The following is a 288,358-nucleotide window of genomic DNA, read 5'->3' as shown; positions in this document are numbered from 1 at the left end:
TGGCCACAAACTTGTCACTTCTGGGCACCTGTGCCTGGTGGCATGGGGCCAGACAACTTGGGAAAAAGGCACTGCTCCATCCTGACAGATGGGGATTAATGTCCCCCAGGCTCAACATGTCCTGGCCCTATATTCCATGAATTAAATATTTGGGACAAGATTCTCTGATGGGGTGGTCTTAGCTCTAGTCCACAGTGAGATTTGCTGCTTCTTTTAGGAGATTGTGCTGTCACTAATCTGGTCCTATACTAGTTTTCAAAAAAAACTGTGTTTTTTGGAGAAGTCTGACTGCCTTGCAAGTTGGTAGCGCAAGGCAGTAGGGCAGCAAAGCGGCCAGGGAGGTCTTACATATATTTTGGGACCCAGGGGAGGAAGTTCTCCAGCTGATGGGAGAGGAACTTCTTGGAGGTCACAGCACCCAGGGTGCTCAGGGCATGCCCCTGTTTGCTGATGCCAGCTCTGAAGTGGGGAATTAGGACAGGCCACCCAGTCAATACCAGGCCAAGTGACAGACAGGCAGAGTATGAGCCAGAGGTACAGCTTTTGTAGAGAAAGGATCAGTAGCTGGACACACGTTCATATTTCTTTACAACTTTGATATAGTCTTCTGTTAGAGCAAGATCAGGTGTGCAAAGACTCATCGTCAAGGCTGTAGAAAGGTGTGCAAGGTTTATTAAGTGATAAAAAAAATCAATACAGTCAGGAATAGGACAAATGGAAATTAGAGCGAATTGGTTCATCTGCTAGAGTATAGTGCAAAGCATAAATGAAAGTGCTAAAATACCAGTGCACATCAGATATTAGCTAACCATACGGCACTTGTTATGATTCTAAAATATTCTTGGTACATGAGCTCTACTTGTTTTAGAGAAAGATTCTTTTTTAAAAAAATGTTTGCTTTATTTTAGCTCGGCTACTTTTCTGACATGGCATTTGCAGTCATCTTTCAATCTTTTGCCATCAAGAAACATTTGGCTTAAAATATGGATTTTAGGGACCTTGGAAATCATGCTGCTGACCACTAGTAGTAGTACATCTGGATTTTAATAAAGTAAACATTAGCAATGGACTGGTAACTGCTAAACTTGGCACATTCTAACTATAGAGGTCACAGAGTAGAAATGAAATTGTTTCCTTTTGAAGGAACCTGGATATTGGATATTTTCTCAAGATATATTATCTGTCAGCAGCTTACAAACGTTTCATGAGAACTGGGCTATATAAAACACTGTGTGTCATCTTAGAAAATTCATACAGAGCCACTACTGAGTTCCTACATAGAACATGGCATTTAGAAGCTGCTCAATTTTTAGGTAAATAACGGATGGATAATGTTGCTCAGGGTACACAAAAAACCCTCAAGTTTCCTGCAAAATCCACTCTGAAATCCAGGCTACCATTTTCCATTTTGGCTGGCCTTCTCCTCCAGGCCCAGCATGTTTCTTTTGCTTCTGCTATGCACCTGAGTGCAATGTTCAAAAATCAAAGCAGTTCTTGTAGTTTTGTAGCATTTCTGCTCATTCAGCTTACTCTTTATAATATTTCTGTCACAGCAGGAAATAACAATAACATCACTCTCAAGTAGTCTGTTCTTAGTAGACTTGTAGCACAGTTTTCACTTTAACAGCTCAGTCCTACAGGAGCAAAATCAAATGGTTTTTTTTTACAATGTTTGTGTCTGTAGTATGAGATTCTAGGTCTTAGGATGGAGTTACAGCTAATGAAAATCTAATACAGACTCCTACTTATCACTGTCATGTGTATATAATTATCAAAATTCGAAAGAGTTAAAGATTTAAATGGCTGCAGGAATCAGGAGAAATGTTAGTTATTGCATCTTTTTTCTCTTGCATAAAGAGGAGAGAGACACATTTCTTCTGACCTAGCTCGTCAATCATTTGAAAGTCTCCAGGAAAAGAAAAAGGTTAGTATTGCCTTCTCTGTATATGCTTAAAGTTTGATAGCATTGTACCTGTTCCTTTACACTGCAAAGGCAGAAATAAAATTAATTTGTGCCCACCTTTGAAAACATTAAAAACCAAATTATAATTCTGTTAATACATCAAGAAGAAAGAAAGAAATATTCTTTCACAAGCTGCAAACTTTGAAATTTTGACCCCAGCCCTAGCAGGTTTCTCAAGATGCAAGCATAACACAGGATTTTTTGAGAGAGAAATTTTGATTATCCTTGACTGCAAGTCTACATTATGTTCTTCTTTTGACATAAATGGGTACTGCAGGAGTCCTTTCATGAAATAATACAGCATTTCTCTCAAGAAATGAGATGAAAATCTGGGCCAGTCTGTCAAAATAACAGTTATTTGAGCACTCAGCATGTCATAGTTATAACTTGATTTCTCAGTCAGAGCTGCTACTACAGTTATGTTCTGAGTAGTGGAAAATATTCTTGCATCTCGCAAGCTGGCTCAACAAATTACTGCCAAATGCCAACTCTGCTGTCCTTTGATCAAAATAAGTGAAAATGGTCTGTGACCCAAAGTGATCCATTCAGATTTCCTCCCTTCCTATGTCCCAGTCCTCTCTGGTGAGCTGGAGCTTTGGCACTTCCTAGAGCTGCCCTGCCCTCTGCACCATTGCTTCTAGCTGGCTTGGCTGCTCTGCCCCCCTGGCTGGCAGCAGGCTTTGCCCACAGCTTCCCAGTCCTGGGCAGCTGGAGCCAGGAGTTATTGATGCCTCTTTGATGAATGGGCAAGGTGTGAGATGTGGCAGCAAACAGCCTCAACATTAGGAGTTCAGCAGAGCAGCGGGGGAACGGAGCACCATTGCCATTTGCTTTTATCAAACTATCTTGATAGATCATGAATGCACAGGAGGGTTCCCTGGCCTGAATGCAGGCTGAAAGGGAAGAGGGGAATCCCACTGGGGCAGGTATTTTCTGTGCTCTGACCTGCTGTTCTAACCAGGAGCGCAAATGTTGCTATCAGTGCTGTGTGTGCTGATGCTTTCTGCTGCAGAGATCACTCTAGAAGCACTTCACAATCGTGTTTGGGGATCATTCACCATTTCATAGATATTCTACAAACAGCTTTTTCTCCAGCAAAACTACCACCTGCACCTGCTCCAGTGCACAAAGGCTCACCAGTACCCTTCCAGTTTGACACAGACAAGCTCAGCAGGTGCCACGGGCCACAGTGTCCAACCTGTGGTTCCAGAACCCCTCTGGAGTCATACACTGGTCACACAGCTCAGGTGCTGTGACCATAACGTGTGGCTTGTGGAAAGGCTCTGCTCTCCCAGGAGCAGCACAGTCTCCTGTGCAATTCAGAGCAGAGGAGACATGGCAGAGGACGAGGCTGGAGGGGCTTCCGAAGCAGGTCCGGGCATTGCCATCTCTCAGTGCTGTTGGACCCCAGGAAACCACTGTCACAGCTCACCTGCAAGCAGCCTTCACAGCCTTCTTCCCTTCACTTTTCCAGCACATGGTGTGTTGCATGACAGTGTGATTTTGGAAGTTGATTTATGATCAGAAAACTAGGTCTCTCCTGCCTATGTTTGAAAAAATTATGATTTTGTTGGAAAAGGAATTATATTATTTGCCACTGTGCTGAAGGTTAGTGTTTTGCTGGTTCAGACTTGCTTCCTTAGAGGAGGTTTTGATGCAAGTTAGCTTTAGGAAACTAAAAATTACTGTACTTTTTACACTACTATTAAACATTTGAGGCTTACTTAGCACTGAAGAATGGTTGTTATTAACACAATTCTGGATATGCTATAAATAATGGCTATGGGAATTGGTTTCAAACTGATGTTTGAAATTGTTATTTGAAAACTTGTTATATTATTAAAGAATATTTTTATGAATTTCTAAGTCTCTGTATATTAACCCCATCAGCCCAATCAGCTAAAGCAAAATATTTCCAAACTAAGAAAATTTAGGTCTTAATTTCTACTAGTTACGCTTTTTCTCCTTCTTTTAAGGATATGAAATTTTATTAAATCTCACACAATATTGAAACATTGATGTTGAAATGAAAAAAGTTAAGAAATTTATTCATCGAATTCCCAAAAGCCATGTTTTTTCATCCTTTCTTTTCTAGGGCATGTGTTTATCACAAACAGATCATTTAGATAGATACTAAAAAAAGTATAAGTAGAAAATACTTTCTATGCAGTTAAAATAGTGTTATAGCAACCTTAATACCGCTATTTTGTTAATTTCTTTGGTATTTAGATTTCATTTAATGTTGAAGGTTTTTTTCATTTCATTAGAAAATCCAGAGTTTTGCAAGGAGGTAATTCCTGAATGTGTGAGTATGCATGTGTGTTTCAGGCTGTCAAGTGTCCCTGAAATGTTCCTAAACAATTTTGCTGATCAAGTAGGTTCTGCACTGTATCTTCCTAATTGGAAGAAGGTCTCTCTAGAAAAAAAAATATTTTTTTTTTCTCATTCCATACCTACTGATCAGAGTTTATTTCCTCTAAAGCACTACTTCAGATCTTCCTTTAAGAAAAACATGGTATGTGAGCTCTCCTGTGTGATGCTGCTGAGAGGCTGAGCATGCTGACCTGCTTGTTTGAAAACAAGGAGAGCTGGTGAGAAGGTCTTTGTGTGACAGCTGAAATCCTGGAGTTATTAATCTGTTTTAAAGGATAGTTTTGGTCCATGTATGATATTTTGTGTCAGACCCCACATCTCAAGCAGTAATACCTCAGTTATGCCTACAGGGACAAATGCTGAAGTATTCAAACTTTTTGGAGGGTGGATGCCACTACCTTGCTTCAGGACTAAGGGATGGAAAATGATTGCAGGTTAAACTAATTAGTACAATACTGTCCCATGAATATTTATTGGCTCTTGAGACATAGAAGATATATATCAATAAACCTGGAGCAATGTATACTATTAGTTAAAGAGCAAATTCTACTCCATGTTTTTCCTGCCCAAGAGATCCAGGTCTATTTTATTACCTGGAAATGAGGTGCCTCAAAAGACAAAGAGCAGACTGAAATGTTCGTGAATTTCATTTATAACTTCAAAATCCATTTTGTATCTGTCTGGTCAATATATATATATATATATATATATATATATATATATGAGAAAATATTTGATTTAATTTTATTTTCAACATTTTTATTATTTCTGAAATGCAGCTAAGTACAAAAGTGGCCTTGTGATCCTTAGCTGATAAAGAAAAAGCTGCTTCTGAGCCTGTAAAACTGGCATTCAGAATTCAAGCTTCGCTTGATTATCTTTTTCCCCTTTCAGGTGCATCTAATATGTCTTAAACTGTGTCACTGTGGGGTTTTTGTAAAGCTGAGGATAATTAAGAGGCACATAAAACTGTGATATTGGTGTAAACCTCAGAAACCTGAAGGGTAGCAAATGGTTCATCAGCTGCATTGTCAGGAATTGCAATTTTCAGAGGATTGTGAATCAATTTAAGACATGGATGGGTAAGATGTTTTTCAAGACAAATAATAGGGTTTAAAAGCAAACACACTAAAAGACCTAACCTGCATATCAATGCTTTCATTGCTGAAGAGATTACTGCACTTTTTTTAGTCTCAAGTTGAAACAGTCACCTGAGTGTAAAAGGGGACACACACACACAAAACCCACCAAAAATACACACCAAAAAACCAAAACAAACAAATAAAAACAACAGACAAAAAAATACCCACATAAAAAAATCATGAAAACAAAGTTGAAATAGAAAAATAAATAGTTAAGGTTCACTGTTATAATTGAGTGAGGCATAAGGCAGAAATGCTGGAAATACAGGAGAAAAAAACTCACTCTGTTTTTCCTTGACAATATACCTTTAATATAAACTAAAACTATCTCAGTTCTTTATTGAGTGTTTTCTAAAGTGCTTCTCTGAAGCTATAACAAATTCTAATAAATTATAGTATAACCTAAGGACTGCAGAGTCTACTGTAAAAAGAGTATATTTCTGTTACTAATTCTGTGCTCAGATCAGGTTGTTCAAAGCCCCAGGTCAAATAGGCTTTGAGAAACCTGATCCTGGTGAAAGATACCCCAATGTGTGGCAGGGGGATTGGAGAACACGTTTAAAGGTTTCTTGTAACCCAGACCATTCTGTGATTCTACTCTCAATATTGCTTTATTGATTCTGCTGGAGGTATTTGAATCACTGTTCTGTGAATATGTGAAAACCTGGACTGGAGACAGGTAAATGTACAAGATCTCTTTACCACTTTCCCTTGCACAAGGTCAAATATTCATCAGTACCTGAATAGAGCCTGTGACAATTCCAAATTACAGCTTTTCAAAGCACTGGGAAATATTTTCCCACTACACAACCACTACATTGATTATTAAATGGAATAAATTTGTATAATGTGTGGACATAAACACAAAATAGGCTGAAACTGAGTTCTTTCATTTTATGCTTTTTTTAAGCAGCGTTCGCCTCAGCTGGTGGATAGTAGGACTTAAAAAAAAACCCATATCCCAACAGTCCCCTGAACCATGGGCATAGTGTTGGTTTCTGTTATGTTCTGTGCAAACTCGCTGTCCTCAGACGAGAAGAGGAACAGTTTTGTCGATCAGTCTTTCCATAACTGGATGCACTGGTCACAGTGTTGGTGGCAGACACAGAGGGGGTTTGGATGAAGGATGTAAAAGGTCTACCCTTCCTTTCTTTCTCATCCCTTTTTTGTTTAATATATATATATGTGTATTTTAAAATCTCTGGGTTCTGTATCTGAAAAAGCTTGTTCCTCATTTCAGTGGCTTTGGAGGAAGCCTTGTTGGTGCAGTAGCAAGCACTGGTCACTCCTGTGAGGGACACAGCTTTAATTAGCCAAAAACCCTCTTGGTTGCATGTTCAGTAGGCAGAGCAAATTTCTGTGTTCCTAGGAGTTAAACCTTATGACTGTGGCTGTCTGAATATATAAAAGAAGACATTTGGCAATTTTAGTGGAATCATAAACTATGTATATTACATTGATAACACTAATTGTTACTTGAGGGATTTATTAGCCAGAGTAGTTACTTTTCTTGAGTATGCAGGATTCAAAACTCACTGACAATTTCTTCTTGCACATAAACCTCAGGGGTTATGAAATCTTATTAATTGGGAAAGTTTAAGACACAGTTAAGCCATGAACATAACGAAGATGTTTCTAGTAATACACTCTTGGGATACAGATCTGTGCATTTCAACGAGCTGAAAACTTTCTCCAGCAATTTCTGTTCCATGAGCAATTACTATTTAATTCATGCCACTGAGCTTCCTCAATCAACAAATACAAGTGTTATGAGATCATGGGACAAATGAGTATATTAAAGATCAAGAGAAGATAGAAAATTCTCAAATTACTCTGAATTTGAGAGAGAAGGACAGTGGGAAAGCTATTCCATATGTCAGGACTTATGACATGCATCATTTTTCCAGCAGCTTAATGATTTAGCTAGATCATTAAGATTTCCAGCATTCAAGTGAGCAGCCATCAGCGTGCAGGTGTGATATTCTGCTGTTTTGCAGTACAGACTGTCATTCCCAGGTACAGCAATGCTGGCAGCCTTATTGTCATTTAAATGCAGTCGTGGGCTCCTCTCCGTTTGTGACCAGTGGGGCCCCCGCAAGGTCCCGGGGAGATGCTGCGTGTCTCGGCAGGTCTGCTGCTGGCATCCTTCACACTGGGATTATTTTAGAGTGACTGCAATGAATGTGTTATTTACCATTTGTTAACACATGGGGATTTGTAACTCTGACAACTGAGAAAAATACACTCATTTATATGATGATTACTCTTGTTTTCTCCAATGGAATCTGAAAACACACTCTCTTATCTTTACATTCTCTCTCATGCCTGTATGGTCCAAAAACTGGCAACAATTGCAGTGATAATTGTATGATGCTTTCTTTGGCAGCAAGGAAAACATTTCACTAGTATTTTCTGTTACAGTAAATTCCAGATGTGAAAATAATGATAATAAATATTCTTTTAGCAACATAGAAAAAAGCAGAATTGTAGCAAAATAAACTTTCTTTTTTTTATAACTTTGATCAGAAAAATTATTTCACACCTGTTTCTAGCTTGAGTGGGTAGGTTAATTTATTGCAATTAAAAACCACTGGGAAACTAAGAGTATAATATAGTGGTATAGTACATTGAGCTACTCTAGAGAGCTGGCGCAGTGTCAGGCAACCAAAAGTCCCAGAATTCAAGGTTCATGATTAACAATAATAAATGTCTGATAACAATTATTTTTTTATTAAAATTGGAGTTTTCACAACAGAGAGGATGCAAATAATTTAAGAAATTAAAATTAAATTATAAAAACTGAACTGATATGTAAATCAATATTGCATATTTGATTTTATATTTCAATCATTGTGTTTCATATCCCAAGGAGCCACTTTGTAATTATATCATTCATACAACTTTTTTTAATAGGTCTTTGAATTATTTCCTTGGTTTATTTGGTTAGGTGTGGATCTGGTGATTCCTGTACATGCCTTCACCCTCCTGAGGCCTGGCCTCAGGAAAAGGGGAAGATCCAGCCCTGACCCACATGGAAAGAGTGGCCACAGGCCAGTGTTGGGGATGTGGGAGGCCATGTACCTACCACAATAGACAGGCAACAATTGCAAAACTGAGGATCTCCATCCCAGTAGCCCTACAACAGGTTTGCTCCTAGACTTTAGTGTGCCTTTTTGAGGGAACAATCTGTAGTGTTCTTGCAAGATGGGCTGGGGCACTTAACAGAACACACTACAGTGATGCTACTGAATATCTGCATGGAGTTGAAAGTGCCACTTTTGAGCTGCTAATCACTAAATGGCTTGGGCTAAGATTTCACTATAAAAGCTTTCCTTTCTACATGGTAGCATAACAATTATGATCACTGTAGATTTTTAAGATAGTTCCTCTGATAACAAGGGATAAAAAAGGCTTAATGTGAGTTCCATGGTAGAGTTTGCTTTATTTTCCTTTGGTCCATGAGAGCTTTAATTTGCTGACTCTTATCTCATGCTGAAAGATTCCTCTTTTCTGTGGGCTCTGGGGATAGGGGGGAGGATGACAGTTCTGAGGGAGTCGCCTGCAGGCATCATTTCTCAGAAGTTCCCGTGGTTGCAGTTTCACCTGTTGTTTCAATGCCTAGCACCAGGAGTTAAAAGAAGCCCATTCCTCTTTGAAGGTGAAAGAAGTCTTGTCTCATGCTTCTTGCAGGTTTTTATTTTGCTTCTGTCTTCAATATGCAGAACAGAAGCCTCTGTGCATGCTGGAGTCCCCTGGCACAATTTTGTGCCTGGCAAAGTCTTGCAGGCTTTCTGTTTGATGACTTCCACTGTAAAATCATGAATCTCTGCAGCCCTCAGGATGGCTGCTCTGTCATGCTGGCAGGATTGTCTTCTGCTGCAGTCTCCATGGGTTTCACTAGTTCTGCTGATTGTCAGACACTTTTAAGATATGCCCTTGGTGCTTTGTTGAGAGGCACCTGCACATCAGCTGAATCAGCTTGAAGTCATTAAGCCAGAGAAAGATATCCTTGATCCTTCCCCAATAAGTCTCCAGCCCCCAGCAGACAGTTTCTCTTTTTGACTGGTGTTGAACTTCTTGGGTTACTTACATTAGCCCCTGATCACAGATTTTTTGGCCTGTGAAAAGTTAATTTTGTTTGTGAAAGTAGAAGAAAACTATGGCTTAGTTCTGCCCCTTTTTTACCTGTGAGTGGCCGGCCCTTTGTGTGCAAGGCTTCTCAGGGAAAGTGTGACTCTGGCTATTCTAAAAAGGCTTTAGGGGCCTTTACTGGCCAGAAGAAGACTCACTCCTTCCCCAGCTTCTCATCTCACAAGACGGAAGACCTTTTAGCTATCTCCTGTGACATCAGTCACATTTCTTCTTTCTTAATATTTTTAGGGCTTTCTTTCCATTAAAAATTTTATTCTTGACTCCATGTGGTCCCTTTCCAGGGTTTTGACTTGCTCACATTCAGTATTTGTACTGGATTTCACATTTCCAAAGTGCCTTGAAGCAAATGAACTCACCACATAGATTTTACTGACATTTTTCACAATTGTTAGTGACAGACCTGAGAGTGTGGTATAAGAATTCAGTCTGATGTGTTGATGTTGTTCTTTAAGATAAGCACAAGCATCATAAACTACTGCAGCTGTTTTGGAGGCATTGATGAAAAAAAAATGAAGCCTTTACTCTGATCCTATTAGAAATGTTTCAAAAGCTGTTCGATGCTGCCAGTCCTCTGTTCCCAAGAAGAGATTTCCAGCAGTGCAATATGTGTCTTTTCCTGCATTTTCTGTGTATAAAACCCATCTAGTTTTTTGCTTTCCCTGTATACCACCTGTATCAAACTGCTGTATTGACCAAGGGTGAGTGTCTCACACTGAACTTCATATAATAATTTCAGGAGGTTGGCTGTTTCTTTTCCTTGGTGTGGCTTGGACTTCCTAGTGGTTTAAAGCAATGATTGTTGTTGTTAGTATTTAATTCATCATGAACTAAATCTACAGGTGCAATCACCCCTTTGACCACGTCTAATTAAGAAATTATACCATATTTGGTCTTATTATATCTGGTACTAGACATTGTCATCAGACACCATTCCAGTGCATGACTCCCTTTACCCTGACAGTGGTTTTCTCAAGACTACCCTGAATAATTCATTTTTCTGATTACTTCTGGAGGAACCATAAGCATCAAGACCTGATCTTTTCATTCTTGTTTGCAGCTAGCTCTGATGGCTATCACCCTGCCCCTCTCCACTCTTCTCCTCTGGAACCCCAACAGCTGTTTGGCCACTGTGTTGTTTTGCAGAGTTCAGACAGTTGACTGTGACTAATTTTTCAGCCACTGTGCTATCACATTACATCATTAAATGTCTACCAATTATTTTTTTAAGCAATTTTCTGTGGGTATAATATTAGAAGAGGAGAAAGGAGTCATTCTCTTCAAATTACTGCTAACCACCTGTGAAGGGAAAATTCACTAATGCACTTGGAGATAAGGGTAAATCTGAGACTTTGTGAAGTAATACCTGCTTCTTGCCAATGCAGAGGGGGTCAGCAGCTCAGGTAACCCTGGCACAGAAAGTAGCTTTTTGTACAGTTGTTTTTTGGTCTTCTTTTAGACAACATAACATTTGTGCAAGGTAGAGTCTGAAAGCAGGCACTGAACCCATAAATAGGATCTTTGCAGCAGTGTTCAGTGGGTGGGTAATTTAAGCAGAAGACAACAAGCACAGCTGATGAGGTTTGTTTGCTTCATATGGCCGTGTTTCTGTGGGGCTGGGAAGCACAACTGCTTATGCTCTGTAGCTGTTCATGTGCCCTCACCTTGTCATGTGAGTTTGACTTCATGCACGCTGATTTTTCTGATAAGAAGTCCTGACATTTTTGCACTTTGTTTGTTACAACCGCCACATCTTTGTTTCATTGTGCTTGGCAGCTTTCACAAATACATTTAGCCATCTGTGGTTGTAGACCAAATACATGCCTTTTCTTCACGTGTTATCGTCAACATTGCTGTGACTAATCTTTAGCACTGGTTCCTGCAGCATTTTAAATAAACAAATGAGAGTAGTTGTAGCTTGCAGCTATCAAAATTCTTTCATGGTTTGTTTAATAAGAAGTGATATGTTTTTACAGATTTGAAGAATGGAAAGAGGAGTACTGGAAAACCCCTGTTAGATGAATGGGTTGTACAGATCTCCGCTGTGATCTGTTGCAAAATTAACACAGGCAGTTGGTAATGGCTTTCATTGCCATGGCAGAACAAGAGATGCATCTTTAATAAACTGTTTGTTAAATGATGTAGTCTAAACCTATGCTTATGTTAATTCATTGTGCTCAGGGAAAATCACTCAGTTCGGTTGAAAGAATGTTCTGGGTCTGAGAAAATGGAACCGATTTGGAAATTGTTTGTAGTTAATGATGTTTGCTGATTCAACTTGGGCATCATTACAGGCAAATTCCTCCTAATTGGCATTTATTTAGGGAAGAGTTCAGAAAGTGTTTTAATCTGAGGAGGTACTTTTGGCCTTATTTCTATATTTAAAATCTTTACCTATTTTGGAGTCTAATATATTTCTTAAAAATACACAGACACAGGTATTTACTTACAGACACAAATATGGAGCAGAATATATGGAATACATGTATCAAGATAAAAATACTATAATATTTAAGTCATTCTCTGCTTTAAAACCTCACATGACCAAAATTTTTTGTTCTCATTGAAGTGACTTCAAGTCCAAAAATTAGGAGAATGCCATGAAATAATGTTTTTATTACCTTTCAAAGAATATACGTATTCATGTTTAAGAGGACCATTATTGAAAATTATTAATATTTAAATAGAATTTAAAAAAAAAAAGTTAGCTTAGAATAATCTATTTTAGAATATGCATTTTCCCCATTTATACTTAAATGAGCCAGAAATGTGAATCCCTGAAATGTGCAATCACTTCCAGACAGAGCTTCCTAACAACCTTTCCTGCCCATGTAATCCACCCAAGCTACACACAGTTTTAATGTTCATTCTTTATGATAAAAATATATTCAATTCTTTTTTTTTTCCAAGTTGCTCAGACAAGGTGAATACACTGATCCAGAGACAAAACACCAATGTAAAGTGAGAAATAAGATCAAGGTAGGACAATCAAACCAGTAGCTTTGTAGAGTGACTACATTTGTACAAAGCCCCTGACTTCCAAGGTCAGAATGACCTAAGTGAACTACCTTTTTTAACAATTTACATCAAAAGCAAGGAAGACAGCATGCAGAGGTGTTTTCTGGGGATGTCTCATATAGCCACCATATGTCACAGTCACAGCAGTGACAGGGAAAGACAGAGACATTGCTTTAGGCCACAGGAGAGACGGGGCTTTCCTGGCATGCAAAAAAAAAAAAGGGATCGTGTGAAAATCTACATATGTTTTGTAGCCCAAAAAGAAATAATACTGTGGGACTTTTAAAACACAGATTGCACACTTTTCCAACAGTGAAATATGACCTGCAGACTCTACACAACAGTGAGTGCAATTTGGTTTCCATCAAAGTGAATAGCAGGCATATCCAATGGCCACAAACATGGTTTGGATGTAAGAGGCTTGTTTCTGAATTAGGTTTGTATGTATTGGCTGACATTTAGGAACTGATGTCCAACAGGCTGTCAGCTCTGGAGCCTGCTCTCTGCACGGCAGCTGAAACAGAAGCAGAGTTTCATCCCAGTAGCCCATACCAAGGGGTGCTGAACACCGGTGCCTGCTGCCAACACACTGACACCATGTAAAATGGTAAGATGGAGCTGTGGGTCAGTTACAGTGTCAGAGCTAATAGTGTCTACTGGGAAAGAAGCTTTCTGAGGAACACAGGGCAAATAATTTAAGTACTTCTTCCTCTTGCATTGTCTTCTAGTTTTAAGAATCCAGTGGTTGCACACACCAGCAGTAGGAAAGGTTAAATGCTGACTCAGTGCTACAATGACTGTAGGATTCATGTGGTTTGAATTAAACCCAGTCTATGATGCACACCTGCACACCTGGTTATATACCTAACATACTGAACCACTAGAGTATATTCAGTATAGGTAAGCTACATTTCCAGCCATCCAGAAGCAAAGCTGAAAAAGTTCCTCATTACATAGCCACACCAGGTGCTTCATTAATCATTCTGGCCAGCTCTTAAGGAGAGAAGCTGAGAAGCACTGTCTCTACCTTATGAAATCTAACCTGGACCAAGGAGAGCTGCTCTCAGTGCAGTCCTTGGGGGATCCTGTGCCAGAGAGGATCTTCAAATTGTGAGAGGGAATTGCAGGAATAGGATGTACCCTGAAAAATTTTCTTCTAAATTCTTAGCAACTTTGCCAGCACTCACTCAAATAATCTGATTGTATTCAGGTGCACAATCTTTCTTTTGGACTGTTTTAAGGGATATGAGAATTTTTTTTGGAGTTGGCCTCCATGGGGTGTTTAACTGCCAAAAGCTAAAGGCTGTATTTGCAAGTGGATTTGTGAAGGCACATATACTTTGAAATAGATTTGGAATTGTAATTTGATGGCCTGATAATTTTAATGCTTTTTATGGTTAATATCTGGACTAAACTTAATTTTGCATTTTGGGTTCTAAATATTAAGAGTCTGCTTTAGAGAACAACGCCTACTGTTTTCAGTTTTTCACATTTACTCAGCTTCCTAAAATTTGACCTCTTTCATTTGGAAGCCTGTCACTTGGCTCTCAACTTTTCAGTGTCAGTCTGCATTTCATTACCATATTAAAAAAAATCTTTTCATCAGGTCTTCCACTGAGATCTAATGCTTTTTCACTAAACTCATAGGCAGATTTTGAACTATTATTTTAAATCTAGGCATGCTTATAGCTGCTGTCTACTTTTCATCTGTCTAGAAGAAAATAAAAATCAACATTTCCAAATTTTTGCATAGGGTGATAGCAGATCCTGTAGAGGTTTGAAAATCATTGTAGACTATTGATTTTCTCTCAACAGAAAAGTAGTATGTTAGCAAGCACCATTCAGCATTGCAAAGTAATGCAAATTACTTTGCAAATGGATGCACAACAAGCTTTTTAATTCTTCTCCTTGGCACAGACAATGCATTTTTCCAGTGTGCAAGGTCTGAGGAACAAACCTTGTTACCTGCCATCTTTCCTAAGAAAGAGATGTAACTCCACACCATGTGCAACACTAATTCTCCTGCTGAGGGGGGAGGTTAAACACCATTCTCTGCCTTCTTACAGTAAGAATATGAAGTTCTTTTGAAAGCTCCTTGAATGTTGCTCTTTCAGCATACCAGACCTCAGTCCCTGTGGGGCTTCCCTGCTAAAGTATCCTGTGGTGTTTTTATTCAGATATTCCTCCATAGCCATGAGGTAGAGGCACTCTGCAGAATCACCCCTTTTCTTTCCTCAGCTTTATGTTCCTTCAGACAGCCCCAATGCAGACATATTTTTCATGTCACAATTATGAAAATGTTTTGCAGAATGTTCTATTTTCTTTAATGAGTGAAAAAGAATTTGATTTCCCCTTCATCAAGCAATGTATGTGCTGCTTTAAATCTCAGTTTGATAGATCTCTGAATGGCATGAGTAATTAACAATCCCTTATAGGAGCTTTGTAATAACCAGTAACATCAAAGGGTAGGAATAAACCAGAAAATAAACCAATAATTAAACCAATATGTCTTTTAAACATAAGTGGATTAAAAGCTCCTTTGAAAATAAGCATGTGCACTAGCCAACATCTGAATGATGGACTTTGTCCAAGAAACTCATATGATGCTGAACAGAAGATGCAACAAATGTCCATCACACAATGGGATTAGTCTTGGTGGTTTATGCGATAAGAAACACAAATTCTGCCTGGCAAACATTCAGTAGCAAAATGCCCCTGAGGTTTGAAACCATGCTGGTCAGGCGTGCATATCAGTCAGTAGTGCAGATCAGCAAGAGCAGGTCTGCAGAGCAGAACAGTTGCTGAGAAAGACCTGACATCCTTATTATGCATTTTTCATGATTTTATTTGAACTTGTCCAGTGTGGTAAATCTCTGCTGCTGTTGGGAATATTGTGGATGCACTGCTGGAGGGTATCTTCCAGTTGTTTTATCCAGTTTGTGTACTTGGACACTGCTGTGTGAAGCAAAGTTGAGGCAGCAGAGTCTACAACTAGGTTCAATTCAAATCTTCTCTCTCCATCTGAGCTAAAGCAAGAATGCAGATGTGCTCTTCAGTGAGAAAGAAGGTCAGGGAAAAGTGCCCTTAAATACTTGCTGCTCTTGGGATGCCTTACTGTGCTTCTCACTTTCTCATTTTGGGTTTTGAGCTGCAGCCTTGGTTACACCTGTGTTGCTTGTGTCATGTCAGGGGGAAATACAAGGTTTTTTATTAGATGCTATCATGACTGGGCTCAAGGTAAATCAAATTCTACTGGCACTTGGCTGAAACACAGGGATTTCCACAGTGCCAGCCCCAGGTAAAGGGTGCAGGACTGTGCCCTGGGCAGAGGCATGGCCAGTCACCACTGCACTGCACAGGGGCTGGCTAAGACAGGCTGCAGGCGCATCATCTACAGACACAGTGAATTTGCAGTCATTTCCTAGGATAGAGCTGAAAGCCTGTCAGCAAGTATCATATAAGTATCAGCAGTCAGTAAAAATCAGAAACAATGTGGCAGGATTTTTTTTTATATATATCTATACTTGAATCTGATAGTGCAAACTTTGTGGTTTTTAGAAAGGATATTATGGTATTAATATTCCAAAGCTGATATTGTATCTAGAAGTAAAACTATGTGTGTTATAAAAGACTTGAATAACTGGATAAATATTGTTAAGTGCTGCTTCGAGAATGAAATGCAGAGCTAGAGTACACCCACACATAAATAAAAATGCTGTCTGCTGGGAGTTCTTTATTGTGTTTAGCAGAGAGCTATAAATGTACATTTGAATAGGGACTTGTATCACTGTCTCATGTTTAGATCTTTGAATGTACAGAAATCAGAGCCTCACAAGTTCAGTTTGCTCTTGGATACTTAAATACATTCAAATAATTTTCCTATGGTCTTGTTCAAAAAATGAAATTGAAAATTTTCAGCTAGCTTTCTAGGGACAGTCCACAAAGATTATGGAGTTTTGGGTCCAGGAATTACCGTAGCCATGATTTCAAAATAAAAACAACAGCTACTTTACTTGGCTCCACACATGGAACACAGTTGCAGCCAAAGGTGTTATTTTGGTGTGTTTTGTTAGAAGAGATCTAGATAAATTCAGAGCAAAACTTTGCCCATAAATGAGCCATTTCAAGACAGGCTTGGCATGAAGCCTAGCCAGCTTGCAGTTGTGAGTCACGTATTACGGAGGTAGTCAAAGAGATTCTGTTTCTTTGTGAGCCAAATGTGCTTTCCAATCATTCCTGCAACAACTCTAGCGCTTGTAGGCTTTGAGAAGTAATTTTAGGATGGTCCCAAGGAGTCTAGTTGAAAATAAATCTGTCTGAAAACAATAAATGAGATTGTTTTGTTATGTTTTCCACTGTGGTTTGTTTTCTCCTCCATCAGTGAAAATTTACAGACAGTTCATGCAGTGTATTGTCTACAAGTCATTTCGCAGTTTGGTGCTTGGTTTTTCTGTTTGCTGCTTCTCTGGCTTTGATATTTATTTTATGAAAGTCCACATAATTTAAATATCAAGCACAACAAAACAACTGTTTAAAGTGTAGATTTTTCCCTCATTGTCTTCATTCAAAGTATGGCCAAATATTAAGATGAGTTTGCAGATCTAATTTTTATTCCTTCAGTTCAAAGTCTAAACTTTCTTAAAATGTACATGCTTACACTGACATTTGTCTTACAAAGTTTGCTTTTGATCAGCCAGTGCTAATATACAGACTGTGACACAGCTTATCAGAATTTTATTCAACAACTAGAATTGGCAGTTTAGGAGAAAAAGAGAGGGATTTATACTTTGTGAAAGTATCTATGCTGTAATATTGTATTGTGCATTTCATAGAGTAGGAATAGCTGGAGAAAAAGAATGAAGAAAAATATTCACAATTGCTTGAGACTGTAGCAAATCAAGGTGTATCACCTCTAAAATAAAAATGCCCTAGTATAAATCTGTTCAGTTTTAGCTCTATTTGTGGTTGTGTGTGGTTTTCTGGCAGAAACCTCAATTGTTCAGCCCTAGTTTTGGTGATCCCATATATATGGGGTCAGTGTAAGGGAAAACATAGCTGATAACCAGGCATTTAAGGGTACTTTGAATTATTAGAAAGTATTAGGAAACAAAATGTTTTATAAAGTATGAAATCATGAATGTTTGTCACAGAAAATGATTTATACTAAATTAAACTTTTCTAAGCCTTTCAGATTAAAACAAGTGTAAATTCATTCCTAATACTTGCTTTAAACTCTCTCAAAACTCAAAAGTGTATGACACAGCTGGTGGGGAAAAAAAGGCAATTCTTGCTGAATTTTTAAAACTGAGTATGAAAATTTATTAAACTGATTGGAAGCCATGACAGGAAAGTGGTTTGGGAACCAAATGTCATTTCAATCATTGTGGCAGCTCAGGAGAGGAGGCTCTGTGCTCTGATAGCATGGTGATGAGCCAAGGCTGGTTTTGGCATGCTCGTGGGTGCAGGGCAGAAACCTATACCAAGTGCTCAGAGAAGATTTTTGGCAGTCTTGGCAGGTCCTAGAAGATGTTGCAAATGACAAGGAGCAAAAATGCTCCCTGGGAAGTCAGAGGAGGGAGGAGTATGCAGTCAGTGCCTTTGGTAACATGAAGTGAGGAACATTTAGAGCTCTCTTGCATTTCTTATTGACTGCTCTGTGTTGTGTTAGTCTTGAGAATAAGATTTCCTGGTGTCCCTGTGAGTCCAGGAGAGGGGGGGGATGCAGAACACCTACGTGTACCATTCCCAGGAACCGGCTCAGCCTCTCCTGAGCACCTCCTGGTGGGCTCCAGCCCAACTGCAGTGCATGTTGCTTTGTCCTCCATTCTCTGACCCCTCAGAGATAAGCAGTTCATCAACCTTGCTGATTTTTTGTTCTGGGTTAGCTGCAAGTTCTTTTGGTGAATACAGACTCATGTACATGTGCATGTTTTCCTGCATGTGAAAAAATGGCTGAGAATGAGCTAAACTTTCTTGTATTGATCTGCAATTTCCATGGTCTGAAGTGTGTTCTGTTGGCAGATCCTATCTGGTCCCTATCCCTGTCCCTTTGGAGGGCTGGGCAAAAAACTGAGCTGGGCATCAAGAGATCAGTGGGGAAAAAGGAGCCCTCCATGAGGATCCTGCCAAAGTCCCTGCTGCTGAGCAGATGGCTCTTGTGTTTCATCCCAGCTGGAGTTTTTTCCATTCTCATGGCTCCATTTTTATATAGAAGAAACTGTAATAATAAGGCCTTGAGTTTGTAAAGGCACAGGTTACCATTACATGTAGAAGAGAGGGGTTTTTCTGCTGTGCCTGAGTGTGGTTCTGCTGCATGGTGATAGTCCTGCTCTGCGCTACATCTGATCTGGGGAAGGTGTGGGGTATTGTGCACACAGTAGGAGATGCAGGTGAATGAATGCAGTTGGCAATCAGGTATCTCTTCTGTTCTTCTCTAATCTTTCAGGTGGAGATAGGCCTCTTTTGCTAGACGCAGAAACAGGGAAACCAAAAAACCACAGGATCCAAGAGCAAAACTCCTTTTGCCACACCAAGGAAAGCATCTCTGTGGTATCAGCAGGGTGAATTTCACTTCAGATCGCATTACACAGGGATTGCACTGAATGCAATCAGAAACACACAGAATTCTGTGTGGCCTTGTCAGCTGAGGTGGCTCCACAGGGTCCCGTGGTGCCTGGCAGATGCTGAGGCCCCGTGAGGATTAGGGCTGCCTGCTGAGGTGTGCGGTGTCAGCAGCAGCTGAGCAGCATCTGTCCCCGTTAGGGTACCTGGATCTTTCCATCCCTGAATTGCCAGCCAAAGCCTCAAGCAGAGATGCCTTTCTAGAAAGGCAATCAAGCCTGCGTGTGCACAAGGGTAATGTTCTCTCCCTGACCTTTTCAAGCTCCCAGGAGAGATGAAAAGAATTGAATCCCTGCCAGGGGAAGGGTTTAAATTGACATGACAATTCTGGGATTAAGCAGCTGTCTGCCAGTGCTTTTGGTAACCTAAACTGCATCTTCTTCCTTAATTTTCCTGTCCTGGGTCCTTTAGGATTGCTGTTAAGAAAAAGTTTAAATTAGCTTTGTTTCCATCCTTTATAAAATGTGCTGTTTTTTCAATGCTTGCACTCATCTAAATGGATGAAATCAATCTTGCTGTACAGCTAGGACAACTCCAAAAGAGAGAGAGGGGGAAGGAGTGATTTCTGTGTCTCCTGAGGCAATGTCCTTTGCTGAGACAGCCAGTGAGAGGTGCCACTGCTGGGGAGGAAGATCTCTGCAGAAGGGCTGGGGCACAGCCAGACTCCTGCAAGGAAACTCAGTGCCCGAGCCAGAGCCACGGCTCACGCTCATGTTGTGCCTTGTCCTCCTTGTGTCTAGTGCTGATTTAGCAAGGAAGAGAAGCCCACGTGAATGATGAGCACATGCTGTGTACTGCTTGCAAGTTTTACTGCGCTTGATACAGAATTAGATCTGTCTCCTTGCTGAACTCTGATTTGCATGTCAGATTGCAGGCTTTATTTCCTTCTTTATTTCAATAGTACAGATGCCATAAAGAAGTCTGGTTTAAAATAAAGTGGTTTATTTCCTTTCTTCTGCTTAAGAAATGGTAAGAATCTAGGAACAAGTATGGATTTTCTTTTTTGATGTTTTTATATTAATGCTTTTATTTTTTACTTATGTGTTGATTGTTTTTCAAGTTATAAGTGTGCAATGCAGTCGATCAACCTTTTCTGAATCGCTTTTACATTTTCCATTGATAAACAAAAAACCCCAGAAGGAGACAACATGGTGTGGTAGCATGTGCAACAGCCATTTTCCAGCAGAGATCTATCACCAGTGCCTTGGTTTCTCCCGCTATTAAAGAACAGGTGACTGTAATTCTTACGAATGTCTGAAAACCTCAAAGTGGTAGAGGCAGCAGCTGTAGTAATGGCAGATGGTATGTGGTTTGTCAACACAAGTAACTTGGATACTGAAGCCTTTGCACGTGTTGCCTGGGAAACCTACGTACAGCAGAACGGGTTTGTAAAACCCACTGTGCTGACAGAGCATACCTCTGTATATGAGGGAAAAATCTGGTTTCCTACCAGCCCTCAGCCAAGGTAAGAAGGTAACTGGGACACCAGGCCACATCATGATGAGCAGAGTCACAACCCTATGCAAGCTTGTGTTTCTAGTGTGCAGCTTGGACTGTGGACAGTCACTTTTATTACAGGCTATCGCTTATGGATTTTTTTTCTTCACGAATGCTTAATGCAACACATAATTAGACATGGCAGGTGAATGCCAGGTCTGGAATTAAGACCTGAGCTTTACTGACATTCATTTTAACTCTCTTACTACCAGGCACTGGGAAGGTTTAGAAGTGCTCTTGGAGCAAGCAGCTGAGCTCCTTGCCTGGCACAGGGAGCAGCTGCCCTGCTGGGAGCCCATGTGCTGTGCTGAGCTATGAGGCAGGGCTGGGGTTGTCACTGCCAAAAACTGGCCCCTGACACAGCATTAGTAGTCAGGGCAAGGTCTTGATCTTCTGCTGTTGAAAATGAAGTTGTAATTTTAATGTTTCCTTTATTTATTTTTTTTCCTTTGGTCAAACAATCAATCTGTTGCTGTAGGGGAGAAATAGGAAAGAGTAGGTAAGAGTGGAATGGGATTACTCCTTGGGGAATAATGCTGATATACTTGGTTCTCTATTTCTCTAATCTCTGAATATGCGAAGATGTAAAGAATATCATTAGGAAAAAACCCCAATAAATGCTAAAAGTAGCTTGAAATATTAAGCTCTATTTTTATATCTCCGTACCTCTAACAAGTACTCCCACTCACTCCAGTAAAGTGAAGGCCACAGAGAGCTACCTCTCTGATTGCCCACCACAGGCTTCTGTTTCCATCTGAAAATGTTCTGTGCCATCACTCATCCATATGTAATCAAGCTTATCATGGGATAAAAAGGTGTTTCATTGTATTTAAATGCACAAACACTTTTCAAAGAAGTGTAGTTTGAGTGGTGAGTTCTCTTGGTAAATGCATGAGCTGTATTGATTATCAGTCCAGATATTTTTTAAAGTTACACTCTTTTTCTTTTCTTAAAAAATATTTTAGAATAGCAGGGCTTTCAAAGCTTTTTTCAAAACAGTATTTCTAACTGATTTTGTTTGGCCAGTGAGCTCTAATCAATTATTAACAGTACTTCCAGTGGGATGCATATTTGGACATGAGTCTTTAACTCGTCAAAGATGAAAGAACCAGGGAAAGTCATTCTGACAAATTACTATTCCCTGAAAGTAGTGCTTTGTTAATAAAAAACACGCCTTAAATTTAAAGCTGACTTGGAATAGCATGTCTCAGGTCACGACAATATATCATCAAGGTTTCAAGAGTGCTGAAACGTATTATCAAAAAAAACTGAAATAGTGTTACAATGTTTTGAGGAGCTCAAAATGTCCCATTCTTCTTGCAATTCTGCTTGGAAATATTTTCTGAAAGTGGGACTTGTCACAGGAAGGAAATTTCAGACCTTGTTTATCTCTAAACTCAAGCCATCCTACATACACAGAATGGTCCATAATTGGATTTATTAGCTATGTAAAATGCTGTGTCTTCTAGGTGGGCCTTCTGCAGTTGCTTCCTCTAAAGGAACAGTACATTTTCAAGTTGCTTTGTTACTGTGTCAGTTTCATTCTAATTATAACTGGTCAGATTCAGATACCTTAATGGCTTTGCAGCTACTAAATTTAATCAGACCTGATCATGCTGAGACCATGGTCACAGACTAAGCAGCCAACCCTGCTTCTATGCACTGTGGTCAGAGGACATGAGGTTGTTTAAATCAGGGGAATTACCCGAAGAGCAGATATGATCCACTATTTTTACAAAGAGGCACACAAACTCAGGAGGTAAATGTAGAGGTATACAGGCTGGTAGCTGTTATAATTTAGGAGTCACAGTTGTTTAAAATTGTAGGTTTTCCATGGTACACCTCAGCTGTCGCTACAACTATTATTATTATCATTATAATTATTTTACTAAACCAGGCAGTATTTTAGGCTGACAAAAGATTTCCAAGTCTTTGTTTTCTCATTGCACCTGTATGGTGCCCTCTGCACCTGCTGAGTTGAAATCCTGCTTTAAAATCTGCCATAGTAGGAAACAAAGTCTTTGACAGGAAGAAAAGTGCCTTGGAGAGAAAGGGTGACAGCCCATCTTGAGATCTAAATGAACTGACACTTGCTCAAACCTTGAGGACCACGTTAATCAAAACCCAACCAATCAGACCCGGTAGGGCAGGGTCAGCTGTGGAGAAGAGGCCTGGGCATTGTACTGGTAGCTACAGCTCTGAACCCACTCTGGAATGGGAACAGTGCAATCACAGTAGGCCAGCTAACCGCAGGTTCCAAGGATGCTGCCTGTGAAGGATGTCCCTGTTCCCTGGGCCCCTCTGCTTCCCACCAGGTCTGGCATCTCTGCCCAACCCCTGTGCTGGGGCTGTTCTTCATCACTTAACCCCAGGAACAAAGCTTTCATCAGCTGATCAGGGATAATCTTGGCAACGTTTAAAAGGGTGACCTGCAAGTTGACTCATCACTGACATCATAGCTCATGACCACGTAGCTCTTAATAAGATGCCCATTGGAACTCTTAATTTTAAGGCACTTCAAGAGAAGAGCTTAAAATATGTACATTGCTAATGAAGGGCTGAATCCCTAATTAATGTTGTTACGTTGATGTGTTTGTCCTTCATTTCCACCCATTTGTCTCTGAACCTTGGCTGCTTACTGGAAAGCTTCAGATTTATTCTAGTGCAAATAATAGACTAAAGTACTATAAATCTTTGTCTAATCTGTTTCCTGATTGAGGAATTCTATTTAGTTTTATAGAAATAACAGCTGACACCTTCAGTTTCAAAAGCAGTTATGTGTAAGTGTGAAAATCACTCCCTCTCCCCCACCCCATTGACATAAGTTCCTTTACAAAACCGTTATGTTTGGATAAAGCTCTGTTTACATTTTTTACAAGTGGTTTCCCTTCTTATATTTTGAAAGAAGAAAATAATTCAGATTCTTTTTAGTATTTAACTGCAGGAAATGTTTTTATATGCAAAATATTAATATTTTTTTTACAAAAAAGACAACCTCATAATTATTGTACAATGAAGATAGCAAGCAAAAAGGAATAATTGAACTGAAAAGCTTTATTTTGAAGTTGAAGAAAGAATTATGTTTTATAATCTTGGATCACAGAAGAACAATTTTATATGATTACAAAATGGTTGGTGTGAAAACCACCAACTGAGGAGACAGCCAATATCACCAACAAGCTGTACTGGAATAAGTTTTTGAGGAGGTGAAGAGTCATTAACAGCCACTTGTGAGCAAATATAACTTAAGGGAGAGACTGCTCATCCAAAAACTTCTACCATCCCCTGAAGACTCTGTGAGGTGACCAGGATGGTGAGCGGATCTGGAGGAATGCAGACCAAAATAGAAGTTTATACCATATCTTTTACCACATCTAAAACTTTAAAAAAAGGATGTTGGATTATGCCATCCTTTCTTTTTCTAATATAGAAAAATCTGTGTCTTTTAAGAGGCTTTTTTTTTAAGTGACTAGCCTTTCGCTCTTCCCTTAAGCACATTGTAGTTAAAGTAATTTCTATAAATAATGGAACTGCAGGTATTGATTACTTTTAAGTTGCAGCAGTTTTGCATAATATGATACTGGCAGCTAAGTTATGATAAAATTGCATGTTATATTCTAGCTGAGTTGACAGTGGCCTGACTTATCCCCAGTGCCAGCATGGCCAGCAGGTACTGCTGCCACCCACCGGGAAACCTTGCTTGGCCCTTCCAGCAGGTCTTTAGAGGCAGCGTTTGACTTGATACCAAGCAGAACTCCTTTTAAAATTAGGTTTGAAAAGATGTCCCTGAGTCTATAGGACATCTTTGTGCAGCTTGCTAAAATGCATAGAGTTAGGGCTGACTACATATATAAGAAAAAGATGTACACTCCTGACAATGAGAGGCAGCATTTATTTTTTTTTCCTGAAGGAGCCTTCTTCCACCAGCTTATCCTTCAGTAACACTCAAAATTATTTTTAGGTTGCAATTTGTACCTCTGGTGGAGAGTGTCAGATAATGTTCTAAACTTGAGCACTGGTCTGACCCACAAGGTATCCTTGAAAGCATTTTTTCCATGTAAATGAAAAAATAGCCTCTTCTTTTCCAGAGTTCTAATGGAATTAATCCATTGCCACAGGGATTTGTTAGGCTGTTAATTAGCTTCTTACAAGTATTGCGATCCATTTACATTTCTGATTGTGACACTTCCTTGTATGCCTTCTGAACTTCTATAATTTTATAATTGCTTGGCTAAACATTTAGGACTGAGAGCCCCACCACATGTTCATTATACATCCAAATTTTTCCTTCTCCTAATTTTGAGACACAAGCACATCAAGGATACAAGACAAGGCTGTATATATAGAACATCTTCCTTCCAAATATGCCAAGGGTGAACGATCCAATAAGGAGAAGAAATGGTCTAGGGTGCTTTAATTATGCTTTACCAAAAACAAAACTCCCAAAACATAGAGTAAATGTATAAGAAGAAATACAAGCATATGCCAATGCAGACATTGCTGCACAAGGACCTCTGAAATTACAAATCTGAGAACACAATCCTGGAAACATCTCTGCTTACAGTAAAAGAGAGGAAATATTAATACTGTAAGAAATATGTCAAAGTGATTCAGTGATTAGTTGTGTTTCTTAGCACAAAGCAATTAGCTCTAAATTCTTCATGTAAACAGTTAAACTCTTGCATATTCTCTGCTGGCAAAACTAACTTTTAAGACCAACATGAAAATGGTAATTACGCTGACATTTGAGCACAATTTTCCCGTCTTCACAGACTTCCATCACAGCCTTTGCTGCTTTATTAAAAGGTTGAAGAAATAAAAGGACTGTTGTCAGCAGTGAGAGAAAAAAAAAAAAAAAAGAGAAAACCCCAATATGATACTTCAAGCAGAAACATGCAATGCAATGCAAGTGCTCCTATCCATCATATCCATTCAGATCTCATGGCATATTCTGTCACCACTGGCAATCAGGGTCTTGATTACACCATTAAAATGTCATCTGTCTTCTCTGTTAGTGAAAAGTGGAAAAAAAATATTAGCTATTTGTGCCATCAAATTGGACACACTCTGTATTTTGCACACACCCTGAATAAACCTTTTAAGTAAATTCAGTTGATGTTCACTTCTGGATGCAGGAACTGTGAATTTGCATTCTTGCACTTGTTATTTTCCAAGTAACTTTTAATCAGGAGAATGATTAAGATCAGTTTTCCTACCACAATTTGAAACCACTCTTTCTATAAGGTTTTAAGTACTCTGCACCTTTGGAAAGGTATTCAAACAGTTTTTTCAGAAGTTGTGTTTAGAGACAATAACTATCTAAATCATCATTTGACTGGGTGCAGTTAGAAAAATCATTGTCATTAATAAATACCAGTTACTGAGTTGACAGAAGTACTGTGAGGTGTTTGGTGCTGTCCTGTTTTCAGCTAGGATGGAGTTAATTTTCTTCCTAGTAGGTGGCACAGTGTGTTTTGGATTTAGTATGAAACTGATGTTGATGACACCATGATGTTTTGGTTGTTGCTAAGTAGTACCTTTTTTTTATTTCTCCTCCCCATCCCGGGAGGGAGTGAGTGAGTGCCTGCCTGCTACTGAGTTGCTGGCTGGGGTTAAACATGGTAAGTGTTTTTCATGTACTTGGTGTAATTTAGTGTAAATACAGTACTTCACAATCTACTAATGGAAAAATAAGATAGCTGAATTTTGGGGAAAAGATGGGCTCATTGTGAAGTGACCTTCTTTTTAAGCGCAGCATATTCAAGATACCAAAACAACAGCTGAACTGGTTATTGCATATTAACATATGCACAGGAACAGGTTTCACTTGAATACAAGCACTGATGCTGTAGATCTGTACCAGTGACAATCAGATGACTGTAACTAATAGCAGTGCTCCATGGATTTAGTGCTAGGACTCGTGTCTGTGTACTCTTAGGGCTGCTCCCAAGCTAACTGTGATGAAGATGTACTCAGAGGCTCCTGGGGTCAGGTTACTTGTAGCAAATCTTTCACCTTCATGTTGGGAGGAGGACATAATTCTGTAGTGATTATTGGGTTAGGATTTTGTAGTGGTAATTGAACTGCCTGTATCTTTATCTTTAGGTTATGAATGGGAACATCAATGACATTCCTTTCTACAGGTCTAGCTGTAGTATGTGAGATCAATCCAGAATTTCTTGCTGAGGTCTTAGTGGTATTCTTCATGTCCTAATGGGGAGAGATTGCACCCTTGATGGTTGTGCCACTGTCACAGATATGCACTCTTTGCAAGGTATTATTGACCTGATCTAGGTTAGACTCTGTATCACCTCCAATTGCAATTTAAGCTCTATTGGTTTCTGACTTTATGCCATTTTTATGTTAGGCTATTGCTATATATTGGGTTTTAAATAATCCTTTTAAAAATAGATTCATATTGAACTGTCTTTACCAAGCCTCCACCATCGAGTCTGTTTTTAACATGAAACACCTATGCATTGATGCCAGTGATGGTGCTGACTTTTAGGTCTTTCAAGGAAGATTGGTAACCCTTCTTATGTTCTGTTAAGCATTTTAAATGTTTGATTAAATGGATGCTGATAACCAGAACAAGACACATGCAGCACAGCCTGCCAGTAATTCAGCAAGACCACTGGGTTATTTGAAGAAATCAATATCTCAATTTATATGACCGAAGATGTTGAGAAAAGGGTGAGGTGCCACTGAATACTTGCACAATTGAATAGCAATAGAAATACTAAAACAAAACCAAGACATGAACAAACTAATCTCAAGAATCTTAATACCATGTCCAACTATCACAACTTAGTCTGTTGACATTGCCTTTATTGACCTATTTAATATTACATTATTTAAAGACCCCTCTGTGGCAACATGCAACATACTTGTGCATTTGACTATTACTGGAGTAAGTTGCTGTCCTTAGTCAGAAGACAGGTATGTTCAAAGATGTGGAAGAGAGATCAAATTATTTTAGGAGATTTCCAATAAAATATTTTCATTAATTCAAATTCAGCACAACACCACATGACTAACCCTCACCTCACATCTTATATTGCCCTGCTACAAACACGCACAAAAAGGCCTTGATGTGCAGACCAGCTGCAACTCTTGCTGAAATCAGTGGAAGCTGTGGTGGTTTGGCACCACTCAGATACATAATCATCCACAGCACTGAGAAAATAATGTTCAGTGGAGAAACTGTAAATTAGAAAAAATCTACAGGTTCTTGTCATCGATGCAGTTAATGATCCCTTAGTCTAAATACAGTACAGTAAATAAAGAATTGCTCTGCAACTGAGATAAGAGATGGAGTTTAAATTCATGTTACTTTGGCCAAAAGACTGAATTCAGTGTAACTATTAACCAGTGATTTGCTAAATACAGATTCAAATGCATTATTTTAATGTAAAAGTCCAGTGTATGTTTTTAACAGCATTCAAACACAGTTCTTAAGTTTTCCTCTGAGAATTCAAAGGTCCTGCAGTTCAAACTTACATTGAAAAAAAGGTTCAACTTGGGCTATCACATATAGGTTCAAATCTATTCGGTCCAATTCAGTTTGCTCTGAGTGGATATAAAGAGCAAACCAAGTCACAATAATTGCATAATGTAAAACATCTTAATCATTGCTGTGGCTTATTTACTTCGTGGCAGCAGCTGTTTTATACCCATGTATACCAGTTAAAACCTGTATGTCAATTTATCACTTTCTAAAGCACTATTTAAACAAACTGATCTGGCCTGAGAAACACCACAGTATTTATCAGCCTTCAACTCAGGCTGTTAATGAAAGACAACTCTGTTTCTTTTTAAAATACAGAAATTGAACTGCTGTTCATCAAACAAAGGGAAAGACAAGCTTCTTCCCCCATCGTGGAGGACAGTACTGATAACCCTTAGACTGGCATTTAAGGGGTGAGATTGTTTCCACATCACATTTTGCTCATTGTTCTGTTTTTCATGGTAATTCCTCCTGCTTGCAGCTGGGTCTCATGCTGTGCTGTGCTCACCACTGTGCAAACGCACATACCAGTGCTGTTTTCCAGGGCTCGCTCCCTCCACACATCCCAAATCCTGAGCCCAAGGTCACAGTCCTGAGCCTCTGGATAGGATAAATATTGCACTTAAATATATCCAGAAGCTCCTACCCTAGAGAGCTCTGGGGTCCAAACCAGTTCTTCGGGACTGGCATTATTTCAGATCTTTTATTGGGGAAAAAAACTGAAGGAAGTAAATGAACTGGCCTTCTTTGACTGAAAAAAAAAATAATGCTGAAGATAAGAAAGAAGTTTATCATCTAATTATGAATATTATTGCTATCATTTTATTTCCATGTGTTATTAAACAGCTGTCAGGTTTCCTGTGTTTGGCTACACTGTGAATAGTGTCTTGCTTTTTGCAGACGTGCTGCTTGCAGAGCTATGCTGTTCTCAGGTTAGAACTGAAACTCTGCCACTGACAGGAGCTTCAGGATGTATTTATTATTAATACAGAGAATCCAGTAATGTTGCGTGCTTGCTGAATTAAAGGCAAAATCAAAGGCACTTTACCTGTCAAGACCTTAGTTCAGAGTTCTCAGTTTATCCTGCAGAGGATGACAATGTGTCATTGATTTCTGAAATGGAGCAGGCAGCTACCTTCATTACCAGTCTGGCAACTTCATAGCTGTGCTCAGTGGCAAATCTAGTGCTGGTTCAAACCCCATCTGCTGCTTCCCATGGTAGGGATGTTGTTTTACACTGTCCCATCACTGAACACTAGCCAGGAAAATATATCCATCTTTTCAACCACCTCCACTTTAAGTGTCTATAAAACACCAGGGGAGGTATCCTCTTCTTCAAGGGCCAAGAGATGGAGTACCTGGCCCACTGAGGAGGTGGGAGAGTCTCAAAGCTGCTGGAAACACCTAGCATCAACATCAGCAAAAAGGCCCAAGCACTCAAGCTGGCACATCTCCTACGGTAGGATTGGCACCTCAGCTGGACTCCCTCAGCCAAGTGCATTAGCTCCTGTCCTGCAACTCTGCATTCCCTTGCCCTGAACCTCTGCAAGGTAACCTGTGTCCAACGCCAGTGTTCTGAATATAGGCAGTGTTGTGTTCAAATGGCCTGCATCCATCCTTCATCCTTATGTCAAGCACTTTCTGTCAGCTGCTTCAAGGCTTCAGAAATGCTCACGGGAAATGCTGGACAAAGGGATGGTTTGGGTTGAACACGTTGCAGCTGGTGCTGATGGAATGGTTGGACGACTATAGCTGGTGCACATCCTGTGTCAGACCTGAGCTTGAATCCAGACCCACGTGTGACCTTATACGTGAAATTTTCTCCCCAGTTCCCATTATTATCTTCCACTTTATTTACTAGCTTCAGTCAGGATTTGCAGAAGGACTTTTGAGGGAAGGCTTTCTTTCAACTCTTCATGCATAATCTTCTGCATTTTTCTTCATTCTATCTATGCTTATGTTATAGAACATCACAGAAGAATGGGTAATTAATAACATAATTAATTTATTGCTATTTGAATGTTTTCTGAGTAATTCACAAACCTGGATGACTACCAACAGCAGGCAAATATTTAGAACTCTTAACCAGCATCTAAAAGCATCAGAAAAAAAAGTCTGCATTTACAAAACTTTTGGTCCATCTGTGTGATGCAATAAACATCGCTGACTTCAGTCAGGAAGGGCACGAAGGCCTGCTCCTCAGGAGGAAATGTTATGTGTTTAGGAGGTGTTCTCTGGGCCTTCCTCTGATTACTCCTGTTGTGGGGTGGAATTCTATTCTAAATATGCTTCTGAGGAGCTGCATGTGATGCTCAGCAAAGGCCCTCCCTGCACCACTGCCAGCAGGAGGCAAAGAAGGGAATGTATTAACACCTCAGTCTTCCTCTTCAAGGGTATCTGAAGGGCTGGAAAAAAATGAAGCAAGGTGTGGATGTTCACCATCTGGAGATCAGGCTCCAGGCTTGCAGAAGGGCCTGGATTTCTTCCTTGACTTTTTTTTTTGTATGGTTTGGGCATGGCTGAATCAAAGTGGAGCAATGTCAGGAATGTGGGAAATTTGGAAATGAACTGCTGAGCCTGGAAGAAGCAAGCCAAGAGCTGTCAAAAAGTAGGGAAAGCCTGCCTGGACTGTCTCCAAAGAGATTTGAGACTAAGAGGACCAAAGCCATCTCAGTACGTCGCTGGAATGAACTTGCAGCATGGCAGCGTGCCCAGGTTAGAGATGGAATCAGGACTCTGTAACAATCCATCTGCAATAAATGGAATATTTAGTCTAATGCGAGAACATGATGTGTCCTTCTCCAGAAGGAATCATTGTCCTTCACCCAGAGATCTTTGCTGCATTGTGGCTGATGTAAATGCTCCAAGCAGGGGTTTCCCATGGAGCAGTACAGGCAAATGCCATAAGGCTGGTCCCAGTTGCAGCTTTTCTGCGAGAAAGACATTTATAGGTGATAGCAGATGTTTTTGCTTGTCTTATTTCCTCTGAAACTAATAAAATTATTATGTCTTGTTTGGTGATTTTTGTAGCAAACATTTTCTGTTACCTCTACATTTAATTTTGCCCACAAGAACAAGGTCTTTTTTCATCCTTTAACAAGAGCAAGGAAGGAGAAAATACCCCTCTGCCTCCTTAGCTTTTCTCTCATCTTGATCACTCAAGCCTTTGTTATCTCACCAGACAACTGTTACCTGCTCTAGTACCACTCAGGCTCACAGGTTGTAGAGGACAGCACAGCCTCCTGGGGAAGCCAACAATCCAAGTTTTGGCTATTGGTTGGATAGAAAATCACCTACCTGGGTCTGTGTGCTAGACCTCGGCAGGGTACAGTCAATGGAGAAGCAGCCTATTTGAAATCCTATTTCATTTTGCTTATGGTAAACAAATGAGCCATTCAAAGAGAATGTGATATTAGGAAATTATCCTCTGCTGCATGCCTTCAAATAAATCTGAAACAGCACTGATAAAATCAGGAAATCTTTTTTGCTGTTTCAAAACAAGTTACTGTATTTTACTTTGTCCTCTAGGTGATGTGAAATTTCAGTCATACGACATTGCTTGGAATCTAATATTTGGCTCTTTCACATCACTCATTACCTCACTGAATCCCACATGCCAGTTTTTTTAAAAGGTTTGCTTTTAAGCCTTCCAAGGACAAATATCTCTTTAGCAACATTTAATGACCCAAAATATCCCAGAGAGAAAGAACACTTGCTGTGCTGTGCTGGCTCCAGTAGCGGCACTGCTTCCCACAGGATGTTAACCCCAGCAGTTTACAGTGGGTGAGACGGGGACAAGTTTTCATAAATTCCTCTTTCTGCAGTTGTGACTTTGTGACTTGCATTGTCTTTCCCTTTTGTTTTTGTTCCTCGGGTGGCTGCAGCCTTTGTTACCCAAGTATAGTGCAGGGATTTGGGATTATTCTGAGATTTGGCCAGGAGGTCTGAGTAGACATATCCCAAGGGACAAATGCTGATTGACCAGCCCCACTGGAACCCCAGACTCAGCCAGCTAAAGCCAGTGGCCTGTCAGTGGAATACTTAAGGAAAGCCCTCAAAAGCCTGGGAAGGAGAGAGACAGTGGTAGGAAGAGGAGCTGTAGACAGAGGTACAGTGCCTTTGTCCTCTCCTGCCATACAGGGGACCTACCTGGCAAGGCTGAGTGTTCTTCAAGGACAGGTAGTGGAGAGGTGATACAGAATGTAATGTGGAAAAGCAAGTGATGACTGAAGAATCAGGAATAGCTGCTTGGGATAGGAACATCAGCTCTCTGCTCCCCATTCACAGTGGTGCGATCTTTCCAGACTCCAGTTTTTACAAGGCAGGACCAGGCTGGGGAATGCAAACCCAAATACCAGATGATCTAAGTCAGTATTTAGACATAAAAATACTTAGAAATGTCGTAGAGAGGGTTGGAGGGGGGATTTCTTTATTCATTTTTCAATTTTTAAGTCCGATCCTAGGCAAACATCAGCACACCAAACTAAAATGCTGCTTTTTCTGTATCTATCAAAATGTTTTTCAGATGTAGGCAAGTATTCTTTACCTTTCTTCGGAGATTGCAGCACAGTCAGCTGAAAATGCAGTTAGTCAAAATGACCCAGCAGGCAGCAAAATGTAGCACAGAACATAGCTGGGCAGTTTCTCAGCTGAGATATCTGGGAAAGTCCTCTGAAATACAGCAAAAGAGCAAATGACATTGAAATAGCATGTTCAGCAGCATTCAGTTTAAATTTAACCTTCTAAAAGATGTATTGAAATCGCCAGTTTGGAATCTGGCTCACCTAATTTTACACTGAAACGCTTGTCCTGTACTCAGTGCTGGGAATAGGTTTGCTGCTGAGACTGTCTCTGCCACTTCTCCATCCACTTTATTGGCCTGTGTTCAAATTTTATTTCTTTAGTTAAATTTTATGGTTAAACATTATGTATGGGCACACCTCATTTGATCAGTTATAGCCATGGAGTTTAGCCAATTTATGGCAAAAGAGCCCACTCCTGCCACAGAAGGGATGGGATTCACTGAATTAATATAAATTCCTTGAGGCAGTAGCTGCATTTGAGCAGCACTAAGGGGAACCAATCCTGTTATAGTATGATAGTTCAGAATACTACAAGTTTTGCACTTTTCAGCATGGTAAAATCCATATATGATGCATTTTAAGGTGAATGGAATCTCTTTCTTTGGTGGAGAGATGATAGAAATTATTGATGTATCTGCCTAATGTGCTGTTCTCTTGGCAGACAGCCTGGTCTTCAGAGGATAACTGAGAGCTTTCATATGCTGTTAGTGTTTTTTGCAAGGGTTCTCAAATCACATACAAACAGACCAGCTCTTGCTCTGCAAGATATATGTAATGGCATTGATCTCAGAGGATGGTGCTCACACCCAGCCAGGAGAGAACTGGGCCCACATTTTTTAAACTCACTGCATAGTGAGGTAAGATCCTGTTCCAGGAGATGTATTCCACTGGCATGGAGTGCCTGCAGGGTGCCAGGACTGGCTGCTCCAGAAGGTGCCTTTCTCTCTCAGATATATAAGTTTCTGTGCATATTCTTTAAATACAAAGTAAACATTCTTACACACTTCTCAAGTGATGAATTTCTGCTACTAAAGTTGCACCCATGTAAGGCAATGAGGACTATGCAGACACTATTTTCAAACCATGCTCTGTGCTCTCCAGCCAAGCAAAAGCTTTAGACTCCTCTCTCTGCATCTTTTTTCTGCCAGGTTTTACAAGGATATATAAAGTGTCAGTAGCATGCCAAAAGCTAGCAACTGTTTCACGTCGATGTGGCTATTGAATGCACTCTAGAGGAGCAAGACTATCAAAATAAATCCTGAAAGAACAAAAGCCACAGGGTGGACAAACTTCCAGATATTTTTACTTGTACTCAGGTCATCAAAGGAAATTCTGACTGCCTACAAAGAAGGCAGCCCTTCTTTGGGTCTTGCAAACGGGAAAGGCATTAAAAGTGAGCTCATTCAATCTCAGTCAATAACATGATGAGTTTGCAAGTACGCTCTTCTCCGTGTGTGCATTTGTGTTCCGGTATATTTTGGGAAGATGCCTGTGTCTTTCCTTTTTTTGCCTTCATATGTGATCAGAGTATGTAGATAATGACTGCTGACTCTTGACTGCATCAGCTCCTGTAGCCACATCTTCATTATATCTGCATACTATATTTGGACATGTTTTCATTTGTAATAGTATGGATGTTTTTTCTTCCATGGTCTCTTGCAGCCCATCTATCTCCCTAACCATCCTCCTTCCTAATGTTGGGGTTTGCAGTGTTTGTTGTAGCTCCTGCTTGGTGCAACACATGGTTCTTCTGTGGAAACTTGGTTTGCATCCTTCCATTTTAACATAAATTCTTGCAGCTCGGTTTTTTCAATTCAGTCAGTGGTCATATGCTCACAATTTGCTGGACTAAAAGACATCCATTCTCACTGTAGCTAATGCTACTTGTGATGAGTTGAGATGGTATGATTGCCACTTTTCTCTGGCAAACCTTATATTTCTGAAAAATTCCCCACATTATTATCCACTTCTTCTCTGTCATTAATCACAGTGTTCTTCTATTTCATGTGATCAGCCCACAATGCATTTGGGAATCCATGACAGTACTTTCTTTCTCTTCATTTTGAGAAGCATGATTTGTGTAAACTTCAAGAGTATCCATGACATTACTGAAAGCTCCCTTGTACAGCTGGAATTTATGGATTCTTGCCTTCTTGCCCTATCCATCTTCAGATGTTTCCCATGGGTGTAGATAATGAAGCTCTCTTTATGATATACACAGGTCCACTGGCTGTCCATATCAGACTGGCCATGTGATGGAGGTGGAGCACATGCTCTGGAAAGGGCACCTTACTGCTGAGTCAGGTTTGCCACACAGGAATCACTTCACCTTTCTCCATTGTTTCCCTGATGCTTCTTTTCCCATCTTATTTTCCAAGTATTTTCTGTGGGTTTTTTTGCTTTTAAGTTATGCCTGTAATCATAGCATATTGACTGTTCATATACCAAGCCTAATACACCCTTTCAACTTTTGCTGATACCCTTCTTTATTTTTTCCTTTCTCTTTTTCCTTCCTGCCTGCCTTCCTGCCTGCCTTTTTTCTCTTTTTCCCCTAGTTACAATACTCCTTGACTGAGTCACTGTGTCCTAGTGCTGAATCTAAGAAAACTGAAGTGGTCAGTGAGTCCTCCCTAGAAGGACAGGATTCCATTAAGCACTCCAGTCTGGCTGAAGTTCCTACATGCAATATTGGTAATATTTTTTACCTTTTTTAAGAACTCTTGAAACCAGCACAGTCCTCTCCAATATTTATTTTCTCCCTACTTATGCAGGCTTTGAAGGCTACTGCCTATGCTTTTACATTTTAACTTGAAAACCACAGAAAAAATAAAATAAAATGCTCAAGGCATTCTAGATTTAGATGAGTTCAAGTCAGCACTACAAAATAACTCTTGGATGCTGTGCTTCATCCCACTATCACTGATTTTGTATTAGAAGTTCTCTTGAGGAGGGCACAAATTTTGTTTGAAGACCACATGCAGATAAGAAAACAAGCCAGATAAGGGCTGTGGCAGGTGTTCTTGTTTGGTTTGGCTTCTCCCTGGTAGAAATCAATATTTCTTTAACAGATTTTTTGCCTTTCAGTGCTGCTTTTTTCCTCATCTCATCTGCAGCATCTCATCCCCAGCCACTTCAGTACCTGTACCATCTTATTGAGGCTTTGATTCAGCTCACACTGCTGGCAGCAGATGTTGGGAGCATGGCCTTGACTGCTGCCTTTTTAGTGCTGAGATTTTTGCACTGTAAGTGCCAAAGCCTTCAATGGAGGGAAAGCAAAGCAGCTAAGATGTAACAAGCAGTTATATGAAGGTGAAACATTGAAGAACTTTCACCTTAAACTTGGCCCTAGTTCAGTGTGTTCCAGGAGAGCAGTGCTTTTCAGGTTGTTTTGACATCTTTTGTCTTCAACTGAAAAGACGTCACATAAACTGTCCCAGTAAAATTATGCATCTTTTACTGCTGTATTGCCATTATTCTTTTATATATTACTTATGCTGTTGTCTGCTTTTTTCCTGCTTATCCCATGAAAGGAAAAAATAAATCTACCTTTTATTAAGATTTTTACTGGCTTATTAATATTCTTGCTTCTATTCTGCTTGGCCTTCCTCCTTTACAGACAACAAACCCTCCACCTCAATTCCCAATAAACTAGTTCATTAACTGGTGTCATATATTCCTGTCACCTTTCATGGCAGCTAATCTCAGTTTGGAGGTTTAATCCCATGTGTGGGTTTAGTGTGAGATGCTTTGAGAGTTGTTTTAAAGTTGTTTGAGGAATTCAGTGCATCATTTTCTCGACAGGCTCCAGTGCCATCTCTGAGCTCAGCAAGACTGAGCTATCATGAACAGCCATTCTTCATTTTCTTTGGGGGGAGGGAACTCAGAAAATCCTTAATCTGCAAATTATAGTTAATGTTCTAGCATAGGAAGTTAAGTTAAATGATAGTTAATATCTCGTGTACACATTAAATTTTAAGGGATATATTCTCCCTTCATTTCATGTGTGATTACTCCTCCTTGACATTAATTGGAATTCTGTGTAAAGTCTGAAGAAAGACCATCAGTGGTAATGTAAATTGAAACAAGCCTCTGATATGACACAGCTTTTAAAGAAAGAGTCATTCAAGTAACACAGCTGCAGTATACAACTGTTCTGTGTCAGTAAAAACTGAAGGATACTCTGGACTGTTAATAATTCTGAAGAAGGATGGTATAATCTACTGCTGCTGCATCAAGGTGTTAAATAAATATTATGAGGTAATGCTTTTCTGTAGCAAATATTTGAAATTGGCTACATAAAATGAACTGAGCTCACCACAGTGAACCGAGAAGGGATAGCTTTAGTGTAGTTTACAGCACCTATAAAAAGTGACTGGAAAATTGATAAGAAATATGTTAGTTTCCTGACTTGTACATTTTAGTCAGCTGAGCTGGAGACAAATCACAAGAACAGCAAGGTCTGCCTGCTTCCTTATGCAACTGGGGGAAAAAAAAAAATCCCTTTTTCTGTTGACAGACAGCTCGTTGCTCTGGCGCTGCAGTCGAGCTGGAAAAGGCAGGGAGGGGATACGGGAGCACAGCTCTGTCCTTGCCACGGCCGGGGGCTCCCTGACCGCCGCTGCTCCTCAGCCAGCACAGCCCCGCTGCGGCTCCTGCCCGTGGGGCTGCACAGCCACGGCACAGAATGAAACCTCCCTCACGGTAAGGCTTTCCCAGAACTGTCTTTAGGGGGGAAAAAATTTATATTGCATTCTACTCTCTCCATCCAAGTCCTTCCTTTACAATGATGCCTATAGCAGTAATTGTCTTTAAGGAGTTTTCCTGAGTGGGATCACTGCCCGGATTTTACCATGCAGCCACACCAGCTGTGATAGGAGCACCAGAGGGAAGAGCATGGAGGATGCTCTTTTAAGAAGGGCACGGGGGATGCATAAGTTCACATTACTGTTGTCAGAAATACTCATTTTTTCCAGCTTTGATAAACTTTGCTCCTTGAAAGCACTCCTTCCAAACTCTGCTTCTCTAGGACCTCGAGTGCCAGTGGTCCTGTTACAAAGTGTGTTAAAGCAGTGCAAAGACAGCCATAGACACCCTCAAAGCACCTGGCACTTGTGCTATGCTCCTTTGTTCTATTTAAGTTTAATTATCTTAGTGATAAGTCTTCTCTTTCCTTCTACCTCATGAAATGCACCCATAGAAGTTAACTCCAGTTTATTAAAGACACACATACGCAGACCAGGATTTATTTGGACTAAACATTTATTTCATTTTTAAATGGAGTTAATTGCTAATTATCTTGATCTAATTAATGGTAGTAAATGCAAATTTGTGCCCTCACAAAAAATTTATTTCAGGAAACAAACAGTTCTTTCTAGTCTCTGCTTGTTCTAGGACCAGCCAAGATGAGGCACAGGCATTTATGTCTCAAAAGAAAAGACTGCAAAGGGGATAGATTTGCTTTTGTCATCATGTGTTTCATGTTAAATGACAACCAATTAAATAAATGTAAAAGACAACCAAAGCATCTGGCCTAGGCATGGGTTTTGCTGAAAGATTAGAAGCATGTTTGAAACAGAATATTTGCACATGCTGGAAAGCCTCAGTCAAATATCAGTGTGAGGAGACGGTGGGACAGGAGGGAGCGTCTGTGGTGTGCTGTACTTTGAAGTGTTTACTGCAATCAGATTGGGACTTATTTTGACTATGACAGCAGTTTTTTGTTGTACAGAAGTAAGAAATTGAGTATTTTCAGGGTTCATTTAAAAAAAAAAGAAAAAAGCAAATCTAGTTCTGCTATTAGAATATAGCGTGGTTTGAGGTTTTTACAGTACAATTTAATCAGATTGCTGTAGCATTAAATCCTCAGTTCATATCAAGGCTGTGATGAAGAGCTATGTTTTCCAGTCTAGAATAAGCAGACTATATTTTTAGTTGTTGTGGAATAGCAGTGAGGAGCAGAAGCAGAGCAGAGTAAATGTTTCTGCTGTTTTGCAGGTGAGCATGACTAATAAACCCATAAGCGAAGATATTTATTTTCATTTTCAAATGCTAATGATTTCTGATAGACCAAGTTAACTCTCTTAATGATATGAAAATGTGGGGAGGAGAAAGGAAGGGGTTCTTTGCAGCAGGACTATGAGGATCAGCCACGGTACTGCTGATGTGAAGATCAGAGGAAATAAATCTGGGGCAGGTAAAGAGAATCCCTGGTGAAAAAGAGAAACAATCTGTATTGCTCTGTGGACTCTGAAGATAAGAGTCTCCAGGGAAAAAATGGGGGAATATTTTCTGGGGTTTTGTCTGAATTGAGAGGAGTATATCTATGACTTCCCTTTCCCCCTCCAAAATGGCATCTTATTTCCACTCATTTGTTTCCTCCTTAGCTGTACTTTAAAAATGCTGTGAGTAGCCTCATATCTTAAATTATATCACTGAATTGATCAAATTGACCGCACTGATTCCACAGGAATATTGAAGTTTCTGAAAAAAAGCACAACAACCTTTGTGAAGGGCAGTATGTGCATATTATGTGTTAAATTACAAACCCTCAGCACATGAACCTTAGAGGAAAATTATGTGTTTAAGCCCTGGAATGTCCCCTGGAGAGGCAGAGAGAACATCACTGCCTGGGCATGTGCCAAGCCCTCCAAAACCCAGCCCAGGCACTGCAGGCTGAAAGTGAGAGCAGGGTACTGAAAGCCAGTTAAGATGTAAACCCACACCTATTCCAAAAGCTAGAATTTGGAGAAGTCTTACACTGAATACAACTTAGTCTATGAAAAAGAACTGCTGGAGTCACTGATTTTTCATCACAAAAGCCTCAAAAGGTACCAGCGCATTGCTGAAGTTTAATATGTTGACATTTGATGTGAAAGCAAATATATATCCTCTTTCACAAATGTGGTAATTTATGCAGTGCTTAAAAGACTGTAGGCTAGGGAATAGCACTTTAAATGAAGGGGGAACCTTTACACCTGTTGCACTAGAACTTAATTCTTTCTGAGAATACTCTTTATTAAAACATACGTTTATTTTTAAAGAGCTTACACTGAAAAAAATCCTTTTGACAACCCTATTGTTCAGCTTTCACTGAATAACTCAGAATATGTCTCTCTGAGGGTTCATATGCTTGTGCTTTGTCTTGGAATACATTGCTGTTTTGTCAGCACCCTAATATCCATGAAAAACCCTCAGTATGTGAAGCTGCAAGAGTACAAATTGTGTATTTTCAAATACTTGCTGAAGCTCAGGTCCTTGCTTTGGGCTTCCTGCGGCATTATTCTCTTCTGATTATCATTCCTGCTGGTTTTGCATGCTGCCTCTGCATTTTAAGCCTAGTGAAAATGATGTAACATTGTGCATTGTTCCTTTCTTAGCCAGTATAAAGACTTGGGCAAGTACAAAAGTACTTGCTGTGATTTTTAATTTTTTTTCTGAGTGTATTTCTGGCAGATTGGGAGTGCAAAGAAGCTTGGCTTTGGCAGGCTTTTCAGGTGAAATGTAGCTACATCTGAATTTGGATTCCCCCAGCTTGGTAGATCATATTCTCATAAGGTGATTCAGAAAGGGTACTCTGGGGTATACATGCTCTGAGTGTGCATATTTGTCTTCTTTCACTGCTATTTGTATAGCTTCTTTCAAATTTTTGCCAGGATGACAGTGTTTACATATGGCCTATTTTGGCTATTATTAGACTCTTCCTGTGCCCCATAATTGACTCTTTTCTGAGATGCCATGTAAGATGCCTGAGGTCTTTTACCTATGTTATTTAAATATTTGATCTCTTCCATCAGTTTGTCTGCATGCCCTGTTCTGCTCTTGAGCAATAACCTTGAACGTTTTCAAGCCCTCTAGCATTCTGCAAATCTACTGAAAGACCAGCAGTACCTCGTGAGGAGCTAACTGGGAAATGTCAACTGGACATAGCAGTGCTAAAGTCAAAAGTCAGCATCTTGCAAAGGGCTAAGGCCTCCCTGCCACAAGGTAATGATGAGAGAAGACCACACTCTGAAGCTATTTTGTCAACTGGGACAAAAGATGAGGCATCAATGTTTTGGCCACTGTTGTCAGCTGAGTATTTTCTTCTAATGTAGTTATGATCTTATTATCAGCCAAAATCTGCTATATCCTTGCCATGCTTTAAGATCTCTTTTGAACATTATTTTGTACTATGAAAATAAATTTCTTCCTTAGCCACCATCCAGACTTTTGGACCAAAGTAAAATGTGGGAAATTATTTAACTTTTATAAAAGTGCTTGCAGAATTGGGATGGCAACCCAACATCAGCACTTTTTGAACGTGGAGATATTTTTGGAATTTGGGGAAAGGGTGGGTGGTGGAGAAGAGAGGAAGAATCCAGGTTATTGATTTCCTAATTATGAGCAGGTCATGTCAGACACTAAAATCAATAAGCTGTTCACTCACATTTCTGCATGACTGGAGCACACTGTGAGTTATCATGGTGTATATTTTTATTTAAACAGCTGTGCACATGACCTTACATAAGGGTCACAGCTAGTGAGCTGAAGCATGTTGCAAGTGAAATTTCAATGGGATATCTGCTCACTACTGGAATTATACTCCACGCAGCTAAGAAATTTAAGGTAAGTATTGTAGCCAAGAATCAAAATTCTTCACACCATGAAAGTATTTCTCTGAGTTCATTCAAGCATCTATTTGACTGGATCATAGCCAGAAGCTAACTGAACAAACTTGTGCTCATATAGGCTGAAAAAGCTATTGCTGGAATGTGTGGTTTTGAGAACATATCTAATTCTACTTTTAAATACAGAGTATTGGACTCTCTCATAATTTTTTAATCAAAGTCATGAAACAGCATCCAACAACTGGGAGGCAAAAGCATAAAATACAACATGTATTCTGGAATGCATTTTATGGGGAAAAACCCAACCAGCAAACCAAGAAACCTCATCTCTTTAGCAGACTCATGTTCATTCACTAGGTTATACATGAGTAATGGTGTCTATGAATGTTGTACCCTTACTTCCTCTGCTGGACACCAAACAGACATTGTATTCACAGGGAACTAAAGCTTTACAAATTCTGGTGTCAGTCAGGTTCCAGATATTTTTGTGCTTGGCATGCCAGTATTTCATTGTGGTGTGGATTTTTTCTCTCTCTTTTGTTTTTTGTTTTTTTTTTTAGTTGCTCATTAAAATTTTTGCAAACAAGAACAGGAGGGGCACTAACAGTCTGCAAAATAGGAATTATTTTACTAATCTGAAAAACTGAATGCAGCACTAAAAATATCTGAGCTACCTTTTTCAAATTTGCTAGCACTATCCTGCTCGGGAATGGTACAGGTGGTGATGCATCAGTTTAATCTCAGCCACTAGAATTAAAACCTGCTTCAGCTCAGCTAATGGCATTAAAATGTTGCTGTGCTTACGCTAATAAATCCTGTGTCCTCTGGCTCTTATGATGAGGGGTAACACTTAAGCCCATTCTTTTCATGAGGACTTCAATAGATATTGAAATTTTCAAATTTCTTTGGTTGGTATTTATCCCAAAACTTTGCTCAGCAAAACTAAATGCTCTGCAGTAATTCTACAAGTTTTGGTTTAAAGAGTTTTTTAAAAGAGAATTTATTTTGGATCCTTAAGAAAGAGTGGAACAATGCAGGCATATGTGTGTCATCTAACAGACCAGGCCTGCTCTCTCCAAGCCAAGCAGCACCACAGCCATGATCATAGGGAGAATTCAGCTGGCTCCACAATAATTGAAGGTGACAGCCAATATGGAACTGAAGAACATCTGTGTCATTCAAGGAGGAGAACTGTTCAGGAAATTAATAATGCTTTGTACTGTATTTTAGGAATTAATTCTCTGTGATAGAGAAAACATGGATATAAGATGACAGTTGCAAAGCAAAGAGGTTGTAGGATAAATGGAAACAGGCCTTCCAGAGCAAATAGTCTTTATTGCTGCTGTTTGCTCCTTATAGCTTGACTTGCATGCCCTAATATTTGAGTTGTTTTGTTCACTGGCTATATTGCTTGTGAACTTAGGAAAACAGAATTTAGTTCTTTTAGACACTGAGAATTATAGCTTATATAAAGGATTTTCTCCTATGCTTGATGTGAAATAATATGTGCTGAAATACTCTGTTGAGTTGAATCCAGAATGTTCAGTATCTCATGGGATTCATCTGACAAACAACTCCTCTGCTGTATGTATCTAGAGAGTAGTTCTAGCTAGTTAATATACAAGAACTTTATTACTGCCCAAGTTTTTGAAATTACCAAAATCACCATTCTAAGGAGTAAAGTCTGGTCACCCAGCATAACATGAGAATCATGTTTCAATTCCCTTGATGCTTACTTGTGTATAGATTATGGCAAATTATTTTGCATTGCTTTGTGCTACACAGAGCTTGACAATTGTTCAGCCTGAAGAAGAGAAGGCTCTAGGTAGACCTTTCTGAACCTTTCTAAAGAAATCTACAAGAAAGCTGGAGAGGGACTTTTTATAAGGGGTTGTAGTGACAGGACAAGGGATAATGACTTCATACTGAAAGAAGGTAGGTACAGGTTAGGTATTAGGAAGAAATTCTTCACTATGAGGGTGGTGAGTCACATGCACTGGAACAGTTTTCCTGGGGAATCTGTGGATACCCCATCCCTGAAAGTGTTGAAGGCTGGGTCAGATGGGGCATCTTTGAGCAAGATGGTCTAGTGGAATGTTCCCTGGGCATGGCACAAGGATTTGAATTAGATGATCTTTAAGGTCCCTTCCAATCCAAGCTATTCCATGATTCTATGAAAACATTGCTATTATGTTGTGATTTTTCTGCAGACCAGATTGATTCTGAAGCATATCAATCATAATGACGTATGGTGATCGACAAATGGCACCTCTCTCATTTACCAGCCCAGTGTTTGCAGCAATCTGATTCCTGCTTTAAAAGCTTTTCTTTTGGAAGTTCAGGGAAGTTGTTCTCTGATGTTGCTTCTTTGGAATGTGTTCAGATGCCTGAAGCTGAAGCTAGATGTCTGCTGAGCTGAAAGTCAGAGCAGAGATTTGCTGAGCAAAGCAGATCAAATTGTGGGCCAAGGTCTCAGTCTTGCTGAAGGTCTAATTGTATTCATGGCTGGCACTGAAGTGATCAAAAATCTAAAGAAGCCATTGAGAATATGCTATCTGGATTTAGACCACCTCTTTTTACAGCCTTCCCTTCTTCCTTTCTCTGTTTTCCCAGGTTTCCTTTTGTCTGGCTATTGTATCATGCTAAAAGTCAGGGAAGGTGGGCCTGGAGCCAGGAGAACTGCCCTTGACTTACTTCCAAATTCTAGCAGGCAAAATGAGCATTAGGAACCAGTGCTGTGAGTGCATCTTTCAGGCTGGTCTGTGACCAACACCAAAAAGAGCAGTAGAAAGATCTCATGAGGGTCAGCTGTCCTTATGCTGTACATCTTGCCTATGTAAGTCAATTTCTAATCAACAAAACCCAGTGTTGGAGATTATCTTGTACTCATTATTTACAGTTCATTTCATTAAGTAATGTATTTTTTTTTTTGTCAGACAATGATAAAGGAAGAATTATTTATTTTTTTTGCAAAATTTTCTTACTCCCACTTTTCCATCTAGACACAGTTGTGATGCATATCTGTCATATTTCTGAGTTCTAGAGCATCAATATCAAAAATGCTGATCACATTCTTAAGCCAGAATCCCATAAATCACAAACTCCGTGAATAAATTCCAAGGGGTGTCTGGGGATAGAGGGGACTGTTTGTTTTTTTTTAAAGCAAGCTTCTTCTAAAAGGTTATCTGTTTTCCTACTTATTGTGTATTGATTGTACTACTATATTTCAAGTAATTCTTCATCTGATTATCTCTAAGCACTGTAATTATGGCCAATTACCATAATACATATGCTGTGTAATTTCATTATATCCAATGGTGACTCAAAATCCAAGCAGATATAACAGAAAGCAGAGTCTAAACCACAACATTTTGTTCTGCTCCTGTAGAAGTCTGATGTAAGGCAGTCTCCCTGACCTCATGTGAAAGAATGCTCACTTCTATGAAATACCTTTTCTCATAGGAGATGAAAGGTGCAGTGAGTAATTAAGTGAACCAAAGTGAGTAATTAAGGCAACCAAAGCAGATTTTGTAGTTAAAAAAAAACTTAAAGTATTTGTTGCTTGATCATCAGGAATGATATTAGATTATCTGACCTTGAGATCTCGTCCCTAACCATAAGCTTTCCCTTAGAGAGAAACTGAGTAAAGCTTGACTTGGGCTCTTTCAGAAGGGAATTCAGAGCACCTGCCTCCACTGACAGGAAAAGGGTCTCAGCGGGAACTAGATTTCTTGGTAAAATCAGATAACTAAATTCAGATGGGAAAAACACTGCTTTTTTCCTAAGGGTTAAGCAGACAGACTCATTTCCCTTGATAGAGCTTTGCAGGATTAAGGAATGTAGTTACTTCAGACATGGTATGCAATCCTGTGGCCTTCATGTGGTTTTCCCCTGTGATTTTCCCCAAGCAAGGCACTCTGTTTTAATTCACTTGTTTGTAAGCATGACATTATCTTATTAGGCATCTGGGCAAGGTCCATAAATAAGCTGTCTCTGTTAAGATATATCTCTCAGAAGAAAAACATGGATTTCATAGCTCCTCCTCTAACTTAGGAGAAAATGTTCATCCAGCTACCCAATGTCTGGTGGGATTTATGATACAATGTTATATATTTTAATAAAACAATTCAGATACCCAAAAAGAAGACATCAAATTTTATATCAGATGAGTGGGATGTCCTGTTCAGCCTTTGTCTGGTGCCTCAGAGCAATTTGGATGTCTTCAATGTACTGTATCCCATTGCCAGCCCTGCAGAGAGGTCACTGCCACCCTAGGATATTTCAAATGTCACTGGACACAGTGGAGAAACTGAATCTCACCTTCTCTATCGAGAATCTATATATTTCATTTTAACTATACAAGTTGGTGTGATATTGTCACTGAGATATTCCATCCTTCACAAAAATAGTTTCCAAGCTGTTATCATGTCTGATGGAAACCCCTAAGCCAATCTTTTAAATTGTTACTTTTTGTGTTTGGGATGTTTTTGCAACCCAGAACTGAAACAGCAATTCCTTAGCAAATGTGGTCATTGCTTCAAGAAGAAGAATTAAATTGTTATGAAGCAACTAAATGCCTAAAGCAAAACAGCAGTTATTTGGAAACCAGATTAATTTTGGTACTGTTATGAGATATTATATTGTGCCTGACAGAATTTTGATATCATTGCAATAAATTTCAACTGGAGCTTATGGGATGTGACAATTAACACCAAATCCACTTTTGACCTGTAATGGAGTAGCTCAGTTTAAAGGTATGATAGTCAATAAAGTTGTCATATCCAGAACCTCAATAATAAGTTAGAATGGTCACATGAAATATTAACTGAAAAGTGGTGCTTTTCAAGTTTAGTTAAAACAGTCAACTTCAGTTACTAATTTTCATGTTGGTTTTTCTGTTCTTTGCCCAGGAAGAGCAACAAAACTGCTGTCTTCTGTCAAATACCTGCAGAGTATAGGACTTGAGTAATGCACTCCCAAGTTTTAAGTTAGTGCAATACAATAGATGTAAAGCAGAAAAGTGAAGTTTTGTGAAAGAAAAGGGGATGTTTGTTTGTTTGTTTGTTTGTTTTATTAGATAAACTTCTTAAAAATAAAGATTCCATAATCTGAAATATTTTGAGGAAAAAGCTTATCCTCTGTAGAAATGATTGATTAATCCAAAGCAGTTCTTCTTTGGAAAAACATTCCAGTAAAAATTTGCAATAATTTCCATATTGGGATGCTTTTTTAGTATATTTTCTTTGCCATATTGCTCTGCTAATTTCAGCAACACTCAATTCTATTGCAATAAGGTGCAATAAATCACAAAGAAGTTTCTTGTTACTTACAACACCTTCAATATAAACTACAGGCTCCTCCAAAAGAAGCCAGGGAAACATGGCTTTCACACTTATCTTTTGGAAGTGTGCTCTGCAGAGAAGTGTTTATAAAAATTAAGAAATATGTTAGAATTCTTTGTGGTAGCACATAATCACAAAATAAAATATGTCTCCATTTAAGATAATGAGAGTGTTGCCATTTCAGTCCAAGAAGCCAGAACTAGGATACCAGACTGGATGCTTCTTATTAAATGAGGTCTGGAGTTTCTTTCAGATTGCTCAGAACCAAATCTAAATCAAATCTCTGAACTTCTACATGTTACTGGCAAGAAAGAAGTTAAAAAAAAAAAAAAAAAAAAAAAAAGTTGAAGTGCTAATGAAAATATTTAATTTCATGATTTTAAACAAAAAGTTAGTATGTCAACATATACAAAATAATAATTTTCTTTGTGGTGCTTTTTCTGTTCTGACATTGAAATTCAAAATCATACTTCATATCACTTAGCACAGTGTTTCTCCACTAACAATTGAAAACTCCTATAAATTCTAATAAATCAACCAAAATTTTGGTCTACTCTGAAATTTTCTGCCTTTTCCATATTTTTTTAATGGATGTGTATATAGACATGTCAAATGTTCTTGTAATGGTTACAAATACCCTTGGCCTAGTCCAAAGGTAATTTTGTGTCTGTAAGTGGCTCCTGCCTATGTCAGGGTCCCTGAAGCTGCTCTGTGCCTCTAACCTGACAAAGCACTTAAATGAGTGCTTAACTTCAAGCACAGGAAGGAAGCACAGAGGACTGGCATCAGAAGGCTAACCTTGTGTGTAAATAATATCTAGGTTATCAACCAGCTCTTTACAGGAAAGGAATGAGCTTCAAATTGTGCTTAGGCTTCCATAGCTTCAGGGGCAAAAGTCACATGAATCAATAAGACCCAGTGCATAGTAGAAAAGGGGTGAAATTCTCAGATAAAGAAAATTTCAGTTTCAGAACACAAAATTTATTGTAACTTTGACCTTGTAAAATGCTACCAACAGGACAGGTACTACTGAAAATATTGCAGGCGTCAGGTGTGATTATAAAAAATAAATTCAGGAAATAGTTGATGGTTTTCTTTAGGTTTTGATGCAGGGGAGATTTTAATTCAATAACTTGCAGGGTTTTTTTCTCAGTTACATTATCAATTAGGCTGATGTGGCCAAACTCAGAGAATTGTTTAAAATTTGTCATGACCAAGTACTGTATAGATTCTGGATTTTAGCAAGCAGCACAGAGAGAAACAGGATTAGCAAACCCAACATAGCCAGGAAGAAAGCAGGCAGACGATGTGGTGTGAGGTGTGGACTCCAGCAAACACAAAAGTTTAAAGGACTGTGTTGACGCTGGGCAGCAAGTCATTGATAAAAGTTTGTGTGAGAGCTATTGTTGTCCTGTAGAAATAGGTGGGAAAGTGCAGTACAGACAGCCAAGAAGATCTCTGCCCAGAAGGCCCTCAAATGCGAGGTGACAATGTTAATGGAAGTGGACAGATCTGATTCTTTAGGTCATCTGTGTCCTCAGCAATTCCAGTCACTTCCACTTTCCTTCACTAGGATTTAACATCATTTTCCAGTAGCCTGAGTTAGCTTTCAGTTGAGCATTAGGAGCCTTGTAGAGCTTTAGCTGGATCTGCACAACCCCATTCTCTTCACCGTAACTCAGCAAAAAGTTTTAATTTTAATTGGTGAGTTCATACAAATTGTTTGGGATTTTTTTCCCTAAACAAGCTAAATATGTTTTCATAACTTCAAAATTAAATATCTGTTAGATTTTAGTTGTTCGGGATATCTGTCTTGTAAACTCAAACTCAATCATAAAAGGGTGGTGAATTCCTAATACAGCAAGAGTTTGCCCAGAAAAATCAATATTGGAGAATGACAGCAAAGAGAGTCCTATAAGTAGTATGACTTTGCCATGTACTCAAGTATTTTTGGAACCCAGACAGTACATTAAGAAGTGACAGATTCATGTAGTTTAGCTGGTGATTTATAAAGTTTGCTACCTGATTTAATAGGGTGCTAGGAAGCGTTGTTGTTCAACCAAGTAAAGAGAATCATAAAATGGTAATGAATGTTATGACAGTTCATGAATATTTCATTTGGGGTCTCTTTCAGATGCCTGTTAGTTTATCTCAAGATCTCAGAGTATATTGCATATAAATCTGATAGAGACTAGAACTGCACAATATGCCAAGAGACAGGCAGGAGAGGTTTGGTGAGAGCAGCTTGTGTTTGAACAAGTGTCTCCAGAGTGCAGTATCACAGTTAAGTCCTCTACAAAGTGATCAGGAAATGTGAAGTATCCAGGGCATCAAGCAGGGCACTCATATTTATCTGCTGTTTGTGCATTTAGAAACATCAGGTAGTGTCTTTCAAGCTTGCCGTCTTTACCTGTGACTTCTGAGAGGACTGCTTTGCTGTAACCTCACAGGAAAGCTTTTCTTGAAAAGGACAAAGGGATTCCCATCTCATTAAGTTTTTCTTAAAAGCAACTTACAGTGGGGACAGACACCTTTAGTAAGATCAATCTGTAAAAAAACACCTCCAGCTTTTCTCCTTTAACCTTAAACCTTTCACCTTTAACCTCTACCTTTTCACCTTTAAAGTGTGGCATGTTCAGGACTTTGATTTCTGAACAGGTATATTTAGCCTGTAGTCAATTATGTATTCCATCGTTAATTATGTAATTGGTCTTGAATACTTAAAACTAAATCATTTGTGTCATCCAATGCCAAATATTAATGAAAAAAAATTTTAAAATTGCCAGACATTTCAATGTCTTTTGAACCACACAAGCAAGATGGACCTGCTTCCATGCTGTCCATCATGAGGTGGAAATTCTCATGTTTCCATTTCCTTGCCTGTTTCTTAGTGATACACCCCTTTAAAACAATGAGGTTAAATTTCTGATTTTATGCTTTCTGAAGGCTTGCACCTACTGAAGCAATGAAGGAGCAACATGTGAGGACAGGTCAACAACAGCACCATGCCAGAAGTTCTGTTTAATGGGAATTACACACTCAGAAGGGGTCAAAACAATCATGAAGGTCTTGAAGGAGCTTACACAGGTGGTTTATGGGCTTTCTGTCGGTGTTTGCATAAAAACCAGACTTAATCCCATCCCACAGATTGAAAGCTGTGGGATGAAGGTTTCTGATTTAGCTAATAAATCCTTTCAGTGTTAACCTGTGGAATCCAATATTCAGCTTCAGTTTTGTGTCTGTGGGAAAGACAAGTTCATGCTGAGGAGGAAGAGGCTCTATTTACAATGACTTCAAAGGAAATTGTTAGGACAGATTCTCTGCCACTGACTGTGTTGGGGCTCATCATTGTACTGATGATTCCATGAAAGCTGAGGCCTTGCAGTTTGTCTGGTTAAATCATATTTAAATCTGGTTAAATTTGTGAAGGGTCTCAATTCAGTATTAAAAACTCTGTAGCATAAATCACTATTTACTTTCAGTAAAAAAACCTAGAAGTTCATAAACAAGTTTGGTTTTACCACAGGAATTTGGTGCTGCAGAACAAATAAAAATGTTGGGCCTCCCTAGTTTATCTCATTTCGTTATAACCAGCATAGACAACTGTGGTGCAGCCTCACAGATGTAAACCCAAAGAATTTTTTTTTTCTATTATTATTGCATCTTGGACAGTAAAGTACACTGGGAAAACAATATTCACAATTTTTTTCCATGTCTTCTTCAGAAGAAGTTACCAAGATGGACAAAGAAATCAGAAAACATTTATGAAAAATTGCTTGTTCTGTTCTGGTTTGTGTGGAGGACTATCCTGCAAACTGGAAGGAAAGAAAGATAACCTGTCCTAGCAGATTTGACTTATGTTTACAGTAATTTGTTTGGCCACCGTTTATTACTTAATAATCAATCTTTATTATTACATTAATTCTAATTGGGATATGTGAAATATGTAGTGCATTGACCACATGACATCAGTTTACTTGCTGAATAATTTAAGCTATTTCCTTCTAATGCCTTAGGCTGCAATATCATTACTTTTTGGCAGTCCTAATATTCAAGTTATATTGATGTTATTTCACTTGTTATTACCTTCTTGACATGAAATTGTTTTTCAAATATGGAAATCTTGCTCAAATACTTCTACATGACAGAATCCTGCATTAGTCTATAATGTATCATAATAACCAAACAGTGCAACATAAAGCACTTGATTTGTTCTCTAACCTGTGCCAGCCTTCACAGTAAGGGGATAAGAGATGCCAGAAGGAGAATTTTGGTCTGCATATTTTTTATATATTCTTATCCATTTTTACAGAAGGCAGGGACTAATCTTGCTGATAATACAGAGGCAACAAATGCACAAGAAGTAAATAGACAGGGTGATTTATGCCACTTCACACTGCTTTATAAGCAGTATGTATCACTCCTGTAAGTCGTCTTCTGCTTAAAGAATTGTAAGAAATATATCTCACTATTACTTTTATTGATAAAACAGACAAACCACCTTAATTCATTCTTCATCCGGAGCCTTTTATCACAGCATGGTTGTGATTAGGATTCTGATCACCCTGTGCCACTCTGAGATTGAGAGGCTCTATCTACTCATCTATTATTCTTCACAAAGCAAAGCTCCAGTGTACCATCTGTTTTCTTACTGAATCTTGCATGTAGCTGCAAAGAGCTGGTCACCAGAGATTAAGTCTGGCAAGCTAGCTCTTGGTTTGCATGGGGATAGCTAAGTATTCACTGCTATTGGCCTCTTTAAGTTTCAGATGAAATAAACCACTGTTCTCTGCTGTATTTCAGTTTTTATTTTAGCTGGTATTTATTTATTTACTTATTACGACTTTCATTTAATTTTTATCCGATCATAATTGATTTTGTACTTTTCTTGCTTTTTTTCCCCAACAAAAAATCACTTGGAAAAAACCCTCAGGAGCCATAAATAACCATGCTGTAGAGCTTTAACTGGGGAGAAGTCTGTCTTGCATTTTATAAGGTCTGGATTAACATAGGCTGTTTTATGCTGGTGGTGCCTGCCCCTTTTGACACAAGGAACAGAAATGGTTCCTGATATGAGCATGCTCAGATAAAACATGGTATCAGCAGCCCGCTGGATACACCTGAATATCATCATCCTACAATTCCTCTTCTTCACCTTTGCTTTATTTGAAGAATGTAGGATTGACAGAAGCAGCTGAATCACCTGGGCATTGCAAGTTTACATTTCCTGCACACAGGTAAGGGACAAGGGGCCGAGCACTGCTGGGATGTGGCTGTTTGCAGAGCCCCCCAACATCCCTGCCCTGTGTCTTCTACTGAACTGAGGTGTAGCTCTACCAGCTCACTGCCACTGAGCTTTTCCCACCTTCCTTGAGGCTTCTTTTCCTTTAAACTACACAATTCTATTGGAGCTTCACAACCTGCAGTATTTTATAATAGTCTGTGCTATTCCCCAAAGAGCAATAGAAAGTAGCTTTTGAGGCTCTTCTTTTTGATCCATTATTTAGAACCTAATTTGTGCTGTCTGCAATCCCCACATCAGTGCCAGTGGTCCTGTAGTTCTGTAAATTCCCTTCAGGACCAGACTAAAATCATAAATCATTTTTTAGGAGGTATTTAGATATCATCATAGCACAGTTTTTTTCAATCTGCTCCTCTTACCATGGATTTGATTTTTATAGCAGAGAAGGACTGTCTGAGGAAACAACTCTATTTCTTTCTGACTCTCAGCTTCCAGATTAAATTTTTACTTGGCAACAAAACTTCCTTTCCCAAGATGATGGTTAGATTGTGTTGGTCCTGGGCTCAACTCAAGCAAACATTTGTGTTTGTACAAAACCTGGCTATTTTCCTCATATGCTCAGCAGGACACTGGGAACTGAGCCATACAGAGTCAGCAAGACCTGGCGTCATTAGCTCTGGGCAGGTTCTACATCAAGCAGTGCAGGTTATTAGACTATGTCAGTAGTAGCAAGTGAATATATTTTTGCTTCATTCCTGCAAATGACAGCTTTATTATATGTGCATACTTGAGCAATCATTCTTTTTTTTTCTTTTTTTTTTTCTTCTCCAGCATGAGTAAAACCATTCTCGTCTTTAAATATGCGAAGGCATATTTTTCACTCCGATTTAATTCATTTTGTGATATCCAATGTTTTGCCTGACACAGCAGGCCGGTGAAGCCACATGGCAGTCTGATACTGCATCATGATTCATTCAAAGGCTGTAGCTGCACACACCAATTGACAAAACTCATCAGCGACAGGGTCTTTAGCCCCAGCACCTCGCAGTCTAAGTGCTAATGATGCTGTGTGGTGCAAATCCACAGAGACAGGGGCATGCTGCTGGCAAGACTTGAGCAGAAGTTTTGCAAGCTTCATCTTTGCATCACCAAGGAATTTTGTGTGGGCTTTAAAGCAGCCTAGAAGGCAAATTTGTTGAGTGAAAGGGAGAGGATGCATATGAGAGTGTAAATTACACATGGGGCTGCATAACTCCCTTTCCTACTGGGTGATGGGCTCTTGCAGGGGACTCACAAGGCACACAGAGGTTTGATCCCTACTTCAAAGACTACAGGCATGTCTTAGATTAAGTAGTCCTTGAAAAGTTCATCCAGTATGCTGCTCAAAGGAACACCCCAGAGATAGAAGCTGTAATGCTGTATTACCTTGTTTCACTACGTAGTCCCTTTCAGAAATACCCTTTTTTTCCCTCCCCTGGCCTTTTCTTTTCTTCATTTTTTGTTTTCATTAATTTTGATGCTGAGGAGCTCCAGCAAGAGGAAGTACAAGGTTTGTGAAAACACCCAGAAGAATTATTAACTTTTCTCTAAGTCTTCAGGCAGGAGCTAAGAATCTCATTGTGTGCATTATATAAACAGCTGGGCAGAACAAAACCCTTCAAAGAAAGCAAAGTCTGAAAACTAAAAATGGCATCTCAGAAATTAGTCAACAAAAAAGTGAGATTTATTCATCCATTGTTCTGGGGACTATATAAATTGGTATCAGTGCTAAAAGTACAGCAGTTTGCTGTCATCTGTGACTCTTACCCGTGATGCTGTGAAACAGATACCAAAAAGAGCAGCTTCAGTTTAAGACTAGAAGTTATTCATGGTATCTGGAGGGACAGACAAGGCAGTGAAGGGTCTTTGTTTCTGTGACCTATGGTCTCCAAAGCAGCAACAGTCCCAGAGACATGAGTTTCTTCTTCTGCCAATGCTGGTTGCTCTTCTTCGTGGGTGTTTCATTTTGTCATCTCTCCAAAAGAGCTGCTATCATCAACACCAGCTGAAAAAAACCTAGTGTGATCTTATGTAACAGGCTAAAACAATCACTAACAGGGTGGTTTGCCACAGAAATCATCACTTATTTTTCTTTACTCAGACCCTCAAACCCTGGGATATCATGGGATGACAAGGTCATGTTAGAATTTTGACCTACTGAAGCCATTTATGTCTCTGAAATGATCCACATCACCGTGTAGCTATTGAGCAATGCTTTCCCTGTAGCTGGGTGCACTCTCACAACCCTCAGGCTGGAAGAGTCTGTATGCAAGGGAGTTTGTCATCTGAATTTCTGCAACCCTCCCCCTACCCCCATTCACTCCAGGTCTGACTTCTATCTACATTGTTCTTTATTTGTCTGCGAGGGTTTTGTAACCATTCTTCCATTATCAAAATAGTTGTTGCAAAACGTATTATCTAACCAAATCTAAAATATCTGAAATAGTAAGTAAAAAATGAATTAAAGGGGATACCTGCTGCTTTTGATTCTGATATTAAAACTGTGAGTGACATAATCCCACCGGTCAGAAGCAGCAGAGTGAGCTGCTAATGGATGTGTTATCTGTGAAATACAGCTATTGCCTTTCCACAGATTGCTTGGGGGAAAACTACAGAACAGTGAATTCTCACATTTCAGACTCCTTCTTGATAAAAATAAATATGTTTGATTATTCAAATATATGCTGATTGAGAAACAACATTCAAAATAGATATTAAAAATTGAAATGTCAAAATGTTTTCATGCTTAGAGCCTAGAGCACGCAAGGTTCATATTCATGATGGTTTCTGCATTAAAGACTCTCTATGGCACTGAACAGCTCTGTCAGGTCAGATGCTCAGAGTGGCCACACAACACAGCAATCAGCTTGATGGTATGAAGGTCCTTAAGCAGCTCTTGAGGGTGTGGGCTCGGTCCCCAGGGTCAGTTTCTTGCCTCTAAAGCAGAAATTTGTTTTATGGTTCAAACTCTGCTTCATAGGTACACTGGGAGCAAACACAACACTTTTGAGACTGACACCATAGCAGAACATCATGGATGTAACAATCAAATTCCTAACTTTGCTGTGCTCAAAAGCCAGGTCTGAAATCCATACAGAAATTGAAAAATTTATATCAATTTTTTTTTAAAAAAATAGAGCTATAGAAATACAGGAAGTACAGATTTTTATTTAATAAAAAGTAGAAATTTCAATTAAAAAAATACTGTGCTGAACTTCACTCCATTTGAAGGTATTTAAATTCTGTTATAATTATTTAAAAGCACAGATAGTATAAATACATGGACTTTATGTTAGCAACATGGCTAACTTAGGCTACTGTAACACACATAGTGATGGCAACTGGAACTTGTCTTGTAGGGAAACAAAGCTGAAACTTCTCTTTCTGTGGTGAAAACTAATCAGTGTCTCTTAACCTATGGCTTTTATCATGAAATGTGTATGAGGGGGATGAGGGAGTTTAAGGAAGTAAGGCCATGGGTACTTCTTTTTATTTATTTAATATCTTGAATTATTAAAAAGTTATGTGCTGCCTGGAAGAGTTTTCCATTGTTGTATAAGCTATCAGGGATTGAACCATGAAGGATAAAAAAATAATTATTTTTTTTATATTTATACCTAGAGTGAACAGAAGCCTACAAATACATGATAACAATATGAATGGGCATTAACTATTTTAGGATTAATTCCCTTTTAAACATTAAATGTAGAAGATTGCAAAGTAGAGGCACTCCTTGTTAAATGACACTTAACTCTAGGGCAAAGTCTCCTGGTACCAGGCTATAGTGCTTTTAATCCATAGGTTGCTCACTTGAACCTATCTCAAAATGCTAATGCTTGGTGGAGGGCCAAGGACCTCTTCACTGATCTAGAGATTTATGTTCAGAAAAGGGCAAGAAAATACAAGAATAAAATGTAAGATTAAAGAAATTTTTTTTTAAAAAAAAAGAGGGAGAGAGAAAAATTCTGTGATCTTCTGCACCATAGCAAGGACCAGGGACAAAATACCAAAGCAATTCTTCCTAAAGGAAATTGCCTATCTTTGCCTATAAAGGTAGCTTTGAAAAAAGAGTATTATATTTACTTTTCAGACAGTATATAGTATATGGAAAGATTACAATATAGCATTATAGTGCAGTAGTGTATGCCCCTAATTAATGAGTGAAAGACTGACTTTACCTTGGACCAGGAATTTTGATTCTAGTCTTTTAATCTAATGATGCTATCTTTATACATGATATTAGGGGTTTTCTTATTGCTTTGTGGTTTGGTTTTTTCTTCCTGGGCATGGACTATTGAACTAGAACTAACTAAGATTTGATTAAGCCACCTCTATCCTAAGATGTGTTTGACTCAGAATAGAATCAATTCTAGAACAATTGCTCTGTGCAGAATTCCAAGCTGAATGAAAATAGAGCCTTATTTAGTCCAGCTTCATATTGTGCTCCACTTTCAAATACTGACTATGAGACTTCCATATGGGGATTTAAGTGTGCTCTGCATTTCCAGCATAAATTTCTCATCACAGCATCCTCACAGGATCAGGCCTCAGAATGCAACTACTTGTAGGCTACTCTTGCAGTTCCTGTGGCATCTCACTGCTCGACAGTCACTCTTTTGCAGTCAGTGGGTTTTACATTCTCCCAACTCTCAGCAGAGAAATTATGCCAGTCACAACTTCATCTGCAACTCTAGAGTAGGGGGGTGCTCCTCATTTTTGAGATGAGAATTGTCTGAGAAAATGAATAACACTTTTGTTTGTTAATTTATTAAGCCTCTACCTAGCACTAGTTGTACCTGGAGGGCCCTTTTGTATTCATCAGACTCCATCCTGCCTTTATTCCTGTCACCTTTGCAGGGACACCTAGCATGCCAAGCTCTGATTCATCAGAGATAATCCCCTTTCCACTGCCCTGAGGGGGCCAAAGGCTGAGCTCCCATGTGGCTCCTGGCACTGCCCCACACACACCCATGTGCCAGCCCTGCCAGGACATCTCCCACCTGCTGAGGACTGGGGCTACACTGGCTCAGGCTCCTCTTCGAGCCACCCACTCCTCAAAGGTCCTTTCTCCAGTGCTGGACTCATTCTTTATGGTGACATTATTTGAGGTCATCTAATAGGTCAGTTAAAGAGCAAACTTTGAACTAGATTTTCTTAAATATGCAGTTGGATAGCTGGTGAATTTTTTTTAATTAATGTAGTCATTAATTTAGATCTTGAAAACAATTCAGGACATTGTGATGTCAAAGACATCAATTTTTTGGGGTGTTTTTCGGGTAAGTTAAAAATGCTGCTGCTCTTACTTTCCCCATTTGCACTACCTATTTCCTATCACAGTAAGGATACTATTTTTCATATGAAAAAACATGATATTTTTGTTTTCATGCTTCTAACTTTACTATATCCCCATTCTCTACTCAGATTTCTCCATTTCTGACACGGTGTGACTTTCTTTTGCTGCAGCCCAGTTTCCCAACAGGTTGTTGGACCTGTTTCAGCATTCTTAGCTGCCCCTTCACTTCTGCAATGGAACTGACCTTGTTTTCCACAGTGGCAATGGCAGACATAAAAATAAAAATAGGCAAACTGGCATACAGATGCTGACTACAGTGCTGAAATTATGCTGTTATATGTACTTCTGGAAATTGGATAACCAGTATGGGGCATTATTTTCAGGTTGTTAACAACATTTTATGACATTTTGACTCCTGAAGCATGGTAAATTTGAGTACTGTCAAGAATTAATTTCACACCATAATTTCTGACTTTTTCATAAAAATTAATTTCTTTTTAACAAGTAAAATAACAACGTGGTGACTGTGGGCAGTCAGAGATTTTCATTTAAATATGAAATTCTAATATTTTCTGATCTGCCTGTGGTCCAGGACATGAATCCAGCTATATATAACTTACAAAAACCATATCTGCTTCCTTCTGCCAAAGTTTACAAATCCTCTCTCTGCTTCTTTGTTGCAATACCTTAGGTCTTCAACAGGACCACTAACGACCATGTGAACTTAGAGGTACACTCTTGATTGAATGATCTTGACTTTCTTAAGTAGTCTTAAATTCATAACCTGTTGTTAATTAAGCTCTGGACAGATGCTTCTATTCAGCAAAGGGTTTCAGGACGCTGCTGTGTGCAGCTTCTGGGCTGTTTAGATTATTATCTTTCAGGAGGGCATTGCTGGACCATTCTGCTTAATAGTTCATCACCATTATCTCTCATTAGGAGTCTAGCCTGCACAGAGAACAAGGAAGGTTTTTCTCATCCTCATTACTTTCCAAACCACTAATTCCCTGACAAGAATATCTGTAAATCCAAGGTGTTCATTACAATAGCTAGATGAAAATGTGACCTAAAACTATTGCTATATAAAACAAATTACAGATTCCGACATATTGTTCATGTTTTTCATAAAGTTAAAAAACACCAACTGTCGTGTACTTAGAGCTTAGAAAATAACTTTTTGGTAACAGATATTTATGTACCTAAATGTAGAAGTTACTAACACTTAAATTCAAATGTAATCTGTTATCTCTTTGTCACTTCTTTAATCCTAAGAAGTTTAGAGACCATTAAATTATAAAACTGTTATTAGATGCAGTAAAATGGGTGTAATCATTTGGCAAGCCTCAAGAAAATAATACCAATCTGTTGGAAACTCTTTATATCTTATCTGAGAAGAGATCAATTACAGGCTAAAAATCTCCTTGGGCTGTATTATTTTTTTATTATTATTTTTTTTTTTTTTCAATAAGTGATGTCATTTAAACATGCTGCTTTCAGACTATCAAAAGGCTAAATAAGCCATACCTAAATTTTCAGGTCGCTATTCTGGTTAATGTTTATATTGACAAGTATCTGGCAGGAACAGGCATGAAGTGCTTTGCTCTACATAATATAACACCCTGGTAGTGTGTGCTTGTAAAAGGAAAACTGGACATTATGCAAACAGACTCAAAATGAATAATTCACACCTCCTCTCTGAAGCACTTACAGTAAATACAGTAAATCAGGAGGCTGTCTGGGTCTACAAATGTCCAGAAGGAGACTGAAGAGGCTGATCTGCACCCTCTAGTGACCCAAACTAGTTGAAACATTGGCAGCTACAAATTACTAAATGGCTTGGAACGTTTCGCCCCTAGCCAAGACCTTTATCTTTCTATTACTGGTTTAGGGCAAATAATCAAAAAAGTCAATAAAATGGGAAAACTGGACTGCACCAGGATATGTAGAAGTCTCCAAGGACCTTAGGCGTAAACTTCTCGCAGGTGCCAGCCCAGCTGGGAGCAGCTGCACAAGGTGCAGAACAGGCCCACAACATCCATGCTCCCAGCCACCCATCCCCAAAACCGGCGGTGTCACACACCAGGGGGGTCCCTGAGCTCCAGGCAATCCCTGCAAGGGAGGTTGTGCTGCTCCCAGCTTCCTGCAGTCCTGCAGCAGGACTGTCGTACGGATTAGCCCGGGGAAGCCTTGAGTGCATGTTCCAAAAATAAAGGCAGTTGTAGTAATCTGCTGTGGCAAGCGTGCGTGTGTGTGATACGCATTTACTGCAAGCCTAGTGATTTAATAGGATTAAATTCTGATCAGCAGAGAGAAGATTGATCATAGTAATGAGAAGATGGGTACAGTACATCTGGCTCAGTGGCAAACTGGCTTGAGGAAGAAAGTGATACAGTTCAGTGTACGTTATGAAGGAATCATATTGGACCTCAGGCTTATTCGCTATATTAAGTGAGCAATAGTGTAGGAAAATTGGATAGGCTTGCATTCTCCTTTTTAGGTAAGCATCTAATGCTTTGCTGTGATACTTTATTTCCAGTTCTAGGCATGAAATGAAGTGTTCACAATAATATGGTCAGAAAAACAGATTTACAAACAGAGAAGAATTCCCAGCCCAGTAGCAAATGTAGTATCATATAATGCAGCGTTGGGTGAAGATTATCAAGAAGCGATTTTCATGGCTGGATTCAAAGTGTATGCTGTCAGCAGCCCTGCTTTCAGTAGCAGTGAACCTGACAGGGAAATCATCTGAGAAAGAATAGACTCCCAGTGTTGCCAAACTCCAAGGCAACTCTCCAAAGGGGACAGCTCACAGCATACAGATGGAGTTAAGGAAACTACAGGGGGTTAGACTCTGGTAAAGTATACTATAGGTGGTCTTTACTTAGAGGTAAAGCAAGCAGAGAAAGTTCAAGCAGTGGGCTCCAGGGAATTACCAGGGACTATAATTAAAAATTTGGAGGAATGCTAATGTGCTGAATTTAAAAAAAAAGAGAAAATGTAAAGATTAGTGAAAAAAAGAAGTAGGTCAAGGGAGTAGAAAAGGCAGTGAAACCTGACGACTGCAAATGTGCTTTCTTGCCCTCCTGGCATCCTCAAAATTGATAAGGAGAGATTGGCAGAAAGCAGGCAGTGCATCCAGCATATTGAAGTGCAACTGGCAGACACTTTTAATGAAAGACAGTAATTGGAAAATGTTCTCTCCAAACTACTTTTGCCAGAGGTGTTTTGTTGGGTTTCATTCCTGCTCTATTTTGTGCTTCTAGAACTTATGGCAGGGTGGTTGCTGTTGGTTTGGTGGAGGTGTTTTTTTTTTGAAACAAGTTTTGTTTTAATGTGCCATTCTGTCACTTTTGCATTACTGCATTTCAGTATTGATATGCTGCTTTGAAAGTGTAACAGAACTTTAGTTATACCTGGAAGTTTATCAAACATTGAATGTGCAATTTTTAAACTTAGGGAAAATCTCATCAAGAAATCAATACATGCATTCAGGAAGTGTAAAATACCACTTAATGAAAGGAAAATTAAGATGCTTTTCAAAAGTTGCAAACTTTTTTTATGCCATTGTATTTTATTTTTACCATCTTTAGTAATAAGTCTCTACAAAGGATCCAAGGGTCCATCTTTTTTTAGTTCACTCCTGAAGCAGAAGCAGTAAATAACAACTTCCCTAATGTTCATTATCTGATTAAAGAAATTGAGGCATGTAACAGTGCAGAGGTTAAAAGACAGGGGGGATTAAAGGATGAGTGTAGCTAATTAAGGAAACAGCTCTGCAAGCAATTACATACATGGTTAACTTTAAGCACTTCAGCATTAATAGGACTACTCACATGCTTAAGTTAAGCACATGTGCTTGTGAACTGGAGCTTGAAGACCACATCCTGTGAGGTGTTGAGGACGTGTTTAATATAGAAGGCAACAGGATTGCCTTGTTGCAGTAGAAGCTGTGGATATTGTGCACCAGGCTTCAGGACGGGGTAGCACAGGCTAATTGGAAAGAGGTTGCTCACAGGGGTTTCATGTTAAGTGTTCTAGGTAAATAGTGGAGATCATTTCAGAAACATTTTGAATCAAGCCTTCATTGATAAGCATTTACTTTTAATGAGCTCCCCAATACTGATACCAAAATTAAGAACATTTTCTACTCTATTATCCAGCAATATAGGGTAAAAAAAAAAAAAGCTGAATGGGATCCATTCCACTGGGGTGAGTTGGTACGAAGCATGGTGCCTGCAAAAAGCAGGTTGTGACAAAGTGAAGGTTTACTTCTCAAGCTCCATTTTAAGCAGCAGCATAAAGTGAGCTACCTCATTCACTCACCTGGGCCCTTGTCAAGGTCAGTCCAGCGCTACATAACCAAAACCTTGTGCCCAAAGGATATATAGGAAGAAAGTCTACATTTGATCCATTGTTCCCTGGATTAATGTCAGTTCCCCTTGTCTCTCCTGTAGTGAAGATCTATTTTTTTAGACAAGACACAAAATCATTGATACGATAAGATTTTTTCAGTTCACCAGATTAAATTTTAGAAACAGAAGTATCTGTAACTTAAGCAAAGGAATCAAATGTAATTTGGTCACATCTTCTGATGCAACCAAATGATGATCTTAACTGCCCATGCCAGCTGGGAAAATATTTCTTGCACTATGTTTGGTTTGCTCTTTCCAAGAAGAAGAAATAGCTGTGAATATCTTTTCTTGCGTTGGATTTTTTTCTTCTCCTGGTGTGCCAAAAGGAAAGGGCTTGTTTGGCATCACACTCTGTGTCGTTTATGGTCTTCCTGTATCATTTCCAAAGAAAGAAATAGTTGTTGACACTGATTTGGAAATTAGAATTAAACTGTCAGCATCATAACTGCCAACCAGTTGAGCAGAGAGTAAAATGAGGAAAAGTGAGAACACAGCCTTATCTTAGGCAGAGTATAGCTCAGTGTCCTATAGTTTCCTCAGTTGTAATCCATTAAAATGTGTGATTTTTATATATTTGTTTGTTTTTCAGTTCAAAGGAGATGATATTTTTTAAACTAGTGCTGTAAAAACTTTAGTTACTGGTATTTTCTCAACTGCTGTCTTCACAAGTGAGACTCCATTAGTAGTGGCAATTGTGCACATTCAAAGGCAAGAAAAGGAAGGCATGGAGGAGAGGAGGAAAGGATTGATTAGGCATCAGAGAAAATATCCTTTGACATTAAACTTCATTCTCATGATTTGACTGTGAGGTAGTCTGAAGAGAGACTCAGAGGACTTACAGGGATGGTGCCTTCCTTCTCTTCTCCTGGTTGTTGTTCCACTTTGGGGTGCAAATTCTGGAGCAAACAAAGTGGGAGATTTTACATGCCAGTAGCAATATATGCCTGCTTGGCCTTAAATTCCTGCTCACTACAAAGATTTGACATTTCACAGAAGCACCTCCTCGCTATTATCAAGTTCTCTATACCCTGCAGGAGTAAATAGCTTCACCCTAAGAACTCCTCCTAACAAGAAGGTGAGGTTGTCCTGCCCTCCTCCTCAGCTCTCACATTAGCCAGATAATGCTGGAAAATATTTCTCTTTGCCTTTTTTGAGAGAGTGTCCATTAGCAAGTCAGATTCTCCCCACTATGTTCTGTTGCCTCACTTACATGCTCCCATGTACATTTTGAAAATAAACAGGTTTTCTCAAAAGGTAAAAATCACATCTAACATTTTCAGCAGTACCTTTTATGCACTGGTAAGTCTTACACTGCTAGTGTGGATGCCTCTGTTAATATGAGAAGGGCCAGGTGACATCCCTCTTTCCTGCAGCCGTTTTGTCACAGCTCTTCTGCTACTGCTAACATCATATCAACTTACTGCTTTTTGGCAACTTTTAGTTACGTTTGAATGCGTACTGCCACAGCTCTTGGTGCTGCAAACAGGAGAGGATTGTTTCCCTAGCCTGTGCAGAGGGCTGGCAGCACACCTATCCCTCTGTGTACCCATACCTGCACACCTTTCCCTCAGCACTCACCCGTACCCTTGGCTCCCAACGGCATGGCCTGGCACGCAGGCTGTGCACAGGGCTCGGCAGGAATATCCCAGAGCTGGTTTCTGTGTACCTGAGAGGCCACTGCTGCCTCCTTCACCTTTATGGCTCCCTTCATTTCGACCCCTCAGAGTGGGTGTCTCCTGGGAGCTGTGAGCAGCTGCAGGGTGATGAATGCCAGGCTCACCTGGCCAGGCCTCTGCCAGAGCAATCTGCCAGCAGCGGCTCTGGCCTCTGGAGCAGAGAGGAAAACTTGGCCTTTGCTCTGCCCTGGAGTTGCCTCTTAGAATTTCCAATGACAGTATCTTCTAAAGGCCCTAATTCTTCTTAAACCTTGTGTAATTCAACATCAAAGATCATATCCAGCTGTGCTCACTATTGCTTTTTTCTCTCTTCAGATCCAAATCTGTCGCTAACTGCATTTTCAACTTTTTCAAGTTCCTGTGTCTTTTGAAGTGTCACTATGCCTGTGTTCCCCACAGCCTATTCCCCAACCTGCTTTGCACTGTTATCAAGGACTGAATGATCCTTTGTCCCAAATCCTCAAAGGAATATTTCAGTTCTTTCTTTTTCCGTTTCTGAGACAGCTCTGTCCCTTGGCCTGTGCACTTCTTAATTTACTCTTAACATTCAATGCATTTTTCTATGGGCACTTAAAATTCACTCTTAACTTTCCTCATTTCAATCAACATTCACAAGGGACACTTACATGTGTCTTGAATTGTCATTTTATTAAAACCCTTTGCTCCTTTACCATTTCAATTACCATTCTGTATAATATCATTTGCATTTGCATGGTACCTTCACCCATAAAAGACAAAAGTTTTTATTCTCCCTTAACAGATGAGTAAAATGGAATCAGAGAGATTAGAAAGATGTCTTTGCTGCTCAGTACAACTATATGGTCTCCAATTCAAGAGCTTAATTACATTAAAGGAAAATACTGTAAGCACAATGGATTGATACGTAAATCAAAGTGATATAAATTACAGATCCAAATCATGGAATCTTGATTTGAATAACTGCTTTTAATCTTGGTTTGCATTTGCACTTTCCCTTGTTATTCTAAAAGTTTTTGCCCTTAGTGAAGTGCATAATCATTCAAAATTGCAACTGCACATAGCCTTCACTCCAGGTGGAGATTTCTTACTATATACTGTTCATACATGTTTATTTAAGCAGAAAATTTAACATGTATTTATTAAAATTCTGTTGTAGAAGCCTTAAATTACCTTAGTTCATTATCTCTTCAATTTTAGTACACGAGCTGTTTTTTAATTTGTATCAAAACGAATGTACAATTAGAGCACACAAAATGTACAAACTGAGATTTTGAAAACATGATGTTACTAGCCCCTTTTTTCTGTAAGTATCAATAGCAACATTTATTAAAATAGTTATTAGCATTACATTTGTATTGACTACACTTAGTGAATGGGAAGCTTGTTTCTTGTCGCTCTAAGCAACATATTAGGACTCCAAATCTGCAGCAGAGGTGTAATGAGATTTTCAAAACTGCACTGACAATCAAGTTCCTGCTTCCAAAGGAATCGATGGATACAAGGTGACCTGTAGGTAGTCTTGAAAATTCCCAGAGGCATCTGTTTGCAAATGTTCTCGAAAACCTGTGCTGGGGACCTTCAGTTTTCTGAAATTAGTTGAGTTCATCCTCACTTGCTGTGTCTATTCATGGATTTTGAAATAACAAAATAGGCTGTTCTTTTCAACTCGAAATTGATCTCATTACTGTGTGTGACTTATTTGGAAAAGAAGCACATGTTCTCTCCACTCCTGCAGAACTGCAGCACAAAGTCATTTGGCCAAAAGCTTTTCTGCAGTCCTGAAAATACTTACACCTACAAAAGTAAACAGAACCTATCATCTGTGCTGTTACAAAGATAAATATAGAAGATATCAGTAGCACATTATGTATGTTGTTAATAAAGTGGTTAAGTAAAAATAAAATAGTGTTTTGGTGATAATGCATATAATTTGAAAAGCAACATTCTTCAACTAATTTTTGAGTTGAGTCCTTATTAATGAAACAGGATTTTGTTTAGCAGTAAATTATATGAAGTCCAAGTATTAACACTTGCTTGGTGGACACATAATTTCACATTAAATTTTAAGTAATTTTGAAATTATTTCATACATATTTTTTTTATATGACTTCAGTGAATAAATATTTTTGTCATTTGTTCTTCCCTTGAGCTAGCAGTGGACTTCAGGGAACTTTTCAGATTTTCTCAGCCCTAAACCCTGGTCATCAAAATCCTCTTGAAGTCCGTGAGAATGCAGTCTTGCTGTGTGACTTCTCATCCCTTTTCCTGTGCAGGAGGTCTGCTATTGCTTATCCTCTGAGTGGCTTTCATTAGAAAATGATTGGCAAGTTTTTCAGAGTATTAGACCCTTCCCATTTTTCAGAGTATTAAATCTTTCCCCAACTAACACAATGAGAAGAAACAATCAGAAAGAAAAAAAAAAACAAACAACAAAACAAAGAGTAATTTTCCATGCAATCTACATGCACAAAATGTGTCGCAAGAGATGTGAGAGGAGACAGAAATGGCAAAGGGATGCCTGAAGGAGATGGGATGGGCTAGCTTGGGCACAAGGAGAAGATGGGTCTGTGGCATTAGAGAATCAGACCCCTTCACACCTCTGTGGCTGCCCATCCAGGAGCTTCAGTGCTGCAAAACTGGTGTGTGCCTTGGACTGGCTGTTCCCTGAGTGAGTGGGGCATCCCTGGGGCTGGCTGTGCCCTGAGTGAGTGGGGCATCCCTGGGGCTGGCTGTGCCCTGAGTGAGTGGGGCATCCCTGGGGCTGGCTGTGCCCTGAGTGAGTGGGACATCCCTGGGACAGGCTGTGTCCTGAATAGGACACCCCTGGGACAATCAGCAGAACAAGAGCAGCTGCCCCTGAAACCCCTCCAAACCAAGGGAGCACTCCCCCAACAGCTGTGTGCTAAAAAACCTGACCAGCCCTAGCGCTGACACCACAAAACATTCCTCACCAAAGGACATTTTTTACAATGTAACAATTGTCATGCTGTGTACAAAGAAAAGTATGTTTCAGTTTGACATACTGAGAATTACTATTTCATTTCTAACTGGTAATTTTAAATAATTTTCATTTTATTCTAAAGAATGACATTCTAAGAGCTTTAAGAAATAAATGTTTCATATTTTAATCAAAGGAAATGTTTCATTATGTTTGGGGTTGTTTTTTTAATTTCTCCCTGCTTCCCTTTTCCTTGCAGCTTGCTGCAAATTTGAGCTCTCTTTAGTTTTATTTCAGGTTAATCCCATACAATTTTCATTTTGACAGATCTTTAGGCAAATCACAGTATCTGTTATTTATACAGCTCTGTTAAAGCAGTGATATTCACTGCTCATCACTTTAAGGACAAATTGAGGCCCTAATCCTGTAAAGACCTACCTATTTTTATGGGCAGAACTGCTTACTGAGCATAAAGTTAATCACATTAAGCTTGTAAAGCGCTAGAGACCCTAGAATGGAAAACATTAAAGATGTGCAAAGTAGTATTTTGACTTTCAAACACTTCTCCCTTTCTCTGCCTTCTTCTGCAGAAGGATGGAGGACTCATTCAAATGGACTAAAAAAAATTAGTTAAAATTTCAGTTTTGCGTGTTTACATTCATTTTCTGCAAAGAATATATTCTTTATACTAGTTATATGTTAGTTTAAAACGTCTGTCTACTCAATTCAACTTCAAATATTTTATTTCCATCATTAAAAATACCCTGTAAGCAGTGTGAATAAGAGATGTGCAGACATGTAGAAAATTATTGCTCACCTTAGTTGAGAAGGTGCTCTCAGTAAATCTTTATACAGCTGGGATAATGCCCTGTTTGCTCTCCTTTCTCTCCTCCCTGTTCTCTGCAGAACTCAGATCCCAGAGCTACTGATGAACCAAAAGACTTTGCACCCTTTTCTGAACCTTCTTTGCCTTCTCTCCCACCCAGAGAGCCTGGGAGCCTGCTCTGTGTGGACTTCACCCAGTGTCACAGGTGACACTTGTCACTGTCCTTTTTTTAGTATGTGGGGAAAAACAATCCTCTGTCAGTCTGAGAATGCTTTACATTCAAACAGGTGAGACAAAATGAGGAATAGGCTTCATCTCAGGTTTTTGCCTCAACCAGAATTTGAAGCAGAGTTTTCTTAAAATTCTCAAAATACATTCTAAAAGAGTATTGGAGATGTTGATTTTGGTGTTCCCTGGGCCATACTCCTCCTAATTTCTTTCTTTTGCTCTAATTATCATCCTCTTTCCTGTAACTTGGCTGCACTTTCTCATCACTCAAACAGAGACAGCCTCTGAGACCTACACACATGGTACCCAAAAGATAGAGGCTGGAAACGAAAGGTATTGCTGCCATGCTGGGCAAGACAGAAATAGAAGAGATAAAGCTTTTGCTAGGGCTGGGAAGTCTGAGAGCCACAGAAAGGCACACAGGTGTAGATCCACGAATTCACACCGTGAGAACGGCTGGACTTGGCGTGGGTGGCACCAGGCAGCTCCACAGTGCGCAGCTGACATCGCAGGGAAGCTGTGACAAACCTCAGGCCAGAATGCAGGTTTTATCCTCGGGGTTTGAGTGCAGGTTTAAACACACACGGAGCTGCTGGTGGTTGTTTGTCACGCCAGGGTTCAGAGGTTACCTGGGGCTCTGGCAGCACAGACACCTGGCTCTGGGGACTGCCCTTTCCCCAGCACTGCCAGAGCAGCCCCGCTGCCACAGCTCCAGCACACACTCAAGACACACCGACAAGAGGGAATTTTTTGGCTGGTGGAGCTGCACCAGGTGCCTGACTGCCATAAGTGAAGATGGCACTTTTCTGCTGACAAAGCTGAGCACACAGAAGAGGTCTGCCAGTGTAGCTGCGAGAACTAGAATCGTGGACTAATTTTTTAATTTAAAAAATAATTATCTGTCATGATTGTTCCAGAAATCTTAAAAATATGAGACCAAAAGACCCTAGAACTATTAAAATTATTTAAATCAAATATTATAATTTAATTATTTTTTTAATTTAATCTCATTATTTGCAGTAATGGGGAAGCACAGGTCATGGTTTATTTTTTTCTTGCAACGAGAAACATTTGACAACATCTTTGACTCATGAGAGCCCTTCCCTTGTGCCCTAAAACCATTTCAGCCAGTGGAGTCATATGTTGACACAAGTCTCCATTACTTGGGCAGAGTCAGGGTGCAAACAGTGCATAACGTTTGCTTAAAGGTTCAAACTTCTTTTTTTTTTAGTCTTCCTGGTACTTTTCAGGAAATATGTGAGTATTGGTACCTCATTTCTTAAGTACCCCAAGTACTTAAGAACAAAGCAACAAAGATTTTTTTTTCATTAAAACTTGAATTTTCATAAAAATTGATATAGGAAATAGTTAGCCTGTCGTTGGTTGGAAAACATGGAAAAAAAAAATCTACATGTAAATCCTCATAACATGTCATTAGCAACAATCCTAATAAAAGTTATCTCAAGCCAGAAGATTAAGGGATTTTTAACATGTAAATACAGATGCAAAGAAGAAATCAAGACATTCAGGTCAGGCTTCCATATGAGTAAATATATTCTTTAATTTATTAATGAAGTTCAGAATCTTGTTAAATTGTTTATTAAACAGAGCTTCAGTATCTTTTATGTCTGTAGCTGAATGTATTTTAAAGAGTTAGAAAGTCAATACATGAAAGATTAAAATTGTGTGATTCACTAGTCTCTCACAGCAGGGTGGCCAAGTCTGCTCCCATTAAAGCTGTCATTGCCATGGTTCCTAAAATAACAACATTCACAGACTGAGCGAAATGTACACATGGAGGTTTTTAACATTATCGACCAATGAATATAAAAGTAACAATTAAAAGACAATCTTGCACATCAATGTTCTGCTGCAAACGCCCATCTTCTAATTTTGTGCACATTCCATACTTACTATTCTAGGATTTGAAGGAATTTGTATCAGTCAGGCTTGCCACTGATGCAAATACAAGGCACCTTCAAAAAAATTGTCACTGTAATTGTGTTGTGTGCCCACTTCTCTTGAATCCCAAAGTTTTTCTGCACAGCTTGAACAACACTCTTTCTGATAAGGCACTGAAAGACAACTATAGGTTAGAATACATTAAACTTTTTTAATACCAGCATTGTTCTCTTAGAATAGCAACTTTCTGGTTGAAGTTTTGCTAGGTTGTTTTTCCTTTTTTCTTTTGCATATTGTGTTTTGATGACAAGCATTTCAATCATTTTAAATCAGAAAGATTGAAATGTCATTTCTTTTAGAATAGATGATACAAAACATAAACAATTACAGCATTGAAGTGTAATTATACATAATTGGCAGTCCAGCTCAACTTCTCTGATACAGTTTCATAACTTTATCTTACATCTCTTATAAAGAAACCGTGCAGACGGAAGACACTTTACAAGGAAGGCGTTGACATGACAGTGATTCCTTTATGGTACTTCATTTTAAGTAAAAATGTCTGTGAGGGAGGTGTCAGGTGAATTCAGAGTTATTTAATAGCTTTTATCTGTTTATTCTAGTTGGTAAATATGTGTGAGTGTGCATGCTTCTGCACAATGTACCTATGTGATACATGGTGTATTTTAATACCTATGTATCAAATTACTACACCTTATGGGAGTGGAGTATAGCAAATTTTGGCATTTAACCACATTAGGGTAAGCTTTAAGCAAGGAAGAAAAAAATGCTGTCAGCAAGTGTGTTGTAGCACAAGAGACCAAACCATTTAACATCATTTAACACTGAAGTTAAATGATGTGCTATGGCCATAGACACAACAGGGGAAATATCTACAGCCATACTTTTCAACAGAATAACCACCGTTTTTCCAATTTTTCACTGGCCACTGTGCCTCCATATCATCAATCTTTATAAGTACATAAGAGCAGTAAATAAATGATCACGTAATGTTTAAGCAATTCACACACAAATTTATGAACATGCTGCAGTTTGTGTTTTTGTACTTAGAGCGTCATCTAGTGGGAAGTTTGGCTTATGGACCATCCCGTTTCTTCAGCACCAAGTAGACTGGTTTGTAAAAAGAAAAATAATACAGCAAAGATAGCTATGAATTGAGAAGGCTTTCTTCAGAATTAAATTTTACATTGCTATAAAAAATAAAGGGGAAACTAGAGTATTGGAGTAAAATTCAATTCCTGTAGACTTCTGAAAATTTATTATCAGATATCAATATATCAGATACAGGCAAGCTTGCATATCTCATAACAAATCTTTACACATACAGTTTAAAATTATTTTATTCATATTATAGTAGCCATAAAGTGGAAGAAGAGTTGCTCCTCAAATTAAAATCAAAGCTTTATTCTTGAAATAATAACTCAAAACTTAGGATGTAACTATTCTAAAAAAAATCTATTTTTAATATTTACAGGAAGAACATAGTTTTGCATGAGGAAACCTTCAAATAAATAAATTGTTGAGAATTTCCTACAAAATCATGCCTGGACACTGTTTCTTCTCTGACACAGGGACTCAGGCAGGTCAGCTTCTTCCAAAGTCAGCTTTGCTTTAAACCTTAAAAATAAATAACTTCCTGAAAAGAATAATGTTCAGTTTAAACAGTTAGAAAATAGCAGAGTTACTGAAATTCATCAGCCAGTACAGATTTCTGCTGTTTTCAGCTGTGATGCTACTTCAGATGTCTTGAAGTATAATTCATTGTATCATTAATTTATAAGGGATACAATTGCTGAGTCTAAATAAAAATCTCTATGGGGTGCTACTTTATTATTTTTTTCATGCTGAAAAGAAAATTGGAAGCCACCTGGACTATTGACTGAACTTTAAAAGGATTAAAATACCTGCATCAAAATTTTGAATTGATCCAAGTCTTGGTGGAAGGTTTTTTTATGTTTTTACAAATTTCTTAACTGATTCTTTGAGAGATAATTATCGAAGTGCTATAAAAAAAGGCAATCTTAGAGGAAGTTTTGACCAGATGGAAATGGATTGGAGTTTGTGTGTGTGAGATAGCTGACCTAAAAATATGTTTTTTCAAGTTTACATGTTGTTTGCAGATCCAAGTTCTGTGCAAACATCTTTCTTCTTTACCGAAGACCTCAAGACTTTTTAAGACTGGAGATGGACTTTTTAATAGCAGGGCCTGTAGCAATTGACAAGTGGTAATGATTCTAGGCTGAGAGAAGTTAGATTTAGACTGGACATAAGGAAGAAATCTTTTATGATGAGGGTGGTGGAACACTGGAACAGGCTGTCCAGAGAGGTGGCAGATTCCCCATCCCTGGAAACCCCACCAAGGCCAGGTTGAACAGGACTCTAAGCAACCTGATCTGCTTGAAGACGTCCTTGCCCACAGTGGCTGGATGACAGGATCTGTAAAGGTCCCTTCCAAACCAAACCATTCTATGACTGTGATTCTGTGATTTGTCACCATTTTCTTAATGGGGATGGGAGAAGGTTCAGTTGAATTTGAGGCTGGACTGAAAGATCCAGGACTGCCTGTACAGCTTGGGACTAGAAATTGATGATTTCTCTCTCTGGAGGACCATCTTTAAAGGGAAGCTGTCTTACTGTAATGAAGAAGAGATACAGAAAGACATCAGCAAGGGAGAGAGGTAGAAAGAGAAACAGAAACATAAAGGAAAAGTCTGATAAATATAAAATGTCATGAAAATTAATAGACAGCAGGAGAAGAAAAGGGGACTGTACAATGGGAGAAAACAGGGACTGGGAAAAGTTCAAAGAAAATACTAGCTTAACCTCAGTAACCCGCTCATACTGTAAGGGCAGAGAATCTCATTTAACATTTCTTAGGTTTCAGAATTCATTCTACGCTGAAAGAATACTTGATAAATTATTTAGACAGTTTCAACCGAGATTGGAAAAATCCCAGCCTGTCAGAAGCTAGGTTAAAAAAGGTTGATGCTGTATAAATAATTTACTTCTTTGGGGAGGGAAAAAAACATACAAATGCTGTGTCTAGAGTAGAGAAGTGCTAAACCTGCTGAAGCTCAGTAGCCATACAGCGAGTTTAGACCAGCACTACAAACTGAGTGCTCCCATTTAAAAGCAGAGGCTATGACAAAGCTAAGTTATCAAAAGAAGGTCAACATTAAAGATTCCACAATTCAGTTCTTTCATACATGCACACTTTTAGCACCATGAGAATAGTCCAATTAAAAAAAAAATTATACAAGCCTCTTTTTTCAGTGATTTGTTGTGGCAACTAATTTAAGTAATGCAAACTTATCAGTGTTGGGTTTTCTTCATTTATTCATTTCATTTCTATAAAACAGACACCCTCCAGCTTCACCATAACAATCCATTGTCATTAGCAGGTAGTTCCTATTCTAGTCAGAACTGCTTAACATTTCAAGGGAACCAGGTCATGGGGTTTGTTTGTTTTCCCATGAAGTAATTATTACTTAATTTTTTTATTATAGTATATTTTAAGACAAATCACCATGGTAACAGAGGAAAGAAATTTTTACATATGTATTCTATTATGGTTTTTATTTCAGTAAACAGAGGTACAGAATTTGACAGCAATGACCTTCTATTGCAACATACCAGCACTGTGTAATACTTGGAGTAAAGTAATTTCAGTAATATCAGATGCACAGTGAGCACACAAGCTGTCCCTACTGCCAGCTTAGCTTTGCTGGCTGTCACAAGTCAACAGTTCCCAGAGATACCATTCCACAAGGAGTTTTTTCCCCTGATCCTCACTGAAGTCTACAGAAACTGAAGAGACTCAGCAGCCCAGGAAGGATAAGGTCCTAAATTCTGTCCTTACTTCTGACCACTGTAATGCCCCTCAGATAAATAAAAATCAGCCTATCACTTAATTGTGTTTATGGGCAATGCAGGCAGTGTATTGAATGACATCAATAAATGGAAATATTGTTCTGGCTCACATGTATCAGGATCATCTCAGATTTGTGGCTAGCAATAGAAAATAAATACTATAGATCTGGAAGGTGATTGATGGATTAAAACTCTGCAAAGAGGAGTTAACTAAAACAAAATACCTCAAAACTCCTTCATGTGTGCCCATACATAAAACTGGAATTCCACTTGTCTGCCTCCTACACAGCCCTGCCGGCTCCCCAGGCTCAGCCAGGACATCTGCACGTCAAAGCTGCTGTGCAGAGTCTGCCTTGAGACTTGTCAGTAGAATTATTATGTGTTCCTCTCCCATGTTGAAGGAGATTCACTTAGATTTTCAAAGTATTGCCTGTGAGAGCACACCAGAGCAGCACACCCCATAATCTGACTGACCTGTCGGGGAGGCTGGGGGAAGCAAAGTCATGACTTTATTAATTCCCGAGAAACTTAAAAGCATATGTCCTCCAGCATGACAACATCTACTGCAGGCATGGCCATAACCAAGTCACGTGCACCCCGTAAATAGAAATACAACACTTTCTGTCTCTCTTCAGTGCCCTCAGAACGCTTTTTTAACTAATTCATGTAATTTCCTTCTGCAATACTGATGTGAAGAAGATTCCTTTGTTTTGACCTATAAGCCTTGATCACCTTTCAGCTCTGAGAGGCTCTAACACCTTGTGTCTGGGGCTTTAGCCAAGGAGAGTGGCAAATCCCTGCCCTCCTCAGCATTTGCCCAGGGACTCCTCTGGATGTTTCATAGACTTTGGGATGGATCAGAGGCAATCATTACATCCTGATTCTTGTCAGCTCTGAGGTCTGTGTTCAGTAAAGATACATAACTCTCATCACAATAGGATTTGCCTGAAACACAGGTTTTAATTTGGTATCTTGTTTTCCATATTAATTTTTTTTCCCACAAGAGCTTAATGAAGAGATAATAAAAGAGTTGGAAGCTTTCTCTTTTGCATTTACAATGGATATTTTTACACAGCCAGTGCTCAAAGCAGAGATACATGTTCCAGGTTGTCTAAAAGTGCTGTGGATGAAGAAAATGACCACCCTCAGGTCTAGTAGCAGAGTATTTATATGTAGGTATGGCAACAGCTCGTAAAGTCATATGGGCTTTGCAGTAGGGAGTAAAGTGGGGAGCAAGAGAGTTTCCCTTTTAGAGCCATTTTTCAAAATAAAGTGCCAAATCTGCTGTCTACAATGGAATTCTCCCATTTTATAAGACTGAGCTCAGCTAGTTCATACTTACTGCAAAATCGAGTTAAAATTTTGTATTCCTGAATATTTTTTAAAAAACTAACTTCAGAAAAGCAATTCCTTACTATTTATCCTTTTCAAATAAGGCTTTATCCCTTGCTTGTCATAGATCAAGGGATTTATGAAGGTTTTTATGTATTTATTTACTATTTTACCCAGACTTGTCAATTTGAGCATAACAAATGGATAAAGGTAAACAGCACTAAATAACAATAATAAAAACTGAACAAAAATAAATGGAAAATTAATGTCCTTGTTAAATTTGATGTCATCCTTTGCTTCCAGAATTAGCTGCCTATTCCATATTTATTTTCTTCACATTTATTTACATGTGCTACCAGAGGGGAAAAAACTCACTAGTGGGTAAATATGAAACAGGATTAAAAAAGTCTGTTGCAGTGTTATTTTTTCTTATATAGACCTCTTGTCACTATATGAGAAAATACTGGCATGGCAAAAGAAACAAAACTCTTAATCCCCTCTGCCTTTTATTAATGCTAATGCGAGCTGGAGAGCAGGCTGCCTTGGGAAGGGGTTTCAAGAGTGTAGATCCCTACCCCAAAACATCCCACTGTACTGCTGGGGCTCCTCTGGGAGAACAACTGAGACTCAGCCGCTGATGGGAGGTATGTGCCATTTTGCTTATATTCTCTGTGAAGAAAAAAAAAAAAAAAAAGTAATAATCAGGTGGGAAGTGTAATTTTTAAACTGATACGATATATTAGTACATGTTCTTAATTTCTCGGTTGTTGTTGTAAGATGTAAGACACAGGAAGGAGGTGGAAAGGGACTTGGTGGTGCGTGTGTGGGTGCGTGTGTGGGTGTGTGTATGTGTGTGTGTGTGTGTGTGTGTGTGTGTGTCTCTGTGTGTGTGTGTGTGTGTGTGTGTGTGTGTGTGTGTGTGTGTCTGTGTGTGTGTGTGTGTGTGTGTGTGTATGTGTGTGTGTGTATGTGTGTGTGTGTGTGTGTGTGTGTGTGCGTGTGTGTGTATATGTGTGTGTGTGTGTGTGTGTGTGTGTGTGTGTGTGCGTGTGTGTGTGTGTGTGTGTGTGTGTGTGTGTGTGTGTGTGTGTGTGTGTGTGTTTGCAGCCTGTCCCTACAGGGTGGCTCTCACAGGGAGGGTGTCAGGAAGCATCATTTTGTCTAAAGTGATGTAGCCCATCACTGACCTGGCACAGCGCCGCCTTCCAGGCATCCCCTTGGGCTCTCCTTCAGTGCCAGTGCCCGCAGATGCCAGGGACCGAAATGTTAATACGGACACCACAGCTACCACTGCGGTCATTGGAAGCATAATCGCGGGGGCTGGCTTGGGGGAGGAGTATTTAAGCTGCATTTTGCTTCAGTTCTTGCATGGCTGCATAACAATTAGCCGCTCGCATGGAGCCTGTCCCCGGCTGCCCGCCGGCCGTGTCGCTCCCCGGGCCGGCCCGGCCGGGCACGCCCCGCTTTGTTCCGCTCCCGGTCCGCACGAGCGCTGCCGGCAGCGCGGCCGCCGTGCCCGCCAGCGCTCCCTCTGCCCCGCCGCTCCATTTGCATCTCAATGCCACAACTGGGCCGAGGAGCCGGGCTCCATCGCACTCACACCGCAGCAATAATTGATTTCAGGCCTGAGTAAGTCTATTGAGCTCAGCCGTGTTTCTCCGGATTTACACCGAAGTAAGCAAGATCAGTTTGTGACCTCTCTGTAAGATGGAACACTATTACAAAGTATTTGTCTCTGTGCATTCATGAAGAGCCAAGGACACACTGCTGTGTCATATGCTAATAAGACAAGGGAGCAAAAGCAAACATAGAAGGAAGAAATAGTTTTGAACATAAATCTTCTATGATTCTGAGGCAAAGTTAAGCGCTATTTAGGTAGAGCTGGGTCTCACAAACATAGTATATACAGATCAAAGCTTTCTTTCTTCTGATTTCAAATGTTTCTTTTCCAAAAAGTATAAAAAAGAAAAAAAGTTATCCAAATACTCGCTTTTCTCTTTCTCTCATTGAACTCTACGCTTTCATGCTTTCATGTGAATGTTCTTACCTTATTTCACAGTAATGCTTTGCTTTTTCATTCTAGAAAATAATTATTTGAATATTGAATTATAACCTTGACAATTAAATACAGTGCTTTGGTAATTATTCATTCAGCTGTAGTTCCATTTCCCATTGAAAAAAAACAAAAACAAACAAACAAACAAACTAAAAAACAAACCAACCTAAATTTCCTGTAATTTGGATAAACCCAAAACTGTAGTTCCTACATGAAAGGAGGATGTGGTCCCACCTGCTGACACAGGTTTATCATTTCTGTGGCAATAGCTAGGTCTATCCTGTCCAGAATTTTTCCTGTGTTGCACTGCCTTCAACCACAATGGCACAAAGAGATCCCTGAGTCTTCCCGAGAATGGTACAGCACATCCCCCTGAAACTCCACAGCTTGCTAGGTTAGTACTTGCCTACATAGAAACAGCAGGAAGAATATCAGAAAACCTATTTGTTTTGGAAAGACTGACTGTAGTAGTCCAGTTGAACACCAATGAAAGTAAGCTTCAATGCCTTTAGCCTTCCACCAGGGAAAAGAGGCAGTCCTGTATCAGATCATTCCAATCCCAGCTGTTGAGAAAGTGTGAAACAGGAGATGGGTGGATGGAGCATGTGGAATTGCTCATTGTCTGCTGGCCAACACAGGCTGCCCTCGCCTTTGCAGGTTGTCAGCTTTTCTCCTTTCTGTTTCCGTCCTACCATTAGTCACTTCTGTGACAACCTCTTCTACAGATACTGGCAAATGACAAACATGGCAAGGAAATACAATGGGAAATATTTATATATGCATAGCTGCATGAAGAAGAAAACAAATTTCTTGGCAGAGTGGAATTAAAGAAACACCCACAAAGTTAAAGCCAGTTCTACAAAGTTCTGTCTTTCTGCTGCCTTTCACTCACTTTCTTCCTGTATTATTTTACTATTTTACTTTCTCATAGAGCAGTAAGGTCAAGATAGTGAGCCCAGCTGCTGGCTACTAGCTGAGATGGAGCCTTTGAGGTGGAGAGTGGGATCTGACATTATTGTATCTTTCACTGGAGACCTTTTAAGGTACCAAGTTTTTTTTACCTAGTAAATAAAAAGAGATGATTCATGCTTTTCAAGGATGGATATTTTCCATACTCACAGAGGTTCTTGCAAGCTGACTGAAGTATAATTCAGATGGCACTCGAGAAGAATTGTTTTCCTAAAGTCCTCACCATCCCTGCAGAGGTGCTTTAGTCCAATTTTAAATAGATATTTTGTTCCCTGTTTTTGTTCAGCTTTTAGATGCTACTCATTTCAGTACATCTTCCTTTGCAAATCCCAGAATAAAGAGAAATGTTGCAACTGCACAAGTCAAAGCTGTTTGAAGAGAATGTATTGTAAAATTATCTCTGCGTTCCTTTTATACTATAAAAGTGCTGACAGCACTTTGATGTGGAAAGGATGAGATACAGTAATCTGAGGGGCTGCTATGAAAGGAAAGACATGCTTTAAGCTGGAATTGTACAGAGAAACACACAGTAATGACAGCTTCTCACAACACCTAATTTGATTCCTCCTTTGCAGCACAGTGAATCTTTAAACCACATCCACCTGCTAATGAGCAGGGAGGCTTCTGAGCAGAGGTCACCTTTCTCCCACTTCTGTAAAATTCACTCCACTCCACTTATAAAACCATCCATTATCACCTTCTCTTCCACAACATTTTGTCTTTGGTGAGTTTGCTGCCACATAGAAATCAAATCAAGAAAGGGAAAAATTAGTGCCTCTTTTTGTAACTGAAATTACTTCTAATTTTTAAGCAAGAATTACTTCTATAGATAGGGAAATTATTTACAAATATTCATAAAAAAAAGGGGACCTCTTCCTCTCTGCCCTCTGCCCCAAACCCACATAGTTAGAAAATGCAAAGCTGCCTGGAGTTTCAAGCAGGAGTAATATTACATACATGCTTGCAGATAATTGCAGAACCAGCAATGACTTTGAACACGTTTTGGTGTTGCCAGCTCAGGTTGGGAAAGGTTGACTAAAATTGGTGAGACCAAGAAATTTCAAGGGCAGAATTCTTTTCTGTACAGAGAAATGTCATACTCATTCATACACCTATTCAATGTTCATATTTGTCCGGCTTAAAGTTAAAAAGAAAAAACTTACAGATTTAAGGCAAACGTTGAATTCTGAATGCTAGAAAATAAATGCCTCAAGTTGTTTTTATATTTAAAAGTATTAGATAGTGAAATATTCCTAAAGCTCAGAAATTTATCTGATTATTAACCAGAAAAAAATAAATCCACTGCATTGCAAATAATGCCCTGAATGCCTAGTGAAAGGCCATGCTGATTAGCTGTACCACAACTTCCCTGTGTTTATATTAAGCACCAAACACAAGGGACCCACCCCAAAGTGTCTGAAACTATAACAAGGCACCTAAAAACTATTTTTTCTAATTTTCCCAGAGGATGGTTTATTCTCCCACCCGTAAAGTACATGCCGTGATGCTAACAGACTGGAAAAACCAGATACATTGTGTCAAAGCTATGAAGATCCATAAGAGTTATTAAGAGAGTAGATCTTTATCTACATTTATTTGAGAGGCCAGTATAGCCTTTGAAATATTAGTACATGGATGCATTTGACAGATAAATTACAGCACATTTCTTTTGTTCTTAGTAATTAGTTCCTTATTAGTTGTAATTCTAATATAAGGAGGAATAATTAAGTTTCTTAACTCAGTGAGCTAAAGAATGGACACACTCTGTGACTCAAAAGGAGCTTATAATTTCCATTATAAAAATATTTAGTGAATATGTAATGAAGCTGTGGAAAGCTGCAGGATCTGGGCATCTCCTATGGAGAGAAGAAAGCCTCGTGTCACAGAGTTCAAGTTCATTCTGGTCCTCTCACAACCGAGAGCACACTTTTATTCTTTGGAACTTGGGATTACCCAGGAATGCTATGATTTATTTCTTCTATGTGTGTTTTATAGTACTTCCTTTTCCTCATACTCATCTTCATTCAGGCAAATCTGTGCAACTCAGAAGTAACTACATTTGACCAGCTGCATGCTTGATCTGAACATCACCTTGTAACTGCTCTGGTACAGATCTTAACACAAGGCTCTCAGACTCTCCTACCAGTCTGACAAGCTCTGTGTATTGTCCAGGTAGCGTTTAAAGTGATTACTTCCACCCCTAAATCTCTCAGGGGCCTAAGACCTGGCTGAAAAGGGCCTGTACAGACACACCTGAGAAAATGAGATCTCTCTGCTAAAGAGAGATCATGCCTACCATTTAAACTTCTGTTGTAGATGAAGTCTTGAGGTGTTCCTGTGACAGGTTACTGGAAGTTATTTAAAGCAATTATTTGCTCATACATGGGGTTTTTATTTCATTTATGAGTTTAAACTTTCGGCAAACCCGTGCAATGGGATGGAGAGAAAGGCAACAATATACCCAAAATTCTCTTTGTAGTAGGTGTTTTTTCAGGGTCAGAAAAAGTAGTGATGACTCATGACACTTAAAAAATGTTTAAAAATTTTATCACTTCAGATTATCATAAAGATCTGCCTCTCTGAGTTTTAGAGGCTATTCATGATTATTTTTGCATATATTTCATGTATTTTAGCAAAATTCCTAATAGGCTTGTTGTTTGTATTTTTATGACTCTGCTGTAACAAAAGCTGTTCCTTGTTTATTTTCTCTTTGTTTTTGTTCACTTCATGCCATCTTTCTTCTCTGTTTAACCATGCACACAAACAAACAAACACAAACAGTGCTTCCTGCTGCCTCCTGGAACACTGCCAGCTGTCCTGATGTAAACCAGCAAAGGCCAAAAGCAGCCCTGCCATAAAGACCTTTGCTGACAAGTGATCTCTGCAGCCTCCTCCTTTTCTTTGCAATGCCAGCAAAGATAGCACAGCTCTCCAAACTGGAACCATTAGAGGAATTCATTCATTTAATTAACTTTCTATTATTGGGTATAAAATAAGAGAACCAAAATAAACTCTCTTTCAACCATTTTTCAAACCAACACCTCCAGCTGCAACGCTGGGCAGAATTTTTAGGTTCAGGATTAATATACTGATGAATGGTTGACTGAATTTGCTTAAATTGTCCCTTCCTGAAAAAAAAGCTCTTGGGGGCACTGTTTCATTACAAAAAGAAGTGGAAAAAAACTGAGAAGAGTAATATGCTTCTTTTCTCAGAGCTGAATTTCCCACAATGATACACAGTGATACTACTGAGAATGGCACATAAGTGACAGAACAACTGTTGGTAAATTTTAGTACTATGAAAACGCATCAATGTCAAAATTAATCACAGTATCAAAATAAATCAAGGCAATTAATAACTGGAGCAGAGAAGCAGTATAACAATATATTAGGGAACTTACAAAAGGACTTCCAAAAGTAGCAGTTCATTAAAGCTATAGGTAGGAGGAGGGTAAAAAATCTATATTGTTGCTAAAATCTCATATGGTGGAAAACAACAAAAGCTATTGGATTAGGTAGGGAAAAAAACTAGGAAACATTTTAATTCCTAGAGAATCTGGGTCTGAAAGAAGAAATTCTAAAAATAATTAACAAAACACTATTTTTCCTAATAATTCTCATACAAGCAACTTACTATGGTCCTATGCTTGAAAAAAAACCACAACAAAATCCCAAACCCTCTAGTCCTTACTAAAATATACTGGCAGGAACACACATAGAGAAAAAAAAAATCAGGTTTTCAGGCAGCATTCATATGCAAAAAAAAAAATCAGATAACCAGATTATTTTCAAAGATTAAGATAATATCAAATGAGATTTCTTAATTTGCTTCTATAGAGTAAACCCAGTTTAAAGCTAAATCATCCAAGTACAGGTTAGAGAACATCTTCTGTAAGTTTAAATCACTTGATGCTTCTTTACCTGTGGTCATTTTTGGACTACTGAGTCTTAAATGTACTGGATCAGGTGGGTATTTATGCTTATTTTCAGCTCAGTCAATTGAGAAGGCTGCCTGTCCTTGCTTTAACCTACTTTCCCTGCTCAAGTCATTTTGCCTCATAAGCCCCATGGAGATTTGAGAGGCAAAGCCAGTTTATTCCTACAGGGGTCCCACTTTGTTCAGAAATATTGCCAAAGGCTCATTTGGAAACCCCTCTCACAGGAAATAGGAACATTTGGTACTTTGTAAAAACCGTAAGGACTCAGCTTAAAATAGAAAGGTACAGTTAGCAACCACATGAGGAGTGTACTGCTTCTCTTCAAATAACAACTGAGGAGAAAACCCATTAAAAACAAACAAACATATATTAATTATTCATCACATATTCAAATATCAGGTGATTCTAAGCATTAGCTATTGGCTAATTGTTTGACAGGTATTATTTCTAATATAATATATTCTATTTCTAATATAATATATTCTATTTCTGATGTGGAGTTTACCACATATTCTGTAGCAGAGTTAAAGAAAAAGAAAGTTTAGTGTGCACTTCGCACATTGAACTTTATGTCTTAAAATGTAGAAGTCTTTTCATTATGATGAAAAAGGATGGAACAGTCCCAATTACATGTTTTGGGGAAAAAAAATCTGCTTTTTTTTTTTTTTTAATTGGTAAAAAGTCCAAGTGTGTGTTGCTATGCCAGGATACCTCCTGTGCAGCAGGACACAGAGGTGACAGATGGAGGGTGCCACCTGTATCCAGACAGGGCTTTTTATGAGCATTCCTCACAATCACTTTGTACCTTCACAGGGGAACACTGTCATTGTTTTATGTGATCCCCTGCAGTGAAGATAAAATCTCTTTGTACAGAAGGACTCCTGAGAAGAAGACCATTTTTTGACAGTATTCAACTGCACTCATGGTGCCCCTAGAAGTTTTGAGAAGTAAATACTCCACCACAATTAGGAGAACAAAGACATAACCATTCCAGGCTGAATTTCCTACCCTGGGAATCTGAGAGGAACCATGCATGGCCACGGTGGTGCAGGGAGGAAATAGTGCTTGGGATTTACCCTTAAAATAAAAATAAAAAAAAAGAAATAATTTCCTTGAGTGCAGTCTTCAGCTCTCCCATCATACAGTCTGTTTCTATTTAGATCATACAGCAAATCTGTTCTAGTATTTATACTAATAGTTTCTTTATTTATTTATAAATTATTTATAGAAGTTCTTCATCAAAACAATAGTGCAATCAATTTGTCTTTACTCCATTAACTGTGCTTTGGTGTTTGCAGATCTTCTGATTTGCAGACCATAATGATAACTAAATCATCAAATAACAACTTGCTCCTCAAGTTGCAGTGTCCTAGCCCTTTGGAGAAATACAGCCAAATGCCATAGGAAAAATAGTGCCCATTTTTAGCACAAACAACACCAAGATACAAATCACATCACAGGCAGTCAGAGTTAATTAAGTCAGGCACCTACTGTTTGTCTATAGTTTGCAATAGCTGTTAATTTGAAGGTCTGCTGTAGTGCTAAGATGAGATAATTAACTAATGCATTGTGTGACATGATGAACACATTCCTGAAGGGGCTTGTTATGGTGACTTTTTTGGGATAACACAGTAAAATTTTAGATAATATACCACAGCAGTTGAAAGGGGAAAAAAATGCAAATAGGTCTCCCTTAGACAAAGTGAAAAAGGTCAAGAGCTCTTACCACTGATTATACAGTGCGCAGAACCTCACAGCTGCTAAAACTATCAAAGGAGCATCAACACTTTAGCATCTATTTTTGTTCGTTTGAACCAGTAATTTTGGCAATTGCTGTGATTTTTTTTTTTTTATTTGTAGTATAAAGGTACACAGGAAGTCTGTATTTTGTTTAAAATTATATTGAATTGCATACATGGTGTCACTATCACTCCAAAGGAATTGCTTTTGTCTATTTCATGCACCTATCTTAGTGACTGAAGTATCTTCTTTTCTCGATTGACCTGCTAACTCTTCCATTTTGCATCAATGGAAGACTCTTCAGGGAAAAAAAAAAAAAAAAAAAAAGAGACATTCTGGGTAGGCTAAATAGGCTAAAGAACAATTCCTATGATATGAAATAGGATTGAAAAGATTAAAATGAGAGACATGAGACAATGCACAGGCTCTGCCAGGATTTAGACCAGCTACATTTACAAATCAGGTAAGATCCTTCAATCACTTTCACCTTGAACACAAGCTGACCTTACACAGTGAAGAGCTGCTCTTTAATAGAATTAAAATGCATCACTTCCAAGAAAATAAAAGTGGCGCCAGGTTTTGCACAATACCCAACAGTTACTGCAACACTAGTTGGCTTTCACTGAAGAATGATGTATTTTACCATAAATATGCTTCAGTTTATAACTTGTCACTTTTCTTGTTACTATACTCTCTTGCTTTTATTGTTTCAAATATGTTACTGTTCTGTATACAGTAAAGATCCCTGTTAAATACTCCAGGAGGTCTTTACAGTGTTGTTATTCTGTTTCAATGCTGAAAATTGTTTTCCACCAACCTTCTGCATTTTTAAATCTGTTGTAATTAACTCACGTAAGTGGATACGCTGCAAGATCCAGGAACTCCAAAGGGTGCTTAATATCCTGCCAACATCAAGATATTCTGTCATCCAGAAGAATTAATGAATCCACTGGTTTTGTCCTTTCCATGCATTATGACATATCATCTACCCACTGTGTATTGGTGCTTTAATCTCACCTGAGATTCATTGGGAGCAGCCAACAGCTCTGGTCAGAGAGCACCTTTCCCTCTGCATTGTTGAAGAGATGAAAGATGAGCACAACATCCAAATGTCAGTTCAGCAGTGAGAAGAAGCTATACTAACCTGTCCTTCAGTTCAAGGCATGAGTGGCTGCTTCTGCTAAATGACATTGGCATAAAAATGCAGGAGGAAGCTGACAGAAGGAACAGAACACTGTATTTTTTTTCCTTTTACCTACTGTATAATGCACTATTGTGATACAATCACCAGGTTAGTGCAGGAAGGCAAAGGAAAAGTGCATTCATTAGCCTGTCCTCTGGTTTCTGGTCACAAACACACCTTCTAGCGCTCAGCATCATGACCCCACCATGGGGTTCTACTGTCCTAGCTCAGTAGAGCAGCTGAGATATTTTTTTCTTTAAAGGTCAGGAGCTATAAAAATACTTCAGAGAGGATAAAAAAAAAATCAACGCACAGGAGCAAAAACAAAATTGAAAGGGGTTTAGTTGCTAAAAAAAGGATTTTAGTTGCTAAAAAAGGATTTTAGCTGCTAAATAAGCTACAGCTGCCAAATGATGACACAGCTCAATTTATGGTATAACTCTGAAATTTTAGGCAGATATTCTAACTTCACGGTGCTGGCTGTAGAGTGACATCTTGGTTTGATGAATTCTTGGAACTGTGGAAAAGAACCAACATTCTGCAGTGTTTAAGGACAAAGTGAAACTAAGGGCATGAAAAAACCAGTTCACAGCCCAGAGCGACCTGAACCTGCAGCACTATGTCTGATTCCACTCCATACCACTAAGTAGGAAAGACTTCAAACAAACAACTATTAATAACATTAACAAGCAAAAACTCACTATAAAAAAAAAATATTTCTTATGCCAATCTGCATTCATTATGCTTTCCTCTTCCGAATGATTGCTTAGACTGTATAATAATTTAACGTTAGAAGATGCCTGAAGGGACAAGAATTGTTTTCAGTCCCAGAAGCTGGCTGGAGAAGAGCATTGCCACAAAACTGAAAGAAGGGAGATTTTAGCATACAGACTAGGAAGTGCTTTAAACAGTAGCTGGGTTGGTCTTTTTACTACTATGAGAAGCAGCTGAAAGACTATCATTAAAAATAATATCAAACATATGTGATGTGTTCTCACAAAGAGGAAATTGTGTGGAAGTTCCACATATGATCGTCCCTGCCACTCAGCTTCACTTTGACAAGGTTTCAAAACACACTAGGAGTCTGCTGGTGTTTCCCTGGGAAAAACAAATTTTGTGATGGAATGTGATGAGTGTCATGCATTCAAGCTATGAAAAAAAATACGTATTTCTTAGTATTGTAAACCCATGATCTTCCAGCAGTTATTAAACTGTAACAGTGAGGGCACTGCAGAACACAGATATTAGATCCCTCTGAAACAATGGTGTTTATGTGATCCAAGAGTTTTCTTCTTTCTCTCTCTCTCCCACATGTTGGTTCTTAACACTCTGTATCAGAGATAACCCCTGCCACACAAAAGGAAGCAGCAGGGATTGCACATCCCTGACCCACTCTGCTACTGAACAAGTTCAGCTGTGGTGTCTCCAGCCTCCTTTACTGGCTCATTTATGTGACCTTAAATTGAAACAGCAGAGGATGAGATTTCTCATCTCAGCTGATGTGTGGAGTAATATCCCGTACTACAACAACAGCCACTGCAACAGCTACGCTGCAAAATTTGGAAACAAATTTGGAGCCTTGCACAAGATTTTAATTCTACAGCATACTAAAGGTCACATTGATAAACTTGGATGAGAATTAGCTGTGTATAAATTCCTTACTCCTAATAAAGCCGGCAAGGAAACCAGTCTCCAAACATCGTTCTGATATAAATTAATAAAGCAATACTAATTGCAAAGACTCAGTTCCCAGAATAAGCTATTGGAGTAGCTATCACCATTCTTCCTGAAGTATTAGGTACTTTCCGTGACCTTCTATAGGCAAGCCTGTATTGCTCACTTATGGCAGACTGGGAGTTGATGGAGCTACAGCTGCCTATGCCAGGAGAGGTGCCAGCCCAGGGAGTGCCCTGTGGATGATTTTTAACTCGTATCATTTCAAGCACAATGACAAAAACTGCCATGGGAAAACAATACAACTAGAATTATGTTTCCTGGGGCTTACTAATGGACTACTCATGCAAAACATTAAGCTGATGAATGTTTCTTGGATGCATTACCCTTTTTCCCTTTGAGCAGGTTTCAAAGATTATAATTATGTTTGATTTAATTACTATTAGTCTCAATTGAATTGTCAGTTCTTTCAGCATTTTCAGTGTGTAAAAATTTATATTTAAAATTTGCCTTATCTGAAGGCAAACTTCTCATGTTAGTTCAATTTTGTATGAATTATGTGTTACTGTATTTCAAGGTCTGATCATCATGCTTACTTAATAAGCATTCTTTGTTGATTATTGCTGTTTTAAATACACATAAAGCCACTCAACATGAGTTAATTCTCGTGTGGTTTTGTCTTTGGATTTTTTTTCCAGACTCCATAATCATGCTCTATTTGAATTGTAATTTGCTTCAGAATGAGATGAAGATAAGAGATCCTCACCATCTCTTACACCTACAGAGTAAGCTCCATGTCTCCTGCAGGGTGATCAGGATTGCTTCAGTTGTGGATGCTTCACCTGAGTGCCTCCCAGGCAATTAAGGAGTCCCACATGGTGAGCAAGAAGCTGTGGAAGACATACCAAGCAAGAGAATGTGCCTGAATCCCTTGCACTCTCTAGAAGTCAGAACACACAGCCATGGCTCTACTTCAGACTCCATACATTTGGGATCTTGAGTGCAGCAGATTCCAAACAGTTTATCTGGGGTATTCAACCTGCTCTGCATCCTACCCCCTTAAAGCATTCACTTGGGAAGTGCAGGCTTTGTCTTTTCCCCCCCACAGAAATAAAACTTGCATCTCTTAAAGCATTTTGCCAAGCAACAAGACTAGACCCACTATAAAATTGAAGCATTCTTCTTTCAACCTGATGAGAAATAAAATCTAAGTGTGACCCACTGCAGAAAAGAGACTGTAAGATGAGCAGAGCAGGGAAGAAATGAGCAGAAGGGAGCTTCACTGCATAATCCAATAGAAAAAGTATTGATTTAGGAGAAAAGGGAAACCTCACTTCTATTCAGCATTGAATGACCTTTCCCTTCTTCAATGAATCCCATTGCTCCAGACCTTTCTTAGCTTTCTACATCCAAGAGGACAACTGAAGAATTGAAACCACCCCATGTTATTCAGCCACTCTTAAATCACAAACATGTTTCTCAGAGGTTATCAGTAGTCTCTGGGTGGAGGCACCTCAAAAAAGACCTTTATATTTCCCATCCCTGTTCTCAGGTTCCCTCGGAGGGAAAGCTCAGCTGTCCATGTTCTCTCTCTCCCAGGGCACTTGGAAGGACAGGCTGGAGGATGGCATGTGCGCCATCAGCCACAGGATGTCCCTCTCAGGAGATGCTGCTGCCACACTGATGCCATATGCCTTTTTATTTCATGACACCTGCTTACACAGCATGAGGCAGGAAAAAGATTACTTTCACAGCAGAATGGGAAATCATAGAGTGTTCACAGGCAGACAGTGGGTTCAGGGAATATCTTGTGAAAGCATTTAACAATTCACATTGTCAGAATGCGTACAACTGTCCAAATACATGCTGTTTCCAGTCTCCTGTAAGGGCCACATTTGCAAATCATTAAGCCAAAGATATCAAATCCTGTAGCTAAAAGTTATAAGCAGGAGAAAAACATGCACTTTTTCTGATTATTGTTTCTTAACATATCCTCTGTCCGTGTTGGTTTTGAGCGAGACGTGTTTTGCTTCATTGATTGTTCTGCTTCATATTGCAACATAAATGAAAAAGCTGACTGCTATGAACTTGTAAATAAAAGTAACTGTTTTCACCTGAGTGCAGGACATTTGTATTTGTTACAATATACAACATTACGATGATATTGCTGGCCTTTGGAAAAGTGTGAGAACAGGTTTGTTTCCATTTTTGTGAATGCTTCAAGTGCTGGGGAGCATGAACACTAGTTTAAACCAAAGTGGTTCTGAGTTAAAGTGCTGCATAGCACGATCTCAGGCGTGGCCTGATGCTTCTTCCCTTTTACTCTTCCGAGATCATAGTGACAGAAGAGCAAGATAGTAATTTTAAATCTTGAAGACTGAGTCTTCAACTGCTGCACCACATTGACCAGATCTGTCCAATCATGAATGTCCTCTCCTCACAATGCTGTGATAATTTCTTTTTTGGACACTGAGCATTTGAGCCTGTACTAATTGTTGCAATGAAAATAGTGCTGCAGTTGTGTTACACGATGTGACAAAAAGTACTCTAATGCGCAGTACAGAATAAATAAATTGATTTTACAACCTCCAAAAAGAAAGAAAAAAATTGTAGCATTTTCCAGCTTTGAGAAAGTTTCATTGCCACCTTCTTCCTCTCAAGAAATAACACGTCCCAGTAGCTGTGCAGGCACAGGACCTGCACAGCTCCATTACACCTGGCCCTGCAGGAACCATCTGCCTCTCCGCTGAGTTACTGCCTTCAGATACTGACCCTGATCTGCTGTGTCCTAGAAGAGTTCATTTTCATTCATCTCACAAGAACTGAAGATTAACCATAAGCATTTTAAACCCTTATGTAGCATTTTCCTCATTTTTATCCCCTTCCTGTGCATTTAATTACTTTCCAATATCCAAACACGTTCGTGCCTAGAATAGGCCAGAAGCTCTCGCTTAGCCTGGTTCCACGGTGCTGAATTACTTCAATCTTCCAGAGGTGAAAAAGACCCCTCTACCACACAGGAGTTCCCACAGCATCGACGCCGTGCAGTGCCTGCCGTCTCTCCTGCACACATCTCCACCTGTTTAACTCCCGGTGTAAGCGACACAAGAGTGTGCTCGGCTGCTTTCAAGGGGCAGGAGCATTGAATTCCCTGCATTTTCCGGCGGTGCTTTGGGCAGCTCTCCACCCCTCAGGCAGGCCGGCTGACTGCGCCCTGCAGCTACACGTGCTTCTGACGGGAAATATGTGCGCTTCGTAGTAGGGGGGTGTTTTTCCCCTCGGATGCTCGGCCCGAGCAGCAGCGGGCCCCGACCGAGCTGATCTTTTATCTTTTTTCACTCCGGTTGAACGCGCTCGTTTTAAGCAGAGACGGGAAGGACGCAGCGCGCGCTCCCGCCCCCAACATGGCGGCGGAGGGGGGGTGGGGCCGGCCGCGCGCTTTCCCCGCGCCGCCGGAAGTGACGCGTCGGGGCCGTGCGCGGCGGCGGTGGCGGCGGGAGGTGCGGGCGCGGCTGGGGGTGGGTGCGGGTCTCGGTGGCAGCCCCTTCGCACCATCCCCCGGGGTCCGGGGGTGCCCCCGAGCGCTGCCCGGCCGGGTGCGCCCCCGGGGCGGGTGTTGGCGGCCTCTCCCGCCGTGCCGGCGCTCAGCAGCGGGCGGCAGGCCGCGGGCCGGGCCCTGACGCGGCTCCGCCGGGAGCGCGGCGGGCGGGCCCGGGCCGGGAGCCGTGCGGCGGGGTCGGTGGGAAGGGCCCCGCGGCCTGGCCGCTCGCTCGGGACCGGCTGTGCCGGTGAGCTCCCGGCTGCTGCTGTGCAGCCGCTGTATGAGCGCAGGAAATCGGAGTAGACCAGGGGAGCCTTTTGGCTTAAGGACTTGTGTAAGCATAGCGTTAAAGGACGAAAGAAAGGTGCCTGTTCGGCACCGTGTGCGGTGGAAAGTTTTTGATTGTGTTCTGTGTGTTACAGGTGAAATGATTTTCATGTGCTGAACTCCTTGGATTGCTTCACTTCTGCACGTTGAGAACTTTGTAAAAAGCAGGAAGTCAAGATGAAGAGCAGGGTGACACAAGTAAATGTAAGTGTTCTTAAACCTAAATTGTATGATTTGATTAATCCCATGTTGCTGCTAATTAGATTTGTAGTTGATATTATATTAAATAAAAGTTTCTGAATGAAAAGCAAGCAATACCTGTTACAGACAGCAGATGTTTACAATATAAATACTAGGAGTCAGTAAACTACAGCTATTTCTAGCTGCTGTTGTCCTTGCAGTTAAAGTCTTGAATATTATTTGTGTATAATGTTGCAATAATTGGTCAAAACTGACTGAATGATGATGGCTCAACAGCAGATGTAAGCATGTAGAGGAATGGAGAAAGATTTTGAAAAATTTAATAACGATCTTAAAAGATAAAGAGACAATAAGTAGCAGTTAATTTGACAAGTGTGTGTCATACTATGCCTGTTAAAGCTTTTCCTTTTAAAAGCTGTGTGGCCCATTTCTGAGTGGATGGGAGTGATTTTTTGGGAATGCAAAAAGAAAAAATTTAGAAATGCTGTGTTTGTAAAGTACACTGGGTTTGGAACATGTTAGCAGAACAATATTGTTATGATGTGCTACATCAAATCTGTGGTCTTACTCTGCCTTTTTTTCCAGAGTCAGAACCTGCATAGGCTTCTTCAGTCTTTTAGATTCAACTTCTCTGACTTGAGTAACTTTTAGTAGGGATGCTTGAGGGGTAATTTAATACCCTCTCCTGTTTTCTCAATCTGGTGGTGCTGCCTCATCTGTCAAAATAAGCCAGTTAGGAAAAACTGTTTGGACACTTGCAGTTAACCATTTTGATGAAAATGGGCAAGGAAGAGGACTAACTTTTGGCAGAAAACCTGGTCACAAAGAGCTGAGGGTGACAAGTTCTTCAGCAAGCATAGCTGCTTTTTCAGGGAGACGTGATAAATGGCAAACACAGAAACAGCCATAACATTGTTTTATTTCTGTGAACACTTGTCTTTTTGGTTCTTCTTGGGCAGAGACAGATTGTAAAGAACCCATGAGAATGGGTCATCCTAAAAAGATTCACTGCCTTCTTCCCATCTGCTGGATAAGATTTAAATACAACAACTGTTCTGTGTTAATCAAAGATTTTTATTGCTACTTCCTTGGAAGCTTGGGATACAGACTGGCATTATATTACTGGCCTGGGGAAAAAAAAAATCCAACATAAAGACTTTTCTTACACTTGAATGAATTCAATGATCTGCTTTGTGGTGTAATGAGCATTGAAAGGGGTAGAAAACCTAGGCGAATATGTGAATTTCTTGTACTGTCTCTGCTGTCAAAGATAATGTGCCTCTAAAATTAAACAGCTGGACATAACTTTAATAGGGATGCATGTTCCCAGTGGACAGTGTGATGCGCTTGTTTCATGTCATCGTCTTGATGCAAGCAAGAGAACTCTGGGTGTAATTTTAGCAGTGTTTGAAGTGCATCCTAGGAAAGGCAACATTCTGGGATATGTTATAGTGGCCTTAAAAATACAGTTATTGGTTTGCATAAATACACACCCTCCCAGTTAAGCTTTTGGAAATAACAGCTGCCCTGCTTTCTATGGAAGAGGTGTCATTGTATTCTGGTCTCCCAGAGTTTTAACTGGTTCTTTGGTGGGGCAAGAGGTGGTGTGCCTGCCTGTTGGTGGAGATGGTGCTGCTTCAACAAACGAGCTGAGTGTTGCTGCAGGGAGTTCCATCTAGGTGCATAAGGAAATGCTTGTGTTGAGTTTCTCCATCAAGTGAGGTATTTCCTGTTTCATAGTTAATCACTCCGTGACATCATGAGATTGTGGTTCTAAAAAATCATAAATAATATTTTAAAAGAAGAGATGACCCTTGTATGAGAGTATTCAGGTTACAAATGCTGCTGCTTGATTCTACCAAGGTTTTTTAGAAGCATCTTAATGAATCTTTCTGTTTGCTGTAGATGCTGTCACATTCTGATTTTTGTATGACTCCATACTTTTAAATGTCACAGTTCAGCCCATGGAATTTGCTGTAAACTGTTTAAGTGTGTATCACTTAAACAATCCTGCAAATCTGCCAAGTAGACCAGTGCAACTCAGATGTTTGTAATGTATGAAACTAAGCGTGGCTCAAGAGAAAATAAATTGTGGTTTGTAAAAAGGGGGAACATAAAGAAAAATTACTCAATAAAGGGGATTTTTAGGAGAGAGGAACTCTAAACAAATGGTGGAATTCTGTTCATGATATTGCATGTGATACAACAAATTAAAATGGCATCTGAAAGAGGAAAGCAGGAAAGGCAGAGCTGCTCTAGTCTCTGCATCTACTCTAGTCTCCAGCAGTAATTAACAGTAGATGCCTTAAAGAGTTTAGGAGTAGAACAGCTATAAAAGTACTTGCCCACGTACATTCCCACTCTCTACCTGTTTGCAGCTTCCTGAGCCAGATAAAGTTTTTTGCAAACCCTTGTGGATTTTCCTTCAGTGCCTTGAACCCACAGAAGTGTTTGGCATCTGCAGCATCCTGTAGCAGGGTGTCCAGCTGCTTAGCTGCTTGCTCCTAGAACCAGGAAGCTCTCCTTGTCATACCTGACTGCCATCAGCTTTATTTGGTGGCCCTCCTTGTAAAGGAGTGGGAACTGAAGGCATGGCATGCTTTGATCTGAAGATAGCTGCTCACAGTCATGGTGGGGCTTGATTTTTTTTGTTTCTTTCTTTCTCTTTCCTTAAAGCATGGTTCCAGTCATGAAAGGAAGGAAAACTACAGTTCCCGACATGAAAGTTTGTCTCCAGACGACAGGTAGAATGACTGATCTTTGTATCCTTCAATTCTGTATACCTCACATAGTGAGTCAGGAAAGTAAAAAAAAAAAACATCAGGTTAGGCTTCTTTTTATTTATTATCATAACTAAAAGCAAAAAAAACAAGTGTAGATTTAATAAGATACTTTAATGTCAATATAACAGTAATTAAATGGATTTGTTACTAAAACTTAGCATTTAGTTAAATTATCATGAGACTTGAAAGTGGAAATTACATGCCAGTTTTTTGCTTGAAGTCACATTACCATTTTTGGGCAAGATTGCTTCATGCTGTACAGGCAAAAATAAGTAGAAACAAGTGAATACTTGTGTTCCAAGGAATGCAAGGTGCTGAATTTACCATTGGTATTTGATGTTATTACTGTTAAACATCTAATTTCAAATCTTAGGACCTTTCTTTTACAGGTCTGCTTTGATTTTTGATAATTTTTTCCTGACAATAAATTATTGTTAAAGCAGACCCTTTTCTTGGGAGTAGCACATATTTTGAAACTCACGTTGCAGAATTGGAACACTTCTGCGTTGTTACATTATATTGCAAGTAAATATTAGTAACATTGCTTTTCTCAGTCTCTTACTAAAAATTTGTGTCTTGGGTTGTGAGTAGAGATATGGAGCGTGATAGGTCTCGGTCTCCATCTCCCAGGAAGAGGAGATACTCTGATGACAGCAGATATGATGAGGAATATTCAAGACGAGACTACTATGATGACAGAACTTCAGATGGAAGGTATGGAGCCCTTTGTTAATCAGTAATAAAATACTTTTAAAGAATGAAAATGAGAAAGCTTTTAATATACACTTGGGCGTTTAGTGGGTGTTTATTTTTCTCTTTAGAAGGATGGAAAGGGGGAGAGATAGACACTATGAGAGATGGGAGGACAGAGAATATGATCGGAGGAAGCAGAGAAGATACTCATCACCTGACCGTAGGAGTCCAGAGAGGTCGACAGGCCAGAGCTCACTCGCTCATGAAGAGACCACCTCAAAGAAGAAGAAAGAAGAAGTGGATCCAATCCTCACGCGCACGGGTGGTGCATATATTCCACCTGCCAAGCTCAGGATGATGCAAGAGCAAATCACTGATAAAAATAGGTGAGCTCAAAGTTACATAGCGCGTTTTTCTCTGCAAGCCAAACAGTTAAGGTGTTTAGGGAATGTTGGGTAAAATGGGATCCATTAAGGGTTGTGATCATTGTTTTGAAGGTATGTTTGTATTAGAGGAGAGATAAGAAAATTGGATTAAAAGTATACTTGCTTCTGCTGTGAAGTGTAAATGATAAAGTAAAGCAGGATACTGAATGTAGCTAGGAAGTTTTTGGAACATCTTATGAAACAACATAACTGGGTTATACTGTATCTGCAGAGAATTACACTTTGGTTTATCATTCTGGTTCAATGATTTTCTAGTGGTTGAAGCTATAATTGTGAACAAGTCTTCACATTTATGCAGTGCATATATTTAAATTAATTTTACTGATTCTATAAAAATGTGAATGAATGCCATATATATATATGTTTTTATATATATATATATGTATACAGTTTACTCTGTGCAACTTCAAATGTATACATTATTTGTGATACTTTGTAATAGCTTGGCATACCAGAGGATGAGTTGGGAAGCCTTGAAGAAGTCAATCAATGGTCTTGTCAATAAAGTGAATGTTTCTAATATAGAAAACATCATTCATGAGCTCCTTCAAGAGAATATTGTTCGGGGAAGGTAAGTCTTAGTATTTTAAAATAATTCTTTTACTTTTCTGGAACTGGTACATTAGTCTTTGTGTGTGCTATGAGTGTGTTAGTCAGATTTTAGTATTAACCTTAGGCCATATTGTCCTATTCAGAATAGTCCCTTATTTGGGAAAGGATTGCAGTGCAACAGATGGTGTATATTTCCTTTTCTTAAGGCTTCCACAATGTATTTTACTTGAATGACTTGTAATTTACAGTTATCACTGTCTATTTTTGTAGTGCTTGATTTTTCTTTTTCTGGGACAAGTAATATTTGTAGCCACTATTTAGCAAAACAAGTTTTACTACAGTTACCTGTTGTTGTTGTTTATTGATGTAATGTAAAGAAAAGACCATTATGCTGTTGGAGCTGGTAGATTGAAAAATAATTCTGTTACATTTCAAACAGATACCAACACTTTATCACAGATTTATTTGACGAGGAATGCATTACTTTTCATTATGTGTTTTAAGACTTATGTCTTTATTTGATGGAAAGATCAGAGTCATTCAACTAGCATAAAAAGAGGAGAATTAAGTAATAACAATAAAAGCTGGAGAGTGGGAAAATAGTTCCCAAATGTGATTTCTGTTAAAAGTAATAATGAAATTTCAGGCTTCTGTAGGGCTGCTTTTTACTTGCCTGTATTTCATGTCCCCCAAAGTTCAATTTTCATACTAGCAATATTATTTTAGTTTAAAAATGAGCTTATTGAATATCTTCAGAATGCACTTCTATTTGGAAGTTTTTGTGTGTGGTTTATAAATGTCAAAGTAATGTGTATGGGAAACAGCACCATTTCCCTCCTTAGTTCTGTACTTCCAAACTTACACAAAGGTGCATTAAAAGTAATGACAAACTTTTACCTGGCTGTCAAGTCCTTTTCTGAGGTCTTAAATAGATGATGAATAAGAACTGAAACAGAACACTTTTAGTTTGTAAGCAAGTAGTAACTAATTTCAAAATGAAAATACTCTGTTTCTGTGCACTAGTGTGAAATGAGTTCTATTCCATTTGTCAGTGCCAAAGTAAGTAGAAATAAGGTCCCTATGCATTTTTTATTTAGTACTCTGTAGGAGGGTTTTTTTTTTTTAGGATTTCAATAGACCACAAGGAAGACAGATTTGGATATCAGTGTGTGCTTTGAAGATCCACATTTGGAGGTTTCTTTTGTTTTTATCCTTACCCACATGTAGTCAAGTAATACAGCAAAAGTCAAATTCTGTGTGTGCCTAAGCATTACAAAAAACAAAACTGAGAGGAGGGGAAGCAGGCCACAGATTATTTTCAGACTTTCTTGGTAATAAATATAAAAGAGATCATTTGAATACTAAAAGAAATATTAGCTCATGAGTCCTTTGTTTACATTCATTTAGGCTCTAAGTAGTATTTTATAATCAGACAAAGTTCAGATTAAAAAAGGCATAATTGCAGGATACAAGATGTCTTTTTGCATGCCTAGCATTTCTAAATGTTGATCTAATATGAACAATATTTAGTGAAAGATTAGGTAACAGTTTAAGAACTTTTCAGTTCAGACAGATTTGTGCAACACATTTTGCAAAATTCCACTTGTGGCATGATAAACCATGGTTTGAAAATGATCATCTGGTTTCTTCCAGCTATTCCAACTGCACAACACTATTTCATGTGGGAAGTACTGAATAAAAACATTACACGCTTTATTACCAGAAAATTTTTTAAAACTTATTTATTTTTACAGGGGATTGCTGTCCAGATCCATTTTGCAAGCTCAGAGCGCCTCTCCGATTTTTACTCACGTTTATGCAGCTCTTGTGGCAATTATCAATTCAAAGTTTCCAAATATTGGTGAATTGATCCTCAAGAGGCTGATACTGAATTTTCGTAAAGGGTATCGCAGAAATGACAAGGTATGTAACATGTAAAGGAGCAACGTGCTGAAATGTGGAATTCTGCAGTATAACTGTGTCAAGTGTGTTCAAAGGAGCACAGCCAAGACATGGATTGAGATCAGTCTATGGGACATTTAGTAGTATTAGAGTATCATGAAAGTTTGACAACCTATTCTGGATTGATACTGTGATAGTTTGGGGTCTTCTGATTTGGGCAGGCATGTTTAATTCTAATTTTTTACTATTGTCTGTACAGTCCTGATTGTGAACAGCTACCAGAATACTTAAATAGACTCTAATTTTTTTGTGAGATGGATTAATCTATAGTATGTCTGGGTTAGGAATTTTTTCTTCCATATGTTAAAATTTCCTTGTTTATTTCTTTTGCAGCAACTCTGTCTAACATCTTCAAAATTTGTTGCACATTTGATGAATCAGAATGTGGTAGGTTTCTTCATTTCTACTCAGTTCAAACCCGATATAGCTAATTTTTAGTTTAAGACAGCAGTAGCCTAAGTGAAGATTCTGTCTGTTCTGAAAGTTGCTGAAAGCCTGAGTGTGGTGCCTGCTTTAAGTCATGATCTCTTTTGAAAAGATACTGGTAATTGCTTCCACAGTTATCACCACTTATTGTTACACTTACGCTCCAGAGCTCCCCCAAATTTCATGTGTGTGTTTGGGCTAATATTCAGCCACGTCTTAATGCAAAGCAAGGATCATTTGAGCCTCTGTCCCATAGATCTTAAACAGAGTTTTGTGCAACATGTGTCTTAGTAGAAGTAGACTCAGTTGCATCTAAATCAAATTTATATCCAGCCCTGTTCCACTTGTTTATATGTCAGAAATCAGGATGCTCTGATTTAAATAATGTCAAGAAGCAGTGTCTCACAAATATGTTGGGAATGTTCAGCGTTTTGGTAAAGTGGAAATTAATCTGGGATGTGCTGTTTGCTTATATGCCTGATCCTGGAAGATCTCATTTAATCATAGAGACAATGCACTTTGAACTGGGTTCTGTAATGCAAGTGCTGGTTTATTTGCTTTTTGGAAGTGCAGTCTATTCTTTTTTTGATGGCAAAATATTTTTCATTTCTTGCTTGTTCATTTCAATGAAACAGTCACATTCACTAGAAAATTGATGTAAATACTGATGGTAAAACTGGATCTGAAATTTTGACTTCATCTTAATCAGCTCTGCCCCACTACTGCTGCCTTGTATGTGTGACTAAACTGCTGTGTTGTGGCGTCCTCAAAGGCTGGACAGGTCTGTCCAGTAAATGACTGTGGGGATGGTGTAACATTGTGCATTTTAATTCTTTGCTGATACTCTTTACACAGGCTCATGAGGTTTTATGTTTGGAAATGCTCACTTTGCTTCTTGAAAGGCCTACTGATGACAGTATTGAAGTAGCAATTGGATTTATTAAAGAGAGTGGGCTCAAATTAACAGAAGTTTCTCCTAGAGGTATTAATGGTAAGTACAGTTAGCCAAAACCTATCTTGGCATTTGAACTAGTAAATACCTTTCATATTTACATTTGTCTCTTTTCCAAAGCAATCTTTGATCGCCTTCGACACATTCTGCATGAATCTAAAATTGATATGCGTGTTCAGTACATGATAGAAGTCATGTTTGCTGTACGGAAAGATGGCTTCAAGGATCATCCAATCATTCCAGAGGGACTAGATCTAGTGGAAGAGGAGGATCAGTTTACTCATATGTTGCCACTGGAAGATGACTACAACCCAGAGGATGTTCTTAGTAAGTTAGAAATGAAAGAGAATTCCTTAACTGCATTCCCCAAGAAATGGGGAATTCAAGCTTAAATATTAATTGCTTTTTCAGTTTGTGTTTTAAATAAAGATTCTCTTTTATTCTAAAGATGTTTTCAAGATGGATCCGAACTTTATGGAAAACGAGGAGAAATACAAAATGCTGAAGAAAGGTAGGGATACTTGTGTGTATACACAACCATTACCTATGGGATTTGGTTATTCAGCTGTTGCTGCCAACATTTATTTAACAGTGGGTGATATTTCTCTCTTGTGTAACACATTCAGTTCATAGACCTTTCCTTTGTGTTCTTCCTACTCAGTGTTGTTTCTGCATCTATGTTTTAATTCAGTTATGGTATATCTGCTTTTTGGCCTCTTCCACATTCTGCACGTGAGACACCTTTTCACTCTTCAGGGGTTTGATCACGGGGGTTTTTGTAATGGGGGTACTGTGGTCTATGTTCCATTAATCTGGGATACTGGTCTTTCAGAAATTCTTGATGAAGGTGACACTGAATCTGAAGGAAATGAAGAAGCTGGAAGTAGTGAAGAAGATGAAGATGATGATGAAGAGGAGGATGAAGATGGTAAGCGTATGACTGCCACCTTACGGGCAATTGATTGAATGTAGATGAAACGGGAAAGAAAAGCTGAACTTCTTAGATGTTTTGCAAAACTGAGATGTTCAAATGTTAATCAGTGTTTCTTCTTCAGTTATTCTCAGATGTTTTGCTCTTTACAAACCCATGTTTTTGTTTTCCAGGTCAGAAAGTTACTGTCCATGACAAAACAGAAATTAACCTGGTCTCCTTCCGTCGTACAATTTATCTGGCTATTCAGTCAAGGTAAATAGAAATTACGCACCTAGGAGTGTAGCTCTTTTCAAGTCAGTGAAGTGTAATTCTCTTTCTTTTAAAATTCTGTCTTAATGTGCAGTTGAAAAGATTAAAAAAAAAAAGTAGGGAAGTGGTCCTTATGGAGTATGACCTGACTGTGTAAAGTTGTCAAATTCTCATTCTAAGATGAATCTTGTTTGTTTCAAAATGTTTGGGTAGTGGACTGGGACTATTGCTCTAATGAGAACTTTCTGAATGAACAGAAGTCAGTGATCTTCCAAATTTTACAGTATCTTGAGATTTTATGAAAAAAATTTGAGACACGCTTAGAAATTCTAATTAGTTTGTCTCCACTTTTGAGATGAAGGAGTTCTTTTGCCATCTGCATAGTTTGGAAAATAAATATGCAGTTCCCAACCCTGCGCTATAGTCTATTTGTGGTCATCTTGAGAATGAACTCCCGCATCAGTATTTGTGGCACTCCAAACCTACTAGCTGTAGCTTCCATGTCACCAAGCTGAGAGGAGGGATTGATCCCTTGCAGCCTCTAGTATTCAGGTCTGATGCTGCATGAGGAGTGCAATGATGTACTTGTGATGGTGATCATTAGCCATGTGAATTAATACCATACTGAGGGTATCAAAGGCTCTCACATTTCTCAAAGTTATTGTTAAATACTTTCTTGCCATACTCAAACTTGTTAATCTTTTACATTGAGGGAGGACTTATCCAGCGGTAGCTAAAGGCTTTCAGAACAGGAGTGCAAAGAGGAGTCTGTGGTACATATTGCTTTTGGAGCTTGTCTGAATTGCTTGCATTTCAGTGTTTCAAAATGTGCAAAACAAGCTCCCACTTTTCTCTTTCGTTAAGTTTTGTAAGATGTTGTAATATGATAGTAATAATGACTTGGATCATCTTGTTTTCAGATTGCCTGCAAATGTAATCACTTTGAATTAATTTTCAGATAGAAACTCATGCAATACAAATGTTTATTAAAAAGCCCACAACAATAAAGTCTCAGCAGATCAAATAGCTGAGGTACTTTACTTCAAAATAGTTGAGGTTTTAGCATCAATGATCAATCTTAATATAGTTTTGGAATGTTTCATATATAGCATAGCATATATTGCACAGATAATTCTTTTTTCTCTTCAGCTTAGACTTTGAAGAATGTGCTCACAAACTGCTGAAGATGGACTTCCCTGAAAGTCAGACTGTAAGCCTTTATTCTTACTCTTCTTGTTACTAACATTATTAAGCTACAGTACTATGATAGTATCTAAAAACCTTGCTCATATTACACAACCTAGTTTGTATAGCAGGCAGATGAATGAGAGTCATTCCTTACAGCTGTTGTTCCTCAAAATTAATTTCACAACCTTTAGAGCAATGGACTGACACACATTTCACAAGCAATTTGTCTTATGCATGTGCTCCTTTCTGTCAAGCAGCACAAATGTTTGCTCACAGCCTGTTAAAAGGGTCTGTTGTTCAGACTGGTGAAACTTTTGTCCTATGGTGAGAATACAGCAGCATGACAGAGTTCTGTCTCTGAAAGGACTCTGGGCTGAAGATAGTATTTGCAGGCAGCTATAGACTTTTTATCAGTGGGGCTTGAAATTTAGCACAGTGCTGAGTGTTTTTTTGGTGCTTTCACAGTCAGTCTTTGAATAAACAGGGTATTGAATTAAAGCAGTTTTGTGTGATTGTTTGCTGTAATTTTGGAGATCATAAGACTAAAGGTGTTTTGTCCTCAGACTCTGTAAGATCAAAGTAATTGCTGTGTTTTCAAGTAATGGAAACTGTTCTTCATCCAGTACTTCTGTTCAATACTGGTAGAATGTAAATGCACATCTAATTTTCCAAGCAGCTTTTCGGTCAGCTGTAAGCTGTCATCATAGGAACTGTACTTGGATGGGCTCTTTAACTTCCTGTGGCTTTTAATTATCGGTTTTATTTGAAACTGTGTGTCTGTAATAAGTAACTTTAGTATAATACTAACTAGTATGGGGAGATCTGGGCTACACTTAGGTGTTCTTTAAGAACTTATATTTATCTATCGTTTTTTCAATTCTTGTACTGTTGCTTGTTTCTAAGCAATTTACATGGAAGTAAACTAAGAACTGAGATTGTGTATCTTTATTTTAATCTGGTTCTCTAATTCTGTGTATGAAATGCAGTATTAAGCATGCATAAGATAAGATTATAATTCTCTGTGAAGTATACATAACCTGAAGAATACTAAAGAGAAAAAAAAGACCTGTTTCCAAGCAAATCAATTCAGCTATAAAGAATAGAGCAAACAATCTAGAATATATGTCCTAGACCGTACAACAGAGTTATTATGCAAAACACTACTTGCTTAACTACTACTACTTAATGCTTAGGATTTGATACCATAGCAGTCTCTGTCAGCTCCTAATTTCTGTGGGCAAAAGCTGCTCAGAAAAACTAAGGGAAGGAAAAACCCAGCAATTAGTATCAACCTGTGATTTGGTACTAGTTGTAGGAATTATTACAATTCAGGATTCAAAACTGTTGTAAAACTGCTTCCTCTTATCACATGAGACTTCTTTGTACTGATTTTTTTCCTTAAGAATCATAACTACTCTTTACCTCATTTAATCAAAGGTATGAGAGCTCTGAGTTGCTCATTTTATGGAATTAAGCTCCTTTATGGGGACAAATATATTTAAAAAAAATAAAATGCTTTCTGGTCATTGTGAGAGCAGAAGGATGTAGGCAATAAAATTCTTTTGGGCTTTCTAGGGCTTAAGTGGATAAAGAAACTCAATACATTCAGAAGGAAATTTGTTTGAATTAACTGACAGTTTTTAAGCTAGAAAAATCATCTTTTATTTGTTCAATTTACCATCTTCAGATTGAAGCCTTTATTGAATTAATTCCCTCTGCCTTCATTAAAAAAACAAGCCATTAATGAGCTTGCAGATGACACCAAGTTGAGCAGGAGTGCTGATCTGCAGGAGAGCAGGAAGGCAGAGGGATCTGGGCAGGCTGGGTCAGTGGGCTGAGGCCTGCAGTGTGATGTTCAATGAGGCAAAGTGCTGAGTCCTGCCCTTGGCTCTCAACAGCGCCAGGCAGAGCTACAGGCTGGGGCAGAGTGGCTGGAAAACTGCCCAGCAGCAGGAAGGCACTGGGAGGTGCTGGTTGGCAGCACCTGAACATGATCCAGCAGTGCCCAGGTGACCAAGGAGGCCAATGGCATCCTGGCCTGGATCAGGAATAGCGTGGCCAGCAGGACAGAGGCACTTGGGACCGTGCGGCCACACCTGCAGTGCTGTGTGTGGCTTGTTCAGTCTGGAGAAGAGGTGGCTTGAAGGGGAATTTATCGCTCTGCAAGTACCCAAAAGGAGGGTATAGCCACTGGGGGTTGGTCTTTTCTCACAGATAACAAGTGACAGGACCAGAGGAAATGGCCTCAGGTTGCACCAGGTGAGGTTTAAATGAAATACTAGGAACAATTTCTTGACTGAAAGGGTGGTCAGTTGTTGAAACAGGTTGCCCAGGGAAGTGGTGGAATCAGCATCCCTGGAAGTGTTCAGAAGATGAGTGGATATGGTTTAATGGTGAACAAGATGGCATTGGGTTTTCGGTTGGACTTGATCTTGGAGGTATTTTCAACCTTTATAATTTTCTACCACTGTTATTTTAGCCATAAAGCACTTCTTTATTTTTCAGTCTGTTTTACTTAAAACTTCAAGAATCTGTATTGCAGGATGTTGTGTGTCTTATTTTTCACACTTTCTGATTCAAAGCTTTAAACAGTCTTGAGAAATTCCTGAAATGCTTGCTGAACTCTTGGGTGAACCTGCAAATTTTGTTTATGCTCATTCTCTATTCCAACTCCTACTATGAATGGCAGTCATCATGAGAAACAGGAACTAGAGCATTTAGCTGAAGTATTCCTTAAAAATAAGATGAAACTTAAGATTCTTGTTGCAAAATTTTTTCAAATCAAGTCTGATTTTACAGTAACTTTCTGCTTTTCTTCTGAAAGGATTTACTTAATAAAACAGTATTTATTTAATTTTGACATTAAGACTGTTTTCCACAAGCTTTGAGTAGTACATTACCAATTAAATATAAGAAAAAACTAATCAGAATATTTGAAACCTAAAGACAGATGCAAAAACGTGTTTGAGACTAACACAGTCCTAATGACCGTCTTTGGAATAATTCTTCCAGAAATCTTCATGTGTAGAAACTTTTGGTGTGATATATCAGGGCTGAGTTCAGAAATACATTAGCAGTTTTTACCAATGGTTGAATTATCAGATCATTGTGTCACATTAACTATTGTGCAACACAAGTTGTTTGTCTGTTTAATACCAGTAATGGATCTATCACACAGCTCTGACTTGCAGAAAGAGGATTAAGGTTCAGATGGATAATCTGTGGACAGGAACAACATAATACTGCTTTTTGGCATTGCAGTTTAGGACCAGCTGCTGAGAACGGATGTCAGCACTTCTCAGATTTTTTTTTTTTTTTGAAAAACACTTAAAGTGTTGAAATGTTTTCATTTCTAACTTAATTTACTAGGAGTGGGTTTGCTTTTATTCATATTTAGACCAAATTGAAGCCTACAGATCAAAAGTGAAATAGCTTTGCTGTCTGTACAACAGCCTGTGCAAAGCTGTTCTAAACAAGCCTTGCAATTGCTTCTTTGGGCATATGTTCAGTCTTGGCAGAGCTCACTATTTGACTTTTTTCGAAAAGTACTGTTATTATCTCTGTTAAAGCTGTATTAATCCCCTGTATTACCAAAGAAGAAAATTTAAATAAATTAAAACTGTAGTTAGAGGAGTGTGGTATTACCAGTTGTTCATACTTCTGAACTGTGGGGAAAGCAAGCAAACAAGCCTGGCTAAAATGCAGACAACTAAAAAAATTAAACCAACCGTACATTGTTCTTGCTCTTTAAAAACGTGCCTAAAATGGACTGACTTTTAGGCTTTTCTTCTTTCTTGGCTTGTGATAGGAACTAAACTTGTATACAGAAATGTTGCTAAATTAGAGTATCTTCTGACACTGTGCATATTCCAGATAAAGGCAATGCATCACTAGATTTTTTTATTTATTTTTTTTTTACTTGAAATGAGAAAAATTCTTGCAGGCACAGCCTTCTTGAAAGAATTATGCATGCATCTGACGCATCTTCATTTTTATGGGGTGGTGTCACTTGCTCAAAGCAGTCCTAGTTGGTGGTGTGGGAGTGGAGTGTCTCGTGTTATTTATGCCTTAAGTCTTGAAGATAACACAAGTACTTATGTTGACTAGACTATTTTCACTTTCAGTGAAAATATAGTTCAGGAAACTGATGCAAAGCGGGATGGTCTAAGGCTGATAATTACCTGCTGGTCAAATTGATGAATTCTTAGATACATGAGTTTCTTTTCTAACTGGAGGGCATTGCTGCTGGTAAGTTTAGCAACTGCACCATGATTCGTTCACAGCCTTACTGCTGGCTATAAAAGACAATCCTGCTTAAGTAGCTTTTCTGTCTTTTGAAGCAGGAGGTTTTTGTGGGCCTGAGGTGCAGAATCATTCTGAATTTCCATGATTTATCAATTTTTAAGAAAAAGTACTTTGCATGCACATACCATGTCATGGTGTTTGTTGATGTCTGCAAAATGAAGGTACAGAATCCATACAGAATTAGGCTGTTGTGTTACTGATCACAGGCATTAGCTAGAATTCTGACTAGATCTTCCACAGATGTGTGTATGCATTTGACCTAAGGAGGTGGAATTGCTCAGAGTGAAGTCACTTAAGGTGAAGTTTTGCATGTGCAGCCTTCAGGTGGAAGGAAAGAGATACTGTGGGACTCTGATGTATTATTTCATTTTTGCGTGTGTTTGTGTGTTGGAGACTTGTAGCAGCATGATTAAAAATATATCTATCCTTATATCCAGTTAATGATTCCAGTGTAAAATGTTAAGTCTGATTTATGCAAGATTTGTGATAACCATATTCAGCTTTAAGCATATATTTCTCTAAAGAGAAGGGAGTTGAGCAAAAAAAAGGGATAAGAGTTGAGGAAGACCATTAGCTAAGCACAAGACAGACTTGTGGAGCCTTTGTAGTAGCTGCTAAAAGCACTGCACATAGTTTGACCAGGGGCTGCCTGCTGCTGAAACGCGATCCATGGCTTTGCCAGCTTTGGCTCTAAGTGGTAACTTAACAAATGAGGAAGAGAAAGCAGAGATGCTGCGAAAAGTAGGCTATGTGATGGTTGCACCCATTGAAATGTGCAGCAGTAAGGAAAGCTTCAAGGTAGTCAGTGGGAGTAAAATACGCTTCAGTGAATTAAGAGAGAAAAAAGGAAAAGCGTGGCATCTGAAGCAGTAAAAATACATAAAATGCAAGGCGCTCGTTTCACATAATTTCAATTTCACATTGATTTAAATGAACCTAAGGCCTGCACTATGTTTGCTTCTGGCACACCAATTCTTCTAGTTCCATGAAGAAACTTACAGAAATTAAGTGTTGGCATTGAAAATTTTATGTTTTAAGAACAGCTTACACAGGGTGGGGTTGGGTTCAGCTTATGTAAGCAATGGATGGAATGGAGCTGTGAGGCTGGCAGGGGAAGGAGGTGGAAATGGCATCACTTCCAGTCAAGGTGGGCAGAAGTGACCTCCACATGGAGATAGCCTGGGGGGCAGCTCTGAAACTGCAGTCTTGGCTGAATGTTTATCTTAAAGAAATTGAAAAAATGAGGGGAGAAGGGGCAGGGGATAAGTACTAGCTGTGAAAAGGAACCTGTGATCAGAAGGGGATAAGTTACTTTAGCTCTTCTGCCTGCCACGAACACAGCCTTTGTGTGAAGCTGAGAGAAGATATACTGGGCAGGGTGTGCTTGTGTTTTGAAATGGTAAAACTGGGAGAAAAAAACAAAACAAGTCTGATTTTTCTGTCTTTTCCTTTAGCATCTTTAAATGTATGATGATACTTGCCATGTTAGGTTGAGTCATGGTTCATCTAAGCCATTTTTCTGTTTGGGTAAGAGCAAATAGACTGTTTAGGGAGAACAGTGAGAAATGCAGTGCATTTGGAGAGAGCTTTCTCCTTATCTTCTGTCTTAGCAGTTTTGGGAAGTGCTATTGTTCTCTATGATACAATAATAAATTCAGGATTTTCACAAAAGATGGTTCTCCATCTGTATGAGATGTCAGATATTTTGAAGTGTTTTACTTCATGATTGGATAGCTATGTATACTTTCTTAACTAAGCTGAGTAATTACTTGTTGAGCATTGCAGGAAAACACTTAAACAACACAATATAGAAATTGCCTGTAAAATTTGGGAACAAATTTTTTGTGGCCTTCAAAACAAGTGATAGGCTAAGTAACAGGCTCTTCATGCCATAAACGTCATTGGGAGTACAGAAATTAGTTCACTAACTTTTGAAGCTGTAAATTAGGCTAGAATTGCCATCTGAGCTTGTTGCATCACTCAAAAAGTAATTAAATAATTTTAAAGTTTGTTAATTTTAGATCTGGAAGACAGTTACTCTAGACCTAACCTCAAATTGTTTAGATAACACCAGCAAGAATGTCTTTATGGGCAAACCTATTTTCATGCATGTGGTATTCAAGATACCCTCCTAGAAATCATTGTAATATTTAATTAAAATGTTAAAATATTTAATTACTGTAGACCACAGGGGGATACCAAAGCTATAATTGCATTTAAGATGAGGAAGAAAAGTAATTTGTTTTTCAAGTCTTCCTGACATTATTAACAGTGGCATCAGCATTTACCCTTTTTATTGTTAGAAACTGATTAACTGCAGCATTAGTGTAAAATGGGATAATATAAAAAGTTAATATGCATTTTAATACATCACATTAACACAGTGTGACAGTGTTAAAAGGAATGCCTTTAAACACATCTGTAAGTTTATTTGGTACATTACTGCCTTGTTATTTGGAGGAGTGGTTTCTTTTCTTGTTCAGCATGGCTGGCTTTTTATTTGTTTTGAGCTTTTATGGTGGGCAAAAATGTTTCTTCTGGATACTTGCTTGGAAGAATGACACAAATGGGAGAATATGAAATCCAATGTATGATGCAGTAAATTGGTGAAAGAGAACAAAATGCTTGAAATCATTCAGTAGTTTTTATAGGAATGTTACTTTTTGTTAAAAGAGAAATTAAACTAATAATGAAAGATACATGACTGACAGCCAGAAACCTATTTGGGAGTGTCATAAATTGGATTACACTATGGAATTTGTCTTAGGAGAAAACAGTAATAAAAAAGGTGAATGGGTAAAAACTGCAGCGCTATTTTGAGCATTGTGTAATTTCATGGCTTTTAATTTATATAAAAACATTTGCTCACTTGTCTTAATTAATGTTGCCAAATGTACCTAAATCAATTCACAGCTGCGTTACAAGCTGTATCTCAGGCAGGTCAGGGGAATAAGTTTGGTTTTAAACCTGCATGGTCTCACTCGGCAGGACCTCTGCTCTCAGCCTCAGGTGAAGGGCTCTGGCCCAACAGGTGAGGTACAAAGTGTTTCCCTCTGGTTCCTGTTTGCTGTGTGTGAAAGGAGAGGAAGAGGCAGCTACCAGAAGTTGATCTGATAATAATCATGGGGTGATGGTGTTGGAAGACAAGGAGGAAGGGTGCCAGAGAGAGCCTGTATTCCAGAAAGACTGACCTACCTGTCCTGCATAGTTGGCATTATGGAACAGGAGAGCACCTTCTGTTCTTCCATCCGTGTTCACCAAGGAGGCAGGAAAGTGGAAAGCAGACTGTCAATGATGAGGGATGCACAAATGTTTTGGGAGACTAATCTAGCCAGGCTTCCTCTGTTCATTCCTAGCCGAGAAAGAGAGATGCTCTTCTATAAAGGGTGATTCAGAATTCAGCCTAAAACAGCTGATTTAGAAAAGTTTCTCTTGGTTAAAGAGGAAGTCCAGGCATATTGGCTTCTCAAAGGTGAGTTTAGTCTTTCTAAGCATCTCCCTCCAGGCTAAAGCCATTGCAGTGAAGCTCTAAACAGAATATCACAAAAAAGAAGTGACTGACAAATTAAAAGAAAACTACGTAAAAAGCCCTCAAAACCTTCATTTTTTATCTTATAACTTCTTTTTTCGTTGTGGTAATGAGTTCTGATTTTTTTTGGTTAGATGTACATTGTGTTAACACATTAATCTTAGTTTAGGCAGAAGAGGAAATTTGAAGGGCAAAAGTTCATATTGATATCCAGGAGAAATTAAGAAAACTACTGGTGTTGCCAATGAAGTTTGATGTAAATACTCATGTCAAAGCTCACATCCATGTAAGGCTTCCTTCAGTTACTTGGTATGTACTATGGGTTTTTTACTGCTACAGTGAATTTAACTAGAGAAATCCTCTTATTTTATAACCCAGAAAGAACTCTGCAATATGATACTTGACTGCTGTGCTCAGCAAAGAACATACGAGAAATTCTTTGGGTTACTGGCTGGGGTGAGTTCTGTTTCACATTTTATACTATATGATAGAAAATTTCATTGTTTTACTCTATTTTTTGTGTGTCAAACTTAAGTTTAATGGATAAATAAAACTAAGAGTCTTTTTATCGTTCTGAAAATGCTTGTGTTAATTAATTATTTTAGTGGACTGAATTAGCACTTAGATTGTAAAAAGCATAGTGAATGCAGAATGAGAGAACTCACTTTCCCTTTATATTGTTGCTTATTTTGCCTTCATTTTTTTCTCAATATGGTAGAGCAATAAATCAGTGGCAAAAAAATGGTATTAAAAAGACATAATAGTATTATGAGCTACCAGAAAATAGCCTTTTTACAGTGCTGAAGATTAATCTTGGAGACTCTTGTCATTTACAACCTTGTCCAAAGCCGCTTAGTAGGTTTAATTTAGAGCACAAGATTGAATACTTACTGTACTGGGCTTGTGGTTGTTTTGTTTGCTCTTCAATAAACAGCCAACTCTCTGATTTTGTCTAACTATCTGCTAATTTAGCTGCAGTTACTTCTTACTTAGGGTTTCCCTATCGATAATATTGGCATATCTGAAGAGTCAAGGCGAAATACTTATCTTCTGAAGGGAGCAAGCTTTACTGAAAGGGAATGCTTCTTCTCAATTGTATTTTTCATCCATTATTTCAGGGAATCCTTTTGCTGACAGTCAGTTACAAAGCACTAACCATATGAAGCTGCATGTTCAGACGAATGTAAATGTTGATTTCCATATTCTCTGAAATATTTATGTCCAAAATGTCTTACTTCTGTTTCCTACTGCCTCTCTCAATTGAAATAGTGGTTCATTGATGTCTTGAAAAAACACAGGGTGGTGTCAGGTGAAAATATTTGATGTACAGAAGTCAAGCAAAATGCTGGATAATTTGCTGTAGTTCAGAACTGCTTTGCAATGCAAATGAGTTTCTTGTCCTAAAAAACTGCTCAAAGCTATAAGATGTATCAATATATTGATATATATCAACATACTGAGTGTTTGCTCTTCCTTCAAGGGTTATTTGAAAATGAAATCTTGCAGTAAATATTGACACCATTAGGTCACCTAATTGTAGGTCATTTGTATGTTTAGTGTTCATTTAAAGTGATTGTCTAAATTGTATCATACTGTCTCAGCGTTTCTGCATGTTAAAGAAAGAATATATGGAATCCTTTGAAGCCATTTTCAAGGAACAGTACGATACCATTCATCGTTTGGAAACGAACAAACTGAGGAATGTGGCCAAGATGTTTGCTCATCTCCTGTACACAGATTCAATTCCTTGGAGTGTAAGTTAAAACAAAAAGCCGTTGTCCTCGATCTCTTGTTCAGCAGTTAATCTCCAGTACTCCACAGTAACAGTAACATATAATGTTAAAACATAACTCCACAGTAACATATAATACATTAATTCTAGTATTATTCTACACTTTATAATGACTTGTGGCAAACTGGATTATCTTAAGTAAATTCTCAGGTTGAAAAATTATGTTTTGTCCCATCTCCTCTTTCTCCCTCTTGTGTATCATCATCCTCTCTCCCCATTTTTCAGTAGTTGATTTAAACTATTATTTTAGGGAGTTCAGCTGGAATTGGTTGTTTAAAAAGTACTTCTTTTGGAAAAGAGTTTTGAGCTTCTAAATTTTGCTAAATTAGTAGTATTGAACTATGAGGCAGTTAGAAATACTGCCATTTTTTATTTAAATTTAAATACCTAGTAAATAAAAGCAATCTCACAGTATGAGATGTTATTATAAACACTAAAAATTAAGAAATAAAATCAAGTTAACTTCTTTTCATATTGTTTTATTCTTGTTTCATAGCCTAGTCTGTCATTCTTCAAGCACACATGAGTCAGTCCAAATATTTTACCTCTCCTGTATTTAAGTCCCAAATCTTTTAACTTGCCAGAAGTTCACACATCTGATTTTGTCTTGTGGAGCTTTCCTAGATAAAAAGAATCCTTAAAGAATTACTAGCATAAATATGATCAGCAGCTGCTCCCAGGTGGTAGAAAAGAATTTTTGAGAAAGATGGTCTTGACTGGAATTTATGAAATTAGGGGGGGGAAAAAAACCCAGTCTTTATTCATTATTTCAGGAGGACAGAAGTTTTTAAGATAGGAAAAGAATGTATGTTTAAACTTAAAGGTTAATGCTTTTCTGAATATTTTCAGGTCCTTGAATGTATTATACTGAGTGAAGAAACTACCACATCCTCCAGTAGAATTTTTGTCAAAATATTCTTTCAGGAACTCAGTGAATATATGGGACTTCCTAATTTAAATGCAAGATTAAAAGATGAGTAAGTTGAAACTTTATTTTCAAAACTGTAAATTTAATTAGGTTCTTCGTCTGGAAATGTACAGATAAGAACTCTGTGTTCAGGTTCAAGTGAGACTGCCCTTCTGTAGCTGCAGTACTTCAAGAATAAGTTCATGTATAGATTTAGTCATTGCAAGGAGTCACTTCTGAAGCTGAGTGCATTGCTGTCATTTTGGGTTCAAAATTTTGGTACATGCATGACTCTTTGCAAGATGTATCTGTTCCCCCTCCACCCCGCAGTGGCACTCAGCTACCGTAACGATTTCCAAGTGTGAGTTTATTTTTATATATTGTCAGCTATATGGCTGCATAATAAATGTTACTGGGGCTTCTCTTTCTGACAAAACTTAGAAAAAACACACAACTATTAGTAACAGTTTCTCTAGGATTACTTACTAATCCTTAAATGTAGTATAAATAACATTCTTTTAAATCTGCATGGGATTTAATGCATTGCATTCTGACAATGTTATTTGCAGTTGCTTGAGCTATTTCTTCTGAGTTGGGATTTCTTTTGTGTACGATGAAGAATTTGGTAGATGCTTTAGCTCACGTAAATTTCAATTTGAAACTATCTCTAAGGCCCTGTATGAGGGGATTTCAGCATTGATCTCTAATCTCTGAACTTCTTGGTCAGCAGCTGTTATCTTTTGCCTACCCCAGGCTGCTGCAGTTCCACGCGTCACTTCAGGGTTTCACAAAGTTGGGGTTTCTGTTGTCATTATCTGTCAGTATGTATGCGGCTCTCCTGTGTATGAGGTTCATGTTGTCATAAAAGAGCAAGTTTTTAAATAGTATTTCATTAGATGCATCACAGGTACAAACAATGAAAGTGCTGAAAAATGCATGAAGAGATGCATTTGCTTTCTTGTGGAGATCCATAGTTTCTTTTTTGGTTTGTTTATGTGAGTGAGAGTGCTGAGCTGGCATGGTATTTAATACAGATACTTGTTTCCATCAGGACACTGCAGCCTTTCTTTGAGGGATTATTGCCTCGGGATAACCCAAGAAACACTCGCTTTGCCATCAATTTCTTCACTTCTATTGGCCTTGGAGGACTAACGTGAGGAACACTTTTCTCATTTGATATTTACTTTCTTCATTTTCCCTATCCTGACGAACAAAAAAATAAAATTAAAGATTTTTTTTTTTTTTGCTAATTAGGGATGAATTACGGGAACATCTTAAAAATGCACCAAAGTTGATTATGACACAGAAGCAAAATGTTGAGTCATCAGATTCCTCTTCATCTTCAGACACAGACTCTTCCTCAGATTCTGATTCTGACAGCAGCAGTAGTAGTTCAGAGTCATCCAGCAGCAGTGACTCCTCATCCAGCAGTGACAGCAGCAGCGACTCAGGTATTTAAACACCAGCAGTACAACTATTCGCTTCTCTTTTATTTCTTTCTCCAGATATGTTATTACTGTTTCTGTCTATACTTGTTTTTAGGAAAATCTGGCTATAGACAGTGGTCATTTCTCTGTTTTAAAAACTAATAATTTTTTTAATTTAAAGTTTTAAAATATTAAATATTTCTCATGGAAATTTATTTTTGAATTTGAAATAAAAAAAAAATTAGTTCAATTTTTAGAGACTTAAATATCTGAGAAACATTGGTTTGTAGATTTTTTTTTTCACACAATTGATACCTGCTTCACTCTACTATGACTTCCGTTTATTGGAGGATTGAGGGATTAGAGTCATTCCCAATTATTTTCTCTGTGTTTACTGTAGACACTCATGTCTACAACTCCTTTTTTTTCTTTGCTTACTTGAGTGAGCTTGATGCTCCTTGTGTCTTTCCCTGGAAATACATGCTTCTCCTTGAGTCAGAAATCAGTTCTTCTGAGTCCCTATTTCTAATTCCTCTGCTTCAGGAAAAGCTGTGTGGTGATACAGTGAAGGTTCTTGTCTGTAGAGGAATTTCCAAGGAAGAATTAGCTTTTGCTGATAACTTATTTTGTATTTTTATGCATTATAATTAGTGTTTAGTATCATACTGTTGTGCTGATGTAGAAACTTCTATTATACATGAACTGTCATAAGCATTGTTTAAAGTGGTTGCTGTTATGAGTTAGTGTGTGCAGTCTCCCCCAGTATATATAGCAGGAGCAGATGATAGCACAGCATGACTTCCTGTATCACGGAAGTGTGCTGATTCAAAGTTAATTTGATTTATTACATGTCTTTGAAATGAAAATTATTAATAAAATAAAAGCAGTGTGAACTGCTCCTGCTTTGGAAATGCAGTTCTGTTCTCCACCACAATCTCCTGTCCAAGGTGGGAGCTGTGTGTCATGGCTGATAGCATTAGTGACGACAGCACGAGAGGAGGACACAGCCAAACGGGGTCAGAGGAGGCAGTGCTTCAGCACAGAGCCAGATGGTCCTGCAGGGTCAGCTGCAGCTCTGCTGAGCTGCTTCATAGGAACCAGAGGGGTCAGTCCTTAGTGATAAAACAAGTCTGCAGTCTGCAAGAAGCAGGGTTTTTTCAAAGTTTAGGACTTTCTCTTTTACTGCTTGCCTTTTCTCCACTGAGGAACACATTCATTAAAAATTGTATCTTGGTACCTTTGCAGCCCGGTTTCACTTTTCAGTTTCTTGTGTACTTTAATATAGTGGTCAAAAACACTAATTGGAGATAACAGTAAGCTTTAATGGCAAACTTGGTTGAGGTTCCATTACTAGTTACAATTCTAAAGTCTTCCTGTGTTTGCAGCTTTTAAAATCTATAAAATTACTTGGAAGAGTTAAGAGGCATTTTTCAGAGGAATGTGCTGCAATATTTCAGTGTTGATGCAGTGTGTAAAAGAAAAATAGAAAACCTGCTTATTAGAAATTGAGCTAAGTTAGAGTTTCCTGTTGTACTAGCTGTTAATGCTTGGAACTTCATCAGCTTCCTCAGCTCAGCACTGCCCTGGGGAGGTAGCTCTAAAACAAGTCCAGCGGAGGATAAAATATATCTGCCGTCAAAGCAGCTGGTTCTTTTCTGTTTGCTCTCTCAGGTCTTTTCCTGCATACTGGTGGATGTAAAATAGTATGGAAAGCACTGCTTAAAAAACTTAATGGATTAAAATGTATCTGAATTGATCCATCATTGCATTTTAACAGAATGTCAGCAAGCCTTAGTTCAGAGAGTAGACAATTCAGATAATGCATATTAATAAATATGCGTCTAATAAATCAGTTCATGGCTGTGATATTTTCTAAAGGTGATGAGAAGCAGCTGATGTGATTCTATAGTTCATACAGTAAGGTGAATGAATGGTTATTGTAAATGGCTGTTAGTGCCAAATACTGTCGAGTGGGATGTAAAGGTCCCTGATTAAGAGCGAACATGAAGGGTAAGACCTGTTCCACTGAGATGAGACTACTGTGTATTTAGAAATACAGAAGTTAGTTTTAATCTTGTTGACAAAGCTGTCACTATTTCTCCTGAAAAATGAGACCGAAAGCCATTGTTATATTGCTGCAATACCATTATCTCAAGCCATTTCATCCTACCTCTTTTTCCTCATGGGATAGTGTTGGAGGTTTTTTTTCTCATCTGCTGTTTTTCATCTCCATTGACTGATAAGCTTTTCCAGGAAAAGTAAATTATTTTGAGATTGGATAGTCTGGGAAAGGTCATCTTCCTAGGAAAAAGATTATTTGTGAGAGTGTTTTGGTGTATGACTTCACAGCCTAGTCCTATTGTACAAGTCAGCAAGAGGGTGATGACAGGTAGAGGTTTTCAAAAGACGGGCATCACTTGCAGACAGCAAAGGGATAAAAATCAGGAGTTCATTATTTTGGAACCTTGGTCCTGATACATGTGCACTAATGTTTTCTGGCAAAAACCAGTTTTTGGAACTCTTTCTGTAGTTCAATAAGTTTAATATACTAAATTAAAATGCAATCTTAGTTCCATAATTTGTTATAATTTCAGATGTTTCTAAAGCCAAAAGAAAGAGAACGCAAAAGAAAAACAGAGAATCTGATAAAATTTCCAGGAAAAAACAAGAAAGGAGAAGGAAATCGCCTGAAAAGAAAATTGGAAGGAGGCAGCAAGAGGAAAGAAGTGATACCGAGAGCAAATCAGAAAGAAATCACCGACATTTGAGAGACTCACACAGGAGAGATGATGTTTCAAAATACCACCACAGAGATGAGTCCAACGGCAGAGATGGTTACCACAGCGGAAAGGATAGGAACCATGAAAGAAGTAAGGATCCAGAAAATAAACACAGTAATTCAAAACTGAAGAAAGCAGAAAGAAGAGCTTCTGTGTCTGATGATGAAAATTACAGACACTGGAGCAAAGACGACAGACACCGTAGTAGGAAAAGAGAGAGATCAAAATCCCGAGAGAGGGAGCGTGGCCACTGCAGCCCGAGGCAGGAGGAGCAGGAGGAGCGCTCCCGGAACGGTTCGGAGAGGCAGCGGGACAAGCACAGCCGTTACCCCGAGCAGCACCGAGAGTCCCGCAGGAACGACGACAGGCGCAGGGACAGCTCCCCGCACCGGCGGAAATAGAGCCCAGCCGCCATTTGCAATCAAGGTGCATTTCCGAGCTCTTAGAACTGGGTTTTAGGATCTATTACTGAAGTTTCTTTCAAAAAAAAAGAGATTTTGTACAAAGCGGTCGTTTGCGTTTGTAAATTTTACCAGACTTTTTCAAATTTTCAGTACCACTTTTTTATAACTGTTTCTCATGGAGTCTTTCTGTTATGTTCTTTGTTTGGAAAGACAAAGCTCTTTATTTTGTGAATAAAACAGTAAGATACCAGCAAATTGGGTGTTCTGTCACTTAGTTTCAAGTATTTTTAATTGTAACTTTGCAATCTAAAAAACTTTGGTTTTTAACTCCACTTGTAAATTGAAAGCCAGGTGCTGAGGCTGGGATGGTATTGTACAAATTTCAGACTACAAATGTGAATGTTACATGAGAAAACGATAAAATTTTCCAACAGGCATCCTATATCTGCATGTTCTTTCAACCTCACAAACATGAAAGCCTTTTGACCAAAATTTTCAGGAAATCCTCAGTTGATTTTTTTCTTCAAGACTTAAAAATTGAAAACACAATGTTGCTGTTTCAAATGTCACATGTGAAAGTGTGTCAGCTTGTTCTGTTACTTTTCACAATGTTTTTTAATATTGTGACATCCTGAGCTAGTTACACTTGTGATGTTTTTGGAACAAAGGGTTGGTTTGGTTTTTATTTTCAGTTGTGACTTTGATTTCCAAGTCTTGGTCTTCAACTCTATCCCTACAGCAGGAACATTTAAGGAAGCTCTTTTCCAGTATATAAAAAACAAGAAAGCAAAATGGGATGTTTCAAATCTTTTTACATGCTTTGAAGTGCTCAAGTTTTTTGAAAGCAGAGTTCAAAAAAAACACCCCTCAGTTGCTGCAGCACTTCATGATATAAAACTGTTCTGTCTGGAGTCATGGCGTACAACTTGCTCAATCTTGATTTCATGAGAAATGAATCAAAATCATCTGGGTAAGACGAATTCTCAACAGTAAGTTACAGAAAAATTTACAAAGTCTTCAGGATTGAAATAGCAAATAGTGTGGGGGCATGGTCAGTAGGAAAGAGGTGGTATTTGCAGATGATGCAGTTGTTGCTCTGTGACAGCATTTCTTTTTTATTTGGGAAATGGACACAAATGTTGGACAAAAGAGAACTTTAACATTTCATTTGTAAATCATATTTCTTGTATAAAGCATAAGAAATACATTTGAGCTGTTTTATAACAGAAAGTAGAATCATTCCTAAGGAAATAGATCAGTTTTGCATAAATCTTCTCACAGCATTTTTCTAAGAAAAATGTCTATTTTATTTTTTTCTGTATTCGACAGAATTTATTTCTGCAATCTTTCATGTAATAAAATGTTTTCAGTCAAAAACATTTTCATAGAAAATAAATTTATATTGCAGAAAAAATAAGATTTCTGTCTTGTTAAGGCACAGCTAAAAATACTTTGGTAGCATCATGTGTTATATGTTTAAACTGTTGGGTTTTTGCCCAACGCACGTCTCATTTTCAAAATGATGTGTGCATTTTGGCAGTGTGTTAAATCCACAAAAGCTTAATTTGAAAGAATGTTTTCTAAAGAGAATTCTGCTAATTCTTACACTTCTTTGATAACTCCCTATGTACATTATTGAAAGGAATCTATACTCCATAATGGTTCATTTGTACAAGCTTATTTAATATATCTACAGTAATACTTCCCTTAATATGTTATGGGTTTAATAGCACATATTTTATTAACCCATAATGTTTGAGACTTTCTGGTCTAGTTAAAAAGTTTGTTAATTACACCTTTAATAAATGGAAATAAATTAAAACAATACATGGAAAAACATGTAATATTTATTCTGCAGCATCCTGTGCCAGCAGTCCAGTGTTTTACTATAGAGTATCTGTAAAAGCATGTTTCTTTTATAGCCTGTGCCTGATCACTTGAACTTGCTACTTTGTGATGTGTTTTCCTTGCCATCTTGTGTGTGATTTTAGAGACCTAAACCTGTATATTTGCCATTTTGCTTTTCTAGTAGTTAAAATTCACCTGTAAGCTCACATTATGCCAGTCTGCTCTATAGGCTTGTCCTCCTGCCCCTTATTTATTTGTTTTTCCGCATTTTTTACAAGGGAAAGAAGTCAAAATACTCTGTAATATTCAAAATGAGGGTACTCCAGGAGATGCACGGAGCCATAAGTTTTGGGGGTGGTCAACTCTCAGTTGCTGTAGAGCTGAGTGACACTGGGTTATTTGGACTTGCTTTCCTTGTTCCTTGCAGTAACAGCTGATTGTAGACAACACACAGTAAAGAAGTGGCTCGTGCCTCTTGTCTGTAATTAATACTGGAGCGCTAGGTTGTGATTGGAACAGCAGTTTTGACTCAAAGACTTAAAGAAGCAGAGGTCCTTTTGTTCAGTTCTTAATCTTTGATACTTAAAACCAAAGTTGAAACACCTTGGGCTTGGCTTGGGGGATGAGTGATAGAGGAATCTTGCAGACTTGACTGTGCATCAGAGATTTGTGGGAAGGAATTTGTGCTGACCTGCTCTGATGCTGCATGCTTAAAATTTAGCTTTCATACGTGGTTGTAACATCCACATCCATAGATACAGCAAGGGAGGCTGTATCCCTTTTCTAGGAGTGCCTGGCCAAGTTCCTGAATTTCCTCACAGTGGTGGTGTGAGGTGTTGGAGAGATGAGCTGCTGACGCACCCAGCAAATTCCTGTTGCTGTAGGAATAAATCTTGACTGAAGCATTTGTGGTATTGGTAAGAACTGTAATTCCGCTGACTATATTTGGAGCAAGGTCTCCAAGTGTGCGTGTTCATATGCTCAAATCTAAAGTGTTTTCTTTGAGGGGGGAGAAAAAAATGACTACCACTGTTTAGGTCACATTGTTACATAAATCATCAAAATACAACCTCACAGTACAAAAGCAGATAAATTTTGGGAAAAATAAATTGTTTACATTTGAATTACCTTTAACAGATGATGCTTTCTAAAGCAATTTTAGTTGCTGTTGAAGCAACATTGCATTCTTCAGATAGCAGATAGTTCATCTCCAGTTCTGCATAGGAATGGAGGCGTGACTACAATAATGTTTTTCTGCTTGTGTTATGTTAAATAAATTTTCTAGTCAGATCATGTACATACTGAAAATCAAATTCAGTCTTTGCATATTACTGGTAGTACTAACTAGATGTTGATGGTACATTATTTTAACCTAGGAGCATGGTGTTCTCTAATTTACTTGAGGCTCTAGTAACGTAACTCTTAATTTTAAATGCAGGGTGTACTCTAAAATAGCTTAGTACATGTCAGATTCCTAAAAAATACATGAGCTGGGGTGGGTGCTTTAAGCTCCAGTGGCAATTTAAATGCCTGCCTGCTATTCCATTGGTATAGTTTTATGAATAGAAAAGAAAACCATAGTTTATCCTCATTCATCGTTCTTAAACTACTTTGAATTGTCTTTCACTGCTGAGGAAAGCATAAGGTGAATTTTCCCAGACAATTTAAAAGAGCAGAAATCTATCAATTACATGAGGAGAGAATTTACTCCAGTTACTTGAATAACATACAGAGAGTAGGGAGAATTGTCCTTCAATTCATTTTCAGTAACCCTAACCCAATATGTGTACTCGTATGCATAATATTTTGATGAACTTCTGATTGCTTACAATGACAGCACCCCAACCCATTCTGCTTCCAGTGTTAGGGTACCCTAGCCCTAACCCTAACCAGATTTAGTATATTTTTAAAGCTGTTTTAAATGTGTCAATATATTTTTTTAAGAAACAGTGGAATGAAAATGCAGACTATAAGGGGGTATTTTTATTAGAACTACACAAGAAATAAATGGTAGGTTAAAAGAGACAGGAACAAAATAGAATTTTATAAACTGGAAAGACTTCAGTTCAGTTCATAGCTGTTCAGCTGCTGTTTAGGTTTTCCTCAAGTCTGTAATTTGGCTGAGATTTAGGGATTTTCTTGTCTAGTCATGAATGTCATCAAGCATTTTCCTTTAATTTCAAAAAAAAACAGGAGAGGGTGCAGCTTAAAACCTTAGTATTGTTGGCCCATAAGTTGTTTTTTTATGCCATCAAACAGACAAGTCCATTAAGAAAATGAACTGCCACATTTTGACTCTTCAAGCTATGTCCATTTTGAGTATTTTTCCCATTATTTTGTCCCAAAATCTTTCTTGTGGAGGAAAATAAGGTGCATCATTCCTTAAGATGGTAAAGAGCAAGGATGTGTAAGAGGATGTGAAGCTCCATGAGAGAATTTGTTTCCAGTGTCAGGATGGCCGTGACAGGTAAGAAGTGAAGTCAGAGCTGTTCTTGCTGGGGCTGCTGGTGCAGGTGTCTGGGTGCAGTGCTAATTGGTTTTGGTGACTGGTATTACTCCTTAATTACTTACGCAAAATCTTAACCAAATTGTTCTTAACCAAATCACTCTGCCTTTAAAATTGGCGGTCCCTTTGCTGTTTTTCAATGGCTTACCTATTGCTTTTGAGGCACTTTATGCTCCTTTCACAAATCTCTTATGAAATTTCACATTCTGAGGGGTTTTTTTTCATAAAAAGCTGCGTAAGAATTCCTTTGTTACTACCTTACCTAGAATTTGGTATAACTTGGAGAAGATTCCTTGTATTTTCAAGACCCCATGAATAAGCTCACACCATTCCATAAAGACTGAAAATTTTCAGCACCTGTTTTTTACCCTGGAATAATATTCATTGATTTTAAAGGGAGAGGAGTATGATGTTTGATGCAGTCACTTACAGATGCTGCTACTGTATTGCCTGTATTTATTTTGCTTAGTACTCTCATTAGTCTTTTCTTCATTTTCTCCTGTTTAGGGCTTTTTCTATTTTTTCCCTGTCCCTTTTGAACTTCATTCTTTATCACATGTAGTGTTAGCCATTTAGAAAAGTATAATGCCACAAATACATCAAAAATTTACTATATATGACCTGCATAATGCATCAGAAATAATCTTTAAAGGACAACTTGGCTGAGGGAACAGTGTGTGTCCACACCTTCAGTAAAGAACAAGTGCGCAGCGTGCTCCTTGCCATCTCCTTACCTCAGAATAATGAGTTACAGGACAATTGCAAATTCAATGAAGTTAATCTGTCTTCCATTTGTTAACATTTCTTTCTGGTTGCCTTCATTTTGCACTGCCTTTGTTAGGAAGTAGCATCGGTAAGAGTTTTACAGGTTTCTGAATTTAGATAAAGAGGTTTTGTATCTGCCAATGTGCTCTCAGAGGAGCCCCAGTGCTATTAAGTAACAGCAGAAAAAGTAAAGAGGGATCAACATCCAGCCCAGACTAGGATCCCATAGTCCTCTGTGTGCCTGTAGGGAATGCCAAGAGTTGGTATTTTCCTACTATATCATCAGCCCGAGTCTTTTGACCATAAAGGCTCGTGCAGCTGTTCATGGAGAGAGGTGTGCATTGCTCAGCTGGTTGATCCATCAATTCCAGCTGGGCAGGGCTGTTACAAGAGAGGTGCATCCTACTGTGCCCTGCCTTTCCCCAGTGTTGCGAAGTGCAGAGCTGGGTGTGTTATGCTGCTGTGCATTTTGCTGTTGCTCTGCTAACGTTTCAAGCAAGACAAGCAGGAGGCCTGGTCAGCTGTTCCTGCACACTGAGGATTCACAATGGCTGTTTGAGCCCCGTGTCTCATCTGCTGTGGCTGCTGTAGGGGTCATAAGCAAAGAGAACCCCTCAGCATACAATGAACTGAAAGAGCCTCTCTTGGCTTTAGAGAGAGCCCAGAGGCAATAACCTCATTACACCGAAGTTAGCTTTTGCAAATACTTTCCTCCGGCACCTTCTTCCTGGTTTTCAGTTACAAGTGAATGTCTTTATGGGAAATTGCGGTGTAACCCAGTTTTTTATTTGATAAATTAGAAAAACTGGAAAAAAATAGTGTTGTCCAGCAGTGTTGAAGGAAGAAAGATTCCACTGACAGGTAGCTGACAGCAATCTTATATTTTGCTCTTTCAGTCCTAGTGAGAATGCCCCCCTCCCTCTCACACCACCACTCCTGACTGCTAGGAGCTTTAAACACACTTCTTAACAGAAATGCATGCCAATGCATCTCTTTTAAACTGTCCTCCCCTTCCCATCTCCAAGGTGCCCCTCTTAAAAGAAAAGATGGTTACGTCTTTCTATTCCCTTTTAAAAATTCTGGTGTCTGTATATACACCTTGAGTAGGAGAATTTAGTAAGTCATAGTGTTCAGGTGGCCTTCTCATGGTCCTGTCTGTATGTTAACCTGTGTTCACAGACTCCAGTCTCAGGGCACTTTTATGGTAGACAGAAAGTTCTGTGAATTTTTGGGTTAAAAAAGGCAATTGAAAAGTTGGTGTATTAGATTGTATCATGCTGGGGGTGCAGACAGCCTTTGTGGCTTCCCGTGAGGAAGACTTAAGTGATGACTACCTGGAATGGAATGCACTCTTTTAATGAACATGTTTCCTTTGTTCAGGCCCTGAAGTTGGATTTCTGTTCCATAGGCTCTGGTTCTTTGATTAGATTCACAAGGTCCCTTCTGCCACACACTTCATTATGAGTCAGCAGAAATGGGACACGAAAGTGCTTAAGAAAAAATTGAAGCCAAATGACTTACTCGATCAGTGATTGAAATGAGAAACTGAAAATACACATTTGGGGAAAAAATGTCCCTTTGCAACTGTGTTCCTTCCTGTCCTCTCTTGTCTGCATAGAAGAAAACCTTGTTATACCTCTTTGTAAAAGACAGTCAGTGCATCAGACTGTTTTGATCACTGTACTTGTTTGAACTTGTTTGAGATGTCATCCACAAGTGCTTTGCAGCCCGTCATTTTCTGCAGATTGACTGCATTTTGTGATTATGGCTGAGGAGAAACTGTGAGGATGGGCTCCTTGCTACAGCCATGGCAGGGAAGGACATGTGTCCTTTGAGGAAGGAACCTCAGGCTAAGTTCATCCCCATGCATGCAGAGTTGGTTGTTTGATTTTGCAAAGACATTCTTTCCACCCACTTCATTTTTAGCTCTCTATTTACAGGGGTGCAGATGTGCTGGAGAAGTATATTTCAGTTCTCCACATATGTATAAATACACACACTTGCATGCAGCCTTCCATTTTCATTCTCTAGTTCTGCAAGGGTTTAAAATTAGTTGTATTTATGAATTAGTATAGTTCATTGGAATAAATTTCAGCTATTTTTATTCTGTAATGAGCTTTATCACCATGCTATCTGAATATCTCACAAACACTGTTTTTCCTCCATACCCTGTTAACAGTGTAAAATATTCCTAGTCTTGATGATGTGAAATCTGGCTGGGAGAAAAAATGGTGTGTGGCAAATTAACCAAGGTTCTCTGCTGATACATGGTGTGATAGTGTCACCAAAGAGGAAAGATATCTGGATTTTGGTAGTATCTCTTGACAGGCACTTCAAAAGGTGGGATTGCAAAACCCAGCATTGCTAGTATTGTATTTTGGTGTCACATTCTGAGGTTTTATACACATTTATACACATTATTCACATTTTAGTGAAGCTAAAGCTTCACTAGGACACTGCATGTCGAGATGAGGCTCTGCCTCGGGATGCCAGGAAGATGGGTGGAGCATCCTGTGGTCTGTGTGTCTCTGATTACCACTGTGCTAAAGAGCAAGGCTGGATTTAGTGCACAGGATTTCTACCCAAGGCTCAAGGTCTGCCTCATTTTGGTTGCATATATAATCAAAAACTTTCTTTGTTTCCCAGTATTTATAGGAAGGCTTCATTTCCTTAATTGCAGCTTCACTGTAGTTTATAAAGAAAATACAGCATGAAGAGCCATTGTTTTTATGATCTGTATATCATGCATTAGCTGGGGGAGAGTGAGCTTCAAGGTTAATTGTATGGCTGTTGTCATCAGTCTGTGAAACTCATTTTGAATGACAGCTTTAATTTGCAGTTTACCCCTGCTGTTGGCTTTCACTTAGTCGTATTCCTTGTTCCTAAAAAGTCCTGTCTCTTCTTTTTCATGGAAGACCATTATAATCTCTTTTCATAATAATAATTTAAAGGGGGAGTAGGGAAACTCATATCTCTGGAGGTCCCCTCTTATTTTCTTAATAAGCTTTCTGCTTCTCCATTTGTTCAGAATTACATATGAAATACTCAGTTTCTTATCAATCAGTGTTTCAGAAGAAGATTCCACAAACCTTGTAGACTATTCTTGTGGAATTGTCAGAAAGAAAAAAAGGTTGTAATATGTTTTAAATGTATTGTTTTCATTTTCATTGAATGTTTCTCCTGTTAAAAGATAGAAGTGCTCATTTTCTCTTCCATATAATATTCATTATTGCCCGTATGCAGGGCTAAGTGTCTATTCATCTCTTCTGTAAACATTGTTTAGCATTTCACTGCAGAAGAAAAGACTTCACAGCCTATAATCATATTTATTGCCTCTCCTTTCTCTCTCACACTTTTCCCTGTGATTGTAAACTGTTCTCTGGGGCCATCAAACACAGAAATCCTGTTGACGGGACCCTACCACTAATTTTCAAGATGTCGTTGTATTTTGTGTTTTGTGTTTGTTGGATTGTTTTTTACTTTTCCTTATGCTTTGGAACAGTCTGTATGTTTGCTTCTTGACAGCCACTGAGCTGTCCACAGCGATGCTCTGGTCTTTCTACTACAACTTGTACACCAAACTTGTACAAACAATTCAAAAGATTTCTTCTAGTGTCCATTACTCTGTTCTTGTCAACAAAGACTTTCAGCTGTCAATGTTTTGCACTTTCAATTAATTCAAGTTCTTTAGTTTTCTGTTCACTTTTGTTTCAAGTAAGCTGAGTGACAGCTCTCTGCACTATCCAATGCTAGAACATGGGTTTGGGACTGTTTCACTGTTAACCTTTTGCCACAGAGAATATCGACCATGTTTGTGTAAGCTGTCTAGCATCACGTCCCAGATCACTGATCTCTTACCTCGCAACTGGCTGCTTTTTTAAAAGCCTCTTGTGCAGGACTTATTAGAGGCTTTCTGAAAGTCCAGACAAATCAGATTATTCCAAGTAGATTCCTAAAATTTTAATTGCATTTAAGTTAATACATTTACTTTTCACTGAATATCTATCACGTATAAAAATTGGGTCAATCATTTCCCTAAAGACCTTTGATATACAACTGACTACTTGAATTAAAGGATTAAATTGCCAAAGAGAAGATGAAAATCTTTCCAAGAGGATAATTCAAGGACTTCAGTTCAAATATATTTAAAAATGTATTTAAAGGGAGAGGAAATGAGTAAGATAAAGAGACTGGGTGTGAAAAATGTTTTGAGTCCAGGTGGTTGAGCAGCTTCATTTGAAATTACTTGAGGAACAGCTTGAGTTCAATTTTTTTCATGCCAAGGACCAAAAAAAAACCTAGTGAAATAAAATATTTTACTTATTGAAAATTATCTTAATCCCTTGAACTGCTTAGTTCAATCACAAGTAGACACTACAGAGCTGCTGTGTCCCCGGTTTGCTGCAGCAGGTGACAAAAGCAGGAGGAAGTGTGAAGACAGCATCACTCCCTGTGGATTTGTCTATCCATGTGTTACCCTGGACACCAAGATGCAGAGCCTGGTACACGGGCAGGGGGGATGTCACACGCACAAAGACTTGAGAGCAAGGCCAAGGACAGGCTGCCACATCTCCTTCACCTGCTCTCTGCCTTCTGCCGGAGAGCTTGAGCCCTCCCTGTGCCCTCCAGCTCTATGGAAGCGATGGCAGGGCCAGGGAACCGACCTGCAGCCAGGGCAGCTGCTGCTGGGGAGAACTCTGGGCCATGTCCTAGAAACAGTCTGGTGCTGGAGCTGAGCATCCTCCTCAGGTCCTACTTGGTGCAGCCCTGTGGAGAGCACGCAGGGACCCCCGGGGAGGTTGCCACAAGCTCAGTACAGGCACAGGAAAATCTCCTTGTTGACTTCCTTATTGGAGACAGAACTGCATAGAACGTGCTCTCTTTGGGGTACACACATGCTTTTCGAGCACACAGTCTGCGCCAGAGGAGCTTAGAGCTGGACAGCCAGGGTTGGCTTCATCTCCCCAGTCTGTTCTGCAGAGCCTTAGCTCCCTTCTTCACTCAGAATTGAAAGCAGTGAATGACAAAGCTGCAGAGTTCTGGTGAAAACTTTTTTCTTGCCCGTTTAGAGTCCCTCATTCTACTGCAAAGAAAGAATGAATGCAGGTTCTTTGTGAGAGCCCATCTCCCGACTGCTGTTGCTGTCTTGAAGGTTTCAAGCTCCAAAAGGAATTGGTGTTTTGTAGAATGTTTTGTAGAATGATGGCTGGCAGAGGACACAATCTTGTCATACATCATTTCCTTTGCAGAGACACAGCAAACTGTCTCTGCCATGCAGTTGCCAGATTCCCACATATTTTCGAAAGAGGTGATTTCCTGTGCATCTACTGGGGGGATAAAAATGAAAATTTGTCCCTAATGAGCTAAAAATTGTGAGAGATGGGGACTTTGTGTAGGTGGAGATCTGAGCAGTGCATCACTTAGCCTTCCTTTCATTCTGATTGCAGAATTAATTAATTTGTTTCTGTGGCTCTTTCCAGCAGCGATTTTTTGTTATAAAAATGTGAGACTACCCATTGTCTTGATTCTTTCCTATTTGCCTATGCTCTGCAAATATAAAAAAATAAATTTAGAAATCTTACTGCTTTAATATACCTGCATAGTTTAGTGTAAGAAAGCTTGTTTTTCATTCCTGCTGAATGCTGCAATAGTCATGACTGCTGATGTCCTGATCAACTTAGTCTTTCATTTCACCTTTACAATGAAGTTGGAGGGAAGAGAGAAAGATTGAATGCACATGAATTGTTTGGTAAAAGATCCTCTAGGTTAATAGCTCATAACATTAACTCATTCAAATTCCATCCAATTAATTTCTCAACATAATTACAGAGCAGACCAACTTTGATAAAACCTCTCTAATATATAAAGTGCATTTGTTGTTGTGTAGATAAATGTGCATCTGCACACTGAAGCATCTTCTTATCTACGTAAGTGCAGAGTAATCATTAGTGTTCCCCTTGGAGCTTCCACCAAACAGACATGGTAGGAGCTCAGGGGAAATTTCTTTCCTCCTTTTGGCACAGGCAGCAAATCTGCTACCAAAATCTGCACATCCTCCAAAACCTATACAGACCTTGAGCAGCCCCCAGAGATCCCTCTGCCTTATTGTTATCTGTGGAAATGCTGCTGTATTTCCTTACAGCCTGTCATTGGTACTCACAACACCCAGGAGACAAACTTGTTCTGCAGCCAACAGAGGCTTCATGAAGAAGAGACCTCCCGATGTATTTTTCGCTAGTTCTGAGGAAGCACAGAGCCTGGCACTGTCATACAGCAGTGCCTCAGGCCTGCCTGCCCTGCAGAGATCCTGACCACAAGGGAGGCTCAGCCCCATCTCCCATGGCCTTGGGAAAAGTTTCACAGAGCCACTTTCCCTTCGCTCTGAAGAAGCTGCTGCTCTGAGGAGCTCGGTGTGGTAACAAACCCACTGGTATAAGACTGGGTGCAGATTCTTTTCTGCAACCATAGCCTAAGCAATTCTCTTCTGAGATCTGAGAGCTTCCTGTTCTGCTCTTTCTTTTATCAGTGCTGAAGCTACTCTTTTTCTGTATATGCTAAGCCTCCTCAGAGGGAGAAGGCAGATCTCATGGTAGTGCACTTTTTACATTGCACATGAGGTTTGATTTGCTTCTCTGTGGTTACACCAGATGCAATTTTGTTTGCAGGATACTATTTTAGTGACTGTTCTTTTTCTGGGACTGTGTAATCATATGGAGGCAGCTTTTGATCCATTTAGTATATAATTAAGCTCTAGCTATTGCTGTCTTTTTTTGACAGAATGGCGAGTAAACTAATGAATGAAAATGTGCTGGGGGAAAAAACCAACTTTTTTCAGTTGAGTTATAAACCCTAAGAAAATCAGACGTAGAAATTAAGTTTTGATATAATTTCTATTATTCTTCTCCTAAAATCTTAATGTAACCATCCATGCAATCTAAGGAAAGAATAAATATTTAAAAACGGTTGTGGGTCTCAGTGACAAATATGGTAATTCTAGGGTTGTAATTTTTTAAGGCTGTGGAGTTGTATATTTAATAAGCATCTATTTAATTATACATTATGCTGTGTCTTTAAAATATATCAAACATATAAAATATATAAACTAAAGAGCTGCATATTAAAATTAATCTTTAAAATGAGTAAGTGGTTAAGTTGGGAAACTTAAGTTTCCCAAAGCTACTTTACTGTGTTACCTGCCAACTACAATTTAGTAATCACAATATTACTCTTTTACCAATAGAACAAGTCAGTCTCAACACTGTGCATGAAATCCCTCTGTATTCAAAAAATGGTATATCCACATAATATATCCATCCTTCCTACTAGTCATGCAGACGTAACTTCCTGCAGTTTAAATTAATATGTGTATGCAGGCATAAAACTGCTGAAAGTAAGAAATCAGAATGATCTAAATCTTGTGTACTGTTTGTTTCTCTTCCTGTTCCAATGTTCTTTTATGTTCCAATGGCACAAGCCTGCTCTAGAAGGTGTCCAATTACTGTGCCTGTAGACTGATTCCTGTGACTCATCCAGTGTGTCAAGAGGCATCCACCCTATTGATGCAATTTCTCACATTCCTGCTGAAATTAAACAAGCACAGCTGCAACTTGTCCTTTAAATATTCTTACAACTGGTCTCCATTCATGTTTTGTAACTATTTCAGTTACTTTGCATTTTGTCCTGTATTTTTTTCTGAGTAATCATGAAAAAGTGAAAAAAGTTTTAGGATGGAAAAGGAAATGTTTCCACATGAGAGGGAAGTTTTGATATGCTGTCTCTCTGTTGGTGGAGGGAAAAAATCAAACCAGTAAGCCTGTAGTCAAACACATAAATTTCCAGAACTGATAGTATGGCCCACACTGTCCAATAACACAGGTACTGCTAGTACAAGCTTTTAGTATAGAGCTGATGTATATACATTTATCCTTTTCTGTAAATGCTCTTGTGCTGCCCTCCTACACTGAAATATGCTGCAATACCAGCATACAGCACTTAACAGAAGTGTCTGCTTTCAGACTGGTTTCACAGCATGCTGCACCACCTCAGTGAAGCAGCTCGCTCCTGTCACCTGGCTCACCATACTTGCACTGGTCCTGTTTAAGACAGAGCTGCATTTGGAGCCAAATCCTCTCCTTGCTGTCACTAGGGTAATTCCCCTTGGGGATTAATTAGAAAGGCTATTATTTATTTTATAATTCTGGATAATGCATTGAGATTTCATACTGAATAGCATTAATTTAAGTACTTGCAATCAAGGACAGAATGCATTTTTTATAATGCTTTGTTTTATTCTTATTGTTCAGAGAAGGTCTTGAAGCTGTTGTAAATTGCCTTCCACAACCACCCTTTTTATCTGACTCCACACTAACTTTTACAAGGTATGCTTTGGCTATGTAAAGAATAAAAGATTATAGTTATCACTGGTACCTTTTTCAATCCACAGCCCAAGATAGAAGATGACTAGTTTCCCATGTGATCTAAATCACTAGCACTTATATTGGATTTTGTATTTCATGATTTTCCATCAGGGAAAAAGTGCCAAAATTATGCTGCATATGTTTGGCTTCTTTTCTGTCCTTGAAGTGGCAAATTTCTGGGAGAAGAGACTACCCTTAGCCAAAAAATGATCTTTTCAAATCCAATTTTTTGGAATTGTAGTTTGTTGCACCATTTTTATATAAATACAAAAAATTCCAATATATAAACATCCTTGCTTTTTATTTGGCGACACCAAAGTAACAAATGCATTAGTTCAAATGCCTTATACTACCCTTCTCACAGTTCCTCATCTCCTATGCTGTGCAGGATATTTTATCTATATACACTACTGCTGTGCAGTATTATTTTATAAAACAGATGGGAACTCAGGAGGTGACTCTGATCTTTCACCTGTATTTTAAAGAGATACTGCATAGTTCTTATCTGGAAACCCCTGGTGATTTTAATGGACTCAGGTTTAGGAACACTGAGGAAAGGAAATATTCTAATTGGTTTTGTTTTTCAGCTGAAGAACAGTTTGTTTCTATGTTAAATGAAGTAGTGAAAACAAATAGCATGCCATCTGGCTAGCCTACCAGGGTACTTTACCAGGAGGTGTTCAGATGTTCTCTCTGCCAGTTTTCAACTTCTTAAGTCCTGTGTTACTGACGTACTCTCTTTACACAGTTGTTCTTTCCTGTTTAGGAATTATCTTGTTCCTTGAACTCAATTAGAATTTTAAAAATAATACACTCTTTTGCAAAGATTTCCCCTGTCTGTTGTTTGAATTATTTATCCTCCAAATTTAAAAAAAAATATCTCTAGTGTTTCCAGCATTCTCAGTAAATTGGTTATACAGAGAAATAGTCCTCCATGTTATCTGTGAAGCTGATATTCTCAGGGGGCAGGATAGCATTGATGTACCAGTGAGCTCTCATCCTTGGAACAGATTGTGACTGAAAGGAAGGGTTTAGCAGCTTTTCTAGTGCTTGGAAAGATGTCATATGTTTTTCTTTAGATCACTTTTTTTCTGCTTCAGTTTCTCAAAGCGAGAACATCCTGCAAAAAATAAAAACATTTAACATAGCTGAGAAAGGAATGAAGTAAAAACAAAAGTAATTTCATAAAACAAAAATATTTATTGCTGACTGCAACGTTTAATATTGTTTTTTCTTTGTATGAAACAAACATATGTTCACAAATATATTTGAAAATAGCTGTGAGTATATAAATGACAACAAATTCGTGAAGAAGCATTCATATGCGTTTCTGGTTCATCTGTTTGTTGTTTATGATGAAGGTGCACATACAACTCTAATCAAAACTTAGAAATGTGGTTCTCTGAGCATGACGTAGATAATAAAGAGAATTCCTAGTGCCAAACAGCTTACAATCTAAATCCAAGTAATTTTTCTCAACATGCAATCAGGAAATAGAAATGCTGTCACAGGAATTAACTGATCTGTCACACAGTACAAATAGAATAGTTATGTAAGATTGAATGGTTGGTAGATACTCATGCAAGTATACTTTATGAACTAACTTATCAAATAATTTGGAATCATGCAGATAATTTGTAGGCACCCTTCCCATCTGAAACAGAGCATTCTAAATATAGCTAGCTAGACACAAGTTTTGAAAAAGGGATAAATTTGAGCCATTAATAAATCAAGTGGGACTCTTAAACACACTTTAAAACCTGAGGAAATTGGAAATCTGTGGACAAAAGTAGATCACTGTCCTCCTTAAAAAATACAGATAGACTGGTTAGGAAGTAGCAGGTTGGCTAAGTAGTTGCTTTGTCTGTTTATACAGGGGAGGCAGATGGAGATCTGCTAAATCTGGGATTGTTTCCCCAGAGGCAGTAGCGGGGAAGCTGGAAAATGTACAGGCATATAAGATATCTGGTTATAAAATGTCAGATTTCCTTAGAGGAACCAAAACTCAAGACATGCATACAGATATGAATTTTAAATTGAGTAAGGGACTCTATGAAGTTTCAAAAGTCTTAACAAATACCTGATCCAGAAACAACTCTTTATTGTAAAAAAATAAACCAAAATCCCAAACAGAATGAAAAACAGGTGACAAACAAGGAATTTCATGTCAGTGGGAAAAACTCTGACAAAGTCTATTGAAGAAAGGTTATGAGCAAATACCAAAATCTCAGTTGTAAGGGACTGGGATATGGATTCAGGCACAGAAGATCTTAATCCAGTCATCATTTTTTCACCATACTTTTTCCATGCTTAAAAGTAAGTGGTTAGATTTTCAGCTGTGTTTTATTAAAATGCTGCTTATCAGGCCTTAATTTTGAAGACTGTGGAAATGAGTGGATATCTTCAGGAAAAAAAACCAAAAACAAACCACAAAACCAAACACGTCTCAAGTTCCTACTTCTCATGAACATGGTGATGAGGCTATTACTGTCTTAGAATGGGTAGAGTGCAAAGCAAACACAGAAGGCTGCCCATATTCACTTAAAGCCAATATGACTTTAGAGAATCTGGGGCAACTACTCTGGGAAAGAAGATGTGTTGAGGTAATCACTTAGAAACATCTCCCATTATAAAAAGCATTGGTACTTAATGGAGGGGAAATATTGAAATTACTGTACCTGTAGTTTCTATGTCTACATCTGGTCTCCCAATTTCTGAAGTGTCTTTTACTGAAACACTTCTCAGCAAAGCTAACATTTAATAGGTTACCACTGGAGAAGCCAGTAGAAAAGAAGTCCTGGAAACACTTGGTTTATTTCCACAGAGGGATACTTGTGTAACACGCCTTGAAAGTATTTATTGTTGTTGTTGTTATTCCTTGCTTTATTTGCCATATGGGATCACCAAAAAGGCAAATCAACATTTGGAGCATTAGGATACTATTTTCATATTTGGCATAGACAACAAACAAACAAACAAACAAACAAGAAGTCTGTAGTCATACCTCAAATGCCCTGTGGTGCTTAGAGGCAGCTTATTTTTAAATGGATGGTAGAAAAACATTATTGAACCTTAATTCTCAAAAAGTAAAAAAAAAAAAAAGGAAGACTTCCTCAAAATAAGTGCTAGGCCTTTTATATATATGTGTATATATATAGCTTAGTGTGGAGAACACAGCAGTTTCCTAGTTTGCTGGGGACAGAGAAAAATTTACTTTGATTTCTGGCACTCTGTCTCTTACAGGGTGAGTCATGAATGTGAGGGTTGCTTGAGGCCTGCCAGTGGTGACTTCTCCTCATAAAATGATATTGAATGTCACCCAGATGTAATATTACTGTTGTCTTTTGTAGAAAATGTTTCCCAGCTCTTGGGACATCCTGAATAGATGTTGGGTTGCAAGCATTCCTAAGAAGTTTGTTTACATGCACCATTCTGCATGGATCTACTCCTTTCAGTGAGAAACTTGTGTCACATTAAACCTATGTTCAGTGACAGATATTTTAGAAAAGCCATCCAAGTTTGTTTTGGTAGAGCCAAATTTAAAGTTCTGGAAAAAACAAAGTGATAAAATGCAATTCTAATTAATACTCAACATGTCTTCTTCATACTCAGCATATTCTTAGGATAAGATCCCACCTCTGTCTGGTTTTATGTGCTGGTTTATGCAGATTTCCAGTAGAAATGCATCCAATAGCAGCCTCTCCTTTCCAATAGGTTCCTCTGAATTTACAGACCTGTTATCTCTTTATAAGATCTCCCAGGCTAAATGGTCTTACTGTTACTCACATCATTTTTGAAGTTGCTTTGATATTCTACAACTATTCTGTAATTTTATAACTTTTAGTGTGCTTTCAGCATTTATAGAGATGAAATATGACACGATAATACAGATCACAGGACATTTAAAATTTTCCACCCCTCACTTTTACACAGTCTTATAGACCACAGGATTTGATAGGGAACTGGAGTAAAGAATGGTGAGTTGTGCAGTGGAAGACAGCTGTGAATTGCATCAAAAACATGTGTCCAATTGTGAGTTAAATTTTGCTGTTTCTCATGAGAATAGGCCTTTCAAAGACAGATCCAAGACATGCTTTTGCATCAAGTGCTTGAAACCAAATTATCACCCCCCATTACATCTCTCTGCAGGAAGCTGATGATTAGAATTCACTGAGATACTTTTTTTTTTTTAATCATGAGCCACTGAACAGAAACATACTGGTTCTGAACAATTTTATAGTATTCATAGGGGTTCTTGTACATTTTCATATTAACAGCAAGTACGGTGCATGGTCATTTGCAGATCACCTTTCTATTTGAGACTGAAAAACATCTCTGTGCCAACTACAACAGCTGCTTACATAAGTAAAAAATAATACTTCCTGGACGGAACATTCTTAGTTCTTTACAATACGACTTGAAAGCTGGATATGAAGAGAAAGTTGCTGAGTTTTTGTCCAGTCAGAGATATTTTGAGGTTTCTGAATGTGTTTTGGAGACTGTTGTGCTAGTTTACTGCAAGTTTGTCTTGAAAAGGGCTAAAAGATAGACAAAAGATAATAAAATATGAACGTTTTGGATATTGCTAATGCACAATCATACATATATATGCCTTTTCAAGCAGGCAATTTGATCAATTTATTGTCTGATTGATCCCAAACCCTCTCTGGGTATCTTTGTTGGTGTTGTTTGCTGCTGAAGCAGATGTGTGCATTCAAAATTCCTCTACCACTGGTCCAACATTCCCAGTTTCAGTAGTGGATTTTTCTTACTACACCATCTATTCTGCTGTTACAGAATCAGACAAACTCAGGACTTCTGGGGAAAATAACCAGTGTCCTGTTTTCAGCTGCTCTTTCTCTCTGTAGGAGACCAGTAAAATCTTTCATAAGGGCTTAGGTATGCTTTAAAGTTCAGATTTCTTCTGAGAAAGAAGTTTGTGGTGGGTAAAACACCAGAAGAAGGGTTATATTCATGTTTTTATGGGATGATTAATTCAAACTCTCAGAATTTCCTGTCCCGAATGCTAAAAGAACTTACTGAATATAAAACTGTAAACAAGGTATGATGCAATTCTTAATAGTATTAAGTATCACTGCTCTTCTCCAAAAGCTAAAATTAAAGTTCAGCAAAAAGTTTTCATCCAGTGTTAAATGTTCCTGTTTTCCTTCCTGCAGAAGAATAGCAAATTAAATACTGTAGGATTCCCCTTCTTTACATCACATTCTCTAGGAGCAGTGTTGGAACTATAAAAGCTAACTCCAATTATAAAAATGCTGTAAAATTTCTTACACTTAAGTGTGCATTGTATTTGATGCTTCTACCATTATCATTATTATTTTTCACTTTAGTACTTAAAAAACCCTGATGTTTTCTAGTGTAATGTTTATATTTAGGACACACTTTGACATTTTACGGAACAGAGCCGAGGAGCAGTGGCTATTGTTTTGAAGTGCTCACAGGTGGGCTGGCAAAGCCGGCGGGCTGGGAGGCTGGCTACAGGTTTGTGTGAATTTAGGGAACGAAGAGCAACCCCTGACGACCAGAAGCTGAAGGAGTAAGGAAAGCAGGAGCTGCTGCAGCTGAGTGTTTGGGGGATTGTTCCTCACGGCTGCTGCCCCTAGGACGAGGCTGCGCTGCCTGTGGCACGCCAAGCCCCAGCGGCTCCGGGGCACATACAGGTGACTGCAGCCGGCCGGCGCTGGGCTCACCCGGGACAAGCAGACCCGCTGAGCTGGCGGAGATCCCCTCCAGCCCCCTCGCCTCAGCCGGAGGCTCCGGCTCTCTGCTCTCCCTCCCGGACGCGGCCGCCGCTCCCCTCACGGGCCCGGCCGCCGCCGCCACAGGTGCCGGGACCGCCCCGCCCCCGGCGCGAGCGCGCAGGCTCCGCCCGCGAGTCGACCCCGGCCCCCGCCCCACCTGAGCCCGCGGGCGGGGCGGGGGCCGGGCACGGACGGGCGGACGGAGAGACCGATAGACAGAAAGACAGAGACGGACGCGTCGGGAGAGCTGCGGGGCTCTGGCGGAGTTGCGCCGTGTTCGCCTCGGTCCGGCAGGAGCGGGGCTGCGGCGCCCGCCCGCCGGGGCCGCGCTGCCTCCCGCACTCCCTCCGTCCGGGCGGCTGCTGAGGTGAGCGGCGGGCGGCGCCCGGGGCGCGGGGGTACCGGCGGGGACCTTGCTCAATGTCACGGCGCGGGGCGAGCAGGGGATGCGCCTCCAGAGCCCGAGCCGCGGACCAGCCCGCCCGCTCCGCCCGGCAAAGTTTGCCGGCCGGAGCCGCAGGTTGCGGGGTCCCCGGGGTGTCCTCCTGCCCGGGCGGGGTGCGGGCTGCCGGGGCTTATCGGCGGCTCCGCAGCATCGCTTGTTTGCAGAAAGGATAAAGCGCGTCTCTAAATAGGTCAGGGGCTTCGGCAGCGCCTGGGATTTGCGTAACGATTTTTGTTACGTGGGGAAGGTGTGGGGCTCCTGTTCCCGGCTCAGAGGCTGGACCGAGCGTTGCTTTCGTGGCACACGGAGTGACTTTTTTAAAAGAAGTAGCTGCATGAGCACACCTCGGCTTTCTTGTTTTTTAAATCCCGACGACTTCGGGAAAGTTAAATTTCTTCAACAGAGGAATTAACACCCATGAAGGAGTCATCCCTGATGAGCTAATTACGCGTGGTGAGTGTAAGTGCTTGGCATCGCAAGCCCGTGGACGATGATGGTATGTTTAAAACGTTAATGTCCTGGTGACACTGTTTCAAAATATGCGGAGGAGAGTTAGGTACAAGATTGTATTTTCTGCAGCTACAAGCAAGAAATGCTCTTCTTTCAGAGGAATTGTCAGAATATTCATGCATATCTGAAGGCTTAGGTATGTTTTCTTGCTTTTGACTCCCGATCAAACTTGGGAACTCTCTTCATGGGTTTCAAAGGTTGTGAGCTTGGCATTAGATCTGTATTCTTAAGCTTGAGTGGGAAATCTATAAATGGAAAAGTTAGAGAAGTGTGGCACTGTGAGTCCCCAGAAGTTTCAATAAATCTTCAGAATACAATTTAACTGCAGCTAAGTACTACTTATGGGAGGAGGGAGATGATAATTTTATTTCCATACTCTCTGCTATTGCTTTAGTGCTTCCTTGGAGAAAGTATAAAAATGGGATGCAGAAGAAGTCCTCTTTTTGTCAAGAACCTGTATTTTTTGATCGGCACGAAATGTAACATGAAACAGTAGTGTAAAACGCTGAAGTCACTGGGGATGCATCCGTGTGATTGCAGCAGGTGTGGATGAAGCGCTGCTGCTGCAGGTCCAGGAGGAGAGGCAGTAGCACGGTACTGGTGGGACGGCCAGGCTGGTGGATTCAGGGAGAACGTGCTCTTCGAAGCTTCTGCCTCTCGTGGCAGCATTGTGCTCTCCAGTGGATGCATCCACCCTCTGCCCGGTTACTGCTGTTCTGAAAACGAAGAAAAGGTGTCTCTTTTTGTAGTCCAGATCTGACACTGGACTGCTGTGAGCAGGTTATGCTGCTGCTTTTTTTCCAAACCAGTAATCTTGCTACTCCTTTAAATTTACCAGGTCAGTAGATTGGTAGTAGATTAGGGGGAGGGACAGTGGTTTTCTTCTGTTTTGTTTTTAGGGCATTCCTCTATAGTTGCAATTTTTTTTCTGGTGTTTGGTCTTGCCAAATGTGGTTTTTGTGCCTCATACCTTTTCCAGTGGATGAAAATTGATATGCTTGTGTGAAATCCAAAGGTGGAAGCTAAACCAGGAGTTATGACACTGATTACATTAATAACTCCTTTTTTTTTTTTTTTCAATTGTTTGGCTTAACAATCCATAAGGTAGTAAGAAATTAGAGAGGATACTATCCTCTTTACAGGATATTTTCACTAAGTTATCAAGGTCTTATATATTTTTTCCCAGTGAATTATATAACGGATGCTTGGTTAAACCTAAAAATACTAACAAAAATCAGCAGGTGTCAAGATGCTGTGCTGACTTGCTTCTTCCTGTACTAATGGGATCTGTCTATCCCTCCTGTGCTCCCTCTGCACTGCACACTCTCTCACAAGGGATCAGTGTACTCACACTAGCACCAATTTCTCTTAACTGACTGTTCTTCGCTGTCTGCATTTTTTTTGTTTTTTTAAAAATCTTTTGGAATTCCTTAGCTAAGTTTTAGTAGAGAGGTTATCTTCTCCTCGAGTACAGTTGCTCAGGGATAAGTCAGTATAAAAGCAGCAGAAGGCCTTATGGAAGATAATCTTTTGGGGGAGTGTAGACTTGTTAGTTAATTAGCTCTGGAAGTCCTAAGATTTTGAACAGCGATGAGGATTACTGCATAAAACATAACAAATACTTTACAGTTTGTGCAGGTTTTTCTCTTCAGGTTATCACAAGGGATTGTGGTTTGAGAATATTTTCTCTCTGAGTTTGAGAATTTATGAAACGGGGCATTCCTGTTATTTTCAAAATGAGCATATGGTATAGTTGTGGTAGTCTCAAATCTCAAAGCATTCATCAGGCTGTGTTGGGATGTAACAGAGTACAGAACTGGAGTGCAAGGTGCTCTCTAGAGTACTGAAATGCACTGCAAAGCTCAGGTCATCTGTAGTTAATGGGAAGAAAAGATGACTTTGCAGTCTGAATAGCTTGCTTTCTGAAATTCTGCTCTTACTTTGTAATATGCCTTAAGCCCTTTGGAATTCCTTGAATGACAACTTGCAACAGATAAATATTTTGGTTCTGTAAGTTTTGCATTGCATTCAGAAAATTGTAGTACTTAATATATGTCACCCATCAAGAAACAGCTGTGAATATGGTATCTTATGTGATCCTCAGTAACCCCTGATGCAGTGAAGGTACAGGCAGATGTTAAATGCCATAATACCCCAGTTAACAAAGGGGGAACTTCCCCAGATCCATGGAATGCGTTTGAATATTTTATCCTCAGGCTGATGAATGTACAGAGAGTTGAAGGAATTACAGGAACTTCACTGTCCTGTGTGACTGTGACATTCCTCTGGCTGCATAGGCTACTAGATTTTTCACCACAAACTCTGCTTGCGTAACTACAGATGCAGCTCAAATATTGATTGAAGGGCTACTTTCTATTGTTATTTTGTCCACACATGAAAAAGGTACAGGTTCTTTTCAAATGTAAAATTTGTCTATTTACTGCAGTTTCACAGAGCATTCATAATCTTACAATAGGAAGTTTATGGTTTTCATTATTTAACAAAGGCAAATATTTTAAAAACTATCTAAAATATTAAAAAATATCTAAATATCTAAAAAATTTTGAAAACTTGTGTCCTAGAGATTTTTAAAAATGTTTTTCCACAAAACTAATATGTTTTCTGACTTTGTGTAATGCACAAAGCAAGCAGGGTAATAATGGCAAAAATTGTCTCTGCACTGTGCAGGCGTTTGACGTCATTCTGTGTTGTTGGAGAAAGTGCTCCCAAAGAGTAGCTAGTATTCTAACACAGTTGCATTCAGTGAGAGCACTGAATATTATCAAGTAAGCACTGTTTAATTTATGTTATCAGTAGTATGTTGGTAAAAAAAAAAAAGAAATTTGGTAATTTGTTCCGGTATAAGTTATATTTTTGTGCTAGGAAGTGAGGGTCTTACTCTGTTTGCCACAAATAAAGCCTTTTTTTCTGATGCCCTGCAATACATCAAATTCTATGAAATTGCCCTAATATTTCCCAGAGTGATTAACTTACACATTTTGTTTCCTTCCTAAGTGATTGATCTCCTCAGATTATGTGCAATAATTGTTTTGAATTTCTCAAATGTGAAGCTTAGAGCCTTAACAGATTGTACATTTTGCATGCAACTGTGATTCTCTTATATATTAGCTAAAGCAGACATTGCTTTCTATAAACATATTAATTGACATGTTAAAAATTCATTAGACAACCTGAGCTTCCAAGGCTTGTAGAAATAGAAGCCTTGTAAACCAATCTAACTATATCAGTGCAGCCCCAGTCTGTTGCTTATCAATATTGGTACCTTAACAATTTGCTGCTGCTGAACTACCAGACGGCTCTTGTAATGACAGGTGATGCCAATACACAATGAGGCATGTTAGAATTGTGCTGTTTACATTATTGATGAATGTTTGAATATGAGCAAATGAAGCTGTTAGGAAAACACTCTTACTGCTTCATTCCTCAGTGAAATTACTCAATAAAACTTAATTTATTGACAGCTGCTTTTTTTGGCTATTAAACATTTATAGTAAGGAATTTAAGAGGGAGCACTAGCTAGACATGAGTACAAGAAGCAACTTTAGACAGTTGAAGTCCTTTTTACCTCACTACCTACATTTTTTTCAATTACATTCAATTTCAATTACAATGTTTCACGAGTTTTAAAATGTTGTGAGATTGCATTGAACAAAGAAATGGCATTAAATAGATTTCAGTTTACAAATAGATGAAATGCACTTTCTTTGTGGCAGAATGCAGGCCCTGAATAGTTATGCATCCTTGGTTCACAGTTTTCTAGACCTGGTGATTTTGCTATGTGACAGATTGATGTGTTGTGGTATTGGTGAGATGCTGTGATTCTGAAATATGCCAGGCAGTTTTTCATTATTCTGCTTTCTGCTGGCAGACTGTTTGGTGCAGATGTGCCAGTGCTGCAAGTATGGCAAACTTGGGGCACAGCTGCAGCTTGGTCAGTCATTTTGCATGTGAGGTGGGTTAATCTTGTCTCCTGGAGCACACTGATTCACACTGAGAGATGTCTCACAGACTCCTCTTGCAAGCAAACCACAAGACTCAAAGCCAGTCTGCTCTGTTATAGTATCCATTACTTGCACCTGTGTGGCAGGGAAGGTGATCCTTAGGACTAAGGTAAGTGTGTAAAGGAAGACTGTGTAATGACTTGCTACAGGCGCTGAAGGGCAGCCACTGAAATGGCAGCATTCAGGTCAGGAGAGCAAAGTAAAATTAATTTGAGTTGAAGCTTGAATTATATTATGACTTTAAAAAGAAAGTTTTCTTTGTTTTGCTGTTTATTATTCTGTGTCATGGTATATTTATGGTTTATGAGGCTTTTGTTACATCATGGCAGTCAACCTGCTGCAATTGTACAGCCAGTGTGGTCTCAAACCAAGTAGTTCTTATTTGAGTTGTTTACTGGGGACTGGTGTAGTGCTGATTCCAGCAGATGATGTGCTCCAATAAATCTTTAACACTTCTCAGCACTACTGAACTTGTAAAATCTAATGAGTTTATAACATAACTGGTTATGACTGTTGTTCTTTCTATATGTACTTGTGCAGGTACCAGAAAACTAAACATGGGAGCAGATTTCATTTAAGAACACATGCTGTTGTATTTTAATTTGACACTTCTCAATACATCCCATTTAGATATGGTAGACTATCAGGTCTCCTTAGTCCTAATATAATTTGATAAAATTTCAAACATTGATTAGGTTAAGGATCAGTGATATGGCAGGCAACATTAGTATGGTCTGCTTCAAAATGGAAATGAGGAAAAAAGTTTAATGTGATTTTTATGTCATCATAGTTTACACTTTACAGTGTCCAATTGTATCTATCACAGTTTTGACTAAAAAGAAACTTGTTTTCCTAGTAAAGTCAGGAACAAACAATTGAACATAAAGACTCATTATCAAGGTGTATTCCAGAGAAGATGAATTTGTGCAAGATGGTAAGTGAACACCCTCAAAGTTCTTACTCTGCCCTGTGCAGCAAGACTTTCAAAGACGATGCAGGAGCCTCCTAATGGCATTTTATAATGAAAATGCTAATAAAAGCTAGCAGAGGAGTACCTAGTCTTTCTTTGCATGACTGCATATGACCAAAAAAAGTAATTGCATAATCTTTCTTCCTTTGGCCAACTGCAAATAACTGGATGGTGAATCTTTACCTGAAATTGCAAATGCCTGTGCATGCCTGTTAAAAGGAGATTATTTAATATGTTACTATTAAGAAAAGCCCTTATGAATCTGCATCAAAAGTTATGGAAAAGATTCAGCCTTTGTCTTTCTGCAGTCTGTTGTCTGCAATGCAGGTGCAGTCTATGCCAGACAGATGCTTATTTGGTAGATTGTGGGGTCTCTGCATAGTCAGTACCATGTTTGATGCTTATCTTGATCCCTTGTTGATCAGAGAATAAGAATACCAATATTTTAAACCTCAAACAGCATTATGAGAGATGAAGACTCGCAAAGTTAAGAATGTGAAAATAGGAAATGCAATACAACCTTAGCTGGGTCTGTTAGTGGGCATAATCAAGAGTAACTTTTGGTTTTTTCTCACCACACTTTGTGCACAGCATGCATAATATGTGCTTCAACAGTAGTAAAATAAATTTAAAAAATCTTTGCAACACTTCCATGATAGAAATAAAAGAGCATTCTCCTGACATAGGAGGAAACTTCAGCACAGAGAGGGGTCTCCAGCAATGTTCATGCCTGGGCTGAGTCCTGGGGTCTGGTGCGTCAGAACCATGGAACAATGTAGGGTTTGCTCACAGCAGAACTGTTGTCTTGAGAGGCAGCAGGAGCATTCAGCAATGCTCAGTTAGAGCCTGAGCTCTAATGCAGCGGCTCTGTAAACTCCAGCCTGCAGTTCTCCATTCAGGCTCCCAGGAAAGTCGTGTGCTAGTAGCGAGTGATTTAAGCAACTTGACAAGCATTTCTAGCAGCTCTGTGGTGGAGCCCAGGCTGCAGATAGATTCTGCACTGCAGCATCTAAGTGCCTTAAGAGTGAGAGAATCTTTTCCTCTTGCAGTCTCCTGTGATTTTTTTTACAATTTCTGCAGCAAATGTGGCTTTTTTCATGAGGTAGCTGTTCTCATGACTCTGATTGTCTTCACAAATCTTCAGTCTGTGAGGGGAGGGAAAATACGATCTTGTAATTAAAAGAGCCTATTAGTTGGGTTTCTTTAAAAAACAAGCTATTCTGCTGTAAGGAATCACAGTAAATCTTTAATTTTTCATCAGTGAGTGCTTTTCAAACTGTTAAAACTAGAGCCTGGCTTCTGGAGCTTCTGGAATGATTGAAGAAATAAATTTTGTGCTATGTGAAGTAACATTAGAGGCTTGATGTGCTTTGTGTTTCACTGGTACTTGCTCAGGTATTGTCAGATTGTACTCTGGAGAACTTCACATTCTTTTAGACAGGTGACATCAGAAGCAGCAGTACCTTAATGTTAGGTTTTACAGCTAAAATGGTTTACTGGCACTCCCAGTCCCGTAAGTAATGTGAAAATATTAAGCACTTTAACATATGGGTAGGGATATTTAGTGCTATATAGTATTAAGTGCTATATAGTATTAAGCCGCTGACAATGAATATATATATTATCTGTAAATGTATCAAATAGATTTTAAAGATGAAAGTCATTCTTCTTTTAAAAGTGTCTGAAACTGCTGAAGCTTTAGAGAATAAATCCTATGAGGAGTGGCTGAGAGAGCTGGGGTCGTTAAGCCTGGAGAAGAGAAGGCTCAAGGGTGACACCTTCACTCCCTACAGCTGCCTGTCGGGAGGTCGTAGCCAGGTAGGAGTCGGTGTCTTCTCCCAGGTAACAGGTGACACGGGATGAGAGGAAATGGCCTCAAGCTGCGCCTGCAGAGGTTCAGGTTGGACATCAGGGAGAATTTCTTCACTGAAAGGGTAGTTAAGCACTAGAATGGGCTGCCCCGAGAGGTGATGGAGTCACCATCCTTGGAAGTGTTTAAGAAACAACTGGACATGGTGTTTGGTGCTTAATGGACACAGTGATGTTTGGTCAAAGGTTGGACTTGATGACCCTGAAGGTCTTCTCTAACCTTAACGATTCTCTATGACTTTTACTCATCAAGGTTTGAAATAAGGCTAAGTCCACTGCACTCAGGGACCCCTTCTCTACTGCAGGCAGGTGACAGATGCTCTTGAGCAAGTGATATACCTGAAAGGCTAGGCAGCAGCCACCTACACTGACGTTTTCTTCCCCTTTCAAGTAGGTTTAAAAAAACATTTCAAGCAACCTCTGCTGTCTTCCCTTGGCTTGTGGGTTAGTCTGCCAGTCTCATGAATGTTACAAAAACAGCTTAAGAAACTGGACAATGGAGCTTTACAAACTTCAGCATCAGAGAAATTTGCATTGATGATCAGTAATAATGAATTTGGACAGAAGTAATATCAACATCATTCATAATTTGATTATATTGTTAACTTGGTAGATTTATTAAGTATCAATTATCCCCATCATAGTTACAATTTATTATGTAACTCAAATAGGTTGGGGCAGTGAGAGGCTGACAAAATAGGTGTGGTGTAATTCTTATCACTTTCAGTGAATTTGCATTAGCCAATATTTTTGCATATAACTTGGTGGTAGCGTGTTGTGGCGGTGTAAAAGATTTGGAAAAACTGTGCCATTGAAGGAATGTCATGGACATCTCTCATGTGCCATTTGTAGTTCTCTGAAGCTTTTCACCTTTCTTTCTTCTTAACTGTAAATTAGAATATTGATCAAGTTTCTGTATCCTAGTTTTTGAAGAAAGTATCTGACTTTTTTTCTTTATTTTAAGTTGAACATCTAGATTTTAAGCAAGGATAAGAGAACTTCCTTCTTGTTCAGAGGGGAAGATTTATACTACCCTGATTTGGCAAATGCTTAAAAACAGAGGAAGCACACACTGGTGTTGAACCTCAGAGGACACAACACAGATGGGCTGCAGGGAGCCTGTGGCTGACAGGAGCGTGTGGAGTTTGTAATCTTTACGTGCAGCACCGCATCTGCTTCCTGTCTCACCAGGCTGATCAGAGGGCTGTTTTGCTATGTGGTTGTGATGACAATGGAAATTGTCACAGGCAGTTAGGAGCCAACATCATGTTTCATGCTGAGCATGGGGGCTTGGCAGGTTTGCTTTTGTATGTTTCTCCCATATAAATGCCTTTGTAATATCAACATGATGGAGTGGCTCATGTTTTTACAGAGCTGAAGAACACATTTTGTGTGACACTGAATAAAAGTTTTGAATGTTTCTGATTATGGATCTTTTTACTATACATACATGTTCTTGAATCTGTTCCTGTCATTTATTGTTGCTACTATTGTATGGCTTCTTCCATCTTGTGAGAACCTTCAAATTCCTTTCATGTCAATGACTTGTTGAAAAAAGCTCATTTATTTTTAAATTTCTTATAAGGTTGAAGTAGCTGGCTCTGGGCCACAAAAGTACTTTGTTGTTTAAAAGGAGCATTTCAGCTTGAATTTCCAAACGGGCTATAAAAACTCAGCACTGCTGCTTTTTAAGAATTGCCAGAATCTCTCTAAAATGCATGTCACTAGGATTTGTATTTCATGTTTTTCCATAAAGCCATAGGCAGAACTTAATTCACTTATCAAAGTGCTGCCAAATGCTTTTCAGAATTAGCAGTGAAAATTAAAGACTTATTTGAGATTGCTTTAGGTCTTTCAGGTTGCAGGAGAATGAGCTGTGGCAAGCAGCCCTGCCTGGTCCCTGTTGCTTTGGAGCATCCTCTGTAGCTGCCTCTTTGTTGTCCCTTCAGGCGGCTGGAATGCCTTAGTCTTTGGTCTAATTGCTTGACCCCTGTGCTGGCTTGTTGAACTTGGTATTTGTCCTAGCTGTGTATTTGACCCATGCCCCTCTTCCCAATTGCAGCCTAATGCAACAAATTTCAAGAGTGGCCAGCAACTCAGAGTGTTTCTTGGAATATCCCAGTAAAATATGAATCACCTTATGGATGGTGCCCCCCTTTTTAATAAAAATTCTTTTGGGCCCATTTTCCAGTCAGTGAAGCCTGAGATAGAAGTTTAGTTTAATAAATTCACACACCTTTTTTTTCTCTTTTTTTTATTTAATAGAAAAGAAGAATGCTCTTTAAAAATAAAGCTCAATTGTCAAACTTGGGTATAATTTAGAGTGCAAAAACATTTGTTCTTCCTTTTTTTCAGGAATTTAGTGGGAAACCACAGTTGGGCAAATGGAGTATAAGACTACTATATAAACACTTGGCTATTCCTTGCAGTTACACACTGCGACTGATGAATATGTATATTTTTTTAAAGAAATGTATATTGGCAATTATTGCCCTGAGATTCATTCTCTTGCATTTGATGAATTGCTTTAGTAGCTACAATTATTAGATCACTAAAAAGAAGGTGAAGAAGGACTAGGATTTGAACATATATGTGCATATATCTGCTCAATTAAAAATCTTTTAGAGAAAAAGCTCTTGGATTTACGGGATCATCCTTGTGCTCTGTTTTATATGGCCTTGGTGGGATAAAGTTTCTCACCTACTAGTGGATGCTCTTGGTGTCATAGCAATATGCATACTTAAAACCGTCTTGGGTTTTAAGATATATATATATATATGTATATGAGATACATACATTTCAGTTAACATATCTGCATTAGATTTACCTCTAGCCATTCAAAGAAAAGCTTTTCGTACATAATTGCATTGACTGAGAAAGCTGGTATCAGGAAATGGATTTATTTTTTTTTTTCCTCAAATGACTCTTGCCTTATTGGTAAAGGAATTCTGTAAATAGACTGAAGTGTTTGCACTGAAGTTTAAGGGCTAGATTTAGATACATTTGATTAATGATTTGCCTTAGTGTATGTAGAGATTTCCGGGGTTGTCAATTTTCTGGCTTCAGAAGCACAGGAGTTGATTCTAATTAGAAAAAGAGTTAAGTAAGTTTAAAGACTGTATATGAGACTGCACTGCAATACAAGGCAGAATGATCTGTTATTAAAAGAAAAAAGAAAAGGTGAGTCAGGGTTTCATGGGGCTTCCCTGCTAGGAAATGAAATATTGATGTTTTTCAGGTAGCAATGCTCAGCTCTTAGAGAAAATACTTATCTTCTGGAAACATCTTTTAATATTTTACAATGTATTATAAAAAATAAGGAAAATTTTGGAATTCTCTGATACGCAACAGTGCAAAATTTTATGCTTAGCTGACTCTTTAATTAGCTCTCATTCTGTCTCACATGATTTATAGCTTCATGACTCCAATGTAAAAATGATATATGGCTTAATGAAGCAGAAAGCTGCAGTGAGTTCACACCTCTAGTTGTTTAATGGTTTCCTGGAGGTAGGGGAATGATTGTGCTGCAGAAGAAGAAGCTGTAAGCGTCTCCTCACTTATTTTGGCAAGGATGTAACAGTCCATGTTGCTGTGACTTACAGTTGTTTGCCTCCTTGTCACATACACAATTCATAAGAGCGAGGAGGGAATGTAGCTCTTCCATAAAGCGTAAAAATAGCAGGTAAGGTAAGAAATGCAGATGTAATCCTTCTTGCACAAACTGAGTTTAGTGTAGTTATTTGACATATTTGGAATCTAACTTTTTCTTGATCCTAGAGAAATCATGTTGCAGTATGATAAAATTAAAATAATGGGCTGTAAAACCCTTAGTGGCCAACTGTTTTTCTTAGCTAAGGAGTTTTGGGGAGGTTTTTTCCAAATGGCTACTCTGACCCTACAGATGGTAAGTTTTTAGAAGAAGTGATTTTTGCTGTATTACTCTTACACCTGAAGTTTCTCTAGTTGTGCTTCTGTTAATTTCACATATTTGTCTTTACAGCATCTTTGATGTAGGGGTTCAGATTTTCTTAATTCCAATACTGTAAATTCAAATTAGTTAATTGTGGATTTTAATAGTTTAAGTGGTTTAAGAATGTCTTCTGTAATGGAAAGGGGAAAAAAAAAAATCAAGGATAACGAAGAAATGAACTGCCTTCAGCCTTTGGATCTCCAGAAACAATTTGATTTCTATTTGGGGCAGCAGCTTTCAGTAATTACTGTGGGGAACCCTCTGAAATACAGGAGCAGAATAAAGCTAGGGGGTTTTTTTGGTTTTTTTTTTTTGGTTTTTTTTTCCTTTCTTTTTTTCTTTTTTTTTTTTTCCCTACTGTTCAACTGCATGGTAAATGTTAAAGAATTACCACTTTCTGCTAAGAGTGAAGCAACATTACAGATACGTTTCTGGCACTGAATCTGTTGTGATCTTCATCCATTTTCTACATATTTCAGGAAGTGACCATTCCTTATTTAGCTTGTGGTCGTATCTCTCTGGATCCACAAAAGCCAGAACCTTTCCTGCCTTGCATCTGAGGACTGGGGTTTGCCCTTAGAGTTTTTTAAGTACATCTCCCTTTCCTTCTTCCCTCGTGCTTTCTCTCTTTTTTTTTTTCTCTTCTTATTTTTTTCTTTCTTGTGAAGTTTGGACTTGCTGCTATTAACCTGCAAGAACTGTGTAGTAGCTTTTCAGTTTAAATATGAGCTACTGAGTTTGTAAGTGAAGCTGTTACCTCCTCCCATGGTGAGAGATATGATTTCTGACATAAATTCTGTGTTTCTCACAGAGAAATGTTTTGCTGCTTGCAGGTGTTTATTGATTAATTAAGGATTTGTAGAATTTACAATCCTTTTTTCCAGTCTCCTCTAAACACTCGCAGTGGCTCTAATTCTGCAAGTGGGCTGTGCAAGTCATTGTTGCATATGGCTTTTGGACTCTCATATAGTCCTTTTAAATGTCAGTAAAAGAGAAAATGTGCTTTGCTGGTTTACAATTGCAGTTCGTGTTTACTTCATGTTTGCAGTTAAACATAAATACAGTATTCAAGAAAATATGCAACTTTGAGGTTGTGGTAGAGTTTGAGAAATTAGTGAAAAAAAAGATTGCTGCTCTTAGAAAGCTAGATCAGTCCTCTGTATTTGGGTAGTGTGTTAGGTTATAATTTCAGAAGTGAATTATAGAAGCTTTCCCAGCACTTTTGAAATGGTTGCAACTTCTGGGAAATCTCAGTCAAGCTGTGGTTTCTGCTGGACCTTTCAAGGACACTGTTTTGTATTGTATAATGGGGATCTTGCTCAAAATACAAGGAACATCACAAGAGCCATTTTCAGAGTAGAGTAAGGAGTATACATGGTATTCACAGAATAATTCTGGAAGTACTTGCTGCCAGAATGGAAAATTTCATAGTGCAATGCCCCTCATGCCCTGTATCAGCAAGTGACTGTTTTAAACCAGAATTTTGGTGGTGGTGGTGGTGGTTCCTGATTCTGTGTGTGTTTGTGTGTGTTTGTGTATGTGTGTGTGAGTGAGCTCACTCATCACCATGAGGTAGGCTGAGGTCACCTACTGAGAGCAGCCCTGCCTGTGAAGGAGGGCACCATAAGAAAGTGAACTTTTGCCTAGTTAATGACCTAAACTAGAAAGAGTTTTACTTAATATGAAATACAAGCACTTGTGTTGAGGTATTTCAAGTAAACACTTCATAGTCAGGCAAGTTAATAGCTACAGATGCTATTAAGAAAGATCATCCAGCATCTTAATTTTTCTTTAGGGATGTTATATCCAGTTCCAAGTCATCCTGGCTTAACTTTGAATATGATCCATTCTATTTTACATAGTGGTATGTTTTGTAGGGTGTTGGCATTTTTCTAGATAAGAAATAAATATATGTTGGTAAATATGTGACTATATAATGCTGACACTGATAATACCTTTATATACAAAGTTGTTTGTGTACTTGCTGTCACTGTGAGGTTATTACTTAACTATTCAACTGTTTTTATTCCCAACTCTGGCACTTTCTGGAGTACAGATATATTGATATACTTAGCTCCAATCATACATGTGTGGGTCCCTCCTTTTCTAGGGACATGGTCGCATGCTTACTGATCCACCTGTGCAGAAGCATTTGAGAGATCAGAGCCTAAGCATATTACTGCTAAATGTAATTAGATGCTAGACTCGCCCTGGAGCACAACTGCTTCCAAGTGTCACCCAAGATTAACGGAAGAACAGGAATTATTAAGGACACTTTAAATACTGAATACTTGGAAAACCATTCTGGGGAGGTAGACTTTTAAAATTGATACCCTGAGACTGTGAGCCTTGATAGAACATGGAACTCCTTACTGGAAAATTATTTTTGAAGTGTTCCTCTTTGCTTAGTTTTATTCTAAAAATTAAATACTTTTCCTGTGAAATAATCTGATCAAAAAGTATTATTAGTATTGGTATATTGATTGCTCTGCTGCTGATTTTTCTGGGTGCTGGTGTCTGCTTATAAATCTTTCTTCTTTGTATAAGAAATTTGAAATGAGCCTAAAAGGCAGGGTCGGTATGATCAAATCAAGTGTTTCCCAACTTGAATGAAATACTGTATTAAAATGGCAAATAATGGATGCCATACTGGCCCTTTTTGGGCTTGCTGTGTTTTAGGAACCTTGGGATTAGTGTTTATCTGTCCCATAAAGGACACAAATCATTTAGATTAGAAGTAATCTGATTGTATTGAAGCACAAATTATAGCACAAAGGCCATTCAAGTGGGTTAAGTGACCAGGGTTGGTAAACACCATATGACTGCTGATTGGTCCATGAAAGAGTATTAACTGAAAGATAATGATGGATTTTAATCCAAATCTCTAAAGCGCAACAGCTGTAGTTCCCAAATGAGTTCACTCACTGACAGAGTTTTAGGGCACCGATTTATTTGCTCCTATTTCTCTCACACAACAATTACTTTGAAATATAACTTATTTTTTCTATATAGACTATAGCTATTCCACACAGCTTTCTATGATTAGATTTCTCTTCTACTTTCAGTGAGTTCATTATGATTTTTCTGCATTTTACATTGGAGAAATTGCAGTTATTTATTTCAGTGTTCTGCAGTATTCTAGGGTAAATTGTTAGGGTGACTTGGTTTAGGAAATTCAGCTGATGTCCTTTCTTTTCATGTCTTTTATGAACATAGTATGAAATCTAGTTAAGTATTTAAAAAAAGGCAAACTGGTATTCCATATGAATTTATTTCCAGAATGCATACTGATGTTAATGCCTAATGCTTATCACTGATAATAAATTATATGAATGTGTGTAGTGCTTTTTTTATTTCCGAGTGCCTGTATGTAGTTTAAAAATGGAAAATGCATTGCAGAGAAATGACATTTATGATATCCTACAAGTGAGAAGCCCTTTTTAGGGCTACAATGTAACATTGATTAGGACGTGAAATGAAAAAGGTAGGCAGACAGTATTTATTAATAATTTCAGTGTTGGGGCAATACTATCTTGTTTTGGGTTGTTGTTGCAATAAGAGATTTTTTTTTGTGAAAGTTTCACATTCTCTCAAGTTTTCCCCCCAAATTTGTGCTTGCCCTGAAATAAGCATGTTCATTAAAGGAATCAGATGAATGTCTTCAAAAAAGTAATTTAACTTTGTGGTTTCCTGGTCCATCTGTCTATTTGATTTTGGAAGGTCAACAAAAGAGCAGATGAAGTGGTACTTAATTATTGTTTATTATTGTTTACGGTCTAAATAGTCATTAAAAATTGTTAAAATTCTTCAGAATCATACAGTCTTTGTATCTAAAAAATGTGTGGGATAAAACCATTTCTCTATTGTAATTCATAATTTATTTAGATAATCTAGATAAGATATGTCCTCATGCCAGGAGCAGGCATTAGATCAGCCTGTGTACTGTCCCTACAGGTTGTTTGGAGAGCCGAAATGGAGTCATTAGTACCTAAGTAATGTTTTGTCCTTTTGATGTAGATACACCTAATGCTACAAGCAGTGCAAGTAGGTATGGAACTTTTCCTTTGGATTCAAAGTGTAATTCAAAATGCAGTTCGGAAAACTGCCTGGTAAAGAAACTAAGTCCTTAATACCCATTCCTTTGTAAGGATGTTTTATGATGTCTCTGAACTCTAGTTGCTTTCCTAGTAGAAGGCTACTGCAATGGCAGATGAGTGTGTTTCTGCTGACAGTTGAACTGGGTTTTCTTCATTCATTTGTTAGCTAAGAACTGATAAATACTTAAAAATAATAATATGGCATTTAATTGACAATTTGGCCTAATGATTGAATTGGCCATTTAGCATAAGCTGAATTAATTGCAATAACTGAGGACTCTCACTTAATTGCCATACCTAATGAAGCATGATTAAACAAAAAAATTGATTTGTGTATTGTTTAGAAGTATTTTTTAAAATGAACTAGCGATTCCTAACCTTCCTGCTTTTCAGGGATAAGGGAGCATTAATGCTGTAATTTGCAAAATTGATGAGTGTCCATCTGGAGTTCAGGAGCTGATTTAATTAATGTTTGTGATGATTTCAGACTGACATGGGTGCAGAGAACAGTTGTGGCCAGGGAAAAGGAGATCCTGTTTTGTTATGGGGAGACTTCCTTAGTCTTGGAAAATAAAGGAATTATATTATCATAGAGTGTTTTGGATTGGAAGGGACCTTAAAGGTCATCTAGCTACAACCCCCTGGGGACACCTTCCCCCAGATCAGGTTGCTCAGAGCCCCAGCCAACCTGGCCTTGAATACTTCCAGGGATGGAGCATCCACAGATTCTCTGGGAAACCTGTGCCAGTGCCTCATCACTCTAATAGTGAAGTAGTTTAGATTATAACTAATCTAAACTACCCTCTTTCAGTTTGAAGTCATTACTCCGTGTCCTATGTGCCCTTGTAAAAATGGGGAGGTTGTGGGAACACAGGGGAAGACAAAACACTTGCCTTCTCATGGATTTATGGACTGTACACACCAGGGAAAGAGAAATTAAACCAACAGCTAGGGTTGACCCAGAATCAGTGCCTGGACTCTATGACCGAATATACACCTGATTTTTCAGGGTTTGTTCCGGAGGAAGTACTTGAGGACTAGAATTTAGGTTTGATTTTGTTTGAGTTTTGTTTAAGTCTTATGTTTCTTACAGTGATAAAGCATAGCAGCTGTCCAGACCCTGATCAAGTGCATGGCTGAGAGAAGATAAATGTTCCTGCCTAAACATTGTCAGCTCTGAACCTGCAAAAAATCATCTCAGATCTAGAAGAATATTGAAATTGGTTTCTCTTTAATTCCCTTCTAGTTTTTGAGCCTTTAGGGTTCATGTTTTCAGTCAGCTCTGCCAGGATTAGAAGAATATTTAAAAAGCTAGAGTTCCTGGGGATTTTTATGACTGCATGACCCAGGCTTAAGAAAAATGCCTAATACTGCAAGATACAATTCTGAGAGCTAGCTGCCCTGAATTTGTGAGTGGAGTGTCATAAGCAAAGTTGGCATCAGATTGATAAATTGGATTTTACTAAGTGAACCTTTCCAACTGTTTCATGTTTCCAAACTTCATGCTTGTGATACCAGCACAGGAGTCATATTCTGCTGTGTCTTTTAAGGCAGTAAGTGTGTTTAAAACTGTCTTTAACAGAAATTGTGTTATCAGCTATTCAGCAAAGGACAACTTGAGCACAGATCAAGTAGGTAAACCAGTTTGAGAGAAAGATCTTCATTAACTGGAAGATTTAATAGAAGAATTGTTTATCACAAGGATGTTTTGTGTTACAAAGTCAACTGTCTGCACATTGAAAAGAGAATTTTTTTTTTTAATTTCTTTATTAATAAAATGTCATGGAAATTTAAAACTATCAGATGTCTCCAGGGAAAGTGACAGTTTGGACAAGGGAGAGAGCTACTGAAATAAGGTATAAAAGTCGGCTTTACTGCAATCTTGAAGTTGCAAAGGACTTTGAAAAGTGAATGACTGGAGAGAAATATCTCCTGAGAATAAAATGGGTTTCTGAAAGGTAACTTGAGCTGAAAATGCTTAAGTAAAAGCTTCTAGTTGTGCACCTCAGCATTTTCTAGTGCAAAAAAGTATATATTCTTCTCATGCTTTCATCTTCCTGGGGGTTATATTTATTCAGAGGAGATTAATTTTCTGTGTGACTGATATCATCAGAAGTTTATCCCTTTCCGAAATGACTTTTTTTTGCTTTTTAGGGGAGCAGTATGCATGAATTTCTGTGAAGACTTCAAATACATGGTTGTAAAATGACAGGTGGAATGATGTTTATATCCCTGAGCAGGTGCCAGACTTGTATTCTGTATAGGATGGCAGCACAAGACTGATTGTTACTTGTATAATTTGATGCCAGATCTTTTTGTCTTAAATAACTGGTACTGAGTTTTAAATGCATTTATGACTACCTGGCCATTTAATAAAGTCATGTGTTCTACAGAGAGCTGCACTAGGATGCACGGATTAATAAACTCTGCAGTAGAGGAAGCAGTCTGGGATGTTTTAAAACAACTGGCAGTTCTACAGACACTCATTTAAAGAAGGGTTAGCAAACATGCTTAAGGAGCTTGGAAAAACTAACTGCCTTGTTGCCCCTCATTGCCTCTGGCTGCATGTCCTGTAGTTTTCCAGATTTTTTTTTTTTCCTCTTATATAGTCCCTGCTTTTTCTCAGGAGCTAAGCTGTCATTTGCAGTTGACTGGTGTATTCTGTTCCTCTGCCCTTCAAGGCCTGAATGCTGAAAGAGATGATGCACTTGTGCTGGGCTGGAGGAAACTTCCTTGAGCATTTGCTGCAGAGGAATCTCCTGGAGGATCTCTGCTGGTGCAGCCGTTTGGGCTGTAGTGCCAGGGATTCTGACAATGTAGGGCCCCTGCAGAGACCTTTGCAAGCCCTCTCCCTCATTACTGTGCAGTACAGACCTTCATGATCTCTCTCCTTTATGTCCTGTTCTTCTGATGTTAATGATTTAAAGGCAATTTGTCCATATCTTGAAGTTTTACTTATTAATGGTTCAGCTTAAGCAATGCTTCTTTTCATCCAAGCAGACAGTGATGTAACCTTTATACTTTGTGCAAGGGTTAATTCTCTGTCTGTGGAAGGTTTTCCTGTACCTGGTGATTTAAAAAAATTGGAAAAATGCTTCTGTGGATGTATTTTTTCTATTTTCTCTGCTTGCTTTAGATATTTATCAATGTACAAAAACAAATTTAATTAGATAATTTAAAAAAAATGCATAGATTTATTGTATCTATTTTGAGTTCCTAATGGTTGGTATTGGGGAAGTGGCTGTATTTTCTGTTAACCATCTATAAATGGATGTGACAGATGAAGTAAGTTTATGCTGGTTGTAAAACAGGCAGAAGGTATTATACTAGTTCTGCTTTTTAATTGTCTTTTCTTTCTTCTGTATATATGTAATATGTTAGTGCATGAGCAGGAGGATAAGAAGACTCTATAGAGAGGGTAGGAAGAAAACTGGAACTGGGCAAGAATTGATGGAGGACCAGCAATCAAAATGATAATAGTAGATCGATCACCAGAGAAGGAGGCAGAAAAAACATCCTACTGTCAAGAAAGAAAATCTCTAAAATTTTTTTTCGGGCCAAGGAAAACCCTAAGTTCTACAGAATTGCTTCTTGGTCTCAGGTTCCCTCTGAACTTGTGGGCCATATGTGCCTTTTGCTACTGATCACAGTGAGAATCCTTAGCTGCTCCCAGGTCAGTAGGTGGAACCAGCAGAACATTATAACTTGTTCTTAATTTACTGTAAGTGTCTTCTACAGTGCAGCTTACTCTTATTGGGCAGTTAGAGAGCTATAACCTCCTGATTTGTCTGATCTAAAATAAACTTAAACTAATCTAGTAGGTCTTAACAAATATTCTAAACTTGACAGCAGATGGCACATGCTTTTTATTTAGCCCTGCATATACTATCTTGGTGGGTGGTAACTGCCTTAGGACAAAATCAGCATCCCACCAGTCACCATCTGGGATGGCAGATGATATGTGGGACTGTCATGAATAAGCATTCTGATGTTTGTAAATGTCTGAAGGAAGACACTGCTTGTTAACGTGGCAGTTGGTATGCAGTCACCACCACGAGAAGCACAATTTATGCAGTAATCAGCAAAAGATGAATTGTGTACCTTGGGTTCATCTCTGGAATATGTGTGGGTGCAAGTTAAATCTTTCATAATTTGTTCATTTTGATGGCAAACTTGAATGGCTCTTATCTTGACAAACCTTTAGTCTTTGCCACTGCTTTTGTGCTAAAAATTTTATTCTCTTAGGTACTGTGTCAGCAGTAATATTTAGATGCCTCATACTGCATCATAACTGATGCTGATGAGCACGAATGCATGGTGTGAAATGTGCCCTTGTTTTGACAGTGTACTTTGAATTGATGAGGAAATGGAGAGGACAGTTTGGAGAAAAAAGTGTTAAACTGCTTGGAAAAAAACACCCCATAGTTTTGTTCCAGATGCAGGGATGGAAATACACATTTTCTAGCCATCCTCTTCTCCCATTTTCTCTCGTCCCCTGGGCAAGATGCAGATTTCAGAGAGAAATCTGAACCACAGGCCACTTCTATCATCTTCTCTGTTCCTGGCTGTATGCACTAAGCCTCTCTCCTGAACAGAAGTGCTTTGAGAAATGTTATTTACATCTGGTTTTTTTGTTATTCATGTGACAGGTTCCTTATGTAGAATATTTTAGACAGTAAAGCTGGCCTTGTAGGAAACTCTGAGTTGTATCAAGTACAAACATCTTTGAATGAATTGATGTTTTTTAATGTGGAATAAGACAGGTATGAGACAGAAAGAAAGAAAGGATTTTGCACGTGACAGTCACTTAAAGCTTGAGGTGACTGGCAGCTCAGAGTTTAGGAGAGGTCTGGGCATGACAAGGAGGAATGAGGGAGTGGCTGTATTTTCAGCTTTGCCAGACATCTCTCCAAGTTCAGTCTCAGCACAAAATATGCTTAGTTGTGGTTCCTTTGAATGGGGAAAAGGGCAAGCGAAGGGTTAGGTTCAGGTCAGTGCTAACTTTTACCTGGCCTGCCTGCAGGTGGCTTCAAAGTAAGTGATCCACAATTCTTATGGTCTGCACTATCGGTTTGATAATATTCTTCTAACCTGATCATAAAACTTAAGTAATTAATAAGACAAAGCAGGTGTGATGTCCCTTTATACTATAAGGCAACATTGGTTTCAATATTTTTTCAGTTTCAAAAGAGATTCAGTTGTTTACATAGACAATGACAGTATCTTATGAATGATGACTAATCTGGGACCATCTTTTTAGGAGCACTTTAGGATTGACATTCACTGCCAATGATCACGCTTGCAGTTTTCTCTTCCTTGTATTCTTAGTGCTTCAAATCAAACTGATAGATCTGAATCTCACATTTTTTTTCTGAATGTAGCATGTTCTTTGTTCATGTCCAGCTATTATTTTCACACAATCAAAGTTTTTATGTCCAAGAGTGCTTTCACAGTACTACCAGGCTTTATCCTGAACTAATGATATCCAGTACAACTTACATTCAGCTCCCAGCATTGTCAGACTTAAGAACAAGATATCCATCTACTAGGCCTGAATTTTTGTTGTGGCTTCCTTTTATGCTGAGGTGAACTCTTGATATTTTTAAGAAGGTAAGAAATTATTTTTATTTCCTGAGATCAAAAACTTACTCTTCCAATGTGATTATGCTCAAGCAACAGCCAGGTACAAATACCCTATAGGAACCTCAGATTATGTCAGCAGGTTTTGATCTTTGCACAAGTTCCTGCAATGAACAACTTTTTTTAATAAATAAAATAGATATTTCACTAGAAGTACCTTACATCTTAAATCAGCTGTCCAATTAGTTAAAGCCCATTTGTTTTTCAGCTGGATTTAAGTTACCCTAAGCTTCTTAAATGTATAAAAATAATTTGTTCTTTAAAAAACCCTATTTTCTGTGGTCTTTTTATTGTTGAATGCAGGTTCAAACTGTGTCCTCTACAGGATTTTCACTTTGTAGGTTTGTCTTCAGCTCTTCCAGGTTGTAAAATCTGATGGAGATATATTTAATTAATGTTGTGTTACTCAATGTTTTTCTAGGGAGAAATACAAGGAGTCCTTTGATTTAAATAGTACTTGGATCCAATACTTTCAAAGTTGCAAGTAAAAATCCTAACCTACCAACTTGGTAGGAAGTTATAGGCAATATCATTCAATTTATTTATTAGATTTGTAATTGATAAGACAGTTCCCTGGTCTCAAGAAAGCAGATTATTAAAATGGGCAAAATTGATATACGCAAGAAAACTCACTTTGCTAATTTCTAGAGGAGAGGAGAAAAATTTAGCCTTTTAAAACTGAGGATTTGCTGTTAAAATAACTTGTAATTTTCATGTTCAACCTATTAAAGTATCCAATTTTTTTTTTCTCCTGTCTGTTAGGTATTTGGGCATGTTTGGTGTTTTAATCCCGTCCATGTCCAAGAAAGAACTAATGTAAGTCTCTCTATTTTTGTGGTTTTGTTTTTTTCTTCTTCCTGGGTGTTGCTTTACAAATAGGGTATTAGGTCTGTAACAGGAAACTAGTGTTCCTGGATGAAATAGAATGTAAATAGGATCAGATACAGAAAATCAGTGATGGCTGATATGGACTTTTTTTTCTGTGTGTGTCATACCTGATTGAATTTGTTGCAGATGTCATACCAGGGATAGAACTGTGGATATTGGGATTGTTATATGGATTTATTCAAAAAACTTGTTATAAAGAAAGCTAAGGGAGCTGTGGAGCATTTTTCCTGGAAGGTCTAATTTCTCTGATAGGTTTCTGCATGTTGTAAGGGAGGGCAAATGTCTAAAATGACATCTAAACCATGTGTTGGACACTTTGGGCATCTAAATATTCTTCTGTAACTAGCTGAGATTGCTTAGAGTGCAAGTTAGCTGAAGGTAAGCAGTGGCTTAATGACAGACTGCTGAGTAGAAGGCACCAACTTGTCAAATGGTTCATCAAGCAAAATCGTATTATGATAATTCTGTAAAACTCTCTGTTCGTCTTGAAGCATAAACCAGGGTAGCTGTCTGGACTCCAAACTTGGTTAGCCTGCTTGGCAGCAGTCTGATATGTCAGGTGAGGATATATCTCTTTGGCAAATAAATGGAAATGTAAATAGATTCTTGTATTCTTGTTAATGCTGAGACTGCCAGAAATCTATAAGTATGGGTGCTATAGAGGAAAGGATCAACCTTATAATTAGAGCTAACTACAGATATTGGCACATGCAACAGCAGTCAGGGATAACCTAAGTTAAAAGTCATTTTATTTACTCCAGTTTAGCTGAGCTCACAGTCTAGTGCAGTAAGTCTAATTTTAGGTTTCCTTAACATGGAAAATTTCAAGGCTAGTAAAGCAAAGCAAAAATACTAGCTACTTGAATGTTTCCAGTTTTCTGAATTACCTTTTGCTGAGCAATGTTTGTGTTGTGAAACAACCATCTGTTTTTTTTAGTTTAAAGAGACTCTCCTTCAAATGTTAAATGCTCTAAAATATGTCAGTGAAGAGGCTGTCAACCATTTGTCATACTACACCATTCAAAACTTTTCATGTGCAGTGAAAGCAAGCTGAGTTTCTATTTCTTTGTATTGATAAACTAGCATCAAAATTAAAGCGAAAAAATTACTTAGCCCAGTTTGCTCTGTGTACTGTGACTAATTTATTACTCTTTATATGTCTTAAGAAATTAAAAATCACTTTACTTTTCTGAACCATACAATTTTTACTGTAACTTTGAATAAAACATTCCATGTATTTTGGAAGCAGAGATGAAAGACATAACCAAGAGTTGATCAGATACGGATGGATGGGTAATAAATAGTTTGACAGGCGGAGATCTTGCAGAATATGATGCCTCCTTGAGGAATTTCAGAACAAGATGAAGATTAAACATGGCAGTTCTCTGTTTGGGTTTGTACTGAAAGAAAGAGGAACACATCTTCTGAAACAAAACAGGTCCCTTAAACATATGGGGGTTTTTTCAAGGTTGGCTTCAAAATAGTCTCTAGTGCTTTTTTTAACTCTGTAGGATACTGAGCACAAGGCACTATGCATATGCTGTTCACCACAGTATCCCAAAAGAACTTGTTGCCCAGATGGTGCAAACCATATGCCTCTTGATAGTTTATCTGTGTTTGGGAAATACTCTCTAAAAATTCAAGAAAGGTCATAAGACTTGTAAAAAAACAGCTCTAGTGAATTTCTTTTAAATAATGCTCTGGAGGCATTCAAAGTCGGTTTGTGTATTTTTTGGGATTGGAGTTTTTTTCTTTTGGGAGCAGTGTGTAAATGATTTATGGCGGAGATGAAGAAGTAGAGAATTATAGTTGCTCAGTATGAGACCCCAGCTCTTAAGGCATGCATGCAGACTTGACTAGTTAATTGCAGAGATAGTTTTTCTCCATTGGAGATGCTTCAGAGGACTACAACAGAAGGCTAGGTCCTGGGTCTCTCTCTGGTCCCCTTCCCTCAGCTGTCTGAATTAACCTTTTTGGAAATGTAACAACATAGAAAGCCAGCTAATTTTGGTATTTTTTCCTGTGTCTTCCGCAACTCATTTGATTATTTCCAAAGGCTAAAGGAGAAAATTCTCTTTGCCATTTGTAAGTTGTTAAAGTACGTATTCTTTTTTGCATACCTGGCACAGATCCACAGAGGAAAGGCAGTCTAATTACATTTCCAGCACAGTAGTTCTTTGAAGTATGAACTAATTAGGAATGGGCATTGCAAAAGTTTAGACCAGCACTCAGGAAAAGAATGCATCATGTAACCATCACTAATTCATTAGGATAACCAAAGCTTATTTCCTTTGAGTAAAGATTTGCACATTCTCACCTACAGCACTGTACTATATATAATACTTCTTTGTAGCTCCTCTGAAAGCACAACTCTGTTTAAAAGTAAATTAGCCAGCCAAATTGAAAGGCTAATTGCCTTGAGCTTCAAGTACAAAGGATATCCACGCTTAGATTTCTTTGCCAGCTGCAAGAGACTGAGAAGATGTGTTTTCAGAAATCCTAACAGGGTATCTCATGACACTTCAGAATTTTAATGTGGTGTCATAAATCACTAACTTATTCTTGCTCCAGTATTGTTTGCAGAATCTATTCTGATAGATCAGTTCTGTGTACTGGGGAGGAAATGTGACGGAGGGACAACCCTGGTAGCAGTTTATGTTAAATACCTGAAAAGGTCTTATACTTCACATTGCTTCTTCTTATGATTTTGATCAGAATAAAAATGAGTATATCTAGTTTGATTCAGAACTTGTTTTTGCAAGAGAAAGAGTGATGGGGCATACAATCCATTTACAGACTTAACATTTTTCTGGATCATTTCAGCTGGAAATATGGATGCTCTTCTGTGTTTCCTGCTTTGTTTTTCTTGTTTTCCCATTCTCACCTTTCAATTTTTAATTGAGTCTAATCCTCGCTGGATAAATACAGCAACAACCTTTGCATTGTGTATGTACAGTGTGATTCACAGAATCATGTCCTTTCTGTATATATTATCTTAATTTATGGATATTGTTATGTATCAGCTGTTGCTAAGACTTGGCTTACACTGTATGTAAGGTTATACAGAACTGGGAGCTTGCAGGATTGATCGAATGTATTTTTTCCATATGATAATTCCCAAGCTTCCTGCCTTTTAATGAACTTATATTCTTGTTCTTACTCTTAAACCAACTTCTGAATACTTCACAATCCTACCTATAATAATTAGTCTAAATTATTTTTTGGTTTCACAGAATATAATGATTATATAACTTCTCTTTATTCTCAGTTCACTGACTGTAGTCTCAAGTAGCTGCTTCTGTTACATGATAATGTTATTGAGCTATGTGTAAACCTGAGGGAATGAAATGGCCCTGTTTCATATCTGACTCCTGGTGGGTGAGAACAAGTGCCACCCAGAACTTTTCACAATCTATCTGCAGGAATAAGCTCTTTTTGAAAGAAAAAGACACTTGACAGATGTGTGCTTGCATAAATTTGGGTGACTACAAAGTTTAGAGAATAAGAAGAAAGCAGTTGGTTTGGAGGTTTGGTTTTTTTTTTTTCTGTTACAATTTAATGCGTTTGTACATGTTTCTTTCATAAAAGTTTAAAGCATTCAGATAGCCTTCTAAAGAAGGTTTAGCTTGTACAAGATAAAACTCATTCATGGTGATATTCTTAACACTGACTCAATGCAGAATTGTACTTGTGCTGTATGTTCTAGAACCAGGACATCTCAAAGGTGTGTTTTACCAACCTGAACTTTAAAGAAGAAAGGAAGGAGATGAAATCTTGAAAACAGTGGAAACTTTTCTTGGATGTAAAAACCTTTTTAGTTTTTAAGCAAATCCATACGCCACAAGATATGCTCATTTACGGTAAAATCTGCATCACTGTGTGAAAAATAGCCATACTTTAAAATCTCAGTGCATGTTTGCCATTGACATTTTCATTTTAAAAACTCTAGAAAAGACTAAACTAAGCTTTTCAAACACAAGTGAAGTGATTTGCTTTACCAAATGTTCAGATCTCCAAATCCCAGGAGGATGAGGGCTGGGATTTCTGTAAGGAACAAGCAGACTTCTGAGGCTTGGCATGGTCCTGTCTCTGGCTGCATGTACAGGTTCTCTCCAGGGCTGGACAGGGCAGAGTATGCTACTGCAAGCTCTCCTATGCTCAACGTAGGCATTTTCTCAGAAGTGGTTTGGATCTGCTGCTCCCATCAGTTGTTGGGAGGTCATTACTGCTTATAATCAGGCCGCCTTTTAATTTAGACACAGAGCTTAAGGCAACAAAGGTTGTTTTAAAATTTCAGCGTGGGTTTTTTAACTCTTAAATTAGTAGCAAGAGATTGTTTCAAGGACCCATTTGTCCTGTGTATGCAACTTTGTAGGAGAACTGAATTTTTAGTTCTTTTTTTTTTTTCGGTAAAAGTGTACCTTGGCAGTGATTTATTTTTTATTTGAAGGTTAATTTTCTTCCTAGACTGGCAGCTAGGATGCCTAAGGGTGCAGGCGCAGGGTGTGACTCCTTGCTGCTCTCAATTGTTCTTTCTGGGTGCATCCATATTTATAAACACTTTTGGGGATCTCAGGATTGTGTTTTTGAGGAAAATGTTCTGATTTTCCCCATGTACCCTGCTTTGGCCCATAATTGAGCAGTCTCAGACTTCACCAAAAGTATTTGTTTTGCTGCAGTGCTGATGTGCTAATGCAGTACCAGCCTGGTGCTTTCCAAAATAACCCTCCTTGGGAAGGCATTGGTGCTCTTACAGGCAGCTCCATCAGTCCCCCTTCTGGTCCACACAGCTTCCTGTTCCTCCTTCAGAGGAGCAACAAACCAACTGAGCTCCATTAATATCTTACAGGTGATGGAAATAATTGCTGAATTATATATTGGATTATTTTCTGACTGAAACCAAATATATGAGATTTCTGACAGGCCAGGATTTTTAAACTGTAACATGATTTATTATTCTATAATGATTTGTATGTACAACTTGTAAAAGAATTTTTGTTTCAGAACCTTCTACTTCAGAGAACAAAAGCTACAAGAGTGATGTTGAAATAAAAAATTACAGAAAACAAAGGGGATAGGGAAGGTTATTTATTAAAATACATTGAAAAATAACAAACACTGAAGCCCTAAGCAAATTAAATTTTCAGATGAAAATGTTATCTTAGCTGAGCCGAGGATCTTGGTTGCTGGCCTTGAAATATGATACTTACACTTAAATGATTTAGTGTGACAGTCTCTAGCCTAGGTTTTCAGGATCACCAGTATTTTGTTTTTAAATTAATTAGGTACCTGTATGCTACAATTGTTTTTAATAATTATTTTTATTTTGTGACTTATACCCTAATGTACTGTTAATATTGTTTGATGACAGAACTGTCACCTATAAGAAAAAAAAGACAAAGTCTATTTACTTGATACACTTGATCAGTGAATTGAACCTGAGAAGGAATCTGTACAAATCCTAAAATGTTAAGCATGGGTTAGAGTTAGGAATGGGATGAAATACTCTATCCTACCATATAAATTACTATTTCTGAAGCTTTTTCTGTGTACACCTCTCTGCCAGAGAAGAGAACAGACTTTCTCTTTTTAATAAACTTAACTGGATTATGAGAGGGGTACTCTGGTGTTACTTGTGAATGCTGCACTCTTCTCGGGAGGATTGCTGCTACTTTTGGTTTCAAAGTTTTTGTCTCTCAGTGCTTCTGCCTAACAGACTGGTATGTGTACATGTGTACATGAAGTTTTGTGCTGCTCTGGTTCCCAGGCTGGAAAAGGTACTTTGTGTTTGAAGTCTTTTGCTTTTGAAACCTGAACGTAGGTGCACTCTAGCTAGGAAAGAACTACTTTTGTGCACAGCTCTCTGAGTCAGCCTTTGACCATCTACAATATTTGGGTGGTGGAGAAAAAGAATAAACATCAAGTTGTGTAGCTAAGAAAACAGAGTTATTTTCTATCTGAGTTACCCTAGACCCCCCTCCTCATTTCTTCTCTGCTGGTTTAGCAGCATACCTTAAATGAAATACAGACTTTACCCCTATATATATATAAAACTGTTCTTTGTGCAGCTTGATGAAGAGGTTTTTATTCTCTAGGGCAAGTTAATATTTCAGGCTTGCTGTTCAGGGACTGTCATTTGCCATGATTTTGTGTAGTTTGTGTAAGACTAATGTCTAGCTGACTTTTGTCTGTACTGTGGTTTGAGTTGTGAAGGTAATGATGGACTAATATAGATAACATACAGTCTTTATATGAAGCTGAAGATTTGGATGTATGTAAAAGTGGAAAGGCTTCATTAGTCTCATTTGAACAGTATGCTGTCTTTCTTTTCTTATTTGAACTGTCTGCTGTCAGTGTTTCCATAACATTTCTTGTTGGCATCCTTTTTGTTGAACTGGAAGCAGTGGGCACTGCTGTGGTCATTGGAAAGTAAAAAGCTCTGGAGCCAGTGTTTAGTAAGGCAGAGGAAATGTATTTGAAAACAATCTTAACCTCTGCTACAGATGCAATAATAAATCTGCTTTAAAATAGAGAGCTTGCAGAACAAAATAATGAGTTGTTGCAAGTTGCTGTGCACAGACTCTGATATATTGCCAACTTATTATTTCTGAGCTCTGTGGTGTCTTACAAATGCATTTATTTCTGTATTAAGGAATGCCTCTACAGTTTGGAACCTTATTTGTTAGAACTGGTTGCTGGGTCATCCATCATGGCATTTTAAAAAACAAAACACAGTTTTAATAGGAAGGATTCATTGCTATCTAGTAACAATTTTGTCTCTCTTCCTTTTCTTTGTAGGTATGAAGCGTCCATTAAGTCCTGACCACATCATTGAAGATGGGATTATGAATCAACCAGCTGTTCTACGGGTCTTTGAAGAAAAAGGACTGAGGAATGAACGGCAGGATTATCAATTAAGCAAAGAAAAAAAGAAGATACTGTTTTCCTTCTGTGAGGTGTGCAATATACAGCTGAACTCTGCAGCCCAAGCTCAAGTTCACTACAATGGGAAATCTCACTTAAAAAGAGTGAAGCAGCTAAATAATGGAAAACTCCCTACAAATACAGCTCCTGGCACTTTGTTTGCAAGTACAAGCACAGGTACATAATTAGTTTGAGATGTTGGATTTTGGTCAAGAATTCTGAATAAGCTTTTAAGCTGTACCTTCTCCACCCAATATAACCATTAAACTTAATATAGAATAATACTAGTAGCTAATAATATTTTGCCATATTCAGAATTACTGGTGCATTTATTTTCCTGTGAAGCCAAGTGGTATTGAGGCAGTATCCACCTGTTCCAGACAATATTCCATTATGTGTTGGACCTTGAGATATGGTCTATTTAAAAGCAACTCTTGTGGATCCAAATACTTAGGCATTTTGTCATCTGCTTTTGTTCCCAAAAGAAAGTTCTGGAGGGATGCTTACATGTACAGGAGAAACCTTTAAATGAAATCTAGTAGTGGAATGATGGAGGAGAGCTGGAATTTACAGCCCTGGTTCTTTCATTCTTTCTGCTTTCAGCCCTCTGGGTTTTAATTACTCTCATTCATAGAATCAGTTTAGGTTGGAAGAGACCTCTAAGTAAAAAGTATTTCAAAATAAGACTTTTTACTTAATAGGCAAAAGTCTAGAAAGCTTGGGCAAAATGCATTTAGCATGCATAATATAAAGATACAAAGCATAATATCCTTTTCTGTTTTTCTTGGGGGGGCGTGTTTCTTTTTTTATTTCAGTGTTAGACTTAGTTCATAGCTACTTGAGAAAAATCTAACAGATCTTGGATCTTCACACAAGAAGTTTTCTTAATTGTAACATTTGTTTTCATTTGCTACATTAAGACACTGGCTTTGGTTTCTTTTGTTTTGTATAGAAACAGTCCAACTTCATTGACGGGTTTAGCTTTTTCTTTTTGCCGATTTGTTTTTTCTTGTTAACTGAATTTTACTTGTTTTGAAGTCTGTGGTACTGTTCTGTTTGATTCGGATTAAGTAGTGTGAGGGTATCACTTGTGTGAGGCCTGTGATTCAAAAGATTAAATTTCAATTGAATATTGAACACCTAGATTACTTAATTGTGTGCGTTCTTAAAATAGAGTATCTGTGAGACATGATTTAAGATTCCTCTGTGTCTGGATGGATCTACAATGCAAACATAAAAAACCATTTTCTATTTTTGCTGCTTTTTGTTATCTGAACCCCTTCATCTGATGCCTTTGCTGTTATTCCTGGGGATCACAGCTGATGCTCTGGCACCATTACTCAAAGAATGCTCTGATGCTCAGAATATGTTTGCTGGAGCACATGCTTTGGGGTTACTGCATAGCTTGGGAGTTAAAATTCATGTTTCTTTGTACTTTGTTCACCAATCACTATACTAGACTACGTCCTAGCTGTGTGTTAGTTATGCTGGTCTATCAAGTGCATGTTGAAATAAGCATTCTTTTTTCATAGCTGAAGGATATTGTATTTATAGCATTTAAAAGAAAGAAATGCCTTACAATAGACAATTTATTATTACTGTGATTACATAAACAATTTAATATACTGTTTAAGAACCAAACAGTGGCAGAACAAGATTTACTGAGATGTAGTTCTCAAAGAAAGTTTTCCAAAAATAACTAGAAATTAATTTTCTTATAAACTGACATTATCCACGCTCAGTTTTAATCCACGTCCTCTGGAGTGTTATTACCTCTTTTAATGGAAGTCTTCCTTTCCCATTTATTCAGCTAACATTATAAACAGAATTAATTGTGCAGATGGTAAGAGAGCAATTATATTAATCTCACCTCACCACTGAATAGACTTTATTCCACATGCAAAGGAAGCAAATAGCCCCTCTCACACTCCACTGTTATATCTGCACCCTTCTAATAAAGCACCTAGAGGAAAGTTCAACACACCTCAGGAAACTTCCTGCAAAAGTTCTTGCCAGTGTCAGGCTGGAGTTGTCCTCTTTTGTGTTCAAAAGATAAATGTGAAATCAATAATATTCCCACTGGAAAATGAGGTGACTGTAAAATATACATGATGGTAAATTTTCCTTGACACTTCAGAAACCAGGATTAGAGATCTGCCAGAACTGTCTTGATTCTGTGTGACAGAATTGATGGATCACTGACTCCAGTTCTCCCTGACACTTGGTGGACTTATAAATGGACATGAGATATATTTTCATATTCATTCTGTTTTGCAGTCCTCTCTGTGACAGGTGGCCTTCAGTTGTTAGAAAAATGTCCTTTTAATTTTTGACTTCCACTATGTTTTACAACTATAAGTTCAATTTGTTGCTCTTAACTTGCTGGTAATGTTTGTCAGACTGTTGAAGTGTTTATTAAGATTTGATACCTGGGATTCCAGGTCCTGGCAAGAATACCTTTAATTGTATAGATGAAGGACTTTTATATTTAGACTTCAAATATATAATTTTAGAGATGAGTTTAAAGTTACTTCTTTGTATTTAGAGTAAAGGTGCAATTGCCATAGGATTTAAAATATAATTAGCAACATATTTTTTTAGAAAATTTATTCTATTTCTGGTTTATCTTACCTCACCAGTTATTGATATATACAAACTCTTTTGCTATTGTACCTCTACCTGCAATTTAAATTACTTCCTAGAAAGTAAGATTTAATATAAAATAAAGAGTTAAGAGCTGCTTTTCATTATATTGCCACAATCAAGAAATTAATGGGTTATATTAAGTGACTTTGGTGATTTGATCCACTCATCGAACTCCTCCTTTTCTCTACATCAGTGTTGAAAACTGGGGAAAAAAAGGGTATTCGACTTGGAAAATACGTTGCACACGATGTTAGAGCCTTCACTATTGCTTAAGTTAATGCTTGTTTATTCCCAGCCATGCCCACCGTGTCTCAGGCTGCGGTTTCAGTGCTGCCACTCCCCGGGCCATCCCTGTGCCCTTGTGCCAGGCAAACAGGACGCAGGGACAGGCTGCTGTCAGGACATAAATGAACTCTCAGGAAAGTCAGAAAGTGTGTGTTTGCCTTCGCACCTCAAGGTGGAAATGATTTCATATATTTCCTATGAAGAAAGAGGAAAAGAAAGGGTGGTTTCCTGCAGCCTTGGGGAAGATACGTTTTGGAGGGAGCTTGGTTAAAGCTTTTCAGTGAGAGGGCCTTGCTGGAGCTTGCAGCAGCACGGAGCAAATCCCTGCTGCTCTGGGTGCCTGAGATCCACCCGGGCCCGCTGAACACCGCTGCTCACAGGGGCCGCCACCGCTGGCCAGCGGACCGTACGAGCTTGGGCAAGCGCTAATTAAAGCGGGCTCGCTGCCCCCGTGCTGGCAGCCAGCCATGAGTTAATTAATGGCTGGGGCGCTGGGCACGGGGGGCGATGCGCGGAGCGGGGCCGGGATGCTGGGCTCCCACGCGATGGCGCTGCAGCCCGGGCCGTGCCGGAGCCGCGCCGTCGGGATGCCGGTGCTGGCAGGGAGAACGGCGGGCTGCTCGCTCCTACCTGGCTGGGGCAGTCCGTGCACGGCTGCCTTGTGCTCCTTCCATGGCTTCTTCGGAGGTGACGCCGGTTCTGCGCCTCGAATTCTTATTGCGCTCTCCATGGGGTGGTATCTCCTGGTGAGTCTCCTGGTTCTCTCCTTTGCCCCCATGATAACGTGGGAATGGTAGGTGTGGTTCTAAGGAAGTGTATTAGAAATGCCTGTCCAAGTCCAGATTTTACAGATGTCTGGAAACGTGTAGGGAAGTTTCATTTTTGTTACAGAAAGTGGCCAGATTTAAAACTGGGCGAAGGAGAATCCCTCTTCCCTGGGTCCTGGGCTGTTTCAAAGAGCACATGTGCGTTAGGGCACTCATTGATGCCCATGTGATCTTCCTGTAGGTTTGGTGGGAGGTGCGATTGGCATGTCAGGATGTAGTGTATTCTGGTAGCACCTCTGCCTTTTTGTTCTTGAAATCTCTGACCTTGCAGGACAGTTTTGGAAATGCTGTAGGACCTTATACCATGACTTTTCAAGGAGCAGTGCTACAAGTTACTGTGTTAGCAGTGCAGTACTGAGGAAATAGTCACAGGTTAAGTTACTGAGGTATTATAAACACTCGGGTTTGTGAGCTGGTTCACAGCAATGACAGCCAGGGATTTGTTAATATAGCAAAATAAATAAAGAAATTACTAGACTTGTGTTGTGTTTGTGACTTTAATCAGGTCACAAAAAGGGTCTACTAGTGGTAGTGGAAAGAAGATAAAACAGCAGTTTTGGGCATGGGAGAAGAACAAGGGAGTGTGGACAAGGCAGGGCTTCTTCTACTTTTGGCACCAGAGATTGGAGCTTTTTTGTCTCTTTGTGCAGTGCCATATAAATTTGTAGGTCTAGGCAACCTATCAAGTCAAGAGAGTCAGGGAGGCTTACAATTAAAGAGCTCAGATTATTCTTGATAGGATCCGTAGATTATTTAGCTAACTTGCATATTAGTTTTCAAAAAATATAGATAGGAAGTGTGAATAGTATCTTAAGACAAAAATTAAACAGACTATTGATAGACATTGAGAAAGTATATGGAAAATATTCCAGATAGCCTTAAATCTATATTCCCAATTCTGGCCTCATGCATGAGAACAAGACTTTTTTTTTTTTTTTAATTAAACTGTGAATGAAATTTGCTTGCCAGATCAGATCAGTACAGGATTAAATGACGGTTGGTTACAGCAGAATAAATTTGCAGTGTATTGCTCTGATTTCATTGGAGTTTTTCCTTGTTTTTTGTTAGAAGAATCTAATCCTAAATATAGGTCTTTGTATGTAGGTTTTAATCTTTATATGGGCCAAGACTGTCTTTCTGACAGGTAGCTGAGTTGCCATCTAAGACTGCTTTGTGCCAGCCTAACGGAGGACAGAGCATTTGCTTACTTTAAGCTTCTTGGTCTAGGTTCTCAATTCCTTCTCAATGTTTGTCTTTCATTAATCTAAAAAAGGACAAGGATAATCCAATTTTTATTGCAGAAGGTCTTTATGAATTATTCTAGCAAGTACTCATAGGAATGCAAAGCAGCAACCACAAAAGTATCTTGAAAAAGTTTGTGACCAGAGTCCCACTGAATGTATGCGTGCATAGGTACAGAATTAGTGCATAAGTCTGTAGAGAGCACTGTGAGCTTACTCTTTTTTTGTGTTGGACCAAAACCTTTTTTAGACCAGTAGAAGGTCAGCACTTGTTCTGCCTTCCATGTCTGCTGCCTGAAGCCTGACCTTTTTAGAAAGCAGTTTCAAGAAAGCTGCTTCTGTAGGGGCACAAAGCAGAGCAACTCCACAGGATTTCCCCTCTCTATCCCCTTGTGAGAGGGAAGTTGCTCCATGCTTTGCTGTTCTACTCTAGGTAGAATCCATTTTTCTGTTTGTAAAAAACTAGACTTGCTAAAAAGCAAAAAAGAAATAATAACAAAAAGAGTTATGTGCCCATAATGAGACTTAGCTTAGTGAGCTCTTGAGAAGCTCTTAGTATTTCACTTCTCCCTACAGGGTACGTTGACTTTTTTCTTATTTGATGGTCTCTTGAACGAGATTGCATTTGGTAGATGGTACCATATTCTTTGTATCATTTGAGTCTCTTCCACCATTTACTTAAGACATAATGGTAGGTAACATTTTTCTTATAATATGAAATGTACTTACGATAAGCAATTGCTGTTTTTCTTTCGCAGAAACATAGAAGGGATGCATCAGGATTTTAATTAGCTGCTCTGAAATTAAGCAGATTTATTGTATTCATTTAGGTCACTTGGTACTCCTGCCAAAATGTTGATGAGAAGAGTTAATATAAGGCCCAGAACTGACATTAAAGTTTGTTTCTTATTTACCAATAGCTACACACTGTATCTATAATATTCTGTTATTTGAGTAGCTGCACTGTGAAAGTACTGGTAAAATTAATAAAAATATTAAGTAGATGATATGTGTGCTCATGGTTAGTCTTCAGGAAAAAAAAGGGAAATTATTTTGTTGAGGTCATTTGTTTTAAAGTAATTGATAAGTTGCATCAGAGCAAAACATTTAAAAATTCCCAAATGGCAAATTAAAAACAATTACTCTTTTGAAGTTGGTAAAGGTTATCAGACCAATTATTCATCTCTAGGCTCCACTTCATTCTCTTTAAGGTGGTGAGCACATGAATGACGTTAGTCAAACAAACAGAGTATGTAACTATTATGGAAAAAAAGTGGTTTATAGGGGGTGGTCCTTTGGTTGGAATGCGGAAGGATTTCAAAACAAAATCGGACAGTACACGTGGCACCCTTTGTCATTACTTTGCGTAGATATATTCTTGTAGTCTTGTATATTCTCTTGTGGCAAAATGCCTTCCTGGACATTTTAACCTCTCCAAGGGCAGTTAGGCAGTGGTAAAAAATCAGCATTTCAGACATCAGAACATCAGATGTTCTAGAATCTAGGACCAAAAATATGCCCACCAGCCTTGGTTTCAAGCTGAGAATGGCTGCAGGAGAGGTGACACCACTTCTGCTTCAATTGGGAGCATATCCCTAGTCATTTAACCACTTTGGGCATGGCCTGGAGAGTTTCTTAAATCGGTTGAGTTCAGTTTCTCTAAGAATTTCTTCACTGTCTCACGGAAGGATGTGATCCACAGTTCAGAAGTAAAGACAGCTGAGATGAAAAGGGATCTATAAATTCAGGCATTTTTGTTCATGTGCATTTCTAACCATGATTTCTATATTAAAACTACTGGAAAAAATAAAATAATGAAGTCAGGTTTGTTCATTATTTTTACCTTGTAAAAGAAAAACTGGTATCTTCTCTGCATAGCAATTTTTCTCATCTGGGATCAGATCCTGTCAAAATTTCTCTTACATGACCCAGCAGATAACTGTACAGGTAATATAATGAAAAACTCCCATGTCTTTCCATTTATTGAAAGCCTAGTTATGATTACATCTTATGCTGTGAATCTCAGTGTGAGTGTGCACAGCAACACATGCTCTGTTACCTTTCTGGGGAAAGAAAACCCATTGAAGTACCTGAAAAGACATAAAGATGTACATTGCGAGAAGTCCATGTGGGAGTAGGAGTAGCATAAATTTAATAAGCCATGGAGATCTTTCATAGTAAGTAATTTAAAATTGCTCTTGGTTTAGAAGGATGAAGACACTGGTCGTGTAATGTCATGCTTTAGGTGTTTTTTGGGGGGGTTTTTTGTGCTTTTTGTTTTGTGGGTTTTTGGTTGTTTTTTTCTTTTTAGTTTTTGGTACAAATACTTAATCTGCTAGACTGTACAGGTCTTTGTTGGGTCAGTATTCTCAATATTTTCACCCAAATATTTATTATTCTTTTTAATAGATATCCTGGGTCTTAATATGTAACAGACTTTGTCTGTTACATAGTTAAAAAAAATACTTATTTCATTTGCATAATTTTTAATTAATCTTATTTAGAAAAGCTGTAAGGAATCATTAATTTTTATTGCAAGATTTTTTTTTTTCCCCCCAATAATGAACCTCATCACAATACAGTCTGCTGATTCTCCTCTGTCTTGCGTTTGTTGTAGAAAAGACAGAGCTATTTTTAACATTTACACAGTCTAGATAGATGATTCCTCGTTCTGTGTGGTTTGGAGCTGAAGCTGGAGAGCCTTTCATAATCATATCCTTTTATTTTTTTATGGTTTGTTTAAATTTGATCTCTGTAGCTGATTCCATGCATTGATAATGAAGGCTTGGGTTGCCTGATTCTCAGCATAAATTCAGGCAGACTTCTACTTTGACAGTGCTCTGTGTTTCGGTAGGCATGAAGATACAGAACTGAAATTGCTTTGCTTTCTTTACAAATGACTCAGAGTGTGCTTGTCCTTCCCTAAAATGTTGCCAGCGTGTGAAGGATTTTCAATGAGCAGTGCAATAAGCCGGCATCTGGGAAGGTTTGAGGCTGCTCTGGTGTAGCAGCGAACTGTCACACAGATGACTGGGGCTGGAGCCAACACTCTGTAGCACCGTAGATCATATTGGTCACATACTGGAAGTTTTGTTTATGTAACTTGGTTGCTGTTTAACCTGCTTAAATACTATTGCCATAATGTGGAGTGGGCTTCCCAGTAGAGGTGAGTCTGTTTTATTTATTATTAAACTTCACTGAATTGCTTTGTGCTACGGCAGTAAGAGTGGATGCTTACATGTTTGGCATTATTTCTGTGTGCAGTGCATTTCTGTTTTAGTTATTCCAGTGGAAAGGATAATAAAAACAGCAAGGCATGTAATGCATCTTTTTCTTCTCTTATTTCGGTATTAGAAGTAACTAAATATGTGGCAAGCTCCCTTTCCTTGCTTGCTGTTTGCAGAGGGCATCTTTCCAGTAGGTGACTTCCTATGCATTTTAAATGTTTTTTTGAATGTCAGTGATGCTGTTTTATTGTTGTAGAAAGAAGCTTATTAGCAGTGTGAATAAATACCTCTTACCAGAGCTTGCTTTCTGGCTTGTTAAATCTCAAAGCATAGTTACAATGATGTGTGAAACAGAAGAGCTGTCGGATTCTCCAGACAAACTAAAAAAGTAAAGAATGAAATAAATTGTATACTAGATTTGACATATTGCATATGTCTGTCATTGTTAGTATTAAAAGTTATGATCTGTCATGCCCAGGACAGCTTCCAGTAATTCATTTGCATTGACAGCTTTCTTTGAGAAGGGTATAAAATTACTGTCGCTTCTCCCTAACCAGTTAAATTTGAGATTTAGTGCACCAAGTTTTAAGGGAACAGATAGTGTACTAAAGGTAGCCCATGAAGTTCTAGTAGTAAATCTTTAAGCTTGAAAGTGTTATCGTAAACTCAACAGACTTTGTACTTGTGCGTTTTAAAAAAAGGGGTTTTATTGAGAATTTCACCTATAGTAGAACATAAAAAATGAGTTCAGCTGAGTTACTTATTAAGCACTGCTGTTACATGAATATTTGAGTTGCTGAGGTGAGACCTCCTATGATTATACTTGAGTATGCTGATAATATTTTTTTTAATAAAACAAGGAAATATATTGAAAAATACTTACTGGATTTTTTGTCTTGCTTGCTATAGAAATGTCTGTGCTTACTATGTAAAGACTGCTGTGGGTTAGTTTTTTTTTTTCTTCTGAGGAACTAGGACAGCTCATGCTTTTTCCTGCTAAATATATTTATGAGGCAGCTGTTTTATAGCTTTCAGCTCCAAAGTTATAGATAAGTGTGTATTTGTTTGACAGAAGATTCGAGAATTTCCATTTACTGCCAGTACATGTAAAGCTTGGCTAAGCAGACTGCATCAGGAGCACACACCATTTGTATTAGCCAATCTGTCTTTGCAAGTCCCAGGGCCACTATCTTGCTAGAAGCCACTGTGTGCTTTTGAAAGCATGAAATTAGTTTTATACTGAGCACATAGTTTCTCATTTAGCAGTTCTTTTTATGGTAATGGTCAATTTATGGTTCAGTGCCAGAATTTTGGTGTTCTGTCAAAGCTGATAGCTTCTGCTAAGGTGTTCTTTGGAGATAAAGACAAACAAAATCCAAAACAATACCCCCCAACAAAAATGCAGTTTTTGGTGGGTATCCTAGGGAGATGCAAATAGAAGAAAGTTATCCTGAATGACCTAACTCCTGACATTGCTGACAGCATTTTGGAATTATTTTGTTGTCGTATTTCAGAAAACATTGGTCATTTATGACATAAAATTATTAAATTAATTGTCACCTTTTTATAGTTCATAAGGTTTTTTTTGTTTGCTTCCCCCCCCCCCCAGATATGTAAAATTGCTATCTCTCAATGCTAATTTTCTCTATGTGCTTATTTAATGATTAAGGTTAAAATGCACTTGAAAAATGTATATGAAGCACCCTAAACACTCAAGATGATTTTTAGATAAGATCTTTAGAATATGTCACAAGCTTTTCCCTTTCTTCAGGAATCTACAGAAGTTTAAGTAGGTATTAAAACCTTTGTAAAACCTTTTTTAATACATATAATTCATAAATTGATGAACCAACTTATTTTTAACCTGTGTCTCATTCTTGGCAGATTTTTGTTGTTTTTCTAACCACGCCAGATTTGTGACTCTTCCCTCAGTAGGGAGCTATGCTTGATGAAAGGTTAAGGTGTTTTAACATTGTGCACTTCACTTGGGTTGCTCTGTCTAGCCTACATTATTCTCTCTTGTATATAGGCAATTTAAAAATGTATTTGGTTTAATCTAGGTCTTCACAATTCTGAATTGATCCTGAAATAAACATTTTTTAATGATACAGTATTTACTTCTTTGCTCAGTCCTGTCTGCAAGCAGCAAAATTTGACAATGCTTTTTTTTTTTTTTTTGTGCAAGGTGTGGTTGTGCTCTAGAGCTGGTAATGTTTCTTCTGTTTAGTGCTGAGGGGAGATCCTGTTCCACCTACTGTTACGCCTTCCTGGGATAAGAAAAAGCTGGAGATCATAGTTCCCAGAAGTTTAGTTAGGAAGTAAATGTAAGCTGGTGCACAAGTTTTTTTATTATTCCATCATCATGGAGGAGGAGAAGTAGAATCTATGGAGATGACTGCCCTTTGTCACAAGCACTTGGAAAGCACAGCAGTCTCAGTTCAACAAAGCTGCCTTCTCAAAACCATGTCTGGATGCTTCTGTAGTCGTGCAAGAGATGCTTACTGACAGCTTAAATATATATTGTTGTCATTTTAGGATCTTTGAATAAATTTGCTTGCTATTCTTCAGTGTGTGTTTAAAGGCTACCAGATAGAAAAATATTATGACTGTTTGGAAAATAGTGCGTGACATGTTGCTACCATGGCATATAAAATGTTTTATTTCTCTTAAATGCTTGAACTAGAACGCCTTTCTTTGTCCTTGTATTTTTTTGGTAATTCTTTATATCATTATGAATATAAGCTTGCCAAATTTCAGTCTGGCTGGTTCTTTGTTCCAAGATGGTTTTTGCAAGGTCCTTTTACCCTTAAAGATGTTGCACCTTCTTCCAAATATTATTGCTGCATGTTTCCCCTCCTGCCATTTCATATCGGTAGTTCAAGTGAGAGGCAAGATTTGATTTGTTTGTGTCGGATAAAACACTTTGTGTGGAGCTCTATTGCTTTTGTTTCCATTCTCTAGCCATTTCTGTATCAGATTGTCAGTTATCACATGGCACTGTAATTTTAATTTCTTCTCCTTTAGAAGAGGTCAGTGTTCAAGTGTGGTGATCTTTTGTACTTTGGGAGTGTTCAGGGGGTAGCAGCATCTCTACTGCCAAGATTACTTTACAGGGAGATTCTGAAGCTAAAAGGAAAGCAAAAGGAAAATAAAAGCTAAGCTAAAAGGAAAAGAAATTACTGGGGAAGTGGTATGTTGTGAGCAATTCCATGTTAGTCACTTGACTCTGGAATCCAAGTCTAGCTAAGCTCTTTGTGGAAATTTTGAAATTTGCTTTTTTTTTAGTGAAGGTCACTGATGAATCCTGCCAGAGGAGCTGAGTGCACTGAGAACTGTGATTGTAAAGCTGAAGCTTTACTACTGAAGCTCAAGTTTATATATTTCTTCCTGTCTGTAGGTTAAAGAGCCAGAGATGTTCTGGAGGTCTCACCCATAATGTTCAGCCAAGAAATTGTCACTTTTTTTTTTTTTAAATATGTTTTCTGTTCTGCTGGACTTTGAGCAGTACTCATAACACGACTCTGAGGGGAAAATGAACAAAGTAACTTCCCTCTTTCACATATGCTTTTTTTGTTCCTGTAAGGATGTTTTTTAATTTTTTTTTAGTTGGAAGTGAGGAAAGCTGGGTATATTTTGATCTCCAGAGGTGTAAGGAGAGTGCTTTTGTATTGATACCAGCAGTCAGGGCAGATGAAAGGCTAAATTCCTCAGCCTTGGATAGGTTCAAGACCTACACTGAAGTGTTTGTGTCTCTGACTGAACTGAACAGTGCAGATCTTGGGAGGAGATGAGGGAGTCTTTTTAATACTCTGAACTGAGGAATACAGCTTCCTTAAGGATTGAGGTTTTAAAATTCATCCAGTGTGTTACAGGAGCTACTTGAGAGAAAGGATATGACTGTGAAAGCTCAGTGGACAAAATTTTCCCTTTAAGCAACTTGTGAAACTATCAGACTCTGGGCAAGGATTTATGTTCTGATGCATTTGGTAATACCACTTGTTAGTGTATGGGTTGTTCTGGATGATGTAGGAGGTCTGTGTTCAGATCATCTCTGTTCAGGTGATGAAAGGATGTTTCCATGTCAAGGGACTTCTGAGGTTACTGTGGTGTGTTCAGTTTTGGATTTTTTTGTTTGGTTTTGCTAGCTGTTCATATTGATATTGTTTGTTTTTACTGAGCTAGAGAAGACACAGCAGGTCTCTGGTGTGAGTTTCCCTTTCGCTTGCTTCAAGCATTCTGTGCTGGCAGAAGTCAAACACAGTGCCTGAGTTTGTAACTTCCACCTGGGGGTCTCCATTTTCTTCAGGGTATTTCAAAGTAGGGGTGGAGAGATGAAGGTGGGGTAAGAAATCCATATAGGAAGCCTTTTTTCTGCTCAAGCTGAATTCAAAATTTTCACACATGTGCAGCTCCTCTGGCTCAGCCTTGAACGTTTGCAATGTTGACATCCTGAAATGTTTTGTGATTGAGCATTTAAATATGAGCAGAAATTGAGGTGCTTTTTTTATTAGGTGATCAAGGAAGATTCATAGGCTTTAGAGTGGCACATCTGGATAAAGAGACACAGAAATCACTTCGTCAAGAAAAAACAGACTAGTTGGAAAGGACTGAAGATTGTTAGGAAATGCAATTCATGTATTGTGGCCAGCTTTGTCAGCGGTACCATTTGATCCTGATGCATCTCTAGTGAGAATCTGAATAGTAGAAACTGATCTATTAAGTAATCATTGTAGTAGGCTCTTTTTAAGGAGGCATAAACAGCACTTAGCTCCTGTGTACCCAGGTTACTTCTGAAAATAAGATCGAAGCTTTTCAGTCACTTTGGCTGCTGAATTAAGGTGTAGACTTCGAGAAAAGCCAAAGCTGGAACACAAGGAGTGTATTGACTGGGGCATAAGTCTTTATGAAGACATCCCCAGGTTTGGGGTATTTTAAACGTGGTTATAAAGAATGGAAAAATGGTCTAGTTCCAGATTTGTTCTTGATATCTGTTGACAGAAACAAGGAAAAATCTGGCAGAAACAAGTTAAAATATTGCTTAAAAAATAAAATATTTTATTTTATCAGTTGTAAACGCTTATTCATTTTAAGAATTCATCCTAACGAGTATTTCTCCTTCAAGGGAAAATTATCTTTTTTTCTTTCAATCTTCCTCAAAACAAACAAGTCAACTTTGTTTCAGGGATTTTCAGATTACTTTTGCAGAAAAAATATTTGAGTTTATATTGTTCTGTTAAGTGTATATTAGACTTCTACTCTGGTTATTAGTTATTCCATGGTATCTATGCTTAGTGTGCTTAATTTTTTGCTTAAATTCTTGATAGGTGATAGAATGCCAGGTGCATACTTTGCCTTAGACCAAATTCAGTTGTTTTATGTATTTTTACAGTTTTGCTTCAAAAATACTTGTTATGGTTATCCAGACTTGAAATCAGTGGATGAATTGGGCAGATAAAGCTATCTGTATTTAAAAAGTATTTCTGCTTTTTACTGCTTTCCTCATTTGAAAGCTTGGTGTAGCTTTGATATATAGCACACTTCCCTGACTGCTTCAAGTCATCCCTTTGCAAGATTGATGCAATGCATCAAAGCTGTTTTAACTGCTTTAAATAACTAAGATAAGAATCCTAAACTCAGGAGTTGTCATCCATTAATTGAATATCTGCAGAGTGGAGAGCAGGGCTGTGGTGTTTCTGCTGGTTGCAGATTAGCAGTCTGTTCTGCTGCTCGGAGTCTCACCCATCCCATGATCATCCCTAAGCCAGGATGTTGTCAGAACCGACAGCTGTGCTCTGTGCACAGGGGAGCTGCTGTGGCTCCTCGCAGAGCATCTGCCTTGCCTCTTCAACACTGACCCCTCTGTGGCAAAAGCAAACTGCTGGGAGAGCATCAGGAGTCGAGAAATACACGGGCACCTCATCCAGTCTCAGACAGGGAGCACGCATGGAGTCTGGAAGAAAAATGGCAGTTTTTAATTCTGTTTTCAGTGGTCAAATACATGTAGCTGGAAATGATGTATCTTACAATGTGTCAAAGTAGCAGCTTTTAGTAGCAGCTGAATGATGATGAACGGCAAGAAACTGCTATCCTACTGTGCTCCTGGCCTAAAATTGAAATCCCTTTGCTCAGTATGTTATTTTCTAAGCCATCTATTGCATGAACATGTTGTTTACTGCCTACTTTTAATAGAGTTCTTGGGCCAGGAGAAATTGTTATGCAAAGTCAAGGTTTTGGGAGTTGCAAAGTTGTTTGTTAGTTGGTAGAACAATGGCCAGTAACAGTGCAGATGCACAGAGAGGAGGAGCCTTTGAGGACCCATAATCACTTAAAACTTCTTTTTCCCCCTTTTTTCTATTCCCTTTGATGTTGTTGCTGAATGCTAGTGGAACATGATGGTATTGCTGTGGTGTGGAGCAATCAGCTGCCAGCGCAAAGCGAAGTCTGGAGGGACATCTACCAATTAACTGAAAATAATGAGGAAATTATTATTGTTACACTAATCAAAGTTAACTTGTTACCAAGAAATTTGGAAGTCAACACATTTGTAAGCCATGTATGGTTTGGTATGACAGTACTGGTATAAACAAAGTCAGAATCAGTGCATCCACTGGGGCTTATAGACTCTGAGGACCAAAGGATACACCAAGCCTTATCTATTCTAGAGTACTGGACAAAACAATCTCTAGCATTAATTCCTTTAGGAGAAGAAATTGCTTTCCCAAATATGCCAGTGTTTGCTGTTAAGTCAAATAAATCTGCAGTTGAACTAGAACACATTATTTAGAGACACATTCAAGTTCATTTTAAGTACATCAGGATGTGATGAATTTACTTGTTATGCTGCTGAATTTTTTAAATAAACCTTTACCTTTGCAGTTAAGAAGTGTATCTTACTGCCAATTTGAATTTTCTAATTATGTGCTAGGAGGTCCCTCTTCCTCTCTACTATTAAAGAACCTCCATGATTAGATACATTCTCCTTATAAAATGGCAAGGAATCTTGATTTCAAGGCTGACACTGTATTAAGGATGCAATTACGAGCAGAGACTGTATAACGTTGGAAAAGGTTATGTATTACTTTTTTAATAACATGATTTTGCATCAGTGGCCTCAGTGACTCACTGATAAATCAGAAGGACAACTTTGCTTCCACAGTCATGGACTGTTGGGTCCTGGTGTTTAAAGTCTGCAAGACATGCAATTGGAACAAATACTCTTTCAAGCAGGAGTGAGTTCATAAAGCTCTCTTTCTTTGCATTAAGTTAGAACCATGATACTGATACTTCTCAAGGTTTTCTGGATCTCTGCTGTCTTTTCCTCTCCTATAGTTATTTTCAGCTGGCAGAATCAATCTTTTCTCTGGGAAGAGTGATTTTTCAGGTCAAATTCCTTGGTTATGGTATGGACTGCTTGTTCTGCTCCTTTGCAGCGGCTGGACTCTGTTTCTGATACTGTATTTTAAATACTGAAAGGCAACTATGGAGCAACTGTGTCCACTTCTTGCTACCATCTGGGATGTACAGAAGTGAGCTTCTGTCACTCAAAGTTATTTTACTGATTTGAAAAGAAAAAATGCATAATACTTTAGCTTAATATTGATGTAGGGTCTGTACTGGCATAGCTTTATCTGACTTCATGTATGTGATGTGTGCTTATCGTGTTGCCTAATTTTCTTGGTAGTAGTTTCAGAAGCTTTCATTGATCTGAACCACACCTTCAGTGAAGACAGAAAGTGGAGAATGGAGCATCTAATCAGCTGTAAAGACACTGTGTGTATGATTTGCCTGACAGATGTTTCCTTACAGTTTCACCTAGGTTTTGGGACAAGAATATCTGTAATCAAACAGTGCAAATAATTTCGTTGAGTTTTTATCCTTTTTTACATACATTAGTACTGATGGTCATGCTCATTAGCCGTTGTCTTTTTCACTTCATTGTATTAGAGACAATATCATCCAGAGTTATATTCAGACTATTATCCTTGGAATGTCTTTACCTCCTTTGGAGCATGTCCCCAGCAGCTACATCCATCTATCCACAAAGACTTCTTTCTGTACTTTGTGGGAAGAGTGGGAAGCACAGCGTAAGCATACTAATTTATTTGGACAACCAATTCCTTCCTGTTTTACCCTTTTACTTAAGGTTAAATGCTTACAGTTGGGTTGCACAGAACTGTCTTGACAAGAGGTACTGTTAACAGGCTTGCTCCTAAGCCTGTGACTATAATACTAATACTAATCTTTCTAATACTTTGCAAGCTGGTGTTCAGTATTTATGAATCCAGAGAGTGTGCTGCCAGAATATGGCTTTTTTTTTTATTTTTTTTCCCCTTGATACTAAACTTCCTCCCAGATAAGTGGGAATGAAAAGGCTCTATGAATTTGAGTATTGCTTGGAATTTATTTCTGCAGTTTGCTTGAAACTTGACCTTTCTCTAAACTCTCCTCACTTCTGTGTCAGGGCATATGTACCTGTTTTCAAGATTTTTGAGAGTGCTGTCTGTAAGTAAATTCAAAAATAACATGGCTTGAATTAAAGAAGAACATTATTTTCTAGCAGTATCTAAAATAAAAATGCTTAAACTAAAACAGAAGTAGAATTCTCTTTTGCATATCACTGAATTTCTGGGAAAGTTGGTCACTCCTGAACTGCCTGCTTTCCCTCTACTTTCCCCTTCTGAAGTCAAGGAGTTACCTCACATTAGTTAGTTATTTTTTCTGAAACATCATCTTACACTCTTTTAGTTAAAATTTTATGTAATCACATGGTAGTATTTTCTCCCCTTATCAGATTTTTCTTTTTGTATCAGCCTTTGTAATTGATTTTTCTCTACAGTGAAGTAAAAATATGGTGTGCTTACATTCCTTTAGCTGCAAAATTAACTAAAGTCTAGCTTCGAAGATTTGATTAATTTTCCTTTGGCAAACATCTATTATTTTTAATGGACCTTTTTAATTGACGTTGCTAGTAACTGCTGAGGAAAAATAAGCCTTTTTTTTTTTGCATTTATAGAAAGATGAAAATATTTTCCTTCCAAGTTTTTACAAACTTGGTGAGCTTGGATTAGTTCCTCTAAAATGACATCACATGGAAGTGTTTTACACCTTTCATCATCTCTCAGTGGCATGTACATCTGAGGATTCTGATCTTTGGCTTAAACTACTGTTAAGTTTTCATTATAAATGTGCCACCTACTGGAGCAAAAAGCCCATCAGCAAATATTTATTAATGTTATCTTCTCCCAGACACATTTGCATAGTAATTTCTTGCTAGATTCCTGTGCTTGTGGTTGTCAAATCTACACTGCTTTTTGTCAGCCTCACCATAGGGTATGAAAATAGTAATAAGAATTGGAGGGGATGTGGAGCATGAAGGTTTAATAACATGCCTTGAAAAAGAAAAAAAAAAGTAATTGATATGCTGAATTATTATGAAAAATACCTGCCTGAAATTAATGTCCAGTAAGGGAATCTTAAATTCATAGGTACTCCAAAGTCTTGACTTCATGATGGAAAAAGAAAAATCACTTAATTCAATAATTAAGTTCAAATTCATATTCAATATTAAGTTCAATATAGCCTTGTAGCAAAAAGAAAATTTAAACAAGATTTTAGATTACACAGTCTTTTTTTGTAGTTGTTGCTTTTAAAAAAAAAAAATCTTTGGTCTTTTCTTGGCATAGGATTACTCCTGGTCATCTTTACAAATGAGAGCCATTTTTCTTGGAGCTTGTTGTCTTTTATGCAACCATAATGAAATGAATGATTATTTGTATTGCATGTATGTCTTAAGAGCTACAGTTCTATTGTGCTATACTTGTACACAATTATGGAAGGGCTTATTCCCAACATTTTTAAATCTGCCTTTGAACCATAAGGCATTAATACAATAGTGCAAATGAGAAGAGTAGAGTGATCTAAGATAAATTGCTCTGCTACACTCAAATTATTTTCTTGAGGATTCTCATGAAAGTGAGTGCTTGTTTGGCAACACTTGATTGTATCACAGTAGAAAAATGTCTAATATATAAACAAAACAAGTAGAGGAGCTTCCTGAACATTAATTTGTTTTGCTGCATATTAAATTTATTTGTCCTGTAGGACGGTCTTTGACTCTAGGCAGCAGGGTTGTCCTTTTTTGTAATTGGGCTAACCATGATGTAGCTGATACATTACTAAGGTGGCTATAAAATTTGGTGGTTTTCCTTACATAAGTTGCTGTTTTCTTTCCATGCCTTGCAAGTAAAGGTCAGCCATGAGGCCATTTGCTTTGGAAAAGAAAGAATGAGTCAAGGAACCACCCTGAGAAAATGAATGTGCAGTCTGTCTAACAGTCTGTGAAGGAGGAGATTGGGAGCTAGGAGCTTGCTGATCTCTTCCCGTCTCAAGTTGTGGTGCACGTTGCAAACCCACAGGTTTCCAGGTCCTCAATATCAAATACAGAGAGTCCAAACTATGCTTGCTGAATCTTAAACTTCCATTATACTTCAATAAAAATATAATTTACTTAAATTTAGAGTTTTCAGCGCAGATTTGTAATGATCATAGTCAGTGTCCTTGTACACTCCCTGTTCTTTCTTTTCATCTATCTAATGCTGTTAAACTGTGTTTTGCTCTGGATGTATTGAGATGGTGTTACATATTTATTTGGTCAACATACCATAGATAAATGAAATGCAAGTATCTGTGATAGACTGTCAAGGATGTTGGAGTGACTGCTGATAGGGCTCTGTGGCACACTGGGATGGCACAGTAATTGGCAGGAGGTAGTAGCACAATATTTTCATCAGGTTTTGAACCTGTTTTTCTGCATTTAAGGGAGAAATTGAATTTTTTGGTCATAGATATTTGTTGCCTAAATTCCCTTTTCAGTTCTTTATTTGATAATTGAATGACTAATTTAATATTTCTGTGTAAGGGAAACTTAGGTTTAATGTTGAGTAGTCCTGCTTATGAAAAATATAAATCACTTCTTTTTCTTTGGTAAGTGATGATCGTAATGTGTCTTTTGCAGTTGTGTGCACCAGGCCAGGGTACATGTCTGGCTTCACTCCAGGCAGTGAACACTTGGGAGTGTGCTGGGGCAGTGCTTCAGGAAGCATGCTACTTGCAGGAACAGTGCTCACATTTCCATTGGCTGGAAAAGTAGGAACATCAGCTGGAGTCATTAATGTTGTTGTCTTTAAGGGTGCCTGTAGCTGATCTGCCTGCTTTCCCAGAATAGGACACTGAAGCCAGTAAATAAGGCAATAAAATATTTCACACCTAATAAATTTCATAAACCAAAAGCAAATCTAAGCAGTTCTAGGAAGAACACAGTTGCTCCAAATGTTAAGAGACAGAGGTAGTATAGAAAAGACAAGGATAAGAAAAAGCCCTGCTATTTTTATAGGAGGAGGTAAAGATTGTATCTCAGGAGAATTCTGAAATGCTTTTAAATACTTCAATAATGAAAAAACCAGAAAAGGGAAGTAAATCCTGAGCAATGTCTGAGAGTAAAAACATTCAAAGTACATAAATGTCACTCAACAAAATAAGTGGCTACAAGAACAATTCCAAGGAGGTATTCAAAATTAGTAGAATAAAGCATTACAGAAATGTAAGAAAAAATAAAAATAAAAAAAAAATCAAGTCCTGCATGCATTTTTGTGGGCATGATTTGATTTTTTTTGTCAGAAATTATTTGGTTATTAGTCTTTTGTCTAATCATCTGTCTTTAATTTTATCATTTTTACAGGGATATATATACACACACTTTGACATGGTATATGGACATGTAGCATTAAAAAATAACTAAAAATAATTCCAGAGTACAAAACCAAGGTGGGGAGAGAAGTGATACACTAGACATCTCAGGAGTGATAAATTATTTCAAGGAGTTACAATTGGAGTTGTGGATATTCAAGAAAACAGCATCAATTATTTGGTTCTTATTTAAGTTTAAATCCTGTTGTGTCCAAGCAGAGGAAGTTTGAAATTTTGCTTTGGAATATGCAGAATTCAGATTGACAGTCTAGCAGGAGTGGGAGAGACAGGCTAGCTGAAGTCACTGAGAGAGATATGCAATACGTGGATATCTTTCATAAAATAATGTGGCATTTTACTTTCAGCTGTTTAAAATATGAAAATTTTTGTAACATTAGCATAAACTACTAAAACCCCCAACTTTTTGGAGGAACATCTGGAAGTGTTTTGAAAGTCAAAGGCCCAAACCTGTGATTCCTGTAAATAATGATGCTTTTCTAGGGTAATTTCTAGGGTAACCTCAAAATAAGCAGGTTTGTTTGCCAGTTGTATGTTGCAGCCTTAAATAAAACTACCATTTTATTTCTCTTCCAACCAAGAAAAATTATTTCATAACTACTTTTCAGTTGTTCATATGTAAGCTAAACAAGTGCACATAAAATAGTCTATCCATGACATGATATGCTTCATATCACTGGCATAGCAGTGCCATTAGAATTGCTTAGAGATATTTTGAGCATTTTTTACTTGCAGTTCTTCTGTCCTGTGTACAGGAGGAAATTGCAAGGAAGGTTTGAAGAAGTGAAAACATAAAGGTATGGGATGTATTTTAGTGTGGTAGGGGGCTTTAGGTGTAAAAAATTTGGGTGTGTCTGTGTCTTGTGCTTGTGACATTGTGGTGGGGCTTTGGAGGTTTGGGGTGTTTTTCAGCCTCATTAATGACCCTTATGGCCCTTGGCAAGCTTTAAAATAACTTCCACTTTTGTCAGCTGAGAATGACTTGGCTGTTGTCAGCACCTTGGAGAAGTTTCAGACTCATATGCTGTCAGAAAAACTCCCTTGTTCACTTCTTGTGAACGAAGATGGCTTCAGCTGGGCTACTGGATATTGCTGACCGTTTTTGTGGTGCCTTTTTCTGCTGAAGGATGACTAGGATGGTCCTTAGCTGCATTTGTGAAGCAGTGACAGCCTTCCTTGTTTAGTACGTTAGATAAAGGCTGTTCTGTATCTATTCAAGTGCAATAGATTGCAAAGCTTCTCTGCACAGGTGAAATGACTTGTGCCTAGATGATAACCCTGTTTTTTCCATGCTGCCAAAGGAAACCTGTATATCCACCCCTGTGTGTTGAATTTTTTGTCTGCATCATTTGTTTTGAATAGGTATTTTAACATTCTGCATGGTTCCCGAACACAAACTTTTTTTTTTTTTTTTCCCTTCTGTCTTTTCCAAATATAGCAGTTAAGCACCAAATTGCTGAAAATAGAAGCTAGCTAGGCCAATTTGCATCCATGGCAGGTGTAGCTGTCTGGTTCTCAAATGTTTTCTCTGGTGTGTCATTAAGCTTAGCCCATCAGTGCCTGTTTCAGGGTGTGCACATGATAAGCAGGCACACTGTGCTGGCATTGCTGGTACTTAGTCCCTTTTTAGGCAGTACCACCATTCTGACTTTATTAAGGGGAAGGTGCTCCAGTTTGCAGAGCTTGTTTGTATTTTTGGCATTAAAAGGTTTCTGATGGGGTGGCCATCAGACAGAAATTTCCCATGTCAGGGGTGGCATAAGGTATGATCCGCTTGTGAGAAAATCAGTTGATGCTCGCTTTTAGTGGCAGAAGGATTGACCAGGGGGGTGCAGGGACTGCTTTGCAAAGAACTTAAAAGCTCAACATCTAACCACGAGCTATGCTACGGCTTGTCATTGTCTGGTGATGAGAGCTCTCCCACCACTAGTTCATGCAGCCAGTTTTGGTGTGTTCAGAGTGCAGGCCTTCCTTCAGGCTGTGCAGTAGGGCTGCTCAAGAGGGGTCATCATTTGCTGCAGGCCAAGAGAGGTAATTTTTGCACTTCTGTTTAATGAGTTAACATCAACCCTAATGTAGATTTTCATTCTGGCTTAGATGGTTGGTCATAATTATAATATCCAGATGCTGTCTTCCATTATTTGAGCATTATTTTCCCATTCTCCTCAGCAATCTGTGCATTAGCCAGGCTTGATTGAGGTGTTACATACACTAGGCATGGCCTTACAGTGGTGTGGTCCCACCAGATGCACGAAGTGGTGCTGTAGTCAAAACCAGAACACTGACAGCTTGTAAAGCAAACCAGAAATTGCACTGAAACCAGGGTAAATATCTGACTAAAAATGAACCAGTATGTAAGACTCTGCTGTATGGACTTATTAGCCATATCTGAAAAGAGCACCAAAGGACAATCCTATTGATTTTGTTCTTATCTTGATGACCTTGTAGGCTGAGTTAATGGTTTCTAAACTCGATTGATGAGTTTGCAGGACAGTTCTGTTTGTCTCCAATCAAGGAGAAAGGAAAGTAGTGTAGAGTTGAAAATAAACCTCTTACTATTTTGTTCACTGTCTTAACCTTCAATATGTATTTTAATTTGCATGGGTGTAGATTCAGTGAAAACATAGTAACTGTGTAATCAAGACAAGACTGAAAGGTAGTTCATCTACATTAAATTATCTGTTTCTCAAATCTTATGACTTAGAAGTCATCTGGAATTACAGTAGTCATCATCACACTTGGCTGATAGACATTTTTTAAGAAGCTGGAGGTTGACAAGGGGAAAAAGTGAGTCTGTTTTTACTGATGTAAAAACCAGGCTGTGGCACTCCTGTTGTGGCTTGTAAGGCAGAATACATTTTTGCCTATCTGTGGATACTTGTACCTGGAGATGAAGCCATTGTTTTGGGATAGTAAAACTGTAGAATCATTTCAGGGAATGATCTTTTGCCACATCATTAACTGATTTTAAAATTGTCACAGCTTCTGTAAATCCAGACATAAAAGCAAGTATGCAGAATTTCATGTAGCTACTGCTAAGATACATCCTGATTTTCAGTTCCCACGTGGCATAGTGAATTTCACCTTCATACATAACGTTGTTAAAACTTGGATGTTTTATAGATGAAGAGGCTGTTGATCTCTTGTAAATGTTAACTATGAGAGCAGTCTGCATAAGATCACGATGCACTGAGGGATAATGTAATTGGAATTTTTCAAACAACTGTATCTGTTTCAGAATTAAGATTCATGATAGAAAAAATAAGACAGAATAGATCTCACAGTTTCAGCATAATTAAGATTTTTGCCAGTGGTTATTATGGGAAAGCTTTCTTAAATATTTTACCCTCACCTCTTTGAATGTTTTGATGTCAGATGAGCAGGATTTTCATTCTGCAGCTAACTTATTAAATAAAAGCAGCTCTTATTCCCAAACTTCCAACTAACAAAGAGGACTAGAGCTGTTATTAACATTTACCCTTTTTTTTCCTTTCCTTTCCTGATGGAAAGATGAGGGGAAATTTTGTTAAAGCATAAGGTGTTTTCTTCTTACTAAAAATTGAGAAAAAAAAAAAACAACCTTAAGAAACTACATAATAAGAGATCATTAAATAAAGTATATATAGAAAATAAAATAAGATTGGGGAATTCACTTTATTTGATATGGATTTAAATTATGTAAATAAATCTGCTCTTGGTAACTTGCACATTAGTATTCTCTTCAGCAAGGTGGTTAAAGGTGCTTAATTATGATCTCTGCTTTTCCCAGGCAAGGAACAAAAATGAAAATAACAAGTTTAGAGGTATAAAGGGGAAATAGGGCTTGCATTTTTACAGGTTTTTTAGTTTCAGGTCAAGTAAAATTAAGGATAATATGTAGAGGCTTCTACGTAAAAATTCTGTCTATTGTGACCAGTATTAAAGCTCTGTTTTAACAATAGTGACAAGTAAACCCTTGACCTCCATATATGACTGAGAAGAGATCTTTAAAGTAGTCTTAGTAACATCCACTTGATTCATTCCTTGAAGATGTCTGAGCAGGAAGCTGTGTCTATGTTTTAAGGTGGATTCTTGTATTGATGAGCTGGTCTCTGATTTCCTGAGCCAATATCATTTAGCACAATTTTTTTTTAATTTTTTTTTTTTTCCCCTCATTTAAGTGCCAGTGCTGATAGCTCTCTACTGCATAGAAAACGGTTTAGAGCAGGTGTGAGAATTTATTTTGGTCTGTCTTTTTAACCTAACATGTAAGAGAGAGGAAATGATGTGCTGTTGCATTATGTTAACATGTAACAGAAAGGAGGTAATTTAAGTAAAATGTAGATGATTTTGCAATAATAAAGTTCACATGAAGTAGGGTAGGGAAGATAAAAGAACATATGTCAGAGTAATGTAATATACTGAAAACTGATAATAGCTTTATTTTGTTGAGCTAAATTTCTTCTGGATAGACGGCACAAAAATGAGAAGTACAAGATGAATATGGGATTTGAACTTCTGTTTGAAAAACTAAGGAATATATGTCGTAATAAGACACAAGTCCTATGCAAAATGGTAATAAGATCATCCCCAGCTGAGTATTACTGTCTATTCTGCTACAAAAAAATGCCTTCTCTGAGGAAGAGGAGCACAGAATATCTGATGTTAAGTGCTATCCCAGCTAGCTACAATACAAAAGCACTTCTTTGTCAATATTATGTGAGAGAACCTGACAAACTGTAGGGAGGTCTTTTTTCTTTCCCATTTTGTTTCAGCAAGTGAAGACATGAAATTATTTCATATTCACCTTTCCAAACCCTGATATTATGTAATAATTTTATTTGCATACAGAAGTGGATTTCCTATGTCATTTTCACACTGCAGCTTCAGAGAATACATGGAGCAATGCAGGTATTTTGAAAGCCTCTTAACTGAATCACTCTTGGAATTTTTATACCTTGAATATTTGAAGTCATAGTATTTTGAGTTGATGATAATTTAGTAATAAGGACAGTGGCTTTTCCATCTCTCAGAATTCTCTAGAAAGAATAAACTCATTTCACATAGTCTACAGGGATTTTGAAGAGTGGCTTTTTAGCAGTCTAGCTGGCCACTTTTCTTTGTAGATTGGTTTAATGAATATATTTAATGCAATTTCTTAATGTTATTTTCATGCTCTAGAATTGTATATGTAGATCTATCCATTACCAGATAAAACTGTTGATCTTTAATGGACTGTGCTATGTATAGTGTCTTTGTTCTGGAACTTGCTTAAACAACAATCACTGCAGAAGCAGTGTTGTGAAAATCATAATTTCACATGTCTATTTTGAAAGGAAGTGAACAAGAGCTAAATTCTCTGATATAATTGTGCTATGTTAATTTAACATTCTTGTGACACATTGATTTATTTTTTTAATGTCATTTTGGTATCATCATCTTATATGTGCATACTTAAAACCTTTATCACAACATATTCTTGCAAAACTGGTTAATTGTAGTATCAGAGAACAGTCCAGGTTGGAAGGGATCTCAAAAGACCATCTGGTCCCAGCTTTTCTGGGAAGAGGAGTCATGATGAGATTATCTAGCAGCTTGTCCACATATTGAAACCTCCAGCAATGAGGATTCCATCATGGTCCTGGGGAGGTTGTTGCAGTGAATTTTTCATCTCATTGTAATTTTTTCTCATGTCAAGATGAAGCATGTGTACCCCCCACCTTGTACACCTTGTCATCTCCATGTGGATCCTCCTGGGGAGACAGCCTCCGTCTTCTTTGTGACTGTCATTTAAGTATGAAATTCAGTTATGAGTTCCCACTTAAGCCTTCTCTTTTCCAGGGAGAAAATTCCAACTCCTTCAGTCTTTCCTCATAGGGCAAGTTCTCCAGACCTTTGATCACCGTTAAGGGCCTTCTTTGGAGCTCTCCACTCTGGGCACATCTTTCTTGGTTTGTAGGGACTACAACTGTACACAGTACTGTGGGTGTAGCTTGACAAGCACTGAGTAGATTGGTATGATCATGTCTCTGTTTACAAAGCCCCTGTGGACTGAGGATTGAAGATTAATCTTAATTAAGATTAAACATACTGTTTTTCCATACTGAGATTCCAAAGTGATTGAAATGACCGGAGTTTGTTAAGCTGTTTTGCAATCTCTGTGTTTGGATTCACAGCCAGTAATGTCAGATGTGGTTTCTGTTCTGTGTTCTTTATATGTGAGTTGTTATAGATGGATTGTGTCCACTCCTTTGTAGGGAAAAGTGAGGATATCTGTCTTCCTCAACTAGTGGATGTGAGGTTGCAAGATGTATTCCTGTGCTGGTCTTTGTCACTCTGTTTCATGTATGAAAATAGGAGGTTATGTGAAGGATTGTGACAAAGCCGCTCTGGCTCTTCATTGCATCTCAAGTTTCACTTTTCATCCAAATCTGGCTCTGGTAAGGAACACTTGTCTCATTAGTCAGTTTTTCTCTTGTCATGAGCCAGCAATGCTGACTGAAACAAATTACCAGGAACTGTTTGGGAGGGGTAGACACAAGAGCACTTGTGTGCCTGGCATCTGAGATGTCCAAAACCAAAATACTGAGTTACCTTTTTGCCGATTTCCTAATGTGGAACTACTGAATAATTCACAGTTCTGCTGCTGCCAATCTTACATGTTGATTTACAGTTATGGGAGAGAATTGCTTGGCAGAAGGTTCAATTTATTTCCAAAGATGGCAGAAATTTTCTGTGAGGGTCCTTTTCTAGGTTCAGGAGGTACTCCCATCTTTCTTGTTGTGTATTTGAGAATGGCTTCCCTGTGCAGCTTAACCCAGTAAAGACAGAATATGCTTTGGTGGTCTGAATTCTTCACATCGGTCTTGAAGGATGTAAGCTCTTGGCTTGTAGGATTTGACATTGAATTAATTATGTAGGCTCTTCCTTTCTGTGATTATCTTTTATGTGAAACCTATATTCCTTTCTAAAGTAGTTATTTTCTCATGTACAACATGTATTTAAGGATTTGAGATGCCAAATTAAACACTCACCTGCATGTGTATGACTTTCACACCTAAGGCTGAAATAAAAATGAGCTACTACTTGTCACCATGCTCTGAGAGACTGGAGTGATGTCCGCCACTTCTTTTGCACATACATACAAATGCCAGACATACATATGCAAAGTGAGGGATTAATGGGAATAATTTCATGCATTGGTAGAGACTTGATGTGTTCACTTATCCAGAAGACTTTTTTCAAGGAGAGGGTCTTTCTATGTTTAAAAGGCAAAGTAGTCTCAATTTTCCTTTAAATTTAAGTGCTGTTAGGTGCCAAAATGTTCTGTGGCTAAGGGAGATACTGGCTGTACTGCAGGGTCCATCTCACTGAGCTGGTTTAGTTCATTTGGTCCTGGATGTTTGTTCTACATGTTTCATCGTGTGCCAATGCACATAGCTTCCCCAGTGAACTGGCTTGCTCTCTTGTGGTGTCACTTTAAAGTTGGGCACATGTAAGACCCATTCACTTTGATGGGTTTTTCCTATATTTCTGTGAGGAATCCTGCCTGTCAGGGCAGCCTAAATTAGTACTGTATAAGCAGGCATGATTGCAACTGTGTTTCTGTACCATTCCTTTAAAGGGAGTTTGGGTTGTGATTTTAGGGTACCTCAGACTTAAACTGAGGTGAAGCTGAAGAATTGCAGAAAGACAGCTGGCCTAGTTTTCCAAGGACACAGTATCTGCAGTTTCTTTTGGCTTCTGTGCAGTTTCAGAGGATCAGTGCTTTGGGAAACTGGGTTGAATGGCAGATAATAGTGAAATAGCCCTCAGGAATAATCATCATATTAGGGAAGGCTTAGTCAAATTGCTTTACACTTCAATAGTTTTATTTAGTTAATGATAATAATGTTGAAATAACCTAATTTGAATAGTATTTATAAATTTTAAAATGCATATGCATGTCTGTTGTATTAAAAATAATGTGATTCTTATCTGTTTTCTGTATGAGAATTACAAGCTCAGTTATGTTTTTATGGGAATAAATCTGCATCCTGTCATGCATTGCAGTATGTTGGTACTTTGCCAAAAGGGTGGCAGACTGCAGTGCTATGAATCTGTGGAAGTCCAAACAAACTTGTTTCAAGAAAATCAGAGAAAATACATGCCAATCTGACTGAGCAAATCCAAATTGCTTCATTCTATGATTAATTAAATTAGGTTGCTTTGAAATTCATAACAGGTGCCTGGAATGATCTTTCTTAATGCTATCAGTGCTTTAAATGTCTCTGGAGAACTTGGATTAGCTGAGTACCCCGTTACAGAAAGGATGTCCTGTGTGAGGATGCTGTCCCAAAGGGATAAAATGGGTACATCTCAGATGCCCCGAAGGAAACACATACCCAATGCATGTGATGAAAGGCAGCTGAGGTATCAAGGTATTTTAACCTTTGAGGTTAAAATTTCAAGGTTAGTATTTTATCCAGATTGAGAAAGGGAGGATGTGATGTATACAATGCAAATATAACCTATGTGGAATGCTTATAAACTGTAACAGGATTCGGAGTTAATGTTTCAGGATGAGGTAGCTGCTCTAAGATGTTGCTGTGATTTCTGAACTGTAGTAACATAACTTACACAATTCCTGTGATGTTTTTAGAGCTGTTAGCTTTGGAAGCTGCAGAGCAAACTGATGGAATTTTCCATTGAAATGACATAGGTGGAGGTTTGACAGTGAAGCCACTGCTGCAGCACTGTTCCTGGATTTTGGGTGTGTTGTTTCTCTTGAATCCAATGCCTGGAAATTTTCAGCCAAGCTTCCGTACATCTTGCACTTGTTCATATGCAGCTTTGGGAGCATATGCTTGTGTTTATAGTAGATATATATATATATACTTACAGAGTCTCAGAAATATTTGAACGACTGTGAATCTGCAAACCTTTGGGGATGAATTTTAACAAGTGTAAATCTACTTCTAATTCTGATATGTCTGAATACGTGCTATCTCTGCAAAACCCATGTACACAATTTCATGACTTTGTGAAAAAGGATGGCTGGCTGCCAAGAAAAATTAACCCCATGTCTTGTGTCAGTTAAGCAGTTTAATTGACTTTCACACCTACGGCTGAAATAAAAATGAGCTACTACTTGTCACCATGCTCTGAGAGGCTGGTCTCTTTGTTGAGTAACAACATCCATCTGCTTCAGAAAAAATTTACTATAGCAGACTGTGTCCTACTACACGAATCCAGCTGCCTGACCACAGAAAAAATCCTTCCAGTGCAGAGCCCTTGGTCAGCATCTCACATGCATCTTCTGAGTCCAAAATAGCCCTGGCATGAATTCTTTTGTGCTGTGTGGTTCCATTCCATCAGCTTTCTCCCTTCCCATGGTCTGAAGCGTAGTTATGCTGATGCAAGAGTGTGTTTTCTTTCCAGCTGGCTCTGAAGTCAGTGCCATTGATCTGATGTTTTGCAGATATACTGAAACCCAGACTCTAGGATGAGGTATTGTGCAATCCTGGGGTGAGGATAAAAAAGGGGGGGGAAAAAAACCCCAAAAACCTAAAAATACCCATCTGCTAACTCAAGCATCACCAGAAAGAAAAAGGATTTGGTATGCAAGAAAAGGAAGAAAAAAAAGGAAGAGAGGTCAATATGATCATAGTTATACACAATGGAGTGTGAATTTAAGTATAGAAGAGATGGAAAGATGAAGAAAAGGAAAACTGAGAGAAAGTGACAGAGGAAGGATTGAAGGGTAGGGAGTTTGTGAAATGTGCAATTCCTCCCCAGCTTGAAGAGGCTGTGTGGGAGAAGATTGGAGCCAATACACAGTCCACAGAAGAACAGACATCTCACTTCACATTTGCAGAGTATGGGTAGAAATTAAGTTTCTTGGATTGTGCCAGTTAAACAACTCAGCCCCTGAAGGCAGGAGACTTTCCTCAGCCTTTCTTTTATGACTCTGGCTGAACACAAATGCTCAGAGTCATACTGTGTAGTACCTGCTCCCAGTTGAAACACCTGGCTTAGAACTAGGCTGTACAGGCTTGCAGCCCTGCATTTTATCAGAAGTGATTTCACCTGATGAAACTTTCAGTTGGGCCCTCGCATTAAACAAGAATGTCTATTCAGGAGGGAAGAGGTAAGTTAAAATCTGAACAGAAAGAAATATTAGAAGACTTTTCTAAAGTATCAGTAAGATCCCTTATTAGTGAGCCTATGAGTCATGAATGGTGTTTTTTTTATATGGTTTATTCTTTTTTTCTGTTTATTTGTGCATCAGGATGCTATACTTTCCATTACAAAAAAATCAGATGATAATTTGGAGTCAGTTTGAGCTGTCAGTTCATGTTACAATATACATTGTATGCACACATACATTGCTTATTTCTTAAGCCTTCAATCTCTCAGTAAAACTGTCTTGATACTTTTTGCCTATGTTCAAACTTTTTGTATATTAGTTCTTGCAAAAAAAAAAAATATATGTTTGGTGTGTTTGTTGCAGGGGTGGAGATTTTGTTTTGTTTGTTTGGTTTGTGTGTCTTTTCAATAATTCCTGAGGCTCTTAGTCATTCACGGGATTTGAATGTATTTTCAAACTAAATAATATCTCAGAAGGCTTTCTTGAATCTGTTTTTTTCTTTTTGTGCTAATGCCTTCCTCATTTCTTATCATTAATGTAACATTTTTGTGACCCACTCTGCTTCCATTTGATCACTTGCTAATGCCTGTTATTCCTTAACAACAGAGGATGACAATGAAAAAAAAAAAAATTATCCACATGGACATTATTATAACACCTCTCCCATGGCCATTATTGGATTTTCATATTTACAGTGCCAAAGGAGTGGATTTCAAGATAAAGACAATCTTTCAAGGTATTCACAATAGTGAAGTCAAATAATTTCCATGGAAATTGGACAGTTGTTCTTACTGGTAGAAACATACTCTACAATATGCTCCCCTGCCCAAGCTGTTGAAAGTTCTTCCAGCAACCTGAATCTGTGTACCCTGCTCCCTTCTCCTCTTTCTCTGAAAGTGTTTATGCTTTTGCTTAATGACAAAAGCTTCCCCAGCCTGACTGTGTGCAGTTCTCTGCATCAGAACTTGGGAATTTCTGGAGCATGAGTGTTGCCTCTTCCTCATGACAAAGTACTTTGCAAATGGCATGGGACTGGTGAATCTTTGAGGGCTCTGTTTGTTTGGGGTTTTTTTAATGGTGTGTCATCACTTTCTAAAAGAAAAATATATTTCAGGGGTAATGCCACTGGGATCTATCTGTTGTGAATAACTGCTTTTCAGCTCCAGTAAAGATGGCTGAACTAAGTAAAATGATCAGACTAGAACATGCTTAGTAGAAGAGATTTGTGATTATGAAACAGTACATATTGCATACTTTCTTTTTGACTTTGGGAAAGTTACAGATGCTTTAATTCATTTTGCATAAAAGTTAATGTACTTGTCACTTGTGTCTCTTTTTGGTATTGCTTACTTGAACTATAATTTATATCAAGAATTCTTTCTTCACTTGTGTATGGAGAGCTCTTGGTATTGTGTATCTTGATGTCATTTTGACACCTCTCACCATTATTGTAATACACAAAAATAAGCAGGGCTCTTTTATATTATTTAGGCTAGCTTTAAGCTATTTATCCTCTGTGATTCCCTACTATTCACATTATTTAGGAACTCTCTGTCATTATGACAAGCATATATACATATATAAATATGAACTTGGGAAGAAAAAACTGAAGAATTAATATATATCACTGCTAAAGTTTTGCCACTTCCAAATAAATAGTTTTTTAAATTCTAAATTTGCATGCAGGTTGTACAGATATGCAATGTGGAGTTTGAGAACTGAAAGTTAAGAGTCTTTCAGACTCTCTGTGCTCATGATAAAGAGGAAGGGTTAAAGGTGCCTCATACACTGCATGGGAAATATATTCTTCTCTAGTGCTTTGGAGTACAAGATCCAAAGCAGAAAATAAGTTCATCGTTCTCTCTTTTCCAACTGCAGTGAAGTAACTACTTACTGGGATGAATCCTAAAACATTTGCTGTCATCTAGACCTTTTAATGATAAATTCTTAGATCAAAGTAGCAAGTGAGGTGGAGCAATGGTGATTAATGGCTTGAACAAAAATAGATTTTACTGTGCATTTATAACTGGAGTGCCACGTCTTTGATATTTGTTAGGACTTTGAAGGCTGCATACCTGTAGAACCTGTTGCAGTCCTTGAGGCTGGAGAAAGATTTAAGAATTTGTCTGTGAAGATTCCTGCTCGGGGAAGAATTAAAACGACATTAAGTTCTTATGGTTGCCCCATTCCTGATCATTCCTGACAAAGGTGCATGTGTTAAACAACGTGACATCTGGTTGTTACATATTGAAATACTTCTGTGCTTCATAAAATAAGGACTATATTTGTCGCCTCACCAGTGTCCTGGGAGGAGCACTTGAAGTTAAAATGTCGTCTTTGAGGATGTGCTGTAGGTAATTTTTGTTTTCTAAATACCATGAACCAGAACAGGAGTACTGTTTTATAATTTCATCTAGTGTGCAATATACTGCTAAGTTTAATGGGTGTACAGACTCGTGAATACATGTGTGTAAGTTTGATGCATCTGTGTGAAGTAGAAACATAATTTGCTTCATGTAAGTAAAAGCACAAGATACCAGCATGAGCTGGTAGGTTTTGATAGTCCTTTCATGTGTATTTCAAGAAGATTCTTGCCATGAGACACCTGCCTAATGCATAATCTGGGGCAGAGTTAAATATTGCTTTCTGAATTGTCCTCAGGCCAAACTTAGTGAGGGCTGGGTGTCAGGCAAAGGAAAAGCTGTAATACATATACGACTGGATGTGCAGATGCCTTGGTGGAGGTTAAGGTGTAAGAGTTCAGAAGAATACAGTTGCTTGCCTCTGCTTTGAATTTGTCTGTACCACAATTTACTGTCATTAACTTGGTGAGGGAAAAAGACTTAGAGGACAATAATTGAACTCCTTTAACTCAATACTTTTCTGTTCTCTTTCTGGAAAGCTCTGGTAGTTTGTCATGTCTTGTGAAATTTATCTACTGTGAAAGGGAACATGTGCTTGACCATGTCTTTTGCCTGTTCTGAGCGTCTCTACAGTAGGATCAGGTTGTTTACCTCACCTCTAACTTCTGTTTTCCTTCCTCAGACTGGGATGATTCTTGGGGATTGTATTAAGTGCAGTGTATTAAAATACTAGTCAAGCGTGGCCAGGAAATTTCCCATTGTGTTTGACAGGGCATTGGTATTCTCCTGACAAAGTTACTCCACCTTTGCTTTGAGCCCTGCTTTGAACGTGAGAAGCTAAGTATGGGTTATTTGGCATTACCTGTGCTTAATAAAATTTGGATTACTGATCCTTTATTCCAAGAAGGGGAGGGGGGGGGTAGTTGTTTTTTGTTGAATAAAGGTCCTTTCTTTTACATACCAGTCATTAGTTTAAATCAGTGTCTCTGGAGGGTGTTTCTAGTTCATTCGGATGATATTCCACAGATTATAAATTCATTGAAATATTAATGAAATTCGTTCTGAGATCATAACATTTTTCTGCTGGGAACATGTGTGAAAATATTTGGTGAACAAAGCTGAGAATTAAGAATCATGATGGGTAGTACAATAAGGTCAAGCCTTAGCAACTAAGTTGGTTTTTTTTTCTCTCAACTTTAATATTATTACCAGACATTGCCCATTTTTTTTCTGGACTGCGCTTTAGTGAAAATTTGCTGTAACAATTCTGTATGTGATTAGTATACTGTGCGCTGAAGAGAAAACCTTGAGAACAGGAACAGCAAGCCTAAAGACTTGTGTGTGAAAAGCAAAGGACAAAACCTTAAAGGATCCAAGCATGGCTATGCAGAGAAGCCTTTTATGAATTTGATAGCAGAATGCTATTGCAGTTTGGCACTAAGCTTTACAGAAGTCCAAACTGGTAAATCTTTCTTGGAAAGATGATTTTTTTTAGTGCTCAATCTGAAAATATAGCACATCTACATAGACTGTCCATTTCTCTTGAGTCACATCCTGACAGTACAATTCTCCAAGTTTCCAATCAGCAAAAATACAAGCATGTTGTATTCCAGTCTGCTAAGGAGAATTGCCTGTATCAAAGCAGCACAGGGAGAGAGCATGGGCATAGAATCTAAGTGAAAACAACATGTTTTGTGGAGTTGTTTTTGGATTCTGGGTGACTTTTGTATGTTATACTGAGATAAGTAGCCTATTAAAGGTGCTAAAAATGTCACTTCTCCAGCCTCACATAAAAGAGAGAAAATACAGGGGAAAGAATTTAAAGTATGAACTTCGGTTTAAAAAAAAAAAAAAAAAAGCCACCACCTGAGCATCTTAGCAGTTGAGCTGTTCAGTGTCAGCTTTTCTTTCTTTGACTGTAGGAGCTGCTTGTGAATGACACCTGAGCGCATTTGCCCTCAGATAACCTCTTCCCGGAGGCCTTTCCTTTCTTGTAGCTCTGTGGTTCTAATGTACACACTTTTGTGCTCTCTCTCTCTTCCCCTTGCTCAGATGTGTGGTGTGGGTGTGACGCTTGCTGTGAACGTTGTACCACTGTGTTCTGGAAGGTCAGCACCTCATAGCTTTTTGGAAACAAAAATGCACTCTTTTTTTGTTTAATTTACTATTGTTCTTTGCCTCTTTTGCTTTCATCCTGATATTTTTGCTTTCTTTTAATCTCTCCTTCTGGTATAATAACATTTGCCCTTTCATTGCATTCTTCTTGCACTGTCTTTAAGCCTTCCCCCTACACCTTTCACTTCTGTGTTCCACTTTTCTCCTTTTTCTCTTCCAGCCACCTATCCTCACCCTTGTGACTTCTGCATCTATAATGCAGTAGCTTCATGACTGCCTTAGACTGCTGTTCCAAAAGGAATTGCTGTCATTCTGCTTTCCTGCTCACCCCCAGCACCTCTGTTGTGCTTGCACAAGTGCTTTGCATGCCCTCAATACCCAGAGTCCATCATGCTCATAGTGTGGGGAGGCCTTCTGTGCTGTTATGGATCCCTGAAGAGGCCTTCTCAGACAAAAGAAAGTCAGGGCATCTCCAAAATCTTGGGACAGTGGCTGTTAGTTGACAGGATGGGAGTTAGCATTGTTTAAAGGGAGAGGAAGAGAGAAGTGTAGTTACAACTGTGATGGGTTGTTGTTGGAGATCCCATGTTAGATGTGAGCTAGAGGGCAGGCTGACACATGAAATCTGAGATCAGTGTCTCCTAAGACCTTCCTCTGAAACCAAGGTCTGGTCTTCTGTCAAACAGGGTGTTCCATGCTGTTAAAAGGGAAATAGAATGGAGCTGCAGCATGTTCAACTAGATAAATGGTTAAAACTAGTGCATTGTAATGGTTTTGGCAAGGAACTGTCAAACTGCCAAAAAAAAAAGAGACCCTCCAGTCATTGAGCAAGTGGGGGAGCTATGCCTCCAGTTCAGGGGAGTTACAGGCTCTGCTATTTTGTCTTGCTGTAATGCATAAACCTACCATGTGCTTATGCAATGTGTAAGATACTTCTGAAGTTAACAGTGAAATTTAAAAAAAAAAATAAAATAAATTCTTCAGTCATCACAGAATGCAATTATTAATAATATTATCAACATGAGAAAAGAGAGTATTTATTGAGAATACTGGTCATCTTGTAAAGTCATCAGAGTCTATATAAAACCCACATAAAATTTCACAGAAGTTTGGTGTTGCCAATCCCAAGTGTGCAACGAGAATGAGTCACGTCTTCCAAGATTTGCTTAAAAATCACAGAGGTTTATTTTTAATTTGGTTTGATTTTTATGTGCCTTTTTATGTCAAAGCTGATTCCTTTTTTCCACTGCTAGCAATGCCTACAACCCTTTTTTTATTTTTCTTTCTTTTTCTTTTTTGTTTTTAATTTTTCTGTTTTTTAAGACTTTTTTAACAAGAGTACCAAATATTTCAGGACATGTAAAAAAATTATATAATGGCTGCCAACTCATGTTAGCAGGTAATTATTAAAGTAATCCCCCTCTAGTGGAAGGGAGGAGTAGGAGGTTGTAGAATAAAATAAGATCAAGCTAAATTTTCATATGGGCTGTTTTGAGTAACCAACAGTCACATACTAGTGAAGAGTTTTTTCACTGGAACAATATACTTTATTCAGGGCTGGGTACAAATTTAATCTTGCCACATAAATTCTGTCCAGTATTTTGAGAGACATGGAAATTTCTTCCAAGAAGTTTAGTTTTTAAAGTCATCTTTTACCTCTTTTCTTATTCCTTTTGTAAAAAACAAATGAGAAGATTAAGTAAATCTTTATATATTTAACAAAAAGCATTTGAGTAGAAGGATTACATACAAGACGTCTTCCATAATCTTTAGTTCTCTGTGAGGAATTATCTGATGTAGCTACAAACTGCATCAGGTAAAAATCTGCTCCTAATGATATTGGATGTCTTCTCTATCTCTCTTTATTTATTTTTTTTATTATTATTATTTTTAATAAAACTCTGTCAAGAATTCTTACTAGGGTGTGCTTGAAAAAATTATTTTGAGGAGTCAGAAGTTCTGTGCTGAGGTGTACTGACACAGCACATCCTAAAGTGAGGAGCTGCAGATTAGACAGGCTCCTCTTTGAAGTTTATGGTTTGAGTCCCAGATTTGAGACTGTGTGCCTTTTGCCTGTATAATATGAAGAGGGACATTTTTTCTCTTCGTAGCAAAGGGTAATTTTAATTTTGGGCAAATAGTCTGTGGTCAGTTTTATTGGACAGTAGGTACTTGTCATGGTAGCAGCAGCATTCTGAATGTTTTTATTGTTTGTCCAATTTGGTCTTGTAGGTAACTTTTGAGCTGAATGAAAAGTTCCAAAACAGCTCCCTTTGTATTTCTTAAAAAGAAGTCTTTTGTATCAGAGCAAACAAATCCAGCTGTAATGAAATTAAACATTATGGAAAGAACGAACATTTACTTTTGCAAAACTTGCCTCCCATACAGATTTTCCTTGACACACTGTATTAGTTCTGTAAGGAGTTTTTCTTTTCCTGAAAGACAGGCAACTAGTTTAAAAGCAATTGCAGGACAGATATACTAAAATACATTAGCATTAAAAGATTTACAGAAGGGACTACTTTCTCTTTTTTTATGGTTTTGTTACCTTAAATTAAGGTGGCACCAGCTGCCGCCTGTCTGCATCAGTTGTGCATAGCCTGAAGAGGTATCATTCACCAATGGGAGTGAAGGAAAGTGTCCCAGCAGCTTTGTGGAGCAAGACATATTTCTCAGCAGCACAAGTTCAAACCCTACTCAAGGCTTGCACCAAGTCAAAAGGAGCTTGCGAGAGCATTTCTTTTTCTATCTCTGTTGTGCAGAACTTTCTATTCTGCTGAACTAACTGCAGAAGAGAAACATGCTTCTGGGTAAGTAATTCCATGTGGAGGCTGAAATCTGTCTTTCAAGCAGCTGCATAATAGAGTGCTGTATGCTTGCTCCAGCTGTATGGAAGGAGAAATGTTTAGCTGATTTATTTTTAATAGCAATCCATTAGTGAAAGCTGTATTCATTTGCTGCAGTTTAGAAACTGAGTAGTCAGATTTGGAAATCTTAGCACTGTGGGTGACTGTGATCTATTTTTTAAAATACTTTTTATCTTTGTGTAAACTGCGTCAAAGAAATACAAATGCCAAAATTAGCATTTGAACTTTTTTTGCCCGTTTAGATGGTAATCGTGACATTTTCTGAAGGAAGGCTCTAAATGAAAATTTTTGTTAGTAAGTCCATTGGAAGAATGTATTTCTTAAATATGAAAATAAATGTTTCTTATTTTTGAGCCTACTGATGGTTCACTGTAAAAAAACTAATGCTTACTTATTGCATGTCTTTAATTCTCTTTTATCATTAGGCTGCTGAAATCTGTTGACTATTTTATATATTTATATGCTAGTTTTAATAAGCACAAATAGTAGTAGCATTTGAAATAGGGAATGCCTTCATGTGTCTTTTCAAGAACAACTTGAAATTATTAGGTTTCTAAATTTTTAATGTGTTGCAGATTATACAATATTGCTTAATTGACGTTTTAAAATGTGCATGATGCATTCAAAAGGTTCCTCTTAGAATGCCTTGTTAGGTCAAAAATGTAAATGCTCTTTTCTATCCTCAAAGTCCTGATTATAGGTAGATGATTAGCTTGTAGAAAACACCTTTAAATTTTTTTTTCATACAACCTTGAATGCTTATTTTCTGTGATTTGAATGTTTAAATTTTTATTCTGTGTAAGTATGATTAACCTTGGTATGTAGTAAATGACAAAATTACATCTTATAGCATTCCATTGCTTTAAAAACTACTACATAATATTTCTCTCTTTTTCTTACTTAAGCTCATGTGTGATTATTTACCGTAATTTTTTGTTACTGTCACCTTATTTAACTTTCTAAAGACAAGAAACAGCCTGGAGAGGTGCTTTTGTGAGGAAGAATTTAAGATTAGTGCAGAATTTAGCTTAGTCTGGTTGAGTTGATGAGATTTCAGCAAATTAAGTTAAATGTTTGTATGTGCTTCGGGACTGTTAATAGCATTTATCCCTTGTCCTCCTTCTCTCCATATATGTGTCTGTGGCATTGTTTCTATGTTTGAGAATCATAGTTTTATGCCTTGGGTGCTGGATTCTTTATTGTAGGGAATTGCTTTCTGGTTATTGTAGACCTTTGCTTCCCTGTCATTTTGCATGTTCAGATACAGTCACAATACTAATTTGATGTGTTGCACAGATGTACATGTTGCAGCAGATTTAACAGAGAAGCCTGAGAGGAATCCAGTGACTTGGTTGTTCCTGTTGTTCATTCACTTGATTTCAGAAATCTCTATTTAGAAACGTGTTAATTCTGTCTGAAATTGGAGCAATCCACAACTTCCATTCAGCCTCAAGGTGCTTTGTTAAACATCACCAGACAGTGTTTCCCTGTTGTCTTGGGTTACAGTGCAAGATGTAACCAAAAGTAAGTGTTCTATTACCAACTGTTAAAACCAGGTGGGGCAGTGTTCTTTATCTCTTCCATGACCTATCCCTCGTAACTCCAGGGGGGTCTCTTCTGTTAGTGGGCCATTGAGTCTCACTGCAGGACTGATAAAATTACATCATCCCATTGGGAGATGCTCCACCCAGGGGGAGGAGCCAAGCATTCCTACCTGGATAAAATCTGAGATTTGGAACATCACAGGCAGCCTTTCTCCACTGGATTCCCAGAGGACCAGACCCAACTACACCACCACTGGACCTTCAGAGGAAAACTACACCCTTTTACAGGTTCACTGTTATAACAGAACCACACCTGTCCCTTCAGGAGGACTGCAGCCAGCCACCATTTAATCAGACTGCTACCAACATCCTGACCAACAGGGTGTCAGGTTGTATTGTGACTCTGTCAGTGGGGTTTTTTTGTACTACTGCATTTGTATTTTAACTTTCCTAGTAAAGAACTGTTATTCCTATTCCCACATCTTTGTCTTAGAGCCCCTTGATTTCAAAATTATAATAATTCAGTAGGGGGGGGTTTTACATTTTTCCATTTCAAGGGTGGCTCCTGCCTTCCTTAGCAGACACTTGTCTTTTCATACCAAGACACCTGTGCTACCATTATCACAGTCAGTGATGTCTAGATTCACATTTATCTTTGGCTTCCCAACATAGCTTATCTGAGAGCCCACAGAATGGGCCACTCTGCAAGCCATGCAGACAGCCCAAAAATCATGGGCTGCTCCTGTCTCCTGGGAGACAGTGCATAGGCAGTGGACAGTCCATGCTGGCCAGGCATTGTCCGTCTGCAGCTTTGGTTAGCTGGTGGCAAGCCCAAAAATGGTTTGCCAGCTGAGAGAGAAAAGTGAGAGTGTCAAGAGAGAGAAAAATGGTGTCAAGCCTTTAGGGACAGTTGGACTGGGATTAAAGCAAAGGAGAAAATTCTGTCTATTCTATAAAAAAAAACGCAATAAAACCAACAAAACAAAAGAAAACCCCAACAACAAACTCCCAAACAAACCAAACTCAACTAACCTAAAAAGTTCTAGTTTTAACGCATCAAAACTGCTTTATGCAGAACATGCAGCTCTGTTACACTGAGAGATAGAATCTGTTGGGAAGGGAAACCAAATAAAACTTGGAAACTTGTGCACTAAATAAAATGAATTTTGGTAAGAGCTGAGCACTACAAATGCTGGCAGATGGGGGGAAAACACCTGACCTGTACTGGCACCAGTGACTATCTTGATCCTGTTTTCAAGGAAGCAGGGAGCAGAACTGAGTCACAAGGACAAGAGACAGTAAGTGGGGGTCAGAAAGGTCCTGGAATGGGGGTTTTGAACAGTGCTCTGAACTTGTGGGAGGTGTCTGAGTAAAGGATAATCCATGTGCACAGAAGTAGTCTGCTGTCACTTTCCCAATGATGTCTTCTAAAGACAGTAATTTAGAAAGGAAAGATGAAACTGGCCTTTTAGGTAAGCAAGAATTTCAGTAATGCAGCACTGGTAGTGAACAGTGTGCAAATAAAATTTATGTCAGAGGTTTGTGTTTAGATAGATGAATATTCCAGATGTGTGTACAGATTTCTTGATTTTGCAGAGGAATATTTGGGTTTCTTCAGTACTTGAAAATTTGGCCTTTGGGGAAAAGATGTTTTTATGTTCTGTAATACTGAAATGCTTTGAACAAAGTTTAATATTCTATTCTATGGCTGTAGAGAACATTGACATCTTTTGGATGACTTACTCAAATATTCTTATGGTTGATGGTGTATTCATATTTGAATAAATTCAGGAAAGATTCATCCAAAGCTGTTTCAATCCAGTACTGCTTTAAAGAAATAGGAAAATCTAATCATTTCATCACTTAAAGCTGCTTAAACCTTCAGGGAAAAAAGGGTTACTGCTTAAATTTCAGATGAAAGGAGTGTTTTGTGAATTCATCTGTGTCATGTATTCATACCTGAATTAAAATGAGCCATGATGTGCTGCACCTTCTCAGGAGCATTACATAAACTTCCTTGTTCTAAAACATGCACAAGTTTGAAATGTGCAAACAGAACTGAAAGAAACTTTGCAGTAGTTTCTCCACAAGCAGGAAGCCTAATATTTACACAACAATCAATAGAGTAAAGAACATGGAGACAAGCAGCACTCTCTCCTATGAATGTTTGTTTAACTGGTAAAAGAAGGTAGGATCTATCTGAACAACAACTTGCTTTTAGCTAGACCTGTTTGGTTGGGGATGGGTTTGGCTTGAATTCTGCAGAACTTCGTTGCCCATTGGTTTGGAGTGGTGCAATTAAAACAAGGGATTGTTTTTTAGTATGTTGTATTTGAAACAGTGTTCTCCTGCTTTAATTTGTGGGATTTTGATCAGGTCTTTTGGTAGTATTTTGCTGAGACTCTAGTGAAGATTAGTTAAAGAAAAATCTGATCCTGATATAGCTTGCTTTGCAGAAAAAAAAAAAAAGGAGTTTCTTTATGTATAATTAACTTACATATTTCTGTAATTCTTTGTTGTCATGTTTATTTGTTTGCTCTGTGTGCCTTTAGGGAGAATTTTGTCCTCACTGTGGGAGGGAAGGTAAAAGTGCAATAATGCAGTGACCTCAGTGCACACCAGAAAGGGACAAGGACAGGGGACAGGATACTTTTATTTCTTGTTGTTCTCTGATTTACAAGCCTAATATTATTGCCTCACAATAAAAGTTGGCAATTTTCAATTCAAGCAAAAAGTTGCTGAATCCAGGAACCTGCAAGAGGAAGCTAAACATGTCTTTTTACCTCTTTTCATTATCCTTCCTGCAAGAAGTCAGAAAAATAGTGTTTTTCCCTAAGTTCAGTGGTTAGGAATTGCTAGTCACATGGGCTACCTACAGAGAATGGTTTACAGAAAAGCCTTCCTCTCCTTAAACCCCTGGAAAAAACTGTCCTTTGGAATGAGAAGAGGCAACTGGGGTATTAGGGCTGAGCTCAGTTTTTTGTGTTTGAGAGCGGACATTTTGCTCTCTTACCCCAGTGCTGTTTTTCACTGCTGCAGTGGTTGGAGGGACCAGGTATGTGAAGGTGCTGGCTTTAGAAAAACTGGCATCTGCTTTAGAAGTCCTTTCAGGGGCTGGTCAGAGTTTCCGGGAGGTTTCTGAAATCTCTCTGAGGCAAAGGTGAGGATAGGGAAAGATGATTTTCAGCACTTCAGAAGGTACATCAATAAACCAATGATTAGGTGGACAGGCTTAGCAAGTTCTTTCATGTACCAACAGTTAGTGAAAATATGAAAAATTCCCTCAAAATTTTAAGAATCCATTGCAGTGGACAGCATCAGATAATCTTATCTCTATCAGTTTTAATTTCTTTAAGCTTATATGCACTTAAGTTACTTATAATCACTGTTCTCAGAAGTGACTTGAAGTTTAAAGCAAGAACAGAAATTTGAACTAGGCAATTTAAACTAAGAGACTGACATAGGTTACTGAAAAATGTGGCCTTGCAATAAAAAGTAATGTGCAAACTTAGTTAAATGTGTTTCCTGTTGTAGTAATACGAACCAGATAGTAAAGTTCAGCTTGTACTATGAAACTAGATTTGATTTTTGTAGTCTTTGTGGTTGAAACCTCTGTTTTATTAGGTAATTTCATTAACAGTTATTACCAAAGAGAAAATTGTCTTCCATGTTTCAAAGGGTAGTGTACCACAAAGAACTTTATACATCATTCAGGCATGAATCCAAACCAATGTTCAGTGTTCCCTGTTAAAGCAGATTCCTTCACTTGAAGAGACGGAAACTGGTATGACAGTGATAAGTGCAGTTATCCCCAAGTGATGAAGCATCTCACCAGATCTCACCATGGTTAACACAGAGTACTTCCTGAATGCTGTTTTCAAAGCCCACCTGCTGGCCATCCTGGATCTTCATGTCCACGCAGAAATTCATTTGCATTGCTTTCTTTTTTAGCACCTTCTTTGTATGGCTGTGCTTGTGTGGTAATCTTATAAAAAGAGAGAGCTTCATGTTTAGCTAAGCTACTACTTCTGAAGAGATTTTAATTTTTCCTCTGCTTTTAGCAGGTATTTATTCAGTAACTAAAATGTATGCCCTTGGTGATGCTGGATTTGTGCTAAAATGAAGTTGATGACTACAGAACCAGAGTGTTCTTTCTAGATTTGTATGGGGAAACTGAGGAAAGACAGAGCTTTCCGAATGGATGAAAGAAAACTGCTTTTTGAACTCTTCTCCTTTGTCACTGTACAACAATATAACAATTGCACTGTTAAATGTGAAGACGTGTCCAATGCAAAAGAATGCCCAAGTTTGTCTTCCCATATCTTTCTCCTGGTTACCTGTGTTTCTTGTTCAACTCATTCATTCCTTTCACCACATTACACAAACCCACCACATTTCTTAACAGCTTGGAATGGTGTTCTAAGCCTGTAAAACAGCCTATTTTGATTGATTGAAAATAGGCTGATATTAGTAAAATCCCAAAGCAAAACACTCACCCCAAAAATGCTAAATTTGTCATATAATCCTATAGTTGTGTTCAATTTAAATTGCGCTTTGTTCATTGTTGTAAATAAACTAAATTATAGTATATCCTTTTATATAATATATACATTTAAAAATAGGATTGTAAGTATTGCAGACTTTGGAGACATAAGTTACTTTTATGTTGCTTAAGATTACTTAGGAGTACAGCCCTACAGGGTTATTGGGAAAGTAGTTCTTGCTGCCACGTGTTTAGGAGGCCTTCATGAAACTAAAGGGCAGAATGCAGTAGTTACAGCAAGTGGCTGTCACATAAGTCAGCTTTTCTTTTTAAAAGTGCTATATATTTATAAAGCAACATCCAGTGATTACTTTTAAAAAGGGATGTGGAAATACACATTTTTGTCTACATTCCTTGGCTTTTTTTAAGTGGGTTTTTTTGTTTGTGTGATTGAAATGAAAGAGTTCAGCCAGTAAAAGACATAGGAAATACTGGGAGGTGTGGGAGTAGGGTGTCCACCTCTCTTTCCCATTCTTTTTATATCTTATGATATCTGCTGAGCTATGAAGCTGAATGATCAAGTTTTAGAAGGTTCCCTGTGACTGTTGTCCTTTAAATTGTTATCTCATAATGCTGGTTTTGTTGGAAGCTTTGCTGCTTGCTGCAGTGGAATGAGGAAGCAGTATGTTGTATTTCTGGCGTGTTCTAAAACAAAAGGCTGGTCACCATCTCCACTGCCCATCAGCCGCTTAATGTGCTGCAGGTCACACTCTCACAGAGTTTGTGCTTCAGCTCAAGGTGTCATGGCTGGCTTGCTCACTGTTTGTTCTTTACTCATGTGATTCCTCTGAGGTTATTAATCTAATGGACATTAGATCTGGAATTAATCTAATGGACAAGAGCATGTGTGAGAATAGAAATAGGATTAGCAATCCACAAAATCTGGTCTTTGTCCAGTTTAAATGGAAGATAAGTAAATTCTTAAAAGGGGGGGTTGGAGGGGGTATTTTCATTTTAGTTTTGCATTTTGAGTGTGAAGGAGTCCATGGGGAGTGATGTACATTTCTGGTTAAGTAGAACTCTAGCTGTAGAACAAAATTAACCACTTTTTCACTGAGCATATTCAATAGTAAGGGATATACTTCAAGATGAGCAGTGTTAGAGACTACATAATTACACTGTGTCTCTGTGCTCTTTAAATTTTAAAATTATGGTAATTATCACATTTAAAATACAATTTATAAGTTTTAATATTAAACATACAGTTGAAATACAAGCGAAGCTGATATTGAAACTCATGAAAACAGGCTGAACTCACTAATTTCATCACTTTCTGGTCTTCCTTTAAAAGACCTAAGCTATAAGGTTTTCCTGCCTCTCCCGTGGGTCACTTTCCTTTTGCTTTATTGAATAGATTGCTTTGGATATTGGTTTTCCCAATATTAAGCTTTTGAAATGCCATTCATTTCTTCCATCTCGTCATTCCTAATTATAACCATGGTGTATCAAACTAAGGGACACTCTTTGCTTACAGTATTTATGCCTCAAACATTTGTGGTGCAATGAGGGGTTCAGATAGTAATTTCCTTTTAAATTAATCTTGCTGTTAGAGGTAGGAATGGTGTTCTCTGGTTGAACTGAACAGTCTTAATAACCTCATTAAAATATTTATTTAAAAATTGTCGATTTCAAGTCAATTCACAGATACCTTTTGAACAGTGCTTTCCCTGTAGTGAAGATAGTGACTGGTTGTGTCCTGGTCACCAGGGTCATAAAGGTGACACTGGGTATTTGCCATTTGGGTGTTGCTGTTCTTTGCGTGCAGCAGCCTTGGAGCTGCTTTTAGTGGCATGGTCTGTGCATATCTGGTGCTTTGAAACACGTTTCATTACATGAGAGGTCTTTCAGCCAAATGTTTAGTTCCAGCAGCTGGAGATAGTATCACTTTACTGTTTCAGCAGTCTCCTGGTGGGACATTAAGAGCACTATCATTTTACTTTCTGAGTCCCTGTTAGAGTTTGGCCATTGAGACATAGTATCAAATAATGAAAGGGATGGGATCCTATTACAGCTCAATAATAGCAGAACAAACAAGCAAGCAAAAACAAGTAAATAACTTTCTTTCTATAGGATTCCAACTAAATTAAAAGTAAAGACTTACTATGCTGTGGTGTGATATTTAAGAGCTAGTGATAGACTTAGTGTTCCAAAGATTCCAGGATCTGAATAGCATTTTGAGTTAACGGGAATAAGCAGCTTTTGTGAACTGGGAGGGTGAGTTGATTACAGAAAAACTAACCACAGAACACACATTCAAACTTTCTAATACTTGGTCTAAATAGGAAAGATTCATCCACATACATTTAACATTCTGAGTCTTCAAACCTATGGATTTATTTTGCTCCTAGTTGGAGTTGTAAGATTTGGAAAATCCTGTTACAGCTGCCTGAGAAGTACTTTGAGATGTGCTTATGCAAGTCCAACAAAAATGAGGATCTCTGTGCTGTCTTGCTTTTTAAAATTAAACAAAGGAAATGCTTCTACTTGAAAGAGAGGAATTGCTTTTGTAAATCCAAACATCAGGGATTGAAATCCTAGACCCTTAGAGAAAAGAAAGTGTAAGAAATATTAAGAAGCATAACAAAGTTTCTACAAAGTCAGTATTTTGTATCCAATTGTGAGTCATTCAGTACTTAAAAGTTATGTAATACTGTCAATTATGAATACTAATCTAGGGAGAATTTAAAGGCCTTTCATCAGAATTTTAAAACCATGATACCCTAATTATTAATTCCCTAAGGAAATACGAACATAAATAATGATGTATCTGCTACTGACCTCTGAGAAAATGCACAGTTAAATTGCATCTGGAATGGTTGTTCACACCAAAGATCAAAAAGATGAAAAATTACTTTGTAGAAGGGCAGCAAGGTTTATTAATTTGAGCTATTTCAAGGCTATTTTATGGTGGCTGTGGCAGCTCTTCCATGCTCTGCCTGGGCCCCTTGTCCCTGGGCAGCACAGCAGCTTCTCTTCTGCTTCCCACACCTGTGCCTTCACACAAGGAAGTCACCTTTTCACAGACTACTGCAGCAAGGAACTTCTTACCTAATACAGCAGTTAAATCTCTGCTTTATTATGGTTATTGCTAGAAGTTCCTGCATGATCTGTGGGTGTATTTGCCAGTTTCTGCATCATTCTTTGTTTTCGTGATTTGATTTAATACCTTTTAAAACTTTAAGTATTTGTCCTCTGTTTACTGTTTGTCTTAAATGCAGTTCTCTCTCTGCACTTAGGTAGTCTGAGAGCCCTACTCCTTCACCCCCGGTTGATCCAGATACTGTTCTTTATTTAAGGTATTTAAAAACAGAAATACAGGAGCTGAAATACTAGGCAGACTGCTAGCACTGCAAATCAAGAGTTTATAATAATTTCCATCATGTGAAGGAAAGATTCACACTTTGTCTGAAGAAGTTGTATGTCTGGTTTTTTCTCAGGTTTCCTTAAATAAATTAAGCTATGTGTCACATAGATGCTAGTGCAGTGTACCTCACAACAATTCTGTGTGAGTAGCTACTAAGGTTTAAATACACACCCTTTCATTATGCTTCATATGTTATGAATGTATGTTAATCTTCAAATACAACCTGTCCTTGACGTTATCAGTGTCTTGCTTTGTTTTGAGTTCCATCTGGAATTTTTTTCATTCAAAATTATTTTCTAAAAGTCTTTCCCCTATAAAATAGTCTTTCCATATAACCCTTTAAACTGAAATCTTTTATTTCCTGTCCCATCACACATTTCTTCAAATTATGTTTTAGGGTAAGATTTTTTTTTGCTCCCAAGGTAAGAGGGATTTCAAATATGTTTGATAAAAATACCACTGGGACTGTCTGAGGCTGCTGTTCAGCTTGTTTCCTTTTTCCTTTGTGTTTACCTCATTTCACGGTGTGTGGACTTCTTTCCCTTCCATTCAGTCTTGACTGTGGGGGCACAAGGATCAGAAATGTCATTGTGGTTTATTATTATTATTGTCATCACCATGGGAGGTGGTGGACTCATCTTCCCTGGAGGTGTTTATGAAAACACAGTATGTGGCACTCAGTGCTGTGGTGTAGTTGACAAAGTGGTATTTGGTCATGGGTTGGACTTAACGATCTCAAATGTCTTTTCCAACCTAGTTAATTCTGCGATTATTATTAATATTAAGATTTGTCTTTTCCTGTCAGCTTTCCCTTTCAGAGAGGTGTAGAATTGGACTTGCCAATCTGTCAGCAGTGTTGTGCCTGACTGCATTTTTCTGTCTGTAGCTGGGGCTGAGTTGGCTCCAACTCAGAATCCTGCAGTTGCTGCTGTACGGGTGTGGTGGTGCCCAGGTCTCAGCCTCCTGCTGCCCCTGATGGATGCTCTTCCAGCAGGTTTGTTGTGTGCTGTTTTTGGGCATCCTTTTGGGCTGCTGCCTCTCCTCCATCAGAGGAGAACACTTTCTCTTTTTGAAACCAGCTCTTGTTTTGCTGGGTGTCTGCCCAGGTGATTTGCCTAAGCTGTGCAGTCTGTGTGATTGAGCAAGCCCAGAGCAGGATCTGCTGAGGCAAAGCTGAGGCTGGACTAACGAAACTCCTGAGAGTGGGCAAGGAGATTACTTAAAATATGGTCTTGCCCTCTTTTTGATCAAGTTACTTTTGTATTCCCACTCCTTCTGTTTATCGTTGTGATTGTTTGCATCACAGCCCTTAGCCATCATCACTAGATGAGATGTCTGAGATGCCAAATTGTATCTTCTTCTCCCTCAACTGATAGAAAATCACTTGCTCAAAAGAACAAAAAGTAGTGACTTTTAAGGATTTTATTTCCACATTAAGCACCTTTGCTGTAGATCAGAGAATTTGTGAAACTATAATCAATCTGTGTGTCTAATTTCAGTTTATCTTTAGAATGTTCTCACTCAGCTGGAAACTCCCAAGCTGGAGGAACAGACCTCCACTGTTAGAGCCTGCCTGCCCTTTCATATATTAACATTAATATTTTTGTTCCTGTGTGAGCTCCAAAGTCAATTCAAGGCTTCTTAGTAAGAGCAAATTTTGTCCAATGTGGGCAAAAGCTCATGATTGTCAGTGTGAAGTGCTCTTTCTGAAGTGTCAACAAAATGTATTTTGGCACAGAGGCCAGGTTGTTGAAAGCTGAGGGTTCACAAGAGGCCACGGCAGAGGTGAAAGGAGCCTCAAGTGGGATGTCAGGGCTGTTGGAGGCAGAGGTAGGGAGGTGAGAAAATTCAGTGACTGGGAAAGGGCATGCAGGAATCTTTCAGCAGGGAGGCCTGGTGAGGAGGAGGAAGAATCACTTGTATCTCAGTTTTCCTCCTCTTCTGCATTAGCCCCTACAACTTGTCTTGCTAGAATATTCCTCCTGACTATTATCCTGCACCTTGCGGAAACAGACAAGTCAGGATCTGCTCGTGGGGCAGGAAATTGAGGGGCTAAAGCTGCTCCTGCTCCTGGGGGAGGATCAGGCAGCAGCCCCTGGGAATAGGTTTTGTGTTCAGGCTGCCACTACGGTGTTGGGAGCAGGGCAGCGGTGTCAAGTTGAGGGTGAGGCGAAGGTTCGTGGACGGGAAAATATTCTTTCAGCTGTTCCTGACAGCTGCTTGCTCTGTCTGTGGGATGGCACAAGGTTCTGATTTATTACATTTTGTTTGTACCAAACTAGGGATAATCTGCTGCTTATAATTATCTTTAGAAATTGTCTGACTCCTCAGCACCAGGACTTTAAGATGAAAAAGGTAATACTTAGTCTGATCCCATGCATTCTGTCCACTTAGGAGCAGGAGCTGTGGTGAGATGGAAGGATTTCAAAACCTAGGACTGGAATCTGAAAGGTGCCAAGTATCCCAGGGCTGAGTGCCCTCAATTCCCATCAGTTGCAAGTTATACTGTAATATGAGTTAATGGATTATGAGCAGAGAGCAGTGGGATTCAGCTGTTTAGTCTGAGCCGGAAGGGTTGTACTGGAGAGAAAGCAGATCTGTATGGCTAGAGGAGAAAATTCAAGGAGGGAATCCTTGATTTTTTTCCTAGGTTGTGGTGTGTTTCTATGGATGAAGCAGCACTTTGTGTGAGGTGGTGAAGCACTTTGTTTGTTGAGGAAGATGAAGCATGAAGCTTCTTTACTGCCTCACATTTTGAGACATAAGAAGAGAGAGTAAGGTAAGGGTCTTTGTGCAGTGACTGTTTTATCCTTCAGGGTATGGGACTGGAGTCAACGTCTGCTGTGTTTAACTCTTGTGCCACAGCAGGGAGACAGTCTCCTTTTCCTCTTCATTAGCAGCAGAAGGAGCACAGTGGGCAGGAGGAAACACAAGGCTCTTTTGTCTTTGCCTTTTTTTTTTTATTTTTATTTTGAGCAAGGCTTTGGCTGAAAAATTACTGTTGGAAATAAATTCCATTAGAACCTGAGACTCTGTACTGGCAAGTAGCATCCTATTACTAAAGAATAACCATTTCTTGAGCATTTAGATTGCTATTCAGCTGTTCTTTTGTCTCTATGGCAACTTTCCGCAGTAACAACAAAGCGGTAGGTGATGTTGTCAGCCAAAAATCTGGAACGTTCAAGGGATTGTTGATAGCAACAAAATGAATGCCAGCGCAGGGTCACTTACAGCCAGTAATTGATACTGCACCTATGGCTCAAGTAGAACTGCATGGGACATTTTGAAGCTGAAAATACAACAGAAAAAGTAAGGTTGATGTAACTGGCAGTTTGTTTAAATTACACATGAGGTCCTGCTTTAAAATTCAAAACCTTCTCTAATGGAATGAACTGCATGAAAAGTGAAGAGCTCCTTGTAAGTACGCTATATGCCACTTGGAGAGCAGCTCAAGCTTTCTTCTCAGTTTCTTGATGAAACAGAGAACAATAGCTGCTTTAGAAAAGTGGAGTGAGTTAGTTCCTAAAGGTGATAAAGGTTGAAGTTCTCATCTAACTTCAGTGTTGATCTGAAAAAGGAAGTATGTTAAAAAAGAGAAGGCAATGCTTTTCTTAAAAATAATAAAATAAAAAGGGGTTGGTGGGAATTATCGTCAGTTTTTGATCTTAATCTCATGGTGTCAGGGATTTGAAAATTTTTCTGACATGTAAAATTGAAATAAATTCTGGGGGAAAAAGCCATGAGAAAGTCAGACTGAACACTGCTGAGACTAGTGCTATGAGAGAAAAAAATTTTAAAAGAATGATTGATGTTAAAACAGGGAGAATAGGAATTATAGTAGTTTTTATGTAGAGACATGCTAAATAAGGAAATCCATTCTTAAGAAAAAGTAGTGACAGATGTGTTAAATTAATGAAAATAAAACTCTATTATTTTCATCAATTTTTGTCTGGTATTATATAGATCAAATCTATATGAACTGCTGGTGCTGGATGTACTGTGGGAATTCTGCCTCTAAATATGTATGTATGCATGCTCTCAGTGCAGTGTGTACCAAGACACCTTTTGCAATCTTGAGTTAGCTGAATTTGAGTGCCACTTTCTCCAGTTGAAGTATCATATTAGTGCTCTGTATTTTGTAAAAGCCTCACCTCATTTATTGAATATAGGGTTTCCCATTGTTTGAACTGTCTGTTACCAAGGAAGGCTTTTCTCCTCCATGAGACAGATGGAGGATGAAAAGTGCATCCAGTTGTTCTCCAGAGCTTACTTGGCAGCATCAAACAAGCCCCGTTTTGATGCAGGCAAACAGAACAGTTTCATTCACTGACAACAGCACAGGATACCATCTAATGTCTCCTTAGACTTCAGAAAACTGGACAGATACTCACGTGGCCCTTGGTTACCTGTGGGTCCAGTTACCCCTGCTTGTGCCCTTCTTAAATGAAGATAATGTTAGTGTATTTTATATAATTTGTTGTATTCTAATAATTTAGCCTGCTTGTGCTAGGAAACACACACAACTCTTGCTTAAAGTTTGATTTGCTTATTTGTTTTCATTTGTCTCAAATATGAAAGCTTCCTGAGCAGTCTTTTGAGTCTCAAAGTGTATAGATAAACCCGAAACATACCTCTAATTCAAATAAAATAATAGAGTTTTTGAAATTCCCAGTTATTTAGACTTTCTTAACACTCTTAATGAAACTGAAATTCTAACCTACGTCATCATCAGCCTTTCAAATGTCAACATGTGTGACAAAACATAAGCTGAGCTCTTACAGCATGTATTCAGGGTTTTTTTGCTTACAGCTACTTCTGCTGTGCAGTTTGAGACCAGATCGGCTTAAGGGAGCAATGCAGCCACTGTTGTGGTTAAACACTGGAACATTTCAAAAGAGAGCACTGTTACAAGCTATTTATTACTTGGTGTTAACAGCTCCCTAACGGTCTTGTGAAAAGTTCAGTGTTAGTTGGAATGAGCTAATGGCATTTTTGTCTTGCCTATTTTTCTCCTGTATTTTTTTAACTTTATACAAATATGTATCCTTCAAAAGATGGACCACTTAAGAAAGCTGTCTTTGTAGTCACCACTGATGTGGCTCTCTACAAGTTGTCTCTTCCAGACCAGGACTTGAGCTTTGTGTGAAGCTGCAGTGATGGAAAGTGGAATAGTTTACAGGAGCAGGCTCCCAGGACACCAAACCACCATGGGTGGGGTGGGGACCCTCAAGGCAAGGTTTCCTGCTTTGCTATGAGAGTAAAGCGTGGGCACATAGTGCTGAGGGGAGATACCAGAGACATGGGGAGAGGAAGGCACCCTGCATATTCTACCAGTTCTGCTGTCAGCACATCACTGGCATGTCAGCAACTAAGAAAACTGTGGTTTTTTTAACTTCTAACTTACTCATTTTTCTCATACATTCAACTGTATGTAAAGCAGTACAAGAGGAGAGCATGGTGGGAATCTTTTTAGGAGTGAAATCAACTTGGGTAAACATTCTTGATGAGATTAATTGATGTGGGTCACTGTCAGTGGGGGGTCTGTAGTTGCCAGAGCACTTAATGAAATGAACTTTTTTTTAATGAGAGAAAGGATAACAGTAGCTCCTGAGACTGACAGGCTCCTTTTAGCAAGGCGGTTGTAATGCAGGTACTGAGGTTTTTCTGTTCCCGTTTGTTCTCCTGAGAAGGACAGTTACGTATTTAAGGGTGCCAAATGTATGTCTGTCATAGAAGTTGAAGGCCACCAGGTAACTCCAGCCTGGCCTCAAAACGGGCAGTGCCTGCTGAAGTCAGTATCCACTCAGGCTCGATTCTGTGAAGTCAAATCTGCTGACTCAATCGGCAAAATTGTATATCCCATTTTAGTCCTCTTCCCTTTGCTTGAATCTTTTGGGGAGCGTTTCTCTTTTGATGTATTGTATGTGTTAAGTGTCACCAATCCTGTAAATTGCTCAATCTACAAGCACAGCTATTGTTGTCCTAAATTCCAGCTCTATAAACACTTCTGAAAATTGAAAGTTGCATATCATTTTTTTTTACTGTGATTTATCACCAGTGACAATTTTCTTTGCAAGCCAAATACATATGTTTACTTTAGTAACTATGGCTTTTCCAGCATAAGCAAAACATGGAGCAGTGTGATTGCAGACCTTCAGGGAAAAGTGGTTGATTTGTCTGTATTGTTCTTACCTTTATTAGACAGAACAGTTCTTTCAACATCTAGCTGATATTGAAGGGTGATGGTTGAAATGCCTAAGCAGTTATAATTCCATCAATTATTCTGCATCATTAACAGCTATCAACTTTCTAATTATTTTCCTCTGTATTTTCTTTTAAGTAATTGAAGTTCCACACTATGAGCAAGATCTTGACATTTATCATTATTTTCTATCTATTGTGAAATTATCACATAATCTTCCCAACCATTCCTTTAACCGTGACATGTATTAGGGATTTTTGTAGCTTCTCGTCAATACATCTGTTAAAAGATAAGAATTATTTTTTTTGAGATACACATGTGTATGGAAAATACACCAAATTCCATGGAGACAGTCTATTTTTTTCTCTTCTCTGCCAGCTTTCACTTACCTATACTTCTTTTCCCACTGGTCTGAGTGCTATTTATAGCAAAGTGATTTTCAAATAATGTGGTGATTGACTGACATAGTTGATTTAAGGTAGAATTCTTTTATTTCATGTAAATGGATTAGATGACTTGAGATTGTCTAGCCTTACTTTCCATGATTCAATGATCAGATTGTAATCAAAATGCTTTGATACATGTAGGAATAATACCTGAAAGTTGCCATCACTCTAGAAAGAGTAAATATAAGTTCTTGGATAGATACCTTCCTTTGTTGCCACTTGCACAAATTCTAATGCCCCTAAGTGAAAGCTCCTCCTGCTTTTTGCTGATTCAGCTCACAGTGCTTTTCATGCAAGCTGATTGTTATGTTACAGTGGAGGTAAAGGAAATAGCAATTAGCTGCAGTGCTCAGGGTATTTTATCATGAACTTTGCTGGGAATGCATTACAGAACATTAGCATTTAAAATGAGATACATCTGATATTTAGGAGTAAAATTGTAAATCTTGTATTTACTGCGAAGATAAGCAATGCTGCTTTTGACTATGACGCATATTTGTCCTTAATATGAAAACAAAAGTGTTCCATGAACAAAAGCTCCCAGTTCCATTGCAGCTGTGGAACTTTCCATTTCATGTGCAGTGGTATCATGACTCTGTACAAATTGCTTTGACAAAAATAGTATTTATATAAAGTGGAAAATTCCACTTGTGTAGTGAGAGGGAATCTTAGCATCCTTCTTTTCCCAGAATTTGCAACTGCTCCTGTATTGAGAACGAGTAAATTGTTCAATTGTCAACAACCAGATTTGACAGAAGTGTAAAAAGTTTTTCTGCTTTACTTTTCCACAGGAATAGGTACATAATTCCAGAATGACACTTGTTAGTGTGTGTATTGTCTTCTGCACTTCAAGTGGAAAAAACTGCAAGTACCATCAGAAAATAAAAATACAAATTTGAAACAAATAAGTGTTCTTGTTTCTTAAGCTAGAGCATTTTGCAGCTCTATACAGAGAAATATAGAACTATTTCTATCTATTTCTATGTTATAATCTTAAGCTTTTGACAACTCTGTGGAGGAAGGACCTACTTTTTTTCTGTAAAATGGACCTGATAAAATACATTGCACTGTGGGGTTCTCACTGATGTTAGCTGGTAACATATGTTTGTGGTTTTATTTGCTTCTGGTAAATTAGATTTTATTGATCTTTGATCAAAACTCATGATAAAGCTTTCTGAAAGATATGACATCCTTGAAATTAAGCAAGGCCATGCTTGTACTTCGTAAAATAGAAGTTTAACACTGACTCTCAATACCTTATTACAACTTGTCTTTGACAAGTGCAATCATGGTACCCATTGCTGGTCATGTAATCCTCTTCTTGCCAGTGAGGACTTGTTTCTCTTGTACATACGGCACTGTTTTATTCAGTCTTGATACAAATGCATGTGCTGTTGAGAATCTCAAAATCTCTGGGGAGATTATTTCTGCACTTTGGTTCAGCTAAAAAAGGCTGCCACCGAGAACATTAAATATCTCTCAGAATAATCTTGGTGTCAAGAAGCTTTCCATGATGTTCAGACCTGTTTTTCTCACATCTTTTTATTTCAGTTCTCTCTATTCTCCAAAACTTTTCAGAATTCTTCACCTCAGAAGTCTTTTAAATACCTGTACCCCCTCTAGCCTCTACATCTGCCGTGTATTGTTCCAAGGGTGTCCATATTTAACTTTTTGTGGTTTTTAGACTTCCCAGAACTCGCTTTACCTCAGTCCCTTTTCAATTTGTAAATCCTTTCCCAGTTAAAAGGTACCTGCTGCTCATCACAATAAGCTTTATCAGAGATGAACTTACGAGTCCTTCCTTCATATGAAGGATACATGGATAGTTTGAGCTTTGTCCTTCATGCTGTGACCAGGTTATTAGGCTTTTATTAAGCTTTTTCCTCCTTCACCTTAATTGCTGCTCTGACAGGTCAATCCCTTGCTCTTTAAACTCAAATATTATTTGGAAGCACACCAAGCATTTCTACTATTTATAACTTTTTCTTGTATTTCTCACTACATGATGAAGGGCACTCAAAATTTTTCAGAAAAAATGTCCAGATATTTTTATTTTCAAAGTCTTTTTAACTCTGCACCACTGCCTGATAGAGTGATTTATCCATTTGTACCTAGCCCAGCATAGGAAGACTACGTGGTTTTAGATTGATTTAAAGATTTTATTTGCTGTTATATTTGAGCATGTATGTACAGAAATATAAATACTGGCCAATGCTCATCATGTTCAAAGCTCTGTTCTTGTAGGTACCTAAGTCTGAAATCTCAAAGTCAGCTGCAGTTTTCTGATGCTTGCCACACTGGAATCCAGTTGCTCTTACAATTTCTTCTTATTCCCATTTTAAAGGTTAATTTTTTTCTATCTTTCATGATTGATCCCAAGAATTAATGAATTTGCCGCAGGTGAGCACTCATGTCACAGGATGACTGCTTCTCCATTTGTGTTGGAAGCATATTTACTCTTCTTTTTACAGGTTGAATGATTGCTATTCTGAAATCCTTTGTTGCAAACAATGCTGTTAAATCTGGGGGAAAAAAGAAAATGTTTGTGGCTGTTTTGTATTCTGGCTCTGGTGTTGTCTAACAACAAACCAGTCCTTTTTGCATTTAAAATATGTGACATACATTTCTTTTATATATATAGAAAACATATGTGAGGATTAAATTTCACTTTGCATGTGGTTTTTTCTTTTGGTTGGTTGGTTGTTTTGTTTTGTTTTTTTTGTTTTTGTTTTTTAGGTGCAACTTTCAAAAGGATTTAATAGATGATGTTTAGATGTTTGAATTTCATGTCCAAAAAAGTGTTGTACAAGCCTGAAACTATGTCTGTGTAGGTAGAAAATTGTAAGATTAAAAACAGTCTTTGCAAAGATGGTGAAATGGACCTGAAATTAGAAAAGCAAACCAAAGAAAACAAAACCCTAAACCACCAAAACTTGATACATATTGCACCTTTGATGTAGATTTAGAATAATTTACATTTTGCTCATAAATCTAAACATTTTCCTGTTGGCAAATGGACTCATTCTTCTATTTCCTCCAATCTGACTATACTTTTTTTTCAAATGCCTAAGAATGTTTTCTTTGGAACCAAGTAAGGTCATTGTGCATTTTCCTGGTCAAAATACATAAAACCGAGTTAATCCTAAGTCCAGTTATCTGATCTTCCTTCTGCTGACAGACATATGCTGTAGTAATTGAAAAATTTCTCCCAGACTCTAGTAGTTCCACAGAACTGTTTTGAAAATTCTGGGAAAGGGACACATAAATTACAGGGGTGTAGGTACCAGCAGTGGAGGTGGTGGGAGATCACTTATGCTTTTTCTGGAGGTGACTGTGTTAAAAAATGTGGGATCCTTCTGCAGGTGATTGAACTGCAAATGCAGAAATTCAAGTTCAGAGCTGCCTACTTGGTCACCTGCTTAAAGAACTCCAGCTCCTGAATTAGGGATTTTGGTTAGAAACCTTAGGTTATATGGCACTGAGTGTATGCTGGGGTATGGTTTCACTCTGAAAGGCTGTATCTATTGGGGAGATAGGTGGCATATTTTAAACCCATTCTGGAATGCATGATGAACTGTGAAACTGTCTGGTGCATCCACAGAAACATACCAGCCTTGACCTTAACTAAGGAGACAGTGTTTCACCCTTTGCTTGCAGATTTAGCGTGCTACTGTAGCAGATACATGTGTAAGAGGCTATCATTCAGACAACTGCACAGAAATGGAGGCAGAGTCCAATAGATGTGGTCATACACAGAGGAGTGGGTGGGCTGTGATGCCCTCCCTGCACTCCAGCTCACTCTGCATGACTCCCTTGCTGGTTTCCTCCTTCAAGTGCTGCTCTGTGGAATGTGTGTTGTTCCTCTTTCCACTCAGTGTTGGCATGTTTCATGTCCTCCATGGGTTCCTCTGTGCAGCAGTTTGAGAATGATTAGTCAACAAAGAGCATGTAGCAGTTTCTCTGGATCTAGTATCAAACTGACGACATGAAAATGAGAAGAAATACTTTGGTACCTTGTCTTGCTATTGGTTTGCACTGGGAAGGGTTCACAGACACTGTAATGTCTGACCTGGCAGCTGCTGCTTCTACACAGAGCTTGCTGAAGTTATTCAGCCAAATTTCACACTTGTACTGCTGCTAATCTTGGTGATTCTCTGGACTTAAAAGGAATGATGACAGATTTGCACCAGGGTAATAAATCCATGTTTAAATTATTTGCCAGAGTTTTGTATGTTACACATCATAGCTCCAGATCTTAAGTTTGTAAAAGCAAGCTTGCTTCTCTTGGTTTTATAAATACAGGCAATTAAAAGGAAAAAGCAGAGTTACGTTATAAAGTATTTTAAAGATTTCTTTGCGTCTAAAGGTATACTCATCAAATGCCTTCAACTGTGACTTCAAAATCTTGTATGAATAGTTCTTTCTCCAAGAATCCAGATAGCATTTCAGTGTTTTTGCTCTCCCTTTTGCTGGGAGTAGCATTATAGCTACGAGAAACATCACTGGGGGTGTAAGCCACATCTTTGCAATAGCAGTATTTTTCCTCCTTTGTGCTTTTTGCCGGTTCTTTCCACTTCACAAAACCAAAACACCCTTTCTTTGAATTATATACTTTCAACTCTCATTGTTAAGTTTTGAATATTTCAGAAATACTAAGTCATATTGTAAATGTTTATTGTCTTTCAGTGTCTTTCTTCAGTCTTGCCAATCACAAAGTATGAAGCAAAGTTAGAGATGTGTGGTACTCTTGAGAGAATTAATAAGAATGTTTAAATCAGGCATCAGAACAGGGAGGAAAAAAAAGTGAAGGGCACATTGCTTCTTTCTCACTACTCAGAATTACAGGCTCAGTTATTTACCACAGTATATAACCAGGGATTTAGAGGTGAAAGGGAAATATGCTACCTGTTCCAGGAGACAAGCTGGAGTCTTTCTGCTGCTTAGATTCATCTTTAAACTAGCATTTAGGATACTGAATATGAAGTATTGATTATTGCTTTTAAAATTAGAGTGAAATCTTACATTTACTTTTAAGATGAGGAAAAGCATTATTTATTAGAGCTGAGGGGGACTTGCTTTTTAGTAGAAAAAGAAATGACAGAATTGCTATCTTGCCTGGTCTTTAATTATGCAGCAAAATGTTGCAACATGATAACACACCAAACAACCAGTAGTGAAAGCAGTTCTGAAAAGAGGATTGCATTTTTTTTCTCTAAGATATCATTATCAGGATATTTCTTTTTATCAAGCATACTGTAAGGGTTTGAAAGTTCTTCTGAGGAAACCCTAATAAGAACACAGCTGCAAACTGTCTCATGGCAGAGGCAAATTTGGAAATGTGGCAAGAATAAACTGGCTAAACTATAAAATTCCTGCAGACTCAAGCACAAGAGCTCTATGTAGAGGTAGGAAATGGAAAGGGGTTTAAATTGCTAAGAATGATGAAGAAAGAGCAACATGAATCTGTAGGAAAAAATAGAAAATAAAATGAGACTGAAAGAAGCATTCAAGAAATCTTTCTGTAAGTGCACTTACAATATTTACAGGATACCAAATTAAAAGGTGGATTGTTACCATGAGATTCAGATAAAACCAAGAAATTTGGGTTGCATGGAGCCAGTTTTTAATTACTTTTTGTTAGAAAGATCAGTTGTGTTCATGTGACAGTTGCCAATATAAACCAAAAAAAGCCTGCAAGAACAGGTCAGAGTGTCTCGATAAACCAGAATCTTCAAAGCACTGGCTCTGACAGACATGTCACAAGGATTCTTGCATGGATGAAAATACTGATCTGTGGTACTTGTAAAAGAGGTTCCAGAGCACTGAGAGATCTGATGGGGTCACAGTAATTTTAAAAGAGAAGAACAAGCTAACTTTAGGAACTAATATGTTATCTTCCCTTTGAAGAAAAGGAGGAATGAATTATGCTAAAGTATATAAAGGAAATCAGGAGCTGAGTAATAACCAATGCAGCACATGGACAGGCATCCCTATTCTGTGAATGCAGGACTGGATTGCTGTGTTCACAAGGTGAACTTGAGTTAACACTGCCGTGTTGTCAAGTTAAACAGATTCTATCCTGAGAGAAATAACCAGAAACACAATGTGGCAGGCATGAAATTTGACTGTTACACTGCAGGAGAAATGAGGGCTACTTCAGATGAGTCTGAATGAGAATAAGACGCATCAGTGCTCAACAAAATTTTGCTTTTCTGCCACCGTCAACTTGGTACTCTGTTCCACTATCGTGACTTCAGCTCAACCAACTCGCTGGTCTGCTTGAAGGCAAATTTCTCACTTGTTGGTTTGTGTTTGTTTACAACTGGTCTGATTCCCTGTGCTGGCTCAAGGGGAGTGTTAGCAGAGGAGCAGTGGGGCCACCCATCCTGTTCCTGGTGTCATCATAGAAAGTAGATGCAGACTGTATGGCAGTTTTAAAAAATGCTTTCACACTTCTCTTTATTTGTCTTTATTTTCAGCATAGTGTTTGATTAGTTACATTTAGTTTATGAAATAATTCATATTAAAGTGATATTAATTGGTCTCTGGGAAATTAGAAGAAAAAAGAAGCCTTTTTTTGAAAAGCTTATATCAGTTGAAGCGCTATTATGTCAGATCAAATGTTTGGGTGAAAAAAAACCTCTTTTTTGGTCCAATCTCAATTTAATTTAACAGAAATTTTCTGTTGCCTGTTTATTTTCTTTTTTCTGTTTTTTTTATCTTCTCTCTTTCTGAGGGTAGAATTGTCCAAGTTCATATCATGCATTCTTTGAAAACATAACATCATGAAAAGTTTTTATGTACCAGCTCTGGCAGGGCTGGAGCACTGCTGCACCCCAAAGCAGAATATGGTTTAATCAGATACTGGTGTTTAATAAATGTTCAATAACATCACAAATATGGCAGTCTGAGATAGCAGAGCTGTGAATTTGAAATCTATTGTCTTCATTCTCCCTGTGTAAATAGAGGGTAGATAGCATATATTTTAGTTTCATTAAGTTTTCAAGTTCTTAACTTATTCATCAATGCTGACTTTGAGAATAAGTAAAGCAGTGCACCTTAATTCAAGAGAGACAGGATTTGTGGACTTTGATCTTCTGAATGCCATGACTCCATGCTGTCTGTAACCCTGTGCTCCGTGGTCCCCTTTCATGAACTCTTCAAAAAATTCAAACAGATACCATTTCTTTTCATATTTTTTTTGTTTCTTTCTTTCCGCAGAAGTTATTTTAAATGTAGCTCTGAATCAGACAGCTAGCTAGTAACCCTTTTAAGTATAATTCTAAGAAGAATAGCGGGGAAAATGCCAGTGAAATCCAGTTTATCAGTCTTAGGTTATATTTTAATATAATCTAAAAGAATAGCAGGCTGCCCTCCTTCCAGGGTCAAGCTGCAAACACTCACATAATCACAAATTATTCTGAGTAGGAAGGGACCCACAGGGATCATCAAAGTCCAGCTCCTGCTCCTTCACAGGACAGCCCCCAGAATCAGGGGGAACATTTCACACACATGGTGTGCTCTTCTCACAGATCATCAAAGCTAAACACACAATTACAACAGCCCAGATTTGTTCAGGCTTGAATAGTTGCTCACTATTTCACAGAACCTGAAGTCACAAAAGCACCATGTTGAAATGAAACTGTTACATACCTCCTGAGTCTTAAGCTGTTTGTTCATATGTGTATGTGTTTAAGTGTTGCAGAGGTGGTGGATCATAACCTTAGTGACTTAAGCAAGCATCATGGCACTGACTGATAGTGGGAAGCCTTTATGGGACTGCATGGTCTGTGTTTTATTGTGTCTTTTGGTTTGCTATAATCACTCATGATTGTGTGGTCACAGCAAAAACACATGAACAATATTCATATTGTAAGGCACTGGTAAACTTACAGTATTTGCCTTCCTTTTGTAAATGGCTTCAGTAGGTATTACCTGATGTGTTCTCAGTTAAGGTGACAGCAGCAAAGCAAACACCTCTCACTGTGTTTGGGTTGGGACAAAAGGCAAGGGAGGGGGCTGGTTTAAATAAATCAAGTAAAAGGATCCTACGGATTTTAGAAAGATCTCCATTAGTCCAGATGGCAGGAGAACAGAGAGCTGAAAAAGATGCAGCTGTTTTTTCTTTTATGCTTGGAAAACTTCAAAGTGAAAACAAGTCCAAAGCAATGTTTCCTAGAAGCTGATAAGAACAGAGGAGGGGGTAATGCTGCTCACTCAGTCTGTGGAAACCAGAGGGAGAGGCTTGAACCATCCAGGGGATTCTGAGAAAAAGAAATAGGGATAGAGTGCAAAACTTCAGATGACCTTAATGTAGGCCAGAGTCTTGCATTTATTAATAATTGTTACTGTTTTATTAGAAAAAAATCCAGCTTACTGAGCTTGATCATGTTAAGCCTTGACACGGCACTCTATTTTTCGGTCAAACAAATAGTCTGGGCTGCTTTAGAAGTCTATAGAATTATCTCTTTTAAGAAACTAATGGCAAATATTTCCATAGCATCTACAGATAATAGCAAATTGCAATTGTACTCCAGCCAGCATGTTTCTTCTAAATATAGTAAAGGATGTTTTGTAATTCATTTAATTGCTTAGACTTGACAAGGAGCCAGTGCTAACAAAGTTGCTTTGATAGCAGTATAGTGCTTGTGACGTTCATTTGGCTTGGGAATGCAAATACTGAGAAAAAACGTGTGAAATGAAGAGTGAAGCACGAGTGCTGTAAACTCTGCTGTTCTCCATGCAGGTGCACGAGTCCTGAGCCACAGGAACACGGAGGAGGGACAGCTGCACGAGGGAGGGGACAGGAGCGTGAGTCACACGTCCTGTGAGGACAGGAAGGACAGGGCTCTTCCTGATGTTATGGTCAGGCAGTTGTAACACAGTTATTTAGGGAAAATGCAGGATAATCAGTTCCACTTCTAATTATTGGACTTAACTTCCCACTCCATCTGTTCTGGTATCTTCCATAAAAAGCCTATGGGGATTCCTGTTGTATTGAAAACTACTAGAAAGGCAGTGCAACTGCAAGAAGAATAAGATTTTTTTAAAATTAATTTTCTAACATATTTGTCTCTAAAATACTGAAATTACATTTTGCTATTCATCTGTCTCTATCTTCTCCCTCTGCAGCCCCCCTTTCCCCAGTGGATATTGTGGCCCTGAAAATTAAACCTTCTGATCTTGTTTTCATAGTTTTAGTTACTTTCCCAGGAAAGTAACTATAAACATAAGTGTTTACACATTCCTTCTAAGAAATGTCTTTGATGAGCATTTCACATGACCAGTGTGATTGGGAAGGTGGTAACTTAGTTATCTAATCCCTGGTCATTGTCAAGAATCTATAAATACTGGAGTCAGAGAATAAAGTTACTTATTTTCCTGTCATACTATTGAGATGTGCCCGTGTGAATCATTTTGTGTCCTTTAGCGACGAGATATCATCATCATTATTATTGTAGAGCTTAAGGCAATAAATATCGACACAGTTTTTTTCAATATTCACATTAAGGCTTTTGGAGGTGGAAAATAATTAGCTAGGCAAAGGAATTTTCATGGAAGTCCAAGTAATCCCAAATAACCAATTAATATTTCAAAGAGGAAGGATCTGATCCAATGAAAATTTGCTTACTTGTAAGTACTGGTTGCATTTTACTTGTAAAATTTCTTTTTATTTTTAGAATTCTTACGTGAAATTACATGCAATACATAGCTATGCAACTTTTGTAAATGAGTTATATATAATTATCAGTATTAGATAAGTGATGGTTGAGTTTCTGGGTTGACTAAATGCCAGAACATCCATTCATTTCAGCAGCACCAGATTTAAATTTATCTTTGGTGTTGACCTGGTTGGTGGAAGCCTACATGTACACCCCATTTTCAGGAATCTGATTTTATACAAAAGGAGAATATGGAATTCTGATAGTACACCTTCATAGACCATTTCTATATGGATTATAATGGACATGCTAACTTCATGCTCAAGCAGACTGGAAATGAAGTTTTATTTTTTAGGGAGGGTATTAGTTTTATAATCTGACTTTTTTTTTTATAAATCCTTCTTGAGTGTGAAGAGGTTACGCTGTACAATATATAGATAATTTGTTGCAATAAGATGTTGTAGTGAAGTTGCATCAAAATGCCTCTAGGTTTCCTGAAACAATTGCTAAAAAAAAATAAACTCCAAATGGAGTGCAGAATATTTGGCATGTCATTTTTCATGCATATGTTGCTATGGAAGGCTGGTCCTGGCCCAGTGCTTTCTCTTCACTTGCCCTATGAGTGTTCCATGCAAGGGTCCTCCTTTAGTTGAGTAGCCGTGATTTCTACACCAGTTCTTGCTGCCTCTCCTTGTGGCTCCTGAGAAAACAAAACAGCACATCTTCTGAGTATTTACCTTGCTTTATTTGCCAGGCACAGGTAGATGTGTATAGTTTGGTTTTTAAATTCATCAGCAAGCTAAGGACTATTCGTATCATATATATGATATGTGAATAATATTTATGAGATATGAATACAGTACACTCTCCAGGTTTTAAAAGATGTATCACTAGCTCTGGTGCTAATCCTGTCAATTCCCAAAGGAGTTGCATCCTCATTCATGAGTGTTTTAGTTGGTGTGGTGCCCAGGGGGCAGAAAACTTGTTAGCATTTTTCCTGTCATCAGCTGTGCCATGTAACATATATTCTAGGCTTCTGCTTCAAGTTACTTGTAAAAATAAGTTGCCTGGATAGTGAGTTATCTCTTAACATCACATTGATTTGGGAAAATTTGTTGAAGTAATGGTCTTGTCTCTCCACAACTTCTTTTGACAGACTGGAATCCATATGGATGTCATAGGTCATTTTCCATAATACCATATTATAAGGAAGAAATCTTTGGTCTGCTGAGTGAAATGTGAAAAAAATTAATTAAAATTCTGTATTTACTATTTTTTTTTTATATATGAGGGGTGCATGTGTTAGTATTCACCTTCAGGAGTATTATTAATGGGATACTTCTAGAATAGATCTTTCCATAAGCGTTTTGATATCAACACCTGCTGTTCAGAAACTCAGAATTATTTTACTTGTGCTTAGCTTGTTTTTATGAGTTTATCTTGGGCATAAACAGAAAGAGATGACATCCTCTAATACCCATGTATAGCTGTAAGTAAACAAACTAAATTAGAACATTTCTAAATCCTCTAAAGCGATCGTACTGGAAAGAAAAATTACTAATATTAAGCATTGTGAAAAATCTCAAGGGTTAGTGTGTAATAAATGCCCAAACAAAAAAAATGTAGTGACTTGCAAGTGATTGTTTTTTACCTGTCAGACAGGGGGGAAAATGTGGTGGAAGCAGCACTGAGGCATTATGCAATAGGGGCATCAGATAAAAGGGAAGAAAACTGTGAATCTTTTATCATGTAGTTAGGTGGAGGGATTTTTATAAACACAATTTTTTCTGCAAATCAAACAGTTGCATACAGGTGTAGGAGAGTCTTGTGTAAGTTGGGTTTTTTTAGTAGTGGTTGGGGATTTTTGGGCTTTTTTTGTGAATCATAGGCAGTAGAGCTGAAGAGATTTTTATTCAATATGAATGCCCTAGGTACTACCTCTGGCTGTAAACTGTTTATAAAACTGGATTTCTTAGCCACATGCAGAAGTAAACAATTCTGAAAATGTTGAAAACTTCCACTGACAAAATAATAAACTGTACTGACACGGTAGGGTCCCAGAAAAAGCTCAGAGGTGAACACATGCAGACTTGTCTCATAATCCTTATAGGGAGTTGCTTCCACCTTCTGGAGCTCAGAAGGAAAATGCTGCAACCGGAGGTGACGGTGTGAGGTCTAGAGACAGGATGGCTGTGCACACTCTGGCTGCATCCTTAACTAATTCAGCCAGTGTGTGCAAAACAAAAGGAGCAATTTGTCATCCACCCTCAAAGGGGTACTGTTGGCTCAAGCAGTGTCTCAAAAGCACAGTTCTACAAAGGTGAAGCGGGGAGAAAGCCCAGAACAGATCCATCATACTGGTTACATTGCTACTGCTCTGAGGCCACATAAGACTACTCAACATTACTGTAGAAAGTAAAGGTTCCTCATAGCTGAAAATGCTCAGCACAGTGTGTCCAAAACTGAAAACTGCCATGTAGTGCACGTAAGTAGTGGTGGGTGTGAATATCTCAATATCCCTTTGGAATTTTCCCAGATACTGTCAATGGCACAGATTAAAACAAATGCAGCCATGTGCAATCTGAGGTGGAGATTGTCCAGTGCACAGAAATTTGTCACCAAAATACTTTTATTCAGTCCTGAGAGCACTTCAGTTACTCTTCCACTGCTCTTGCTGGGAGTGAGGATATCTTCCTTTGATGTGAAGATTAAAATACTTTAGTATGTTCTTTAGGTAACAGGAAAACAGGAGAGACTTGAGTATGGCTTCAGATTTCTCTACAGCTGCCTTTAATGAAGACTTTGGAAGAGAATGCTTTCAAGTCTGAAACATAATTCATTTCTTTAAGTAAGCTGAAATAATTCACAGAATGTGTTTTATATGAGTATGTTTTGTGAAGGAATTGGGTTATTTTGTTTAATGGCCTAATAATGACCCAGATCTGATGATCTGATAATGAGCAGGCATTACACTTTTTTTATGTTTTTAATGACAAAGAAAAGCACTTGGTGAGAAAATCACAGAAGTAATAGTGTCACAAATTGTTTTCAGGAGATACAGAGGGCAAAGTTGTGCACTTAGATTTGACTGAACTTGTCCCTGCTTTTCCTTGAAGAAGAGGACCAGTGACTGTTTACCATGGCTAAAGTTAATTGTGATTCCCTCTGCCAAAACTGCAGTCTTGCTAGTCTGTAAGTCTCAGTTTTCTGTGAAACTGGAAGTGGGGGGAGTTTTGGTAGAGATTCTTCAAGTCCCTGTGTCACCTGTCCCGTTGCTGGCTAAAGCTTGCTTCACTGGCCCCGGGGACTTGCCTCAGGAGTGAGAGATGTAAGATTTTCTAATTGCTCCCCAAAAATATCACTTGTGCTGCTTAATCCATTGCACATTATTTGTTAGAGGTGGATTATTTGGGTAACAATTACAACTTTTCCTGACTTCTGTAGAAACATCAGTGTCCCAGTCCATTGCAGTGTGTGCAAAGCCATGTGGGCATGGCTAAAGAGGAGCAGCACTTGGTACACAGGGACTTGTTTGTTCACATAAATATATGTAGGAAGAAGAAAAACTTCTAATAAAATGAGACATTTTGGGTAATCTGAAAACCTCTTTTTCTCCTCTTTGATAAAGGTAAAAGGGACCAGTGAGGATCAGTGCTTTTAGCAGTCTGTCCACAACTTGCATTCCCTGTACATAGATAACTCCTGCTGTGGGAGTCAAAATTGAAGTTACAAAATACTGTTTAATAAGTATGAAGCTGAAATAAATTAATGCCTTTACAAGAAAGAGCAGTTATATTTATTCCAAAGATTTGCAGGTAGTGCAAAACAATGTGTGTTTGACATGGTAAGCTGTCTTTATCATTAAAATGTTAATGAAATTATAAACATTTATTAAATTTATGAAAATGATGAAGCTTGTCAGCAACACCTTTTTTGTGCCAGTGTTCCTGCTTAGTCCAGGTCTGGATAAAGATTTGGTGGAGTAGTGGTGAGAATCTATTTGAGCATTGGGAGCAATGCGAGGGTAAAACCGTCCTATTGCATTTGATTTGATGATTTTGTCATGAGGTGCTTCCACTTGTAATTTAGGTCACCTTGACCTGGTAATTCCTTCAGAGGCTTTCAGAAGTGAGTCTGAAAGCCAAACTTCAGTCCAACAGGATAATCAATATTTGACTGGCAGTTGTTGAAGTAGTAAATTGGCAAACAAAACAAACACATTTTTTATGATGAATGCCTTCACTAATCAGTCTGGTAGGTGTACATGTTTCCTTTCCTATGTGAACTCCAAATGTATTCTAGTCTCCTGGTTATAAATTACTCTGCAGAAACACCATGAACTGCAAAACTAGAGCGAGATTTCAGATGTCTTTCACATAAAAGATTCTGTGCTCAACCAAGTAGTATAAAGAAGATTGCATTTTTTTCTGGAGGATGCTAGTTGGTTTTTAATTTTTAAAGATTTTATGCCAAATGCCTTCTATACATTGAATAAAGACAGCATCAGAAAAGTAACTGATTTCAAATGTCAGTCACAATTTTAGTCTATTCTGTTATTTTTTTCCTCTGTGAAATCGAGTTAAAATATGTAACCATAGCTTCATTGAAATACGTTTATGTAAAGAGAGGACAGGTCTTCTTTAACTTCACGGATCTTTAATTGCTTATGAATTTCAAAGAGAAACTTGCAGAAGTTAGATTGATGATGGCCCTTTAGGTAATTGAATACAACATAGTTCCTGTTTGAATGCAGCTCTGAAATCCAAATTATGTAAATCTACTGTTTCAGAACCAGCTAGTAGAAATAATCATCATTTTTGCAGTTGAAGATATTTTCTTTGGATAAATTCTCTGACACACTGCTTTCCTATTGATTCATTTTTTTCCATTATGGATATGAATAACAAACTATAGGCATGTTAGCCTTTAGCTTTTTGACATTTGTGACTCCGCTTGACTAAGCTTTGGTGTACAGTTGATTAGGCACAACTGTCAATTAGTCTCATGGGCTTATGCAGGAACAAACCTGACATTTATGAAAGTATTGGCATAGAAGAAGGGAGAAAATATTCTGGGAAAGTTTCTCCAGCATATTTTTCCTTTCAAGTTGTGCAGCTCTGTTGGGATGCTATGAAACATTCTCTCTGCATAGCTGTCATTGACCCATCTCTGTGCAAACATCATGCTTTTCCTATAGAAGAAACAGAGAATAGATTACAGCCTGCTATTCATCTGCTAGACCATAATACAATGTTTACTGTGCTGCAGCTGGGATCAAAATGACTGTCTCTCCAGCATCAACAAAATTTGAGCTCAGGGCTAGTTATAAGTGTTTGGTCATCCAAAAAATCCATGCAGCCCCATCTGGCTTCTGAACTTAGCTTTCCTCTTGGATACCATAAGATGGGCTTGAAATTGTGACTGTGGGGGCAGGACTGTGGAAAGGAGGAAAATCTCTCCTTTGCCTTCAGTTTTATGTGTCCTTAACAGGCAGGCAGGGAGATTCCTTAATGGAAGACTGGTGCTTGGGCAGCCAGTATGGATTGCCCAGCATTTTGCAAATGGATACAAATTATTTGATTTATAGGAAAAGAGAAGGAAAATTGCTTGTTTACTTTCCTAATTCCCTCCTTCTAGCTCCCTATCAGTCCCCCTCCCCTTCCCTCCTGCCCATCCCCTTCCTGGCTGGGTTAGAAAAGCTCAGATAACTTATATGAGAAAAAGCTCAGGTATTGTGTAAGCTGTACTTGAGACAAGGGAGGCTCCTAGGAGGCCTGTTATGCTCCCAGCTGCTGGCCACTGATGAGTGGGAGAAAGAGGTAATTATGGAGAAATTGTGACAGAGGTAGGAGAGACAGAGAGTGACTCACTCTCCTTTAGAGGTGTGGGACACTTATGTTCCACTGCCTGCTCCTGTCAGTGTTGAATTATTCATTCAGCCCAGGAAGGAGACACTGAGGTCTTTTTTTGGTTTTGTTTTTTTCACATTGTATTTCAATGTGGGGAATTTTATTTGAAATCTATTTTGTATGGTTTCAGGGAAAAAAATACTCCCACAGGCATATCTGGAAGCTGTGTGCTAGGCACATTTATTGTGTGAATAGGGCAGATAGCTAGTTAAAAATGAGTATTTGGGTGTCTGTGCCTGCACATTCCCTTGGGATCTTACTGGGCAATGATTCTTAACTGTATACAGAAAAAATTTAGCATATAGATCTCTAAAAAACTTTTGTTTGGACAGCTCCAATTTAGAAAACAGTTAGCATTACATGTAAAGAATTGTGTTCAACTATATGATAGCTGATTATTTTGTTGACTATTCTATAATATTTGCCTTGCATCATAAAAAAGGCAATTTTTTACATGTTAGATGAAATGGTCTTTGTGTAGCACCTGATAGTCAGAAGAGGGAAAAAAATAACATGCAGATCATTATTTGGAAACAAACATCTGGATTTCAGCATACATTGTCTGTGCTGGCTGATCTAGTAGGCAACCATGAATTGCAAAAGCATCTGACTTTCATGGGCACCCATCCTGGCCTTTTTGGCACAAGAAGAATTTTGCAGCTGTAGAAAGGATTTATTCTACCTGCCTGTGTGATTTATATACCATATGTCTTCTCTTCAGCGTCTGAGTACCCATGGCTGTAGGGGAGTGCTCTGCCTCGTCTGTACTGTGTGTAAATAGGATCCTTTTAATGATATTAACTCCTGCAGAGCCTTTTCATCGTCCCCTGTATAATTTTTTCTTGGCAGTTGTGTCATCTATGCTGTGTGTGTTGGAGAAAGGAGAATACCATGAATTCCTGGTTTTGTTTGCTCTTGGCAGGCACTACTACACTTCCCACCCTTGTGCGCACACCTACCTTGATGATGCAGCCTTCCCTGGATATCAAACCCTTTATGTCCTTCCCTGTGGACAGCAGCTCTGCTGTTGGATTCTTCCCAAATTTTAACACAGTAAGTAAAGGTGTTTCCACATTTAGTTTCAGTGTATGCTTTCCAATCTGGTTCTAATACCCAGAATAATACTAAATACTAATACTGAAGCTGCCTTAAAACAGTGCATTGTTTACTCAGTTCTAGGGAGCCCTTTCTTTCTGTGCCATGGTGGTTGCTTTTCCCCTCTATGAAAGGCTTGGAGTGGTGTCCAGCCTTCTCACTGTGCATGGGGCTGATTGATTTTTAACTTGGTCTCTTGAGGTGGTTGTTTGCACATTGGGAAAAACAGCCCTATGCTATGCTAAAGATTTGAGAAGGAATAGAATGATTTGGAGCATTTGTCTGGACATGTATTTCTATATGCTGTAAGAAAGGAAGAAAAAAAAAAGCTAATGGGAATACAGGCATGACAGGTAAGACCCAGATCCTACACCACTGTGAATCAAACTAAGCCTAATACATCCAGGAAAGCAACTGGAGGATAATGTTAATTCTGTATAATTTCCACATTGTATATTCTGTATGATTTCCACAAGTGTAAAACTGCACAGCCAGCCAATGTGAAAAATGTGAACATGTTATTTTTGCTTTATGGTAAAGCATCTTGGGTTTTTTTTCAAAACAAAAGGGGTATTACCAAAATAATACTTCCATGATTCTTCATGTTTATCAGAGCAGTAATTGAAAAAATACTCTCTTCCGAACTTCTCACTTTTTTATCAGCTCATAAAAAGGCAATGAGTGTTATCAAAATGCTTGTTTGCCATCACAGTTGAGCTTAAATGTTTAAGCTAAGGGGTTAAATAGGAAGGAAACTGTTGTGAGTCATTTCTGCCCAGTCAGAAGGTCCAGTGTGTTTGTAGGTGACCGTCACCTGAACTGCTGCACATTGCGCTCGTCACTGTGGCTGTGGTGGGGGTGGAAAGGGGAGCAGTGTCATCACCACCACACAGGCACCAGCTGAACCACTGCCAAGCGCTTCCTTTGACAGACTAACCGTCTGCCTGAAACTAAAACTGCAACAGCATTATTTTTCCCCGTGCAAATACGCCTTGCTGACAGGCCATGTGCTACAGCATGCGGTGATGTGGGGTGGTTGTGAGGTGACATAGGAACCAGCTTCTGCAATGTGTCAGCAGCCCAATGTATGAACAGTAGCAAATATTACTAATTCATTGCAAAACATGTATGTGAAAAATGTGTGTTTATCAGGGAGATGTGGCAATGTGCATTTGCACAAAGATACAAAAGATTAGAGGAAAAACCCAGGAACATTAAAAGAGCAGGCTCAAAACTCATGTTAAGGAAGCAGTGGGTCGCTATCATATCTAGGCATGATGCAACTCATATTAATTTTCCATCCTCTTCCTGATACTCTCAGGAATTTTGTTTGTTATGATTTTTTTGCTTTCCAGTTGCAAAGGTTTTCTAGGTGAGCTTTTTCACAGAACTGTACATTATGACTTACAAAACTTTTCTTTAGAGATGTAGTTTTAGAGTCAACCAACCATTAATTGCTTTCTGATGGTATTACTGAATATCAGAGTCGCAGTAGCCTCTAGAGACTGTTTAATTAGTATATTTACACTGATCTTTTCTAGTTTATATTTATCTGCGTTACCTTTCATTTGCCTAATTCCTGGCATGTTTGTCCTTCACAACTGTAATTCCTCTCCAAACTCCTGTAAGGTTTTATTAAAAATTAGACCTGGGGTAATTGGCAAACATTGTAAACTTGGTGTCTACTTCCTCCCTTGGAATTCTTTATAATTATATAAAATTATGCCGCTATATACCACAGACATTGCATGTTTAAACTCTTTATTTTAAGAAACAGTGGTTCAGTACCTCTCTATTTCTAATTTGCAGACTTTGCCATTTATCTTGCAGGTATTGATTTTCCTTGAGAGTCTTTCACAATGGACTTCAAAGCTCATTGGAAAACTAAATCATTCATGATTATTTACTGACAGGCACAATGAATGCCAGCTGTCATGTACTTCCTTTATTTCTAACTTAGCACAACCTTTGCAAATGCAGATATTTAGGTTTTTGTATATGTAGTCCTTTTATTCCTTCTTTTTCATTCCAAAGCGGTGGCAAAAGTATGCAAAAGTGTTTAAAACTATTTTTCCAGAAGATAATTTTGAGTTATAGAAGCTAAATCCAGTTGATCCATAACATATGTATCATCCACGATCTTTTATCTTATGCAGGAAGTAAATATTAGAAGAGCCAAAAAAGCCATCATTTGCTTTATGGATCAATCAGGAAATCTATGCACTTCATTCATAGGAGGACTTGTCAAGGACAGGAAAACCTCCAGTGTGCTTCCCTTCATCTCTTTGCCTTCCAAGGGACTGAGGGGACCCTTCGGGGTGCTGGTTGTGCTTGCATGTGTTCACTGAAAGTGGCAGAAAGAAATGGTCTGAGACAAAACTTCTTTGGCTCCACCTGCATTTTCAATGGCTGTCAGAGGCAGAAACATTCTTTTAAACCTTCCCAGGAGATGGTTTCTAACTTAACATCAGAGGCCTTAAAAAAGAAAAGTTTCTGCATGAGAGCTTAATAGAGTAACTACCAAGGCAGAAAAACAAGGTAAAATGTATTAACTACAAACATCTTCAAAGGAACACTCCCTACAGTTTTCTCCCAAAAGAACTTCTCTTATTTATGAAAACATATTTAAAATCTGGGGTAAACCCTTTCTTATTTAGTTAACTTTGACAGTTTTCAGTTCTGAAAACATCTGTGATTCTCCAGATAAAACATTAGTGTTCCCATTTTGTATGTGGTAGTATTTTGATCCCTAGCTTCTCTCCACAAGGGGTACTTTCAGCTGATGCACTGAGCAGACCCTGATTTTGTAAAAGAAATGCCTAACCCTATCATATCTTACTTTCTTGATGGAATTCCATGATTTAGTTTAAGCTGTCTCCCTTTTGCTTCTCTTTAAATCATTAATAGTTCCAAATATGCTGTGGATGTATGTATAGTAATTGCCAGTTGATGCCCCAATTAAATTTGTTTTTGTTCGTTATTATATAGGAAAAATTATTTGGGGGAATGACTGTACTAATTCGCTGGATATGTGTCTTTATTCCTCAGTAAGGAGAATAAAACTTTTCTGTTTCAACAGATCAGCCAGAAGGGGATCTTGTAAGGGCAGGATGAAGGATTCCAAGCAAAGAGGTATTGCAGAATAGGTGCTGTCTTTCCTGGTCTTTTCATATTAGCAGCAAGTAGTTTTGTCAGAACAGTAGAGGCATGATCAGACTGTCAGAGTCTGAACTTGAGTTGCTGCATGAAAGGACAAACCCTCTCCCAAGAAATGCTGCAGCAATGGATCCAAAGGTGACATAATGTTTGTCCTGGCATCCAGTTCCAAATGGTCCTGCCTAATACCCCTCTGTCTGAAATGCAGAGCTTGAATCAAATTATCAGCTATTAGTACTTAAAATGTTCTTGTTTATAAAAAATTAGGAAACAGCATTACAGGAACTTCCCAAATTGGTACTTCCAGTTTGGGATGGATGTGGACCAGAAGATTATTAAGCAGAGTTCTTTATCAGCATACAAAAATGATTCTGAAGGCGCCTTAATAGGTTAACAACTCGCATGTTGATTACATTTAAAAATATGCCAGTCAAGTATATAGTCAATGAAAATCAAAGTTAAGTTTACTGTGATCCCCATTTTGTGTTTATTATTACATAATACTGAATTTTACATATGCTGGCTTCCACCACACATCTTTACCTTCTGTACCATTCTTTCTCTAAACCTCCCTGATTCTTTATTTCCTGCCATCCATCTTGTGTACTGAATGATGAAAGCATACTTTTTATCCTTACTTGTCATCACATCATGGAACATGTGCTAAAGCGACTGAAAGCCAGGATTTATCTTGCAAGATCAAGATCACTGATCACTTCACGATCACTGTCTTCATGTCCCTATATAAAGGTTGTGTACTTCCTAAAAAAAGAAATCTCAAAATTCCAGCATATTCTGCCTTGTCCTGAAATGAGAGCAGTACTACATGACTCACATTTAGTTGAAGTGGTACAGCTAGGGACCTGTCAGTCTGCACAAAAACATTATCAGCAGCAGCTTCTCAGATTCTATCATCATAGAAAATAATCAGCAATTCATATGCTTCTTTGTGAGTTTGTTATGGCCTCAGGGGTAATCAAAGATTAGAGCATCTCTTGTAGCTTTCACATTAGTGAAACATTTTGCATCTAACTAGCCCATGATTGGTTTCTAAATGCTAGTTCATACCCTTTATGTTTTAGAGGACACATGGGTTAATGTGGCCTAGTTATTGCTTCAGTGTCTTATTTCTCTTCAATTTTCTTCAAGTAGCTTTATGCTGATTCTTTATATTAGAGTTCTCTCAGTCCCCTTGCAAAGTGGACCAGAGATATTTTACATCTGCCAGTGAAGGTGAGCCAGCTGGAATGTGCTACAGGAAAGGAAGAGGAGCTGACTAGTAACTTAGTCAGACATTTCTGACTCTTCTCCAACATTAGCCCTGCCTGGACTAAGTATCCCTGGCCTACCCCCAAGACAACTACTGGGAAGAACTAATTTTCTCTTTCCTCTTCTGTGTTTTCAATTTTTATCACATTTTTATTTGCTGCCTATCTCCCTCTCTTTTGAAGGGCCCAGTAATCACCAAGGCAGAAGCTGAGTTCAGCAGATAAGAGCACAGGGCACCCATATCACCAGCTTCACTCGCCCCTCTGTGCCAAGTGCCTCTTCTGCCTTTTTGGCAGGACACTGTGGCTTGGGAGCTTTCTCTTTCCTTAGCTGGGTCTGAATTCAGCCACTTAACACCCTGCTGCAGTGCCAAAGTACGCTTTCCAGCACAGGATTGTATATGGCAGGAACAGATTACAATTGCAGCCAACTGGATGTTGCCAACCCGTTATCTGCTGTCCTTTTTATCCAAGTACCCTGTCCCTGTGCTCTGTTTCCCATTTTCCCTTTTATGGAGTGCTGGAGGGAAGTGACCTTTTCTGGTCCTCTCCATCTGACTCCAGAGAGGAGGTGAAATTTTTTAAGAGCCATACTTTACATTCATTAACCATGCAGAAAGGAAATTTAAGCAGTTGATTTAGGAGTGGTGTTTTGCAGGGTAACTGGATATTTTTCTAGAGGATTTTTGTTGGTTGGGGTTTCTTTAATTAAAAAATTGTAATGTTTTTTCTTACAAACCTCTTACACCCTTTATAGTCATGCAAGTATACAAGGACTTCGACTTCAGGTCTGCCTTCTGTTCCTCTTTTGAACACTGAAAAATATTCCTACTTCACTTTTAGTTGTTACGGATGTAAAAATTCACGTTTTTCAAATCATAGCCAGAATCATCCAATTCACAGCATAAGGAGTCATCCTACTGCCATTTATTAAGGGAATAAAAAAATAATAGGTATTTTCTGAGATACAGGTGAGGAAAGCAGAAGTTCAGGACCACATAATGAAGCCCAGATCCTGTCAGCAGAGACCTCTCTTTTGTGGCTAGTCTTTGCTATCTCTTGTCCACGTACCTGGCTACAGAGCCCCTTGACTCTCCATGACATCATTTTCTTAATTTTCTGTAGTCCCTTTTCTTTGTACCCTTAGGCATTTTTTACCAAGCCAGGAATCCCTCTTTGTCTTTCTTCAGCTTTGAGGCAAAGCAGCAGAGAACTCTTTCAGCCATGGTAGGAGTTTTTTGAAAAATTCTTCTCAGCCTGTGGAAGCCCTGAAAGATGTTTATTGAAGGTGGTATATTTTTCCCACAAAATACTTAAGTCTTTTCCTGAAACTTCCAAAAAACCTCTGAGTTTGAAGAAAACACCTGGTAAGATACACTGAGTTAGATATGGAAAAAAAAGCTGCCAAAAGCAGGGGATTGTCAGTTGATTTTTGACAGATTTTTCAGTTTCTGGCATTTTAACAGAAAGATGCAGATTCCCTAGTTCCTGTCAGGAATCTCTCAAAGAGCAGCTCTGTAAAATTGGTGAACCTAAATAAGCACTTTTCTGCTGCTTCTTTTAGTATATCACACATATCATTACGAGAGGGAAAAAGTGCTTATTAAAATAATACAGTCAGGCTTTAAGGGAGACTCTCTTCAAACAATAATTATTTTATAGATTTTCCTACTGCTTTTGTGTTTTTTCGAAGAGGAATTGGATGGATGAGCTTCCTTCTCTCAGTTTCCAGATCAGCAGCCTGATAGATAGGGAACCTGTCTCTGAGGAGAAAGTGCACTGACACGCACTGGTGAAGAAGACACCAGGTGCAACCTTTCCCTACCCCTTTGCAGGACTCTGGCATCCACCATGTGGATTTTAAAAAATGGTTCCTAAATTGCTGCATTACATCCATTATTGCGTGTAAAAGTAATTAGGTCTTCCTAATTCTTTAAAGAAACACAGTTTCTGTGTACAAATCCTACAGTTTGCTGAGTTGTCCAGAAAATCTGGTCCTTGGCTATGTCTTTCTTAACAGAAACCTTGGAGTTACTCTTTCTAACATTTCAGCAATATTTATTTCTTTTGCTCATCAGCACAGGAAATCTCAGAAGCCTTTATCTGCATTGAATTGATTTCTTCTCAACTTAGTAGTATGTTCCTGGTACAAGAAAGCTTTTTAAAGGGAGAGGGTTGTTAATGATAAATATTTTCGGCATTAGGTAACCAAAGGATGTTATGCAAATAGACTGTTTTTACAGCATCTCCCCTCAAAGCAAGCAGTCACAGAATTGTAGTTTAGGACAAGAAACATGTGTTTTACCACTCTGCTTACAAAGATTTTGCTAGTTCCTAATTACAAACCTAAGTTCTACAAGTTCTAAGCAAAATTCTGGAGCAGCTTTAGAGAAAATAATTCTCCGTATGTCTGATGAAGTGGCTACTTTTGCAATATCCTGGCTGTTCGTGGTGAGCTTTCCTGCCCCGCCTTAGACACTTGTCACATCGTTCCATGCAAAACTGAGAACTGCTGCCATAATTATTAGTTATTATATTATAAAAACATAGCTTAAAATTTAATTCTTGCCATACTCATTCCTTTGGAATGTGGCTGTCCTTGTAGTCTTTTAATCTAAATACAGTTTCATGACAATCTGAAGCCACACTGTCAAACTTGTCTTTCCTGTGCATGCCTGGAAACCAAAAACACACAGATTTGGAGCACTGACCAGCTCATTTCAACATTTCAAGGAACAGAGCAAGGCTGAGTTGAAGAGCTGTGCCTTTCAGACCAGTCTTCTCTATATTCAGTCTGTCCATTTTCACTATGAACTTCAGCTGCTTCCCCAAGTTACTGCTAGGGAGAGAGGATCTCATTTCTTGCCCATGTATTTGTTAGACAAGACAGGTTTTTACCTGGCTTTGTTTCTCATTTACTTAAATTTTAAGAAAAATATCCCCACCAAACATAAAGAAAAATCCCAAACCAACAGTCTTTGATTTGAAACATTAAGTTTCAGAACAAGCTTAATTAGAAGAATCCTGTAAAGATTTGTATATAAATACAGTGCTTTTTTAATCAAAAGCATTTTGAAGTTTGTTTGTGTAGTGTGTGTTGTTGATAAAAAACCTGAAACAAAAACAACCTGAAAGAAAAACACACCCAAATCAGAAATATCATCATTAATTTTTAAGTGAAAAAGGCCTTATTTCTTATATACTGTGAAAAGCGGAAGACAGCTGTGAAAATAGTTAGGCAATTATTGGTTCTGATCTGCTTCTCACTTATATTTAGTCACTGAATACATTCATATTCAAGTCTCTATATACACATACATTTTATCCTCGTATTAGCTGTGTTTTCTTCAGTATATGAAAAGTAATGGTATTAATTCATTTCAGAAGACTAGATTTATTGTGCCTTTATTCTCTCCTGTTCACAGAATTAATCAAAAGCTCTGAATTTGTCCTTAACCTCTCAGCATAGTTCAGAACTGTAGTGGAAATTCAAGTGTACCTAATGCAATACCATTCATCCTTGTGTTTTGGTGTTCTGGAGCAGCCTGGGAGCAGGAAAACTCATCAAAACTTAGAGCAGGCTTTTAAGTAGAAAAGGGTCATAGCTAAGGACCATCTCAAAGATGAAAGGAGAAATCAGGAATCTTGTTTTGCCTCATGTGCTATCTAAGCTCCTTTTCTGAGTACAAACTCTAAGGCTTGAATCTTTTGGCAGGATTTTGCTGATTTTGCTCAAAGGTACTTTTTTGTATTATTTTACCTGTTTATATTCTTTTACTGCCAGTTGGTAATAGGTGCTGTAATAAGAACAGTTATGCTCTCAGAGTATGTTATTGGTTTGCTTTTCAGCAAGTCTCAAACTACAGTATATTTTTATTTTTTGTTGGATCTGAAGGCAAGACAGTAATGTTTTTTTGTTTAGCTGAACACAGCTGAGTGCTCTGAATAACAGCAGCTTTAATAATAAAGAGCAGTTATGTAACACCTTCTATCAGATGATTTTAGCATGTTACTTAGACCTTTCAGCTTTTTTTATTGGGTTGCAAATATTTTTATTCCCATTTTACAAATGAGTAATATAAGGCTCAGATGAAATTTCTCAGATGAAATTAATGGATGGTTAAACCTGTGAGCCAGCATAGCCACAGAGGGAAAGGAAACTGTCTTATTCCCTGAGCATTAGCTTAACCATTGGATTTGGACTTTACTCGTTTTCTCAGGTTTGGTCTGTTATGGTCCCAGCAGATCACTCTGCAGGTACAAAATATTGCACAGTGGTAGAGTAGTCATCTGGATGGATTAAAAAAGAAGCTGCCTGAGACTTAAAGCTGGTTCAGGTTCATATAACAAAAAGCACCGAGCCACGGATACTTGCTTTTTTTACTTATTCTCCATTTGTTTGGTGGGGAGGTCTCTTTTATCCTAAAACATTCTCAGCAGCTTTCCATTTCTTTATTTCACCCACAAAAGTCTCCCATCTTGTCTGGAGCAGAAAATTTGACAATTTTTACCATAAAGGTTAAATCTATTTTTAGTGTTCTCATAACAAACTCAATCCTTTAATGTATTTATATCCTTGCTTGAGAATAAGCCTTAGAAGAAGCAGAGACCAGATTTAGAATTATTTTTTTCTTCTGTCGTGTCTCATCAGTTTTTTTACAAAGTCAAGTACTTTAGAGGAATCAAATACTACATTTTCATAATTGCACAAAGAGTTCTAAAACAGAAAACAGCAGTGGTATTTAATTTTCTGAAAATTCTGAAAATTTAAGACTAAGACTATTCTGATTATGATTTTCTAAGCCAGAAATTGTTTCTAACAAGCAATAAATATACAAGCATGAAAGGAAGGAAGGGCAGAGGAAATATTCACAGCACTGATAATAGTAAAAAATAGTTTAAAGGTGTTTTCTCAGTTACCTTTTGACCTTTTGTACTTAATCATATCACATTTCATGGAAAGGAGAGAGAGGTAGGAAGAGTTGAGGGTTTATTTATCTTTGATTTTGATTTTTAATATCAGTTACTTGATGTAGGCTAGAGCAGTGCAAAGGCCAGAAAAGCAAAAGATTAGAAAATCCTTGGTTTTGTTTCAATTTTTCCTTTTGCCTATGATTTCAGAACTGGGTTAGGACAAAGGAAATTCTGCTGAGAAGACTGGGATTCATCGGTAGCCTTATGTTATTAGTCCGAGAATGGTTTGCAAATTCTTACATGCAAACCTTTCTGAAAGCAGTCACTGCTTCAACATAAGGTTCCCAGTGTGGTGCTGTTTTAGCCCTCTACAAGGCTGGGTCAAGAAACATCCTGAGAGAGAAAAGGATGTGTGATGGTGAAATTACTTGTGCTAGCACACAGGAGGGATAATGTGCATGTCAGTAAAGATTTAGGGCTCTGCTTTCCAAGTCGATGCTGAGGAAAGATGATGAATGCATTTCTTGTTAAAACAGAAAGAATGTAATTAGGTAGTTAAAGAGAAAATATATTTGAACATGTGCTCTGACTTTTAGTACCTGGGCTTCAATGGCATATTGAAAATCTGAAAGGGAGTTGGAGAAAAGCTAGCAAATTAATCAAGTTTTTATTGTGAGCAGCTTAAGGCATTTGGTTTATCAAAGAGAAGGTTAAGAGCTGACATGATTGCAGTGTATGAGTGCCTGCACTATTCAGAGGGTATTTGAGGCTTGAGTGACCTTTAATAGAGAAGCACAACTAGATTGGGTGGCTTATAATAACTCAGAAAGTATTGCTTCCACAGTGATGTAAATTAACTTGTTTGGAAACTTTTATATCAAGCTCTTTAGATGTGATTTTTTTTTCCTAAAATTTAGGCTCTGGTTGACCACAAATTATTGGACTTTGTAATAGGAAGGGCTGAACCTTTTCAGTGAATGAAATGATGTCGTAATTTTTTTGGGAAATCGGATGTAATGGTTCCCTCTGGCCTAGCCCAAATCTGTAAATCACTTCAGGCATCACTTTCAGTACTCTGTGTGATTGTGAATACAAGCACACAAAGAGAATCACCCTCTTTTTAATTTTTCCATGCAAACTTTACTTTAAAGGGGGAACATGCAAGAGGGTAGCACACCCAGAGGCTCTGCATTATACCATAGGACTGGATATAAAAATGTAGGGAGGGAAATTTAGCTGCTAGGAGCTGGAGATGGAAAATCAGTGTCTGAAGTCCAGAGATACAGTCCTGCAACTCTGTTAACAGAAATAATGTGGAATTTTCAAAAGCAAAATTAGTTGAACCCTAATCTAAAAGGATAATGAGGAAGCTGAATTTATTAGTATTTCTAATACTTCTTTTAAGGTATAAAAGTTGTTTCCAGCTCTGGGTGTCCTTTTAGTTATCTTGTACTAAAAATGAAGTAGAAGTAAATATCAAAGGTGTCCCTTCCCTTTTTTATTTTTCAGTGTTCACTCTTATTTTAGCAACTCTTCATGGACAGCTGCAGTATCTGACGTTAACAAGTGAATTACAGCAAGACTTTTGGTTTGTTTTAAGATGCTTCTTGGCTGATTACACTGGCTAGTAGTAATGTGTGGAGGTCACAGATATCACAGCCACTGTTTTCCTCAGGGAAGTTGGAGCTTGCTGCCGAATTCAGGGGACAGACAGACACACTGAGAAGTTGCATTCAGAGAGGCTTGCCTTCAGAGCACAATGTTGTTGTATTTTAGGAATCCTGTGTAAGGGAAGTGAGATGCTAGTCCCTGTGGTCTAAATTCTTTCTTAATGGATGCTTATGTTTCTGCACTTGGGGAAATTCTACTCAGAATTTTAATAAGAAAAGGTAAAATCATGGATTTGCTGTTACCTGAGTATGGTTGGGTTTGATTTCCCTGAGATTCAGATTTCATGCTTTGGGCAAATTTGCTATGTGTAAGTACATTGAGAGAGCCTCCTTGAAAAAAAATTATTAAAGGAACCCTCAGACCATAGGACTGCAGTAGAAACAATGTATAGTGTTGTAAATTAATTTTTCTTCTTGTTCAGTGAAGTATTTGCACAAATCTCCAAATCAGCTGCTGAGAATCTGAGTCACCCCTGGTTTTGTTATTGGCCATTTACATCTGCCTGTTTTTAAGAGTCCCCAAAACATTATGGAGAGCAGAGGGACAGAGGTGTAGGGAAGTAGTGTTTAGAGAGCCACATGCTCACCCTACGGAAATATGTCTCTGGAGACACTTTATGCTACTCAAGGAGAGGTGATGCACAGGGAATATTGATAGCTTTCCTGCAAGACAATAAAGTTATTCACATCACAGAGTGATTTATGTTGGAAAAAACCCTTAAGATCATTGTGTTCAGCCATTAATGCAGCACTGCCAAGCTCACAGCTGAACCATATCCCTCAGTGCCTCATGTACACATCTTCTAAATGTCTCCAGGGACGGAGACTCCACCACTTCCCTGGACAATGTTGCAATGTTTGATAACCCTTTCAGTAATAAATTTCTCATTATATCCAATCTGAGCCTCCCCTGGTACAACTTGAGGCTGTTTCCTCTTGTCCTGTCACTTGTTACCTGGGAAAAGATAGCGATACTCACCTTGCTACAACCTCCTTTCAGGTAGAGCTCCATCAGTAGAGCTGGCACAAGTGTTCCTGGTGATGCAAAATAAGCAATGAACTGTATAACAGATTTTCAGTGTCTTGAACACTAAATTATGCTTAGAATTAGTCAAATGGGGAATGTGTTCCCTGTTGGAACAAAAGCCGCACAGACATGGAGAGAACAGATTTTTGCTGGTTTGTGTTGGCCAAGCATGCCAAGAATTACATCATGATGTTAATGTTACTGATTTTATGCTGGGCATTTTAATTATATGCTTTGCTGGGTATGTGTATTCACTGCTGTCACTCTTTCAGTCATTGTAATACGTACAGTTATGGTAGGGGGCTGTATATATCTGGCAGAATTTATGATAAGTTTCAGTGTATGATCATTTTCCACAGTGGCAGTGTGCTTGGCTTTCATAACAACTGGAGCTCAAACACATAAGGAGTTACAGAACTTAATTTATATGTTTCACTGGTAATTTTTATATGCCAGTGGTTTTTTCTGCAGGGAAATACTGGATTATGTTATCAGTTCATTCCACATATGGTTTAAAATTTCTCTTTATCAGATTAAACCAATGTACTCTGCTGAAGGCCACTCTCTGTATTTTTCAGAAGCTTATTATACCTGCTGGTTAAGTGATGCTGAGTTCCATCTCTTATCACCACTACCAATATTATGTTTACAAAAGCTTGTCTAGCAGTTAACTCTATATTTGACCCAAGAGTTACATCTTGATAACAGGACATATGTTGCCAGGCACAATTTTAAACCTTACTCAGGTTTAAAGTTATGCTTCTGTTATGAAAAGACAGCACTTTCCTCAGGATCATTCCATTTTGTTTCTGAGACTTGCAAATTGGTGTTTTTAGAGTCTGCTGTGTACAAAGAGATCTTCCAAATTAACCAGAACTTCAGTTTCACCAAATGACTTCTATGACTTCTCCCAACACTTTTTTTTTTTTTGTTGTTTTTTTTCCCCTCTTCTTCCTGTGTCTACTTTCATGTCTCTTTGTAGTCTGGTTCCTTTCCCAGGAGGCACCAGAAGGCACCATGATATACAGCAGGGCAGGGAGAGTTTCTGGTAGCAGCAATGATAAGAGAATTCAAGGATGAAATTCTTGAATTGCTGATAAGGTGTAACAGCTCATCTAAAACTGCTCTTGCACCCGGGGACTAAAAGGTGACAAATATGATGCAAGTTTTTAAAACCCATTCCATGGAAAAAGAACGGGGGTTTTCCACCAGCAAATGAACAGGTACCTCAGTAAGGACAGTATCATAGAATACTTCATCCTGTAAACTGCCTGTAAAGTGTCAACATAATTCCTTTGTAAAGATAAATCCTTCTTTACAAGCCTGTTTATAGGGGTCAACAAACATGTGAAAAAGGGTGTTTAAATCTACATGGTCTGAATTAACAAGGTTTTTCACAAAACCCCCTGGCAAAGATTTTTTAAGAAAATTAAATTGGCATAAGAAGATTTTTGCATGACAAGAAGATGCTTGGGAGGTAAGTGAGCTGAGGAGATTTGCTACTGGCAAAGTTCTCCAAGGTAGTGAGGACTAAGAAAGACCACAAAAATTGTGAAAGACCTTGATGAGACTGACAAGCCAGACAATAGTGGTTGGTAAAGATACATCGAGATATTTCTAAAGTGAGGCACATGGAGGTAGAAATTCACAAAACTTGACATAGAAAATAGTGTACTAGGAATTGGTCATCAAGACTTGGGAGTGAGAGCTCAGGTGTATAATTGTGGTTCCTTGAAAACATCAGCTTACAGTTCAGTACTGATCTGCCCAGAGTATTTTATATGGTTCTTGTCCATATCTTCAGTATATTTAACTGAACTAGTTGATTTTTGGTAGAAAAGAGATGGGCAACAAGAATGTAGAAAGGGATTGAATGATTTCTATACACAGAATGACTGAGTAGCACAAAGATAACTTGGGACAGGTACAGGTCTTATAAAATTGAATTTTATGAAAGTATATTTCAACAAAAATAATTATTTATAGGCACTGAGGAATGTAGGTGTATGTAAGTGCATGCAGAGAGTGCAGACTGGTTTACATCAGTTTCAGGGGTAACTATGCAAGAGGAAGTCACTGGAATTTACCAAACACACAGAAAATACCTGAATCTGGAAAATTTTTGGTGGGAAAATATGAAAAAAGCAATAGGAGATACAATGTCTGTGCTGCCCCTGTTCTGGCCTGTCTGTTGATACACTTATATTTTCTAGGTGCCTTTAAAATTCTTGTTGCAAATCTCAGTAGCTCTAGAGTATTTCTGTCTCTTAGTCCTTGCTCACTTCCATAGTTTGGGTGGTGTTAACAAGACTCATTGCAAAAAAGATGGTATCTTCACCTTTCTTGGAAAGACATTTTTAAATTTAACTTTTTACTAAACCAATTGAAATTGGAGAACAATACTAACAGGTTGTTAAACCTGGTTATGTCTACCAGAGCACTATGAATTGCTTTGTTAAATCCCTCTATAGCATAAACAACGTAGTGCAGATTTTTATTTGCATTTGTGGTAGCTGTTAGTTTCTGTTATTATTTTGTTTTATAGATCTGGTTCTTAAATACTGGTGCTCCCCACTGGGCAAACTATGCTGCGTCATTTCCTAATAAATACCTCAACAAATAACCCTCTCCCTCTTTCCTACTCCCTCCCTCCTGCAGTGAAGAGGATAATTTTTTATAGGGATCTAAGATCAGTTTACCCTGCAGCATTAATCTTCTAACAGAGAGATACTATTTTATTTTTCCATCATGCTGTAATCCACCCCAGTTTCTGATACATTTAAAGCGTATTAATTGTTAATGTTGCACTTGAATTCTAATCATGACCAGCCTGCATGCAGGGCTCTGGAAGGAGCATTACCCGCTCCCCTGGGGATCACAAGTGGTACTTTCTGGAGGCAGCAAGAGCTGTATTATTTTCATGGATTTTTGTCCCTGTGCTGCTACATCTGTTTGAAACTGGTACTTTGTGCACAGCCTGCATTGTGTGCTTGTGAAGTGCCCTGCCTCGCGCTAGCGCTGTGGATTGTTATTTGGAATGCACAGAGGAGTCATTGATCACTGCTTCTTCCCTTTGTATTTTGTTTCAAACGGAACTGCAGACACTTGTGGGTGTTTTTGCTGTTTCTTTTCACCGATCTCAGACACTCCAAATGGTTGAGGTACTTTTGAACATTACTCTTTTCTTCTAGATTAACTGATTAACACTTAATATTGAAGTTGAAACGTTAAACATATCTTCCATTTAAGAAAAAAATCCAACCAACTCTTCCGTAATAATGTAGCAGTATTTTAACATGTATAGTAATGTAATAATATATTGACTGTCATATCTGTCACAAAGTGGATGCTCAGCTTTTAATCTGCATGTATAATTTTGATATTCTAGGTAGAGTGATGCCATAAATGGTACAATTCAGAAAAAGGGGAGTTTTTGTTGCTTTTTAAGCTTTTAGACTTTAAACGCTCACTATGTCCTAGAAATAGAAGAAACGGGTAACAAGGGCATTTATTTCAGTTTGTTTTTTTTAGATTTTTGTCACAATTCATTGTAACAGCAATGCATCATTAAATAATTCAGTAGATCATTCCAGATGAAGTGGTTTTACTTTTGTATTGTCATGTGGTACCCCTGTGGCAATAAAATACAGTATTTAGTGGCAGAAGCTGATAAAAATTAAATTACCTCTCTGGAAAATTTATTACTAATGCCATTTGGTTTAAAATGAATGCAGCAAGAAACATGTGTAGCCATTTCAAAAAGAAAAAAAAGTAAAAAATATGTTTAATGTTAGGTAATATATTTGGGGAATATCTTCTTAGGCAGATACAATGCAGTATGTTTTTCTTGAATTTGTTTTTTTGTGTGTGTATATATATGTCCAGAAAATCCTCAGTAGGGCAGGCTTGTCTGAAACCTTAAAATTTGTACTAAGGGAAAATTGAAGTCTTTATCTTCATGTTTAGAAAGTCTGGAATTAAGTAATTTCCTGTTCTAATTCTTCAGTGTATCAGTTACTTCAGCTGTTCTCTTGTCCTTTTGCAAGTTGGTTTAGCACCAAGTGTGCCTTGTGTATCACCTGGGATTAAACAGCCAGGTTTGGTTTCTTCCAGTAGTACTGTAAAGGAAAAAAATCATCACTGTGGTTGCAAAGCAAGCTTCAGAAAAATCTAAATTTAAAATAAATCAAACTATTTTCTTCTGAACTGGTTTAAAAACAAAATGGGAAAATGAGCACTTCTCTTTTGTTGTAAACCAGTATTTTTTTCCCTTTCCGCTTCAGAATGCAGTGCTTATCTTAGATAAGGATGAGGAACCACACATACACAGATGCTCATAGGAACATTTGGATTGAAAGGGGTCTCAGATGCCATCTGGTCCAATGTCCTGCTCAGAGCAGGATCAGTTGTGATCAAGATATTATAGGGTTTTTTTAAAATTAAAAAATCATGTTTGAATATTTTTGCATCAGGAAATTAATTTTATTCTGTATTCATGTCACATCAGGAGGAATGAGATGTGACTGAGGCCTTGACACAGTAGCATTTATAAACTCTGTTTTCTGAACATCCCGTGCCATTCCCCAGGTTCTGCAGTGTTAACAACAGAGCGCTCTGTGATCCTGAGCATATTCGTGACCAGCAGGAGCCCTGATACTTAGCAAAGATGTAATCAATTCTGAGTTCCTGAAAATGTTCAGTCAAATTTAGGAGTAACATATTCAGTTTTTTCACTTGCCTTTTTTTCAGTGTTAAAATGTTTTCTGAAGCATGCTAACTTTCCTGGTACAAACAGCCCCTTCATGTTCCTCCGAACTTCAGCCTTCCCATGGGCTCTGTCACTCATCAGTTCTGCATGGAAATGCTTGGGGATTGCAACCTCTTTTCCCAGCAAGTGGTATTTGTAAGGGAGCCTGCAAAGGACCTCCTTTCACAAAGAGATCTCCGGGAGAGAATATTTTTCAAATAAGTGCTATTATTTATCACTCAAAGAAAAACAAGTAAAAATAAATGAAAGTGACTTGTCAGGGTGCAAAAGTGGCTTCTGTAGTATGTCTGTTGGAACAGTGGGTGAGAGGGGAGGGCTTTCATTTGCAATTCAGGTGTGGTAGTGGGGCCCTGCAGCCCAGAGGATGTGCAGGGCTGGGGAAAGACCTGTTTAGTAACCTGGGGATGACAACAACAATGAAGCTGCCTTTTCTTCATCATCTTTAGCATGCTACCAATTCCCTAACCTATGTTAAATCTAATTATTGTGAGGGCTGTAGTCTTATTTCTCACGTTTATCTCAAAAAAGAAAAGACCTTTCTCCTTGAAATGTTTCTTTTGGGTTTTTTTTAAATTTTTATCTGTACTCTTTATTGCCCTGAAAAGTTTGGTTATTGTTTGTTCTCCAGATGGATCCTGTGCAAAAAGCAGTCATAAACCATACCTTTGGAGTGTCCATTCCCCCAAAGAAGAAGCAAGTAATTTCCTGTAATGTCTGCCAGCTTCGTTTTAACTCTGATGTGAGTATTGCCTATTTTGCTTCCTTTTTTCCTTTTTTTTTATTTTTTTTTATTTGGTGCATTAGGTATAATTAAACTAAATCTCTTTTTCCCAAATAACTCATTTCAATTCTACCTACATTCTGCTCATACTGATGGGCTGGTATTTTGTCCACTCAGAGGCAGAAATCTATAGAGCATGAACTCTTAATTTTCTTGGATAGCTCTGGCATGATATCCAATGCCACATCCATAGGTGAGATCCCATTTGACGGTACAGTAACCTTCCAGAGGAAATGCAAAAAGAAGTGTTTGCCTGAGGTTTTATTTTTAAAAAGGAGGTGAAGCAGAAAAGCTTCCCAGTGAGTTCTCCAGGTCATATTTGCTTTCCTTCCAGAAAAAATAGCTTTTTCTTGTTTGTACATCCTTGCTGATATGTCTTTCCATTTCTGAATAAAGTCACTCTTCCTACAACTTTCATTTATAATAAATACAAACACTTAGTTCTAGCTGTCATTTTGAGTATGAGAAATCCAAAGAAACTGTTTCCTGGAGGTTAATCTAAAAAAAAAATCATTACAAGAGAGTACACTGGTATTTTTTAAATACATAACCATTTAATGTTTTATCCTAAGTAGCTTGAAAATTAAAGAAATTCAAGGAAATATATCTAAGAAAATGATGACCTTTGACAGTTAAGGAGTATGTATTTGTTCTTAGAGACTATTACTTAATGTCATGAAGTTAATAAAAATAAACCCAAATTCCCTGATTTTATTTTTTTTTATCTCAAGGGTAAGAATAAATTCCTAAGGGATGTGTTAATATTATATATTTTTCTGTCATAATTTTGGTCTCACAAACAGTTTGCAGGTGCCTCCTCAAAGCCTTTGAGTATTTTGTGCTCCTAGAGACTTGCAGTAAAGCACCCATACCCATTACCCTGATTTTCTCTGCCTCTAACATTGGACTTTGAAAAGTGTCTTGTAAAGTGTTTTTCCCCCGTTTGCCTTTCTTGTCTAGGCTGGTAAGGATTTTGAAGCAGTGCTATCTTAACTTCAAATTGATTTCTAAATCTGTCATCATTTGACAAGCTTATTAAACTTCCTTTGAAGTGGCAATATCTGCTTAGTTAACTGATCTCAGAGTCATTATTTTAAATTTAGTTTGCTTGTCTTTCTACTTTAAGATTTAAGGGGAAAAAAAATCTTTTCTTCTCTGATACTTGGTCCAGGTATCTCCTTTCGTGGATTTAATTAAGGAGCCAGTAATATTTTTTTAAATTTTCTTTGGCTTCATGGATCTTGCTTCTGAGATGGATCCACCAGTGAGGTGGCTCAGGCTGTCCTCACTCTTCCCTCTCCCTCTCCCAGTCTTCCCTGACTCTTGAAGTCAGGGTCCCTTTGATGATGGGTCCTGTGCCCAGAGGAGTCACTCACTTTGTCTGTGCTGACATTCAGGTGGACAAACAGCACTTCAGGCAGATAAATTGAATCACAACTGAGTGGCTTGAAACATACAAAGAGCTGAAATGTTATATAATTTTGTACATCTGACAACCAACCAATTTTTCCTGTCTAGACTTACAAAGTAGAACAAAAAGTGCATATCATACTCTGCTTTAAATAGCAGCATCATAAAAGCATGGCAAATTATAGCCACACTTCTTCTTGGGCCAAGTGCATTCAGTAGGGTGGTGTGCTCTTTCTTCCTAAATTTGATAAATATATTCAGGTGTAGTTACTAGAAAATATCATCCTTTTGAAACAAATGGTTGTGAGAAATGATGAAGCACTGTGACTTTACATGCTGAAATGCAGCACCTCTCTACAGCAGTTTAGTTTATCACAACATTCACTAACAATACAGAAATTTGATTTTGGAAAGTGATAAGGTTATAGCAGTATTACAAATACCAGAAGATACTTAAATATCTAATTTACTAAATCTAATTTCACAATTGTTTCATAAGATCAGCATCCAGGAATATTTGGAGAATGAGACTTCATAGTGCAGTACTTCTATTTTAAAAGCTTTCTAGCCTTTCATTGGGTTACTTAGCTTCTCCTGAGAAGCTGTACATAAGATTCTAAATTTTTCTTTAGGTTCTTGACCTTAAGAATTATTTATCTGAGCATGTGCTTTTTCTTTTTCTGAGAGTGAGAACCTATTTTATTTGGATGTTATTCTTGCCTATCCAAATAGACATTTGAAACACTCCGCCGCCATAATCTGCATTGTTATAATTTCACTGAGGTAATGGTAGTGGGGTTTCAACCAAGCTCTGCAGTTCTTTCTTAGCTTGAATTAAGTTAGATTTCTTAGCTTGAATTAAGTTAATTAATTAGCTCACTGTTCTTTCTTAGCTTGTTGAAATTCCTGTGCAGAAATAAAAATCTGAACTCTGCATGTATTTTTCTTTTTGGTCCCTTTGGACCAAAAATAATGTGAAATTATTCTCAGGGCATGGAATAATCTTCATAGTCCATTCTTTCTTTGCTGACTGGGGAAGAAGGGAGGTGTGAACCTTGTAACTGCTGAATCTTTCAGGAAATCAGTACCACCATGTGACATGGTTTTGAGTAGCATGAAACTCAGTTAATCTGCGCTAAAACTTCAGGGTTGCAGAATGACATTTGTAGTACAGTCACTCCACACTCGCAGTTTCTTCTAGTTCTACAAGGCTGACATACTTCTTGTTGTTGATAGGCATTCCATTCCTTTGAACTTTTTCTGACCTAAATTATGCAGTTAAATGAAATTAAAATGGCAAAACTAAACTATAAAGTGTCTTTTTTGGTTTTTATTTTTATTCTCCTAAATGAATTTCACTTGCATGGTGTTTGAGGATTCTGACCTCATTCTGGTGGTGTTTTATCAATTGCACAAGAAACACACAGACAGTGAGTATTCATCTGTGACAAGAAAATTGGTTTCCTTGCCTGAAATCTTTTCCTTGTGCTGTGGACACTCACTGGTCTGAATCAATAGACTGAAAAAGAAAAATCATACTAGTCAATTTATAGTTGTCAAACCTCCCACTAAATTAATACAGTGAATTGCAAAGGTTTTGGGCTTCTTTTGCTTATGTGTCTGCACGTTTAGCTTTGGTGAGACTGTTCTGGCATCAGATTCACAGGCAGGGATCTGCAGCTACTTGCAGCAAAAGATCAAAGATGGGAGGAAATTTAAAAATTTAAATATTTAAAAGTAGGTTGTCTTGAATGTGGGATTAAGCATGTGTTGAAGTGATGGCTCCTGTATTTTCAAAAATAAAGTTCCTAGAATTATTTTTCTTCTGCCATATTATAATTTGAACAGTATTTTCTAACTGAACTCTTCAGGATCTCCCACACTTCAATTTTTAAAAGTACAACATAAGAAAACCTCTGTGTTCAAATTCTAAATTTTATCTAGTCTTAACTTGATATGCCTGTCCTCTTCTAAAAAAAGAAATTATAGTATTTGACTCATACTTACAGACATTCACCATCATACTTTGCTTGTCCCTTTTTAATATCTTCAGCTCCATTTTGGTCAAATTGGAGATTGTCTATTGCTGCTAATAAATTATGGTATATAATTAGTTTGGACATCCCTTCCAACCTCTGTCAACTCCAGAAGAAACTGTAGTACAGAAGAAATGATCCAAAGTCTTGCAAAACAGAAAAATAAAATGTCATCTCTGAAGTAACAGCAAACTGAAGTTGTCTTAATAGACTGAACTACTGTTCAGGGGAAATATATCTGTAAAAGTAGTAGCAACATCACAGCAGTGATAACTGAGGTTGCTTCAACAACATTTTTTTGCATGATCTGCTTAAGATATCCTGGAACTCAGAGTGGGATTAGGTGCCTAAATTTAAGTGTCTTGCTGTTCGAATATCTGGGGTGTCCAGGACATCCACAACAGACTGATTAATTGACAAAGGACACCCAAGGACATGCCAAATTATGAGATGCCTGCCTCTAGAGCTGGAAGTTTGGTTTCTGCAGAATTGCCCTTTTCTCCTTATCTGAATCATTACATTACCTTGTGTTCAAGTAGTTTATCTGCTTTCCTCCCTTGTTATTTTTATTTAATTGTTTAGTCTTGAGGTTGTTTGGATTGTTTAGCCTGGAGAAAAGAAGGCTCAGGGGTTAGCTTATTACTTTCTATGCCTACCTGAAAGAAGGTTGTAACAAGGTGGGTGTCGGTCTCTTCTCCAGGAAACAAGTGATAGGATGAGAAAAAGCTGCTTCAAGCTGGGCCAGAGGAGGCTTAGATTGAATATTAGGAGAAATTTCTTCACCAAAAGGAAGTTGTCAAACATTGGGACAGACTGTCTGGGGAAGTGGTGGTGTCGTTATCCACTGGAGATGTTTAAAAGATGTGTAGGGACATGTTTCAGTGGAGAACATGGCAGTGCTGAGTTAACATTTGAACTTGCTCTTTAAGGGCCCTTTCCAACCCAAAGGATTTTGTCATAGTCCACAGAGGTTTTGAATCTTAGGCACTGTACAATTAGGCCAGTACTAATCAAATCTCTTTTTCCATCAGCCAGGCTTCTCTATAGTCCAAACTTGCAAACGTCATGCCTGCAGAACATGTTATTGTTCTGATTTTTGTTTGGTAGTGTTCTTTTCGTAAACAGACTTTGTCATCTGTTGATCGCTCCTAAAATAAGTGTCTGCTTCCCCCTGCACACTTTCTGTTTCTTATAGAAATGTCATTGACATGTACCAGGTACAGCCTGGTGGGCACCATCTTGTTCAGAGGGTATAATTGGATTGAAAATAAACTTGTGTTTACACAGTGTGTTGCTGTGTGGGTAATAACTGCAAGTCAGCCCTGATTTTTGGTGTCACCTCAAAAATCAGGAGGTGACTCAAAAATCAGGAGAAAACACTTCGGAGGCAAATCAGAAAATCAGATGTAACAATTTGGCATTAAGAGACAATGAAAGTCATCTTATTGTTGAATGCATTTAAAGCTAATAAAGATGATGTGATGATAGCGTTCATCTTTTTAAAAAGCCAGAAGAGAAATTTTTTAAGTTTAGGCAAGTATTGCCAAAAGTTGACTTTGCAGATTTAAATAAACCATTCATGCTGCCAGAAGGATAATAAGTAAAATAATCAATAGCATCACATAAAAATCCACAGAACTGTCATTGTCTTCTGTCAAACATTTTAAATTTTTCTTATTTATAAGACTATATTGATTCTTTGGGTATGGAGGGTAGTGAAGCAGATAGGAGGTAATTAAAAGCATAAATCTCAGGAACTTGTGAAGGTAATTTTCTGTTTTGTAGACAGAACTGACAAAATGATGAAAGTTGTTAGCTCCAACATGACAGAAATACCGCATGATTATAGGGTACAGGGTTATAACATGATGGAAGTTCTGTTCAAATAACAGCTATTTAATGGAGCTTTTAACTAAGTTTGGTAAGGTATTTAAAATATGAGTTGACTTCTTACGACATGGCTGATATTCACAGCTCCTTGGTTTTTCCATGTTCTTTTCAATAATAATCTACCTTACTATTTTGAGCAATTAGGTTTTAGAAATCCATAAGGGTGGAATTGAAAAACTAATGCATAGCTTTGGTGTAAAAAATGTATGAACATGCCAAGTTTTCAGATTTCTTCAATTACTTCTATTATTAATAACAAATGAGATAAAAGTATGTTTTTCAACACTACTTCCTAATTTATCATGTAATTTTTATTAGAGTTATGATTCTAGTCTACATTCTTCCTGATTTATATACTCAAATGTGCATACTCTTACAGAATGGTTCTAACAGGTAAACTAAGTGAGCAAAGATTTTGTAGATATCTTACTATTAAGAGAGCTTTCTAGTTTAGGATCTGCTGTGAATTAAAATAACTATGTTACAAACATAAACACTTCTCTGCTCCTGTTTTGCACAGTTCATTTCCTTCTCTAGTGGGACCATTGTAATTAACTTGATGTATAAAAATGGGCAGGAATACAGGGGTTGAGAGGTGTTCTTTCTACAATGTAAGTTGTGACTATATTTAGGACATGTTGGGGTTTTTTTTAGCTTGAATGTATGTAATTTTTTTTTTGTGATATGCAGGAAAAAAAATCATCTTTATAACTAGTCCATAACAGAATGGAAGATTTCAGGATTATTACGTATCTGTTCAGTCTTTCAGTTGTTTCATTTTCCATGGCTGAACTGCTACTGGTAGAGGCTTTTGTGGTATTTTCAACAAATTATTTTTTCATTAGAGATTACCAGTTGTATCAACACCAAATGAATACAGGATTTGAGATAGAATCACTGAGGGTGGGAAAGACCTCGCAGATAATCATGTCCAGTTACCACCATGTTCACTACTGAACCATATCCCCAAAAACCCCAGAGGTTTTTGAACAATTTCAGGGATAGTGACTCCACCACTTCATTGGGCAGCCTGTTGAGTTAGAATTGCTGTTGAGAGTATTTCCCATCCAGGATGAGTTCCTGTTTTAAGAAGCTGCAGTAGCAAGCAAGAAGAAATAGGAGGTGCGAGCCACCATGTTGAGTTCCGCTGAGTTGTGGCACTCACCTAATAGTGCGCAGCTCAAGGCATGAACCTGCATTTCCCACATGGATGCTTCAGAGTCGCCCTTTATTTCTGCATTTCTCCTTCCTTCTGTCCATGCAGATCTACATGTATTTAATTGTATATGTTAATTTCCAGGCTGGATGATGTGGTAGCAGATTCAAGCATTCCGCTAAAGAGTTGATGGTACAATTGTCTTCTTTCCATGAAGACCTAATGAAGGGCTACTTCAGCTGAACTTGAATGAACCTGTAAAAAATCTTTTTTTACACTGAACCTTTAGATTTACTCAAGCCTTTCATCAGATTAATGTTTCTTTGTGTAGCAATAAATTCAGTTAATTAGTCATTCACATCGCAAGTAGATTCTGTCGCTTGTGAAATGTCAAAATTAATCATGTGGATTTCAAATACACTGTCAGTCATTGCTCCTGATGGGGAAGATTCTGTAATCTTTTATACTGCAGTCTTGCCTGTAGTTCAGAGTTTCCTTAAAGATAATACTGTTGTCAATTAATCCATATGATCTACCTGTTTCCTGGTTATCCAGATCTTTCAATATATGCAGATTTATAAACATTTTTAACTTTCTACAGAGTAAAGCTACTGAGGTTGTTTTAAGCACTTCAATATGTTAATGTCATTCACATTTATTTTTGAAAGTATATTTACATATAGAAGATAATTTAAATTGTTGATGTTTTATTAAATGCAGTCTAGTATAGAAGGCTATTGTATATGTATTGTATGTAGTTGTACAGTTTAACATCCTGCTTGGATTTCAAACTTAATAATTTGTAGTTGAAAGTACCAATTAAATGCAGATTTTAAATAAAATAGACGGATCATTTTTAAGAGCAGAAAAAGCTATCCTTTCTTATAGCCAGGTCATTAATCCTTATAATATAGAGGCTTTCTTAAAAATTAAAACATTCATAAGGTTTGGTTGGTTGGGGGCTTTTAGTTGTAGATAGAACTAAGGTGTATAAATTAAAAAAATTATAGGGAAAAATTTAATAATTGTCTGACAATTACATTCTTGATTATTTGGAACTTAGTTTCAAAAACATCTATTCACTAATCCATGGTCTTACAAATATGTAGACATATTTTTAAAGTGTCACAAAATATGCATCCTATTGATCAAAAAGTAGTCCAGACAAATGCATAAACACTTTTTTGGAGTTTGGCCTGTCAGTACAAAGGTGTTTTTTGCATTCTGATTCATAACATCACATTTATGGCAGCTTAAAGCTTTTCCTATTCATTAAATCTCATTAGCCAGTACTTGATGACCTTCTGTGCTGTCTGATAAGTAGGCAGGTTCTTTTTTAAAATTTTGCAATATATATATATATATCAAGCTAGTAGACCACAGTTTTAGATTCAATTCAAAATTAAACTTTCCTTTCGGTTAAGGAGTTCTTTCATAGAAATAATTTTTTTATTCCGCTTTCTCAAAAAGTGTCTTCCTAACCTATAATGCATTTAATTTAAAAATTTTAATAATGATAATTCAATGGTGAGGTTTAATACTGACTACGTAAGCAACAGATGTAAGCAAGAACTTAATCTTCTTGAAATGAAAAATAAATATTTAGATAATATTGAATTTTGGCGTAGATAAATTATTTTACTGTAGAATTAATTAACCCCTGCAGAAAATGCAGCTGTATATTGGAATAAAGTATTTTGCAGTTAAAATAATTATAGTACCTGAGTATAGAAAGATGTTTTTTGAGATAACAGATTTTCATTTTGTTTTTTTGTATGTTTTTCATTTTCTTAAATATTGTTTTGCTACCACAGAATTTGCATGAATTAGTTGTACTTAATGATGTTCAAAAAGTACCTTCAGGATCCATTTAAAATATTGTATTCCAAAGATATTTACTCTAAAGTTAACTTTGTATTTTAGTGGGTGTTTATATTAAAAATTGTAAACTATCTTTCTTTTATGGACATGTCTTTTGAACCCTATGTGTGCACAACTTCCTCTGGATTGCCAGAGCAATTTAAAATACATTTTCAGCTTCTTGCCTTAACTAAAAATTAAAATTGTGTATGTCATGGCTTATTTCAAAGATAAGTCTAATATTTCAATTATGTAGTAGACAAAGCTCTAACCTCTACATACAGCTCTACTGCTGTATTTGTGTCATAAGCAAGTCTTAAGTGAGACTTGGAACAAACATGTTTGCCTTTAATATGGTGCTTTTGCAAATATTTTATAAAATTAGAGTTATTAATGATCAGGAAAATAATAATCACAAGAAATGGTATCCATAATAATCAGGAGTTCCAATTTCAGATTGCCTCAGCTGCCCTTTTTTCTTTTGCTTGCTATGACTCCAGAAAACTCTAAAGGTTTACAGAACATGGTGATACAGCAGTTCAGTTACTGAAAGGCAGCTGACTCAAATGATTTATCACATAATGCATAAAAAGCAAATTCTGACCTTGCAAGTGAATCTGAAAGGACTAGAAAACAGTGCTTATGTAGTTAGGAAAGATTGCTTCAATACTTAAAGGAATCCTCCTCTAACTTCATGCTTGGGAAGAGTATCTTTGTTTCTATTCACAGAACAGAGATGAGCTGAAAAAGCCTAAAACCCAAAGGTGTAACAATATCCAGCCCACGGAATTGAAACTTGACAAAGTCAATGTAGAAACAAATAGTATGTACTTAACTGACAAAGTGAGGCACTGAAACAATTTTTTAAAGGTAGATTTTTGCATCCCCTAACTACTTTAAAATCCAACCTGGAGAATCCCCCCTTCCCCCAAAGGAATATGGTCTAGTTGGAACAGTATTGAAGAAGGATGGCATCTCCAAACCCCTGCTTAGGCTGGTCATAGCAATACTTTTTGGCATTATAACATACAACTATGAATTTGATAGATTATGATAATTAGAAAGCTTAAAAATGAGTCCATTCACCATGTGTCCATGAAGCTTTGCTTGTTATTATGGAAATCTTAATTTTAATTCTTCCTGGGCTTGTTTGTTCTCAACAGGTCTCATGTACACTATATGAGGATTGAATGAAGGGAATCACAGACTGTAGTAGGTTATTACTGATATTGCAGGCATTTTTATTGCAAATATCAGCAGAAAGGCTTATTATCAAGGAATTGACTTACTAAGTCTTTCTCTTGAGTGCATTTATGTCTCTTATGTCATAGCTTTGGCCTCAGGCAGCATATGATCTTATCAACAGCACACATATGCGCAGAGCATAGAGTTCAAATATTTAAAGGGACATCATCAACTTGAGGATGCCTAAGTGGACAATCTTGTACTTGCTATTATTAAAAGTTAAAAGCATTGGAATTGAAAGAGCATTTATATTCACCCCAATTTTTAGCTCCACTTTCTGTACACCGCAACATGTAAATAGTTTATTGAATTTTGTTGGTGGAAAATGCCCCTTCCAGTGCATCATGTCACAACTGCAAAGCTTAAGAGAAATGGATGAAACCCAGCAAAGGTGGAGAGAGGCAGGGCGAGACTCCTGTGCCTCATAAGGCACATTGGCATAGCAGGGCACAAGCAGGACTATGCTCCTCTGCCCGCATTCAGAACTGGAGAGATCCAACCCAGAAGTTGACAAGTGTCCCTTTAAGTAGAGCACGTAGTACTAGCGGTATAGCTGGTTAGTTGTTTCTTTATAATCCTTAAATTGTGTTTGTATGAGTGTTAATATTTCAAAGGTTCAAAGGTTTTAAAATCCAGAAATATTTTAATAGCAATTGATGAGTAAACTTCACTGTTTTTATAATAAAGTTTTTAAAAGACATCTCACTTTCAGAGGAATTCAAAATAAAACTAATCTAACAGCCTTTCTTACTGAATGCTTGCTTACTAAAATCTCCTATGAAAGTAAAGATGTACCCACAACAACACACACTGTCCTTCTGAGGTGGAAAGCACTGTGTTTCATGGGCTGTATGATCACTTAAGAAGTTCTGGTGTGTGAGAACTTCACTCCTCTATTTTAGCAACAATGCTCCATCAGTGTAATGGTGCCAGTAACTCGTGTGAGGACTCCAACATGCCAGTTCTATTGCCTGCTTCAGCTGTTTCGACTCTTCACTTCTACTCTACCATATGATAAAGCTGTTATTACATGCTGTCCCAAGGTTACTGTATTGTAATGCCCATTTCTGCTGATCTTAAAACAATTTTCCTCATTACGGCAGCACTCTTCATGGAGTTCGAGCATCTTAGATGTTATAATTGCTCTCTGTAAAAAAGCACGTGATTTGTTTCATGGCTTGCTTCACTTAACACAGCAAACTAAATAGTTGATAATCGATTGATGAGAGAGAATGGTTTTGCATGAACACAGTGAAAGTTTACTTGCACTGATGTTTTTACAAGCCAGGTGCCAAGATGCTTAGAAGAAGCATGCTTTCTCTGAGTGTTTTAATTTGTAGTAAACAACAATATTAACTTATCTGGTTAATATGTAACCTTCAATAGAGGCACCTAGTGGTATGCCTGGAATAATGTTTTGAAATTGTGCTCGGAAATATTAATTACACAAATCTACTGCTGAAGACTACAATGTAAGGAAAACAGACTTTTTTGGATAGGACTTTTTTCTTGCCCATTATTTGGTAAATTAATTTATTAAGAAGTCAAGAAAAAGACTTAAATTCATTAAGTGACTGAATGAATTAACACTGAAATTTCCAAGCTCTGGAAATTTTTTTTGTATTAAGCTTTTTTTGTATTAAGCATGCAGTTCTTTAGTTTTGCTTCTGACAAAGTGGCCTGATTATATAGAGTCAGGAACAATGAAGGGGAATCAATATTTCTGAAAAATTGGGCAGATATTTATGTGTCTAGCTTTAGCTGTGCAATTTCAAAAACACTGACCTAGTTTCTGAAGATAGTTTTAAGGCAAAGGTGAAGTAAACATCTCAGGACATAATTCTACTGTTCTGTTTGGGCAGATTAAGACAAAATAAATATTAATAATTTTAAAAAGCTCCTCTTCTCTCTGTCCTTCAGGTTCAAATTTTCTTAGTATTTAAAAAGTAATATTCAAGGCAATTTATAAAGCAATCAAGACTGACAAATAGTTTTCTATGTTGTACTTGGGTCTACTGAAGTTTACAGGTGTAGTGTTTCCTCATTTTAACCCTTCTTGTTTGATATAATAATGAAGTAATATTTTTTCAGTTTTCAATTGTCTCAGTTGCTGTTATGTGAAGGTGAAAGTATTTTATTAAATCTGTACTAGATCAAAAAGAAGGGAAAACTGATTATTTAATCATGTTTCAGCAGAGCACATCTTTTTAACTGCAAACAATAAAGACTAGAAACACTACATGAAAATTGAGTAGCATCTTTCTGAATTGGATGTGTTTACATTTGTATAGTCCTTTAAATCTTTAAGCAAAGAATTACGTTAGGAGTGACAGAGTTTTATGTAATCTTGAAGCCTCTTTTTCCAAGTTACTGAAAACATGCAGTATTCATTAAAATCCTGTCATTGGAATATATAAGAACTTACATCCATGAAAAGCATTAATATAAAGCTGTTAAAATTTTTTAGGTAGAATAATATGGTGCCTACTATTGAAAGTGTCACTTTTCTGCCTTGTCATCCATTGTATTATATACAAGTGCAAAAAAAAGTGAGCCTGATTTGTTCTCCTTTGTAGAGCCAGGCCGAGGCCCACTACAAAGGAAGTAAACATGCCAAGAAGGTCAAAGCACTAGAGGCAACGAAAAACAAACCCAAAGTTGGTACTTCCAAGGACAGCGCAAAGGTTAACACGGGCTGCTCCACCACGCCAGTCACAGCCAACATCTCTGACAAATCAGGTCAATGAAAACTTTTTGTTCTATACATCCTTTACTTTCTCCTTTTTTTGTGTTTGTATGAGAGAATTTGGTTGCATGATAGTGATCCATAACTCGTCTTCTCTAAAATTATTTATGATGCTTTTTTGTACAGAATCGATTTGTTTTGGTACTCTCAAATTGCTTTTGCACGTCTGTGAAACAACTGGTGGGCCTGAATGCTAAAGTGTATTTTTTTTAAACCTATCAAATTTACTGTTAGAAAGTATAGATGTTTTTTTGGCAGTAGTGGATGGATGTGGGTGAAGGGTTAGTTCTGTGGTTATATATTTAGCTGAAGCACAAGAAACCTTTGTAAGAAATTTTTCCCTTCTTAATGAAACAATGTTGCTCTAATAGGAAAACACACCTACAGAATGTGAGGCTGGGTACTTCCTGACTTTCACAGCTCGTTAGTGCTTCAACATCACTCCTTTTTTCTTTTTTACCCTCCAGATGAGTAATCTAAGGAAGATCAGCGACATTAATAGCGGTGGAATTGATTGAGTTTCTGCTCTGTCAGTGTTGTATTACTGAATGAAACAGGAGACTTCCATGAACTTGCTGACAGTGTTATTCAGGAGGCCCCTACTGTGGATTACCCAACTATCAGTCCAGTAGACTACTGCTGATAAATTTGCTTCTGCCTAGGGAGCCATTTATTGTCCTCTTCACCAGAGCTGATCTTGACTCAGGTGCTGTGAGGTGAATAAGTTTTTTGACATGGGCATTAAAAATAACAAAAAAATCCAACTCAAAAAAAGTATCAGTGTCTATTTGTCATCCTGCTGTTTTTACAGCAGCTTCAAAACTATCTGTGGGTCCTAACAATGACAGTGGGTGCCAAATTTTGAGTTGATTTTCCTAGCAAATCACATTTTAGTTTTGAGAGAGATGAACTCAGTCCAAGCAGCATCTTCAGGTAAACAAGGCATGCTACTATAAAGCAGTAGCAGTTTGCCACTGATCTAAATATGAGGTGGACTACTGAACAGAAAGAGATTTAAAATATTTGATAAATATTTTATTCTCTGAAATATCGAAAATAACTGTTTAAGATCGCTTACTTTTCCAGGTGTACACGATGAGAACCAGACAACTGCTGAAGCAAAATATCAATTAAGACTTTAGAGGATTTAACATGTTAAGAATTCATCTGTGATAACATAATTTTATAATGCCTTCCCTCTCCTATGCCAAATGTTGAGGTCCAGATAGCAAAAGTTTCGTCATCTTTTTCGAACTCCATCTTTCTCTTCCAGAAACCATCTGGAGCTGTCTTATGTTTCTTTTGCCAGACTATGAGGTCTGAATTGAATTAATTATTTTCTTTCCTCTGCAGTGTATCCAAAATCTCCATTCAGTTTTTGATAAATAATATAACCAGTCAAAAAGGAAACTTGCTCTTTGTATTTTTTTTTAATTGCCCTGTTTTGACAGTTGTTGTTACACTATTAATTGCTCTGTACAAATTAGATAGATTACCATCTGTGTCTGTTGGATTACACCACTGCAACTGTTTCTACATTAAAAATAAATCCTAGTGGCAATTTAGTTAAACACTTTCTTCCCATCAGGAGAACAGTGGGACACTCTGTGTAGAGTAGGCTCCTCAGAGCCTCTTACTGCTGTACAGGAGACTGAGGATGGGATGTTTGGGAGGAAAGAACCTGAATTTGGATAAATTTTCTGTATTTTTAGGAAAATCTGGTCACAGAGATGGGGAACAACTTGAAGATTGGGGGTTTTACCAGACTTGGAACAAACCATAGTTTTGTTCAGCTACATTTTCCCTTACGGATACTATTGCCCATCTATTCTTTGACATGTCTTTATCTCCTTAACATAGTGCTTATTGCAAATGAAACAGTCACTAAGTTGCCATTGGGTAATGTTTTGGGCTTTTATTGGGGGGGGAGTGGTTAGGTTGGTTTTGGTTTTTGGGGTTTTTTGAGTTGAGGTTTTTTGTTTGTTTTTGGTTTTGGGGTTGGTTTTTTTTGAGGTTTTTTTTGTTTGGTTTTTTTTTTTTGCTTTGGAGCAAAAACTTATCTTATACCATATTTTCTGAATCTTTTAACACAGTTTTCATTCTCTGAGAAATGCGCTAGTACTAGATATTAAGCTTTTGGGAATATTTTAATTTTCCTTAGAATATCTCTAATACTAAGAATTTCAGTTTGTGTGTAAACAAAAAACAACAAAAAAAGAGATGCATAGATTTTAATCCTATAAATCCTATAAATAAATTCTATAAATCCTATAAGTTGGACAAAAATTGGCACCTAGGTAGAAAAGAAGTCCTAACTTTTGGTCTATCCTGAAAGATGCTATCACATGAGCTCTGTTTTGCTTGACCTGCTGACTGACCAGGGACTCTGCCTTCAGGATGGGACAGTTGAAAGTGTGTATGTGTGCTGTTGGTCTGAAAAAATTGCTTTGGAAGTACATAAACTAAATGAAATCAAGGAAGATAATTAAGTTCTACCACTTGGGAACCTGTTGTTTAGCCATTGTACTTGGGAGAGTTCCTGAGAAACGTTCAAGTAGTAAATAATTTCTGGTGTCCTTTTCTAGTGTATGGAAGAGTAGTAGAAAGAGAAGCTAAACAGAGAAGACAGTTATAAGTTCTTGGGATTTTTTTTCTCTGCTGTATTTCCATGGGTATTAGTGCAGAAAGGGTAGGGAGCATTACAGTAAACTGATAATCTGCAATTATTCTTTTATGTAGGTCTGCTAATAAAGGGGCACAACAGGCATGAGTAGAACCGTTTCTCATGTGCTGTCATTTTGAATGAGATAATGATGAATGATTTGGAGCTGTCCAGACAGAACAATTGTTAAATATTGAACTAAAATGTCAGGTTAAGTTTGCTACAGAGCCATGTGTTCTTTGAGTCAGACATAGCATGAAGTCCAAAACATTTGTCAGAAGTCACCACTGTAGTACTAACAGGAAAAATAATTTCACAGCTAGTGATGAATCTATCCAAGGCAAAACACAAATGCATACAGTCCTTATTTTTCAAAACATACTATGCAGTGGTCTCTCTACAGCTGTTCCTTTCAGTTTGAGAAATAGCTTCTGGTAGAGCTACAAAAGTTAAATTAATCTTCAGATTTTTTGAGATATTTCCAGAAGGCTCCTGTAGACAAAAGTGGCCTCAGCCAAGTGGAAAGGCATGACTGCGGTCTGAGCATGACAGTGTCCATGTTGTGAGAGAAAGTGCTTCCCTACTGTTGTTAATAATACAGTGTGACTTAGAAATGGCATTTGTAAATTGATCATCACCAAACATATACTGATAAAGCCACAGTGCAGGAATGGTGCAGGTGGCTGCACCCTAAGTGGATATTAATGGGTTTAGCTGAACAAGTTGCTCCTCTAACTTTGTTAGGCTATTATGTGATCTCATTGTCTAAACTCAGAACTCCTTGCTGTTCAGAAAATACTTATTTATTGGTACTTTTAAATACCAGCACTCTACCTCATTCACTCTGCAGACAGGAAAAAAATCACCACAGATTGTGTGACAAAGTTGTTACTCTCCTACTATAGCTGAGCCATCTCTGCTTGTCCTGATAGGTACATGCAGATTGGAGGTGGCCATAAGGAATGTATCCATAACCTGTCTCCCACACAATATCTCAAACCACACAGGAAAAGTCCAGTAATGGCTACAGTTTTATCTGCTAGAAAATCACTACTGTGACCCTGCAAGCTTTTTTGTAGCTGCTTTGAGGTGTGGTTACAGAACAGCAGTGTTAGTAGCACTGGGAGCTGCTCTTGCTGTGGTGGGTTGATCCTGGCTGGATGCCAGGTGCCCAGAAAAGCCACTCTACCACTCCCCCCTCAGCTGGGCAGGGGAGAGAAAATACAGCAAGAAGCTCGTGAGTCAAATTCTGCCAAACTTGAGGGAAGTTTCTGACAGCTTGTCACAGAAGCCACCTCTGTAGCCCTCCCACTACCAAAGCTTAGCCGTGCAAACTCAGCGAGGTGGCAAAGATTCCCCCTCCCTCCCAGTGAAAGTTCAGGATTTTCAATATGGCTGCACAGAAGGATATGTATATGTACGACACTGACCTAGGAAAGGGCAAGGGTAATACCCAGTACACAACATAGTTTAGAATATTTGAAGTGTGGTTTAAATATAGCTCTAAGAATGCAATAGAAGATAGTGTCTGTGATCCCAGCTCAGCATAGTCTAGATGCTTACAGTGATGAATCCTTCAGGAATGCATATGATAATGACTGGATTGAAATGTCACTGTTTGCTTACCAAGCAAAGAGGAGTTCTTTGATCCTGCCTCTAAATCAAAATAAATAGTTCAAAATGAAGCATACAAATGATGTGGTATCAACTTCTTTGCATTTTGCTTTGATATGAAAATTGGAAAGTAAACGCAATTGTTTTTAACTACTCGAGTCAAAATCGTATTTCAGATTATAAAAGATAATCTTTTTTTGGCCTTTGATCATTTGCTGTATGCTCTATTGGCCTCGTGCCTGTTTGTGAAATGATAGGTATGGGCATTTCAAGTTCAGTCTTCATTGCAGTAAGAGCAGAAGACGCTGCTCCTTGGGAATTAGTAGGTAGAGATAAACCCTTTGGATGCTCTATGGAACCCCATTTTGTTCAGCTGGTAGAGGAACAGAGAACGTTAAACACCTAACTAGGCCAACTGCTAGAACCTCTTTCAAATCCTGACCCTTTGTACTACTGCTTTGCTCTGGGGCGCTGTCTCAGGACAGCTCAACAGGCAGTGCACAGGTTCACAGTGATGACGTTCCAGCGTATGAGCATGGGCTGATCTGCTGTGAATGGCAAGAACAGTGGAAAAGGGCTGTGACTGCCAAGCTTTTTGCCAGCTTCTTGATCCTAAGTGGGTCCTGTAGGAGTTATTCCAGTCTCTACAGCTGCATAACTCAAAATAGCTGGAGGTTATTCTGAGGAACATTGTCATGCCGGAGTGTGGCGCAGTGTCTGATGCTGAGTGAACTAGATCACATTTGGAAAGTGACCTGGACCTGTTGATGGACCTAATAAATTATTTGATGTTGTGTAGAAATACAGTAATTAGTTGTCCTGTTAGACAGGATTGGCAACTCCAAGCTTTATCAGACTTAGAAAAGTTGACTTTGTGGTCTTGTCTGTGGGTTTTAGTTCGTCAAGGGCTATCTGTGGATGCTTTCGCAATGAAATTGACTGGTTTTTTCTTTTATTCCTAAAGTAGCATGCAACATGTTGAATCACATTTACTCAGGAAGCTTATGATGGTCTGGGTTTCTCCCATGTCCCTATTGCCAGTGCTGTGTATTCATCAACTACCAGTGAGGTGAAATGTCCCAGTGGAGGGCTCAGTTTCTATTTCACAAATCCACTATCAGAATGCTCCCTTACTCATCTTGCTCTCATTGCTTGTTTTAAAAATCTTTCTGACAGTGCTTAAATTCTAAACTTTTACATATGCAACTCTACTTGGACTAATGCAAAAAAATGCTACCGGATCTCTTAGCAAAATCCTTTTCACCTTAGCATTTGTTTCCATTCATCGCCTTGTTTTCCACACATTTTAAAGGAATGGCTTGTTTATATAGCTAAAATAAACTGTTCCTTATATGGTCCTTCAGAAGTAGCAAGGAGCCAGAGACATACAACCTTCCCAGCTGAACTGTGGTGTATCTGTCCTGGAAAATTCGAGGTTATTTGTCACACAGATAATCATTATAAGAACCTCAAAACTACAGTGTTTCTAATTATTCTTCAGTCTCATAATTTTGTGTAACGTACCAAAGTCCTCTAGACCTCCAAAAAGGTTGTGACAAAGTTGAATTTTGAGGGTGGGGCAGGGGTAGGGAGAGGCTCCGAGAGAGGAACAGGACAAAGATGTGTTGGGCTTGGTGCCCCCCAGTGTCATTGTGCCCTATTTAGAGGTTCTGCATTATACCCTTCAAACATGCTTGTGCTTATGTCTGGCCTCCTTCAAAAGCTACTGATGAGCCTCATCAGTTCTTCACATTTATGCTGACATAAAGAGTTCTGCTGAAGCTATACTCTATAAAATAACCATGCATCTGTGTTTATGTGGATTCAGATAGTGCCTGCTAAGCACAGGCATATTTCTGTTAGATAAAGGTATTAGTTTACAGTCAACTAAGTAGTAAATTCAATCTGATTCAGCCACCAAGGTGAGTCATTTCAAGGGCATTTTTCCATTACATTCTTTGTGGATGGTAAGCTTTGTTCCTTTTTGATTCAGTGTTCCACAGCCATATGGAGACCTTTCTATATTGCCATCTGTTGAAACTCTCCCCCAAAAACAGAGGTAAAGGCACAGTATAGAATTTTCTGCTTGACCACAGTGCATTTACAATTGAAAATATAAAATATGAGTAATAAATGCTTATAAATTCATCACAGTTACCCTGTTGCAAGTACCATATGTATACTTACTTCCATGGCACATGCAATGACTGATTTAATAGTAAATGGCTTCTGGGCATCTTTTGGCAGGTAATTTCAGCAGCTCTTTCAGGAAGTTGCTGCTTGGTTTATGCTCTTAGGATGAAAGGTGAGCCAAAAGAAAAATTAGCAAGTCAAAGTCTGATAACAGGAAATCGTAATAACTTGGGATCTTGAAACACTTTCTTCCCGGCCAGCCTTACTGTTCATACTTTTCAAGAGTGGATATTCAAATCTCATCTTCCTATGTATGTCTAAATCTGAATGGAAAACCAGTCATACTGTGCATTTTGCTGTTGATAAGCTCCTGGGAGCTCCTGGAAATCTTTGGTCTGTCTATAATGCTAGCAGGTTTCAAATTCTGCACCTCTACTGAAAACTGTTTATAGGTGCCATTAACTAAAAAACAAGCTCTGCAGCTGACACACGTACTTTGATGAGTTGCCGCAATTCTTGATCGAACTGGGAAAGGCCAAACTTGTCTTTCTCCAGTTATTATAGCAATCAGAAATACATGAAACCTTCTTTTGAAGGAATGGTAAGGTTTTTCTTTTCCTGCAGTAAAATCAGCATAACCTTGTGATCAAAAATATATTGTAAGGTGAAATAAGACTATTTTGGGTGTTCTGCTCTGTGTCTGAGCACTCATGAGCATCACTAAAACTGTATACCTCTAGTATTTCTACTTACTCAAGTTCTAAAAATGTGAATTTCATGGCATTTTTTTTTACTAGTGTTCTTAAAAATGATACAAAGCTTTTCTTTCTTCAAAAAGTAGAGATAGGCATTTGGCCCAGCAAAACTGACTCTGCTACTAGTGCTGGATGATGGCAATAGAGCCAGGGATGCTATCAGCTATGGGGTTTTTTTAGTTAGATGAATGTGGTCATTTAAAGAATCCTTTCATATACATTGAATCTTTCAGCACCTCTATCATACTGTGAAATCAGGCATCTGTTTTTCTTGTTTGTTCTGTTAATGATTGAATATAGAATTGCCTATTGAATATCCCAGGAGAATTTTTTTAATAGGATGATGGTGATGATGGAATGATAGTGAGTATGAAATAACAAAATAACTTGCTAAAAAGACACCTGCTGGTTCTGTTGGGTTTTTTAGCAACCCTGGGAGGAATAATTTCAATTGTATTTAATTTTAATTTAATTGTAATATTAATTTAATTTCACAACACTTAGTGAAGCAACATGTTCCTAAGGAAATAAGGCAGTTCTTCTGATACCAGATATGTATTTTTGACTAGTATCAGAGAATAAATAACAGGATTCCGGTGATTATTCATACAATTGGTAGTTGAATACAGTTTTCTCTGTGTTCAGTTGCGATAAGTTAAAGGCTGTGTTGAAGCTGCAAAATTTGTTTTCTCCTTTTCTCTGAGCCCTTGAATGAATTTAGCGTCCAAATATAAAATAATGGGTTAGTACCAATGGTGCTTCAGTGGTGAAGGGGGAAATATACTTCATTTCCTATAGTAGAAAAATTATTTATACAAACAGTAGGCTATTCATTATTTCCTTATTACTTGTTTTCAAGGCGAGTGAAAATATTTTAATGTTGGTTAGACAAGTTATATCTGAAATGCAACTTATTTGTCAAATCTTGAGGACATGACTGACTACTCACAGTGCTCAGACAAACCAGCTACAGAGGTGGGTGAGAATGCACAATTATAGATGTCATTTAACTGAAATAAAGACGAATGTTCCATAGCTGACTTTAACTGCAGTTCTGCCTGGTCAAGTACCAAGTGAGTAGTTCAGACACAGGTCCATGAGAATTTACTTGCAGAGTGTGTCAGTTCTCCTTGATTCTTTTATTTAGACGCCCATAAATTTCATATTAAGTTCCAAAGCACTTCAGCATCTGAGCATAAAGCTTTAAGATTTTGTTTTGCACAAGCAGTAAGCGAAATATATTTCTAGTAATATATTTCAGATTCATAAATGATGGAGTCATCATGTTATTTTTACAGATGAGATAATGAGCTGAGACTAAGCAGAAGTGAAGGATCTTTGGGCAAAATACTGTATGTTTGTTATAATCTTTGAAAGTTATTTTTCTAAGCATTCCTGCATTATTGAAAAGTTTAAAAGATAGTACAATACTATAGCAAGTTTGCATTCCAGGACATCAGAAATAGATGTAGCAGACTTTGGAATGGGAATATAAAATATTTTCAAAATAATAGATGTGTAATGTCAGAAAGAAGTTTATATCTAGCAGAAAAAATATTTGCTTTCACCCAGAGGAGAGCCATATTTTGTAATAGCAAATCTTATACTGTATTTCAAGCTTTGCTTACACTGTATTAAAATTTTCCAACTCACAAATTTTCCCATTCCAAGCCAAACAGTCTGGCATAGCTCAGAAAAGATGAAACTAAATATGCCTGGTTATTAAAGCAAGACTGAGCTTTTAGATGATCTCACTTTATGGATACTCTTTAAATTAGTATTCATACTTGCTAGCTGTGGTTTAGATCCACCTTGTTTTTGTTACCAGCACTGTAGTGCTACTGATATTGCTGAGTTTTATGAACAAATTTCTAGTGATAGTTTTCCCAACCTGTCAACATGTCACTGAGAAATTAGATGTTGGCATTGTACACTAGGAAATTGCTCTGTATTGGTGTTTGTAGACAAATTTATTTTCTCCAGAAGTAACATGCTGCATTTGCCACAGTAACTTTGTTGACCCTATTAGGTCTAAAATCTAGAGGAGCAGAAAGCTGAAAATTGTAATAATCTTTTTTCAAATTAGAAAAAGAGAAGTCTGATACAACGTGCTTTCTGTACAATGTTATTAAAGATCAGCAGGTGATGTGAAGATGCAACACAAATGGCCTTGAGTGTTCAAAGTTTGTTTTCTCCAGACATACTACATACACTCCTGCATTTTGGCTAACAGTACAAAATCAACCCTTTTTATTCCTCTAGCTTTTGCACTGAGAAATTGCATTGTGTTGAAGTATTAAATTCTTATTTAATGTGGTTTTTGAAATGTGAATGCCCATTGGTTATACATAACAATTTTGCAGTTATTTTGCTATATATTCTATACATATGTGTCAACATATCTTTTTTTTTCTTCCCCTGCTGGTGAGTGCATACAGATTTTTCTTGATCTTGTCTTGTAAAACAGACACTAGCCAGCCAACCTAAATCAATTCCCGAAGAATCTCCAAATGTGTAAGTAATTGATTAAAAATCATAGGCAATACGGCAGGATCACCTCTGACAACCCAATAACTGAAGCAGCAGGAACATGCAGTTCTGGAAGATGTGCAAATAGGTACAGGGATAGATTTTGCAAGGCAAGGTTTTACACTTGCAGAACTACATGTACTTCCTAATACTTTCTAATTCTCATCAGTCGACTTTCATGAAAATTAAACCAACTGAAATTGCAAAAGCAAAGCTTTTTTAACATTACATCTTTACTCTGATCAGCACAAATATTTTCATACTCTGAAGAAAATCCAGGTTCCCTTGTAAGAGCTTTTGGTACGCTAAATCAGAAATAAAATATCTAAGAAATTGTCAGCATCACTGCTGTAACATAGCCATGAAAGCAATACTTCTGAAGTGAAAAAAGATACTGGGGTTCAGCCTGTTGGAGAGTAGGGATGCAGTTAATCAAATAATCATAGCTACCAAGTTCACCTAATATTGCACAGCCATCCTGACATTCCCTGATGTAGCTTCATTATCTTGAGAAAATATGTTGCGGCATATTTGAGGGCACATTTGTGTTTGAGAGGAAAAGCTTCATATTTATAGCTTCCATTTTTTTCTCATCTTTGTATAGAGACAAAATTCAGAATGTGTCAAACAAATTTATTTAATTATATGAAATTTAGCTCTTTTTCATACATGCCTGAAGTACAAGAAAAAACATTTTACAAAAACTAAAAGTAACCAAAGGGTTAATAGCACACTGTGCTGTCTAATTTGCATGTAGGTTTGCAGTGGAATTTTTCTAGAACAGAGCCCTACGGGTTTTTCAGCCTCATTTCTCAGTAGACTGCACAACTGGTGAGAAAGTAGGTATTTTGTCTGACAGCCATTAGAACCTCATTATCCAGCAAATGTGCAGATAGAACAAAAAATATTTTGAAATACCTTATCAAGGTTTGCTAACTCCATCTTAATGAGTGTGAAGAAGTAATCTAATGTTCTTTGTTGTTTATTTTGTTGGAGGGTTTTGTGAGTGATGCTGAGATGCAGGACAGAATACTTACGCATCTGTAAAGGCTGTGACCGCTGGCAGCCTAACCACTGTCCTGCTATTGTCTTTATGGCATATATTACTCAAAGTGTTCATCTTTTCCATCATACAAACAATTAATTGTGTGTGTGTGTGCTTTATTCTTCTATAGCACTGTGAGCCAGAAGAAAATGCTTTCTACGAAGAACAGTGTTTTGCTTTTCTTACTGGAGCTATTGTCTGACTTTCTATTCAGTAACTTTTCTGCTAATACACTGAAAGAGGCCCTTCTTTTCATGCTGGTAATTCAGTCACTGATGACCTCCTCCCTTCAAATTTTATTTCAGTCCAAGGAGATGTCCAGGAGCTCTCGTTTCCATATAATTATTTATGGGTGTTCTCATTCTATCCCCAGGCCTGTGTTCCAGGGTAGATCCCAAGATATGGTTAGGCAGTCCTACAAGTACAGTGTGACTAAATCAGTTTTTCCCGTCTTGATTTTATTTTGTTGTAGTTTCTTAACATCTTCCTTAATTACATCTACTTTAATAGTTTTTGTTTTTAATTGCTGCAAATTTTGTTACAATATTTCTGTGGTACCGATTTTTTGTCTCTCCAGATTTATATCCTTCACTTTCAAAGCTCTCAGTACCTTTTTATGTCTTTTGTACTACACTTTCAAATGCTGTCTTGCACCTACCACACACAGCCATTCAAATCAACTTCTGATACAGCTTCCTGTTTTGCCTGGACCTGTTTGTGAGGAGTTCCCTGCAATCAGCTGCAAAACTTGTTTCTTTTATTCTCACCTTTAAAAATTTTTCTTTTGCTGTGATGGACTGAAAAGCAGAAAAACGCTTGTGAGAATTTTGACTGCCACAGTGGTACCTGTGTCAGTGACTGGTTGTTGTGTCTGTCTGTGGTTCATACGTGTCTGCAGTGGTCATCTCTGCTCTTAAACTGATCATTTGGGGAGAACTTATGTGTGCAGAAAGCTTAGAACAGAGAGGTCAACTGGTCACTATTGAGTAGTTATTCAGGTAACTCACATATCTTCAGCACTGTCAGTGGGCATGTTCTGTAAAGTGTGGGAAAAAAATGTAAAGAAATTTGTCACATTTCACATGTGCCAAGCATTTAACATGTCATATTTAAACTTAGAATTTTATATTTCAACAGACAAATTTTTACTTTGTGTTTATGGATGCTAGCTTAGCTTTACTGATAAGCTTTTCAGCAAAATTTCTTGGATTGTTTACTAGTGTAATTAATACAACTGGTTTTACCTTTTCTATACAGTTGTTTAGGGAAAGAATGTTTAATTCTCTGACAGTCTCATGGATTTCCTTCTCCCATTCTGTAATCACTGTACACTTCCAAGGTTGTTTAATGCAGCCCAATATTCACAGGCATATATGGAGCTGTTGAAATTACAGGGCAAACCTGATAATCTGTTTCGCTCAGTACAGCTTTACCAGCATGGGAGATATGTTTGCTTTCCCTCAAACTCTCTCTTAGTCTCCAAACTCAACACTTCAAACTAATAGCAGCTCCCTGTAGCACAACTTGCAAGAACTCAAGGCCATCACAAGCCAATATTGGCACCACAATTTCAGTATCCCAAAAATAACATATTAACATTTACTTTCAGAAATCACTTTTGATTTTAGTTACCATAGGAAGTGACATAGTTAGAAATCAGTTGAAAATGATCAGGCTCAGCAAGCAGTCCTTTTTTTAAAAGGCTGTTCTTTCAGCACTGATGTGATACTGTAAGGCACCACCATAAACAAGGCTGATTGGACCAAATGCTTTGGCCCTAACTGTGCATCACTTGTGCTCAGGGGTTGTATGGCCCTTATAACCATGCAGTGACTGAGTTACACAGTATTTTCCTAACACAGAAAAAAAATTATGTGACTGGTTTAGGCTGGAAATTGCACTGGAAATTGCATGGGTCTTTCCTCCATGTTTTTCAAGAAGAAAAGAAGCATAAGTTTTTACTGTTTTCTTACCTTTACAATAGAGAATAATAAACATTTTACTGCCAAAAGTAATTTTTCTATTATGCTCTCTTCTAACTTGGCAATGTGCACTATTGTGCAAGCAAGTAAAAGAAATATAAAAACAGATTTCTATACTTAGGATGGCAAATGGGTGAATCTCACACAAGAGCTTCAGTGCAGGGTTGTAGAGCAGCAGTAGCCACTTTGCAGTGTCTGTGCTGCCCTTTTGCTGTAAGCACTTTGTGTACAGCTGCTGTTTGGAGCTGGGGAATGCAGTGAAGGACCTGGCACAAGGGAAGGTGTGAAGCTGAAGCTGGGCAGTGGGTGGTTGTAAGGAGCCAGCCCCATCATAGTGCTGGACAGCTGTTCTCAGCCCCAGGATCCTTCCCTCTCCCTGTGCTCAGCTTTCAGCACAGCTTGTGTGCAGTAGTCCCAGTTTCTGGTGGAGAAGCAGGCAAGTGCAAAGGTGTACTTTTTATTACATGCAGTCACATACAAAATATGTATTGTCAGCAATTGAAACATTGTTCTGTTATCGTCACAGCAAGAGCAAATTTGTTTATTTATTACATACAGCAAAATTTATGTGACAGTTTTGTGAGGGTTAGTAGGATCATAGCAGAACTTCATATCTGAAACCTTTTAGCACAAGTATTGGAAAGGGTTCTTGCAAGTGTATCACATATCATTTGTACCTTGCATATTTTAATTCTAACTGCTATTTGAACAAGCTGTTGTGAAACAGAACTTTATTGTAAAGATGTTTTATGTATCATCAGTGATTAAAACTGGGCAGATAGGCATGTTGAGGGGTGTAATAAAAATTTAGCACTATTTTAAACAATATTTACAATTCTTAGCAATATTTTTAAAATTTTAATAACAAAAAATGGCAATAAACATTTTTGGTACTGAAAAACTATCAGATTTCTAGATCTATATATGAGTTTTGAATTCACATTGTTTTTATTTTTATCAAGATGTAAATTCTGAATTAAGCATCTGAATATTAAGTTACTATTTTTTTGTTGTTGAAAATAGCATGTATGATTTCATCATAAAGTCCAAATTAAAATTTCTCTCTAATGCACTAAAGCATCACTGCCTCAAAAAAAAAAAAATGTCCTTATTGTGTAGGACCTATTGTCTATGCCGCAGCAACTGTAGTGAGAGTGGCATGACCTGCAAAGGTCAGTGAGCCACTGCAGCTTCAGAACTGAGGCAGTAGAACCTGTAAGTTTGAACCTGTCCTGTTGCCCTGCAGTGTCCTGACTTTGGTACTCAAATTAGGCAGTAGTGATCAGGTAAATAAGTTCTGAATTTTAACATGGCGCTGACACAAGCATGAGTCAAACAAGAAGAAATATGTGAAAACAACTTCAAAGAAGAATTAAAACAATGTAATGGGTGAGAAAAGCATTGATATTACCAAGCCCAAAGCAGTACTTAATTAGCTTGTTTTAGTTATTTTCCCTAGGCTCTACTTCAAAATAAATTCAGGCTTCAGTAAGAACCTGAATCATCAATTTACTTTTCTGGAATTAAAGGCAGAGATGAAATATGGCTTTTCTGCATGGAAAAATGAATATAGATATAGGAAAACAGTACAGATTAGATTTTAAATTAATTTCTTGCACATGAGTTTTGGTGTGAGCATTTCAACTTGACCCTGATGCAGATTGAATCATAGCTACTGCCTTCAGGGAGTAGGCTAGTAGCACCTGGGTCTCATGCTTCCAGCTGTGCTGTGCTAAACTGTGCAGCAGAAGCTGATGTGTCCATGGTCCAGGCAGGATGGACTCACCCCTGCACTTGTTTGGGCTCTGCCTGGCTCTACTGGTACCAACCCAGGTGGAGCTCAGAGCAAATCTGAGCCTATTCTCAATAATACCTTCAGAAATAGCAAGAGGACTATAATCCTACAGCTGCATCTCACAATTCACATGTATTTCATGAGGTGATGACAGTTTTGAAGTATGGGTATGCATACAGCCATTAACAGTTACATTTTTGATTTCTGTGTGCAGATATTGTTAGCTCTGTGCTATAAGTGCAAATAAAAGAGTAATCGTCTTTGTCCTTTGTATATACATGCAATTTGCATTTCCTGTGCTTTGCACTGTTGAATAGTTGGCATTTCTTCTCAAACATAAAACTGTAAGTAATGGTGTTTTGAATTCTGTGGATTGAAACAATAAGCTGTTATCAAAAGACCATTTGGAGAAGTACAATTTTCTGATTTTAGAAGCCAGGAAAATGCAGTTCTGGCCCCACTGCAGTGACAAATACGCACTTAGCTCCATGTACTTTCTGTGGGAGTCAAACTGTATAATAACCTTACAATTATGATCTTTGAAGATGTTCTGCATTAAACATTTAGAATGGTGGAAGGAAACATTAATTCACGGAGGGGCGTATGTCTCTCCTTATACATCCGCATCGATGAAGAGCTTATTTGTGTCAGGAAGCTTTCCAAATGATGGAATTATTATGTGAACAGAGGTTCTTTCCAAAAGCTGCGATACTGGCAGAATTGAGCCCAGCTGCATGCTGGTATCTTCTCTCTAGTTTTGTAGAAGTTTTCTTGTTGTGTTACATGTTGTATACTCTAGAACTGTTGGAATATGAATAGTGAAAACACCCTAAATCTGGGGAATGTTATAAAAATCAACATACTACATCAGCTGTTGGCCAGCTAAGTGAGGAGAAGTGGGAAATGAAATCTGTAATTTTTTCAATCATCTGTTAATTTCAGTGTTGGAAAACCATTGTACTGTGATGGTAATTGGTGGCCCAATTGTAAATGTTAATGTAAAATGGATCTTCTTCCATATCTTGGGATCTTACTCTGCAGACACTTGATGACAAAACAAATAAAATCTGATCCCTCTTGTTGGGATCAGTGAGATCAGTGCAGGCAGGGGCTGTGGGCAGGAGGGTAATCACTGTGCTTGTGACACAGGGGTGATGATTTCTGTCTCGAGGAGGTGTTTCAAAAGCACCAAATATTTATGCTTACATTAAACAATACATGGGGGACAACTTAAAAACACCCCAAAGCCAAACTAGAGGTATAGTTGATATTGGTTAACATACAGCTTGCAGTTCTATAGGTGTATTTTTCCTTTAAGGCCTGAAATGCAAAATACTGTGGAACCTTCCTTTATTCCACTCTGGCTGACATATATCCTGGTGTTAGACCTTTTGCAGTTTGGCATAATATTGCATAGAACAAAAAAAACCAACAACAATTTAATTTTTCAGTAATGTAAATTTGCAAATGACAGCTGTTCAGTGTGTTTCATTTGTAGATGTTAGCACCTCTGAGAATTTTCAGTATTGAAAACTCTTTAATTTAGAATGTTAGGAAATGCTATTTATTGAGACTGTATTTTATGAAGACTCATAAGTTATATAGAGTATTCTAGATTTTTGCAGATGTGATTTATTACTATGGAGACTTTAAAATTGAATAGCCTATGAAGTACAATTTAACATTAGTTTCTTTTGTCATACTTTGTCTATCAAAATACCTTCAGAATCTGGTTTTAACAATAATTTGGCCATAATAATAGTCTTTGTACTTGACTATTTTCAATGTTTAATACAGTTCACATTGTATAATTTCAAAGTATTTTTATAGATATTTTAAAAAATAATAGTTCTTTTATTAGAATTTTCTTTCTCCTGTTTTATAACAATCTAAAATTGATGTACTGCAATGCACTTCTGGGAAATACGCCAACAACTGTGGGGTTTAGTTTCAGGATGGCTATTCATAGTTCATACACACTTTCAAGTGTTTTGTTTGAGTGGGTACAATCCTGTTTTCAGAGTTCTTGGTAGCACACTCTTGGCCTGATACACAAAGGCATGTTAAGACAGTCTGGTAGTGGTAAACATGAAGTGCAAGGGTCCATATTAAAAAATTAATGCTCAAAATAGAGCCTAGTATTTCAAGTCAGTTCAACTCTATTTCAAATTTAGCCATGGGTTTCAAATGGGGAGGTTGCTCTTATGTAGATGTTGTACTTGTTTAGATGATGAAATTTGATTCCAGTTGTTCAGAGTGACAGTTACTTAGTCATTTCTCGTGTCTGTTTTGTCAGGGTTGCTCATACCAGCACCACTGCACTGCTCCCCTCCCATCCTGTGTTTGTTTTGAGCAGAGTTTGTTTTCCTGCTGGCAGCTAATATGGCTTGTGATCACAAGGCCTGCAGTTCAACAGCTTCAAATGCAATGAGCCCTTGAGGGGCAGCATGTAAGCAGGGAGTATTTGAATCCTGGCTCTGGCACAAAGTCCCTCTGTAGGCACAGATGGGACATTTTATCTCTTGCTTTGTGATCACCACCTGCAAAATGAAGTAATACCTGCCTACCTGTCTCATAGGAGCACAGATGATTGACTCATGCTTGTGAAGTGATAAAGGAATGCACAGAATGCACACAGAAGCCATCTGATCCACAAATATATGGGGAATCATTCAGGGAAAAAACTAAAAATATTAGCAACTGTGTTCATGTGTGGTGCCATAACTTCTAGAACTGTAATGAGGAATGTCAAGATGGTGCTGAAGCCTTTCAGTGTCCTCCGAGTGACTGAGAAACCTGAGCCCTTCCAAAGGCAAATGTATTGTTTTTGAAGAATATTATTTAATTCCCAGTACAAAACCTTGCTTCTTTCTGAGTGCTGTTCAATCCTTAACCCTGGCTTCCTTTGGGATTGCTTGGTCTCCTTTCAACTGGCCATGCCTGCAGCACAGCAGCAACAACAGCTGCCGTGAATTTGGTGAACTCTTTAGTAGTCACTGGTAACTTTAAAAACAGGAAAATCACCCTTTTTGTCAAATTACACACATTTCATGGCAGGACTTTTAGCAAGATTTCAAGTATACTGCTGTTTTATAAAATGAGATAAATTAGCCCCCTGTTGTGTTATGTTTACTAAACCCACAGGACTATTATTGTGCGTGTGGCATAAAACAAAAACATATGTATTTTGTTTCTTTTAGAAGATAAAGAAAAACCCAACAGTGCAGGTCAGCAGTCCAATACAGAAGTGGATCCTTTTCTTCCCAAACCTGGAGTGACACCTGCAGCACCTGCTTCGTCCTCCAAGAGCACAAACGGAGCTGCTAACACAGTTACTGAGTCAGAAGAGGAAAAAGCCAAAAAACTACTTTACTGTTCATTATGCAAAGTGGCTGTGAATTCCCTTTCCCAACTAGAAGCCCACAATACAGGTGAGTATCCATATGGTACAAGTCAGTTGTGTGTTAACATTTTTGTAGCACAGTGTAACTAGGTGGTACCACGCTTCACTGAAGTATCTTTTCGTTAAAATTTAAAATAGCAAGTTACAAAAACAGTCCTGTTAATGGCAGTCTTCTGCATGGTTTTTGATATTCTATTAAAGCACTCTCTATGTTTTTTTAACTGTCCTTCATGTACTCTCTAAATTTTTAGTTGACAAAATCCCTACATTTCATGGTAACTAATCAGATCCCTTCATACCTTCACACTGAGGATCACAGTATGATAATAGTGGTTTCTATAACACTTTTCTAAAACGTGAGTGTTCTCTCTCATATTTTGTCTCATTATCATTGGTATCTGCTATTTTGCTCATAAAACATACAGTCATTTATTTGTTATTTGATATTTTTTATAATTTTGGGGTGGGCTCATTAGGTTTCCTAGATGTCCTAGAATCTTCTGATTATTGAAGATTAGATATCCTCTTTTTTTGGGCCACAAGCAGCAATCCCTAGTGTACTCTGTGTATGGTTTGCTGGTGATGTAAAGCTTGTTAACAAGCTATTGAAGCTGGTTTTACAGCTGTAATCCATTCTTGAAATGGGCAAAGCAGCCGTTTCTTCCAAAGGATATTTATTGAAATATTACTGTTCCTAGGCAGGTTTTGAAGGATTGCTGTGGTTCCTGTCCCAGTCTTGGCTAATACCATTTTCTGCTATTCACTGGCTCTATGGAATTTGGCAAAAGAATAAGCAGCAAACATTTTGGCCATGCAGTCACACACTGCCCCCAGATAGTGAGGTCCAGCATGCCTGCTGTTCCCTTTTTTCACAAAGCCTTCTGGCTTGCCTTTAAATCAAGGATGCAGGAACTACACTGACCAAAACAAGAGTGATCATTAGTCCCAGTCTGTGGAGATTTCAACCATTCTGTCTTGAAGATAAATGTTACAAAGTCCCAAGGCTAAGGGAACGTTTTGTGCTGCTGATCATGAACTCTCCTGCATCTCTTTGCCCATTAGGCTCCAAGCACAAGACCATGGTTGAAGCTCGGAATGGTGCTGGTCCCATCAAGTCTTACCCTAGGCCTGGATCCCGAGTGAAGGTGCAGAATGGCAGTAAAGGCTCAGGACTGCAGAACAAGACGTTCCATTGTGAAATCTGTGATGTCCATGTTAATTCAGAAATTCAGCTTAAACAGGTAACTTGCTCATATCTGGAGCAGTTGGTTGAAGTTGCATTGCAGTGTTGTAGGTGCAGTGTAGGGCTGTGCGGAGATGTGTTGCTGAATCCTGAATGAACTTGGCATTTCTTTTCTGTCTTCCCACAACTATTTCTAAATATTTTGTCATAGGTCAAATTCACCTAATTATTTCAGTTGGGAAAAATAGGCTTGATAGTTGTAAAAGCAGAGGTGTCAGTATCAATGAATGAAATAGCAGATCTCATTTAAAAGTTTTCTGTGGTTCAAGATAGAGATTTGAACCTTGTTCCTCTAACGCTGAGAAATTCTGGGTCCTGAATTCATCTTTCGGTGCTGTTTTCAGTCTGCTGGAATAATGTTTAATGCTCTGTGAGAAGGAAAACATGACTCAAATCTATTGGTTTGGGACAATCACCAGTAGGGTAATACCATAGATATGTCTGAATTATGTTGGACAACATTATCATTAGCAGTGTAGCTGTTGTGTGCCTGTGGAGCTGTTCTCTGTCTGAGCCAATTAGCCCTGGGTTCAGAGCTGTGCCCATACAGATGCAGTGATTCTGATATCCAAATGGGAATCTCTGGATGGTGCTGTGCTGCGTGGATGTGTCCTCTTATTCCCTGTTTTTTCAGTTAGCTCTAAGATAATATTAAATTGCATGTGTAGACATATCCCTGGGTACTGGTTCTTCCTTCAGCTAATACTGAATTATTTATACAACTGAGCAGTATCAGCAAGATGGAAATTTACCTCTTACTTCTGAATATCCTTATGACCTAGTGATTACAGCTCTGTCTGGTTTAAAGCTTCTTAAGTGAAAAAAGGAAATACTAACCAAAATATCAATGATTTGCAGAGCCTGTCTTGAATTAAAAAATATGCTGTATTTGATTAGTTTCTGATTCTCTATTTGATATGCTCCAAATTGTTATGTTTAATTTAGCAAAACTCATCTTTGCTCTCTCTAAAGAACCCACTTTATCTTACAAACAGGGGCTTAGGCATACCCTGCTGATAAATCAATTTCAAACACAAAACTGAGAAATGTTTAAAGAGCTAATTAAATGTGAGGATATTTATTTCAGCACATTTCCAGCCGAAGGCATAAGGACAGAGTTGCAGGAAAGCCTATGAAACCTAAATATAGTCCTTACAACAAACTGCAGCGCAACCCAAGTATTTTAGCAGTAAGTATTTTTATTTCTCATCACTGTCTGTGTGAATTTGTGACCTTGGGGACACCCACTGCACAGAGACAGGAACATGACAGACCTGACGCTTCTGCAGCCTCTCTTTCCCTGCAGGCTGAGTCTGCACAGGAATCAGATTTGAAGATAGTTATGTAGTCTGTCTGCCCAGTCCAAGGCATGCAGACAGCACTGCAAGTATTATTTACTGCTAGAAAGAAGGGAATAATTAGTGAAATGGGGAATGAACCATGTGTCCCATGGAAAGGTATCAGCTCGGCTGGGTGAGGGCTCTTCTCCTTGAAGGCAGCAATGGCTATACGCTGTCTTTTTGCACACCTGACATAACTCTTAAGTCATGATGGATGCAGTCAGGGAAAAGAGCATAGGATGGTAAGATATAAAAATACCAGTGCTCATTCTCTGCATACCAGAATGCTGGGTGGATATATTAGTTGATGCAGAAGAGCCATCAGGTGTTTAGGAGAATTGCTGACCTGTATGTTCAGACCGTGTCTGTCACTGACTATCAAACAACTCTCCTGTCTCTGGTCCACTTGCCAATCCCTGCCATACCCACCTGCATTTCCAGGAATCCCCCAACTGGTCCTGCTGATCATCTGCAGCCAGAGTTCAGGTTGGCTTTAGCACAGCACAGTTTGTATGTTTATTTGCTCATGACACAGCCAGTATTTTGTTCATTAGAGAAAATGCCACCTATGGCACAAAAACATTTTACAGGTTGCAAAGAGACAGATGCAAATGTGTGTGAGCAAGAGAAACGATGTGAAAAGCCTGTAAATGCTAAAATATTGATATGTCTTTGTAATTGTATAGAGGCAAATGAAAAGGCTGCAGGCTTCCTCTGTCTCCCCACTCAATAGCTTCTGCCCATGCTAATCTTCTTCACTTACATAATACATCACTTTATCATCTATTGCATAAGGAGAGACCAGCAATTATAAAGGAAGAACATGAGTATTTTTGCTTCCATGATTGAATGATTGTAGTGCAAACCATTTTCAGTGAGAGATACCGATATGAGTGTATGTATTTCTGATTAGCTGTTTCACCGCGAGCACCAGCAATGCTTGTCGATCATAAACTGAATCATATATATATCTCAGAAAAAATTATTTCTGCTATCAATCGTAAATAATATTTCTACTTTGGAAAGAGCAGGTCTTCATTGGAAGGTGCAAAGCTGACTGGACTAATACCACCTTCCCATCTTGTCCACTCTACTTCTCTACAATTCATTTTTGCAAGTGGAAAATTTGACTTTTGATACTGAATCATTTTCAGTATGAAATCATCTTGATCATGGGGGTATTTTTAATATTTCATGCACAGTTCTAATTTATATAAAGTTACTCATTTGTAAACTATGCTTCCTTCTAAACATCAGTGGGATGGTCTCTAGACTCAAGAGATTTATTTATCTTTAAATGTAGCATTTGGTTGCTTTAATTGCCCTGGGGGTAAAAGGACAGTGCAGGTAACATTTCTAAGCAGCTGGTAGGAGGCTTCTGTGAGAAGCTATATTGTTCCCTGTGCCAGGGTTCACTTTTTCCCTCGTGTAAAAGTGGGTGTTGAGAGAACTGTATTTACTGTTTTTGTGCGTGTGTTTTATTCCAGGCAAAACTTGCATTCCAGAAGGACATGATTAAGCCGCTGGCACCTGCTTTCCTCTCATCTCCTCTTGCTGCAGCTGCAGCTGTATCATCAGCTCTGTCCCTCCCTCCCCGGCCCTCGGCATCCCTGTTCCAGGCACCAGCAATTCCGCCAGCTCTCCTCAGGCCAGCCCATGGGCCCATCCGGGCAACACCTGCCTCCATACTCTTTGCACCATACTAATTTATTGATGTGAAAAAGAGATAAATGTGGCCAGTACAAAGGGTAAAGGAAAGCAGGAAAGGGGTCGAAATTTAAAAACATTTCTCTTTTGCAATGCCATCCAGCGTGACACATCATCCAACTGCTTCATAGAATCCATCATTGACAGCACTGCGTTTTGGAGTCTAGACAACTCTGTCTTCTCTCCGTATCTATTTTTTTAATCAAAATAGTGTGGTTTGCTTAAAAATTAAATCGATCATAAAATTTATACTATTAAAGATTCATGCATCTATTAATTTTTTTCTTCATCTATTAATTTTTTTCTTTTCTTTTTTTTTCCGATTTGTATGATGCACCTTGGAATCAAGGAACATAAACTATTTTCCTGGCAGACTTGAAAACTAGGGTCTTCCTCACTCACACCTATGTAAATACTCCTCTGAAAAGCAACGGGGTATAATCTAATGTGGAAAAAAGGAAAAGGCAGATGAACCAAATGCTTGATTGCAGATAACATCTCAAAAAATAATTGCATCCATTCTTTTTGTGTGCTCTTGTTGACAGGGATTGCGTGCTGTCCTAGACCCCAGTACTGGTGTATCTTGTGTAGTACTACAGATGTACCATGTCTGATTTTAATATTTTAGTTTCTGTGCAAATGTTTGAAAGCAATGCAATGCTGAAGCTTTTAATTATTTCTTTTGTGTCATACTTTATTTAGAGAAATCAAAAATAGAAAGCCATATTAACATAGAGTTAAGATTACTGCTTGTTTCCTACTTTCATTTAACTTATTTTTGTTGTTTCTTCACTGGTGTTGTTAAGCAATGTTTAAAGAGAAAAAAAGCTTTTCAATTGCACATTGCCACAGCTCACATGCGTTGTTCAAGAAGACAATGGATCCATGTGTTTGTACGTAAATATCCTGTTTTCTTGATTTCTAACTAGTTTCCTTTGTAACAATGCTGCATAACATTGTGGCTCCCTAATGCAATAATGTACAGAACACAAAATATTTATAATTGACCATATTCTCTGTTTACTGAATATATTGCAGTAATGTCCCACCCATCTTCTTACCTCCCCAACCCTTTTATAAAGGTGAATCAATATGCAGCGCTCAGACTGGAGTCATTATGTGATAATGGGGACTACAGGTGGAAGAAAGGGGAAAAAAGAGAGAATTAACTTTTAGAGCATCTTTATCAGCAATCCATAATAGTAAGATGTCTGTGTATTTTTTTAAATGTACCTTTTCAATAAAATAATAAGAAAATTATACATGCTTATTGTGTTTTAATTGGTACAGGAGAAAAAAAGCCTGAAAGAAATTTAGCTAAAGGAGTCTTCCAGGAATAGACAAAGCATCAGAGTTGCAATAAAGTATAATTACAGAACCTGTGTTTGTTTCCCTCGTGTTTTAATGTCTTTTCCTCACTGTAGCCTGTAACAGCCTTTACTGGGGCTTTTTTGCAGCAAGACTGTAAACATCCACTACATCAGAGTTTTGGATGGAGATGCAGCAGAGACAGGTGGGTGATTATGTGGGTGTTTTACTGTACCACCAAAATGCTACACCATGGTCATACCATTGCTAATGGAGATTAAGGATTAGCTTTAAAACCAGCCTGGGCAGACTTGAGACTGGAAGTAGGTAACTAGGGAGTCAGGACTTGCTCTGAAGTATGAGCAAAGTATGCACTTGCTTGACTCAGAAGCAAGCTTTTGAAGGGAGGTGTGTGGGGAAGCTTGAAATTATCTTTTTTTTGCTGCTGAAAAGCTTGGTCTATTCTTTAAAAGCTTGCTCTTTGTTAATAAGAAGTGGAAAGTAAGGAGTACAAGAAAAAAGACTCAACTGTAAGGCTGTTAAGGTTAATACAAAGCC

General features: G+C 38.2%; 2 protein-coding genes across 10 annotated transcripts; both read left to right on the top strand.

Moving 5' to 3' along the window:
• Positions 1-89,576: 89,576 nt before the first annotated feature.
• Positions 89,577-115,772, top strand: CWC22 (CWC22 spliceosome associated protein). Of its 3 annotated transcripts, none has more exons than XM_014249632.2 (20): positions 89,577-89,619; positions 90,083-90,191; positions 92,865-92,932; positions 93,563-93,685; positions 93,796-94,050; positions 94,553-94,681; positions 96,417-96,585; positions 96,958-97,011; positions 97,906-98,041; positions 98,123-98,329; positions 98,451-98,513; positions 98,835-98,930; positions 99,107-99,188; positions 100,335-100,395; positions 108,586-108,663; positions 109,809-109,961; positions 110,849-110,976; positions 111,958-112,059; positions 112,161-112,357; positions 114,928-115,772. In XM_014249632.2, exons 2-20 carry the CDS (start codon positions 90,165-90,167, stop codon positions 115,512-115,514), a joined length of 2,715 nt encoding a protein of 904 aa, XP_014105107.1. In that variant the 5' UTR covers positions 89,577-89,619; positions 90,083-90,164; the 3' UTR covers positions 115,515-115,772. The 3 variants fall into 3 exon arrangements, with proteins under 3 accessions (XP_014105107.1, XP_005519911.1, XP_014105106.1); XM_005519854.3 differs by having other exon boundaries at positions 93,793-94,050; XM_014249631.2 differs by lacking the exon at positions 89,577-89,619 and adding an exon at positions 89,857-89,994 and having other exon boundaries at positions 93,793-94,050.
• A 19,243-nt stretch (positions 115,773-135,015) lies between these two features.
• Positions 135,016-287,685, top strand: ZNF385B (zinc finger protein 385B). Of its 7 annotated transcripts, none has more exons than XM_014249206.2 (10): positions 135,016-135,182; positions 157,101-157,154; positions 164,025-164,327; positions 234,185-234,315; positions 251,789-251,899; positions 264,115-264,277; positions 282,000-282,230; positions 283,265-283,443; positions 284,533-284,634; positions 286,273-287,685. In XM_014249206.2, exons 3-10 carry the CDS (start codon positions 164,027-164,029, stop codon positions 286,489-286,491), a joined length of 1,437 nt encoding a protein of 478 aa, XP_014104681.1. In that variant the 5' UTR covers positions 135,016-135,182; positions 157,101-157,154; positions 164,025-164,026; the 3' UTR covers positions 286,492-287,685. The 7 variants fall into 7 exon arrangements, with proteins under 7 accessions (XP_014104681.1, XP_014104683.1, XP_087915264.1 ...); XM_088059138.1 differs by lacking the exon at positions 135,016-135,182 and adding an exon at positions 135,738-135,756; XM_014249208.2 differs by lacking the exon at positions 157,101-157,154.
• The last annotated feature ends 673 nt before the right edge of the window (positions 287,686-288,358 follow it).

The sequence above is a fragment of the Pseudopodoces humilis genome, chromosome 8, assembly GCF_049639895.1.
Source record: "Pseudopodoces humilis isolate 2021_Gansu_Grassland_sample_001 chromosome 8, ASM4963989v1, whole genome shotgun sequence".
Taxonomy (NCBI): domain Eukaryota; kingdom Metazoa; phylum Chordata; class Aves; order Passeriformes; family Paridae; genus Pseudopodoces; species Pseudopodoces humilis.
This window is presented reverse-complemented; position numbering and strand designations above follow the sequence as displayed.

Bases quoted from the DNA above. Each gene is read 5' to 3' on its own strand.
- CWC22 (XM_005519854.3), top strand. From the start codon at position 90,165: ATGAAGAGCAGGGTGACACAAGTAAAT. The intron at 90,192-92,864 runs GTAAGTGTTCTT...CTTTCCTTAAAG, and splicing joins GCAGGGTGACACAAGTAAAT to CATGGTTCCAGTCATGAAAG. The intron at 112,060-112,160 runs GTGAGGAACACT...TTTGCTAATTAG, and splicing joins ATTGGCCTTGGAGGACTAAC to GGATGAATTACGGGAACATC.
- ZNF385B (XM_014249208.2), top strand. From the start codon at position 164,027: ATGAAGCGTCCATTAAGTCCTGACCACATCATTGAAGATGGGATTATG. The intron at 164,328-234,184 runs GTACATAATTAG...TGCTCTTGGCAG, and splicing joins GTTTGCAAGTACAAGCACAG to GCACTACTACACTTCCCACC. The intron at 283,444-284,532 runs GTAACTTGCTCA...TATTTATTTCAG, and splicing joins CAGAAATTCAGCTTAAACAG to CACATTTCCAGCCGAAGGCA.